Below are 244,230 nucleotides of genomic sequence, written 5' to 3'. Positions count from 1 at the left end.
ACAACCCCTTTCAGTGTATGTAAGCCAGCCAAGGCTACATGATCTCTACATGATTCCTGGAGTAAGCATCATGGCTACTCCTCACCATGATATTCCAGAATTTGCATCTTTTAGCCCAAAAGATTCAATCTGAGCTGGAGCAGTTAAGGCTCACAGCTGCTTTCAGTGCATGTAAGCCAGCCAAACCTACATGATCTCTACATGATTCCTGGAGTAAACATCATGGCTATTCCTCACTGTGATATTCCAGAATTTGCATCTCTTAGCCCAAAAGATTTGGGCTGAGCTGGAGCAGTTAAGGCTCACAATCCCTTTCAGTGCATGTAAGCCAGCCAAGGCAACTTAATGCCTTCTCTAAAAAGCTAACTGATTGTCTAGGATGCCTATATACTGACAAACCAGAGTACTGTGGCTTCCTAAAGACCAAATCACACTCTTAAAGTTGTCAGAAATGTTTGATTAGTTGCAAAGTTTAATTTCTTCATTTCATCTTTCAGCAGAAAGACTTCCCACTGCAGTGCATTACAATGTGGGAAATAAAAACAATTCCTCTATCAGCTCAGCTGCATAAATATGTCAGAGGAGCTCTAAACAGGAAAATTTACTAATCAGCTCAGATTATAAAACCTAAATACTCAACCAAAACACTGAACACTTTGCAGAGTTTTCATTTTACTTCACAAAAGAGATTAACTGGATTCAAGGTGGGCTTGCAGACAGGCTATTGTAAATTGGGCCAGAAATCATCAGCCACCTACAGTCTGAATTTGACCCCATTATATTAAACAAAGAGCCCTGAGAAATAATTGAGCTGGGAGCTGCACAACAGCCTAAACCCCTGCTGGCTGACAGTGTCCAGCAGAGAACAAATGAACCCAGTACTAATGGTAGTCAACAGCTTCTTCAGAGGACTGAAGTTATCAACCTCTAAAGAAAAAAACAATAGCCTGCCTGGTCTTAAAAAACAAACAGGATGTAGAAAAGTGGCCAAATTCTCAGCTACTGTATATTGTTAAAGCTCTTAGGAAATTAATGAAAATATAGATCAAGATCTTGTCAACTTCTTGCCAACCTGAGCACAGGAAAAGTGTAACAAACAAGCTCCAGCATTATTCAACACACAGGACCCTTGCTTACTCATGTAGGCATTATAGATGGCACGATCTCTCAGCAGTCTGGGTGCAAAGACAGAGTTCCCCAGAAGCACTGATGCATGATTATCATGCACACAGGTCGTCTGAACAGGTGTGCTCCTCCCCAGGTGAACATGGTAAGTCTCTAATGTGCCAATCGCTCACCAGAAAACACTGTCACTGGTGGAAACACCATCACGGGTCTGAGAAATAGAGCCCAGACCAGTTGTTTAGGGTTGTTGGTTTTGGTTGTTTTTTTCACTTTAGTATTTTAAACATAGTGGAGCATTAAGTAGCTTCTGCTCTAAAATAAATTGCTCCTATCCACTGCTATATGTTTTGCAGGCATAATAAGGAGCGCTGTGAATCTACAAGCATAAAAGTGTTGATGGCTTTCTGGCAAGCGGTCACTGCTATCAGCTGCAGCTGGTGACATTCGTGCTGCAAGTTAATGGAATAAAAACAAGCTTCCTACCTAAATTAGTTGGGATACAAAGCCAAGCTGCTATGCAGAGAAGAGAAAATTAAACAAACCACAGCTCCCTTGAACTCCCCAGCACACCACGATTTCTCTCTAAACGTGGCACCTTTCAAAAAGAGGTTTCAATTCTTTTGCAGAAGTCAAAAGAGCAGGTAATTAAACCAGGACCTGAAGCTGCTCCCCCATAGAATCAGTCAGGGTTGGAAGGGACCACAAGCATCATCTAGTTCAAATCCCCTGGCATGGGCAGGGACACCCTACCCTAGAGCAGCCTGGCCACAGCCTCATCCAGCCTGGCTTTAAACACCTCCAGGGATGGAGCCTCAACCACCTCCCTGGGCAGCCCATTCCAGGCTCTTCCCACTCTCAGGCTTGATCATGCCAGGCCTGATCCAGCCACTCTTGTGATGTTCAGGCAGCTGCAGCTGGGTCAGGATGGCTACAGACCCTGTGTAGCATTGCTCTCTGCTAAGATATTGGCTTGGAACAGGGCAAACCCATCTCTCTAGTCAGATGTTAGGAAGAAGTTCTTTACAGTGAGGGCAGTAAGACACTGGAACAGGGTGCCCAGGGAGGTTGTGGATGCTCCTTCCCTGGAGGTGCTCAAGACCAGGTTAGATGAGGCCTTGAGTGACCTATTCTAGTGGGAGGTTCCCTGCCTATGGTTGGGGGGATGGAGCTGGATGATCTTTGAAGTCCCTTCCAGCCTAAACCATTCTATGATTCTATGCCATGGAGGGGACAAGGCCTCGAGTGACCTGTTCTAGTGGGAGGTGTCGCTGCCTATGGTGGGGGGTTGGAACTGGATGATCTTTGAAGTCCCTTCCAGCCTAAACCATTCTATGATTCTATGCCATGGAGGGGACAAGGTCTCAAGTGACCTGTTCTAGTGGGAGGTGTCCCTGCCTATGGTGGGGGGTCGGAACTGGATGATCTTTGAAGTCCCTTCCAGCCTAAACCATTCTATGATTCTATGCCATGGAGGGGACAAGGTCCTCATTTCCCACCGTGGACGTTTCAGGCTTCACTCATTGTTTCACAGGGCCTTGAGCTGCAGGGCTTGTACTGTGCAGGGTTGATACTGAGGAGGTGAGTGGCAAGCACAAAAATCTCACTGTCAAGAGAGCTTGTACACGCTGGGAGAGTCGTGTATTTTGTGAGAAACTCCTATTGTATTTAAAGTTTAACAGTGACATTTTTTTTCCTGGACAAATTGATTAGTTAAGGTCTTCTCAGGTTCTTCCAAATGCCCTTCTGAATACAGGAACTTCCAGTGTAGGTCTGAATTACAGCACGGTCTGATGCAGAGACAGTTCATCATCTGTAGCGTGCACACAGAGCATGTCGATAATTCTCATACCACATAGCAGGTCAGTCTGAGCAGGGCTCTCTTGCCATACATTGTGGTTTGTCTTTTTTTCTGCAACTGATTAGGGAACCTCAGAATTAATTAAATCTCTTGATGTACTTAGGCAGCTTGTGGAATAAGTGGTAAGATACTCGAGACACTGAACTTGTTCATTTGATTTCATCTCTGTAACCTGAGCTCCAATTTAATGCTGTATCTTCTACCCTCCTGAAGATTAATTATAGCACCAGTTAGCAAGACATCTCACCTTCTTTCATTGGCAAAGAATGTAAGTCAGCAGAAATGTAACTTAGGTATTAGTCTGGCTTTTTACATGACTGGTGAAAGTTTAGCAGCTCTTAGCTACAGGCTACCAAGGCATACTGGTCAAAGATGCCTCTGCTCTGGACTCTTCATCTGTCTAAGTAAGATGAGATGCACAGATAACTTAATGAGTCTTGATATTCTGGTAGATCTGTCATGATCCAGCACAAGGTGATGAGTTGGCAGCAGGTTCATACTTGTGCCAAAAATACAACTCTGGCAGTGAAAGAATGCCCACCAGCTTGAAAACGGAATGAGGTAGAGACATAGGAAAGCAAAGCAACAGAGACACACTATTCAGCTTAAGAATGCTGTGTTTAAGAATCTTTAGGTTGCTAGAGAGTAACTTCATTGAAAAGTTAGTGTCCAGAAAAATCCTAATTTTAATTTCTCAGACACTCAGCCAAGCATATTTTCTGTCAAAATGAAACCTGTTAATTCCCACCCAACTTCAGAAGTCCATTAAGAGGTGCAAATCTATCCTTAATGTGATGGTTTGGGTGTTATCCACCTGCACACACACTTTGGAAGATAACCCAGGCTAGGCTCAGCAGCTCTGAAAATTGAATGAAGCTTTATATTTACAGCTTAGCACAATAGACAAGCAGATATTTACAACACATACAGAAATATACAAGTTAAAAAGGTAATACACAAGAAGAAAGAAACACAACAGCCCTACCAGAAACCTGAGTCCCCAGGAGGGGCTCTCAACCACCCTTCCACCTTCTCCCCACCCCTCTACCTTACCCCAGACTTTGCTTTATGCTCAAGGTAGTTTGGAGGGTCAACCAGGGGGGTTAAGAAGCAGAAGAATTAGTCAGACAGGTTAGAGAGAGAAGTTCACGCAGCCCCGAGAGACAGAGAGTGACTCTGTTATCTATATTTGTGTTGTTGTTCTTACACATCTCAGCAAGCCTATGAGTGAAATAGACATCACTACTGTTTCCTTTTCACAGCCTATAATCTAATTATTCTCACCAGAACATTCTAGCTGCACTCAAACTACCACACTTAGACACAGCTGAGTTTAAAGACATGCTTAATGTATTTAAATCCAGCAAACTCAAGTCACACACAGAAAAGTTCAGAAAGATGTAACATGCTAGGCAAACCTAAGTGTGCCTCACAACTTTCCCCAGTCGGCCTTTTATTGCTTCCAAAAGTACAGCCAGCTTTGTAGACAGCTATGTCTTGTGATCATAGAATCATAGAATCAACCAGGTTGGAAGAGACCTCCAAGATCATCCAGTCCAACCTAGCACCCAGCCCTAGCCAGTCAACTAGACCATGGCACCAAGTGCCTCAGACAGGCTTTTCTTAAACACCTCCAGGGATGGTGACTCCACCACCTCCCTGGGCAGCCCATTCCAATGCCAATCACTCTCTCTGGGAAGAACTTCCTCTTAACATCCAGCCTAGACCTCCCCCAGCACAACTTGAGACTGTGTCCCCTTGTTCTCTTGCTGGTTGCCTGGCAGAAGAGACCACCCCCCACCTGGCTACAACCTCCCTTCACACAATTAAAGAAAAAATCCCTTCAAAAATGTGCTTTCTTACTTGCCAGAACCTGTCCCAGCCCTGGTTAGCACTTACTTTGCCACTAAAAGACTTAACCCATCCCTACAATCAGGGTAGTTCTTATCATTACTGCTAATGTCACTGCTTCCTGCACTGCCCACTAATCTTCTTGTCCTGCATAAAGGCATCAACATTCCCATCCTTGGTGTCTGACATACAGTTCTTACACTGTCTTTTCACAACACTGACACGAGTGATTCTTTCCTAGTAGCCCTTGTCCCAGCAAGGTCAAAGGTGGCCTTTCAATTTATGCCCTTGGGGTTAAGGGATTTGTCCAGTGGACATTTCTTCTCCCCCGCTGCCCCCAGCATCCACTCTCTGCATTGTTTCTCTCTACAGCTCCTAAAAGACTTCTTAAATAACCATCAAAAGCCCATACCAGTTGCATCCAGAAAATACTCTGAAGACTAGTATTTTGGTTTTTTAAGTTTCTTTTAGGCTCCTTCAGCTGCACACCCTATCAATGCATCCAAGCACAAACACTGCTGTCTGCGCTCGCAGGGCACCAGCTTGCCCGTTACAGACAACATGCAACAAGTCTTGCATTAATTCAGACGTCCATCCCTTATCTTGACATCTGAAAATGGCACCTTCTGGCAGCTTCCCCTTTGCTATTCTCTTTCTTTTAAGGATGATGTATAGTGGCAATTCTGCTTTATCTGCTAAGACCACCAGCAAAGTGGCAATCCTGGTTGTTTGGTTGTGGTGGGTTTTTTTCTTCCCATTGGCAGTATTTCTGATAAGTGATTTGGGCTTTTTTATTGCATGGTAATCTGATGGCTTGAAAAACCCAAAGCATGTCTAAAGAAAAAAAAATAAAAGGGTGTTTGCTTTGTGTGGCTTGTCTGCATTAGTAAATATTTGTGAATTTTATATATTGCTGTACAGCATTGGAATTTGATGTGTTTTTTTTTCATATAGTTAAGATCAGCTTTATCTCAGTGTTGGCTTATGTGAAGGTTTGGGTGTTACCACCTCCCCCACACTTAAAAAAATCACCCAGACTAGACTCAGTCTATCTGGAAATTGAATGAAGCTTTGTATTTACAGCTTAGCACAACAGAGAAGCAGATATTTACAATCTATACAGCTATAGACAGAAATATACAGCTTAAAAACTAATACAGAAACACAACAGCCCTCCCAGAAACCAGAATCCCCAAAAGGGCCTCCCAACCTTCCACCTTCTTCCCATCTCTCTACCTTGCCCCAGCCTTTGCCTTACATTCAAGGTGAGTTTGGAGGGTCAGCCAGAGGGGTTAGGAAGCACAAGGATTAGTCAGGCACCAAGTTAGAGAGAAAAAATGCAGCCCAAATCCCAGAGAGAGACTCTATTATCTATGTTTGTGTTCCTGTTCTTACACATCTCAGCAAACCTATGAGTGCAGCAGACATCATCACTGTTTCCTTTGCACAGCCTGTAATCTAATTCTTCTCACCAAAATATCCCAGCCAGGCTCAAACTAGCACAGTTTACATCTAGCATCTTGACCCTGAGTATCAACATCATTTATATGAGCCAGAAAATGCTGGGTTTGACTTTCAGTTCAGCAAGATCTGTGGCTGAGAAGATTTTTCTTCTTATTTTTATATATAAAGGGATCCCTGAAAGAAGCCCCTATTAAAGTGAACAAGAAATTTTAATTAGACATTTCCTCATCTGAATCACCTGTTCTCAATTCCAATATTAACAGAGTAATCTATTTTTTGTCTTTCTAAAAAAAAACAAAAACATAGAAAAACACAGTGGGGAATCTACCAACAAGTCTTCACATTTTGTTATACCATGATGCATAGGGTTTCCAAAGTTATCTCCAAAAGGCAGGAATCTACTATTTAAAGTAATCAGGAGTAATGATGTTCAAGATGTTCTAGGGACTAGAGAGGAAATTATATATATCTATATTTGTGATGGTTTGGGTGTTGCCCACCCCCCCTACACTTTGGAAAATCACCCAGACTAGGCTCAGTGGCTGGAAATTTGAATGAAGCTTTATACTTACAGCTTAGCACAATACACAAGCAGGTATTTACAACACATACAGAAATATACAAGTTAAAAAGGTAATACAGAAACACAACAGCCCTCCCAGAAACCTGAGTCCCCAGGAGGGGCTCCCAACCATCTTTGCACCTTCCTCCCACCCCTCTACTTTACCCTAGATCTTGCCTTATGTTTAAGGTAGTTTGGAGGGTCAGCCAGGGGGGTTAGGAAGCAGAAGGATTAGTCACACAGACCTTCTCCCCACTCCTCTACTTTACCCTAGATCTTGCCTTATGTTTAAGGTAGTTTGGAGGGTCAGCCAGGGGGGTTAGGAAGCAGAAGAATTGGTCACACAGGCAGCAGGTTAGGTTAGAGAGAGAAGTTCATGCAGCCCCAAGAGACAGAGAGCGACTCTGTTATCTATGTTTGTCTTCTTGTTCTTATACATCTCAGCAAGCCTATGAGTGAAGCAGACATCACCACTGTTTCCTTTTCACAGCCTGTAATCTAATTCTTCTCACCAAAATATCCCAGCTAGGCTCAAACTAGCACAATATTGTATAATATAAATTATATTATACATAAACTAGGAGTTAGTAAGATTCACAGCTTTAAATAAACCAGTAGCTCAGAGCAGATGCTTTGGAGCTTTTGTTTGTCATCCTGAAGAGGAAGAACAGGACAGCAGCAGCTTTCAGAGCTTCCCCTCCCTGGGGTAAGTGGCGGCTGCTAATTAGGCAACATTGCTAGTAAATGGCTGTACTGGAGTAGCTAAGGAAGACTCCTGTCAGTGCTTACCATCTTAATAATGCAGCTTCTTACTCCCTCTCTTCTAACATCTGCCCATTACAGCAAATCTAGGTTTCAGATGGAAAAAAAAAAGGTTCTCAACAACATAAAATCTCATCTAATGATGAAAGTGATAAAGCATTTTACTTTCCCAGGGCAGAGGCCCAAGGTTTCTCCCTCAGTATCCAGCATCCTACTGTATTCCTTCACAGTAAGATGAGACTAACAGGAATATCCCCTTAGAAGATATGGCCCAGTTTAGGAGCTGGAAGACTTTGTCTTCTAGTGACCCACTTGGCTCATGATCGCTTTCTGCTGTGAACAAACTCATGAGGAATATGTAGGAGTTTGTTGTTCTTAATCATGCACCATGTGAGAGTCATTCAACTGCCTTGCTTTCCAGAGACATCCATTTTGTGCTGTTACAGAAAAGGTGAACACATGCAGTAGAAGAGAGGTGGTGTACTGTGCTTTCAGAAGCCCTGCAGACACAGCAATCCTTCTCACAATAAGCAGTCTTGCTGGACACACCTGAAGCGAGGTGTGAGAGTAGAGGGCATAGCAGTAGGTAAGTTAAATATGCCTGTTTGTATCAATGCCTGGTATAGCACAGTGGGAGGCATGCTGCTATGGCCAGTAGCAAAGGGACCTGGCTGCTCTGGAGCAGATCCACATATGCTTTCTTTCAGTACTAAAGTACCTCCTGCTTGACTTGGAATTTGCACTGGGAAATCACAGAATTTCACTAGAAACAACTCACCACACCTTCATTTACTGCACCTTCTTCAGTGGATCCTTTCCCTCTTGCAAATGCAAGCTAACCACAATCACCTTGCTCACCAGTCAAAGGAAAGCAAATGGTCTTCCTTAATGGAAGAGTCCCCAGAAAACCCCCAGGCAACTGACATCCTTCCACCATATCTCTTGCTAGTCTGTCTATCCTGTGGCTGAAGCAAGCAATGCAAAAGCAGGGGTAGGGTATGCTGAAAAAGCCATCATGGCAGTGTCACAAAAAGAATTTGTCAATTGATTGGAGAGAACCTTTCAAATTTAAACACACACACACACATTTTTCTTTTTAAATCCTTAAATATTGGGCCACATCCAGTCGGCAGCTGTCACTAGTGGTGTGCACCAAGTATCAGTGCTGGGCCCAGTCCTGCTCAGTATCTTTATTTATGATCTGGACGAGGGAACTGAGTCCATCATCAGTAAGTTTGCAGATGACACCAAGCTAGGAGCAGGTGTTGATCTGTTGGAGGACAGGAGAGCCCTGCAGAGGGACCTGGACAGGCTGGATGGGTGGGCAGAGGCCAATGAGATGAGATTTAACAAGGCCAAGTGCAGGATTCTGCACTTTGGCCACAACAACCCCAAGCAGAGCTACAGGCTGGGGACAGAGTGGCTGAGAGCAGCCAGGAAGAAAGGGACCTGGGGGTACAGGTAGATAGTAGTTGAACATGAGGCAGCAGTGTGCCCAGGTGGCCAAGAGAGCAAATGGCATCCTGGCCTGTATCAGGAACAGTGTGGCCAGTAGGACAAGGGAGGTTATTCTTCCCCTGTACTCAGCACTGGTCAGGCCACACCTTGAGTACTGTGTCCAGTTCTGGGCTCCTCAGTTCAAGAGAGACATTGAGGTGCTGGAAATGTGTCCAGAGAAGGACAACAAAGCTGGTGAGGGGCCTGGAGCTTAGCCCTGTGAGGAGAGGCTGAGGGAGCTGGGGGTGTTTAGCCTGGAGAAGAGGAGGCTCAGGGGTGACCTCATTGCTGTCTACAACTACCTGAAAGGAGGCTGTAGCCAGGTGGGGGTTGGTCTCCTCTGCCAGGTAACCAGCAACAGAACAAGGGGACACAGTCTCAAGTTGTGCTGGGGGAGGTCTAGGCTGGATGTTAGGAGGAAGTTGTTGGCAGAGAGAGTGATTGGCATTGGAATGGGCTGCCCAGGGAGGTGGTGGAGTCACTGTCCCTGGAGGTGTCCACAAAAAGCCTGCATGAGGCACTTAGTGCCATGGTCTAGTTGACTGGCTAGGGCTGGGTGCTAGGTTGGACTGGCTGATCTTGAAGGTCTCTTCCAAGCTGGTTGATTCTGTGATTCTATGAATTTATATATAATGGCAAAAGCTCATCTCCAGACATGGAAAAGTTTTGATAAAAGATAGGGGGTCTGATAAAAGAAGACTTTTACCTGCCACCATCACATGTTGTTGTGCCACGCAATGTCCTGGCCAGCAGTGGCTTCCTTCAGCTGAGGCAGAGAAGGCAACTTGAATCTTTCCTTTTCCTAAAGAGAACAAACAAAAACCCTAATAGAGTGTCTGTTGCTCATTTAGTGACTGGCTCAAAATCTTCACACAGAAGAAGAAAAATCAGACAGAAACAGACAAACAGCAGCTACAGGGAACAAAGTAGAAATCCATGCTTGGTCACCAGATTAAGTTGTCCAGGGCTCCATCCTTCAGGCACACTACTTCCCAAGAAATTTTCAGAGTTTACCCCTCTAAGACTGTTCTACCAGAAGTCTTTTTGCAATTGCTTTAACTAGGATTTGTGACCCAACAGGTACTATCCACACTCTTGACTTACTTTTTTTTTGACCAGTAGGAGTAACTCTGCCAGGAAAATATTTTTTTTTCCCAAATTCCTAGCTTTACATTCCAGTAAAGAATGGAAAAAAAACCTAAGATGTCTGACTTTTCCTCAGAACTGGAATTCTGGATCCCTGCTGACACTCTAAATGAAACTGAAACTCATCTTTTTTCTGTCTACAAGTGCCTGAAGGGAGGCTGTAGCCAGGTGGGGGTTGGTCTCTTCTGCCAGGCAAGCAGCAACAGAACAAGGGGACACAGTCTCAAGTTGTGGCAGGGGAGGTCTAGGCTGGATGTTAGGAGGAAGTTATTGCCAGAGAGAGTGATTTGCATTAGAATGGGCTGCCCAGGGAGGTGGTGGAGTCACCATCCCTGGAGATGATGAATAAAAGCCTGGCTGAGGCACTTAGTGCCATGGTCTAGTTGACTGGATAGGGCTGGGTGCTAGGTTGGCCTGGAGGATCTTGGAGGTCTCTTCCAACCTGGTTGATTCTATGATTCTATGCTCAGCAAAGTGGCTTCTGATTCTCCTGTTTAAATGTCTCATTTTGAGTCACAAGCTGATGATAATCAGAAGGTAGATGCATTAGGCGTGAGTACACCTGCCTTTTTGTTCACGTTTTGGTATGGATCCAAACTCAGCATCTGGGGCTTACAACTAGTGGATGTCAGCAGGTTTTGGAAAATAAAGTTGTGCCATGATGATGAACATCAAATTAGATTATCCTGGACATTGTAGCAGCAGTTGCTTCAGATCGTTTAGACATGTGAGGTTCTCAAGTATAGACAAAAGCCAATGCTGGAGGAAGCCATTCAGCCCTTTTAGAGCTGAGTAAAGGCCAGAGTGCTTGCTGGAGTCCCAGCCCTGGAGCTGAGGTCATTAGGAAAATCAATTTTACTAACCCTACCAGCCTGCATGTCTGACATAGTGGTGAGGTGGTAGCCAAGCCACTTAGTAAAGCAAAAGCAGAGGCTAATAGAGAGATGCAGTGGGGATGCTGCAAAAGCTGGGAATAGCAGATGATGTGAGCTGGGTGGGAGCCCCATCCCACCCCAGCAGATATGTTAGGCACTGCTCTGAAAGGCTGGAACCATGATACAGGGATACACCCTGGAAATGGCTGGTCTGTTGAGTCCTTCAGGCAATAAGCCCATTTGCCCATGTTTCAGGCTCAAATTCATCTGTATGTGGGACAAAGTGCTTGCCACCTATGGCAGAGGTTTTGCTGTCAAGACTGCAGTAACACTTGTGGGAGACCAGTGGACCAGCAGAGGGGAAGGGCTCAGGACTCCACTTTTACAATGGCAATACTGTATGTATGTGATATGTCTTGGTGATTATGGCTGAGAACCATTTTTATTTTAATAAGGAAATGACTACACAAGTTGGCACAGTGGGAGTTTTGCCTGAAGTAGGAGTGACTAAAGCCAAAGGTCAGGGGAATTAAACTTCTCTGTGTTGTTAACAGGTACAGCTGTGAAAGCTCTCGGGTACCTTTTTTTTCCTGCAAACAAATATTGCCCCCCCCTTACCCCGGCTCCTTCCACTTAGGCAACGCAGCACATGGCTGTTTTTATTGTGGTCCTGTCACTTTGCACAGTCCAGTTTTATTTCAAACAATCAAAATATAGAAATATAATTAGCATCTTTGTTTTAAGGCGCTGAGTTTCTAAATGACCGCATGCGACAACTCTTATGGCAGTGAAATCGTTAAAATCATGTAAATGCTTAAACCACGTAGGCCTGGGAGATTATAGTTTCATTAGAGAAAAGGCTATAAAGTTAGACCTAGGTAATTACCTTTCCCATTAATGCTTGAAAATTCTTTGCTCCACTGAGAAGTGATTGTGGTGCATCACGCCGTCTGTGCTTTTACATTCAAACTGCAGGAGCCTTTATTTCATCAGCACAAACTGCAAGGAAGCAGCGGCAGCCTTCCAGGTGTACTTCGCAAATTGAGGTTTAAATGTGGAACACATCAAATTAAAATTCAATATTAATTATTTTGTCTTGCTAGGAGCCTGAGTAGTTTAAAGCAGCAAGGGTAATTGTCTAACTCATTGTATGTGTCTATAGCGAACTTAATCATTATGTCAGCTTCCTAATAAAAGGTTATTATAGAAACAAAGATCCCAATTTTACATATGGTAGGCAAGGGAGAATTCGAAGAGCTAGTCTCCAAGGTAGACTTGAGGTTCTTGACAAATGATGCCCATGCTGTGATCAGATACTTAACAAGAAATCTCGTTATTAACTAGGCCTGTACAGATAATTAGCACTTGAGCTTCAAATTTTAAATCTGGCTTGAGATGTATAATTTATCAAAAGCTGTAGCTTGCTGTCAAAGACCTATAATAAGGCAGTGTTATTGATGAATTGAGATTAAGAGCAGATTGAAGAGAAAATTAGGCCACTGGTTAGTCTTAAAGGTCTGATTTCAATATTTGCAGTACTAATTTGGTATTATTTTGGTAAATGGATGAGGTCCCCAAGTGCTGCGCAGTATAAAAGAGCAAACTGTACATCATTATTCTAACCCAAAAAAAAAAAAAGGCATTGTTTACCATATGCCAAATTTTGCACACTAGCAGCCTGATTAATAAGGTCCTTTATGGGATAAGTGTACCTGTTTTTACTCCATTAATTTCTCCTAACACAGAGAGAACATTGGGCTTTTATTCAGGGTTAGAAAACGCAGCTTCTTTACGTTCGGAATCGTATTACACTAGACTAACCACGATCGCGCACGCCCACCTCTAATTTAGCCCTTTCATTTGTGTCTCTGAATTGTCTTCCAAGCATTCTTTACACTGGAATGCTGATAAGAACCATTTTGTATATTCGAGGTACATAAAAAGAGCCATATTTTTTAAGAAATCATTACTGGTAGCACTTCATTGCAAGTAGTTACAAGGAAAACAAATTGAAGTGACTGCACGCGATCCATCTACAGTAAACTGCGGCTGCAGAGGTGTTAGATACACATTCATGACCCTTAGTATGCTACACCTTTTTGATACACATAATCAAATGACTTTTAGGGCAGTATTTGATTTCCAGGATTATGCTGGGCAAAACCTAATGTTGGGACAAATTCTGGGCCTGGGGTTTGTTTTTTTCCCCCAGGGTTTAATTCTTTGTCCAAGCACACAGATCGTATAAAAAAGGCACTACATTTTACCGTGTATCCTGTCAAATATGTACCAAATGCACCCAAGTATCATTGCATGTATAGCACATCAATATCCTCCAGCAAAATAATTATGTCAGTCGCTGCCTGTTTCCAGGAAACTTTGCACTGACAATCCCTTGTAACTCGTTACTGGCAGCGGCTCCTTTCCTCTCAGTTTCCAGCTGTCCAGCAGGGTATGCCAAGTCACAGCAGGACCTGAGGAGTGTTTGTATTCAACTGTGGCACTGGGCTTTATGGATATTTGCCTTGTATATTCTGCACTTGCAGACAAGCGGGATTTCCAGGACCCAGCAGGAGCTCCCCAGTGTTTATGCTGAGGTGGTTAGCTAGTTGGCAAATTGCTTTGGGCCAGAAATGTGTGACAGAGGAAAATGTATTGCATTAGCTTTTCTATCAATAACATCTTAACGCTGACTTATAACACAATTGCTTTCATGCTGATCTGGCCTCCTAATTTTAATTTTAGGATTGATTGAATTTTGCAATCGGGCATCTTTGGCAGTACTGGAAAGAAAAGCCTTCTTCCTTCCTTAGAAATAAAACACTGTTACAAATCTAAGCAACCAAATACAAACTTCAGCCACCCTAGGAAGCCATTGACTAATACATATTCACACTGACTCAGAAAAGATCTAATCTTTCTGAAATATACATTGTAATCATATTAAGAAGACTTAAAATTTCCTTCTTTTACATACTAAAGCAGCATTTTGCAGGGCCATTTGAGTCTTGCAGGACTTTCAGATTTGTAAGAGATCCAAAACCACAGGGTACTGCAGTTCTTAGCAGACAGAAAAGCTGAATTATACTTTTATGTGGGTTTCATTCAGTCATTTCGCAAGGATTACTTGCATATCACAGCCTGACTCTGATCTTGTTTATGCTGAACATACGTTTTCTGTATGTTAGGGAGATTAAAGATGGAGAGACTCTCTTGGATAACACATCAACGTAAGCGGTAAGTCTGAGGAGTTGTACTGGCAATAACAAAAATAAGCTACATTTTAACTGTATGTAGAAAAAAAAATAGCAAGTATTTAATCTTCATCTTTAAATTACTTTTTTGAGTGTATTCAAAGCTAAAAAAATATTTGGATTTTTCAGCATTTGGGAGAAAAATGAATATGCATATGCTAAACAGAAGCACGGAGCACACTGCGAGGCTCTATCAATTTACAACACTCAAGGTCCTCAGATAAGGCTGGTTTTGAATAAGCTCAGCTGCCCAATCACCTGACTTTGAAGTCCTCTCACATGAAACATTCCCACAGCTTGTAAGGGGAGCTGTGCACACAAAAGATCAGCAGAACACGTTTCTGTATTTGTTTATATTCCTATAGCAAATGTAAGCTTGTGGCAAATGTAGTTTAACACTTTCCGTGAAGTGAGGTAGGGAATAATAATTACCGGTGATGGCTGTGCAGAAGAAAAGAATGGAAGTACTTATTATATAATACCTGACACATTGCATTGCCTTGTGGAAAACAAATGGGTTTGGTACTCAGGTGGTTTGCACAGTCATTCCTGCATTCTTTTTTCAAAGAGGTTTGGTAGTGATGGTGTAAATGCCATGTGGGCTGTATGAATAGCAGCAGGAAAAGGAGCCAGGATTGAGGATTCCTACTGCTGTCATTGCAAACAGTGACTACTCAGTGCAGCGCATTATAGAAGAGGATTTTGCCAAGATAAATTCCTTCAGTTAGCCCAGATCCATTCTAGTGCTATGGATACTGCTATCATCTGCATACTTTCCATGAGCTGAGTTATAAAATTCCAGGAGGAGGATCTCCTGCACTTAGCAGTAAATGAATGGCAAAATTGTGCCTCTACTCAGCACGTTACTCCACCGGTTGCAAAAACACTAACATGGTAGCTCAGAACCGGGATGCAAGCGGTGGGGCTCGACTGCTGCACTACGGGAACGGGAGGCGTACGGCTGGAAAAAATTAACCCCGAAAAATCCGCACGCAGAATGTGTCCCACGGCATGTCTCACGTCTGCAACTCTCTCCCCGCCGCGACTAGCACTCCAGCTCCTGCCGGCCCGCGGCGCCTTCGCCCGCTCCGACCCTGCCCCGGCCCCCTCGGCTCGACTCTACTCGGCCCGGCCCCCAGCGGCGCCCCCGGCCCGCCATTGCGGCCGGCCGCCGACAGGGGTCTCCAGCGCACCGCGGAACTGCGCCGGCAGCGCGGGGTCGGCGGCGAGCTCGGGGCCTCGCCGAGGGCACGGCGCTGGCAGGGGATGGGGCGGGCGGGGGGCGCGGAGCGGCGGAGTCGCTCGCAGCGGCGGCCGCCGGTTCGCAGCGGGCGTTGTGCGTGCGTTCAGGTCATGCTTTGTGCTGTGCTTACCTCGGGCGCCGCTTTCTCCGCTTTTAAGAGCAGCGCGGTGCCGGGAGTGCGGGTTTTGTCTTTGTGGGGAAAGAGAGACATCAGCCCCTCGGGATGGCTCTGGGCTCAGGCAGGGTGGGGACCTCAACTTCGCTAGAACAAAACACCCCGGGTATAGAACGAGGTACAACAACGCATGGCTTTCACTTGGCCTGTCAAAGCTTTCCCTTCTCCGTTTCGGTTAACCAGCTATTTCCAGCAGACCTAACCCTCAGCCGTGCGCCAGTATTCAGGCAACAGAAGGCAGAAAACCTCCTTTTGGGATAGGTGGTAGCAAGAGTGCTGTTTTCTAGCATATGAACTGGGCGTTTGCAATTAGTTCAAACATACATGGTGGGTGAACTATCTTTTTTCTCCACTTTCTTCTTTTTTGACACCCCCCCCAATTAAACGATTCGAGAAGACAACTGTCCAGAAAGCTTAGGGCATTTTCCAACTGGAATACAGCTCTATAGCCAGTGACAATGTACAGCGGTTGATGAGTTAGTTCTAGAGGCTTCTGAATTTTAATGATGTTGGAGATGATATTGTGTGTCCTTCAGCTTGTTAGAGTGACACCAGCACTCCATAAATCATAATACCTGTGTATTGTAAAATCAATACAAAAGTGCTACCTCAGCGCTAAACCTTAATAAGTTTTTTTTCAGTGCTCTAACAGCTTAAACTTTGCTGTAATGCCATTGGACCTGCAGGTTAGGATCAGAGCATGCTTAATTTGTTTTGTAATAGAGACTTTTCTTTAATGAAGGACCGATTAGTAAAGCTTTGGTTGCCACTCTGGTGATCAGTTGGCAGAACAGCCTCTGCAATTAAACTCGTGTATCTCTGTCCTGAAGCAAAAAAGCAGGCTTAAACAGTCAATAAATGTTAATCCAGTCAGAACCTGTCTGTGCCTTTGAAGGCTGCCCATGAGGGGCTTTTCAAATCACTTTTTTTTTTTCATCTTGTTTTAAATATGAAGGTCCCCATAGAGCTGGTACGTAGTGTACAAGGCCTCCCACTGCTCCGTAATAAGATCTGGCATACTAACAGCATTCTCTACAGATCTGTCATCAGGTTTGTTTGCCCGTCCCCATCCCAGCATACCTATCTGTAGTAGTTACTGATTATGAAAAAAAAAAAAAGAAAGAAATGGCCTTTTTAATGTCTTACATATGAGCCTAAAAAGGCTGCTTTAAAGATCTTTATACAAAGCATATTATTATGGATGTGGACGATTGTTATCATCTGCAAATGCCTCCCCCAAACTTTGTCAGGAGGAAGTTTGCGTTTATAAATAAGCTGTGAAGCATACATGGGAAGGGTGGAACTGCCAGACAACTGTGCTTGGAGGCAGCAAAAGGAAAAGTTGATGCTTACCTAGATTGTTGTTGCTCTCTGGGATATTCTCATGAAACACTGGGAGGTATTTTATCCAGTTCTGGTTTTAATCCATGTACATTTTCTTTCTTGTCCTGTGAACAGTATAAAAATTAGGAGTTGGTATCTAAAAACAGAGCAAGGGTTAGCAGAAAGCTAGCTTAGAGTTTAGAGGTAAATATGAGTGAAAGAAAGAGGCCATTCCCAATCTTTAAATGCTTTCCATTTGGGGAAACAGTCTTTGCTATAAACTTCATTTTCACCTATTGCCCAGACTCTATTTTCTGTCTATCCCTTTATCTGCATACGTAGTTGTACATAAAGCATTAACCTACCTGGGAGAGTGCATTAAACTTAGCCTAATTGTAACTGGCGTCCCCTTTAAGTTGCTTTATGAAATTCAGATTTTACTCTTCATCAGAATACTGAGAGCTTCATACAAAAAGATGAAAAGACTTGCATGAGTCATTGGATTGTAAATGAAAATTTCCTGCTGGAGAGAGAAAGAGAGAGAAAAGAGGGATATGAATCTCTTTTTTCAAAGGGACACATTCATCACTAGCACAGCACTGACTTCCCTGGAGTCATTCTGTTCCCTACCAGCATGACCCAAGAGGGTTTGGAGGACATGAACTGACAAGGAAAACTTGTAATGGCCCTCTGGACAATGCAGTTGGTACAGTACAGTCACAGAACATTTCAGCAAAGGCAGGCAAGAGTGACAACACTGTGGTGGGATGTTCTTTGCCATTTTCTGTTGGCTCATAGACCAGTACAAACCACCAAGCTGGGTTTAGTTTTAAGATGTGCCAAAGAAGTAAGAGCTAAGTGTACAATTTTAGGCATTAACTACATTCATATTACTTACAGACACAAGTATATGCATTTATCTTCCTTATTTACTGGTTTGAAAAGAGTAGATTCTGACGAGGGCTGTTAGGAATTTAAATATCTATACATACATTTAAAAAACTACTGCTCTCCCTTCTAGTGTTTTCAATCCCTGCCCTATTGTGAACCCAGTGTTAGGCAGTGGCAGAAGGTGCAACTGTGTGTTAGGTTGGCTCAGGCTCAGCCTGAGGTATGCATTTAGTGATAATTGGAAGCTGATCTGCCATAAGGCATTTATTTTGTCCTATCATTTGCTCTTTCCCTTTGCATTATACCTGATTCCATCTTTAGTTTCAGTCGTTTCATTCAGACTGATTTATGATACAGGTGCTTATCCTGACTTGCTACTTCTGCCACTTCTGATTTCAGCCTTCTCTATGTATTCCCTGCCGTAGCTGGCATTATGTAGCCAAGATCTAGCTCGTTGTTAGTCTTTCTTCAGCCTCCTGTGACCTCACCAAAGTCACTGGCAGCAGATCTTGGGTTCCCATTCAGTCGGGCTGTGTGCAGCCTTGAAGAAATCATAGAGGAGATTCCTGCAGAAATACAGAAAGCAAATTGTAGTCTTCAGATTTTGATTAATTAAAAACATGAGAAAGAGTTGGAAGGGGGGGGGGGGGGGGGGGGGGGGAGAGGGAGGATGAGTCTCTCGGATAAAACAAAGGAATTCCAAATAGGCAAAGTTTAAATATTGGGAAGTGCTTATTCAGTGCATGAAGCTGTTGAGGCTACACAGTCCTAGGCAGTGACAGCACAATAGCATAGATACTGTTCTGAAACTCCTACTGATGCTCAAAACATACTTGTAAATTCTGTTCCTCTGTTGCAATACACTAATTGTTGCATTTAAAATGCCCTTTTTTTTTTTTTCAGGTGAGATCTGCTGGTAAAGTTTTTATACTTGTTTATTTTTCTAGCATTCTGTCACACAAGAATTGGAGCACGTATTCCAGACTGCATTTGGTTAGCCAGCACATCCTCTCATTTAAGAAAACAGGGCTTGAGCCTGCAGACTGGCAAAAAGGAATAAAAGGAATGAAAGGGAGCAAACATCTCTTCAAGCAAAACTGTACATGAGACATTTACTACCACAGAAAACTGGATAAAACATAAAGAAGCACAGAATTTAAAGGAGAATATCGTCATGCTTATGAGGTCTTCTAATAAGACAGGCATAAGTGAGCATGAGGATGAGTGGAGATTAGCTGTGGCTCAGGGTGCTGACCCATGGCCATCTCCAAAATCCTTCTAGGTGCTCTCTGATGTATCTGCATCATACTTAAATATGAACTAACCTTGTAAGAAAAGCAAGCTGAAATGAGCAGAACCAATGTTGGTTTCTTAATCGGGGTCCGTGAAACTAGCTTCTGACCACATAGTCACTAAGTGTAGGGTCAGAGGAAAGCAGTAGGACTGGGGACCTGTACATACCCTCTCAGTTCAACAAATTCTGATGTTTTTGTTTTCTTTTTAATCAGGAGGACTAGAGTTGTCTACATCAGCTGAGACTTGGAAGTGAGTTCAGAAGGGAGAAGTGAGACCCTAAGCTCCAGGTTTTGTTTGCTTTTCACTAGATGCCAGCACTTGCCGAGTGGCAGCTGCACAATCACAGCCAGAGCATGATAATTTCTGCAAACAGAAAAATCTGAAGATTGAAACAGGTCCTCCAGGATTCAGTGTGTACTTGAAAAAAGCATATATATGTCTCCTAAGCTCCTTTTGTGTGCTTTTCCTCTTGCACACTCTTAGGTTGCCCACGGGTGTAGGTCAAAGTCACATCAGCTCTTCAAAGCAGATGCTATCTCAGCAGCTGGAAGGGGTAAAACAAAATTGCAGTAATCCTTGTGTGTGCCACAGCAATCTGGGCAGCCTCTGCAAATGTGAGACATTCAAAGACTCTCCCAGAAATTTAGGAGTTTCTGCCTGTTATTTCAGTGGACTCCCAGGGTCAACCTTGGGTGGCTGCAGGAGGTGAAACTTTAAGTAGACTACAGCCTTATAAAATATCAGCAGACACATACTTGAAAGCCTAATGATCAGTTTAGTTTGGCTTAATTGGGTTTATGTGTTCAAGGATATCCTGGCAGCTACTCTGGGAGAAAATTAAAGCTGGAACAAAATTCTGCTGATCTGATGGAGAGCTTAGCCTGCCTCAGCGTGAGAGATGGCTCTCTTTGCCGACTCTTTGTACTCAGGGAAATGGGCTGAGCCCAAATATCTCACTTGTTCATCAGTTATCAGCTTTCTTTTGGGGATTGTAACAAAACTCTGCACTTGGAAAGCTGTTGAATTGGTTCAGGGCTCTTACTAGCTTTCTCTCCCTTTCAGATCTCATCCGCCCATTGCTAAAATGAGTCCATGATGAATAGATTTTTGAATTGGCTTATAATTGGTTATTCTACTCTATAATATTAATTTTCATCTTCAACTGTTCATTGATCGAAGAATACTGGATGTGGATTGTTAGTTTTCTTCGTGACACTTATATTGAAGAATGATTTGGAGAATATGTGAGTGCATATTGATGACATTTTCCACCTCCTATGCATTTGCAGAGCATTTCTTTCATTTGCTTCCTTGAAAGAAGCAAAGCTAGCTTCTGTGGCTTGTACTTTGTTTTACCTTTCTCATAATCAAATATTACTAACTGTTAAAAATGTGCTAAAAAAACCACAACCCCCTCAAACGAACAAAACCCACACCAAAACATGCAACAAAATTAAACTGCATTAAAATAAGGAAGACTTCACCTGAAGAAAAATAAATAAGCTTTGTCCATCTTAATAGTCTGATTTACTTTTAAATGCTTCCACTTCTCTCTCCATGTTGCAGTATTTCCGGGTGCGTGGTAGTGTCCTGACTCCTTGGGACCACAGTGAAGTTCGAACAGGAACATCTGCAATAATCAGATCAGTTCAAATTTTGTGGTTATAGATGGGTTAGGTGGGCACTTCTGAAGTAATGCAGTGTGCTCTTCCATAATACAGCAGAAGGACACTGGTGCCTTCTCCATCTAAGCCTTCAGTGTCCCATACAGCTCTGGCCCTTTTTTCCCCCCCCCAAGGGCTCCAGGAACTGTTTGAATGCCTGTGCCCTCATGTGAGCTGCTTTTGTGGGGCCTTTTTCTGTCAAGGTTGCTTGATGGAGTCAGCATCACACCCTGTGAAATAAGTTCATCATGCATGTGCAACAGCCTGCTTTCAAACTTCCCTTGAGATGATTTAATTTAAAACAAATAAGCGTCACGAGTCTGTTTGCTTCTCACCTCAAACCTTTGTATGCTGAACAGTTAACTTGCTGCAAAAGACTGCCAAAGAATGTAACTGTGCTTATTTGTAAGTGGATTTATTTTATCATTGTCTTCCAAGAAGTGGCAAAACTAATTTTAATGAAAATTTGTATTTAGGAAACAATCAACAAACCACACACATAACCACATGCACAGCTTGACTTACTGCTAGGGTGAGCCATGGCATGCCACATTTCAGCCTGGAGCTAATTTTTTACAGCCAAGTTATAAAGCCTTGAAAAGGGGGGTTTATTGTGGAAATGCTGACAGAACCATAGTGGTGCTACTGGCTGCCTCTCTAATTAGTCTAAAGAATGGAAAGTTATATTTTGCAATATGTGGTAAGCACTATTGTCCTGATGTTGCTGGTTTATGCCAGAACTACAGGCTCAATTCTGTTCTAAACATATTCTATTACGAGTTTGAAAAGGCAAGTTTGTCTCTCACTGTCAGGAAATCTTAGCACTCAGGCAACAACCTTCATTTGTACTTTCAATTATATAAATATTAAAAGGTGCAGTTTGGATGTGGTTTTGGTGACAGTAGCAGAACCCTGCTGTGTTCCCTCTGCTTTGAAGATGTGGAGTCCACATGGTGTTTTTTTTTTTTGCATACTTTCCAGAGACTACTTTTAAATTTCTTCAATAAAAGTGACTTTTATTCCTGTTTAAATGTTTTGTGGTAGTGTTTACAGAGAAACATCCTGCCAGCAGACTGAAATAAATAAAAGACAGGACACCAGTAACATAAAACACATCATTCTACTACTGTTCTCCCACCACCTGCACTCCCCTATCTCTGCCAGAGCTCTCCGCTTGCAATTACATCTACCTGGTCTGGCTTCCACTGTTTTCATCTTTGGCAGAGTACAATGAAAAGTGGGAGAAGCCATTTGCCCTGCTGCCCTATCATTTCCTGCTGCAAGGTTGTTCTACTATCCCTGATTAAGCAGCTTTGGTATTTTACCATTTTTTTCAGCAACAATTAGTTCTTTTTAAACTAAGACTCTGTTCCTGTGGATCCTGTCTCGGTGCTTACCAGCTCTTGTTGCAAGCCTGCAAACCCTCCTACGCCAGCAATCAGTTACAAAAGAGCAGTCCTTTCTTCAAAGGTAGGGCAAACTTAAGGGAAATGGATAGCTGCAATTATAAGATTACACAGTCTTGTGACATACCAAGCATATCTTAAAAACATGCATAATTATATGAAAATGAGTCGACCCACTGATTTAAATGAGACAACTATGTGATTAAGTGCTGTGCTGTGCTTTCATTTTGCTAATTTGTTTGTTTGGGGTTTTTTTTTCCCCCTCTCTTAATACCATACCAACAGTGTCTTGAAAAATGGTATTCACTTACAGTTGCTACATAATTGCTGTTGCTGCTATTGTAAGTGTGCTGGGCACAGACCTCTGCATCGGGGAGGATTGTAGTAAGGTTCTAAACACCTCTTATATATTTGTTTTAAATATACTATTATTCCTCCAAGCATCTATAAATCTTTATTAGACTATCAGATTAAAGTCTTAGATTTATACCTGAAATCAGGCTGTTGCAATTCCTCTCTCTTTTGGGATAAAACTGAATCCATTACAGTGCCTCCTGTTTTAGTCAACATCATGTTATTTGGTACTACAAGAATTAATTGAGTGACAATAAGGAATTAATCTGTTCTCTTTCTTCCAGTCACTGCTTTCTAGTCCCATCCATTTGCAAGGAATGCCTTTGGTACTTGGCAATAGCTGTAAAGGCTTCAACACTGAATTTAGTATGTCTGCTGAGATTACACTAAAGGCACCAGTGGATTATTTTCTAAGTGCTAATCCTTAATGTGGAGATTTGTGCTTGTTCAGCAAAGCAAAATTTCAATTTCCTTCCTTCTTTGTATTTTATTTGCTGCCACCCAGGTGGGAGGCAGCCTCTCAGAAATGACCTGATGGGCTGATGCACTGCAGTTTGACTCAACCAGATCTGACCCAACAAGCGGTGCTCAGAATTAGATCTCAGTCTCTGCATGCATTAAGATCTACAACCTACAGTAGCTCTGTTAGTCTGCTGAGCAACCAGACTGGCTCTGATTGAAATTACCATTTTGATGCTCTGACCTTCAAATCTCTTAATAAAGCAGAAAACGACCTGTCTGTTTGTCCTTCTGGCTGTGGGGAGGTAGAGTGGCACCAGCTGAGTGAGCCAATACAAGATTTTACTTTATTGTGGCCCCAAATACAGCATCATGACAAGAAGAAAAAAAAGGGGGGGAGGAGGGAAGGAAAAAGAGAAGAAGGAAGACTAAATTGCAGCGCCTGATCCTTATTTACAACAGGGACTGCTCCCACTGCCATGAATGGTCCTTCTGTGACCTAGAGAGTGTTAATATGGGTCCTGCCACTGCATGGCTAAATGGACAGTACCAAACCCCTTTTGCATCAGCTCTGGCACCTGGGTGCATGTTAAAACCTGCCACAAATCGTGTGCTGCAACTTTGGCTCCATATCCTTTGCACTTAGATAAGCACATATAGATGTCTGACCACTGCTGAATTAGGAGTTCCTCTTTAGAGCTCAGAGGAGAAGGAATGGAAACAGAAAGGATTTCTTCAAAGGAGGAGGTAATTGTAGCAAAAAAGGAATAATAATTCTTGTCTGTGTTTATACATCTGTATATGTAAAGCAGATAGAAAAAGTGATACCAACTCCAGTGCAAGTTGTACCCTATGAAACCTGGAGAAAAAGTCAACATTGCCTTTGAAAATGAAATTCTTAAGTGTTTTGTCACCACTGGAAGAACAGTACAATCAAGTTGAGAAAAGGGGTAAAAATAAAGATGAAATGCAGAGATATCTAGGAAAAGTTTTACGTTGTGTTACCCATGAAACTGATAATTGGATCTTATTTATTAAACATTTCATTATTAAAGCTAAAATATATTGATGTTTTTCATGAGAATCGGCAAGTACTTTTATTGCTTTGTAAAATAGTATTGAATTGTGCTCTATAAATCTAATCTGTATATAGATTTTGAGTATGTTCGCTCACACATGTTTAGAACCATGCATAATTAATTTTGAACAGTACTTTTTAAACCTCACAAATCTCACAAATTGCAGCCAACTTGGTTTTGTTAATATAAAAACTTATAAATTGCAACTTAGTGTATCAAAATAACTTTGATCTGGAAATCTTATAAGAGCAGAACTTCGTGGGAAATTGCTAGTAGTTCTGGTTTCTGTCCTGTGGAAATACACCATAAACAGATTTCCCATGCTGTTTACTTTTCCAGATCAAAAATGGTAATAATAATTAGCATTCTTAGTATAGTCTATTGCCAAAGCAGATGAAAAGCATGATTAAATAAGCACTGAATAACATTTTGATATATCAAGAAACAGCTATTTGCTGCCCAGGGAAGTGGTGGAGGCACCGTCCCTGGAGGTGTGCAAGAAAAGCCTGGCTGAGGCACTTAGTGCCATAGTCTAGTCGACTGGATAGGGCTGGGTGCTAGGTTGGACTGGATGATCTTGGAGGTCTCTTCCAACCTGGTTGATTCTATGATTCTATGAAGAGAAGATCTGGTTCTGTTAGATTAATTTTCAGTAAAAGATTAGTTTTCTGCAGCTGACCAGAGATGAACTCATGATGAAGACCTCGTAGGAGCATGTTCAGGCTAGCACTGTTTGCTGAAGTATCAGTTTTCCCTAATTAAGCAGGAACTTCTGCAGGGAAGAAAAATAACTAATGAACACAAAGTCCCTTTAAGGTGTCCAGGATTTTGTTTAGCCCAGATGCAAAGAACATGACAGATGCAGTTCCCAAAGGTGATTTCCATCTGGAATTTGTGATAGGTTCAGTCACACTACATTGATAATAGACTGTGTGCCAGTGGACGTACTGTACCAGAAGGGACAACAGAAAAGAAGCATGAAGTTGTGCCAGGGGAAGTACAGGCTGGATGTTAAGAGGAAGTTATTGCCAGAGAGAGTGATTTGCCATTGGAATGGGCTGCCCAGGGAGGTGGTGGAGTGGCCATCCCTGGAGGTGTGCAAGAAAAGCCTGGCTGAGGCACTTAGTGCCATGGTCTGGTTGACTGGATAGGGCTGGGTGCTAGGTTGGCCTGGATGATCTTGGAGATCTCTTCCAACCAGGTTGATTCTATGATTCTATGATCTGATTGCTGCCATCACTCTTCTTGGTGCCTACGACTACCTGGGCATGAACATGATAGCTTCCTTCTTGCTTTGCATGAGTTGGAAAGCCATCAGTGTTGTAAGGACAAGCTGGGCATCTCCTCCACTCCTTTACAGGGTCCCAACCAAAGGGCTGTCCATTTCCTGCTGCTCCTGCACCACCAAAGTGCAATATTTCTGTATCTGCTGCCACTGGGGCCTGCATCACAGCTGGGATGTGACCTCACCCAGTCCCTAGCAGCACCTCTATGTAAGACACAAGAGTTTTGGGTGAGAAACTGAAATAGAGGAAAAACAATGTGTGGAGAAGTGCAATAGATTCAAATGAGTGGAGTAAAGCAGCAGAAATGTACTTGAGTGGTGCTGAGGGGATGTGCCAGAATGTCTGTGCCTCCAGCTCAAGCTTTCTGCATCTAGGACCCCATGGCCTACAAGGGACCAAACCACCAAAGTGCTTTGGCCAGCACAGAAATAAGCTGCTTTTTGAAATGCTCTGGTGCTTTGTCCTTGGATATTTATTTTCTGGCTTTGCTGATATCAATCACACATAGCAAGAGACTTTTGTGGATGCAAAACTGAAGCAAAACAGGGCTGTTATATGCCCTTTTTTTTTTCCCCCCCTTTGCAAAGCTATTTTATACCTGAGACTTCTCTCAGGAAGAGAGAGCACCATAAAAATTTTATGTGTACATTAGACTGTTAAAAGTACTGTAGTAACAAGCCCTGTGCTTTAAATAAAATATAAGTACTGAATCCCATATTAGCAGTGGTGTAGTGGAGCCTCAAAGGCTCAGTCTAAAAATTAAGAGCCACTAGCTCTGAACCCAAATACAATCCAGGGAGAGAGGAATATCAGAGAGATTAATAGCAATAGCATTGCATACACAATGAGTGCAGGTGGTCATAGAGGAGAGGTTCACCCAAACACAAGTGGGATTTGGAATCTACACATAACTGTGTGAAGGCCAGCAGAGCAGTGAGGCAAACTGCTGGTGTCCTCACTGCTGTGCAAAGCAGAGGAGATGCAGACTTCCCAGCAGCCTGCCAGGCCTCCCACTACACTTCTATGGCCCTGCTTGGCCCTGCCCATCCACTTACCAGTGACTCTGTGTCTGCTCCCAAAGGACTCTACTCATACGATGGCCTCATGCAGATAACAGGAGCTGCTGCATCCTGACAGTCTACAGCCTCTTTGGTTCTCTGTTCTTACATCACCTTCACAGTGCTTCATGTCAGATCCCTTCAGGGTGGTGCAGCTGGTTGCCTGCAAGGGAAAAGGCAAGAACTGATGCTAGCTGCCACACACATGCCTACTGGCACGGTGATTCCAAAGTGAGGGTGTGGGTTTTACAGGTCTCATTCTGGATTTCAGACTTGTATGTCTGAGATCAAAGCTTGCCACAAGTGAACCTCCAAGAGAACTGTGCACAGAAATACTAAGAGTTGTTCTCTAAGCAAATTCACCAGTAAAGTATATTAGACCTGTAGCTGCACTGCAGCTGGGAATTCAGCCCACTTCTTACAACCAGCAGGTATGTTGTCCAGTGTACTGCTATCTAGAGCCCAACTCACCCAACCTACGCTTCCCCTATTGCTTGTTCTTCTGCAGAAGAAATTCTAAGTGGATCTGGAAGGTCACCATTCTAATTCAGTAGGCTGTTATCTCCATTTTATATTCTCTCTCCACAAGAACAAACCAGAATTTGTTAGGGAGTCAGGATGACATGCTATGCAGCACTGTTTTTTCTGAGCAGTATGATACCTGTCCCAGCCTTTTGCTAATCAACAAAAAATAACAACAGACAAAACATGCTTCAATAACCAGAAAATCCACTGCCCAAAAAAACGAGCAGGAAGAAGAAAATACTGAGTACTATGCTTTCCTTCTGTTCCTTTTGTTAAAATTTTAATGACATGTTCCCAATGTCTAAAACATTTATGAACTACATGGGAAGCTATAATCTGCATGCTTTTCTTTTAGGGCTGTTTAACACATCTTCAAAGAAGTCCCAGGGATGTTAGCCGCTAAGCCATTATGTGTAATGAATCTTGGCATGAAACAGCAGCACAGCAGCAGAGCTACACGTGAAGCAGCCTGTGCCATACATTATCTGAAATACAAACCAAATTCCCCTTGTTTATCATGTGTATAAAGCACCAGTGTTCAAGATTCCCTCCAGAAGTACTGGACTGTGTGTAATATTACTCATAGCGTAACAAGGTCTAGTTCTGTCATTGCGATTGCTCCTTTTTTTCAGGTGATGAAGTGCAGACATGTAGCAACAGGAAGGCTGTCCAGAGAAACAGAAATATCAACAGGTGTAACAAAAAGTGTGGGGCAGCTGTGAGAAGAGATGACTAAGGGAATGGGCTGCCCAAGGAGGTGGTGGAGTCGCTGTCCCTGGAGGTGTCCAAGAAAAGCCTGGCTGAGGCACTTAGTTGATCTATTTTCCCAGGCAACAAGCAACAGAACAAGGGGACAGAGTCTCAAGTTGTACTGGGGGAGGTATGGGCTGGATGCTAGGAGGAAGTTCTTCCCAGAGAGAGTGATTTGCCATTGGAATGGGCTGCCCAGGGAGGTGGTGAAGTGGCCATTCCTGGAGGTGTTCAAGAAAAGCCTGGATGAGGCACTTAGTGCCATGGTCTAGTTGACTGAATAGGGCTGGGTGATAGTTTGGCCTGGATGATCTTGGAGCTCTCTTCCAACCTGGTTGATTCTATGATTTAATTATGTCACTGAGGCTGACTGAGATTTTTTGCTGGAACAGCACAGCATAGCTCACTGTTGAGAATGTGTTGATTAAGAGTGACTCAAGATCAGCATATAGCAGAGGATGTGCAAACCCCACCATTCTGCTTGTAAATGTATTTGATTCACAAGCAGTGCCACTTAGTACCAACATTTATCTACCCATGCTGTTTCCAAGAGGGAATCCATTCCTATGCATCTGGGATGCTGCTAAATCTGGCTATGGAAACAGCCACATTTAGCATAAGCATACTGTCTTCAGCTATGCAGAAATCATCTGATTGAGGATCTAAGGGATGATGAAAAACTCGAGGAGCTAGAATACTGGCCTGGAAGCCATATAAATGTGGAAGCAGTAGCTCCTGCCTGAAATCTTACATGCATGTGGACAGGCAATGTTGACAAGCTGCTCTGCCAGAAGTTTAGCTGCAGTTTGTAAACGTGTTTATGCAATGGAAACCTCACCCTGTATGTGTTGTGTTTGCACATCAAATATTATCGATTTGGTGGGGTCTTCTCTTCCTGACTTTATTTCATCAATCCAGGTTTCTCTGCTTTATTTCTTTTTAAAGTGTTGCTGGGAAACTGTAGTTTAGGTGATTCCTAAAGATACAAGATCATACAGATACAATCAAAATTGTATACTCTTCCCAACATGATCTTAAGGCAGAGCACAATCCTGCTTACAAAGGAGAGCTTCCTTCCCCAGGAATGAGGTGAAACCAATGTTGTTTGAGCAATATATGACCCTGCAATTACAACATTTACTGCTGTGAGGTGGTCAGAGTTCTACACTGTGGATGCACATTGCACTTTCAGTGACTGAAGAGTCGGAGACCAGACGTGAAACCAGCCACCAGGTTATGTAGCTTCTCTGGAAGTAAATTCTACATTCAAAGGAAATAGAATCTCAGAATCAATCAAGTTGGAAGAGACCTCCAAGGTCATCCAGTCCAACCTATCGCCCAGCCCTAGCCAAGAAAATCATAATTAACTGGAAACTCTTGGGAGGTGGCAATTTGGAAACAATTCTCAGAGAAAAAGGTATCAGTACCTAATAAGAAAAAAAGCTTCTAAAAGCTACAGACTATCTATGGAAGGTTTCTCTAATGTATGTCCAACAGAGTCATAGAATCATAGAATCAACCAGGTTGGAAGAGACCTCCAAGATCATCCAGTCCAACCTGGCACCCAGCCCTATCCAGTTGACTAGACCATGGCACTAAGTGCCTCAGCCAGGCTTTTCTTCAACACCTCCAGGGACAGCGACTCCACCACCTCCCTGAGCAGCCCATTCCAATGCCAATCACTCTCTCTGCCAACAACTTCCTCCTAACATCCAGCCTAGACCTCCCCCAGTACAACTTTAGATTCTGTCCCCTTGTTCTGTTGCTGGTTGCCTGGGAGAAGTGATCAACCCCCACCTGCCTACAGCCTCCCTTCAGGTAGCTGTAGACAGCAGTGAGGTCAAACCCGAGCCTCCTCCGGGCTGCACACCCCCTGCTCCCTCAGCCTCTCCTCATAGGGCTTGTCATCAGCCTCTAGATAGGTTTTCTGAATAGGTCCTCTTGGGTGTTAAGCTTAACATAAAAGGCAGAATGGCAGAAATATGCCAGAGTTTGGGAAGTTCTTGGTATTTCTATCAAAACAAGCTCCTGAAGACTGACTGCATTTTTTAAGTCAGACAGTGCGATGTATAACTTTGTACACTGAATGATAGAAATATGATACCACAACTGGAGCTGTACTCCTGGTTTGACCGTGCTGTGGGCTGCCAGCATGTCTGTTAATGGAAGGATGTATTGACAAGAAGTGTTTTAAAAACAGGGCATTTACAATTAGATTAGAATCCATTCCCCTTCATTTTACCTATAGCACAGGAATGCTGACTTTCAAAAGCTCTGCCTTGCTCTGGGCAGATGATGCTAAAAAAAGTGACAAAGTCCATACCGGCAGGTGCCACCTTGTAGAATTAGATATGGGCACTCTGCTCACCCTGTTCCCAAACAGGACATTCAACACTGCACAAAGTGTCAGACAGTTTCCTGTGCAATACCAAGGGTGTTTGGAGCAGTAAAAGAGGCTGTATGATTACCCTAAGTTTTGCTTTTAGATTTCAGTTCCAAGAGAGAAAATGTGGTCCAAAAAGCACAGACTGGGGACAGAATGGCTGGAAAGCAGCCAGGAAGAAATGGGCCTGGGGGTACTGGTGGGTAGTAGCTGAAGATGAGCCAGCAGTGTGCCCAGGTGGCCAAGAGAGCTGATGGCATCCTGGCCTGGATCAGGAACAGTGTGGCCAGCAGGACGAGGGAGGTTATTCTTCCCCTGTACTCAGCACTGGTCAGGCCACACCTTGAGTGCTGTGTCCAGTTCTGGGCCCCTCAATTCAAGAGAAGAGAAGACTGAGAGGGGGTTTAATAAATGTTTAGAAACATCTGAGGGCTGTCAGGAGAGGGGGGGACAGGCTCTGCTCACTTGCTCCCTGTGGTAGGACAAGGAGCAATAGACATAAGCTGCAGCACAAGATGTTGCACCTCAATGCAAGGGGGAACTTCTTTACTGTAAGGGTCACAGAGCACTGGAACAGGTTCCCCAAGAGGTTGTGGAGTCTCCTTCTCTGAAGACTTTCGAGGCCTGTCTGGATGCATTCCTCTGTGACCTGAGCTAGATTGTGTGGTCCTGCTTTGGCAGGGGGGTTGGACTCGATGATCTGTTTGGGTCCATTCCAACCGCATACATCCTGTGATCCTGTCCACATCTCACTGTAAAGCTTCTCTGCCCTCTAGCAGATCACAGTATCACAGTATTATCGGGGTTGGAAGAGACCTCACAGCTCATCAAGTCCAACCCTTTACCACAGAGCTCAAGGCTACACCATGGCACCAAGTGCCATGTCCAATCCTGCCTTGAACAACTCCAGGGACGGCGACTCCACCACCTCCCCGGGCAGCCCATTCCAGTGTCCAATGACTCTCTCAGTGAAGAACTTTCTCCTCACCTCCAGCCTAAATCTCCCCTGGCACAGCTTGAGGCTGTGTCCTCTCGTTCTGGTGCTGGCCACCTGAGAGAAGAGAGCAACCTCCTCCTGGCCACAACCACCCTTCAGGTAGTTGTAGACAGCAATGAGGTCTCCCCTGAGCCTCCTCTTCTCCAGGCTAACCAATCCCAGCTCCCTCAGCCTCTCCTTGTAGGGCTGTGCTCAAGGCCTCTCACCAGCCTCATCGCCCTTCTCTGGACACGCTCAAGCATCTCAATGTCCCTCCTAAACTGGGGGGCCCAGAACTGGACACAGCACTCAAGGTGTGGTCCAACCATTGCAGAGTACAGGGGCAGATCACCAACAACACAGCCACCCAGCTTGGTGTCATCCGCAAACTTACCCAGAGTGCACTCAAGCTCCATGTCCAGGTCATTAATAAAGATACTAAAAGAAGACAGGCCCCAGTACTGAACCCTGGGGAACACCACTAGTGCCTGGGCACCAGGCAGCTCTAATTCCATTCACCACCACTCTTTGGGCCCACTCAGCCAGGTTTTAATCCAATGCAGAGTGCACCTACTGTGATGGTTTGGGAGTTACCTGCCCCCCCACACTTATGAAATCACCCAGACTAGACTCAGCCAGATAGAAGTTAAGGAATGAAGCTATGTTTACAGCTTAGCACAGTTTACAAGCATATATATGCACAAATATATACATTATCTACAAGTTAAAAGTAATGCAGAAAGGCAAAATCCCTCCCAAAACCAATCAGATTGACAGGAGGCTCCTGACCCAAACTGCCTCCTTCCTTCCTCCTCTTTCCCTCCCTTCAGAAATAACCAGACCCCCCAACACAAGAGGAACATGGAGCTGGTGGAGTGAGTCCAGAGGAGGGCCATGAAGATGCTCAGAGGGCTGCAGCACCTCTGCTATGAGGACAGGCTATGAGAGTTGGGGCTCTTCCGTCTGGAGAAGAGAAGGATTCGAGGAGACCTTATGGTGGTCTTCCAGTATCTGAAGGGAGCCTACAGGAAGGCTGGGGAGGGACTATTGACAAGGTCTTGTAATGACAGGATGAGAGATAATGGGTTTAAACTGGAAGAGGGGAGATTTAGAGAGATGTTAGGAGGAAGTTCTTTACAGTGAGGGTGGCAAGTCACTGGAACAGGTTGCCCAGGGAGGTTGTGGATGCTTCCTCCCTGGAGGAGGTGTTTAAGTCCAGGCTGGATGAGGCCTTTAGAAACCTGTCTAGTGGGAGGTGTCCCTGCCTCTGGTGGGGGGTTGGAGCTGGATGATCCTTGAGGTCCCTTCCAACCTAGACCATTCTATGCTTCTATTTCTCATGTGAGAAATCTGGAGAGGTGAGATGTTAAATAAACAGCAAGGAGGTTAGAGGGAAAAGAAGGTTAGGTTGGATTAAAGAGTTAAGGCAGAGGCAATCACAGGGACCAGACCACCAGAGAGAAGGAACAGAAGTGAGAGCTGAGCAGTGTGTGAGAAGTGAGTTGCCTTATCTATGTTTTGACTAGTTGCTTTTCTCAGCAGAAGAATGAGGGATATAGGTTACTATTGTTTTTCTTTCTTCTCGCAGCTAAGAATTTCATTTCTCTCCGGAAAATATTCCAGTTAGCCTCAAACCAGCACACCCAAGCCCTCTGTTCTCTTCAAGTGCACTGAAGTGTAACTGGTTTCATTTCCCAGCAAATACACAGCATGAAAAGGAGTTCAGCAGTTAACACTTTGGCTGCCATATTGAAAGGCACCCTAAGAAAAATAAAAGGATAATGAACAAAAAAGAAAAGAGAACGATAAAAGTAAGGCTTGTACTAGTTTGAAGCTAGCTAGAATGTTTTGGTGAGAAGAACTGGATTACAGGCTGTGAAAGGGAAACAATGGTGATGCCTACTTCACTCATAGGCTTGCTGAGATGTATAAGAACAAGAGCACAAACATAGATAACACAGTTGCTGTCTAGGCTTTGGGCTGAACATCTCTCTCTCTAACCTAACCTATCCGTGTGACTAATTCACCTGCTTCCTAATCCCCTTGGCCAGCCCTCAAACCTACCTTAAACATAAGGCAAGATCTGGGGTAAGGTAGAGGAGTGGAAGGTGGAAGGGCAGTAGAGAGCCCCTTCAGGGGACTCTGCTTTCTGGGAGGGCTGTTGTGTTTCTGTATTACTTTTTAACTTGTCTATAGCTGTATAGATTGTAAGTATCTGCTTGTCTGTTGTGCTAAGCTGTAAATAGAAACCTTCATTCAATTTCCAGAGCCACTGAGTCTAGTCTGGGTGATTCCCAAAGAGGGTGGGGGAGGCAGGTAACACCCAAACCATCACAAGGCTGAAGACACCTTGCTTTGAAAAGCTCAAATGAGACCACCTTGGTTATAAGGCGATCCACAAAAACACCCTAAGGGTGCCCATGACCTGTTTAGAAGACCCAATGTTCGATATGCCACACTATCACCTGTGTTTTGCAATAAATCCAAAGATGGAAAAACAAATGCCACTTATTAGAGCATGGAGGTTTACCGTTCAAGTGATTAACTGAAAATCATTTGTATGATTAAATGCTGGCAAAATAATTTGCTTTCACTGTGAACCTATAGCACAGGTCTCATTACACAGAAGTGCTGCATATTAGTTGAAGCAAATTAACATTCAAAGGCTTTCTGGAGTGGCTGCTAATCACAGGCTGTTAATTACTGTCATTACATTCGACTGCTGAGGAGACTAACCGAGGAATCATTCTCATGATCTTGGTATTTGAAAGTGATCTTCACCAATAAAAACATGTCAGACATACAGAAATTGCAAATTGCTGAATTTGCTGATGCAGTTGAAAATTCCGCTGACTATAAGTACCCATCTGGTGATAGATGCATTCTTGACACAGTTTCAGTGTTTGGACTTAGGAAATAATGAGTATCAATGTCCTAGCTAGGGAATATGCAAAGATGAAGGAGCCCTTTGTATCCTTAATTAAGGAAAGTAGTAGCAGAGCTCGTTCACAGATAAGTGACTGTACATAATAATCATGTATTTATGTGAGGGACTGTTATGCTATATTACTAGAGCAGCAATTAGGTTTTCACAAAGTAGTTTTAATAAAAGGCATACTTAGATAATAAATAAACAGCTAATTTCCATGGCAGATTAATTATACACACCTTAAAATGGCCACCACGCTAAGTGAAACCTACAGAGGCAGATTCTTAAACCTGCAGATGTACAAGTACATGCTTGTAAGTGAAGCTGTTCTGTGCTTGCAAACCAGGGGAACATGAGCATGAATTTCAGGATGGGTGCCTCTGGAAAAAGCAGGCTTATACATGATTTTTGCATGAAAGAAGTATCCAAGCTTACTGTACTTGAGGGGCTTGGTAGGCCAGCCTAGGAACAGTCAACAAAAGGCAAGAGGGCTCTATTCTAACTGTCACAGTATCACACAGTATCACAGTATCACCAAGATTGGAAGAGACCTCACAGATCATCAAGTCCAACCCTTTACCACAGAGCTCAAGGCCAGACCATGGCACCAAGTGCCACGTCCAATCCTGCCTTGAACAGCTCCAGGGACGGCGACTCCACCACCTCCCCGGGCAGCCCATTCCAGTGTCCAATGACTCTCTCAGTGAAGAACTTTCTCCTCACCTCAAGCCTAAATCTCCCCTGGCACAGCCTGAGGCTGTGTCCTCTCGTTCTGGTGCTGGCCACCTGAGAGAAGGGAGCAACCTCCTCCTGGCCACAACCACCCCTCAGGTAGTTGTAGACAGCAATGAGGTCACCCCTGAGCCTCCTCTTCTCCAGGCTAAACAATCCCAGCTCCCTCAGCCTCTCCTCGTAGGGCTGTGCTCAAGGCCTCTCACCAGCCTCATTGCCCTTCTCTGGACATGCTCAAGCATCTCAATGTCCCTCCTAAACTGGGGGGCCCAGAACTGAACACAGTACTCAAGGTGTGGTCTAACCAGTGCAGAGTACAGGGGCAGAATGACCTCCCTGCTCCTGCTGACCACACCATTCCTGATGCAGGCCAGGATGCCATTGGCTCTCTTGGCCACCTGGGCACACTGCTGGCTCATGTTCAGGCAGGTATCAATCAGCACCCCCAGATCCCTCTCTGTCTGGCTGCTCTCCAGCCACTCCGACCCCAGCCTGTATCTCTGCATGGGGTTGTTGTGGCCAAAGTGCAGCACCCTGCACTTGGAGCTATTGAATGCCATCCCCTTGGACTCTGCCCATCTGTCCAGGTGGTCAAGGTCCCCCTGCAGAGCCCTTCTGCCCTCCAACCCAGTCACATCTGCCCCCAGCTTAGTGTCATCTGCAAACTTGCTGATGACTGACTCCATGCCCTCATCCAGATCATCTATGAAAATGTAAAAGAGGATGGGGCCACAATGACACTTGGAGACCATAACCTGAAGATCTGAGACATCTTTCCTATAAGGTCTTCTAACATATTTTCTTAGTTTGGCCTTTAGCTTGTAGTAAAAAGATCAGGAAGGAGCTACCTTATTCCCATCCATATGAACACAAACCCTATGAGGAGAGGCTGAGGGAGCTGGGGTTGTTTAGCTTGGAGAAGAGGAGGCTCAGGGGTGACCTCATTGCTGTCTACAACTACCTGAAGGGAGGCTGTAGCCAGGTGGGGGTTGGTCCCTTCTCCCAGACAATCAGCAACAGAACAAGGGACACAGTCTCAAGTTGTGCTGGGGAAAGTATAGGCTGGATGTTAACAGGAAGCTCTTCACAGAGATTGATTTGCCATTGGAATGGGCTGCCCAGGGAGGTGGTGGAGTCACCATCCCTGAAGGTGTTGAAGCAAAGCCTGGCTGAGGCACTTAGTGTCATGGTCTAGTTGATTGGCTAGAGCTGGGTGCTAGATTGGACTGGATGATCTTGGATGTCTTTTCCAACATAGTTGATTCTATGATGAAACTCCTTCCACTTTACAACTGATTGTGTGAAGTCTCCAGAGATCCAGTGTGGAGCTTCCCTCTCCCCAGGATTTCCTGTGGCAGTGAGGATTTGGACCACACAAGTTCGGTAGGATTTAGTGTTGGTAAGTAGACACAACAGAGATAATTTAAGCTATTACATACGTGGCAGAGGCTTAAAGCATTCCCTTAATGCCACTCCCTGGCACTGAAGGACACACCACATTTAGCTACATCTGTGTATGGACAAGTTCTGTAATGGAGATACCTGAGAATCCAGAGACTATTTAAAGGCCTGTGAGAGGCAGCAAAGACAAGCAAAGCTCTTTGACCGTAGAGTCATATTCACTGCTTGAGGGTGCACATTTCTATCAGGTGATGAAGACCTGCAAAATATTGCCCAAGTTTGGAAGTTTCTCTTGATCATCTCTGAGAGATGTTTGTTTCTCTTTGTTTTTTCAGAAATCATTTGAAAAAAGCTCCTACACAGCTACATCCACTGCTTTCCTGTGCCTGTAGCTGCAGATCTTTTTCCTCTGATATTTATACTTTCTCTGTAGAAAAGAAATGCAAGACTTTTTACTACCATCTAATAGATATTATATGTTCTGTGCTTGTGCTTTTGATTTCTTCAAGAGTAACTATCTTCTTTTTTTTTAATGAGATAGGTACTCAAAAGTTTTCATTAACATTTCCTTGTTCCTATTTTTCCCTTCTTTTTGTTAGGTTACCATAAGTGGCAGAAGTAAGAGTAAGCCCTGTTAATTAATATTGGCTGCAGGCTCAGTAAGCTGAAATAGCTGAGATTTTTTGCTGCCACAAAAGATGTGCCCAGGTGGCCAAGAGAGCTGATGGCATCCTGGCCTGGATCAGGAACAGTGTGGCCAGCAGGACAGGTTATTCTTCCCCTGTACTCCACACTGGTCAGGACACACCTTGAGTAGTGTCCAGTTCTGGGCCTCTCAATTCAAGAGAGATGTTGAGTTGCTGGAAGATGTCCAGAGAAGGGCAACGAAGCTTGTGAGGGGCCTGGAGCACAGCCCTGTGAGGAGAGGCTGAGGGAGCTGGGGGTGTTTAGCCTGGAGAAGAGGAGGCTCAGGGGTGACCTCATTGCTGTCTACAAGTACCTGAAGGGAGGCTGTAGCCAGGTGGGAGTTGGTGGCTTCTCCCAGGCAACCAGCAATAGAACAAGGGGACACAGTCTCAAGTTGTGCTGGGGAAGGTCCAGGCTGGATGTTAGGAGGAAGTTGTTGCCAGAGAGAGTGATTGGCATTGGAATGGGCTGCCCAGGGAGGTGGTGGAGTCACCGTGCCTGGAGGTGTTCAAGCAAAGCCTGGCTGAGGCACTTAGTGCCATAGTTGATTGGCCAGGGCTATGTGATAGGTTGGACTGGATGATCTTGAAGGTCTCTTCCAACCTAGTTGTTTCTATGATTCTGAACAAGACAGTGCAGACAAAATCCAGCCTGGAAAACATGGAAGTGTTGCCCAAAAAAATCTGGGAGAGGACAGAGTGGTTTGAAGACTGCAGAGCAGGAAGTCAGCCTCAACTGCAAGCACACACAGAAAGCTTCAGTCAGATCAGGACAGTCTCTGAGTACACAAATCAATGGCAATTAAAGCAGATTATGAAAAAGCAATAGTAGATAGCTAAGTCTTTAAGTGATTTAAGTGAGATAAAGGTGCAGGGCTAGATTATTCCAGTGTACTGACAAGTTCAAGATTACTCCAAGCCTGGGAAGGTGTAGTCTTTCATTTCCTGAGGACCTTTGAACCTGTTCCTGATGGAAGATCACGTAGTAATGGGAGAGACTCCTCTGTTGCTGCAGATGCACTAATTCAACTGCTTGTGCTCAGGCAAAACATTGCTGCAGTAACTTTCATACATTTTTAGGATGATTTGGGCCAGATTTAATGTATCTTTGATTAGCCTCTTTCTAAAACTGATCTTATGAGAACCTCAAGCCAGAAGCATTGACTGAAAGTATCAACTGGGCTAGAACAGATGTTGACTTCTATCTGTACTTCTCCAACAGCTCAGGGCCTTTAGGAAGAGAGAATAAAACATAAGATAGATAGAGAGTAAGTTTTCCTCAGCTATATTAAGCCAGTTTCCAGTAATCAGCTGTTTATGGACTCACTGCATCAAATGTTTTCTCTGGAGAAGAGGAGGCTCAGGGAAGACCTCATTGCTGTCTACAACTATCTGAAGGGAGGCTGTAGCCAGGTGGGGGTTGGTCTCTTCTGCCAGGCAGCCATCAATGGAACAAGGGGACACAGTCTGAAGTTGTGCTGGGGGAGGTCTAGGCTGGATGTTAGGAGGAAGTTCTTCCCAGAGAGAGTGATTGGCATTGGAATGGGCTGCCCAGGGAGGTGGTGGAGTCACCGTCCCTGGAGGTGTTCAAAGCAAAGCCTGGCTGAGGCACTTAGTGCCATGGTCTAGCTGACTGGACAGGGCTGGGTGCTAGGTTGGACTGGATGATCTTGGAGATCTCTTCCAACCTGGTTGATTCTGATTCTATATGATTCTATGTATTTAGTAATTACCCAATTGCTCAAATATCTATGAATGTGTCTAATCACTTTGAAAACTAATTTATCCTTCTGGCGTCCAGAATATCCTGTGGCAATGACTTCCTCAAGACAACTGCTATTTGTATTTGATAGAGCTTTCTCAGGCCAAAGAGTCTAGCTCATTGACTTGAAGCAGTTGTGCTTGAAATCAAACAATGAGAACAGAGACCAGTAACAGCCCTAGAGAACCCATCATATGATAGCAGTGTGTTTAGTAGAGGTAATTCGTGTAAAGAGCTAAAACTAACCAGAGAGTTTGCACAGGATTTCCAGTGAAAGAATTCTATGTATAGCTTAGGAAGTGAGAGAAATGATTTTTCACGTTTATGAATGAACACAACTGTGTAAAGCCAGGAATAAAAGCAGCTAAAGCTAAAGGTTTCCTGCTGCAGCATGGCAAAATGAAGACAGGCTGAGAGAGCTGGGGTTGTTCAGCCTGGAGGAGAGGAGACTCCAAGGAGAGCTAATAACAACTTTCTAGTACCTGAAGGAGGCCTACAAGAAGGATGGAGAGAGGTTGTTTACAAATGCCTGTAGTGATAGGGCAAAGGGCAATGGTTTCAAACTAGAGAAGAGCAGATTTAATTTGATGTTAGGAACAAGTTCTTTGCTATGAGGGTTGTGGTACACTGGAACAGGTTGCCCAGGGAGGTAGTTGAGACCTCATCCCTGAAGATATTCAAAGTGAGGCTTGACAGGGCTCTGGGCACCTGATCTAGTTGAGGATGTCCCTGGTTACTGCAGAGGGGAATGGACTAGATGATCTTTGGAGGTCCCTTCCAGCCCAGCCCATTTTCTATGATCTTGTGATTCTGTGAAAAACTGTGAAGAAGATAATGGTGAAAATTAATTTCAATTAACCAGTTAGAGATTGTTTTAAGGCAAAAAAAAGGTCTGAGCAGTTCCATAAAGATAGTGAAAGAAAGTTTGAGGATACCAGGGTAGATGACAGTCTGAGGACATTACCACTATGAGATGCTAAAAAGAATCTCACAATAAATCAAATCTTCAACTGGATATTTGAACTCAGCAGCATCTTTCAAAGCCTAAACTCAGGAAATTGAAATAGCAGAAATAACCTACAAGTCAAATAGATTTAGTGAGGGGGGCTGTTATTGGTGCCTACCCCAGTCAATAACTACTGCTTCTTATCAGTGATCAAATTATTTAGCAATGCAAATAGTGACGTTAAGGAGCTAACACACTGTGATGGTTTGGGTGTTCCCTGCCCCCACACACTTTGGAGATCACCCAGACTAGGCTCAGTCAGCTCTGGAAATATGAATGAAGCTTATATTTACAGCTAGCACAATATACAAGGAGATATTTACAGTATAGACAGTTATAGACAGAAATATACAAGGTAAAAGGTAATACAGAAACACAACAGCCCTTCCAGAAACCTGAGTCCCCAGGAGGGGCTCCCAACCACCCTTCCACCTTCTCCCACCCCTCTCAACCTTACCCCAGTCCCAAGGAAGAATGGAGGTTCGGCCAGGGGGATTAGGAAGCAAAGTGGATTAATCAGAGAGATGGCAGAGAGGCTAGAGAGAAGTGCTGCTCAGGAAGTGCCCCAAGAAGTGGTGCCTTATCTATGTTTGGATTCTTTTTCTTATACATCTCAGCAAGCCTATGAGTGAAGTAGACATCACCCTTACTTGTCTTTCACAGCCTGTAATCTAGTTTTCTCACCAAAACATTCTAGCTAGCTTCAAACTAGCACACACACCGCTGGAGGGACAACCACAAACAGCTACTGGCTCACAGAATTGCGAACCTGAGAAAGCACCATGCCACAAAAGGAAAACTGGATCTGATATTCCATGTCTGTGTTTGTGTCTCATTCATTGAATCAATACCATGTGAAAAAAAACCCCAACATTATATCAAAACAGTGTAGGTAATGCATTATGGATGAGAAACTGGAGCTATGTACACCGTAGGGCAGTACAGAACTAGCATCAATTGATGCCAGGAGATCTCAGAAATCAAGTGGGAGTAGACAGGCTCAAGCACACTGCTTTACTAAAGTGTGCCCGATTGCCAGGAGTGAGTATCCTCTACAAACAAGGACTTCCAGAAACTGCCAGTCTACCACACTCAGTATCACAATAGAGAAGGACAATCATGTATGGAAACAAGAAGACAACCTCCATGGCTAAGAAAGGAGCTCATGTTCCTAAATTCTCCAAACTCTAGAGTTAAATGGCAATGACACTGAACTACAGCAGCATCTGGGAACAGTGTGAGAGAAAAAGGCCAAAGCAGGGGACTAGGGCAAATGCAAGTTTAGAGGACGCAGCCACAGTTTGTCAACATCTCTGTCAACTTTTCAAGATGCAATTCTCCATCTTCAAAATGAGAAGCAACCTCAAGACATGGCATTTTCTCTGTGGTGGGCTCACTCTTTCTCTCCAAATACTTCAATGACCCTTAGTCTGTCACTGGAAAGCTACCAATCTGTCAGTCACCACCTCTGATGTCTCACCAGTAATTCTTCCTCTTGCTCTCCAGAAGCAATTGCTGCATTCACACCATTTGCAGAAAATCAATCTGTGCACTCTGTCAGATGCTTTCAGCACCTCCCAGCCCAGCTCCTGCTCCCATGCCACCCTTATGCTCGCTGGTGACAATTTTCAGGAGTCCTCTTCTCCAGTGCTGCTTTGCTCTTAAGACTCAGATGGAGCTTAACAATGCTTTTTAGCTGCTATCCTGCAGTTTTAATAGCACTCTCTCCTATCCAGTACCATACAAATCACAGAAAGGAAAATACACACTCAATTTCAACACCACTGTGAAGAATGACATTTCAAGAAAGGCTGTAGCAGATATCTCACAGTTGTTCAGAAATCTCCTTTACTGTGTGGTGTAATTACAGCATTTTAAAGGAATTATTAAGAGCAATTCCGTAGAGTTCTACTGCCTGCAGAGTGCAGCAAACCCCACACTGTCTGAAAATGAGTTGGGCTAGTCCTTGCTCACTTCCATAATCTGTGGTCATCTCAAGTAGGGAAGGAAAGCTGGCTCACCTCATTCTGCCAGTTGAGTTGTTTTCCCTTCATCTTAACTCATCCTTGTGAGCCGATGTGCTAGACAAAGCAGCAATCCCCACCCACCTGCAAAGCAGCAAGAAAAACTTCATCCAGCAGTGATGTCAGTGTGCAAAGAAGGGCTGCCTAACTGAAGAAGGAATTCAAATCACAGATAGCAGCAAATTTACCCACAGCCACACAGGTGACAGTGGCACAGCAAAGCCTGTGCAACTCCAAGCTTCACCCACCAGTATTCTTTTGACTCACCTGTGCAGGTACATTAAAAAGGTGAGAGCAAGAGGGAAGTTACAAGAGAGTCTTCTGCCTCCTTGTTAATATTGATAGACTAAATGTGTATCACATCCCCTGCAACTCCAGGCTTCACCCACCAGTTTTCTTTTGACTCTCCTGTGCAGGTACATTAAAAAGGTGAGAGCAAGAGGGAAGTTACAAGAGAGTCTTCTACCTCCTCATTAATCTTAATACACTAAATGTGTATCACAGCCCCTGCAACTCCAAACTTCACCCACCAGTTTTCTTTCAACTCACCTGTGCAGGTACATTAAAAAGGTGAGAGCAAGAGGGAAGTTACAAGAGAGTCTTCTACCACCTTGTTAATCTTGATAGACTAAATGTGTATCACTCACTTTAAACAGTAACAATTTGCCAATATATATGCAAAATCTAGAAAACAATCAAACAGTATGTAAACAGCACAAATACTCTTAATTTGAAAGAGGGCATGCCACATGTATCAAGATTAATTCAGTCTTTGGGATTTTTAGTTAACTTTTCCCCTTGCTCTCTTTTTGCCCCAGTAGTTCTGATGAGGATGTGTAGAGTCTGCCATTTCGGTCCCTGTCTTACTACAGTGGGTAGTGTTACAAATGTGTGCCTCTTCCAGAAGCAGAAAGATGTGTGTGTTACCTCCTCTGCTTTGAGCAATAGGCCTGCAGCATTGAGTGGTATTTCTCCCATGCCTGTGTGCTGCTGGAATGTTTATCTTTGCTCGAGTTGCCTGGCTCTTGCAAAGCTACTTGAAATGATTCATGGATCTGACAGATGTCTGGTACAGCTGGATGTGTCCTTGATTATCCCAAAAGTCTGGACAACACTGTCATTCACCATTGCCCAAATTATCTCTGTATTGACTGCAGAAGCCTCTGTGACAGTACTGTAATGGCTAATTACCCAGGATACCTTTGATACTTACTTTATAATGGTTTATAAAAGTCAAATAAAATAGAGGGGGAGAAAAGGAGTTGGAGGAAAAACATACTAGTTGAGGTATATTCTTATATGTTCCAAAACAATATATGCTTTAGCCTACACAAGAATATACTGCATGTCATTAAATCCAGACTGTCCTTTCAAAATGGACAAATTTCCAGCAAAATAGACAAGGAGGAAATGCAAAGAATCCTGACAATGATAAATCATGGACAATAGAAGGAGCTATTAGCTAGGAGAGAATTGTATGTACAAAACACTCTGACGACAAGCAGCCATTTGCCTGCTCTATACGTTGCTGGGAAATTAGCATGTTCTGCTTAGCAGATCACAAAGGGCAGCATGGGCAGTGATGCTAAATATGTATTATGGCTCTCTCATAAAACTGCCTACAAGAAGGTATGAAAGCAGAGATGTCCTTTTCCTCTGCTATCAATTAATGTGCTCTGAAAAACACAGTTTCTGCAAAGTGAAAACATATTAAGGGTCGAAAGAAAACAGGGTAGAAGAGTCTCATTTTAGTGAACATGAGGTCTTAATGACAGCTCCAGTGAAAAAATATTGCAAGTCTTTGGGTTTTAGGGCTCTACCTCTCCTTTTGATTTAACCAAGGGTCCAAACCAGAAAAGCATTCGCAGAATTGATCAGGTTGGAAGAGACCTCCAAGATCATCCGGTCCAACCTATCACACAGCCCTAGCCAATCAACTGTCTACAGCTACCTGAAGGGAGGCTGTAGCCAGGTGGGGGTTGGTCTCTTCTCCCAGACACCCAGCAACAGAACAAGGGGACACAGTCTCAAGTTGTGCCAGGAGAGGTCTAGGCTGGATGTTAGGAGGAAGTTTTTCCCAGAGAGAGTGATTGGCATTGGAATGGGCTGCCCAGGGAAGTGGTGGAGTTGCTGTCCCTGGAGGTGTTCAAGAAAAGCCTGTATGAGCCACTTAGTGCCATGGTCTTGTTGACTGGACAGGGCTGGGGGATTGGTTGGCCTAGATGATCTTGGAGGTCGCTTCCAAACTGGTTGATTTTAATTCTATGATAAATAATCCAAATGCATCTGCATGATACTGCCTTAGTGATACCAGTGCAGGGAACAGAAAAAAATAAAGGTAATTGTGTCCACCTTGCTTATTATTTAATATTATTATTATTACCTCAGTGCAAATAATGTATGCATTATAAGCTGATGAATTATTGACCAACACATTTGGATATCACTTCAGATAAAAATAATTAACTCTCTTTGTAAGTCAGAACTCAACAGTCAAATCCCAGTTAAATACATAAAGTTGCCTTTTCCTTGTTTGTCAAATCCTTCAAAGAGCTTTCATTTTGTGCAGGTATATCTGATATGTGAAATCATCCACTTAAATATATCTATATATTGAAAACTACTAATACAACAATTGTTGTTTGAAGTACAAGATTTATCCATTCATCCTCTTTGGGCAGGAGATCAGACATTCTTTACAGTGCTTACTATGGTGGTATAATTTTTACAATTATGCTTCTGCCACTGCTACTTAAATGCCACATTTTTTTTCTTTCTGTGATGCAAAATTTCATAGAATCATAGAATCAACCAGGTTGGAAGAGACTCCAAGATCATCCAGGCCAACCTAGCACCCAGCTCTATCCAGTCAGCTAGATCCATGGCACTAAGTGCCTCATCCAGGCTTCTCTTGAACACCTCCAGGCATGGTGACTCCACCACCTCCCTGGGCAGCCCATTCCAATGCCAATCACTCTCTCTGGCAACAACTTCCTCCTAACATCCTTACCTTTAGCTAACAGCAGAAGTATGTCTATTTGTCAACCTGCTACAATACCTGTAAAAGTTAGGCAACAAGAATCCAGTGTTTGTACAGGAGGCATTAACCACAGACCATCATGGGGAAATATCCTCTCTCTTTGCATGGTTGTGAGGGCACAAATGGAAAGACAATAAATTAAAGGCAGAGAAAATGGAAACGTTGCTCAAGATTCTGCAGGCTCAGATGCAATCGCTTGCAAGCAAATTGTATTTACACCTCTTACAGTGTGAGCTAAATGCTGGCTGCCACCAAGTCTTGCAAATCTGAGTTTGTTACAAGGCAGAACAAATGTTTGGCAGCAGAGTCCCACTGATTCTGTGCAGGAAGATGTGTATCAGCTAAGGACCTGACCTGAAGGTCTCAAGCTTCGCCAGGGGAGGTTTAGGCTGGGCGGTAGGAAACAGTTCTTCACAGAAAGAGTGATTGGCATTTGAATGGGCTGCCCAGGAAGGTGATGGAGTCACTGTCTCTGGGAGTGTTTAAAGAGAGACTGGATGTGGAACTTAGTGCCATGATTTAGCTGATTAGAAGGTGTTGGGTGATAGGTTGGGCTCCATGATCTCTGAGGTCTTTTCCAACTTGATTAAATCTGTGATTCTGTGAAAACACACACTTGGAACTTATTATAAGCATTAGAAAGGTATGGTTAGAATAGAACAACCTAATCCAAATAACCACTTCTGTTGGTTTTAGTTTAAATTTTGCAGCATGCCAAGACCTGGAAGACAAAGAAGGGGCTAAGTGTATAAATTAAAATGATCAAAGAAAATGACAAAAATTCAAGTACTTTCTTCTGCTAGAAATAGAGTTTTTCTCATGCAGTCCTTCTGAGCTGAGTAGTCAGGAAGAGACTAATTTTTGATACTGGCTCTTTCAGCTAACTAAACGGAGTGATGCTGGGAATACACAAAGCCCCAAGAATGTTTAATACTAATTATATTTGACATCAGGTTTTGCAGGCCCTTAGATTTCAGCTTTGAGCTTCACAATGGCCTTTGAACAATCAGATTGCATGATTACTGATTAGTTAATTTGGGGGCCATACATACCTCATGTGACACTCTGAGATGAGTTCAGCCTTGCAAGCTGATCTTGAACTCAACAAATAGGAGTGAGACGTTGACCAATGCTGTCCTGGTGTGGAGACTGTTTGAAAATGTGAGGGCTTTTTTCTGGAAATACTCTGAAACCAGTCATGTACTTTGTGCAGCTCATCAAGATTGTCTACTGCTGAGGCTGGATGGATCAGCAGGAAGGGATCACACAGAGCATCACTGTGCCCATCCTTGGCCTTTAAGCCCACTCTTGGTCACGCATGTGACAGCTGGGTGCTGGAGCTGAAATATCTCCAGAGTAGGTGCTGCCCTGCATGTTTTGGTAGCTCTTTCTTCTATTCTAAGTTATTATTTAAAGATAGGTTTTATATTAATATTCCATGCTCATTACACTAGCAATAAAGTGCTTGATAGATTCACCAGCCAAGTACACAAGGAGTGCATGCTCCCTGCTTTGACTAAACTTCTCTGCTGAATCTTGGTGCCATGACTTTCAAGAGACCACATACATTAACTTCTTGCACCTGAAACACTTGAGATGAGTTTTGGAGAGACAATTCATACCACTTTCTAAAAAGGCTGAATCCAGGATATCCAAACTCATCTCTCATGCCTTCTTCTTTCTAAGCCCCTTTTGAAAATCCAGACCCCAAGAAAAGAACAAGGAGGTCCTGATTTCAGATGTCGCAGCAGACTGTTACTGTCACACAGTTTCACAGCAACTTTTCAGTAGTTTCAATCTTGAACAGAATTGTTCTCTAAAAAAAAAAACATCACTTTCCCGTCTAGCTGTCAGAGTTATGTTTCTCCTCATCTTATCTCTAATTGCAGGTAATGGAGTGAATTGTTGTTAGTGAAGTCACTGAAGGATGAGAATTACAGTCACAATGCCTTTGGCTCTTAAAAAAGAGTTTATACAAGTCTTCCAGAATGGATTTAAGACAGACCATACTTATATGCTCTGATTCAAATGGGACCTGAATTGGGATTATTCCATTCATGAGTAGGAGAGGATTAAGATGCATAACAGGTTGTATGTGGAACTGAAGTACTTAACATCTCCAGTGACTTTTGTTTTGGGAATGCAGAAAGGAGATAGGAATAATGTTTTCTTAAGGAAGAGAGAGGGCCCAAGCTCTGCAGAGAAAGTGCTGTGCCCTGGTCATATCCCATGGTAATGGCTGCAGGGAAACTGTGTGACATTTCTTCTGTGCTTCCTGTGACAAGAGGCAGAGCATGAACTGCAGAGCTCAAATTCACTCTACACTAACACAAGAATTCAGAAATGTTAATTTCAATCAAAAACCCCTTTAGTATGCAGGAAATGTGCTAGTCACCTAGGACTTTAAAGTTTTACTGTGATTTTAGTTTAATTAATTAAGTACTTGGCAGGAGATGACAAACATCTACGTTTTGCACAAGTATGTAATATTTCCTAGGATTTAAATACAGACAAACATGGTTTTGTTATTCATCATTCTTTAAGATTCTCCCCAGTATATAGGAAGTCCTTTCAGTGAACGTTGTACTGGTTATGTTCACTCAAAGCATTCCCTTTTTTCTCCTGTTTGCTCTTGAAAGCCTGAAGGGGCAGGGGCGGGGGGGGAAGAGAGGAGGAAGGAGAGCAGGGGGAGGGGAAAGACAACAGAAAAAAAACCCCAAAACTGCAGCTTGAAAAATTGTCAGAGATGCCCATATATCTCAGTATTATAGCCACTAATGAGATCACTGCAACTTTCTTAAGAGCTGTCAGACACATTTACAATTCCAATGATTAAAAGTTGCAAATATATTACAAACTTTGACACATGATATTTTCCAATAAGGCAAACAGCCTTTGCAGCTAAGGTAACATCAAATTCAAAGGAGGCTTTGATTACATCTAATCTGGTAAAGAAATGAAATCATAAGCACGCTTATTTCAACCAACAAGGAAAGAAAGCAAAATAATACATCAAATCCCTGAGTAAGCAGTCACAAAAGACCTTTAAATAACTCAACTTTCTACCATATTTTATTATCCTTCCCTAGGTTTATAGCATTATCTGCTACAGAAATGCAGGGAGATTTGTAAAACACTATAGCATTTAAGTCATTACATTTTATAGCTAATTTCTAATGTGGATTTGATTTTTTATGAGCACAGAAAGAATCTAATTTGCATTAGTGACAGTAACTAGAGAAATTTAACACCTGGCACTGGTTGTACCAGAAATTGAATATTAGCTACTTGGGTGCTAAAAAGCACATTCACTCCTTCAAGGGAAATTTTTTCATTTATTTATGCTGTACTCTCATGTTTATCATTACAAAAGTGTTCTTACATCATGATAGAGGAAAACTCTCAGGAATGTAAAAATACCACGCACTCGATAAAGGGAGTTTGCAGCAGCAGCAGCAAAATGAATCATTTATACACTAAAAGAATGCACAAAGCCAGAAATAAATCTCCGGTGAGATATAAAATTAGAACAGCAGCAATGTACAGACAATTCATTTCCACAAGTGCTGTGTATATATTTCTCCATAGATACTGCTGCTTTCCTGGAGCAATGCATTACACCCAAATTACACCTCCATTTAAGGGGGGGGAATGCACCAAACAACAACAAACCAACAAAAAAACCCCAAAACTCCCCAAAAAACCCCAACCTCAGCCCATAGCTGACACAAAAAAAAAAGAACCACATTTCCACACGAACAATCCACCTATTTAGAAAGGGCAGAAAATTAGGAGCTGCAAAATAGGCAAAGTGGCTGTAAAATGATATGGGAAGTGACATTTTACATAGCCGGCTACAATTAACACATTGATGGCATTTTGCTGGGCTCCTTGCAGTGATAATGCTGTTGTCAAATGTGTTTAGTGCACCAAATCTCCTGGAGCCTTCAGCTAGGCAGCAAGCTTTTGACAGATTGAAGGTTCGGAGATAGGCTATCATGACAGATGGAAACTGGCACCGATGTTCAGCTTGCGCCGATCACAGGGGACCTGCCCCCCTTATTCTTCAGGGCTCAGCTCTGCAACCTTCCCCCTTCTGATGAAAGCAGGGGATGGCATTGTTAAATAGTGCATCTGTGTGAGTTAGACTACTCTGATGAAAGCATAAGGCAGACGCTCTGTGAAGCAAAAGACAGCCTCTGCTCTAACTGCATTTTAGATAGACTTGGGGAGGACTCCAGGGAGCTGGGATAAAACTTTGGTAAATTTCAGACAAAAAGAAAAAGCCCACACTAACCACTAAATGGTGCTTCGTATAGATCTGTATTCACGAGCTGGAGGAATCCATACATATCAGCTACCAGGAGCTATTGTGCGAGTCTCTCCATAGGAACCTTTTCATTACTGTTTTGATCGTTTACTGACACTGCTTTCTAAGAAGTTTACGTTGCAGAACCCCATCCAGACAGAAGATCCAAACAGGAGATAGATCCATGTAGAGAGAGGCTGCGAGAGCAGCCCTGCTTTGCTATGAGCATCCAGCTTGCCTGTTCAGAGGCTAATTCAATTATTAGCAGAGCCTGGTCTTGCCTCTTGGATGCGATGTTAAGAGTGGGATGGGAGCTTGTGTTGTTGAGCTTTACGCAGCTGGGCATAAACAGGCAGATAATACAGTTAATTAACCTTTCACCCCCCAAACACCTTTTGAAGAAAGGCATTTGTTATTTTTTTTAATCAGCCTCAGGATATTTCAAAGGCACTTGTTCTGGCTATATTTGCTTCTTTCTATCCTTGACAAATTCCTGTTTGATTTCTTTAAACTGGGCTGCAGAGCTTTCTTTTTGCTGTCTTAATCTTCAATTCCACTCTCGCTGATGTAGTATTTGGAGCAGCATACTGCAGCCCATTTGAGGTATGATAATCAGCTGATTAGCTAGTGAAGTCGTTTTCCCTGAGGCTCTTTTGTGTGCAAAATCCTCACACTCAATTGACATGTGGACATCATAAAGCTGATGAAATGCAATTGTAATGAACAAGAGGGAGAGGCATCTGCAGCAGTCTAAATGAAAGACCCTTCCCTCTCGACATGCTAATTCAGAAAATCTGCTCTTAACTTGTACTCCCTCTGGATCCCAGTGGATGTGAATCTCCATGAATGCATATTCAAAACAGAGTATTAGCCTCAGTAGCAAGTGAAATTTGAGCCTGGATGGACCAATTCTAATTTCAAGACAGATTATGCTGCATCAAACGTAGTAATGATTTGACAGTTCATTTGTGACGAGAGTCCTACAGTCAAGGTTTAATGCACAGATAGGCGCAGGTGTGCAGCCAGTACCAACAAGATCCAAACACTGCCAGTTAGGAAGCCTCATGCACGAGGAAAGGTGAAACATGTTTAAGAAGTTAAGACCATCTTTTTAAAAGCATGTTGTAGAAGCACTTCTTCAGATACCCTTTTCTTATTACACCGTCAAGCCCTGGCTAGAAAGGACCAGAAAAGACATCCAACAAACCACAGTCACTAGAAATGAGCTCTAGGATGAAGCAAGTTATGGAACAAGGTCACAATATGGTTTGGTTTCTTAACCATAGTCTGGATAAAATAACTGCATGTGTCTTCTAGAAATTTAGGCCATCTCTGGTTCTGTCCATGAAGAGGGTCTGTGAGTGCAAAATGCTGTAGCAAAGCAGACACCTACAACGTGGGTGGAATGATACCAGGCCTCTGTGTGGTGGATGCAGATTTTCATTTCCTCTCCAGTAGCTTCCAGCATCCATTTTGGGGTTCCCTGCCTCAAAATTGTCTAATTTTGCCATGGTCTAGCCTTGAGCTCTGTGGTAAAGGGTTGGACTTGATGATCTGTGAGGTCTCTTCCAATCCTAATAATACTGTGATACTATGAAATTATTAATTGCTTTTACAAGGTGGAAACCATATACTTAATGAGGATTTTTTTTTTTCATTCCTTTATGCTTCTTAAGACAGGGAAATTTCCATCTGTATATTCCTGATGCATTCATATACTTACGTATGTATTCTTTAAATAAAACTTAAGAGATTAGAATTTCCTGAAATATGAAATAACCTGAGTTTTAACTATATTTAATTTAAATCTAGAGTAGAAGACATATGTGCACAGACTTTGCTATACAGGCTTTTAAGTACTAATTAGCTGACATGTTCTGGTAGCCAGGAAACCACCTAAGTTCAAAAAGAGTCGTTGCTTGATAGGATCTTCATGTCACCCAGGAAATTTGTGCCTCAAGGCAGGAAACAGCCTCAAAGAAGCTGCCTCTCACCTTTCCTCTGTGTAGGCTGGGCAGGCAGTATGGAGGTACAAGAAGAGCGAGTGCTCCATGTTGCCCTTCAGTAAGGTTTGTTCTAAAACCAATGCATATTAAGGCAGGCTGGTGGTGCCCATCCCATAACGTGTCAGACCAGTTGTTGTGAGAGAGCTGAAAAGCACTCCATTCCCACCAATGCTTTCACTGCCAATGTTTAGTCCATATGACTGTAATTATGTACCTATGTCTACTCCAAGTTAAAATTAAACATCATCTATTTGTATGGACCTTTCCTATCATGATTCAGTGCACAATTCCAGATCTTCAGCTTTTCTACTCAATCATTTCATGAGGATATGGTTTTTGGAATCATAGAATCAACCAGGTTGGAAGAGACCTCCAAGATCATCCAGGCCAATCTAGCACTCAGCCCTAGCCAATCAACTAGACCATGGCACTAAGTGCCTTATCCAGGCTTTTCTTGAACACCTCCAGGGACAACGACTCCACAGCTTTTAATATGCTATGAAACCTCTTTAAATTGCAAGAGTTCCTGCACTTCCAGCATGTAGAACAATTGTTTCAGCAGCGTGAAAGAATCTCAGCAAACACCTTATATAAATATCAGCTGCTGGTTAAATAGGATCACCACTGAATGGGCTGAGCAGTCAGGCATCTTGGTATCTTCTGAATGCTTTCTTTCCTATTAATTCTTTTTCTCTTGGGGGTGGGGGTGTGAGAGTGTGAGGAACAAGTTAACATCTTCACTGTTTTGTTTCCTTGGGTTTTTTAATCCTCATAAGTTGAAAAATTAGGTGGGAGGTACAGAAGGGGAGTATCTTGAGATGGGACAATTTCTGTCTTGGAGGTACTGAGGACAGTACTCCCTCTTGCCAGGAGCTGTGCAGAAAAGGGTGGCTTCTCACAGCTGGCCTCCAGTTATCTTGGTTGAGTGCTCAGGGGCTGACTCCTCTGCAAGCAGCCTACCTGCAGCAGCAGCAAAGGTCTCAGCCAGATTCCTGCTTGCTGCTGAGGAGCAGGGCAAATGAGCCTCAGGGGGGCTCTGCTGGTGTGGCTGCAGTGCTGTCTGAGGACTGGTACTGGCCAGCAAGGAGGGAGAGCTTGGTTTGCAACCAAGAGCAAGCATTTTGGAGAAGAGGCAGCTTCAGTGTGAATTTCAGTTGTTTGGCTGTGGCAGCAGCTGCCCTCTGAGTTGTGCCCTCCTTGCAGCTGCATTCCTGGATAAATAATTTCTGGGAGCTCCAAGGCAGCAACGCCTGGATGAGGCACTTAGTGCCATGGTCTGGTTGATCGCATAGGGCTGGGGGATAGGTTAGACTGGATGGTCTTGGAGGTCTCTTCCAACCTCGTTGATTCTATGAACAGCTGGCTGATACCAAAGCTTCACCACGCTCCTTGCTTAAAGACTGCTTTTCTCAGGAGCCAAATGATTGAGTAGCTGTCTTCTTTGTGTTACAAGCTGGCAAAACTACCAGCAGTGGATCTGAGAGAACAAAATGCCCCTGCTAAAAAGTCTGGATTTGTGGCCATTCCAGTCTTTTACCTGAACGTGCCACAAGAATTAAGCCCTACTGATTGATCTCCAAAGTAAGAGGCCTGAGCCTCTTAGGAGGATGGCTGTGGCAGGGGAATATGCACAGGTACCATTTTGCGATCCAGTAGCTGCCCTGCATCTCTGCAACCCTTACCTGGGGAGGTGGCTACAGACCTTTTCTCATTACAGGGTACACATATAAGATAGAATGTAAAAGTTCATTTAAGATTAGCTTGTCTAGCTGTAGTTTGTTATTGAGCCTCACTAAAATGAGTGTATTACAAAATCTTCACAGTACTAAAGAATCAGGGATGAAGAGTTGTTGCAGGCAGACTATCAGAGGCTATAAACATAATAGACATTGGTCAGACACAGAAACATCATAAATGTGCATCAGGAATGGTGTGGTCAGCAGGAGCAGGGAGGTCATTCTGCCCCTGTACTCTGCACTGGTTAGACCACACCTTGAGTACTGTGTTCAGTTCTGGGCCCCCCAGTTTAGGAGGGACATTGAGATGCTTGAGCGTGTCCAGAGAAGGGCGATGAGGCTGGGGAGAGGCCTTGAGCACAGCCCTACGAGGAGAGGCTGAGGGAGCTGGGATTGGTTAGCCTGGAGAAGAGGAGGCTCAGGGGTGACCTTATTGCTGTCTACAACTACCTGAGGGGTGGTTGTGGCCAGGAGGAGGTTGCTCTCTTCTCTCAGGTGGCCAGCACCAGAACAAGAGGACACAGCCTCAGGCTGCACTAGGGGAGATTTAGGCTGGAGGTGAGGAGAAAGTTCTTCACTGAGAGAGTCATTGGACACTGGAATGGGCTGCCCGGGGAGGTGGTGGAGTCGCCGTCCCTGGGGCTGTTCAAGGCAGGATTGGACGTGGCACTTGGTGCCATGGTCTAGCCTTGAGCTCTGTGGTAAAGGGTTGGACTTGATGATCTATGAGGTCTCTTCCAACCCTGATGATACTGTGATCATATCAGCATTTTTAAGCCTTGCCCCTCACTCACTAACAACTTTCAGCAACAGTCATGGCTTGGCTGTCATCCAGCCACTAGACACAATGTATTTTGAGGGCTGGGAGAGGTAAAAGAAGCCAAAAGCATGCAGAATTGCATTGCGTATCTTATTTGCTTCTACTTACAGAGTGCTGAACTCATTGGCAGGAGTAGTTTCAGATCATGTAACTCTTTGTATCCCAGTTCCTGCTGTATGTGCTCACCGAGGTTTGGAAAGTGGACTGCTTCATTTCTTCCTAATGGTCTAGAAGAGTTACATGGAATAATTATGAAAATTAGTATCATTCTAAACCTCAAAGTTCAATGAGACAATAAATGCCATTTACACTGTAAGTCACGAGTTTGGTTGATATTTTTTACCCTCTTCAAGCCTGCTCAAACAGTATAAAGCAGCATCACATCTAATAAATTGCTGCAGAAAGAGCTGGTCTTTGTTGCCTGTTGCTTCAGATCACACTGATGTTTAACACAGAGGTTTTTTGGTTTTGCAGGGTTTTTTCTACATGGAGTGTTTCAAACCAGTTTGCCAATCCTTAAAAGGTTAATGAGTACTGCCTGCTACAGATGCCAAACTGATTTAATTCAGAAAATGAGAAAACATTCCTAAAATGTAATCAGCTGTCACTTAGGAAATGACATACAAGAAGATAAGGGTGTTTTACATTTTGCTTCCTAAGCAGGGCTTCTGAGAGGTCTAGAGAAAACGTCAGCTGGTTTCTGTGCAAGACATCTCTCTCCCCAAAATTGTTTTTACCTGCAAAAGCAAACAGCAACCATTCAGTGTCTCAGCTTCTGTCCCCTCCAGATAGTCACAGCCTCAATCCTAATTTGCTTAGGACATACTAGTCTCTATTTTAGAGCGCAGCACCTTGCCCATGTCTTATTGTGAAGCATCTTTTGTGCATCCCAGTGCTCCTCCAAGAGTCTCAGAGTGATCTGAGCATGGTGCAGCTGGGACAGGGCAAAGGAGCTCGGCAGTTCCAGAGGGAGGCTCTTTGTGATAGGGGGGAGTCTCTTTGTCATTTCCAGAAGAAGGGGGGAAAAAATAGACTGAGTGCAGGGGTCAGAGCAATAAGGAGAAGAGAGTACTTCTTTGCTTTGTGCAACCTATGCATCCAAGAACTACCCTGCACCAACAGCCTTTTTTATATGGTGGACTCACTGAAAACATCTTTCTTCATTGTGGGTCAAACCTCCTCAAGGGAGAATACAATAGAATTCTGGGAAACTCACCATGTCCACAAACACTGCAGAGCTTCAGAAGCCCTGCACTTCTGCCTCCTTATCAATGCTTAGAATCATAGAACTTGAGGTTAGAAATTGAGGTTGCTGCAAGGCAGTCTTGCAAGACCACGTTTTATGGGTTTGAAAGTCTTGGGAAGAGTTGCAGAGAGAAATGAGGTGGGGGGAAAAAAGGAATTAAGACAACAATTTTAAATAGTATGATTTCAGACCAGAAATGAGGTCTTGCAGATTTTCAGACACTACAAGTTTCTCAGATTCTGAAGTTCTGGTGGTGGATGTGTGCTCTGAAGTGCCTTTGCACAGGTCCATGCTCCTGCACGTTTCTCACTCTGCACAGCACCTCCGCACCACTGAAGTGTTTAGCAGCAATATCTGACACTTAGAAAATGCCTCTCATCTGCAAGCATTAGAGACAGGTCATATTTATTTATTTTATAGGGTAGAATTAAAAACATTTAAAACAAAAATCCATCTGGGGTGACTTGCCAGAGGCTGCTGCAGATCCAGAGGCTGCTGCAGATCCAGAGCGTGGTCCAGGCTTGCTACCTTTCCAGCTCTGTTTTCCTGCAGCTTGTGTGCCCAGTACCTCTCACAACTCACAGAAATAAGCCTTCAGAACATTTCTGAAGCAAGGTGCACACAAACCATTTTTAGGTGCAAGTTAACTGCAGATACTGCTGGGGTCCGGTACCAACGTGCTTACGGCGCTGCTCTTTCCATCACTCTACACAGACCTCTTTTCCACCTTTAATATCTGCACCCCACCCTGCACTGTGCTCTGTAGCAGCTAAATATCCATAAAGAAGAGAAAGATTTAATGTGAAGATTTCACCCATATTATTACCAACATTTCTATCTTCTTTCCTTCCCAGCTGTATTTAGTGAGCCTGACTTTTACTGTCAGCAGGAGCCCTTCTTGCTTGATCTGCAGAAGTAGCACAATGCATTGTTTCTTGCTGGTTAGCATAAACCACCTTCCATACATTCTGACTGTATCAAGAATGCTGTAAAGTTTAAATTGGGCTATGTGTAATTAACCATGTTTTTAAGAGTTTGTAGGCAATTTCAGAGCAGGGCTCTACCATATTAACAGCTTCACAAGGAGGAAGTAGAGTTTAAACAGAGGAAACAAACACAAACATGTTCTTTTATTTTAACTGCAATGAAATTAATTTTAAAGAAGTAGGATTGCAGTAAACTGATTTTTTTTCTCCCACATGGCAACTTCCTATAGGCACTAATTAACTAATCAATTAGTGTAATTATAAAAAACTAAGTAAATTATTCATCTGTATAATTCTTAGGAGAAAATGTCACCTAAAAGCATATTTTACTCTATTACATTTGCAGTTTGTGTAAGTCTAACTGACTTACAGGAGTGATGGCCTCTTTAACAGCCTTTTAGGTAACAGCTTAGAAGGAGGAGCAGCACTGCACTCCTGGAGTTCAGAGGCAGGCACAGAAAAGCTGTTTGGCAGTAGCTGAGAGGTTTTCCTACCAGATCAACACAAAAAATCACTACAAGCAAGAATTTATGCTCATTATATTTTCAGAGAATCATAGAATCATATCATAGAATCATGGAATCAACCAGGTTGGAAGAGACCTCCAAGATCAGCCAGGCCACCCTAGCACCCAGCCCTAGCCAGTCAACCAGACCATGGCACTAAGTGCCTCAGCCAGGCTTTTCTTGAACACCTCCAGGGATGGCAACTCTACCACCATCCCTGGGCAGCCCATTCCAATGGCAAATCACTCTTCTCTGTCAAGAACTTCCTCCTAACATCCAGGCTGTACCTCCCCCAGTACAACTTGAGACTGTGTCCCCTTGTTCTGCTTGCCTGGCAGAAGAGACCAACCCCCACCTGGCTACAGCCTCCCTTCAGGTAGTTGTAGACAGCAATAAGGTCTCCCCTGAGCCTCCTCTTCTCCAGGCTAACCAATCCCAGCTCCCTCAGCCTCTCCTCGTAGGGCTGTGCTCAAGGCCTCTCACCAGCCTCGTCACCCTTCTCTGGACACGCTCAAGCATCTCAATGTCCCTCCTAAACTGGGGGGCCCAGAACTGAACACAGTACTCAAGGTGTGGTCTAACCAGTGCAGAGTCCAGGGGCAGAATGACCTCCCTGCTCCTGCTGGCCACACCATTCTTGATGCAGGCCAGGATGCCACTGGCTCTCTTGGCCACCTGGGCACACTGCTGGCTCATGTTCAGGCAGTTCTATCTCTGCCAGGGAAGCCCAAAACACACCCTATGGGGCTGGGGTACATTTCTCATCTTACCTTCCCATATGTAGGCTCTTCAAATCATAAGCTTAGCCGCAGACTGCAAACTTTCTTGGCCAAGCTGGTGATCCTGGTTTAAATGAGCATTTCTGCTGCAATAGAAAGGAGCAGTTGTTCATAATCATAGAATCAACCAGGTTGGAAGAGACCTCCAAGATCATCCAGTCCAACCTAGCACCCAGCCCTAGCCAATCAACTAGACCATAGTAATATCAAATAGGTTACTCTTTAATAATATGCCAGCTAAGAATAATAATTTTCTAATTCATCAGCTGCTACTTAGTTCAAGATCAGCAGGAACAGTTTCATGTCACATCTCTCTCTGCAGTTGGACAGAAGCTATGATAAAATGCAGATGCCCACAACTGCCACAGCATTCTCAGGTCTGGCAATCAATAGAAAGGATCCCAGCTCACTCACTTTTTATCACCTCTTTAATGTCTTTATTGATACAGTACTTGAAATTTGTCATTAGCTCCTATGTACTCCTAAATCCTCTTTTTGCAGTTTACAGCAGCACACTGAGGTTAGGAAACAAAAGGGATTATGTTTCAAAACAGGCAGCAATGATTAAAAACTACACAGAGCATGGTTTAATATAAATCTGCTAACTGGCTGGGGGCAGTTCTTCAATTCACATGGAAACTGTTGGACTGGATGATCTTGGAGGTCTCTTCCAACCTGGTTGGTTCTATGACTCTCACATTTCTGAAGGAATTTCAGTTCAAATTGTTTTCCAGTCATGTATTTAAACGATAACCAAGAAGCAAAATGTTAACCACATGGTGAAAGACTCACAATTTGGGCATGCACTGGGTTCCAAGAACATCCCATTTTCCCCCCCAAACTGCCATGCCCTCACCACACAATGCCTGTTCACCTCCTCCTGCAGCATTAGGCTTACGTGCCCTCCCAGACTCCATCTGATGCCATGTGTTTTGAGCCAGTGCCACATGACTTGGTTGCCCATCCCTGATCATAGATTGGTGAGGGGCTGGAAGTGATCTCTGGAAGTTGAGTCCAACCCTCATGCCAAAGCAGGATCATAGAATCAACCAATTTGGAAGAGACCTCCAAGATCAGCCAGTCCAACCTAGCACCCAGCCCTATCCAGTCAACCAGACCATGGCACTGAGTGCCTCATCCAGGCTTTTCTTGAACACCTCCAGGGACAGGAACTCCACCACCTCCCTGAGCAGCCCATTCCGATGCCAATCACTCTCTCTGGCAACAACTTCCTCCTACCATCCAGCCTAGACCTGCCCCAGCACACCTTGAGACTGTGTCTCCTTGTTCTGTTGCTGCTTGTGTGGCAGAAGAGACCAACCCCCACCTGGCTACAGCCTCCCTTCAGGTAGTTGTAGACAGCAGTGAGGTCACCCCGAGCCTCCCCTTCTCCAGGCTGCACACCCCCAGCTCCCTCAGCCTCTCTTCACAGGGCTGTGTTCCAGCCCTCTGAACAGCTTTGTCGCCCTTCTCTGGACACTTTCCAGTATCTCAACATCTCTCTTGAATCGAGGAGCCCACAACTGGACACAGAAGCTATCCTAGGATCACCTAGGGTAGACCACACAGGACCACATCCATGTGGGTTTTGAAAGTCTCCAGAGAAGATGACTCTACATCTCTGGTCAGCCTGTTCCAGTGCTCTCTCACCCTCACAGTAAAGAAGTTTTTCCTCATGTAGTTGTACAGCACCTTTCAACTTGTCTCCAGAGCCTTGTATTTGTTGCTTACCAGAAATTCAGAGTGAAATTGTAGGCTGATGAAGTATTTTCAAAATAAATTGCTTAATTCCTCTGTCATGTCTAGAAGTTAACATTTTCCACAGCTAATATGACAAACCAAAATCCATCTCAACTGTTACTGCATGCTTGCCACCAGCTGACAGGACATCAAGGTACATTACCTCAAATCAGTGTCTGAGTGCTGGATTTCTCTCACGTATGACAGTTATATGATATAAATATGAAAATCATACCTCAATTAGATAATTCCTTCCCCTTTTATCTGGCCTGGACAAAGCATTTGAATCATGCTAGAATTCAGAAGTCATTCAAAGCAGTATTTAGCACACCAAAGTCACCTAATAGACTGGCAAACATGTGTTCTTTCCTTCCTTCTTTGACAGATCGGGGAATCAAGACCTTAACTATTTCTCAGTGCTAAGCAGGTATCTTCTGCAGTCCCTGGAGGTGTTCAAGAAAAGCCTGGATGAGGCACTTAGTGCCATGGTCTAGTTGATTGGATAGGGCTGGGGGGGTGGGTTGGGCTGGATGATCTTGGAGGTCTCTTCCAACCTGGTTGATTCTATGTAGAAAGGGGAAGTTAGCCAAAAGGGTCACTTCCAGCGCTGTGACCATATCAGAGCACTTCATCATTTCTTCTTGGCCACTCTAAAGTTTACCTTATCTTGGTCACACTTTTTGGAACTGTGCTGAAAATCAGCTTCCCTTGTTTACATAGGGAGTTGGCTGGTTTTTACCTTCCATCAAAGGTGGAGAGGTGAAAGTACTTCTGGAAGCCCCACCAGCAGTGGGCTACAGCCTTGATTGGAGAGACCCATGCAGGCTGGACCACAGGCACTCCAGTAAAACCCATGTACAACAGCAGTGAACTCTTTAAACACCAATAAATAGACAAATGCCCTTGGCTAAAAAATTACTCTGCTTCTCGTTTTCCAGCACAAATTATGAAATCAAGGGGAAAGATTCCCCCTAAAGTCACCCCAAACAAACATGTAACCTGCTTATAAACCCCAAACTTATTTTGGCCTCCAAAGACAGTCAAACAGTTCTCTTGGTAAATTAGTCACTGACTCAGAAATCACTGTCTAGTTGTTGGAACATCTCTCCAATTTGACACAGCAGAGGATGTTCTTGGCTGTCTTGACTGTTCACCTTATCTGAACCTCAAAATCAAACACCTCTGAACAGCACCTCTCATATAATGGTTGTGCACTCAGCTGAAGCTGGTGTTGCTTGTGATCCACTCCAAAGGCAACAGCAATGGGAGAAGATCTCTACAATTTTGGTTTGTCAAAATGGGTCACTAAGTTGATGCAGTTTTATTCCCTGGCACCAGATTTAATTTCATAGTCCAGAATCATGACATACTCTGCAACGATTGCTTTCACTAGCAACAGTGTCATCTTAAAGCTCTTTGACTAATATGTTTTCCCTATTCTGCAGGAATTAGGTCAAGGAGCAATGGGTGTAAGTTGCAGCACAAGAGGTTCTATCTCAACACAAGGGGGAACTTCTTTACTGTAAGGGTCACAGAGCAGTGGAACAGGCTCCACAGACAGCTTGTGGAATCTCCTTCTCTGGAGACTTTTGAGGCCTCTCTGGATGCGTTCCTCTGTGATCTGTGTTAGATAGTATTGTCCTGCTCTGGCAGGGAGGTTGGACTTGATGGTCTTTTTAGGTCCCTTCCAACCCCTGACATCCTATGATCCTATGACAATACCTAGTATGGATTCCCTGGTGGTGAAATGGTCATGTCCCTTCCCAGGTGAAGCACAATTGAAGTGTTTGGGGAGTTACTGTAGAAAAAAAATCACTGAAACCATCCACCTAGTGCACAGCAGAAGGCAGAGAGGCAAACAACATTAAGTGGTATTAGCAAGGGGATAAAGCAATAAACAAGAGATGATACATGTTCTATATAAGAAGATCTTTAACAACTACAACCCACATGGAGCTTGTCGAGACCTCTTTGCAGGTCTGGGCATGGTGATACAGGAAACAAAATACTGCCTTGCAGAAGATGTACTGTAGGGCAACAAAGATAATATCAGGTCTCTAAAATCTAAGTTGTAAGAAAAGGTTAAGGGGCTTGAGTTATTCTCCCTGGAAAATAACAGCCACAGATGTGGCCTAAAAGAAGTTTTGAAAATTATGGGAATGCTCTGGTAAAATTCTTAGCAATACACTGAGCACAGTGGCGAGACATGCAAAGAGAAGTGTATGCTTGTAGTGGTTTGAGTGTTACCCACTTTGGAAATCACCCAGACTAGGCTCAGCCAGCTCTGGAAATATGAATGAAGCTTATATTTATAGCTTAACACAATATACAAGCAGATATTTACAGTATAGACAGTTATATACAGAAATATACAAGGTAAAAAGTAATACAGAAACACAACAGCCCTCCCAGAAACCTCAGTCCCCAGGAGGGGCTCCCAACTGCTCTTCCACTTTCTCCCACCCCTCTCAACCTCACCCCAGTCCCAAGGAAGAATGGAAGTTCAGCCAGGGGGATTAGGAAGCAAAGTGGATTAATCAGAGAGATGGCAGAGAGGATAGAGAGAAGTGCAGCTCAGGAAGTGCCCCAAGAGAAAGTGCCTTACCTATGTTTGGGTTCTTGTTCTTATACATCTCAGCAAGCCTATGAGTGAAGTAGACATCACCCTTGCTTGTCTTTCACAGCCTGTAATCTAGTTCTTCTCACCAAAACATTCTAGCTAGCTTCAAACTAGTACAAAACTTCATAAAGCTGGAATTAAAGAAGAATTGGGTGGATTGAGCTATTTTATGCACAGATGAAAAAGTAAAGGCAGTGTTCATCCTCACCAAAGTCAACAAAAACCTGTCACTTATAAGTAAAGCTATCCTGGAGTAATTCCCAATGTGAATAAAACCATATTGGACCAGTAAAAGCTTTTTTTTTCCTCATCTATTAATTTCTGAGCAAGGAGCATCAATGGAAGAGAGAAGCACCCAGAAGAAATGGGTAAATTTCAATAGAAACATTGTGTGGCATTTTTTCTTTCAGCCTGAGAGATCACATCCTGCAGGAAGTTTCCGTGTCTGAGTTTTCCTGGGCAGGCAGAGAAAGCTGTGTTTGTCCCAGATGAGAAGCAGATGGTTGTAAACCAGGATTTTACTGCTTTGCATCCTCTCTCTGTACATTTACAGATGGGGAGGAGAAACTGTTGGAAGTTGATGCCTGGACATGAAACCAAGGGATCCAAAATGTTGAGGCTGCTCTAGGTGGAAAGGTGTCTGTTACTGAAAGAAGGCAATTGTGTTTTTCCTGCCTAGGAGCTGGCATGGACAGAGAAGGAGCTTTTGTGATCCCTAACCAATGAAAGGCATGGGCAGCCACCAATCCTTTCCAAAACAGAGAAGAATCACAGAATCTCTTAGTTTGGAAAAGACCTTCAAGATCATCGAGTCCAATCATTAGTTTCACACTGACAAGTCCTTGACTAAATCAAATCCCTCAGGACAACATCTAATCACTGTGAATCGCTATGGTTGGAAAGGACCAGCAGGATCATCCAGTCCAGCCTTCATCCCAGCATCCTTAATCACCAGACCATAGCCTCAAATGCCACATCCACTCTCCTTTTAAACACCTCCAGGGATGGCAACTCCACCACCTCCCTGGGCAGCCTGTTCCAGTGCCTGACCACCTGCTCAGGAAAGAACTTCCTCCCCACATCCAACCTAAACCTCCCCTGATGCACTTGAGGCCATTTCCTCTTGCTCAATCATTAGTAATTCAGGAGAGGAGACCAGCTCCAGCCTCACTACAACCTCCTTTTATGTAGTTGTAGAGGGCAATAAGGTTCCCTCTCAGCCTCCTCTTCTCCAGACTAAACAACCCCAGTTCCCTCAGCTGCTCCTCATATGTCATGTTTTCCAGGTCTCTTACCAGCCCCGTTGCCCTTCTCTGGCACCCACCCCAGTGCCTCAATGTCCCTCCTATACCAAAACTGGACACAAGAAACAATTGCATCCAGCACACTGCAGAGAAGGAAACACTTCCCAGAGCTCTGGCAGAAATGCTGGACAAGCAGCTAAATCCCTTCCCAGAACCTGCTCCAGTGACAATGCAGTGCCTCCTGGCTCCCTCCAGCCTACATCTGGCAATAAATGTCAGCCTGCAGCTGTATTGGGCATAATTAGCCTACCATAATAAATTACCCACATTTTCAGGGAAATATTAGAGACCATCATTATTTGGAATAGAGCTGCATTCAGCTGCACAACCCTAACTAATATGATGGATGGAGTAGTCATACTACTGAATACATTTATCTAGAATGAAGTGATTATTTCCAAGATGAACACAGTCAGAAGTAAGTGCATATGAATCAAATACTACTACACACAGGAGAGTATCAGAGTAGCAGGGGTTATAGGTCAGCTGACCAGCCCATAGCTTTTAGTTAGCAGATTATTTCACACATACCTCAGGATTTTAAAGCTCAGTCTCAAAATCCCTCTGAATTTAAAAACGATTCCATGTTTTCTCTTGGAAAAAGGGGTCTGTGAAAGGGGAGTGTGTGGGAGTGTGGAAGTACATGGTATTTTTTTTCCTCTACTGTATAGATCTTTGCTGTTACTTGATTCTGCTGCCCACCACAGGTGAATGCATATTTCCCAAAACAGCACAGGCCAGCATAATGTCACAATAATGTTGATAGTACCTAATTATTTTATGAAAACATAAAATAAACAATTAAGGACTTCCTGTGAGAACTTCCTCATGTCCAGCTGACTTCAAGAGAACACAGGAGTCATTACAGGAGAAGAGTCATACCAGCTCTACAGCAAATCTATGCATTCTTTTTTTGACACATTTAAATTCCCAACATTTCTTTGGCCTTTTTCAGTCATGGCAGTAAAGCAAAGCAAACTATCCAGGGTCATGGACAAGGTACATGACTCTGTTCTGCAACAGTACCCTGGTACTGGCAGCATCTTGCCTTTTTTTACCCATGTATTTTGATAGTAGGTAGATGAAGGTTGTACATCAGTGCTCCCTGTTCAAAGACTGGGGTCTGCACAGTGCTTTTAACAAAGTTACCTACTCCAAACAGGGTGTGTGAATGCACAGCTTTGTGTAGATTCATCTTTACGAGATGCAGTAGCAAAACGTCTACACATTCTGCTGAATTATGAGCATAGAGTCATAGAATCAACCAGGTTGGAAGAGACCTCCAAGATCATTCAGTCCAACCTAGCACCCAGCCCTAGCCAATCAAATAGACCATGGCACTAAGTGCCTTAGCCAGGCTTTGCTTGAACACCTCCAGGGATGGCAACTCCACTACCTCCCTGGGCAGCCCATTCCAATGCCAATCACTCTCTCTGGCAAGAACTTTCTCCTAACATCCAGCCTAGACCTCCCCCAGCACCACTTGAGACTGTGTCCCCTTCTTCTGTTGCTGGGTGCCTGGGAGAAGAGACCAACCCCCACCTGGCTACAGCCTCCCTTCAGGTAGTTGTAGACAGCAACGAGGTCTGCTCTGAGCCTCCTCTTCTCCAGGCTAAACAACCCCAGCTCCCTCCACCTTTTTATGCATGTGGGACAATGCATGGACTCTTCATGCAAAGAGGTCATACCTTGCACCTCAACAGGAAATGAAGTTCAATGTATTTTCTGTCATATTCCATGTTCCCATCATCACCACCGCTGAAGAGATGGAGTTTTTTATCCCCTCATTCTGTCCCAGGAACAAACAATTTTTTGCACCTAGAAGCAGTCTACTTTTTTACAGATGAGGTGCTGTAGTCAGCTTGTGGAGAAGCTTATTTACCAGCAGTAGTAGCTGTGTGACATCATCAGTTGGAAAAAATAATAAAGGGACCTCTCTTACTGCAGCAAGAGAACACAATCTCAAGTTGTGCCAGGGGAGGTCTAGGCTGGATGTTAGGAGGAAGTTCTTCACAGAGAGAGTGATTGGCATTGGAATGGGCTGCCCAGGGAGGTGGTGGAGTTCCTGCCCCTGGAGGTGTTGAAGAAAAGCCTGGACGAGGCATTTAGGGAGGAACCTTATTGCTTCAAGAGCTGCTATGCTTAAAGGAAACAATTGTATTGCATCTAATTTTCCAGACTTTCCAGAACAGTCTGTTGCTTTTTATTTGGATGGAAAATTTGTACAAAGAGCTGAGTATTCCCTTACGCTGCCCCCTGCACTAAGCTGTCTACCCCAAGCCTGAATAATGCACTGCTTCAGGGTTAGGGCTCAACTCAGAACAGGCACTGCCACAGCATCTTTGCTCTTAATAGAGAGAGGGGAAAAAAATCCCTCTCCTCTGTTTCTTATGCAAGAGCAGTGTCTCTTCAGCACTCCTCTCCTTCACCAGCTTATGACCAAGACCTTGTCAGGCAGAGCGAACTCCAAAGTGAATCAGAAATATTAGGAAAACTCTGACATCTGTTTTACAGATCACCTGCATGTGATTGTGAAAAGATGCCCAGGTGTGCTAGTGTGAAGCTAGCTAGAATGTTTTGGTGAGAAGAATTAGATTACAGGCTGTGAAAGGAAAACAATGGTGATGTCTGCTTCATTCATTGGCTTGCTGAGATGTAAAGAACAAGAACAGAAACATAGATAATACAGTTGCTGTCTGGGCTTTGTGCTGAGCTTCTCTCTCTCTAACCTAAATTCACGTCTGTGTGACTAAATCCACCTGCTTCCTAACCCCCCTGGCCAACCCTCCAATCTTCCTTGGGCATAAGGCAAATTCATGGGTAATGTAGAGAGGAGTGGGAGGAAGGTGGAAGGGTGGTTGAGAGAAAAAGGAATTAGATGGAGAGAGAGGAAAGGTAAGCACACCCAAATAAATAATCTCACTGCATTTGGAAGTTAAGAAAAGTTTAACAGTAAATAAAAGGTATATGAGGTAGGGAAGTTACAAAGGTGTAGGGAGGGGAAAACAAGACACAAAACATGTAAATATACAACCAGATTTGATGGCAATGGGTTTTGTCCACCTCGTGAGTGATGACCACGTAGTGAGACAAAAAGCAGCAAGAAACAGGAATGGTGATTGCTGGTGAGCAGGAAGGCAGGCAAGAGTGAGACAAACAGCAGGTCCCCCTGCTTTTATGGACCTTAGGCAGCATGCGGGAGTGGGCTAAACCACCACACCTGGTAGTGTTCAAACCCACCCCTGGGGAGGGGTCAAGACCAGCTGGGGTCAGGTTCAAGACCATTCCCCCAAGAGGGTTAACCCTGTACAGGTTGTTGGTTGGGTTTGTTTGCTTAGAATTTATATGCTTCTTACACTATTGGGTAGTTCCTCACTATGATGAGTGTCAAAATACTGGAACAGGTTGCCCAGGTAAGTAGGTGAGGCCATGTCCCTGGAGACATTTAAGATCAGACTCAATGTAGTCCTGGGTAGCCTGATCTAGTTGGAGATGTCCCTGCTGACTGCAATGAGGTTGGACAATGTGACCTTTGAGGATGCCTTCCAAATTGAGTCACCGTCCCTGGAGGTGTTCAAGAAAAGCCTGGCTGAGGCACTTAGTGCTGTGGTCTAGTTGACTGGATAGGGATGGGTGCTAGGTTGGACTGGATGATCTTGGAGGCCTCTTCCAACCTGGTTGATTCTGTGATTCTATGATTTTAGTGTGTTTTACCTTAGATTTGCTTGAATTAAGAAAGCTGAAAGACCACATGAAGTCTTCACCCAAAGGCCTGGCAAAATCTGGGCTCTTGCACACCTGGTGTTTTCCATGTCACCGCAGCATCCTTGCCAGTGTCCAGCGAGCCACAGAACAGATCTCCATCTGAACTATGCAGGGCAGGTGGAAAGCTGGCATCACAAAGCAGGAGAGGGAAGAGTTTCTTTCAGAGACTCTGATGAATCTAAACACTCCAGCCAGCAATAAGGTACCAGCATACACCTTCAGACCTGAAAAAGTCAGAGGAAAGTATCCATCATAATTGCATGACCACACACTTGAATCCCCTCTGAAATACTTTAGTGAGATACCTACATTTTGCAGTGAGACTGTAGACATCCAGATTTTTGCACTATTTCTCTTTCAGTTTGCCTAAAAGAGTCTTGACCATTACCACTGAGCAACCACTGCTCAACCATTATCTGACATGACAGCCACCACAAGTGACCACAATTATTTCACACCTTTTCTGAGATCTGTTTTTTATGACCATGCAAATAATACATACAACAATGCAGAAAGATTTCCCATGGCCTTTACTTGAAAAAAGTATTTCCATCAAAGCCCATTTTTTCTAAAAATAAGATATTAGTGCTCTTAGAAAGCTGCATTTCTTTTGGAGTAATGTTGAATGAAAGGCTTAGGTTACAAGGGACCTCAAAGCTCATCCAGTTCCAACCCCCTGCCATAAGCAGGGACACCTCCCACCAGAACAGGTCACTCAAGGCCTCATGCAACCTGGTCTTGAACACCTTCAGGGAGGAAGCACCCACAACCTCCCTGGGCAACCTGTGCTAGTGTCTCACTGCTGTCACTGTAAAGAACTCTTTTTCCTAATGTCTAGTTTGAATCTCCCCTCTGCCAGTTTAAACCCATTACCCCTCGTCCTGTCATAACAAGACCTTGTCAATAGTCCCTCCCCAGCCTTCCTGTAGGCTCCCTTCAGATACTGGAAGGCCACTATGAAGTCTCCTTGAAGCCTTATCTTCTCCAGGCTGAAGAGCCCCAGCTCTTGTAGCCTGTCCTCATAGCAGAGGTGCTGCAGCCCTCTGAGCATCTTCGTGGCCCTCCTCTGGACTCACTCCAACAGTTCCATGTCCTTCTTGTGTTGGGGACTCCAGAGCTGTACACAGTACTCAGTACTCCAGGTGGGGTCTGACAAGAGCAAAGGGGAAGAATCACTTCCCTTGCCCTGCTGGCCACACTTCTCTTGATGCAGCCCAGGATACGGTTGCTGTCTGGGCTGTGCACACACACTGCCAGCTCATGTTGAGCTTTTCATCAACCCAGACTCCCAGGTTCTTTTCCTCAGGGCTGCTCTCCAGTCATTCACCACCCAGGCTGTATCTGTGCTTGGGATCGTGCAGATTATGTTGTCATAATATTTTCTGTTGATGACATCTTCATTTTGAGAAAAAAAAATGCCCTCTCTGTGTCTTGACACACACAAGGAATTATATTGGATAGCCAGTTCATAGCCAAATGTGCCATGCAATCCCAGAGAAAAACATTGGTAGAAAGCAGTAACACAACTACAATAGGAAAGCTGCTACAAGAAGGATCTGCTGAGCAGTAACCCTTTTGTACCAGATCCATGCTTGAAATAAAATCTTCAGGAAATAAATGATTGTTGTTAAAGAAGCATTCATGTGAGTTTGTGTAGCAGTTCTCTTGGTAGTCTTTTAACTACAGGATTCATAGATTCATAGAATCAACCAGGTTGGAAGAGACCTCCAAGATCATCCAGTCCAACCTAGCACCCAGCCCTGTCCAATCAACTAGACCATGGCACTAAGTGCATGGAGTGGAGGCAACAGTGCCTCCACCACCTCCCTGGGCAGCCCATTCCAATGCCAATCACTCTCTCTGTCAAGAACTTCCTCCTAACATCCAGCCTATACTTCCCCCGGCACAACTCAAGACTGTGTCCCCTTGTTCTGTCGTTGGTTGCCTGGTGAGAAGAGACCAACCCCCCACCAACTTTGATCTATTTTATTAAAGAACATAAACTTCAATTCAGCTTGTACTGAAATTACCAAGATTGTAATGAGTTCTATTTAGATCCATGAAGTTATCCATCTTCACTCAAAACTCAGCTCAAACTGAAATGCAGTCTGAGGTTTCAAGCATGGCCAGCTCAACCTTCTGGGTAAATGACATGGAGGCAGGGAATTAATGTGGCCGAGTCAGGAATTATAAACAATAGGATTATTTTCTTTTCCTGGAACCCCCTGCCCCCCAAACTATATACCAAGTTAGTTTAGTTCAATTACAGATTCAGCTCAATCAGGAATTTCTTCCAAAAAGGGTATTATAGATAAATGTAGAGATTTAGGAAGTCAGAAAATGGCTAAACTATAAACACAGCTTTACCCCACTATCAGGCTGAGCAGAAGATTAAGGGAACAGCAGGTCTTACTCACAGAGGTGAGATAGGCATTCAACAGTGATCCCTTGCTGGATTCCTCTGCAGAAGCAGCCGTAAGATGCTGCAGGCAATATCCAATAGTCTATGTCCATGCAGCAGAATCCCAAGGAGAGTGGCAGAGCCACCAAACTCAGAAATGTCTCGAGCACTTCATCCATGAGTGGAGTGATCATGGAACGATGCTGCCTCAATAGTGGCCAAACTACTGGCATCTTCCCAGTTCAGGAGGCAGTCAGGAAGTCAGCTGCTGATATGGTTCAAGAGTTGCCAGTCCAGATGTTGCCAGCAGCTCTCTCAAAGTACCTCAGGGCTTGCCAAGCCTGCAAGTTTGCACAGAAGGATGCAAAAGGAAGGATGTTAGGAGAAAGCTCTTCACAAAGAGAATGATTTGCCATTGGAATGGGCTGCCCAGGGAGGTGGTGGAGTCACCATCCCTGGAGTTGTTCAAGAAGAGAACAGATGGGGCACTTAGTGCCATGGTCTAGTTGATTGACTAGGGCTGGGTGATAGGTTGGCCTGGATGATCTTGGAGATCTCTTCCAACCTGGTTGATTCTATGATTCTATGAAAAGTGGGGAGAAGCATGCAAAAGCAGGGATGGAGTAAAACCAAAAGCTGTACAAAAAGGTAGCAGCTGTCCAAAAGCGAGGACGGTCCAGTCATGGCAGGAACCTCTCCTGCCAAGCACTCTGTCAGGAGCTCTTTCAAGATGGGAACTCTTAAGGCAGGAACTCTCAAGGCAGGAACCTTTTCACCTTCTCCCTTGCTCTATTTATCCCTTCCTAGACAAAATGTCCTTTTACCATTTTACAGTGGGTGCGAAAATCCATCCAACCACCAATCCAACTGCAGTGCAGGCTTCCACGCAGGTCAGCCCTGGTGTGAGAAAGTGCCTTTTGCTGTTCCCCCCTCCCTGAAGCCTGCAGGGTGGGGAGGGGAAAGCAGTTTTCACGCCGCCTTCTCCCATTCAAACCTGGGGGAGGGTGGGGGGAAGAAAAAAGGAATTTGGGGTAGCCCAGAACAGTAAACCACTGCATTTCTCAGACTTTAGCAAAAGCTTGTATGTCTCATTTCTGGGTCTACTATTGTAGAGAATGGAAAATGCATTGCAGTGCACTTAGAGGGATTTTTAATTACATCAGTGGGGGATTTTATATATGTATGTATATAATATTTTTCTATTTAAATTGATCTATTTTAAAAATATATGTGTGCATGTGTACATATATATGTGTGTGTGTGTCTGTGTGTGTATAAAAGACAATGATCACTGGAGGATATTTAGGTAAAAGTGAAGGAGTAAGAGCAATCTCAAAGTCCTTCCTAGCTACTGGTCACTAACCATCTAGGGGTTTCCTGAGCTGGAGGACAAATCCAGTACACTGTTGCTAGCAATTGCTGTGAGCTCTCTCACACAAACTCCCCTAATCCTCCTGATTTTCAGCCTCTATAACATCATGAGATTATTAATTCCATTTTAAAGATCCCACTATGTGTCCAGTTTCTTTTTACTTTTCCCCAAGCATCTTCAGGTGATCACTGGATCAAGATGCAGTTTAAAATATTAGTATTTTGGCTAACACAGCTTTGCATGCATATATAGCAGTATAAGCAGCATAGCTATATGTTCCCAAAGGATACTGTTTTATTACCTTTGTGTCTTCTCTGTGAAAATACATTCATACTAAACCAGACATTTTAAAACAGTTCATGGTTTACTAACTCAAGTTTGTAGTATGTTCAAAATACAAATGCATTTTTGACTGCTCACATAATAGTGATTCTTCTATTGAACTTGCTTACTTCTTACCTGATTCCTTACTTAATCACAGGAACTGTAAGTATTTTTGTTTCCATGACCACTCACACCATAAAATTCTCTCCATATTCTTTCCACTAAGAATGTCTAACAAGGGAAAAAAAAATCAGGATCAGTGAAAACTCATGGTTAGCCATGGCTAGAAACACCAAAACAAAATAATCACTGCATTATTCATCCACTATGTATAATTTGCATATTAATATCATCATTCCTATAGGAAAGGGACAATATACATTTACATCTGATTCTTCAGACTGAAAAATGCAAGTTTTCTTCAGCATTTCAAACCAGTTTGTAAATGACATTAGTACATCATCAAAAATCACTGATCATAGCACTGTGTTTGTTCTCATTTGCTGTGAAGAACTGTAACAGAGAGGTAAAGTGTCGTGGAAGGGAGTTTTGTTTGGGGGAGTTTGGGGGATGATATGCGAGGCTGATGTTTATAAATAGGAATAGGGCTCTGCTCCCTTCCATGACATGAAACAAGACTCAAATATGCATATATTTCTGCCTGAAGAAAGTGCATTACTGGTACGTTTGCCATGTGCTCAGAGATGAGGATATGCCCCTGCAAATACACTCCCACCAAATTCAAGGCAAAGTTCCTTTTAGTTAAAGCTCACAGATATTTAATACAGCAGCGAAGGTTTCTTTCATCTCAGCCTTGGCTTGCTCCCACCGTTCAGACTGGTGCTTCCTATTCTGCTGTAGGGGCTCAGGAGCAGCTCCTGGAGCAGAATCTGCTCTTTACTGAGCACCCAAAGCTTCTAACTCTGACACAACGCTTTGGAAACTACTTGCTAACAAGGGGTTTCTCAAATAAATTCTCAAAAACCCATAGGAAAAATTCGAGGTAGTTGCAAGTCACAACATAGCAGCATCAGTAAAGCATCAAAGCATGAATAGAGCCAAATGCAAACAGCCTCGCCCTAGAAAAGAGGCAAAGTTTGCACTCCTATGACCATGGCACAAACAAAGCATCACTTGACGTTGCTAACCACGGCGCTCAAAGAAAGTGTCTCCTGCTCCTCTTTCACAGCATTTCCCATTCAGCCTTTTTTGTCTGTGGAGATGGTCTAATATGTAGATGTCTTTCCACAGTCTCCTCAGAATAAAAAATGAGCTCTCGAGAAGTGAAAATTCTGTTTATATTTATCATAACTTGCTAAGAGCAGAGCGTGTTTATTTCTATACTCTACCATTATTTCTTCTTAACAACAGGCAGCTCTGAAGTGCGGTTTTAAGTCTGTTTACACCGCACAGATATCAAATTGACTTGCTAATGGTAACTTTTATTCGGTATCCATGGGTTACTGTGTCATGTGATTTGACATCAAGTACAGACAGTGCTGATTAGTAGCATCCAGTTCTGTCCATCTCTGTGCATCACTGAACCATCTGGTCATTTATTCACTAATAAGCCCCTAATGGCCCAAATATTCACCGGCCTGTCATTGTGACATGGCATAAAATGCCTACATCTTTCAACTTGCTTTGACATGTTGCTTGTTTCACATCAAAACCCGTCATTTACAGGAAAAGAGCTCAGAGGGGTAAAAACTTGACCTAATCTGCAGTGTTAACACAAAGACAGAGGCTTTGTTATCTGGTAGCCTGACTGAAAGCATGTAAATGGGCATGAATTCATTTTGTACATTTTTCCATGCTCATTTTACAACATTCTTTAAGTTTGGTATCATTTCTAATATGGGTTTTCATGTGGGTTTTGCTGTGAAATCTCTTTTCTTTATCTGTTAATATTTTTGGGAGCACTTTAAAGGCAGATGGATTCTCAGAAACGTTTGTCAGTTTTTCTACATGGAAAATACATGCCAATATTATAGGCAGCTGCAGAACTTTTCTAAAGCCCTCCATTAAAACATAGTACTATTAATAATTTTACTGTGTGTTTTTCTCTTCTCTTTGCCTAGATATCCATAGGCAGTGCAGTACTTTCAGCCCTAACAGATGCATTGGGTATTTTCAGTGTGGTATGTTAGAACACACAGAATCTTTCCAGATGACAAAAAAAAAAACCCAACCCTCACAGATAATAATCACACTGCAAAGTCAAACACATTATTACTTAAGAGTCATGAATGCTTAGTAACTGAAAAACCTCTCTCTCCAGTCTCATCACACAAAATTACTGGAGAAGAAGGAGGTCACAGTCAGTGGTTTATTTTTTGGTTTTTAATCTTACTGGGCATAGTCTCAGTTAAAATAGTTTTTAAAAAGCAAACACCCATTAAACTAATTGCTGTTGAAATCTTGGCTAATACATCATTAAAATGTGATTAAAGCGTGATGTAATTGATTGTAACTGGAACACTTAGGGTGGTTTTATGGCTCTGCAGTCATTGGTGTGATGGGACACATAATTCACCCAGTGTGTTAACTCCACTTGATGTGTGCCACTATTGGCACACTAGCTTCTTGAAGCAAGCGTGCTCTGTGCAACAAAAACTTCTATTGTGTTGCCTCCTGGCTATTATATTGGTTGTAAGGTGATAAGTTTAAAATGAAAAATAATATGGTAGAGCATTTGGGGTTTTTTTTAAAGCAAAACTGCAGTGTTTAAAAGAGTTGATTATTTTCTTTTTCTATGGGCTGACATTATGTGCATGTTGCCAGTGATAGTCCTTGTTAATGACATGAACATCATCCAGGATAATGCCTCTGGGTGAGCATGCTAGTAAATGATATCAGAAAATTCAGGTTAGGTAATGAATTGGGTTAAATGTTGGTGTCTTTATGGTGAGATTCAATCGGGTTTAAATTCCATTTCAAATTAGTCAGTTCACAATGCTTGCAGTCAAATCCAGACTCAGTCTTAGGATACATACACAACATTTAGATATGCATTCAAATGTTTCTACTTTTTTGATTATTCACTTTATCAATCCTTGCTACACAATGTTATTCTCAAGGGCATCAATAAACACATTCACTCCTGTCTTATAAGCTTGAGAATACCTTTTGCACTTACTTGGAGGCCTCAAACCTAGAGAGGGCTGGGAAAAAATTGTGTTTTGTCAAAAACATTGAGATTTCCAAACTAATCTCTATTCGACATTAAAACAAAACCCAAAGCAAAGCCAAGTGAAGCAAGACATGAACTGATACCTTCCTAACCCTCTAAATGGTCCTCTTATTGATAATGTTGCTAATTCCCCTTGCTCTGAAGAAAAATCCCATTTGACACGTGAAAAATCTTTTTTGACATTTACTCAAAGTGGAAAATTGCTATTAAAAAGGAAACAAAAATGTGTTTCGAAGACCTATCAGTTCCTGATGGAAATGGCAGGTTTTGTCAACAGCAGAAACCCAAAACAATTCAAGACATATTCCCATTTGCACAAGAAATATTTAAAGGTACAAAAATACTAAGTATTTGCTCTCATCACCTTGCAGGGTTTGTTCTTGGGTAGTAACTTTTTAGGCGTACTGAGCATTGTCCAATGAGTGTTTACAGTAATGCTAAATGCAGTTACTGAGTATGAGTGGTAGCTGGAGAGAGTTGCATTGCCTCTTATTTATGTTTTTCAGAGTCTGAAAAACAAACTTATGTTAGCTGGAAAACTTTGCTGCAGCTATTTTGTTCTAGCTATTTCTGTCATATCGACACTTCCGAAAAGCTTTTACATTATTTTGTTTCAGAATTTGGGTTTTAACTTTTTTATTTGAAATTTAGTTGACATTAAAAAAAAAATTACTTGAAATAAGAACAAAATGAAAAAATTACTTAGATTAGTTAGAAAAATTAGTTAGATATATTATTCATAGAATCAACCAGGTTGGAAGAGACCTCCAACATCATCCAGGCCAACCTAGCACCCAGCCCTAGCCAATCAACTAGACCATGGCACTAAGTGCCTCAGCCAGGCTTTTCTTGAACACCTCCAGGGACGGTGACTCCACCACCTCCCTGGGCAGCCCATTCCAATGCCAATCACTCTCTCTGGCAAGAACTTCCTCCTAGCATCCAGCCTAGACCTCCCCCAGTGCCACTTGAGACTGTGTCCCCTTGTTCTGTTGCTGTTTGCCTGGCAGAAGAGACCAACCCCCCCTGGCTACAATCTCCCTTCAGGCAGTTGTAGACAGCAGTGAGGTCAGCCCTGAGCCTCCTCTTCTCCAGGCTAAACACCCCCAGCTCCTTCAGCCTCTCCTCATAGGGTTTGTGTTCCAGACCTCTCACCAGCTTTGTCGCCCCTCTCCAAACACATTCCAGTATCCCAACATATCTCCTGAACTGAGGAGCTGTGAACTGGATACAGGACTCAAGATGTGGCCTGACCAGTGCCGAGTCCAGGGGCAGAATAACCTCCCTTGGCCTACTGGCCACACTGTTCTTGATACTGAATCTTGATATTGAAGACAAAACTTAACATTGATCAAGAGAATAGATTGTAGCCACTTCCTTTACCCTGACATCTCTCAGGGAAATGTTGTTTGTCTGTTGGGCAATCTCAGAAAAATCCTATTTCTGTTCATCATCCAATAAGCCTGGGCTCATCACCAACTCCCATGGAATAGTACTGGTGGAATGAGAAAAGGAGAGAAGTGTTTATTTTAGGGGAAGACTTTGTCAAAAGAATTCCAGTGCTCTCTCTGGAATAACGTATTTTCAGGGCATGTTGTGGTTTTTAAAGATAACAACAGAAATTAAACTCTCAAATGAAATTGGAGAAAAAAATACAGAATTATATTTGGAGAGAGAAATACAGAGACAGACATTATAAAGCAATTACTGCATCCCTGGAAAACCCCCTTGAATTTTCCCCCATCCCAAAAACTAAATCTAATACTCCCCAGTGCTCCAGTCCTCCTCCCCTACCCCCCCAAACACCTCTGCCATCCGAAGAGACCTAAACAAGCCTCTGGAGGCCTACTATTTACATGTTCTTCCTGATAAAGTGGCTCCCGCCACACACACGGAGCAGGAGGAGGAGGAAAGGAGAAGGAACTGACCTTGTTGTGAGTTTTATAAAGAGAATCATAGAATCAACCAGGTTGGAAGAGATCTCCAAGATCATCCAGGCCAACCTATTACCCAGCTCTGTCCAGTCATCTAGATCCATGGCACTAAGTGCCTCATCCAGACTTTTCTTGAACACCTCCAGGGACAGCGACTCCACCACCTCCCTGGGCAGCCCATTCCAATGCAAATCACTCTCTCTGTGAAGAACTTCCTCCTAACATCCAGCCTATACCTCCCCCCAGCACAACTTGAGACTGTGTCCCCTTGTTCTATTGCTGGTTTCCTGGGATAGCAGAATTATGGAATTGAATAACAATCTTCTAGTCCCCAGAAGATTTTTTTAACCCTATAGCCTCAACCTGGGACAACAGACCACACAATATCTTAGATGCATCTTGAACATTGTATTTTACCAACTACAGCTTCTTACAGGATTTACAAAAATCATGAACCATAATGATGCCTGTATCAGGGATGCAGATACCAATGGAATAGTTCTTGAAAGCTGAAGAGATAAGATTCATTTCAACAAAGGTAAATGTATCATGCAGCAACAGTTGTTGGGTAGTAACATCTGTGATCGTCAGCTGGCATACAAAACACTTACAAGAGTTTCATCCCATTTTTAACTGTATGAATGCAAGCTCATGTTTCTGACATACCCAGTCAAGTAGCAGAAGAGCAGCTGGGCTTGTGTTGTTGAGGCATAGGTATTTCCATTAAAGTGCCTTCAGCTAGATCACTTTGAATCAGCACCACCTATTTTCTAAAAATAAAACAAAGTATGAAGTGATTGCTTGGAACCAATAAAGCTCAAAAGTTATCCTTGTTAGCAAAAGGCTTTTTCAGCTGTGTTGCAGAGGGGAAATTAATTAATGTGAGATGATGTTTTTCTAAAATTAATATTGTTTATTAATTTTGCTGTTCAGAACTTTTGCCACCCTCAGCCACTAACTTTAATAATATTCAAGTTCTTACACGGTCCTGAAGCATTCTATGGATAATATCTAGATCTAGTAATAACCAGCAAAATATATATGAACAATAATTGAACTGAAAGAGAAGATTCCCGCGGTCAATATGCCACTTGTGGTCAATATGCCACTTGCCCACTAGATGGGCTCAAGGAGCTCTTTCTGCTATGGCAGAAGGCAATGGAGAATTACAGAGAGGCATTGAAGCATTTACTCACAAATTATTATTATCCACTTCCGAGGCTTCACCACAGTCCAGACAGCGCCCAAATGCTTTCAGGGACTCTGTCTTGTTGGATGTTGAGACTTGAATCTTCCCAGCTTTTGGGGAAAGGATGCAGACAGTCTCTGACCTTGTTCTCCTGGCTTCTTCTGGATGATCTGTTATGTCCAGGACTGCTAAGCAGGACTTTCAGATGTAGAGGCAGATGTTGTTCAGTCTTAGCACAATGTCATGCTGACCACACAGTCTGATCGTGTGGAGGCATCCAGGGTCTGCTCCTGGTAATTCGCGGCAGTGGAGTTTACCAGGCAAACAGTAAGACAATAGGCAATTGCAGTAGGCAATGACAGAGCACAGATAAGCACAGCAGAGAGAGCAGGGAGGCAAAGGCAGGTTGTTTACCTGTGTATCTGCTTTTATCAATGTGGGCCAAGATTAATTGCCCTTTGGACACAGAAATAGCCAATCAGGATGGCAGTTAGCCAAACCATACCATATTAGGCAAAGCCATAAGCTCACTTTTACCTAATTTGGGAAAAGCACAGGCCTTGCACTAGGCAGGCACAAGCTCAGTGTGTGTACCTTGTTTACCACAAGACCCTGGGCAGGTTCTTTTGTGTCCGTTTCCCACGCTTGCCTCTCTGGGAGCAGAATATGCCTAGGCAAGGCAGGACATGTATAAGCCTATTTTGGGCCTACCAGGCCTACCACAACAAGTGGCTAATCTTTTACACTTACCAGACATTAAGTAGTTGCATCCTCAAAGTAGCTGTTCAAGAACCCAGCTAATAAGTATTTAAAAGAAATCTTATTATGACCCTCTTTAGATAGAAGATGCTGATTAAAAATATATTAATACTATATAAATTTAAATATCACACACTATTCAAAATGGGGATAAATGTTATTCATAAGTTTCAAAGAGGTAGGGAGGGAAATAAATCATGTGGGCAGCTGACAAAAGGGATAAAATAATGTTGCACTTCCGAATCGAGTAGCATGGCTGTCCCAGCTCCAGGGCAGCTTTGGCCATCTTCCCCACGCCTCCCTTGCAGCTCATTGAACTCTCTGCTCTTCAGAATAAATATCAGTATCTTAACACTGGTAGCATTACAAAATACAACAATCAAATCTGCCTTAATATATATGTACATATACACATATATATGTGTATACTTTTTTGTTCAGTGCAGTAACAAGAAAATGGGTCCTGACTTCTGCAGAAAGAATCCACCACCAAGCTTATACACTCTGAAATAGCAGCATATTTCCACTATTCACTTAAATGGACATTAATACAGTAACAGTATAATACTGAAAGCCAAAAATATAAGATCTATTCAACCAGTCTCTGATTCTTTTTCTTGAAAATATCCATGTTTCCATATACTGAAGTGTTAGTGAAAGTGGTACTTAGACAACCAACTGAAAAAGCAAGCATTAACACTGCCTCCTTTTAGATTAGATAAGATCATAATAGTATTTTTTAACATTCCACTTAATTACTTCCCAATCCTACAAAAGGCATTTAAGCATTTGCTTAACTTCTCATATATGAATATTTCCATTGATTTAACACACATCCAAGTCTATGAAATAGTAGAGTCTGAGCACAAGGCTGATTATATGCAAAGAACATTTGTAACGCTTAATGACATCAGCTGTCCCGTATTTGGAACTAAATATGCCTACCAACATGCCTAATTGTTGACTTTCTATTGAAGACTTTACTTGGAAATAGGGTAGAATTTGGGTTTAAACCTGCATATTTGTGTATTCAGGCCCAAAGTGATACAGATCATACAGAAATTAAAGCTGTTTATTAATGCAGCAGAAGTGCTGCTGATACATTAACCATACTATAATTGAGAACGTAAAAAATAGCATATGGCACTGCATTGGCAAACTCTCTGGAAGAGCATCCTCTGTGCACCCATATGTGAGGCAAAATTTGTCAGATCGAGATCCATTAGTACTTACAAGCAATTAAAAGAAGCTCTAATTCAATAAAGATCAGGCAGGGTCAAATATATGTTGTAACCTACTGAACAGACTCTAGTGACAATAGTATGGTGATCTGAGATGCAGACATACATTTCTGATGCATCAGATTCCATCTTTTGAAGTACTCATCACAATAACTCACCACTACAACTTTGTTAGTATGACTACTCATACATGCAATTGACTACATATTCACAACAGCAAGCAAAGCACCCATCACTCTGATCTCGAAGTCAGATCTCGAAGTCAGATTTACTACTGCAACATCAAATATTTTAATAGGTGATAGAGGAGCAAAAGAGCAAGCAGTCCCCTTGCACTTCTCTCTACTACACAAGTGAATAAAGCAAGCAGCCTCCTCACATTTCCAGACCCACTAATCACTCACAAATTACCTGATCCCACTTTTACTCCCTGAAGTAATTAACTAACAAAGGTGATTATCCCAAGGTCACCAAGAAATGATTGTTGTTACAAAACAGAAATACTAGAGGCAAGAAATTTGCAAAGGTCTGATTAAGGATTTAGTCACAAGCCACTATTCTGCAATAAGAAAACAGCAGCTTCAAGTGCCGGGTTCCTCAAAGTCCATGTGGGAGACCGTAAAGACACGAGCTTATGCTGGTGTGATACACAGAAGGTCAATCCATTTACTGAAGCTAAGAGTGGTACTTATATAGTGGATTCAGTACAGATGTGTGTACTTTTGATAGGCCCCGTTAACAGCAACATTCAGCTGTTCCCAGGACTGACCAGCCTGCCCCCCTTGAAGGCTCCCTCGCACAGCTCAGCTAAAGATAGCAGCTAACTTTCACAGCTTCTCTGCTAGCCTTCCCAAGGCTGCTTCCCTGCAGCTGTGCTCCTTATCAGAATGACCTTAGCATTACCCAGCCTGTTCTGCTTATTTTCAGATTGCTTAAATTCTGCCCAAACCCTGACATTAAAGAAAGTCTAGCACATGACAGCTGTGTTTCAATGGAACAGAAACTCTGAAGTCTGCAGCAAAGATGCATTAAATGCTGCTTCATCTGGTTATTCTACTGATTAGTCATTTATTATTTTCTACTGGAATCCATTTTCACAGTATCACAGTATCACCAAGGTTGGAAGAGACCTCACAGATCATCAAGTCCAACCCTTTACCACAGAGCTCAAGGCTAGACCATGGCACCAAGTGCCACATCCAACCTTGCCTTGAACTGCCCCAGGGACGGCGACTCCACCACCTCTTTTTTTAGCTTTTTATGGGAAGTAGCAGAACCCCATGAGGGTCCATAGGTGACAGAACATCTGTCACACTGCCTTTCCCCCCCCCCCCCCCAAGATGTTAATATAATTAAATTATCCATAACAGAAAAATAAGTTATTGTTACAGCATATTGCCATTGGAATGGGCTGCCCAAGGAGGTGGTGGAGTTGCTGTCTCTGGAGGTGTTCAAGAAAACACTGTATGAGGCACTTAGTGCCATGGTCTGGTTGACTGGACAGGGCTGGGTGGTAGGTTGGACTGGCTGATCATAGAGGTCTCTTCCAACCTGGTTGATTCTATGATACTCTATGTCATCACAGATACTAACAAAAACTTCAAGTTCATAATACAAAAGGCAAACAAGTTTGAGACAGGCCTATGATAAGGGTCTATCACCAAAGTTTGTCACTAACAAACTTCCCTAGTTCAGCAATAGAAGGCTTTACATACTTTTATTTTAATCCACTATATCTGATGGACATTCTAGACTTCTTTCATTTAGTTCTGTACAAGTATCTACTGACAATTTTATTTGTGAACCAGTTTTCTATGGAGCAAAAAACTCACGGAGATTCTCTTCTTAGTTGCTGTTAAACACTGTGGTCAGTGTTTTCAGAAAAATCCCACTTGTTTTGGGATCCCACTTTCATGCAACCTACCTGGAGACTCCTGAAAGCTCCTCGGATCCTTAATACATACAAATCAGTACAAAGTCAGTGGCATTAAAGGGTGTAGAGTAATTATGAAAAGAGAGTCAAAACAAGGAATGCTTAAAATCATAAATGCTTTTGGGAGAAAAAAAGACCCATGAAGTAGCCACACTGTAAGTCAACTTAAAACTATAGCACAAGCGTTGATCTTGCTCAACAATCAAGTGTAAGAGACAGCAGTCATCAGTTTGCATTTCTCAAGGGGCTCAGCCTTGAAGACCTCACTCAGTCTAATCTGCAAATCTCACTTTTTATTTAGATCCAAGAGTTCAGATTTTTATTCTTTGACAACCACTCTGCCACTGCCTCTTTTTCCCTTCTTCACTGAACAGATGATGCCCTTTGATCTGCAACGATGCTAGTTTTGCTACAGGATTAAAAGAACATCCTGGTTTGTAATGAAAGACACTACTAAAGACAGAACCACTCTGCTCTTCAGCCCTTTGAATGTACCATAGAATCATAGAATCAACTAGGTTGGAAGAGACCTCCAAGATCATCCAGTCCAACCTAGCACCCAGCCCTGTCCAGTCAACTAGACCATGGCACTAAGTGCCTCAGCCAGGCTTTTCCTGAACACCTCCAGGGACGGTGACTCCACCATCTCCCTGGGCAGCCCATTCCAATGCCAATCACTCTCTCTGGCAAGAACTTCCTCCTAACATCCAGCCTATACTTCCCTCAGCACAACTTGAGACTGTGTCCCCTTGTTGTGTTGCTGGTTGTACTTGGAATATATTTCTGTTGAAAAAAATCTGGAGGAATATTTGACTCTACCTGCCTCTGCAAGAAGCACTTGCAGGTGAGAGCAGAAGGGGAAGCAGTGTGGGAGCTATGCTATATAGGCTATTGCTGCTACCTTAGATCTTGGGAAATAAATGGTTGTCACTTCTAAAATGATTTGTATCTTAATTCTGCTTATAATATTATTAAGTATTTTGGATGCAGTTAAACTGAAGGAAGATTTCCCATGTTTTTCTCTAACTTCCCATGTTTTTCTCTAATTTGTGCTCTAGTTGCATCTATGTATTCCTTCCAGTTGCACATTGAATGAGAGTATCAGTATCCCATTGTAGTGAAAAGGTCCACTATGCTTTTCCTTCATATACCAGGATCTGACTTGGATTCCTTTTATTTTGTTTACATGACACATACAAAATTCTCAGAAACAAATATTAGAGCACAAGTCGCCAGACCTCTCCCTTCCCTGTCATGCAGTGCTGTTCTCTTAAAGAAAGATGAGTTTCCTTTTAGCTGGCTTAACTCCAGAAATAATTATCTGAGATTAGTGACCTGCACAAACCTCACTGATTTCAACATCATTCACCAAGCAGCCTCCAGAACAAATGCAAAACTCTGGGCTTTGTCACATCAGCAACAATAGTCAGCATGAAGTACTGCTCTCTTCTCTAAAACCACAGGAAAAACAGACCAAAGCACAAATTGCAAAAGTGCCTCTCTATGTGAATATGATACTCTATTTTAACATCTTCCTAATTTTAGCCCTTGAGTTACACTTTTCCCCCTCATTGACTTATTTCCTCACCATTTGGTAATGCCCAATTGTGACTACATCCTGTCATCACTCTGTATCAGGTCTAGGTTTTGAGTATTTTTGATCATCAGTTGTGTCATGCTTCTCCCAACTGGCAGTATGCAATAGCAGCAGGTAACAGCAGGCACTAATAGAACAGCAGAGCACAACAGAGCACATTGTTTACCTGCATATCTCATTTTATCAATGTGGGCTGAGATTAATTGCCCTTTGGACACACAATAGCCAGCCAGAATGGCAACCAGCAATAGAACAAGGGGACACAGTCTCAAGTTGTGCTGGGGAAGTATAGGCTGGATGTTAGGAGGAAGTTCTTCCCAGAGAGAGTGATTGGCATTGGAATGGGCTGCCCAGGGAGGTGGTGGAGGCACCGTCCCTGGAGGTGTTCAGGAAAAGCCTGAATGAGGTACTTAGTGCCATGGTCTAGATGACTGGATAGGGCTGGGTGCTAGGTTGGCCTGGATGATCTTGGAGATCTCTTCCAACCTGGTTCATTCTATGATTCTACAAATGCAAAGTTTCTCTAAGCTGGAGATATCTCAAAGTTTAATAGCTAAATAAGAGAAAATTGTTTGCTGGTAACATCCAGTTAAGTTTTGACAAATACATTAGTTGCTTAGTATAGCATATTTGGCCCAACAGGATAAGGATGCCAGGAATTAAAAGTCTGGGTTTGGAACTATCATGTAGCTAGAAAGAGAATAATCAGTACTATTCAGTTTTGGCACTTTCATCTTCTTTTAATTTCAACCTACGGTAAGAACAAACAGTGCTGGGCAACATTCCAGAAAATGTTGCTGAAGCAGATAAAGTACTATATAGAGGGCTGCAACTCTTCATATAAAAAGAAACCAAGATGCTGAGATAAACCATTCATACTTATTCATATATTTGTCTGTAGAGGGAGCATAAATTTGATCTTAATTCCAAGACTCCGACTTTTGACTGAGTTTATACTAGCAATACTCTGTTCTATAGTTAAACCTGAGGGGTGGCTGTGGCCAGGAGGAGGTTGCTCTCTTCTCTCAGGTGGCCAGCGCCAGAACGAGAGGACACAGCCTCAAGCTACGCCAGGGGAAATTTAGGCTGGAGGTGAGGAGAAAGTTCTTCACTGAGAGAGTCATTGGACACTGGAATGGGCTGCCCGGGGAGGTGGTGGAGTCGCCGTCCCTGGAGCTGTTCAAGGCAAGACTGGACGTGGCACTTGGTGCCATGGTCTAGCCTTGAGCTCTGTGGTAAAGGGTTGGACTTGATGATCTGTGAGGTCTCTTCCAACCTTGATGATACTGTGATATTTTTTAATCCAATGTATATGTAAGTGGTGCTTACTGATGCAAACTCTAGTGCCTTCTTATTCTGAGAATCACAAAAATCAGCTGAATGAAGGAAAATGAATGTAGAATCTGCCTTCTTTATAAAGTGAACAGCACAATGCAGCTGAGGAAATCCATTAACTACAGCAAGGTTGACAGGGAGTGTGAGGGGTTGGCTGTTTGGATTAGTAATAGTTAAGTTTGTGCATTTTTAAATTGCTATCAACAAAACATAAATGAGTGATCATATACACATCATTTCATTTCACTATGCTGTAATCTAAACTCATTGATTCATATTGTTTTAGCACTATGAATAGGAGTGCTAAGAATTATTTGCTCTTCTCCCCAGACTTGTCAAAAGAATAGCTGTAAGTGTCCAAGCATTAATATCTTACACAAACTTACTGGTTTATAAATTTACAGGATGCTGAACCATTCTGGAACTTCATCTCAGAAAGGCATTCTCCAAGGCTGCCAGACAAGCATGATGATATAAGGATACTACATGTGAGACTTCCAAGTCACTTCAAAGTACTGATAGCATCATCACAGTTCATATACAGATACAGGTAATCTATTTCTTCTTCAAACAGATATTTTCCCTGATACTGATCAGAGCAGGATTTTAACACCTCCCTCAGTTCAATGAAGGTAAGATTCCTGCCATACACTAGTGATTTAAGTTTATAATACAGAGTGTCACAAGAAGAAGAGGTAGAGACAATCTGAACAGACCAAGCGCCATCATTCCTAGTTCCACTTCAAGCCTGAATGTTTACCAGCCAGAACGATCTTAAGCCTATTACTTTTCTCTTAACCATCTCCTTCACAAAATACAGGCAGCAGAGTCATGGGGGCACTATGATCACCCCTAAGCTAAGATCACCCATAGATCCCAGGAAAACATCAATTTCTCTCCTTAACTTGCTAAGCCAGCGAATCCTTCCTGAGATGAAATGGTTGCCTAAGTAATGTTTACATACATCTATTTGTACACCTTTCCTAAACTCCATTAAAGCTCCTGCCTGCAGAGCTTTAGAAAAGATGAGAAAATTACTTAGCCTCTGAGCGGAAGAAAAGCCCTCTGTGTGTTTACCTCACACTTTATTTGTTTTTAGAATATATTCAGGCATTCCTGTGCAATTTGTTGCTGATGCTTAATGAGCCAAAGCCTTTTAGAAATTTGTCTATAGCTGTAAAATTCTCTGTTGGCCTTTTCCTCAAACTAGAGGGTTTAGCCCCAACTTATTAGTAGATGTGAATGAAAAACACCAACTCCAGAGACCTTCCCACATCACCTTGCTCGGCCTGCTGCCCTTTACACTTTGCTTGTAACCAACTGAGAGTCTTAACGCATATACCCACAGGTGTGTAAGGCAGCCCAGCAACTAGTATCTACACGCTAATACCACTGTGAAGGGCAAGCCAGGCAATCAAGCATCTTGATATAGCCTCCATGAAAAAGGTCGGATTAGGCACTCTCTTGAGGTCCTTGCTGCTTTTCTGAAGCTGTGTTCATGCTGTGACACCTGCAAGAAATCCAATAGCTGGGTAAAATGGGCTTGCAAGAAACTTGGAAAGAAAAAAAGAACAGTATTTCTTACTAATACACAGAGAAACACAAACCGATCAAATATGACCACCTCCCTGCCCTTTCTCATTATTTTCATTACTTTAAGCACATCCTAACTAAAACCCGAGTTCCTTACACCCAGAATGACAGCTAAATCCCCAGGAAGTATTTCAGTTTCCTTGCCTTACTGTTCAAGTAGGATCTCTGCCCACCTGATTGCACAGCTACCCATACTGGCACAGCAACCTGCTGTGAGAAGTTCCTCACCAGCACATGACCATGGACTTGCATGGAGTCCTGCACAACACGCCCCTTGGTGTTGCACAGCTGTGGGCACAGTGATGGGTGCATTGTGCCATCCTAAATGTCCTGTTTGAGGACATCATGGACTGCATCATGATCTGTTTAGCAGACAGGCAGCAATTGCCTGTATCGGCAACAGCGCTTCCCAGAGTAGTCCTACATAGAGAGCACTGCAATAATTCAAAGAGGGAGTGAAAAAAAAAACAACAGTAAAGAACCTGGTGAGGTTCAGTCTCCTTCCCAAAAGAGCTCTTTGCCAAGTGTGCAGTCAGCAATCTCTTCCAAGACTGCATAACCCCTGCCAAGATTTAGATACGCTGTGTGTGGCAGCGCTACTCAGCTCTAACAGCCTGCAAACTAGGGAGCCTGGAAGGGACAGGGGCTGCATGTGTGGTCAGCACCATCAGTAGCAAATCCCCTCTGGTGTGGGAAAAGCTGGGTCCTCTTTCTTCTCACAGTCCTTTACACAGTGTATCTGGAGGAGACCAGCTCCCCTGGACACTGCTGATAACCTACTCTCCAGAATTACAGTAGCAGCATTAGAGATAACTAAATCTGTTAAGATAGAGAAAACTTAGATTAATACACCACTGCTGGGAAATAAAAGGTGAGAAGAAATTCAACTGTAACCAATCCTGACTTCCTTCAGAAAAGGCAGCTAAAGAAAAAAAAGATCTGTAAGAGCTCTCTGCAGGCTACTCAGACACCTTATTTAAGTTTTGTAAGGATCTGAAACATTAATGATGGTCACATGTAAATATCAAATGCCTCAGTTGTGTCAGGAACCACTTACCCACTGCAATTTTTTTTCTCCCATGTAAATGATGCCAACAGACACTTTTTGGATTTAAAACAAGATTTCAATACATAACAGAAACTGCAGTTTTTGTAATTCAGTGGTAAAAATGAGAAAGGGTGCATGGCAAAGTTATAGCCAGAGAAAATCTGCACATGTGTGATGGTTTGGGTGTTACCCACCCCCACACACTTAAGAAAATCACCCAGACTAGACTCAGCCAATTGGAAATTGAATAAAGCTTTATACTTACAGCTTAGCACAATATGCAAGCAGATATTTATAATATATACAGAAATATACAACTTAAAAAGCCAATACAGAAACACAACACCCCCCTCCCCAGAAACCTGAGTCCCCAGGAGGGGCTCTCAACCACCCTTTCCACCTTCTCCCCAGCCCTCTACCTTACCCCAGACTTTGCCTTATGTTCAAGGTGAGTTTTGAGGGTCAGCCAGGGGGGTTCAGAAGTAGAAGGATTAGTCACACAGACGGCAGGTTAGGTTAGAGAGAAGAGCAGCCCCAAAGATAGAGAGCAAACAACTCCATTATTTCTGTCTATGTTCTTGTTCTTACACATCTCAGCAAGCCTATGAGTGCAGTAGACATCACCATTGTTTCCTTTTCACAGGCCAGAATCTAATTCTTCTCACCAAAATATCCCAGCTAGGCTCAAACTGGCACAACTTGGTCAAGAATTCACATCCTGTCAGAAACTGTTCCACTAAACATTTAGTGAAATATGTCTTTGGATCTCAATTTTCCCAAACTTTAGCAGAGATTAAATCTCCAACAAATGAAATCTTCAGTGTTGAGCAAATATATGTCAGGCCCTGAACCTCTATAGTCACTGTCATTTAAAATCTCTTTTAAAATCCAGTGCAGTTGTCAGATATGTGCTCATTTTAGTTATGCATAGGTGGGTTTGCAGTGGCACCAAGTGTACAATTAGCCTATTCCCAGGTGAACATTTTCTGTGGCTATGTCACTGGAGAAATCTCTTCCACATCTTTGCCTATTTGAAGGTGGCAAGAAATCAGTTGTTGTAAGCCTACTCATATCAAACTGATTTCTCAGGCTATGCTGCAACAATACTTTCCCATGTGGTAGTGCAGAAAGTTAGCAAGGAAGGTCGCACACTCTGCTGTGGTCCTGGTGAGGGGTGTAGCTACAGTAGCTTGTGCGCTAAGCTACTAATAAATTAAGGTACTCTAGAGGACCTGTGTGTAAGTCAAGTGGAGAAACATGCATCTGGAATGCCATAGCCACAATGCCAGTGCTTACCGGAGGAAAGAAAAAAGGAGGAAAGAAAAAAGGAGGAAAGAAAAAAGGAGGAAAGAAAAAAGGAGGAAAGAAAAAAGGAGGAAAGAAAAAAGGAGGAAAGAAAAAAGGAGGAAAGAAAAAAGGAGGAAAGAAAAAAGGAGGAAAGAAAAAAGGAGGAAAGAAAAAAGGAGGAAAGAAAAAAGGAGGAAAGAAAAAAGGAGGAAAGAAAAAAGGAGGAAAGAAAAAAGGAGGAAAGAAAAAAGGAGGAAAGAAAAAAGGAGGAAAGAAAAAAGGAGGAAAGAAAAAAGGAGGAAAGAAAAAAGGAGGAAAGAAAAAAGGAGGAAAGAAAAAAGGAGGAAAGAAAAAAGGAGGAAAGAAAAAAAGAGGAAAGAAAAAACGAGGAAAGAAAAAAGGAGGAAAGAAAAAAGGAGGAAAGAAAAAAGGAGGAAAGAAAAAAGGAGGAAAGAAAAAAGGAGGAAAGAAAAAAGGAGGAAAGAAAAAAGGAGGAAAGAAAAAAGGAGGAAAGAAAAAAGGAGGAAAGAAAAAAGGAGGAAAGAAAAAAGGAGGAAAGAAAAAAGGAGGAAAGAAAAAAGGAGGAAAGAAAAAAGGAGGAAAGAAAAAGGGAGGAAAGAAAAAGGGAGGAAAGAAAAAGGGAGGAAAGAAAAAGGGAGGAAAGAAAAAGGGAGGAAAGAAAAAAGGAGGAAAGAAAAAAGGAGGAAAGAAAAAAGGAGGAAAGAAAAAAGGAGGAAAGAAAAAAGGAGGAAAGAAAAAAGGAGGAAAGAAAAAAGGAGGAAAGAAAAAAGGAGGAAAGAAAAAAGGAGGAAAGAAAAAAGGAGGAAAGAAAAAAGGAGGAAAGAAAAAAGGAGGAAAGAAAAAAGGAGGAAAGAAAAAAGGAGGAAAGAAAAAAGGAGGAAAGAAAAAAGGAGGAAAGAAAAAACGAGGAAAGAAAAAACGAGGAAAGAAAAAACGAGGAAAGAAAAAACGAGGAAAGAAAAAACGAGGAAAGAAAAAACGAGGAAAGAAAAAACGAGGAAAGAAAAAACGAGGAAAGAAAAAACGAGGAAAGAAAAAACGAGGAAAGAAAAAAGGAGGAAAGAAAAAACGAGGAAAGAAAAAACGAGGAAAGAAAAAACGAGGAAAGAAAAAACGAGGAAAGAAAAAACGAGGAAAGAAAAAACGAGGAAAGAAAAAAGGAGGAAAGAAAAAAGGAGGAAAGAAAAAACGAGGAAAGAAAAAACGAGGAAAGAAAAAACGAGGAAAGAAAAAACGAGGAAAGAAAAAACGAGGAAAGAAAAAACGAGGAAAGAAAAAACGAGGAAAGAAAAAACGAGGAAAGAAAAAACGAGGAAAGAAAAAACGAGGAAAGAAAAAACGGGAGGGGAAAAAACACAACACATCCAGGTGGCTCTCAGTTTCCCCTACCTGTTGTGCTACTGAAAGGCACCAAAACCAACTGCAGGACCCTTGTTTTGTTGCTCAGGTTTGCCATTAACATGATGCTCTACCTTGCCTCAAGGACCCAATCCCCTTCTGAAGGCCAGACCATACTGCTGGGCCCCTGATGGCATGAGTGGACAATTGAAGTTAGAGGACAAGGGTCCAAGCTCCCACCCTGCCCAGGTGCCAAAGGTGTCCTCTCTTGGTGGGTGCTCCCACACCAGCAGCCTGCACTCCTGGAGCTTGTCACCATGGGACAGACTGCAGGGCGCCCCCAAGGCTCTACAACCAGTGAAAACCAGCACCAGGTTCATAATTCTGGCACAACATGTCTTCACTTTGAAGCTTGGTACTGCTTTTTACAGTTCTATTTTTAAAATGTATTAAAGATGTTTTAAAGTGGCAAGGACTTCCAATAAAAGCCACGTTGTCCAGAATCAGGATGTTAGTCCCAATTTAAACTGGTTGTTAAACAATAGTATATTCAAATAAAAGTGGTCTGATGTACAAAATGCCTCAGACTGATTGAAAGTGTATTCCAGTTTTCCTCTTCTCAGATCTTCAGAAGCCATTGTGTCTTTATCTTTTATGTTTTCTCTTTTACGTGTGCAAGGCTTTCTCCACAACTACTGCATGGAAACTACTGAAAAATGCATTCACTATATTTAAAAATCAAATGTTAGCAATGAAAACTAAAGGATAATAAAGGAAAGATGCTAATAAAGATTTGTCTTGGCTCTGCGTGTGATTAAAACAGCTTACAACATTGTCAGGGCTCCGTCTTCTGAAACACACCCAGGAACATCTTTTTTTTACCATCAGACATTTCTACTATCCCAGCATAAACTCATGTTTAAAATGTTGTATCCCATGCATAGGATTTTCCATTTGGCTAAGTGCGAGAGCATAAACAGGAGAACGCCTGAAGGAGAGCATCACTGCAAGGAGGATCCCAGAGGAGCCAAAGCAGTCTAATTCCTTGGGTCTGCCTAGAGTTCAAAGACCTTCATCTGTGACTGACCTCCTGTTTCTGCAGTAGTCCTGAGTGAATCGTTTCCATGTGTCTCATCTGTTTAAGCTGAGATCCTCAGGGCAGGGACTTCCTTTTGCTTTGGATACCTATAGAGAGTAACTGTAACTTAGAATCATAGAATCAGCCTGGGTTGGAAGGGATCACAATCATTTGGAGAGACAGTTTTCATTCTTTCCTGCCAGCTCCAAGTCTCTTCACTCAATGACATTTGTGCAGCAGTTATAGATCTGCCAGAATCATAGAAGCAGTCAGGGTTGGAAGGGACCACAAGGATCAGCCAGTTCCAACCCCCTGCCATGGGCAGGACACCCTACCCTAGAGCAGCCTGGCCACAGCCTCATCCAGCCTGGCCTTAAACACCTCCAGGGATGGGGCCTCAACCACCTCCCTGGGCAACCCCTTCCAGACTCTCACCACTCTCATACTGAGCAACTTCCTCCTCACAGCCAGTCCCAATCTCCCCACCTCCAGCTTTGCTCCTTTTCCCCTAGTCCTGTCTCTAACTGAAAGCCTAAAAAGTCCCTCTCCAGCTGTTTTGTAGGCCCCCTTCAGATACTGGAAGACCACAAGAAGGTTTTCCTGGACTGCAAGTGCACACTGCTGGCTCATGTTGAGCTTCTCAACCACCAGCACCCCCAAGTCTGTCTCCTCAGGGCTGCTCTCCAGCCACTCACTACCCAGCCTGGACTTGTGCTTGGGATTGCCTCGACCCAGATACAGGACCTTGCACTTGGTCATGTTGAACCTCATGAGATTGGCTTGTGCCCATCTCTCCAGCCTGTGCAGTTCCCTCTGGATGGCATCCCTGCCCTCCAATTGTGTCTGCTGCATCACACAGGTTGGTGTCCTCAGCAAACTTGCTGAGGGTGCACTCAGTGCCTCTGTTCATGTCACCAACAAAGGTGTTGAACAAGACTGGTCCCAAGGGTGATCCCCGAGGAACTCTGCTTGTCACTGGCCTCATGGACCCATCGACAGCCACTCTTTGGGTGTGGCAATCAAGCCAGTTCTTTATCCATCTCATGGTCCACCCATCAAACCCATGTTTCACCAGCTTGGAGACCAGAATGTGGTGTGGAACAATATCAAATGCTTTGCTGACGTCCAGGAACTTATAGTGATATAGCTGAGAAACTCGTAGCGATAATATTAGTAACTAACACAAATCAAGCACAATACAGGAGTTAAAAAATCATGTAAAAAAAATTATCTATCAAAATTTAATGTACTTTGGTGGCCCAGGAGGACCTAGCTCCTGCATAAAACTTTTGGGAAGATTTTCATCACTCTAAAGTTTGTATTTCAGTGATCCTAGCAACACACAACTAAAACAAGCTTCCTGCCCTATCAAAACACATTGTGCCACATGTTGCTACCATAAAGTAACATTTCACATCAGTATAAAAAATGTGCAGTGTTTTTAAATACCTTTGGCAACCACTCATGATAAAAACTTAGCAGAAGCGTGAGATGTAAGTAGCCCATTTGATCCTTCTCTCCTGTCAGTATCATTCCTACAAATGGGAAAATATCTTTATTTTCCATTCTACAAACTGGAAAATTGAGACAAAAAATAACCAAATAAAGTAACCAGCCCAAGGTGATGCTGACTTGCACTTGTATTTCCCCTGCAGTGAGCCACACCACTTGTCAGACCAACTGTGCTGTAATAGTGAAGTAGTTAGGCCTTCAAGATTCATGGTTAGCAAGTATTCCTAAAATTCTGATTAAACATTTTGTTTCCTACTGGTTTTAAATTGGATGTGTCATTCTGTAAATGACAGATGGCTACTGTGCACTAAGTGAGCAAATTTTTAGTTTAGAACAGCAAATACACTAATACATTGGCATCAAGTTTCAGGTAATTCTTTGCACTGAACTCTTGCCAAAAATGATAGATTCCTATCCTGCTTCTGGAAATGTAAAATCTGCAAGGGTTTGGTTGCCCTTAGTAAAATCTTGCGTGCTGAACAAAAGCACAGCATTAAATTGTTGTTCAAACAAAATAGTAATTGTTTTTTTCTCAATAGAATCATAAATCATAGAATCAACCAGGCTGGAAGAGATCTCCAAGATCATCCAGTCCAACCTAGCACCCAGCCCTAGCCAATCAACTAGACCATGGCACTAACTGCCTCAGCCAGGCTTTGCTTGAACACCTCCAGGGACGGCAACTCCACCACCTCCCTGGGCAGCCCATTCCAATGCCAATCACTCTCTCTGGAAAGAACTTCCTCCTAACATCCAGCCCAGACCTACCCCAGCACAACTTGAGACTGTGTCCCCTTGTTCTATTGCTGGTTGCCTGGCAGAACAGACCAACCCCCACCTGGCTACAGCCTCGTTTCAGGTACTTGCAGACAGCAATGAGGTCACCCCTGAGCCTCCTCCTCTTCAAGCTAAACAACAGCACCTCAACATCTCTCTTGAATTGAGGAGCCCAGAACTGGACACAGCACTCAAGGTGTGGACTGACCAGTGCTGAGTACAGGGGAAGAATAACCTCCCTTGTCCTGTTGGCCACACTGTTCCTGATCCAGGCCAGGATGCCATTGGCTCTCTTGGCCAGCTGAGCACACTGCTGGCTCATCTTCAGCTACTATCTACGAGTACCCTCAGCTCCCTTTCTTCTTGGCTGCTCCATACATGGATTTAGAACAAAAAAAAAACACAACATAATTTCAGGAAGAAGATAAAGGCAAAGCCTAGCTTAAGCAAACAAAACAAACAATCAAAACACAAAACAATGTGTGTGTATTAGCAGAGTCAAACAAACAAACAATCACAGAGAGAGTAACTTACCATTGGAATGGGCTGCCCAAGGAGGTGGTAGAGTTGCCATCCCTGGAGGTGTTCAAGGAAAGCCTGGATGAGGCACTTAGTGCCATGGTCTAATTGACTGGATAGGGCTGGGTGCTAGGTTGGACTGGATGACCTTGGAGGTCTTTTCCAATCTGGTTGATTCTGTGATTCTAAGTATTCTGTATATTTTGTAAGACAAGTAACTACATTCAATGTATACATATAATTTTCACTTATTTCCTAACTGTGTTTCTAGATCCACATGGAAAACATTCATTCAAACTCAATTCTACTCGTGGGTCTTGCCACCTCAAACAGTTATAATCTATATCAGCTAAATGTTCAAACACTCCAGAATTCATTAAGAAGTGAAAAGAATTCCAGAATTCATTCAGGAGTGGATGGATTTTGGAAATGCCATGACAGCAGAAAGGACTTCAGCAATTAGAGGAATCTAATGGGAAAAAAAAGGACACAACTTCCTGAAAGTATCTGGAGAAAAAAAAAAACATTCTAAAAGCAGGATCACTTTGGTTTTGGGAAAACAATTATGGAGATTTTTAATGATCTTTTCTAAGAATCAGTAAGGGATAGCACAGGATGATTAAACTGCTGAGTGGTGCCACTCTTGCTTGGAAAACCAGCTGAAAACAGGCACTTTCAGTGCTAGATGAGGGATCTAAAGAATAGTACCAGGGAGAATGGGAACTAGGAGGTAACTGCCTACAGCATTAAGCTTATGTGTGGAAAGAAAGAAAAAAATCAATTATTTGATTTGATGCTGTATTCTAACATGAAAACCAAGAAAAAGCAGAAGATAAATTCAAGAGCTTGGCTAATAAATGAACTGGCCTCTTTTTAGTGCTACTCAACAGCAGATACGGATCGTGCCATAATGAAAGATCTCATATTTGTAATCCCTTCTGGAAGCTCACAATACCAGTGCTAGATCTGTCCATGTTTACTCATTAACCCCATTTTGTCCAGCATATTTATAGAGGACTCCATATTTATGTATGACTCCATATTGCAGTATCAGACCCACATTTCTCCCATCACTTAGAATCATAGAATCAAACAGGTTGGAAGAGACCTACTTCTGAATTTAAACTTAACATTTGACTAGAGTGCAGCTATTTCCATTCTTACTTTACATTTTCAATACTAAGAACATTAGCTTATTCATCTTGTTTTAGCCCACAAGTCACAGATTGAGCATAACATTGTTTCTTCACTTGTCTCTTCTGCAGGGGTCTGCAGCAATTGTTCCTACTGCCTTCCCCCCCCCCATGCAGACAGCAGAGCAAAAATAACAAAAGCATGAATAGATTATTACACACTGAAAAAAATATATCTAAGACTGACAAAGAGTGGTCTTAGAGCTGTCATATGTTTGCTTTTGAGAACCTGCTGCTATAAGATGCCTTCTGGAGCTCAATATCCAGATGCAATCTTCCTGACCTGTTTAGGCAATCATAGCACTTCATTGTCCACTGCTATCATTACAATATTGTTATCATCTGAGCTAGAGTCTGACACTTTCTGTAAGACCTTTCAAATAACCCCTTTACTAGGCTTCAGTACCAAACCATTCAGGGCAAATCTCTGCTTTGTGCTTGTCAGCCTTAATAGACTGGATGTCACTTTTGCCTGTAAAAAGTGCCTGCTCTTCAGCTGTCAGTCAGTCCTTGCAGTGTCAGGCGAGAGCATGGCTGGAGCCGCTGGATTAGAGGGTAGTTACCATAGCTGTCAGATTACTGACAACCTGACACCCACATCCCAAACTTCCTTTGACTGTATTTGGTTTCCATCTCGCTCCTTGGACCTTTCTTAAGGTGGATCCATCTGCTGAAGTTAAATAATAGATGCTGTAGCCATCTGGGAGAGTTCTGTTCTTGCCTCCAATTCTTCTTTCAGCCTGATTTGCCATTTACAGACAGATATCAAATGTGTTTTGCAGAACTCCTTGCAAATTTATAAGGGGAGAGCACACTCTTTTTCCCCCTGATCTCTCAACTTACTGCAGTATTTTTTCAATCATACTTCTGTATTTGGAGGTGTTTTAAATGTTGACATCTACCTCTAGTCAAAAGTGGCAGTGGCTTTATACCCATTCCTTCAGAAATTTTAGATGTACTCAGCACCCCTTTCCCAAAGTTTCTTCAGTTCCACTCTCAAAAGCTTATAAATCAAACAATTCTGTCAATAGCTTACAATTAGAATCATACAATCAACCAAGTTGGAAGAGACCTCCAAGATCATCCAGTCCAACCTAGCACCCAGCCCTAGCCAGTCAACTAGACCATGGCACTAAGTGCCTCAGCCAGGCTTTATTTGAACACCTCCAGGGACAGTGAGTCCACCACCTCCCTGGGCAGCCCATTCCAATGCCAATCACTCTCTCTGTGAAGAACTTCCTCCTAACATCCAGCCTATACCTCCCCTGGTACAACTTGAGACTGTGTCCCCTTGTTCTATTGCTGCTTGCCTGGCAGAAGAGACCAACCCCCACCTTATACCAACACTTTATAGAACTTGCCTTGCATTTCACATTCGACAGTTAACATGAACACTTCTCCTGTTTTCAGGATATTAACAAGGATTAAACAGAAAAAAATAACTTCAGCACATTATTTCTGAGCAGAATCATGCACTCTTTGGCTGTTCCTTCACTTGGAGGGCTGTACTTGAAACCAAACTGCAAGGGTTTGTTCTGTGGCTGTTAAACCTCCCAAGAGGCACATCCTGTACCTCTATTTTAACCATGGCTAATTGGGGTAGATCATCTATATTCTGCCAGTCGTTGATCTCAGCTAGCTAGACTGAGCCAGACTGGGTTTCCTCTCTCTGCTTGGATTACAAAGAGAAACACTTACTTTGAATAATGCCTTTGCAAGATTTCAGAGGAGTAAAGGGAAGAATACTAAGAGCCATATGCTGGTGATAGAAGGCAGTGCACATGGAAAGTTAGCAAAAAAATTGTACTCATGTCTCCCTTGTCTGTACTTAAAATTAAATTTCTTTATAGAAGAAAAAAAAATCTAATTTTTCATCCTTATTTTCTTTATTTTAACATAATTGCAACCTGCCATGTAAGCCTTTATACTTTTCTCTTTGTACTTTTTACCTATGGCTATTGTACTTTTCTCTTATGATATGAAATTCTTGTGGAAACACTTCCATGTAGAAGAGAAAATGTAGCAATTGCTCACTCACACTAAATATTGAGGTAACCTATGATTCAGCATGAAAAGGTAGAGTATCTGGATTACAATCAGCACTACTCTTAGTAATAAGTATGGTAGTTGCATTAAAATCCAACACGTGGCAGGTAATTTGCAATGCCTTGGGTATTCAAGGAAATATCTGAGGGTATAGTGCACCCTTCACTTATGGAAACCTGCAGGACTGATTTGTGAAATTTGGAGAGACGGTTTTCATTCTTTCCTGCCAGTTTCAAGTCTCTTCACTCAATGACATTTGTGCAGCAGTTATAGATCTGCCAGAATCATAGAAGCAGTCAGGGTTGGAAGGGACCACAAGGATCATCTAGTTCCAGCCCCCCTACCATGGGCTGGGACACAGTACCCTAGAGCAGGCTGCCCACAGCCTCATCCAGCCTGGCCTTAAACACCTCCAGGGATGGGGCCTCAACCACCTCCCTGGGCAACCCATTCCAGGCTCTCACCACTCTCGTGCTGAAAAACTTCCCCCCCACATCCAGTCTGAATCTCCTCACCTCCAGCTTTGCTCCGTTCCCCCTAGTCCTGTCACTCCCTGATATCTTAAAAAGTGCTTTAGCAGCTTTCTCGTCATCCTCTTCAGATACTGGAAGGTCACAAGAAGGTCACCTCTCAATCTCCTCTTCTCCAGACTGCACAGCCCCAACTCTTTCAGTCTGTCCTCATAGCAGAGCTGCTCCATCCCTCTGGTCATCCTCGTGGCCCTTCTCTGGACACACTCCAGCATCTCCACATCCCTCCTGTAATGGGGGCTCCAGAACTGGATGCAGTTCTCCCGGTGGTGTCTCACCAGAACGCAGTAGAGGGGGAGAATCACCTCCCTCCACCTGCTGACCACACTTCTCCTGATGCAGCCCAGGATCTGGTTGGAGAGATACTATTATCTTCTCCATAAACAAGACTGCCTCAGATTTAGAACTAAAGCTGAGTTGTTTTTTTCTTTTACATTGAAACTACGTTACAATGCATGGATTTTCCTACACTGCCACATTGCATGCTTGTGCCACTATTGCCTTGCAAGACAGGCAGGTGTGATTATGGATACTCCACACCTCATCTAACCTTGCTGTTCAGAAAGCTAGGCACCAGTGATCTTCTGCCTGGAACCAGAAAGTGAGTCATCCAGAGACCTCCAGGAGTGCACCTGTGCAGCAGCCTTGGTGCAAGACAGCAACAGTGGCAGTACTGGAACAGACTGTGGCAGTGGACCCTACTGACAACCACCTTCTGAACTAGTACTGCTCTGTGCACAGGTACAGCAGTAACTACTAGGATACAGACAACTATCAATGTGGAACATGATGACAGTCTATTTGTGAGGAGGAGAACTAACAAAAGCCAATAGTGTCAGAAGTTCAATATCATACTAAGCTATTTCCATTAACAGCCTGATTTCTGGGCTGTTATCACTGATGTTGTAACAAAAATAATTAAACAAGAGAGCATAGGGCTTTTCTGTATCTGCCACACACATTTTTCTGACTCACAGAGCCAGTCAGGGTTGGAAGAGACCACAAGGATCATCTGGTTCCAGGACCCCTGCTATGTGCAGGGACACCCTGTCCAAGATCAGGTTGGCCACAGCCTCATCCAGCCTGGATTCATGAACTGCCCCCTCAAAACAGGTGACAGAATCATGGAATGTTAGGGGCTGGAAGTGACCTCAAAAGAGCTTCCAGTCCAAGCCCCTTACAGAGCAGGATCACACAGGAATGCATCTAGGCTGGTCTTGAGTACCTCCAGAGAAGGAGACTCCACGATCCCCCTGGGCAGCCTGTTCCAGTGTTCCATCACCCTCACAGTGAGATAAATTTTCCTCATGTTTACATGGAACTTCCTATGCCTCAACTTCCATCCATTGCCCCTTGCCTTGCCATTGAGCATCACCAAGAAGAGCCTGGCTCCCTTCTTTTGGCACTCATCCTTTACTTATTCATACCTCTCAGTCTCCTCCTCTCCAAGCTATAAAGCCTCAGCTGCCTCAGTCTCTCCTTGTAAGGAAGATGTTCCACACCCTTAATAGCTTTTGTGGCTCTGCGTTGGACTCTCTCAAGTGGTTTCCTGTCCTTCTTGAACTGAGGGGCCCAGAACTGGGCACAATATTCCAGAGGTAGCCTCACCAAGGCAGAGTAGAGGGGGAGAACTTTTCTCAACCTGCTAACCACAGGCCTTCTACTACACCCCAGAATGGCACTGTTCCTCCTGGTCACAAGAGCACATTGCTGGCTCATGGTCAGCCTTCCACCCACTAGGACCCCCAGGTTCTTTTCCCCTTCACTGCTCTCCAGCAGGTCAGTCCCCAGCCTATACTGATACCTGGGGTTGTTCTTTCCCAGGTGCAAGACTCTACAATTGCCCTTGTTGAATTTCATTACATTTCTCCCTGCCCATCCCTCCAGCCTGTCCAAGTCTCACTGAACGGCAGCACAGCCTTCTGGTGTGGCAGCCACTCCACCCAGCTTGGAGTCATCAGCAAACTTGCTGACAGTGCACTCTGTGCCCTCATCCAGGTCCTTGATGAATATATTGAAGAGAACTGCTCCAAATACTGACCCCTGAGCGACTCCAATAGTTACAGGCCTCCAGCTAGACTCCATCCCATTGACCACAACTCTTTGACTTCTTTCCTTCAATCAGTTCCCACCCACTGCCTGATCATCCAGACCACACTGCCTCATTTTGGTCAGAAGGATGCTGTGGAAGACAGTGTCAAATGCTTTATTGATATCAAAATAAACCACATCCACTGCTCTACCATCATCAATCTACCTGGTTATGTCCTCATAAAAGGCCATCAGGTTGGTCAAACATGACTTCCCCTTGGTAAAACCATGCTGACTGCTCCTAATGACCCCTTGTCCTTGATATGCCTAAAGACAGTACCAAGAATAAGTTGCTCCATTACCTTTCTGGGGGTGGAGGTGAGGCTGACGAGTCTATTGTTAGCTGGGTCCTCCTTCTTACCCTTTTTGAAAATTGAAGTGACATTTGCCCTCCTCCAGTCCTCAGGCACCTCTCCTGTCCACCATGACTTACTGAAGATGTTGGAGAGTGATCTAGCAATGACCTGTGCCAGCTGTCTCAGCACCCATGGGTGCGTGCCACGAGGAACCATGGATTTATGGATATCCAGATTAATCACCTGTTCCTTAACCCACTCCTCATCAATCCAGTCCTCATCAATCAAGGAAAACTCCTCCTTTGTCATGTCTTCCTCTGGGCCCTGAGAAGTCTAGGGCTCCTGAGGAGTCCCCAGCAGTATAGATGGAGATAAAGAAGGCATTTAGTAATTCCTCCTTTGTGTCCTCTGTCACCAAGGCACCCACCTCACTCCGCAGTGGGTCTATGTTGCATCTAGTGTTAGTTTTTCCTGCAATGCATTTGAAGAAGCCCTTTCTGTTGTCCTTGACCTCCCTTGCAAGATTGAATTCCATGAAGGCCTTAGTTTTCCTAGTTGCCTCCCTACATCCTCTGACAACAGTCTTATACTCCTCCCAAGTGTCCAGCCCTTCCTTCCATTTGTGGCCTTCCAGTATCTGAAGCGGTGCTACAAAAAACACTGGGGAGGGACCTTTTAGGCTATCAGGTAGGGACAGGACTAGGGGAAAGGGAGCAAAGATGGAGGTGAGGAGATTCAGAATGGACATGAAGAGGAAGTTGTTCAGCATGAGAGTGGTGAGAGCCTGGAATGGGTTTCCCAGGGAGGTGGTTGAGGCCCCATCCCAGGAGGTGTTGAAGGCCAGGCTGGATGAGGCTGTGGGCAGCCTGCTCTAGAGTAGGGTGTCCCTGCCCATGACAGGGGGCTGGAACTAGATGATCCTTGTGGTCCCTTCCAACCCTGACTGATGATTCTTCCACTGAAGTTTGCTCAGCAATTCCCAACTTAACCATGCAAGTCTCCTGGATCCCTTTTGCAATTTCCTACTTGTTGGAATACTCTGATCTTGAGCTTGGAAGAAGTGGTCCTTGAATATTAACCAACTACCATGGGCCCCTTTGCCTTCTAATACCCTGGCCCATGAGATTTCCCCTAGCAATTGCTTGAAACAGCCAAAGTTGGCCACGCTGAAATCCAAGGTTGTGCTCCTGCTTAGTGTTCTGTTCCTACCACGCACAATCCTGAACTCCACCATCTCATGGTCGCTACAGCCAAGGATGCCCTCAACCTTCACCACTTCAACCAGACCCTTCTTATTAGTATCAGGTCCAGTAGCACTCCTCCTGGTTGGCTCGTCCACCACTTGCATCAAGAAGTTGTTGTCCTTGAAATACTTCAGCTGACAAAGCTTGCTGTTGTTCCCTGTACATTTATAGCTCTTTTCCAGATGCCTTCCTCGGTTCTACAATGAGGACTTTGGCACATTGCAAACTGAGACAATACCTAGGGAAAAATTCAGGGCTTGGCCCTTTCATCTTTACAGTAAAACGTAACAGCACTGATACTTTCCAGTCACATTTCTGGAACAAAGCATGCTCTCTTGAAATCAGTTAGAGGGAAACTTAGCAGCAGCTCCAAATGAGTGACAAGGTTTCAGGAATCATGTGGAGATGCTTTTTCTTTTGCCAGTATCAACTACAATAAGACAACTTTATTTTAAACCTAGAGGCTCTCTCAAAACACTGCACTGTAATATTTTTAAATGAACAGAGGATTATAAAAATACATTATTAATCTAATTCAGCTCAACAACTGTCAAAAATGTCATACCTAAATCCATTTGCAGAAATTAATGCATAATATTACCCAATAGATAGCAAGAAACAATTCACGGTAGTAGGTAAATCCCTGCTTGAGCAGATGGGCTGAAATATTGGGACATCAAGCTGGCTAATTTGGGTACCTCCCAAGTAACCTCCATAACCATGGGTGTACTGTTATTTTTCTCTCACACTGCCAGGTACAGTTATAGAGCAAAATCCAGCAAGTGCTCTTCCATCAACCACGTACAGTACCTGGACTCGTTCAGAGAATTGCCTCAATTCAAGGGAAGGGCTCTGCAAATGACAGCCATACCTTCTCCTCCCAGATGTGGGGAGGTGGAGTTATCAAATCTCTATTGTATGACAAATCTTCAAACTTAATTTGAAACAGGAATTTCCAGGGAGATCTTGGGCACTGTACAGCATGAGGGGCTTTGTGCACTCATAAGCCTGTTGATGAAAAGTGTCATAGTGTCACAAAATGACTGGAGCCATAACTGATGTAAGCCTCTCCCCATTGAGCCCTTCACCAGCAAGGCTGCCTATAGAGATAACCACATAATGCAAAGCAGAAATGGGAATTGACCTCCATAAGTCTCTGTGAAAGTGTCAGTGCCAGGCAGAAAGGGGCAGTCACTCATCCTGTTTCCAGAAGTACTCTCAACCATTACCACTTTCTGACCATACTTTACTGTAGGAACTGGAAAGCTTTGAATCATAGAATCAACCAGATTGGAAGAGACCTCCAAGATCATCCAGTCCAATCTGTCACCCAGCCCTATCCAATCGACTAGACCATGGCACTAAGTGCCTCATAGAACCAACCAGGTTGGAAGAGACCTCCAAGATCATCCAGTCCAATCTGTCACCCAGCCCTATCCAATCACCTAGACCATGGCACTAAGTGCCTCGTAGAACCAACCAGGTTGGAAGAGACCTCCAAGATCATCCAGTCCAATCTGTCACCCAGCCCTATCCAATCAACTAGACCATGGCACTAATTGCCTCATAGAACCAACCAGGTTGGAAGAGACCTCCAAGATCATCCAGTCCAATCTGTCTCGCAGCCCTATCCAGTCAACTAGACCATGGCACTAAGCGATCCCTAACACCACAGTACTTGAGTTTACTGCTGCTGTGTATGTGACTGCAAAATTACTCCTTGACTTTCCAGCAAGTCCAAGGAGAAGCTTAACCTGGAATGATTCTCATAAGTCCTTGGAAGAGTGATCACATAAGCAAAATCAGCCAGGTGTTTGGTGACAGTCAAGTCCATACTTATATTCTAGAGCTTAAAAAAAACCCCAACAACCAAAACCAAACAAATCCAAACAAGTAAAAACCCTCAACAACTGAAAAAATCAAAAGCCAACACTTTTTGTTAACAAGAACCTACTGCACTCAGTAATGCCCCAGTTTATAACTCTGTTGCAATGCCCACTCTGTTTTTCTTTTACAGAACACTACCAGCAAGTATAACACTAAGAGAATGCTTTCTAAATTTTCTCTCTCTCTTTTCTTTTTTTTAATAAAGGTTTGAGAGTTACAGAAGTGCCAAAAAAAAAGAAAAAAAAACACACCTCCCAAAAAAAAGTGCTTTAAACCTCTTAATTTGTTTTGTTTACTTCTGTAGCTTAAAAAAACAGCCAATTGTTTTTAATTGGTTTTAAAAAAAAATTGCTTCAGGCAGAAAGCTAGAAAACCAATCTTCTGTCTGGAATAAATTTTTACAGCTGCCTTTTAAACCTCTGAAAATAGGGTTTATAATGGAAGTGCTGACACAACCTTATCTACAATATATCAGTGTGAACTGTAGCGCTATAATAAGCTGTTATTATGTATGTGTAAAAATAATGAGAGACAGTGTCTGAGGAGAGTTAATGTAAAATGCTAAACAACTGTGGTTGGTTATACAGTATAGGTTAATATTCCTTCATATAGCTACACATTTTTTTCCCCCCCTTTTGTCCTCCAGAACTCCTAATGAAAATTTTGATACCTGACGGTAATGATAAGCAGCCATTCACACGTCCTTTGTGTCAAGGCTAGAGCATTAATGCTTTCCTTCATATAACATTTTGCATAGCCTAAAGCATCTATTAAAATCCTTTGTAAAATTCATGAAACAAAAGTGGTGGGTTGAGTCTAGTGGGAGAGCAAGTAAGGTGCTTATTAGCAAGAAGTCAAAAACACAGGGCCAATTACAGACCTGAACAAGAAGGGCTACAGAACAGCATGGGGAGTAATTCTTTCTTCAGCCCAATGGGCTCAAGTGAGAGGCAACCTAGATAAAAATACAGCAAATATTCTAAGCAGTAATTAAACTAAAATGTTTGGAGTTAGAAACAGCTCTATAACAACTGAAGGATATGCTCAAGTAAAACAATTGTCTGGTCTCACATAGATGCTAAATTGGAAGGATTTAAGACTGCTCCCTAAAGGAACGACTAAGGGGTAGTCAAGAGGAGCTAGGAGCTCAGGAGATATGTAAAAAAATCTGTTTGGTATTTCAAATGCTATAAATTAGATAAAAAAATGAGCTTTTCTACTGAACAAGCAACATAAAACTGAATAAACCACAATAAGATTGCCCTTTTTCTGTTATAAACTTGACATTAAGCCTGTCATGTTCAATGACAGCCTAACAGACCTCATTCTTTACCCTTTGGAATTTGAAAGATTGGCAGATGTCATGATTTCCTTAACATAAAAGACCTTGCAGATAATGTTCACCACACATACTTTTAGTTTCAGAACTTCTCTCTCCTACTTCCAGAATCATCGGGTACAGTTTTCAGATAGACTTTGAGATTTTTTTTCCTCTAGTCAATAACTGTTTCTGACCTCAAGGAAAATCTTCTATTGACAAAGGAAAAAAAAGAAACCAAACCTGACATGGGCAGCAATTTTTATGATTTACTTTACTACTCCATACATGCCATTACATTCATAATAATGAGCTGCTTTGCACAGAACAGCTCGTTATTATGAACAGAGGGGTATAATATTGTTAAGTAAGCCGAGTCAAAGCAAAATGAGTTGAGGCTAGCTTTTAACTGGAAGCAGTTTTCCTTTTAAAACATCCCTCCTCCCCTTTAAAATCTCTGGAAAAAAAAACCCACATATGCTTTTTTTTTTTTTCTTGTTGTTGTTTTAAATTGGAATGTGGTAAGAATCACAACTGGCATTTTCTAACACTTGGTCGGTAAACTTTATGTGTTGTTATTTCAATGTAAGAATTGTTCCAAGATGTTCTATAAGTCAGGGTCATTATTCAACTTCTTAGGGGGTCATACTTTATTCCCGTGAATCCAAGGGAGAATTTAACACCTATTTAAACAAGGAAATCCTGGCCCTGCACTGTTGCAACCAAGCAGTATCAAAATGCAACGGAGCTGCTGTGCCATATGGTGGGAGGGAGGCAGAGGAAGTGTCACAGAGACTTCTGCCAACTGCAGTGTGCAGCCAAAGTCTGCATTTGTCTTCTTAATGAACTGTCTAGGACAGACCAAGAGGAAGGACTGTGATGCCATCACTGGGCCACCTGCTTCATGGTCAGAGAGCACTATACCGTGTAGGAGAGCTGCCATGCAACTGGAAAGCAGCATTAGAAGTTACTCTATTAAATGCCCTGAGCTTCAATGTGGGTCAAGATTTCATAGAATCATAGAATCAACCAGGTTGGAAGAGACCTCCAAGATCATCCAGGCCAACCAGCACCCAGCCCTACACAGTCAACTAGACCATGGCACAAACTGCCTCATCCAGGCTTTTCTTGAACACCTCCAGGGATGGCAATTCCACCATCTCCCTGGGCAGCCCATTCCAATGTCAATCACTTTCTCTGTGGAGAACTTCCTCCTAACATCCAGCCTAGACCTCCCCTGGCACAACTTGAGACTGAGTCCCCTTGTTCTATTGCTGGTTGCCTGGGAGAAGAGACCAACCCCCACCTGGCTACAGCCTCCCTTCAGGTAGTTGTAGACAGCAATGAGGTCTGCCCTGAGTCTCCTCTTCTCCAGGCTAAACACCCCCAGCTCCCTCAGCCTCTCCTCATAGGGTTTGTGTTCCAGGCCTCTCACCTCACTCCAGACTGGGTGATAGACAGGTCCAGATGATCTTGGAGGTCTCTTCCAACCTGATTGAATCTATGGATTCTATGTTTCTTTCTTTATTACACCTAGTCTGATGGATATTGTGACCATGCGTATCTCAAACAGAGCAACTACCTTCAGCATTAGAAATGTTTTTACACAAACATGGGTTACAGCAGTCAAGTTACTTCTGATTCAAAAGCTTGTGAAATATGATGATGTAACATAATCGAAGAACCTCTACCATGCCTTCCTTGGTCAATAAATATATCAAAATAATCTGCTTAGTACTACTTCTAATTCTAAACATTTTACTAGAGAGATCTGGGGCTCTCAAGTTGTCATGAAGTGAAGTTTTTCTGGGGAAAAAAAGATATAGTAAATGGTCATATTACAACAGTTTAGCTACTAGAGAACACTCTAATTAGAAAAAAAAAAGAGAAAGGGTTGTTCAAGAAGCATATAGCATGGATGACATAATTGCATTAGAATAAGCAAATCAATCGAGCCAACCAGCCATTCACTCCAGTTAGCCATTTACATACATTAAAGTCACCACGTTGATAGGAGTAGCATGACTTCAATGCACCAGACATTATATGCAAATAGGAGAAGGGGAAAAAAAAAATCCCTGAAATCATTCCCAATATAACATCCAGAGAGTCTTGTGGCTCTGCTTGCACAACGAGATTTCTTAAAATGAAATTTAAAAGTGTCATGGTTTGGGTGTTCCCCACCCCCCATACCAGCTTCTGGAAAAGACAACCATAAAAAGAAATACATTTATATACACATTGATAACATCTTCCAACAAGCACCAAATACAAATCCATGCATGTATGTTTTCTTAGAGTAAGTGACTTCAGTAGACTCCCTGGCAGAACTAGGGAAATTCACAGCAATTAAAAACACTTCACAATTCTACAGCATGTTCATATATTAGATTATTTTAAGAAGCCCTAAGAGAATCCATTAACATGTTTGTGATGGTTTGGGTGTTACCTGCCTCCCACACACACACGCTTTGGAAAGTCACCCAGGCTAGACTCAGCAGCTCTGGAAATTGAATGAAGCTTTGTATTTACAGCTTAGCACAATATACAACCAGATAATTACAATATATGCAGAAACATACAACTTAAAAAGGTAATACAGAAACACAACACTGCCCTCCCCAAAAACCAGAGTCCCCAGAAGGGGCTCTCAACCACTCTTCCACCTTCTCCCCACCCCTCTACCTTACCCCAGACTTTGCCTTACACTCAAGGTAGTTTGGAGCATCGGCCAGGGGGATTAGGAGGCAGAAGGATTAGTCACTGAGATGGTTTGGGTGTTACCCACCCCCCCCACACACACACTTTGGCAATTACCCAGACTAGACTCAGCTGGCTCTCAAAATTTGGATGGAGCTTATTATGAGAGAGTCATTGGGCACTGGAATGGGCTGCCTGGGGAGGTGGTGGAGTCGTCGTCCCTGGGGCAGTTCAAGGCAAGGTTGGATGTGGCACTTGGTGCCATGGTCTAGCCTTGGGCACTGTGGTAAAGGGTTGGACTTGATGATCTGTGAGGTCTCTTCCAACCTTGGTGATACTGTGATACTGTGATTTACAGCTTAGCACAATATACAAGCAGATATTTAGAGTATATACAGTTACACACAAGGTAAAAGGTAATACAGAAACACAACAGCCCTCCCAGAAACCTGAGTCCCTAGGAGGGGCTCTCAACCACCCTTCCCCATCCCCCTCTTAACCTTACCCCAGTCCCAAGGAACAATGGAGGTTCGGCCAGGGGGTTAGGAAGCAAAATGGATTAGAAAAGAAATGGCAGAGAGGCTGGAGAGAGAGAATGCAGCTCAGAGCTCCCCAGCAGGAGAAGAGAGACTCCCCTATCTATGTTTGGATTTTTATTTTTATACATCTCAGCAAGCCTATGAGCGAGGTAGACATCAGCCTTGTTTTCCTTCCACAGCCTATAACGTAGTTCTTCTCACCTAAACATTCTAGCTAGGCTTAAACCAGCACAGTCACACAGACAGCAGGTTAGGTTACAGAGAAGTTCATGCAGCCCCAGACAAAGAGTGACTCTGTTATCTATATTTGTGTTGTGGTACAGAGTGGCTGGAGAGCAGCCAGGAAGAAAGGGAGCTGGGAGTACTGATAGATAGTAGGCTGAAGATGAGCCAGCAGTGTGGCCAAGTATCCAAGAGAGCCAATGGCATCCTGGCCTGGATCAGGAACAGTGTAGCCAGTAGAATGAGGGAGGTTATTCTTCCCCTGTACTCAGCACTAGTCAGGCCACACCTTGAGTACTGTGTCCAGTTCTGGGCTTCTCAATTCAAGAGAGATGCTGAGATGCTGGAACGTGTCCAGAGAAGGACAATGAAGCTGGTGAGAGGCCTGGAACACAAACTCTGAGGAGAGGCTGAGGGAGCTGGGGGTGTTTAGCCTGGAGAAGAGGAGGCTCAGGGCAGACCTCTTTGCTGCCTACAACTACCTGAAGGGAGGCTGTAGCCAGGTGGGGATTGGTCTCTTCTGCCAGGCAAGCAGCAATAGAACAAGGGGACACAGTCCCAAGTTGTACCAGGGGTAAGGATAGGCTGGATGTTAGGAGGAAATTCTTGCCAGAGAGGGTGATTTGCATTGGAATGGGCTGCCCAGGGAGGTGGTGGAGTCACCGTCCCTGGAGGTGTTGAAGCAAAGCCTGGCTGAGGCACTTAGTGCCATGGTCTAGTTGACTGTGTAGGGCTGGGTGCTAGGTTGGATTGGATGATCTTGGAGGTCTCTTCCAACCTGGTTGATTCTATGATCTCAGCAAGCCTATGAGTGAAGTAGACATCACCATTGTTTCCTTTTCACTGCCTATAATCTCATTCTTCTCACCAAATCATCCCAGCTAGGCTCAAACTACCACAAAAAGACACAAAAAAAAAAAAAATAGAAATCAAAACACCCTAAGACTGCAGAGATAAAAAAATTCCAAAGCTCCATCTCCCTGTAGCTTCGCTAACGTGTTAACCTACTTACAGCAATTAGTGCTTCATTAGTAAGGCTAACTAACTGTTGCTATGCCCTGTAATGATTTGCCAGGTTCTCTATATACAAGAAGATAATCAATGTTTTCCAATTACTGCTATAGTGCACCCACTATTTCAAATAAACTAGATAATAATACAAAGCCATTACTGACTCTGAAGCAGCAGAGGCGTTTAATTGCGAGGCAGTTCTTCTCGGCTCTTAAAATTTTTCACACTAATGAAGTGTCATACAAAAAAGTTGTATTGATTTTTTCCACCACATGGCTTCATCCACAAATATGTAATTATCCCTTTTATATCTAGCAAGGGGATTAAAATAATCTATAATATATAGCCTTTACTTATCCCTGATGTGTCGAGTAGTACTTTTACCCTTTTCAAAATATGCGGCTTCTTGATGAATGAACTTTTGCTAAAATGTTGCTTTATATGCTTCATATCTCGACTTTTTTGGAGCCAACTAGCATGTAAGGATTGGAATTTTAAGTCCTCAGCACTGCTGCCAGCAGAGAAGGCAGCCTGGCCTCACATTGCAGAAAAAAGGACATGCCTCTGCTGCAAAGTCAGGGGCAAAACACCCAATTCTATCACACAGTATCACAGTATCACCAAGGTTGGAAGAGACCTCACAGATCATCAAGTCCAACCCTTTACCACAGAGCTCAAGGCTAGACCATGGCACCAAGTGCCACGTCCAATCCTGCCTTGAACACCCTCTGTGGTAAAGGGTTGGACTTGATCATCTGTGAGGTCTCTTCCAACCCTGATGATACTGTGATACCTCCAGGGACGGCGACTCCACCACCTCCCCGGGCAGCCCATTCCAGTGTCCAATGACTCTCTCAGTGAAGAACTTTCTCCTCACCTCAAGCCTAAATTTCCCCTGGTGTAGCTTGAGGCTGTGTCCTCTTGTTCTGGTGCTGGCCACCTGAGAGAAGAGAGCAACCTCCTCCTGGCTACAACCTCCCCTCAGGTAGTTGTAGACAGCAATGAGGTCTCCCCTGAGCCTCCTCTTCTGCAGGCTAAACAATCCCAGCTCCCTCAGCCTCTCCTCATAGGGCTTGTGCTCCTCTTCCTCACCTCAGTGATCCACATCAATTCTCTTAAGGTTCTAGGGAAAAGATTTAGCCCATAACATGCCTTAGTATGTTCAAATCATTCGTGGAGGACAGCAGTTAGTGCATAATGTTACCACCAGAGACCTACATTTCCATTCTATTACTTGGGCAGATACAAGCTGATCCCTGCATTTTGCTGGAGCCACCAGGATCTTTGCAGGCAAAGCATCCCTTCACAGTATCAACAAGGTTGGAAAAGACCTCACAGAATATCAAGTCCAACCAGGAGGGCCTGGCTGTCAGACAGGAAAGGTGGGAGCACACCTAACACCTAGAGCATTTGGAATTTCATGTTTTCACAGCACCATTTGGGCATTGTGATTTAAAACATTGGTTTAGCAAAAAGCAAAACACGCCAGATGCAGCTATATCTAAGGAACTACTGTTCTGCCAGGTCAGGTTAAGACAGATTAAAACCTATCTTGTTTTCATGGATACGGTACAGATTCCCCTCCGCCACGCACACTTAAATGCTTGGAAACAACTACTGTTCAATTTAAATATTGTTTCTATTAAAGCAAGTCTACAGCTTGAACACAAATGGAAGATAAAAATCTCATGCAGAAAAGAAGGAGGTGAGACTCCACCTGCAGTACTGCATCCAGCTCTGGAGCCCCTATGACAATAGACGTGGAGATGATGGAGTGTGTCCAGAGAATGGCCACAAGGATGCTCAGAGGGATGGATCACCTCTGCTATGAGGACAGACTCAAAGACTTGGGGCTGTTCAGTCTGGAGAAGAAGAGGCTCTGAGGTGACCTTCCAGTATCTGAAGGATACAAAAAAGCTGGGGAAGGAGTTTTTAGGCTATCAGGTAGGGACAGGAGTACGGGGAATGGAGCAAAGCTGGAGGTGGGGAGATTGAGGCTGGATGTGAGAAGGAAGCATGAGAGTACTCGGCATGAGAGTGGTGAGAGCCTGGAATGGGTTTCCCAGGGAGGTGGTTGAGGCCCCATCCCTGGAAGTGTTTAAGGCCAGGCTGGATGAGGCTGTGGACAGCCTACTCTAGGGTAGGGTGTCCCTGCCAATGGCAGGGGGGTTGGAGCTACATGATCCTTGTGGTCCCTTCCAACCCTGACTGATTGTATGAGTCTACGAATTTAAGGGCCAAGTATTAAGCATGGCTTAACTAATCACATAGAAAAGCCTATCTATGAAGTTAATAAAGTCCAATTTAGCTAACAATAAATACATTTAATAGACCCATTTTAAAAGCTCCAAGTAAAGTGGAAAATGGCAAAAATACTCAAAATATTAGACAGTACTTAATATGTAAACAGAAAAATTAAATGCAGACAGTGAAAACTTGAAATACTATAATGCTTATCTCTTTGCCAAATGGATATGTATTAATCCTGGCTGTAACTATATGGGTTGCAATAATTCTTTAGAAGCACAATGGCCTGGAAAGTTCCATTAAAATAATATTTTTAGTCATAATAAAAAAAAAATCACAAAATACAAAAACTAAGTCTGATCCAATTAATGCAGAACAAAGTTGTTCCATGGTCTTCAACACTGCAGACCTTTCCGTGCTGTACTTTGTACTTTCTCAAGTAGGTCAGTTGGATGTTTCTCTTCACTTTTGTAGCTTTCAGAATAATGTAATGTACTTGAACAATCTTCATAAAAACTTTGCAGTAAGATAACTCAAAATTCTATCATAGTCAATTTCTTTGTTCTTCAGCATGCATTAATAAAAGAACAAAAATAATTACACAATTCTATCTTAATTTAAAATGCTTTATGTGTCAATTACGAAGCACTAAATGACTAAAATGATGAGAAAAGGTAGAAAACTGTTTCACAGAATCAGTCAGGGTTGGAAGGGACCACAAGGATCATCTAGTTCCAACCCATCTGCCATGGGCAGGGACACCCTACCCTAGAGCAGGCTGCCCACAGCCTCATCCAGCCTGGCCTTAAACACCTCCAGGGATGAGGCCTCAACTGCTTCCCTGGGCAATCCCTTCCAGGCTCTCACCACTCTCATGCTCAACAAACTTCCTCCTCCCATCCAGTCTGAACCTACCCATCTCCAGCTTTGCTTTCCTCAGAAGAGTTAAAGAAGAACATACATGAAGTGTGTTTCCAGGATAATAAAAGGCCATTACCTCGACCATTGACATGAAGCCATCAGAGTCATAGTTATTGATGAAACTTTCAGCTCCCAATCTGCTGCGCTGAATGAGCATCATACAGCTGTCAGCAAAGGCAGAGCACAGAAATAGCGATGGCTTGTGACATTTTCCTTTCCTAATTCATGAAAACAAAATACCTCTTAGCATGTAGAACATGATAAATAAAAAAATTAGAATAGTCTCCTTAAAGAAGCAGCCCATCAAGGACATATCTTCATTGTTTATCTCTGTTACCACAATAATTTGCCTGTAAAACTGAGGATAAGCGCACAGATTTAATTGGTCGTCCTTCCCTAATGTGCCCTGTGCAAGAAGAAGTGCTGCAACACCACAAATAAACATAAAGTGAGAAAGACCTAAAATTGGTACCTTCAGAGTAATCATACTGTGAGAATGCTTCAAGATCCTTTACAGAGAAATAACTTTAAATTTTATCTTTTTTAACTGATGTTATGAATGTAATGCTAAAGAAATTAGCATCGTTTCAGAGGAATTGGGCATTAGATAAGAATTCATGTGTTATTATCTGAAAGTGAACATTGTTCAATATTTAAAATCCCATTTACCCATAGTAGAAACAAGCAAATGGGGAAATGTCCAGTTGGCAGCCAGTCATGAGTAGTGTTCCCCAGGGATCAGTGCTGGGCCCAGTCCTGTTCAATATCTTTATTGATGATCTACACAAGCGGATTGAGTCCAGCATCAGTAAGTTTGCAGGTGACACCAAGCTAGGAGCAGGTGTTGATCTGTTGGAGGGTAGGAGAGCCCTGCAGAGGGACCGTGACAGGCTGGGTGGGTGGGCAGAGGCCAATGGGATGAGATTTAACAAGGCCAAGTGCAGGGTTCTGCACTTTGGCCACAACAACCCCAAGCAGCACTACAGGCTGGGGACAGAGTGGCTGGAGAGCAGCCAGGAAGAAACGGACCTGGGGGTACTGGTAGATAGTAGCTGAAGATGAGCCAGCAGTGTGCCCAGGTGGCCAAGAGAGCCAATGGCATCCTGGCCTGCATCAGGAACAGTGTGGCCAGTAGGACAAGGGAGGTTATTCTTCCCCTCTACTCATCTCTGGTCAGGCCTTGAGTGCTGTGTCCAGTTCTGGGCTCCTCAATTCAAGAGAGATGTTGAGATACTGGAACGTGTCCAGAGAAGGGCAACAAAGCTCGTGAAGGGCCTGGAAGACAGCCCTGTGAGGAGAGGCTGAGGGATCTGGGGGTGTTTAGCCTGGAGAAGGGGAGGCTCAGGGGTGACCTCATTCCTGTCTACAACTACCTGAAGGGAGGTTGTAGCCAGGTGGGGGTTGATCTCCTCTCCCAGACAACCAGCAGCAGAACGAGAGGACACAGTCTCAAGATGTGCCGGGGGAGGTCTAGGCTGGATGTTAGGAGGAAGTTCTTGCCAGAGAGAGTGATTGGCATTGGAATGGGCTGCCCAGGGAGGTGGTGGAGTCACCGTCCCTGGAGGTGTTCAAGCAAAGCCTGGCTGAGGCACTTAGTGCCATGGTCTAGATGACTGGCTAGGGCTGGGTGGTAGGTTGGACTGGATAATCTTGGAGGTCTCTTCCAATCTGCTTGATTCTATGACAGTGACCTGAGCTAGATTGTGTAGTCCTGCTCTGGCAGAGGAGTTGAACTCTATGATGTCTGGGTCCCTTCCAACCGCTACCACCCTGTGATCCTATGTTACATGGTGTATCTTCCACCTTTTCTTCTCATACTGCTTGGGCAAACTGTATAAATGAATCTGCACAAAGTTTCTTGGGTACCAGTACTTCTAATCACAAATCAACTAAAAATGTTTGGTTATCAACACTGACTACACAGCTTCCTGCCCAAGCTGGCCACTGATGGCATCAGATAAACTGGAGAGTCTGACAGCATTCCTGCCAAAGCCACAGTTCAGAATGCTCAGACTATGCCTCCCACTACATTGCCTGTCCAGAAAGATTCCCTTTAGCAGATTGAGAAAGCATTAAACCCCAGTGCACACACAGTAAATGTCCTTTCCGTGGTTTTCTCCATGTGCTTTTCTTCCATCAGCTGCCACAAAGAAGAAAGAGACTCAGCACTCATGGCAGGATGCAATTTCTCTCACATATGACCCAGCATGGGATATTGGATATTTTAGAGAGCAGTGTATATTTCTGATTAGCTGAGACTTTCCTCCTGTGAAAATCCCAAGGGAAAGCTGCATGCAGCTACTGCTGCTTGGTAAAGCTTTGACAGCACTCTTGGAGGAGGGTGCTGGTTATCATAATATTGTTTATGCTCCAGTTTATTATACCTGATGCAGATTTGAAAATTGCCCACTGGACTATGACAGGCTTGTTTAAAAAATACTTGAGGAAGATCAAGCATTTTAACTGTTTTGTTCTGGCTCCCCCTGACAGGTGTGAGTGGGAAAGGAATACACCCTGGCCTGCATCAGCCCTGGAAAACAGTGGACCTTCACAGGGGAATGCATCAAAAATTCCTTTGCACCTCCTAAAAAGCATAAGCAGGGCTTAAGTGACTACCAGAAAACAGGTGACAGTGATCAACTGTCAGGGCTCAGTTTAAGAGAAAGGGGACTGCACCACTGAGTGAAGCAGAGCACTGAAGGGAGCTTTGGACACAAGAACACCTATGGTACCATTATTGTCCCTGCACATGAAACCTATGGGATCCCCCATAGCATAGAGCTGTCTGCCTCCTCACACTGCCTGTAGGGAGAAGGAAGTGGATATTATCATCTTTTAAATTACTTTGAACAACCTTTTAGGCAAAGTAAGGAAAAATAAACCAAACAACAAAACTTGCATCAAAATGTCTTAAGATGATGGAAAAAATAAATCTGAGACTTTTTTTTTTTTAACAGTGTATGCTTCTTCCTAGCTGTGTTTCAGAAAGCTAAATGAGTAATTTCTTCCCTCATTTTCCCCCCTAAATTTTGCAGTGGGGCAAAAATCCCATATTGTTTGCATAGCTCTTCTCCTGATGACAGACATTCAGCACTAACCTGGTTAATGAAAGATGATATAAAGTTGCTTTCAGACATCACATTGGCCTCTTCTACAAGATTAATGGCTGCAGCAAGATGCAGTGTTATCTGCAGAGGAGAGAGGACACTTTCTATAGCTATGGGCATGTGATGGATCTGGGAAGTTTTGTGGTTCTGTAGGAAAACCACTGTGGAGTAAGGCAGTGTATGCCCACACCCTCTGTGGCATCAGGACCCTGCCCAGGCAGTGACTTAGAGTGAAAACCAAACCTCCATCAACTAAATAGAGGCAGACAATACCATTGGTTCAATGAAGAGCACTTTACATCACTTGAGAATCTGGCCTCTAGCCTTAAGACCATTGACAGAAAGTTTAGCACTATAGCACTGCTCAAGGGGAAGAGTAGCAAAGTCATTAAAAGGATGATTAGCCTTCCAGCAGGTCAAAAATAATGAATCAATCCACCTTTGTAAAGAATTACAATCAGAATGGGAAAGAGCTTTATAAACCAACACACTGTGGATTCCCAGATAAAACCTTTTCTCTCCATCTGCTTATAATCTTCTTTGGATTTGTTCCTTCTCTCTTAATAGAGACTTTAAAAAAAATTAGATCTCCTCTTTATAATGTTTTATCAGTCTCTCATGATGCTGTTAAGTTTTAAGGCAAGGTGCCAAAAAAAAGGAGAGTTCAGAAGATCTACAAAAGCAAGAGGAATCTGTAAAAGCACTATAAATTGAATGTTTAAACCACCTACCAGAGATTTGAATGAAGCCATTAAAAAAAACAAAACAGGATCATTTTTCTAAGGACTTCTAAATATCACCACTACACAGCTGAGCATCAAGCACAACTCAGCCTACTAAAGAATGTTGCACAGAATGAACAAAAAAAAAACTTGGCATATCAGTAATCCTTAGACTTCTAAAAGCAAGCTACTGTACTCTAAGCAACTGCACTAAGTATCCTGTTTTCAAATGAATTCCAAAAGCAAGACTCAGCAAAGTTGAGTTATTATATGCATGTCCATGTATTATATTTTAAGGCTTATCTGTGTATATGACAGAGCAAATGGTCAATCAGCTGGGAGCCCAATCATTAGTTCCTACTTCATAGACAGTTTAAGGTCTCTTTAAGCCTAGATTAAGAATTGCCCCTACTCATGGCAGGGGGGTTGGAACTAGATGATCCTTGTGGTCCCTTCCAACCCTGACTGATTCTATGAAAAATTTCATCCTCTACAAGTTCTGTGTTAGAGATATACATATATAAAATAATCATCAAATCCAATATAACTGTGAGGTCAAATACTTACATTTTCTTTCAGCCTCTTCATTAATAAAACTCTTAATTAGGTCAAATTCTAAGAATCATAGAATCAACCAGGTTGGAAGAGACCTCAAAATCATCCAGTCCAACATATCACCCAGCCCTATCCAGTCATCTAGACCATGGCACTAAGTGCCTCAGCCAGGCTTTTCTTCAACACCTCCAGGGACAGTGACTCCACCACCTCCCTGGGCAGCCCATTCCAATGGCAAATCACTCTCCCTGTGAGAAGCAGCAAACATCTGGCAGTCACAGCAGTTTGTGTAGCATTTGTGCTCATCTCCCCTCTGGATCCATCTCTCTGGAAGCCTTGCCAGAACAGCCACAGTGAAAGATGTTAACACCTAGAAATCACAATGCTATTTCTAATTAACCCTGCAATCCCTACCTGTTGCATCCACATGGGTATGGACAGTTTAGGTAAATAATAATTTACACCAGACTTTGGGTTGGGTTTTTTCCCCCTCTTGGTGACTTCAGTTTTGTTATCACATCATGATTCAAAGCCTGCTGTACCGTAAATTTTCTCCAAATGTGTAGTAATTCCTTGGTGCAGCCTAAAGTTATGATTCATTTATACTGGAGTGACAGCATAATACCTAGGTGTCAAAATCCATTAAAACTGTTCAATGTCTTCTGTTTATTTTTAGAACCAATTGAGACTTAACTGATGGTGAAAAATATACAGTCAAGTGTGTTTACTTCACCTTTACAAAGAATCCGTTATAGTCCCAATTAATTTGTTATTCCTGTCACAGGAGGTTCTGGATACTTCAAAACTGGCATTACCGTTTCTCTCTCTTTTGCTTCTGTTCTTATATACAGTGGTTTCTGTTTATTTTTAACCCTTGAGTAGGTAATGATTGAGGAGTTTTTGGGTAAAATAAGGAATTTCATAACATTCACATTGGTTTCCATTGTAAGTAAAATAAGGGTGTGGAATAGAATCATAGAATCAACCAGGTTGGAAGAGACCTCCGAGATCAGCCAGTCCAACCTAACACCCAGCCCTGTCCAATCAAATAGACCATGGCACTAAGTGCCTCAGCCAGGCTTTTCTTGAACACCTCCAGAGACAGTGACTCCACCACCTCCCTGGGCAGCCCATTCCAATGCCAATCACTCTCTCTGCCAACAACTTCCTCCTAACATCCAGCCTTGACCTCCCCTGCCACAACTTGAGACTGTGTCCGCTTGTTCTACTGTTGGTTGCTTGGGAGAAGAGACCAACCTCCACCTGGCTACAACCTCCCTTCAGGTAGTTGTAGACAGCAATGAGGTCACCCCTGAGCCTCCTCTTCTCCAGGCTAAACACCCCCAGATCCCTCAGCCTTTCCTCACAGAGCTGTCTTCCAGGCTTCTCACCATCTTTGTCACCCTTCTCTGCACAGATTCCAGTATCTCAACATCTCTCTTGAATTGAGGAGCCCAGAACTGGACACAGCACTCAAGTTGTGGCCTGACCAGTGCTGAGTAGAGGGGAAGAACAACCTCCCTTATTCTACTGGCCACACTGTTCCTGATATGGGCCAGAATGCCAACTCTGTCTCTTCTCCTTCCCTCACCAGGAAAGGAGATGTTTAAGCACATGGCAGGTGGTTTACTTGTCCCTTCCAGGCAGAGGAGCCAAAGCAAGCAGCCCCATGGCACTGCCCAGCAGTCCAGCAAGGACAACAACCCAGGGCTTACAGGAACAGGACAGGAAGAGCACAGTACAGTACAGGACCTGTGGCTAAGGGTACCAGTCAGAAAACAAGCCAAAGCCAGGGAATCACCCCCTCACCAGTTAAGAACTGAATGGTACAGTGTTTTGGAGTACATAATGTAGTTCTCAGTTTTACAGCACACAGAATAATCTACTTTAAGGTTTTCACTTCTGGACAAAACAAAATAGAGGAATATATCTGAGTATAGAACTTGATATTACTTAAAGGCATCACTGACAACCAGACCACACTCCTGCCCCAGCAGCATGGATTGGCATTCATTTCTGAGGCAGGTTGGGCCATTTGAAGCAAAATGAGTTCTCTTTCCTGTTTTTAAGCTATTATCAGAATTTTATTACAACCTGGATGATTATACTCTCTAGTCATAACTATGTAAAATTAAGCATAAATAGCTGAAGTGACTCATAGGAATTAGAAATTATATAGGCCTATCAGAATCAGTCTACCCTCTCAACATTATATTATGCCATCTACAGTATATTTTCCAGACTTTTGACTTGTTCAGTTTTAAAAGTCTCAAGAAATGAGGCTTTCATTATTTCTCTTCTACAATTGTTCCCAAAGCTAATAGACCTTCCACTTATGTAATTTTCCTGTAATACACAGTGTAACTGCAGCTAGATCTCCTCCATTCACCTTAAGGGCCTATCTATATCCTGCATCCTTAATTGTTACACCCTTCCATTTCTTTTACAAGTTGCCAGCACATAGAATCATAGAATCAACCAGGTTGGAAGAGACCTCCAAGATCATCCAGTCCAACCTAACACCCAGCCCCATCCAATCAACTAGACCATGGCACTAAGTGCCTCATCCAGGCTTTTCTTGAAGACCCCCAGGGATGGTGCCTCCACCACCTCCCTGGGCAGCCCATTCCAATGGCAAATCACTCTCTCTGTGAAGCACTACCCTCTACCATGTGAGCTGGTTCTTTAGTTCTTTGAATGCAATTTAGAGCTCTTCAATAGCAACATCATGTCTAAAATCAGTAGTCACTGCTGCTGGATACTGGATTCACGTTGTGATGGGAAGGACCCAAGTATAAAGCTGTGTCTCCTGGGCACTCTACAGTATCTCTTGGACCACTCATAGAAATGTATATTGGCCTCATGCCTTAGTTATAACCAAGAAAAAAGCATTTCATTAAGAGAGGAAATGTGTTCTCCTTTGCAAGATCATCTGCACACTTAGCAGGGTGGGGATTTTCTCATGACAGTGAACTAAATTTTATAACACACATTTGCAAACATATTCAGAGTAACTACACCTAGTGAAAGACAGAACTACAGTGGAAAAACCAAGCAATAAATAGTTTTGATTCTCATAAACCAACTCTGCCTTCCCAATCTTTACCCTTCTGTAAATCTATTTGTATGAATGCAGCCATTTCTATACTAAAGTGTGACAGTTTAGTAAGAATCTCAACACTGCTAGGGGGTGGGGGGTGGGGGGAAGGAAACTAAATGTTCTAGGGAAAAAATTACCAAACATCACAAAGAAATCAAAAAAACTACTAGAAAAGTAGGCACATCCTGCAAATGTTATTTTAATAACTCCAAATCTATCTTTAAAAGAGTGCTGGGGCTTACACAGTGACTCAACCAGTTCATGGACTGAAATAGGAAACACAGAAATGCTTGAAGCAAATCATGGAATCACTTCTTACAGATTACTATTTTTCAAGGTACAAACCTTGTGGAGAGGTCTCTCCACCATCAAGGTGAGGGTGTTTTTTTTTTTTTTTTCAGTGCATTTCACTCACAAAGATTTCTCTCTTTTCTAGAGAGGAAAAAATCTCTTTGCAAGATGGACTGAAGTAACCACTCACTAATGTCACCAATTGCAACCAAAACATAGTGTTTGTCACTGGAGCACACAGTCCAAAGGAAATAAATCCCTATATTTTGTATTAATGTCAACTTGTTGGCCTTTAGGCTTCTCTGCATTGTCAATCTGCAAAGTGTTTTTTGTTACCTGCAAGGAAAGGAAGAGCCAATGCAAGCAGAAGGGTAGGAAAAGATACATATTTGCAGGCACTGATACAATTTTGCATCAAACAGGAAGATTTCCTTAACTTTTAATGAGACTTCACATCACTCATTACTTATTTCCCACCCCCACCCCAAAAAAAAAGACTTGTTCCAAACTAACACATTACCTCCTCCATCTTTCAATGCCAATTTGATAGCTTTTAGGCTTATTTGCACTGTCAATCCGCAAAGTGTTTCGTCGGGGTTTTTTTACCTGCAAGGAAAGGAGAGATCAATGCAAGTAGAAGGGTAGGAAAAGATACATATTTGCAGGCACTGCTACAATTTTACATCACAGTATCACAGTATCATCAGGGTTGGAAGAGACCTCACAGATCATCAAGACCAAGCCTTTACCACAGAGCTCAAGGCTAGACCATGGCACCAAGTGCCACGTCCAATCCTGCCTTGAACAGCTCCAGGGACGGCAACTCCACCACCTCCCTGGGCAGCCCATTCCAGTGTCCAATGACTCTCTCAGGGAAGAACTTTCTCCTCACCTCCAGCCTAAATCTCCCCTGGTGCAGCCTGAGGCTGTGTCCTCTCGTTCTGGTGCTGGCCACCTGAGAGAAGAGAGCAACCTCCTCCTGGCCACAACCACCCCTCAGGTAGTTGTAGACAGCAATGAGGTCACCCCTGAGCCTCCTCTTCTCCAGGCTAACCAATCCCAGCTCCCTCAGCCTCTCCTCATAGGGCTGTGCTCAAGGCCTCTCACCAGCCTCGTCGCCCTTCTCTGGACACGCTCAAGCATCTCAATGTCCCTCCTAAACTGGGGGGCCCAGAACTGAACACAGCACTCAAGGTGTGGTCTAACTAGTGCAGAGTACAGGGGCAGAATGACCTCCCTGCTCCTGCTGACCACACCATTCCTGATGCAGGCCAGGATGCCACTGGCTCTCTTGGCCACCTGGGCACACTGCTGGCTCATGTTCAGGCGGGTATCAATCAGGACCCCCAGATCCCTCTCTGTCTGGCTGCTCTCCAGCCACTCTGACCCCAGCCTGTATCTCTGCATGGGGTTGTTATGGCCCAAGTGCTGCACCCTGCACTTGGAGCTATTGAACCCCATCCCATTGGACTCTGCAACAAACTGGAAGATTTCCTCAACTTTGAATAAGATCTCACTTTCCTCATTACTTATTTCCCCTCCTCCCCCAAAAGCCTTGTTTCAAACTAACACATTACCTTCTCCAGCTTTCATTGTCAATGTGATGGCCTTTAGGCTTATTTAGGCTTACTTGCATTGTCAACCTGTAAAGTGTTGTTTGGGTTTTTTTTTACCTGCAAGGAAAGGAGGAGCCAATGCAACTAGAAGGGTAGGAAAAGATACATATTTGCAGGCACTGCTACAATTTTTGCAACAAACAGGAAGATTTCCTTAACTTTTAATGAGACATCACTTCCTTCATTATTTATTTCCCCCCCACCCCACCCCCCCCACCCCAAAAGACTCGTTCCAAACTAGCACATCACCTTCTCCAGCTTTCAATGTCAGTTTGATGGCCTTTAGGCGTATGTGCGTTGTCAATCCGCAGTGTTTCGTCGAGGCTTTTTTACCTGCAAGGACAGGAGAGACCAATGTAAGTAGAAGGGTAGGAAAAGATACATATTTGCAGCCACTGCTACAATTTTTGCAACAAACAGGAAGATTTCCTCAACTTTGAGTAAGATCTCACTTCCCTCATTACTTATTTCTCTCCCCCCCCCCAAAGACTTGTTTCAAACTAACACATTACCTCCTCCAGCTTTCAATGTCAACTTGATGGCCTTTAGGCTTATTTGCATTGTCAATCTGCAAAGTGGTTTTTTTAACCTGCAAGGAAAAAAGAGGCCAATGTAAGTAGAAGGGTAGGAAAAGATACATATTTGCAGCCACTGCTACAATTTTTGCAACAAACAGGAAGATTCCCTCAAGTTTTAATGAGACATCACTTCCCTCATTATTTATTTTTCCCTCCCCTCCCCCTCTAAAAGTCTTGTTCCAAACTAACACATTACCTCTTCCAGCTTTCAATGTCAACAAGCAGAAGGGTAGGAAAAGATGCACATTTAAAGCCACAATTTTGCAACAAACAGGAACATTTCCTTAACTTTTAATGAGACTTCACGTTCCTCATTATTTATTTTCCCCTCTCCCCCCTAAAAAAAGACTTGTTCGAAACGAACACATTACCTTCTCCAGCTTTCAATGTCAATTTGATAGCCTTTAGGTTTATCTGCATTGTCAACCTGCAAAGTGTTTTGTCGGTTTTTTTTACCTATCCTTAGCTTTGAATAAGATCTCACTTCCCTTATTGCTTATTCTCCCCCCCAAAAAAAAAGACTTGTTCCAAACGAACACATTCCCTTCTCCAGCTTTCAATGCCAATTTGATAGCCTTTAGGTTTATCTGCATTGTCAACCTGCAAAGTGTTTTGTCGGGTTTTTTTACCTGTCCTTAACTTTGAATAAGATCTCACTTCCCTCATTGCTTATTCTCCCCCCCAAAAAAAGACTAGTTCCAAACGAACACATTACCTTCTCCAGCTTTCAATGTCAATTTGATAGCCTTTAGGTTTATCTGCATTGTCAATCTGCAAAGTGTTTTGTCGGGTTTTTTTACCTGTCCTTAACTTTGAATAAGATCTCACTTCCCTCATTGCTTATTCTCCCCCCCAAAAAAGACTTGTTCCAACCTAAGACACTGCCTTCTCCAGCTTTCACTATATCAGCTCACAAACAAGCGACAAGGTTTTTTGTGTCTGCAGTTATGGTCCATCATCATTAAATGTCGCTTGTTGGACGGAAGAGGTGCTTCATCACAAACAGCCATTCATCAGCACTTGCCAAGCCTGCTCACATCTGACCTCTGCAGCAATAATGCGGCATCAAGTAGGCCAACTACCCAGCTTAGCAGCAGAGCAGGGAGCAGGAGCTGGCTTCAAGATTAAGTGCACTGTTTCAGGTTTCCATTCCCAGGAGCTAGGCGGGCTGATGTTGTATTGATTGCGAAAGTTTACCAGTAAGTATCACAAACAACAATAGCCAGGTCAACGATCGGTGATGCCTGAATGCGAATCCCCCGGGAGGCTGGTGTGCTCCGAGCCCGGGCACTGCTATCATGATGGCTGAGTGCAGGCTGAATAAGGTTTACCGGCAAGGGAAGAGTGAGACCCCGCAGCATGAAATGACATTTAAGCAAGTTACATGTGGGAGAAGGATGAGAGACAATGATGCAATTATATATTCCCTAGTTTCCAGCTGCAGCAAAACCTTGTCATCCCTCAATGTTTGAGGGAAACAACCTCACGTTCACTGTACTAAACAGCTTCATATACTGAGGAAGAAAAGGATATACAAATGTGGGCATTAATGTGTATAAACTATAGAGAAAACAAAGAAAGGAGTGGGGGATAAATCCAAGCATCTGTCTCTTCTACCAGCCACACAGGTTTGGCATCAGGATCTGCAGAAGAATCTATTTATAAAACCTCTGTGGGTTTGTTCTGAAAACAAAACCCCACAGACTGTTCAAAACCCTGGCTTAAACTTGGGAAAGAAAGTACTTCTTCTGATGCTGCAAAATTCAGTAGTCAGGATTACATGGAAAGCCTATATTTAAACCACACTATGGCTTATTGTGCCTTTAAGTATCTGAAGGGGGGCTACAAAAAAAAAATGGGGAGGGACTTTTTAGGCTATCAGGGAGTGACAGGACTAGGGGGAATGCAGCAAAGATGGAGGTGGGGAGATTGAGACTGGACATGGGGAAGAAGTTGTTCAGCATGAGAGTGGTGAGAGCCTGGAATGGGTTTCCCAGGGAGGTGGTTGAGGACTCATCCCTTGAGGTGTTTAAGGAGGACAGGCTGGCTGAGTCTGTTGCCAGCCTGCTCTAGAGTAGGGTGTCCCTGCCCATGGCAGGGGGGTTGGAAGCAGATGATCTTTCCAGCCCTGACTGATTTATCACACAAAAATTTTAATCCTGACTCATTGGTCATCTTTCAGTGTGGAGTTGTATCCTGTAGCCATACTGAAAATCCTTGTAAGCTTTTTACCATATATTACATCTAATGCTTACTTAAAAGCTTATGCTCAATAGTGGAAATTATACTGAGATGCTATTTGGTACTTGTATTAATAAAGCATTATAGAATAGTTTTTAGTTGTACTTTAAAAAATTCTAAACATGTTAGAGTGAGTTTGTTTTTTAGGCACTCCAATTTAACACAAAATAGTCTTCATAAAATACATCATATGGAACTTAGTATCCTACTTAGAGCTGAGAACTCTGTCTCTTCAAAATGACTGCACTGCTCTTTGTAATTCCCTTCCCAGTCATTTTATCATTTAAACAGTATCAAAACATAGTTATCTGCTCACTAATTATCAAATTGGGGAGGAAGATATGCCAGGTAAAAAACACCTTTGTCACAAAACACTTTACTCTGGTATTAGGAGTTATCAGACCTCACTATCCTCTGTCTGGATTACTGTGCATTACACACACTAATGTACCCTCCTGTAAGTAATGAGGCAACCAACTGTGCCTTCCATGAAAATAAAAGCTGTTGCAAAAGTTCATTTTGCAAATAGAAAAACCTATACAAAGTCTTCTTATGCCTGTTCATATTTTAGTATGCCCACTAAATTTTGATGAGCAAATAAATTGGTCTAGTGTGGGTTACAAATGATTAGCAATTAGTACTACATAGATCTTTCTTCCTGACCTGATGAACGCACGTATATTCACCCCAACACAGCTCTGCATGTGTTATTCTTCCTGCAGCAAGCTCCATGATGAGTTCACAATGATACAGTCCAGAAGGATTCTCCTGTGCCTCCCATGAAAATACCTATTCTCCTCTAAAATACAAATAATCAGCTAACTCCTTTCACCACTGTGTTGCTGTCATAGAAGTGCACAGAAATTGCCAAGCCTGTGTACACTCTAACAGTTCTAAACCAAGCCTTTCATTACCTTGCTTACAGTTTCATTTAAAACATTCAGCCAAAACAAAGTTTAAACCTGAAAAATAAATGGCAGTGAGGTCTGCATGTAATAAATTTTAGCTATAGTCCTTAATTAATGGGGATTCTAAGGCTGTGTGTTACATGCCTAAGCTATGGGATATATCCCTTTTTTTTGCATGAAAATCTAGACCAAGTCCCTGTCCATTGTGTAACTACAGGCAGTTGTAAAGGGTCAAGCTTATTACAGACATAGAAAAAGGAGTATGTAAAAAAATACTTTGATACCATTGAAACAAATGTCACTTATCAGATTACAGTATATTACCCCAATGATGATCCTATTCAATATCTTCATTGATGATCTGGATGAGGGGATTGAGTCCAGCATCAGTAAGTTTGCAGATGACACCAAGCTAGGAGCAGGTGTGGATCTGTTGGAGGGTAGGAGAGTCCTGCAGAGGGACCTAGACAGGCTGGATGGGTGGGCAGAGGCCAAGGGGATGAGATTTAACAAGGCCAAATGCAAGGTTCTACACTTTGGCCACAACAACCCCAAGCAGTGCTACAGGCTGGGGACAGAGTGGCTGGAGAGCAGCCAGGCAGAAAGTGACCTGGGGGTACTGGTAGATAGTAGCTGAAGATGAGCCAGCAGTTTAACTAAGTGGCCAAGAGAGCCAGTGGCATCCCAGGCTGTATCAGGAACAGTGTGGCCAGCAGGACAAGGGAGGTTATTCTGTCCCTGTATTCAACACCGGCCAGGTCACAACTTGAGTCCTGTGTCCAGTTCTGGGCTCCAAAATTCAAGAGAGATGTTGAGATACTGGAACGTGTCCAGAGAAGGGCAACAAAGCTGAAGAGAGGCCTGGAACACAGCCGTGTGAGGAGAGGCTGAGGGAGCTGGGGGTGTTTGTCCTGGAGAAGAGGAGGCTCAGGGGTGACCTCATTGCTGTCTACAACTACCTGAAGGGAGGCTGTAGCCAGGTGGGGGTTGGTCTCTTCTGCCAGGCAAGCAGCAATAGAACAAGGGGACACAGTCTCAAGTTGTGCCAGGGCAAGTCTAGGCTGGATATTAGGAGGAAGTTCTTCACAAAGAGAGTGATTTGCCATTGGAATGGGCTGCTCAGGGAGGTGGTGGGGTCACCATCCCTGGAAGTGTTCAAGCAGAGCCTGGATGAGGCACTTAGTGCCATGGTCTATTTGATTGGCTAGGGCCGGGTGCTAGGTTGGCCTGGATGATCTTGGAGGTCTCTTCCAACCTGGTTGATTGTATGAAATGTATATTTCCTTCTACAATTATTCTGGAGTTCTTAGGTGGATGGAATTCATAGAATCAGTCAGGGTTGGAAGGGACCACAAGCATCATCTAGTTCCAACCCCCCCTGTCATGGGCAGGGACACCCTACCCTAGATCAGAATAAAGAAAATGAATCCTGACATCTTGCTGAAATAGAAAAAAAAAACTTTAGTTAGTTATTTTTTTGAAAGATACAAGGTATGCATTGAATTAAGATACAGGGTAAGAACATCCCTGACACCTAAACATATTCTGATAGGATGTAAGGATGTGGCTACAAGTTCACCAATTAATTACATTATTTGACATTTGGGGCTAGTTGAAGTTTTGGTGATGTGATAAAACACTCTTTTTTTCTGCTCTGTGTAAGCATTTATACTGAAGTATTTATAATGCTTTCAGTTGAAAAGTGATTGTTAGATTAAGTGTAGTAACAAGAGAAAAAGTAGAAATGTGTAAGCATCTGCAAGCCTTTAGGCAACAAAATGCAAGGGCCACAATTTGCAGTCCACCTCATCCCTCTCCTTGCAATTAATAGGAATTGGGAAGTTATTTTCACTCTGTGATTAGCAAACCACTTTCACTGCCATTGGTAGGAGTGCTTAGCAAGTGGTTTATAATCCACAGGTTTCTGTTAGGATAGTACACAACACCTGCAGTTCACCAATAACACGAATCCCGTGGCTCTGAATTAGGACAGAGCAGCCTGAGAAGAGCTTGCAGAAACATTTCTTTCACATTGCCATTTGGGACATTTTTTTTCTTACACAACTAACCCCTCAAACCCATCCTGCAACAGCAGGGCAGGCCTGTGACTGTACAACTCTGTTCTTGCATCATCTAACCCCATGTGTTTGTCTTTTGTTAGACACCCATACAATCACATCCTCACTGCTGACCGAAGGCAGTAGGATGCTGGAGCATCAAAGTGTTCTCTTCTTGTTGTTCTTTCTGGTTATAGGTAACAACCATAGAGCTCCTTCCCCTAAAACAACTGTTTATTGCTATCTGACAAAAGTAATTAAAGCAGATGATAGACAAGAAAGAATTCCTAACTGCTACAGCCAGACAACTAGCCTTGACGTGGTTTGCATATCACAGCACCAAAGCAACGCTTCATGCTACTGGCCTGTAGGCAGAGTATAAAGGCTGCTTGAGGGGACAAACACATTTTTATCTCCTTAATTTTTAACCACTCCTGGATAAAATACAGTTTCTTTGCCATAGTCGGTTTGTCACATTAAGCCTGCATTAATATTTTCTAATCATAATGACCTCATCCTGCCAGAATGTACCAGCCCCTAATCCTTGCTCTAATGTTTTCTCATTAGCTGCTCAGCATTGGCCACACTGGTTGTAGCAGCTAAGCACTGCCTCAGGCACCACTGGAATTAATTACCAGAAGAAACACTGCTGTTTTGAATTGTCATCTTGAATTTATCACTTGCCACTTAATGTAACTCATCTGACCTAATAGCTCCTTCGTGTCACTGGGGGCTTGGGCACCAGGCTGAAGTGGGCAATGGCAGTGGCGCTGCGAGTCCCTGCGTGCCCAGCCAGCCTGGCAGGCAGCTGCTCCCAGCCTGGCTCAAATCCTGCCCTGCAGGCAGAGCAAGCTAACGATGCCCCCAGCAAATTGCAGATTACCCATACTTCATGCTGCATCTGAAGCTGAGGAGGACTCTGAGCTGGAACTGGCTCACCTAATGGTCGCTGCTTGGAGACGCTGATCTTTCATTTCAGCGGACGGGGCGACAGTAACCATTTGTTTCACTCATCCTACATTCTCAAACAGAATGAAACTGACTCTTCACATACGGATGAATAAATGGCTCCAGGGGACCTCACAGAGCAAGGCATGTGCAATTTCATATAAATCGTGAAGAAATTGCTCATTAAATTGTTCTCAAAGCAGAACACGAGTCAGTAATACAATACAGGTATGAGCTACCTTTACATTCCACCCCCACACGTGTTTTCCATATGCCTTAGGATGAAGGATCTTCTCAGTGTTTGCATCTTGAAAGTCCATAATAAATGCCTTTTTTTTCCCCTGAAAGAAAAAGCATTTATCCAGCATAAAATACAAGTTTTTCTATGCTCATATTCTTGTCCTCAAGTCTAAGATCTATCTGTGAAGAACTTGCAATTGACTTATTTCACATTTTCCCAACACAAAAGTAATAGCCAGAAACAATACACTTCTGATGAAAGCTTCGTGTTTGCAAGCTCTGTTTAAGTCTGTAAGAGTTTGCAAGCTCTGTTTAAGTGTTTAAGTCTGTAAGAGTTTGCAAGCTCTGTTTAAGTGTTTACCTCTGTAAGAGAAATAATTTTACTCTCACTGAAAACAGGGATGACTCAATGTAATAAGCCAAAAATACTGTTCAGAACAGATAAATATTAAAGAACTTGCCTGTGAGTAGGCTTTAATCACTAACAATTCTGAACACGTTTCTTAGACAAAAAGATTTCCTCTTGCTACCACACTGTATACTCAGCACAGTAAACTTAGAGAGACATATAATGTGATATAAACATTAATAGTTTCACAATTGTGTTTTAGAAAGACTATTTATAGAGAAAATACAAAATGCCTCCCAAAAGTATACTTAGATGTAAGCCACCATAATCTTCTTGCTCATGCAGCAGGAAATCTAATACACCAGCTCAATAAACCTGTAGGAAACAAAGGGTTTATGTAGCATTAAGAGCCACAATATTAAAATACCACATATTATATTCAACTACTCTTACAACACTCATTTTAAGAGCCAAGAAAATTAAGTGCTAGTTGGAGAGCAATAATATCATAACATACAGAAAGACACTAGAAAAGTACAAAAAAATATGTGGATTCCTCATATTTGTCACAGAAGTCAGATGCAAACACTTGATGGTATGGATGGTTTTGGTTATCAGCAGAAAATAGTGTTCCAGCACAGCAGTATCTCCAGAATGAGCTGCAAAATGTAAATTCTCATCAGCTGACTTAATGTCATTTCTATATGTATACTTTGCCCTTCCTAAGACCAATAAAGTAATCACTGATACGTCAGTCAAACATCTACCTTTGAGTACAGATGCATGAGAAAATACACATATGTGTTTTCAAATTAGAGTGTAGAGATGATTTACCTTCTGGCAGAATAATGTAGACAACTGGTAAAAATTCTCATGATGAAGACATTGCTTGGAGGGGGGGGGGATAAAAAATTTTATTATTTTATTATGTTCAGGGGTTTCTTTTAATCTTTATTGCCTGGATTATTTATAGTATCTCATCTGATAACTACTCCTCAGATTGTTACCAGACATCATGCATGTAAGATTACAAGAAGGATGTGGAGATGCTGGAGCATGTCCAGATAAGGGCCACTGGGATGGTCAGAGGGCTGGAGCACCTCTCCTATGAGGACAGACTGAAAGAGTTGGGGCTCTTCAGTCTGGAGAAGAGGAGGCTCCCAGGTGACCTTCTTGTGGCCTTTCAGTATCTGAAGGGGGGGCTACAAAAAAACTGGGGAGGGACTTTTCAGGCTACCAGGGAGTGATAGGACTAGGAGGAATGGAGCAAAGCTAGAGGTGGGGAGATTCAGACTGGACATGAGGAGGAAGTTGTTCAGACTCTCAAGACTCTCATGCTGGAATGGGTTGCCCAGGGAGGTGTTTGAGGCCCCATGTCTGGAGGTGTTTAAGGCCAAGCTGGATGAGGCTGTGGCCAGGCTGCTCTAGGCTAGGGTGCCCCTGCCCATGGCACAGGGGTTGGAACTAGATGATCCTTGTGGTCCCTTCCAATCCTGACTGATTCTATTCCATGATTCAGTTCCTGGAAGACACAGCTCTAGTACTAAAGATAAAAACAAGACTTCTGAATCTCCTTTTCCCAGAATCCAAAATCTTTGCTCCTCCTCTAGCTAGCAGTGAAAATATACTCTGTTCATGATTTCATTTATTTTTAATACCTCAAAAACTGGCATTGCTTTTGCTCTTTTTTTTTTCCCAAGTTCATGACTGAATACTTCTTAGTGATAGGGCTGAAGGAGGACTCAAGAGGTTGGATGAAGGGAGGAAGAAGAGAACTATTTTTAAGTGCTTAATAGACAGGCAGAGCTTTAGAATCATGAAGTGAAATGGATGATGGATGTTAGGGGGAAGTTCTTCATAGAGAGTGATCTGCCATTGGAATGGGCTGCCCAGGGAGGTGGTGGAGTCACAGTCCCTGGAGGTGTTCAAGAGAAGACTGGATGAGGCACTTGGTGCCATGGTCTAGTTGACTGGGTAGAGCTGGGTGCTAGGTTGGACTGGGTGATCCTGGAGGTCTCTTCCAACCTGGTTGATTCTATGATTCAATGATTCTATGATTAAACAATGTTCATTACTTCCAGTAGAAATTCATCTAGTTTCTCCTGGTGTTCTGCAAATACTGCCTTTTGTTTCCCTATCTCTTCTCCTTACTGAGTGAAACTTCAATCGTGGTGATAGATGCATGTTAACTTTTGCCTTGTGTACTCATTGCATAACTCTGTCACTTCAATCAAAAAAAATTGAATTACACAATAAAGTAAAAAAAAAACCACCAGGTCCAGTCCCTGGAGGTGTTCAAGAGAAGACTGGATGAGGCACATGGTGCCATGGTCTAGTTGACAGGGTAGAGCTGAGTGCTAGGTTGGCCTGGATGATCTTGGAGGTCTCTTCCAACCTGGTTGATTCTATGATATGGGTGAATGGTGAAACGGGTTCATAGATGAAGGGCAAGCACAGGGATCAAGAAGCATAGCAAATACATTTATCATACAATTCACACTCACACATGCTGCTTATATATTTACCTAGTTATTAAAACTTATTTCATCCATTCAAGTAAGTTGAAGGTAAAATTGTTAACAGCTCATAGGAAGACTACCAAGTCCTTTATAGCATGAAATTAACCTTTTTTACTTTAAAAAATAAAGGGGGGGGAGGGGGGGCATATCCAGCAACATTCAGATAAATACACCATTGAAAAACACAGATTGCACTGAGAAAGCTTAAGCATTCCACACTTGCATTTTGATCACACACACCTAAAAATATTACTTTAGATATGCATTAGTGGAACTTAAGGTCTTATTTCATCCCATTCTTAACCCTTTTTAAAAAGGCTGTATTTTAAAGTGGAGGAAACACCAGCTGGCCTGAAAAAAAGGGGAAGGGGAAACTATATCTAAGCCCAAATTGAGTGTATTTGTTATTGGGAGACTGAGTTTATGCAAGCAATTGTCATGCAAGCAGAGTTGTAAGTAATAATGTGGCCTTTAATGACGGAATGATGGACCTGCCAAACACTAGCTCCTGCCATAGACTGCTTGTATTTCCCTGCACAAAGATGCCCATCTGGGAGTTATTAACATATCCTCGTCAATTCAGAACCTACTTTAACATAATCCATATTTGTTGGAGAAAGTCCAGCATCAGACAGAGAAGCCTGGCCACGTGATCCGGTGACACGTTTCAAGCAGCACACACAAAGCATGCTTGGGCAGCTAAGCAATTCCGAGATGCAAATAGAAAAAGCATTCCCCTTCCTAGACAAAAAGGACAAATCCCTTTTGTCATAACATGTTATACACTCTTAATACAGAATGGAAACAACAGCAATAGGAAAGGAACAGGTAGGTTCTTTTTCTTTTCATCCCAAGCATGCTGACACACTCAGCCTTGCACCAAAGCTGCTATGTTTCTGAGATCCAAAGAATGCTCTGCTGCACAAGGGTAGGGAAAGAGAATACTGCTCATACAAGAGAATTTTTATCATAAGTCTATAAATATCATAGACTTGCTTCTATGATATCTATAAATGCAAACTTTTTTTTACTTAAGGGGACCCAAAGCTGGTATTGAGGAAGCGTTTTGTTATAGTCAGAGAATCAACCAGTTTAGAAGAGACCTCCAAGATCATCCAGTCCAACCTAGCACCCAGCCTAACTAGACCATGGCACTAAGTGCCTCAGCCAGGCTTTGCTTGAACACCTCCAGGGACAGCAACTCCACCACCTCCCTGGGCAGCCCATTCCAATGCCAATCACTCTCTCTGCCAACAACTTCCTCCTAACATCCAGCCTAGACCTCCCCCAGCACAACTTGAAACTGTGTCCCCTTGTTCTGTTGCTGCTTGCCTGGCAGAAGAGACCAACCCCCACCTGGCTACAACCTCCCTTCAGGTAGTTGTAGACAGCAATAAGATCACCCCTGAGCCTCCCCTTCTCCAGACTAAACACCCCCAGCTCCCTCAGCAAGAAAACTACATGGTCCTACAGGACAGTTTGCCCTCAGGAGTTTGTGTTTTCATAGAATTAGGGGTTTTATTCTTTATAATTTTAAGTGATTCACCTTTCACAAACCTCTCTGTAGTTTGGAGTTCTAAAGTTTACACTGATACTGCTGGAGCCTTCCTGCATTATCAGTAAAAATCCCTGAAACCTCAATGCAGATGAGACTCGAGTGCCAGCGCTCATGGAGTGCTTGGCACAGCTTTCAGATGTACAGTATTCCAGGATGCTGACTGCTAAAAGATAAGACTCTTTTTAACCCTCAACTCAATAGAATGTGATATTTACTGACTTCACCCTCTGAGTGGATAAAACCCCAGAAAGCTCTTTTCCTCCTTTTTTTTTTTCCATCCAGACTTACTCTATTTTGTGTTTTCTGGTGTTTGAACCAATATTGCATATGACCTTTGGGGAGAAGTCACTTTTCCCATCACCCAGCCACTACGGATGGGATTCAACATAGGTCTGTGAGATACAACAGGACAGTGTAAACAAGAGCTTCTCATAAAACTACACTTTAACGTTCAGATTGCTGTCCAAAGATCATAGCAAATGATAGCTGAAGTGTTACTATATTCCTTTGTGCAGCTCAGTCATGACCCTAATTAATGTGTCTAGTTCAGATATGTACTTCTTTAAGTAATGGGTGGCTTTGTTTGGACAATTAGGCAGAGCTGACAAGGAAATTTTCCATCAAACTGGGTCGTAAAAAGTACATTATTCAGCATTATTATGAATAAACCACTATTTATTACCTGAACTTTACAATACACCATTATCAATCATTACCTGCCATGAAGGTATGCTAACATGAGATCAAAGAGACAAAGCCAAGTTAAACAAACAGAGGTGCAGGGAAGGCTTTTAGATTTGCTTGTTTAAATCAAAACAAGTGTAGCTGAGTCCATTGCTCAGCTAGAATATCCTTTCAGCTGAAGATGCAGCTAATCACTGCAATCTCAGAGCGTTGCTTATTCCTTGGCACAGATAACAGCTGTGCTCGCTCTGAGAGAAAAGTATCTAGATGCACCCACAAAAGCACAGAAAAATACCACAGGGCTTTCTGGCTACAGGCTTAGAGTCACATCATCTCACCTAAGGTATTATTTGCTAGGGGAAAGGGGGAAAAAAGTTTCAGGGGCTAATTTACTTTTAAAAGACAAATTGCCAATTCAACAGATTACTCCAGGCTCACAAGCCAAGTACCTTAATTTACTGGTTTCATAGCAGTGATAGCCAAGTGTGGAAGTCATGGAATGTTCTCAAACACAAACACTGAAACACATTTTGTGAAATAGAGAAGGACCTACTGGAAGGTCTTCCAGAGATTCATAGAACCAACCAAGTTGGAAGAGACCTCCAAGATCATCCAGTCCAACCTAGCACCCTGGCCTCAAGTGCCATACCCACACATTTCTTGAACACCTTCAATATAGGTGGCCAGGCTAAGCACTTCACAAGTCAGCAAGGTCCAAAAGATTTTAAGAGAAGCATTACTGACACTTCTCTGGTGTGCTAGTTTGAGCCTAGCTAGAATGTTTTTGGTGAGAAGAATTAGATTACAGGCTGCGGAAAGGAAACAAGGTGACATCTACTTCACTCATAGGCTTGCTGAAAAGTATAAGAACACAAATATAGGCAACAGAGTCTCTCTATAGAGCTGAACCTCTCACTCTAACCCCCTAATTAGTCTGTGTGACTAATCCATCTGCTTCCTAACCCCTCTGGCCATTCCTCCAAGCTACCTTGAGCATAGAGCAAAGTCTTGGGTAAGGTAGAAGGGCCAGAAGAAGGTGGAAAGGTGGTTGTGAGCCCTCCTGGGGACTCAGGTTTCTGGGAGGGCTGTTGTGTTTCTGCATTACTTTTTAAACTTGTATATTTCTGTATATATTGTAAATGTCTGCTTGTATATTGTGCTAAGATGTAAATACAAAGCTTCATTCTAATTTCCAGAGCTGCTGAGTCTAGTCTGGGTGACTTTCCAAAATGTGGGGTGGCAGGTAACACCCAAACCATCACTTCTGGAGATATCTTAAACAGTTCAAGGCAAGGTTGGACATGGCACTTGGTGCCATGGTCTAGCCTTGAGCTCTGTAGTAAAGGGTTGGACTTGATGATCTGTGAGGTCTCTTCCAACCCTGATGATACTGTGATACTGTGAATATTCTGAGAAACCAATCCCACAAGCTTCAGGACACCTCTTTTACTTGCAGTGGAACTATTCCTCTTTCCAGAAAAGTCAAAGATTCTTTCCCATTCCACCTTTAGAAACTATTTCATTGAAATCAACAAAAAAAGACCCACCAACTCAAAACTAGGGCATTCCCCTTTCATTTTTCCTCACTTCTTTGATTGCTTTACTCAACTTGGCCTATTGCTTTCCACGTAGCTACAGTATTTTACCTTTTGCAACTCATTTTTAATTGCATATCATTGCTACCTTTCATGTAAAGAGACAGGGTTCTGCCATTGCTACTAATTATCCAAATCACTGGTCGCTGTTTGCATGTGTGTGGCCTTGCCTGGAGCTTTTAACCAGAAATCATGTCACTAAATCAAAGTGAGCTGGAGGTATCTCTGCTGTAGCGACAAACTAATAAAGGTTGCATGACATGCCTTTTAAACCCTCTGAGCACTGTAATCCTAGAAAGAGTACTTCCAAATACAATGAAAAATTTGCTGGAGAGGTGGGAGAGAGAGAAGGATGGAAGTTTATCCCCTGTGCTGTGGGTTAAGGCACTGCTGTCCCATTGAACTGCAGCCACAACAGCACTAAGGACCTAAAACCAAAATTAGTCTGGTGGTTTGGGTGTTACCCACCCCTACACACACTCTGGAAATCACCCAGACTAGACTCAGCAGCTGTGGAAATTGAATGAAGATTTATATTTGCAGCTTAGCACAATATACAAGCAGATAGTTACAATATATACCAGCAGATAGTTACAATATACACCAGCAGATATTTACAATATATACAGTTATATATAGAAATATACAAGGTAAAAGGTAATACAGAAACACAACTTCCCTCCCAGAAACCTGAGTCCCCAGGAGGGCTCTCAACCACCCTTCCACCTTCCTCCCACCCCCCTACCTTACCCAAGACTTTGCCTTATGCCCAAGGAAGAATGGAGGGTCGGCCAGGGGGGTTAGGAGGCAGGTGGATTAGTCACACAGACAACAGGTTAGGTGAGAAAGAAAAAAGTTCAACCCACAGCCCAGACAGCGACTGCGTTATCTATGTCTGTGTTCTTGTTCTTATACATTACCCATTCCAGGGGCAAATCACTCTCTCTGGGAAGAGCTTTCTCCTAACATCCAGCCTAGACCTCCCCCAGCACAACTTGAGACTGTGTCCCCTTGTTCTGTTGCTGGTTGCCTGGGAGAAGTCACCAACCTACACCTGCCTACAGCCTCCCTTGAAGTGGTTGTAGATAGCAATGAGGTCTACCCTGCACCTCCTCTTCTCCAGGCTAAACACCCCCAGCTCCCTCAGCCTCTCCTCACAGGGCTGTGCTCCAGGCCTCTCACCAGCTTTGTCACCCTTCTCTGGACACATTCCAGCACCTCAACATCTCTCTTGAATTGAGGAGCCCAGAACTGGACACAGCACACTCGGCAAACCTTTCTCACAGTAGAGTTCAAACAGGTCACTGTCCTACAGAGTATGTAAGCTTTGATGAACCTGCTTTTACTCCCTCACAATAATATGTTACAAGAGGGGGGGAAAAAAATTGCTATATTAAACAATAACTGAAGTGTCAGTTAAATAACAACATGAAATTTGTTTGAATGGTTCTCACTTTCTTATTTTTTTTCTAGTTAATTTTCCATTCTTGGTTAGTAACTTTACATCCTAGCAATAAATCACTAAATACTTATAATACCATTGTTGAGGTGAAAATACTTAGATCTTATGATGCCTCTCCAGAGACAGATATTTAGTAGTCCACAGATAGGAAGGCATCATTAAATTAACCTTTTTTTTCTGTTCCTTCATTTTGAAATTATGATGCCAGGCTGAGAACAAATCATACATCAGACACCAGTCATCGTGTACAGATTTCCCAATTAGCTAAGAAATACAAAAGCATTCCAGCTCCTATTAACACAGGTTACTCAGCTCTGCGTTGTCTTGCTCAGAGAAGAAATCTCTGTACAGTGAAGGCAAGAACAACCAGTTACAGTGCTCTGAACTGCCATCACCAGGAATTCATTCCTGTCACCACAACCTGGAGGTGTTCAAGAAAAGCCTGGCTGAGGCACTTAGTGCCATGGTCTAGTTGACTGGCTAGGGCTAGGTGCTAGGTTGGACTGGATGATCTTGGAGGTCTCTTCCAACCTAATTGATTCTATGATTCTAAAACCTCATGGTTGAGGACACAATCTCCATTTTTCTATTTTGCTGGCATTGCACCAATATCTACGCTGCACAGAAATCATTGCCTTCAACAACACCAGCACAAACCTGACTTCTAGGGATGTTAAAGTGGGTCCATTGATTTGGGAGGGTAGCCAAACTCTATTAACAAATTTGTGAGAACATTGATTCTGAACCAAGGATAACAAATTTTCAGAGCAGTTTGCCTTTGCTTCGTGGTCACAAGTGTCAGCAAAAGCATGCTGTGACCCTCTCAAACAAAAAAGGCACCTTTCAAACATGTCACCAACACTAGCTCCTGGCTTACGCAGGCAGCAAGGACTGTCTGCTGCAGCAGAGCTGGAAGGAGCTGAGCTTATCACAGAAGCTTTCAACTGCTGTGTGCTTTGATAAAGTTAACTTTCAAGTAGACACAGAAAGTTCAGGGAAACTTGATCTTCAGCTACTATGAACATGAATCAGCTTCATGTGACCATGTATTTCTCTTTCAAAAGAAGCAGGGCAGAGCAATTCCCCAATAAATGCACTACCATCAGTCTGCAGCAGGTCTAAAGACGGTGGGAATCCTCTGCCTTTTCTGTCATGGCAGGTCACCCACAAGAACCAAGAAGGCCTAAATCCTAATCTATTTCACAATGAAAATATTGTGTGAAGCATGCAGGATCTGGCCTCAAGGTGGACCAGCAAAAGGGCAAGCAGAAACCAAGTTGCTACCCTATTAATCCTCATTACAGATGTTCCCAAGGAGAAAACCATTCCCTTCAATTTGCATTGCTGTGCTATCCTTTGCCCTTGGGTCAACTTAGTCTTGACTTCCAGCAACTGGTGTGTTTGCTGAGGAATAGAAAGTTATGCCACTGCCCCAGTTCTCTGCTGGAGTAATGAGAAAATCATGTTCTGTGTTATTGCTGGGTTTTTTTCCTTAAATCCTGGCCCTTGCTATTCATTAACATTCAAGTGCTGAAAAGCCAATAAATTATTACCAAAAGGAAGTATAAACAACTTTCTCTGAGGAAGGACTGTATATAGTAGGCTGGAACCTCCTTCAAGTTAATTGCAACACAGTTCACTAATGAAACTTTCCATCTATTAAATCTTAACAGGCATAACTATAAAAATGGCGCCAAGCTCTCTCTCCTGCCTAGGAATGCCCCAGACAGCATCTGCAGAGACTTTCACACTTATTGTCTTTTCAGGGCTTGGTAATTAGCCAAGTGGCAGTGGCAACTTGCAACAAATCTCATAATGGGTACAGGGTTTTCAAATTAATTTGCATACTGCAGGAAAGATTGCAGCAATGGTACCTGCTTACCAAAAAAAGCTGCAGACTGTGATGGTTTGGTTGTTTCCCACCCCCCCACACACACTTTAGAAAATCACCCAAACTAGACTCAGCCAGCTCTGGAAATATGAATGAAGCTTATATTTACAGCTAGCACAATATACAAGGAGATATTTACAGTATATGCAGTTATAGACAGAAATATACAAGGTAAAAAGGTAATACAGAAACACAACAGCCCTCCCAGAAACCTGAGTCCCCAGGAGAGGCTCTCAACCACCCCTTCACCTTCCCCCTACCCCTCTCAACCTTACCCCAGACCCAAGGAAGAATAGAGGTTTGTCCAGGGGGTTAGGAAGCAAAGTGGATTAGCCCAAAATGGAGGGTGAGGTTAGAGAGATGTAGCTCAGCCAGCAGCCCCAGCAAGAGTGGAGCCGAGTGTCTTATCTATGTTTTGACTTACATTTTTATACATCTCAGCAAGCCTATGAGGGAAGTAGACATTACTCTTGTTTTGATTTCACAGCCTGTGATCTAGCCCTTCTCACCAAAACATTCTAGCTAGCTTCAAACTGGCACACAGACCTGCACCAACACAGCCCAAAGTCAAAAAGAATCATCTTTCTTTCACTGAGCTGAAGACAGGCAAGGATATCATCAACTCTTCACTCAAGACCTGGTTTTGCCTTTAAGGCAAGAATTATTCTCACCCCTTCAAACCAGTCGGTACCACCAAAAGGTAACCTCTTCCCCTGGTTGATTCTATGATTCTATTGCAGGAACTACCTCTGCTTGTTTGTGTCTACAGAGACCATCTCAATCCACCACTGCTTTTAACGTTGCACTTTGTTTCCTCCTCTCACCACCATTATTAGCTGCTCACACTGCTAAGTGACATCTGTGTTTCTCATCTGCAAGGTTTATGCAAGATCTTCTGCCAGCTCACACCAGGATATTTTAAAGCTTTGCTTGTCTGCCACTTCATTTTTTCAGCCCCTTATCCTATATCTGCAAAACAGCCAAAAGGCTAACCAAGAACATGTGGCTTCATAGACTCCTGAATATTTTTGTGAGTGTTCTTTTGAAAAAAAGTGTTAAAAGACTAAAAAAAAAATTTCTGTGTCCTGCTTGACTTGAGACTGGAAAATATCCATTCACTCTTTTCCTCTGTTCAATGAGACTACTGAAATACAATGAAATAATTAAGTCATGTGGGATGCTCTTTCAAGGAGAAAGTAGCAACATTGCTGGGTTTAAGTTTTGGCACTGGACATAAAGACTCTAAATAACTATAGTTCTGTATACCAATGAGCCACTTCCACATTGTATGTTTTACATCAGCTACAATGCCCACATTGAGCGGGCATCCACCAAGGTTGGTCTCTTCTCCCAGACAACCAACAAGAGAACAAAGGGACACAGTCTCAAGTTGTGCCAGGGTAAGTATAGGCTGGATGTTAGGAGGAAGTTCTTGACAGAGAGAGTGATTGGCATTGGAATGGGCTGCCCAGGGAGGTGGTGGAGGCACTGTCCCTGGAGGTGTTGAAGAAAAGCCTGGATGAGGCACTTAGTGCCATGGTCTAGTTGACTGGATAGGGCTGGGTGATAGGTTGGCCTGGATGATCTTGGAGATCTGTTCCAACCTGGTCGATTCTATGATTCTATGATTCATTTTCTTAATCTGAAGCCTGGAAGAAAATACAGTTCCAGTATGCACAAGTATGACTCCTTGAAACTGAAGTGTGAATTAGGTGGGTAAAACAAAGTGCAATTTTTGCCACCTTTTTTTTTTCACTCAATAACATTTACTGTTTCTTCTTTGACTCTTTAGACTGAGAGAAATCTAGATGTCCTTAGCAGCTCAGTTTTTGAACACTCTTAGTCAGAATTAAACAAATCTATCTGAAAAATTTAGAATCACAGAATCAGTCAGGATTGGAAGGGACCACAAGGATCATCTAGTTCCAACCCCCCTGCCAGACACCCTACCCTAGAGAAGTCTGCCCACAGCCTCATCCAGCCTGGCCTTAAACACCTCCAGACATGGGGCCTCAAACACCTCCCTGGGCAACCCATTCCACCATGAGAGTGTTGAGAGCCTGAATAACTTCCTCCTCACCTCCAGCTTTGCTCCATTCCCCCTAGTCCTGTGGCTCCCTGATAGCCTAAAAAGTCCCTCCCCAGCTTTTTTGTAAGCCCCCTTCAGATCCTGGAAGGCCACAAGAAGATCACCTGGGAGCCTACTCTTCTCCAGACTGAAGAGCCCCAACTCTTTCAGTCTGTCCTCAGAGGAGAGGTGCTCCAGCCCTCTGATCACTTCTTGGAAACATTACATTTTTCCAGTATATCTTAAAAGATGCATTGTGAAAATCAAAGCACTCCTGGTCTCTCTCTCCCCTCTCCCCCCTTAATTTGAGCTGCCCTAGTTCAAGGAATTAGGTTCTACTGTAATACACCAAAAAAAGAAACATTCCATCATATTGCAGGAGTTGTAGTAATACCAGGTTAGTTGCATGCAATACAGAAAGCACAAACAAGACTTCCAAATAAAACCTGCACTTCTTTTCTTATTATCCATCTGTCATAATTGGCAAATACTGAAGTGTGTGGTGCTATGCAGCAAACTAACAAGACTGACTGAAGGAAAAGAGCCTGCCACACAGATTTCTTTAAATTTAGAAGTATGAAGCATAAGCATTTACTTCAAAGCTTATCCAAATTGGAGAGGTTGTCTTCACTGCCCATATAAGTTCTTTATGTATTTTAGCAAGGCCAAAACTTAGCCAGAGTGATGGCACAGTACCTAAAACGAAGAATTCCTGGCTCCACTCACACACACCCCAAAAAAATTTACATTTTTCAAGTTTATATAAAGGGCACTTTTAGTTCCCCATTTAAAATAGGAAGCTTTAACTGAACTTCAGCTTCTCATTTAGAAGACTTCCTTATACTAATAAAAACCATTAATGCACAGCTATGCCTTTCCTTTGGATGAAATAATCCTAATTTCACAACAGCTAGGTGCCACAAATCTAAAGTGTTCTAGGCAAGGAATCAACTGCAGAAAGGAAGGTTGAAACAGCACAGTGGGTGAAAAGAAAATCTTATGTTGTTTTATTTTAGTAACAGATTCTAACATGAGATGCCTTGAAATGCCTTTTGTCTTTTTACTATGGTAAAAGGAGGGAACTACTCTGTGCAGATCTCATACTCCTGAGAGCATATTGTGGGACAAGCCTTAGCAACCCATCAGCTTCTTAGTTCAGCAGCAAACACCAAGATGAACTATCTACAGTTCATTAATGACTTCTGGATCTAGCAAACAATTTCTCTGGAAAACTACAGTGCTCCACAACAAGAGCTGTTAGCTGAATTACATAGGCAAGCAAAAGTGTTCAAGTGAGTGTCAAGATGTTCCACCTCTAAGATCAGGCCAAGCAAGCTGTGCTTGAGCATCATGTACTAGTATGTAGCACACTGAAGAACACGTAACATTAGAGCATCCCCTGGTCAGGAGAGCTTTAAATTACCAGCTTGGAATCAACATAGAATCAGCCTGGTTGGAAGAAACCTCCAAGATCATCCAGGCCAACCTAGCACCCAGCCCTTGTCTAATCAACTAGACCATGGCACTAAGTGCCTCATCCAGGCTTTTCTTGAACACCTCCAGGGACAGTGACTCCACCACCTCCCTGGGCAGCCCATTTCAATGCCAATCACTCTCTCAGGGAAGAACTTCTTCCTAACATCCAGCCTAGACCTCCCCCAGCACAATTTGAGACTCTGTCCCCTTGTTCTATTGCTGCTTGCCTGCGAGAAGAGATCAACCCCCACCTGGCTACAGCTTCCCTTCAGCTACTTGTAGACAGCAATGAGTTCACCCCTGAGCCTCCTCTTCTCCAGGCTAAACACCCCCAGCTCCCTCAGTCTCTCCTCACAGGGCTGTGTTCCAGGCCTCTCACCAGCTTTGTTGCCCTTCTCTGGATGCATTCCAGTATCTCAACATCTCTCTTGAACTGAGGAGCCCAGAACTGGACACAGCACTCAAGGTGTGGCCTGACCAGTGCTGAGTACAGGAGAAGAATAACCTCCCTTGGGTAAGTACAAACCAAATTGTGCTCTGCCAAGGTCACAACAGAATGTCAAAATCCCTTTACTGGAGGAGTGTGTAGTTGAACAAGTGTAAGGTGGAGCATTTTCCTTTTTGAAGGTCAGCATAATCTTTATATCTTTTCACCTGAAATTAACAGATCAAGGGCAACTTTGCAGAGAAGGAGCCAAGTGGCTCTGAGCAGCACAGCAGTCCCCAAGGCATAGGAAAGCGCTTGGCCCCCACTGAAAGCTGTTCACGAGACAAACTGGGAATGAAAAGTTACTATTAAAAATATAATAGTAATAAGATTTAAAATTGATAGGCTACCCTCCAGTTTTCATCTGCTACCCCATCTTCTTCATGTCTAGTTTTCTGACTACGTTCACTTTCTGAGCTACCTTCATTTTCTGCAGTTGTCACACAACATAAGGTACATCTGTGCTAGTAAGTAATAAATGAAGACAAAAACTTAACTTGAATTATTTTGTACATTCTTTATCTCTCCACAAGATACTGTGAAGGCATTTCAGGTTGTATTTGGAACAGAGATACTATAAAGTGAGAGGATAATTATCTGACATACATCTATTCCTATCATCCCATTAACCAATTTTGAAGTATGGGCTTCAAGTAATGCTTATAAAGCTAATCCATATGTGAGATTAACTTCACCTAGATTTCTACAGCCATTAATTCCCTCCTGCTACATAAATGCAAACACACCACAGCAACTCCACCAGCAGCCTACAAGTATCATACTTTCATCTGACTTCACTTGTCTGGCAGTTTTCTCTATTGAGTATCTTTTGTTTGTACTTCTGTATGGCTTCGTTTTTCTAAGAGCAAATGAAAATGGTTTCTGATGATGATTACAGCAAGCAAAACAAAACTATAAGCAGGGAGTTAAGGAAAACACTGGAAGAGTGTCTTTCACCAAAGTGTAACTTTACCAAGCTATACTTTACAAGCTATTCTGAGACAGTTAAAGTATATTTTTTGTCAACTTTTGCCCTTTTTTTCCATTCCAGACCCATGTCAAGTTAATTATATTCTCTCTTAAGACTGAGATGATGGCCAAGGGATCAAGCCCAGCCAGCATGGGTGTAGGAAGGGCAGGTCCTGCCTGACCAACCTGAACTCCTTTTATGATCAGGTTACCCACCTGGTGAATGTGGGGCAGGCTGTGGATGTAGTCTACCTGGACTTCAGCAAAGCCTTTGACACTGTCTGCCACAAGAAGCTCCTGGCAAAGCTGGCAGCTCATGGCTTGGACAGATTCACTCTGAGCTGGGTCAAGAACTGGCTGGAGGGCCAGGCCCAGAGAGTGGTGGTGAATGGTGCCACGTCCAGTTGGCAGCCAGTCACTAGTGGTGTGCTCCAGGGATCAGTGCTGGGCCCAGTCCTGTTCAATGTCTTTATCGATGTTCTGGACCAGGGGACTGAGTGTAGCATCAGTAAGTTTGCAGGTGACACCAAGCTAGGAGCAGGTGTGGATCTGTTGGAGGGTAGGAGAGCCCTGCAGAAGGACCTGGACAGGCTGAATGGGTGGGCAGAGGCCAATGGGATGAGATTTAACAAGGCCAAGTGCAGGGTTCTGCACTTTGGCCACAACCCCAAGCAGCACTACAGGCTGGGGACTGAGTGGCTGGAGAGCAACCAGGCAGAAAGAGACCTGGGGGTGCTGGTAGACAGTAAGCTGAAGATGAGCCAGAAGTGTGCCCAGGTGGCCAAGAGAGCCAATGGCATCCTGGCCTGGGTCAGGAACAGTGTGGCCAGTAGGACAAGGGAGGTTATCCTTCCCCTGTACTCAGCACTGGTCAGGCCACACCTTGAGTCCTGTGTCCAGTTCTGGGCTCCTCAATTCAAGAGAGATGTTGAGGTGCTGGAATGTGTCCAGAGAAGGACAACAAAGCTGGTGAGAAGCCTGGAACACAGCCCTGTGAGGAGAGACTGAGGGAGCTGGGGGTGTTTAGCCTGGAGAAGAGGAGGCTCAGGGGTGACCTCATTGCTGTCTACAAGTAGCTGAAGGGAGGCTGTAGCCAGGTGGGGCTCTTCTCCCAAGCAAGCAGCAACAGAACAAGGGGACACAATCTCAAGTTGTGCTGGGGAAGACATAGGCTGGATGTTAGGAGGAAGTTCTTCCCAGAGAGAGTGATTGGCATTGGAATGGGCTGCCCAGGGAGGTGGTGGAGTCACCATCCCTGGAGGTGTTGAAGAAAATCCTGGCTGAGGCACTTAGTGCCATGGTCTAGTTGATTGGCTAGGGCTGGGTGCTAGGTTGGCCTGGATGATCTTAGTCCCCAGCCTGTAGCACTGCTTGGGGTTGGAAGAGTCCAACCAGGTTGATTCTATGATTCTCTTTCAATATTCTGAATACTACAGGGAATACTATCACTATGAAAACAATTGTAAATGTGAAAGGGCACCAATAACAGAATGCACCACAAAGCTTATACAGAAAGCCTACAACCATGCATTTGTTACTTAGATGCTTGTGCACCAAGGACCAAACAGAAAAGGAAATCTTTTCAGTTAACCAAAACTTAAGAATAAATACTTCAAACTTCAACTTTTCCTTGTTTTCTCTATTAGAGTCCATACAATTATATATACACTTTTTTGTTGCACTTCATGACAGCCTCCTTGAATCTATGAATAACAGCAGGGTAGGATTTGAAGAAGTATATGCATAAGTTTAAGGAGGAAAAAAAAACCTGGGATAAGACTGTGGTGTCCAACCTTTACTGCATGATGGATGTAGAACAGCTCTGCAGGAATTTATGAATACTGCATGCTAACTTGGTTACTGAAATGTTTATTGTATGACTATACCGAGTTAAATCAACAGGACTATTGGGGAAACAAGGAGAAATCACTCAGAATAAGCCACCCCAACAGAAGTTGTTAGAGCTATTAAGAAAAATGCATTAAATATTCCCTGTGAAGATTTTTGCCTCCTGGACACAGCAAGGGTGTTAAGTCTTTCTGTCACACCAATTCATGGCTGGAAGCAGAATAAGGGACACTTATTTTCTGCACAGGGGAAAAGGAAGCTAGGAGTTGCCCACATCATAGACAGCTGCCTAAGCATTTAGATTTGGCATGCTTCTTCTCAGCCTTGAGATTGGTAAACTTACAGACAAAAAAAAGTACAAGGTTGAAGTTAGAGACTTTTTTTTCCTTTGAATTTTTAATTTCACTATATGCTAGTGTGAAGCTGGCTAGAATGTTTTGGTGAGAAGAATTAGATTATAGGCTGTGAAAAGGAAAACAGAATGATGTCTACCTCACTCATAGGCTTGCTGAGACATATAAGAACAAGAAGCCAAACATAGATAAGGGAGTCTGCTTCTGCTGGGGAACTGGCTGAGCTCCATTTCTCTCTAGCCTCTCTGTCATTTCTCTGACTAATTCACTTTGCTTCCTAACCCCTGGCCAAACCTCACTTCTTCCTTGGGACTGGGGTAAGGTTGAGAGGGGTGGGAGAAGGTGGAAGGGTTGTTGGGAGCCCCTCCTGGGGACTCAGGTTTCTGGGAGGGCTGTTATGTTTCTGTATTACCTTTTACCTTGTATATTTCTGTCTATAACTGTGTATACTGTAAATATCTGCTTGTAGATTGTGCTAAGCTGTAAATATAAGCTTCCTTCAATTTCCAGAGTCATGAGAATCTAGTCTGGGTGATTTCCAAAGTGGGAGGGGATGGGTAATACCCAAACTATCACACACTACTTAAAGAAGAACATCTGGGCATTGCCAGTATATTATTAGAAGCTTATCTGCAACTAGAGAGGTAGAATTATGAATGCAGGTAGTTGTCCTGGCCGAGTCTGCTGTTCTCACACAGGTCATTCTTGCCCACGTTAAGTGAAAACATAACATTCACCAGTAATTCATACCAAGCCAGAACTTAGAACTACAACAGTGTGCTTTAGAAGTCAACAGCTATATTATTTTTGCTTCATTATTTTGTCTCACAAAAAACAAGCAACCACTTGTTTTAACTGAAGGAAAATAAACCAAAAAAAACCCTGTGTGACAATATTACTGCTGAAAGTTTTGAGGATGTTTGCCACAGTACATGACAACATAAATGAGACAACATTTGTATCTGAAATAAATGATGATTATTGTGATGGTTTGGGTGTTACTCACCACACATACATACACACAGTGTGGAAAATCACCCAGACTAGACTCAGCAGCTCTGGAATTTGAATGAAGCTTTATACTTACAGCTTAGCACAATAGACAAGCAGATCACAGGATATTAGAGGCTGGAAGGGACCCAAGGAGATCATCGAGTCCAACCCCCCTGCCAGAGCAGGACAATACAATCTAACACAGATCACAGAGGAACACATCCAGACAGGCCTTGAAAGTCTCCAGAGAAGGAGACTCCACAACCTCTCTGGGGAGCCTGTTCTAGTGCTCTGTGACCCTTACAGTAAAGAAGTTCCTCCTTGTGTTGAGGTGGAACTTCTCATGCTGCAACTTACACTCATTGCTCTTTGTCCTATCACATATATTTACAGTATATACAGAAATATACAAGTTAAAAGGTAATACAGAAACACAACAGCCCTCCCAGAAACCTGAGTCCCCAGGAGGGCTCTCAACCGCCCTTCCACCTTCCTCCCACCCCTCTACCTTACCCAAGACTTTGCTTTATGCCCAAGGAAGAATGGAGGCTTGGCCAGGGGGGTTAGGAGGCAGGTGGATTAGTCACACAGCCGGCAGGTTAGAGAGAGAAGTGCAGTCCCAGAGGGCAACTCTGTTGCCTGTATTTATGTTCTCGTTCTTATACATCTCAGCAAGCCTATGAGTGAAGCAGACATCACCAATGTTTCCTTTCACAGCCTGTAATCTAGTTCTTCTCACCAAAACATTCTAGCTAGCTTCAAACTAGCACAACTATTTAACTAGTATATATGCACACACACGCACTGAGAGCACAGTGTTTAAGAAGATTAACACATTTTGTATTCAGAACCAATTATTTTGAAGCTATATGGAAATCTTTTGTTTCAGAGGACCATAGTTTTACTCAGATCTTTGCCATTTCTAGAAATCTTTACTTAGTGCTGTCATTAGAATTGAACAGCAAACATTAGGAATGATTTGGGCTTGTCACTCTGTACAATCAAGTTTTCATTCAAACAAAAGACCTTTGAGTACACTTAGCACACATTCCTTTGCTGACTATATAGAGAAGCAGTCCAAATAAGAACTAAGGCTGGGTGAGAGGTTGGAATGGATGATCTTGGAGGTCTCTTCCAACCTGGTTGATCCTATGATTCTATGAAAACTGCTGTCAGGGCAGTTACAAAGCTTCTAATGCATCCACCAAAAAACACATGCACTAGATTAAGAATACCACCAGAATACAAAAACACCCCAGTACCCAGATGGGGTCCCAGTAGTGATGGGCAGAACTAGCTGGGGGACACCCACTGGAAAGCTGTGATTGCTGATCCCTAGCCCATCCCATCCCCAGCTGCCAGAGGGTATCAAGGGTAGCTATGTGGTAACATCTGGCTGTAGAACCAGAAAAGGACATTTCTAATGCAACAAGTCCCTAGAATGATAGAACCAACCAAGTTGTAATGGTTAATGGTTTTCTGGGTAACAGATACTCAGCTATTCATGCAAGTCACATCAGAGCTGACCAGTCTCGCTATCACACTCATCATTAAGCACTTATTCCTCACTTCTGCCTCTTCAGGAGTGGAAAAGGCAGCGTGACAGGCAATAATGGTTGCTCATTTCCGCTTAAACAGTTTATAGGCTAAGACACTCAAGGTCCCTCACTATCCATTAGCCTGTATGAGGTGGACTTGCCCTTTTTTTAGCCTCACAATATGTTTCTTTCTTAAACAGGATAGAACACAGACATAAATTTACTTACATTTCATCAAGTGCAAAGTTGAAAAAATGTGTTTATTAGTCAAGTTTCCTTTATTACTGCCTGAGTTGAAATAGGTATCCTTTTGCATGGCAACTTGATCAGTTATCCACAAGAAACCACTCTTGCTATCTTTTTTCAGGGGGTGGTTCCACTGACCTCTGGACAGGGTGGCACCTTGAAACCAGTCTGGGTGCAAAACTATACCAGACACAGTTTATGCACTAAGGCATGTATGACAGGAAGGCTCCAAAACTGGTGTGGGTGACACTGAGACAGACTTTAGACGACCCAGCTCATGGACCCAGCTATGAGCCATAAGCACCACAGAAGGCCTGTAGCTGCCTGAGCCGAGAGGTTTGTCACCCTCCTGCGTGACGCTGCCAAGAGAGGCACTCAACATGGAAAACTTCAGACGGCAGTTTGCAAGGTGTTGTTTGTGGGGCCTGAGAGAGTCTGGTACTTGTTCCCTCACACTCAGACCCGAGCAGCTGAATCTCATGCCTTCCCAGACTTTCTGCAAATGCTGTATATTTAATAGGGCTTGCAAAAAGACTAAGGGTTTGCTTCTCAAATAAAGCAGGGATGAAAGGAACTTTCCTGGGGTTGTGCTGGCTCAATTCCTGTTTGATTGACTGCTCATGCTGTTGCATTGGTCGTTATTAGAGCTGGTAAAAAAAAACCACCACCACAATTTCTATCCCACAGGAATTTCCCATGCTTTGACATTTGTTTTCATTCTGAAACAGCATTAAAATTTTCAAAAGTAGTGAACACTTCCATGGAATGAGTGGTCCTAAAAATAAAGAAGTGTCATTGTGCAGGCATGCATGTATAGGAGCACATTTTCAGTCCAGAGGTTTGACCTCTTTTCTCCCCTGAACGGTCACAGGAGTTTACAAGAGATTTATTCTCATATTCACCATATTGCTATTCTTTCCAATTGATCCTCCTGGGGAGGACCAGAGCCCAAAGCTGAGATGTCACCATGATGCTTACCCTCACCCCTTAGTTTACCTACCTTGCTCAAGTTCTAAGTATGCTGGAAATAAAATAACTATTTTAGGATTTCTCCAGAAAATTCACTGACCATTGAGCTAGCAACACCTAGCTCCTAGAAGAGACACAACCATGCTTACCTTTCATAGCCAACTATCTAGTTCTTTTCACCAAAACATTCTAGCTTGCTTCAAACTAGCACACTTCTTTTCCTTACAATCCTTTTGTGGGATGCACTGAAATGAGGAGAGTAGAAGACTAAGAACTGACAAAGCCAGTTCAGCTACATGGTCTTTTGGGGCCACAGACTCCCCAGGCAATTCAGCAGTCTTTATCTCAGCCAATCTACTCCCACTTTTCGTAGCACAGCTACTGATAAAACCCACCTACTTTTACCCAGCATGGATGAATTTCAAGAGAGGAGCAAATAAGAACCAGCAAATGGCAGAAGTAGGCATATCATAGAATCAACCGGGATGGAAGAGAGCTCCAAGGTCATCCAGTCCAACCTAGCACCCAGCCATTTCCAACCAGCAGAAATGAACCTGACAAAGCTGCCCAACAGACACAAAGGTATTCACTTGTCTGAGCAGCACCTTTTCCAACTAGTTGAAGGATTGGCAGAAGGGCACAGAAGCAGTCATTCCTTAAGCCCTCTCTATCATGACAAGTGAGTTAAACGTGATGATAACTACTTTAGTGACGCTAGAAGATATTCAGATAGAATCTTACAATCAAACAGCTTGGAAGAGACCTCCAACATCATCCAAGCCAACCTAGCACTCAGCCCTATCCAATCAACTGGACCATGGCACTAAGTGCCTCATCCAGCCTTTTCTTGAACACCTCCCAGGACAGTGACTCCACCACCTCCCTGGGCAGCCCATTCCAATGCCAATCACTCTCTCTGCCAACAACTTCCTCCTAACATCCAGCCTGTATCTCCCCCAGAACAACTTGAGGCTGTGTCCCCTTGTTCTATTGCTGGTTGCCTGGCAGAAGAGACCAACCCCCACCTGGCTACAGCCTCCCTTCAGGTAGTTGTAGACAGCAATGAGGTCACCCCTGAGCCTCCTCTTCTCCAGGCTAAACAACCCCAGCTCCCTCAGCCTCTCCACATAGGGCTGTGTTCCAGGCCTCTCATCAGCTTCATCGCCCTTCTCTGGACATGTTCCAGATGACCTGCAAGGCCTGTCCAGCATGGTAATGATGGTCTCATTCTTTGTTTTGTTGTGTTTTGTTTGTTGTTTTGGTTTTTTTTACAAAGCACTGTATAGCCTAAAGCAGACAAATGTAGTTCTGCTTGTCTCCAATCCATAAAGCAAAGGAACCAACTGTCTAGTTTTCACACCTTCCAAGGTTCCAGAAAGAACCTTGTTACCATTTTGGTCTGTCCACCCCTCACTCACAGACCTTCCAATCTCTAGCTGAACCATGCAGAGCTGAGGTCTATATTCCTGCATCACAGCCTACTACATAGAATATAGCTGCATGGGTCTCTCTTGGCTTAAAACAGTCTTTATGGAGTGCTGTGCTTTAGGGAAATAATGCTGGCAAAGAAATGTCAGATTTTGCTCTCGCCATTGAAGAACAAAAACCTAACAAGGGTGGTTGTCAGCTATTATGCTTTTGTACTGAAAAAAAATTGTACAACCCTTTTAAGTTACATATAATGATTTTACAGCCTTTTAACAAGAGGTGCACCACTGGGTTGTACTTTAACAGGGGAAACGGGACTGGTGAGTTATTTATTTATTTTTAAACCAGCTGAATTCCCCAAGTTGCTCCTTGATTGAAACCATGGTCTGCATTACAGACAGAAGAGATTATAATCAGACATGGGTTTGGTAAAACTCTCTTAAGTAATGATGATCCTACAGCATTCAGACAAGTCAGGGGTCAATATGACCTTATTTGCCTGTGCCTTTCATTAGGAGCACTCTTTCTGCAGTACCATACTTCTGGTACCTCTGAATACACAGAGGATTCATGCTTCAGTTCTGCATGTATTAAGAATGCAGCCATAGCAACTACTAGCATTAATGAACTATTTGCTTATGCAGTAATAATTAACTTCCATTACATTACTTTGTGTGATTACTTTCTTAATTGCCTGAATTATGCATCCATTTAATATTTAATAACCATTCTCAGAAATCAGACACTGGTAAAAAAACAAATTGCTCACAGTTTCCTTGCAATAATTAAGCTCACAAGAATAAATGAAACCTTTTAAAAATGAATGCCTTGTGATTATATCCTTGCATATAGAACAAGATCCTAAATTAGCTATTTATTAAGTCTAAATTTAAGACCAAATAATACATTTTTCACTTACGCCTTGGGAAATCAACCTATACAGTACCTGACATCACCAGCATAATTAAGTGCCATCTATTTACTTTGAGAGTCACGAATTCTGCATTAGTATTTAGAACATTCAGAAGTCTGTGTGGGGAAATCTTTTAAAATGCCTCCTTGGAAAAATAGCAGCATCTTTACCTGAGGTAGCTGCTTAGTTGTGCTTGAAGTACTGGAAAGATCTGTGAAGCGTAAATAGGCTTCTGATTGGGAGGGTTGGGAAGGAAATATCTATTTTTTTTGGTGGTGGGGGGGGGTTGGTCATGTTTTAATTTACATACAAACAATGGAAATACAGTTATACAGCCTGAGGTCAGGCTTACCAAACAGGATGGAATTCATTGTGTCTATGAAAATAATGTTTACAATCAGAAACAAGCAGTGTGATCTACTTTTTTTTCCCTTTCTTCTTCTTTTTATGCTGTCATCTGTCTCTCTCTGAGCCCTTGTGCCCTACTAGCACCCAAGCAAAGCCACATGCTGATTTGCAAAGTGATAATACCATTATGGTACTGCATATAAGTTTTGTTTCCCAGAGGTTTGCAATGAAGACGCTGACAAATAGAACAGGCAACTGCCCTACTGTACGCTGGTTTGTTGAACAGAGTCTATAGAGTCTACTGAGCTGGACAAGACAGACAACTGTTGTGAAGCTTTTTGTGTTGTTTTGTGCTTTTGTCCTGAGTTGCATCTGCAAAATGGCCCTGCCATTCCACGTTGATTATGGCAGCCGTGGACAGATGTGATTTGCCATTGCAATGGGCTGCCCAGGCAGGTGGTGGAGTTGCCATCTTTGGAGGTGTTCAAGAAAGGACTGGATGAGGCACTTTGTGCCATGGTCTAGTTGACTGGATAGGGATGGGTGCTAGATTGGACTGGATGATCTTGGAGGTCTCTTCCAACCTGGTTGATTCTGTGATTCTATGTGTTTATCTAAACCATAACACTGCTTGGCTGGAGCTACAGGGACACAAGCACATTGCTTCCTCTCTTTCCTACACAAGCATACAATGAATAAAACACACACAACAACAACAACAAAAATATATTCCATGCACACTGCAACCAAATACACCAAATTCAAGTTAAAAAAATAAAATACCATTTTAAAATCAAAGGGCTTATTTACCAGTAGGCAGATCGAAGAGCAATGGCTGCTCTCCCCCTTGCCCATACAGGTGGATCATTTTCAGCAAGATGAGCAGGGAGCTGCAGGGAGCCAGGAAGGGAGGGAGGGACAGTGCCCGTTTGGGGTGTCAAGGAGCCAGCCATGGCTGCTAGCCTGAGTTCCCAAACTGAGGTAAATTGATGCCAATCTCACTGGCTGTTGTTACAGTGGGCAGCATCATTAGGATTTGCTTTTTAAATGATCTCTCAGCCTGTAAGTCTGAGAGCTGCTAGCAAGGCAAGGTTAGAAAGAAAATGATGGCAGCATGTTGATGCCTCACAGACCTCATGATAGTTTCCGTCTGTCATTATTTACGTCTGACTAGATGCGTCATGTCAGCTACCTAGAAGGCACTTTAATATGAAGCTCTTGTTTTCCTCTGCTTTTTCACATCCAGGCTGGGTACTATTATTTTTTTTGCATCACTACACTTAGGTGAAGCTTGCTTCAATCTCTCCATAACGACACACAAAGAAATAAGAATTGTTTGGCTCATGTTATTATACATGCTTCTATTCTAACAGACCTCTTTGACATCATTCACCAAATGGGTGAATTTAAATCAATAAGCAGACATCTATCAAAAGGTCAACTTAATTTTATTCTTTCAGCTTCCTTATCAATATTTTAAGCAAAACAATTTCTTCCTGTAGCTTTCAGTAAATAGTGCATTAGCTGCATTAGAGGGTTGAAGCAGCAACCGATAGTTTCAGTGGTTGATGGCATTTAGTAGTTCAATTAACATGTTATTAATACTGCTTTATAATGTGATGAGTTCTGTCAGAGTCAATGTAAATAAGGTTACAGCTATCAAGTATGTGTCAGTTCTGCCATTATACTACAGCTTGGCAATTCAGATTCAAAGGATTCACTGGCAGTGGTTTGGGATGAAATGTGTAATTCACTCCTGAGTAACGCAGCCAGCCCCAAATTCGCTTTTCTTACCTGTGTAAAATGGTGGTGGCTCACACAATGGAAAAGGACCCAATCCTTTAAGCCTTCCTGCAGACAAAGCTCTTGTTCAGAGACACACTGCCTCTAAGAAGGCATTACTCTCCTGAATGGGCTTGGTGGGCCAAAAAGTGCTCTTTAAACCCATCCATCTGCCACATCCCAGAGAGTAACTCAGCCACAACGTTTTATATTATTATTATTTGTGCCCCAAAACAGCAGCTCAATCACTTAGTGGATGACTTGGCTGCACAATAATATCAACTTAACAACCTTTTCTAATCCTTTAGCCCACTAATCTCATTGGTTTGTCTTCTCATTTTGTCACATGTGAAATTAAGTAATGAGTTCTTTGCACGCCTTCACTTATCTGGGCTGTGAAAGGTCTAGCACAGCTTTGGGTGAAGTAAAACAATTAATAACCCAAATATTGCCAAAAAATATTTTGTAATACTTGATCAGCTGGATTTTGCTCATTTACAGTTGAATTTTATCAGTTAGAAAATACCTTTAACCAGCTAATGGTGTGTGTATATATATAGAGAGAGAGACACACACCATTATATATTCATATATATATAATTGTATACACTATGAAGCTTTCTTATGGTTGCATATTGTTTTCCTAAAAGTACAGATGGAGGGGTAAAATACTGTTTTGTAGCTGTCTCACACCATAATCTGTAAAATTCAGTATAGCAGCTAAGCTTCTGTAAGCTTTATTTATCCAAATAAGATTTTAAAGGTCACCTAGTTTACTTACTCATCTTATCAGGGTGAAAAGTTACTTTTCCTTTTCTTTTTTTTTAATAGGCAAATTGATGTTACTAGAACAAAAAAACACTTAATCTCTAAAACAACATTTACCTGGAGATGGGCTCCAGGCAAACAGAAGTTAATGCTTTCTTAAAAGTTAGAGGTACAGCTGAGTTACTCATTGAGCTAAATTCAACACATACATTATCTGCATTTGTTCACTTCTGGAAAACCCACACAGGAAAAAATATTATTACTAAGTGGCTGGATCTTTGACATTGTCTGCAAGAAATTTATTTAAAGGAGTTTCAACCTCAGAAAAAAAAATAGAATATTTATAATTATTTATTATTTTAGGTATAATATACGATACATATATACTCTGCATGGCTGTTCACTGTATATGTTCCATATAGTGTTTGTAAATTATAGATTTGTATATACACATTTCTATTCAAATAAATTTGAATATAAATATATATATTTGCATATTGTTATATTAATATAAATTATATATGTTATATATTCTATAAATATAAATTCTATATAATTTTATATATAAATTTTATATATGAATTTTATATTTATATATATATAAATTTGGGTAGAAATAAAATGTTTGACTATAAATAAATTTGTATATAATTTGTAAGTTATTACTATTTGATTTGTCACCCAAATTACAGGAGTGATTTCTGTTGGCTGATACTAGCCCTGCAAAGACCAACTGCTTTCTCTCTGTGGATGGGACACTAATAGTTAATTCTTTGGTAAGTAGGTTGTTTGGCAGTTTCAGTTCTTCCTTTGTTTAAGGTTTTGTTTGTTGGGGGTTTTTGTTTGTTTGTTTTCTGGGATAGCCTACAGGGTTCTGATTGAGCTGTGTAAGAAGTAGCTTAGCATCCCTTTGCTTCTCCTCGGAACTGTAAACACAGGGAAGGTGAGCTTTGGGGTTTTTATGGACAGAGTGAAAGGTTTTCATGGAAATTAAATCTGTCTGCCAACACTGGCACTTAAAGTGTGAAAAGGGATGAAATGAAACAAAACCCTGAAGACGACAAGCTGTGCTTACTAACAGCAAGATTATTGCACAAAAAGCTCTCCCATATGTAGTTTACTATTACTATCTTTACATTTATACTAAAAACCATTTCACTTCTTTACTGCTGAGATCAGAATAAGACTAATACAGTAAGACAGTTTGCTCCTCGTGTTTGTCATATGACACACACAATGTGCACACTCCCAGCGTATTTGGGGCATATCTGTTACAGTTGCTGCAGGACATGAGACAATAGGGACAGCTCTGGACATTCCCTAAAGTAATAGTATAAGGCTGCAGATGATAGCTGTTAAAAAGCTGGGAGGGTTTATTGATTTGGTGTGGTCTTTTCCCCTCTTTTAAGAAATTCTGCCCTTTAAAGGGTGTGAGCTGTGCTGTTTGGTTCTCAGGATTTCAAGACTGCACAAGGCACTGACGGTGATTGATGCCAGGTCCCCAAAAGAGCTATCACCACAAAAAGTGGTTGTGTGTGACACAGAATGGGCGCGTTTGGAAAGCAGAAAACAGAGCGTTTGGAAAGCAGAAAACAGAGCGTTTGGAAAGCAGAAAACAGAGCGTTTGGAAAGCAGAAAACAGAGCGTTTGGAAAGCAGAAAACAGAGCGTTTGGTGCACTGCTCCTGCTCCCTTAACCTGGAATTCATGCTCAGCTGAAATGAGAGTTAGCTAACAGACCCTGTTAGAAAACTGCTAGGTGGTTTTAAAACATGTATTAAAACCTGTATTTGACATTTAAGGTCCAAGAGCCTTCTAAATCCAGAAGTTCCCTTTGTTTAGCTTTGTAGTTTTTGAAATTCAGATGTGGAGGGTCAGATTTTTACCAGCTCTGTATGATAAACACCTCTCTCAAGTTCGTTAGCATCTCCCATACTGGAAATCTATAGATTATAACCACTACCAACACTTAATATTTGTAAATTCAGCTGTAGTTCAAAAAATGCATGAGTAGTTCTCTCTTGAAATGCGACAAAAGAGTTCCCCTGCCAGCCGTGGAAGCCGGCAGTCCCCGGGAGTGAGCAGTGAGCAGTAGGTGGCAGTCAAGGCACTGAACTATTTCCACGGTCCTCCAACGCTGCATCATTGTTAGGAGGACTGTGAGAACAGTGTCTTTTTAAAAGCATCGTTCTCAAAACGATCTTTTCCGAGGCCTCAGGCTGTAGCAGCAGTAATGGATAGTAATGTGTTTCAGATTAAGAGCATGAGAAGCCCGTAAACTCGGTTGCCTAGCTGGTGTTGAGTTCCAAATTTGTCTGGTTCTCAGGTTTTGGAGGGATGTTTCTTAAACTTACAGGAAGGTTCTTATGATATGAAGAGATGCCATAATTGTCCAGAACTGTTCTGCGTGTGGAGATTTATTCCTGCACAGGATAGAGACAGCCTCCTCCCAGCTGGGGCAGCAGATTTGTCCCCACATAGATTAATGGGTTCAAGCCAGAGCACTCGCTTCACAGGCACACACAAAAGAACAAGCACTGAATTCATGTTTCATTTCACTTTCTACAGTGCACACAGTGAGACTAGCAATTTAGCATCATTTCAGTCTTTTTTCCCTTCTATTAAAGTGGCAAATATCATTAAACATAAGTGTCTAGCATCCGTAAAAAGTTACACAGCAGCACAGATATGTCACACTCGCAGCAGGACTATTAATCAGAGAGGCTCTCTCTACACACTCTTGGGCCTCACAATATAGATCCTAATGGGTCAGCATCACTAAGTTCTCAAGTGCCTTCTACATCAACATATAGCAATACTCAAAATGACAGATCAGAGCAAAATTTGGGTCCATACTTCATAAAACATTGGCCACTTCATAAATCTGTTTTCTAAGTAAGATTCTTTTACCTTCCTCATCAACCCATGAATAAGCCAGAACTAAATTAAGAGAAGCACAAGACCATTTCTAATTCCTAGAGCCAGAAAACAGGAGGTCTCTAGTTACTGTTTGAATTGCTGAAGTCACACCACTAACAGCCCTCCTAACCCTACTTCCAGTTCCTTGAGAATTTTGTTTCTACCAGGATTTCTTTCATGTTATTTGTTGCAGGTTTGAGGAACTGTAGGAGAGAACAGTGAGGTAAAGAGAAGAGGCAGTGCATTAGTATTTCACTTTCAGACGGGTCATTCAGGCTCCTTGGGGTATCTTTTGTAAGCTTAAATTTATTCTTACAAGGTTGCAAAGCAGCTTTGGGAAAACTTTTGTTTTTTTCTTCTTCTTTTCCTGAGACAGCAGCTGGAGTTAGGAAGAAGTGTTACTAGTTTTGTAAGCACAGAAGTAACCTAACTCCACACCTGTTAGTATGCACATATCACTCAGCAGAATCACCCAAAGAACACAAGAAAACCTGACTTTTTAAACCACAAGTAAGGCTTTGAGCTGTGACTTCTGCCACATGAACCTTAACACAGCAACACCATGGTCTAGCCTTGAGCTCTGTGGTAAAGGGTTGGACTTGATGATCTATGAGGTCTCTTCCAACCTTGGTGATACTGTGATACTTGAGAACAGTGTCAAGCCTGCATGGCGATACCTAAACAGCCATTCAGAGCTATCTTTCTACAATGATAGATATTAACTTCATATTTCAGGGCTTTAACTGATTAAAAGGCTGAGGACACCCTCTATATGTTAGAAATATTTCAGCAAGAGGTCAAGTAAATATATCCCTTGCTCAACAGAGAGTGATTTGCCATTGAAATGGACTGCCCAGGAAGGTGGGAGTCACCATCCCTAGAGAAGTTCAAGGAAAGCCTGGATGAGGCACTTAGTCTGAAAACTAGAAATGAAGAAGATAGGGTACCAGCTGAAAATGGGAAGGTAGCCTATCAAATTTTAAACTTACTACTTGTGCTAGTTTGAAGCTAGCCAGAATGTTTAGGTGAGAAGAGCCAGATTACAGACTGTGAAAGGGAAACAATGGTGATGTCTACTTCACTCATAGGCTTGCTGAGATGTCTAAGAACAAGAGTATAAACATAGATAAGGTATTCACACTTGGGGCACTGCCTGAGCTCTGGGCATTTCTCTCTCTAACTTCACCTTTCATTTCTCTGATTAATCCACCTGCTTCCTAAGCCCCCTGTCTGACCCTCCATTCTTTCTTAGGGCACAAGGCAACATTTGGGGTAAGGTAGAGGGTGAGAGAAGGTGGAAGGGCAATTGGGAGCCCCTCCTGGGGACTCAGGTTTCTGGGAGGGGAGTTGTGTTTCTGTATTACACTTTACCTTGTATCTTTCTGTATATAACTATATAGACTGTAAATACCTGCTTGTATATTGTGCTAAGCTGTAAATAATGAGCTCCATCCAAATTGTGAGAGCCAGCTCAGTCTAGTCTGGGTGATTTCCAAAGTGTGTGTGGAAGGGTGGGTAACATCCAAACCATCACATTACTATTCTTATTTTTCATTCCCAGTTTGTCTCATGAAAATCTCTCAGCAAGAGCCAAGCGCTTTCCTATGCCTTGGGGACTGCTGTGCTGCTCAGAGCAACTTGGCTCCTTCTCTGCAAAGTTGCCCTTGATCTGTTAATTTTGGTTGATTTCAGGTGGAGAGATAGATTATGCTGACCTTCAAAAAGGAAAATGCTCCACCTTACACTTGTTCAACTACATACTCCTCCAGTAAAGGGATTTTGACATTTTGTTGTGACCTTGGCAGAGCACAATTTGGTTTGTACTTACCCGAGGGAGGTTGTTCTTCCCCTGTACTCAGCTCTGGTCAGGACACACCTTGAGTGCTGTGTCCAGTTCTGGGCTCCTCAGTTCAAGAGAGATGTTGAGGTGCTGGAAGGTGTCCAGAGAAGGGCAACAAAGCTGGTGAGGGGCCTGGAACATAAACCCTATGAGGAGAGGCTGAGGGAGCTGGGGGTGTGCAGCCTGAAGAGGAGGCTCAGGGTTGACCTCATCGCTGTCTACAACTACCTGAAGGGAGGCTGTAGCCAGGTGGGGTCTGGTCTCTTCTCCCAGGCAAGCAGCAACAGAACAAGGGGACACAGTCTCAAGCTGAGCCAGAGGAGGTCTAGGCTGGATGTTAGGAGGAAGTTGTTGTCAGAGAGAGTGATTGGCATTGGAATGGTCTGCCCAGGGAGGTGGTGGAGTCACCACCCCTGGAGATGTTCAAGCAAAGCCTGGATGAGGCACTTAGTGCCATGGTCTAGTTGATTGGCTAGGGCTGGGTGCTAGGTTGGCCTGGATGATCTTGGAGGTCTCTTCCCACTGGTTCATTCTATGATCCCCAGGTTCTGCCTTATGCTATCACCATATTCCACAGTAGAAACCATGTAACTAATCCATGAATTTTTATTCTCCTTGTTGAGCAAGGAATATATTTACTCGACCTCCTGATTAAATATTTCTGGAATCTGGAGAGTGTCTTCAGGTAGCAAACTATTACCTTCTTAACTCTGGGAAATCTGAAGGAAAAACTTCTGTTACTGTAGAGTAATAGTCCTTATTACAGCAATAGAGACATATTAGTGGCATTTCTTCTTTCATTTACATAGTTTTCTTTCTGCTTTATTTAAAGATGTGACATTTCCAAACCCCTGAATGATAATTCTGAAAGCTGAATAGGATTAACTTTGTAAGAAAACAGTGTAAGTCACAAACTCAAATCACCATCCTTAACACAGTGCCATGAACTGCTCAGGAAGAACTGATACATCCAAGCTCTTTCTATTAATGCTGGTTGCAGCCTTCTAGTACTCCTGAAAGACAGTCAGGGACCATTAGATGGGAACAACAACTATCTTTGAATTGAACTAAAATCAATATCCAGAATGATACTCAGTCTTCTGCTGACAATTCTTATCTGATGGCAAGTCTACCAACATTTCCAATTAAGTTGATCCAAATTCTGACTCAGTGAACCCCTGGATCTTATTCTAATAGAAAGTGGGAAGATAGCAAAGGAAAGTGAAACTCCTGATAATTTATCTTCATTGTCTTCAGTAGCAAAAAAGGCATCTAACAATTGTTCAGTATCTCAGTAATAACTCCTTTGTGAGGTCAGCTTACACTTGAAAGCCTGAAAAACCCATAATTCTAGGACCATATATAGAAGGATCATGGGGCAGGTGTATCCAGAACCACACAGGAATGCTAACTTGGACTCCAGAGCATCAGCATGACCAAATAAGGATGCAGCACTCTGAGGTCTTGAAATTAGATACAGGCTTAACCTGATTAAACAATTCTGTGTAAATCTCTTCACCCTTAGTTGCCTGCCATCCAAATCTCCATCTGAAAATCCTCCATTAGCTACTTAGAATGGTTCAACACTTATCAGATGTCTCTGCTGAGAAGTACTAAAGTGGGCAGATCCCTGTTACAGTTGCCAATCTTTTCCCCTACAAATACTCAGTTTATCACACTTTTCTCTACTGCTCCTACTATTTTTTATTCTTGTTTCTGGGAGGAGAAGAAATGAAACCATGATGGGATGCATTCAGACTTTGCTTTGCAAAGCACACTAAGTATTTAAGATGGATATGTGTAAAAATAAAAGAATTGCATTTCTTTGGCTACACAACAAAAATCAAACTAATGACATCACCAAAACCCAACAGAAATGCTAGGTGAAAGAGTTCAAGAGATGGTACTATCCTTACAGTAGCAACCACTGTGGATTAATTAAAACATCTTTGAAAACAGGCAACTAGATGTGTGCAGACTTGTAGAAATGCCACAGACTATGTAGCAGAATAGATTGCTCCAGCAGCTCAACATCCTTCTTGTAGTAGGGGGCCCAAAACTGAACACAGTATTTGATGTGTGACCTCACCAGTGCTGAGGGGCACAATCACTTCCCTACTCTTTCTTTCCACAAGGCAGGATGCTGGTGGCCTTCTTCACCACCTGAGAACGTTGCTAGCTCGGGTTCAGACAGCTGCCAACCAGCACGCCCAACTCCTTTCCTGCCAGGCAACTTTCCAGCCACTCAACCCCAAGCCTGTAGTTTTTGTGACCCAGGTGCAGGATCTGGAACTTGGCCTGTTAAACCTGGCCTCATACCATCAATCTATCCTGTTCAAATCCCTTTGCAGAGCCTTCCTACCCTTAAGCAGATCAACACTCAAACACAATTTGGTGTCATCCACAAACTTACTGAGGGAGCACTCAATCCCCTCATCCCTAAAGACATTCAAGAGAACTGGCCTAAATTCTGAGCCCTGGGAAATACCCCTAGATACAGGCCACAAACTGGATTTAAATCTATTCACCACCACCACTCTCTGGGACAAGCCATCCCCCCATTTTTTTTAACCAGAAAAAAAATGTCTATCCATCCAAGCCATGAGCAGACAATTTTGCCAGGAGAGTGCCGTGGTAGACAATGTCAAATGCTTTACTTAAGCCCAAGTCAATCATATCTACACCCTTTCATTCATCCATTGAGTTATCATCCTCTCAGTCTTAGAAGGTGAGAAAAAGTAAAATAAATTCATTTACCTTTTCAGTTAACTTTTTTTTACATTAAATTCATTTAAATTCATTAAAATAAATACTAATGAAATAAAAGACACTTTGGTTGGATTTACAAGTCACCATTCGTAGTGCAACACAGGTTGTCTGCATATTTGTCACAGCTTTGGTTCTTTGTGATACACACCTGTAGGTTGCAAGCCAAACTCTCACTGAGGCAGTTGTCTGCACCAACAGTTCAGACCAAGAGGGATATTATAGGGGTGGTCAGCATTGCCCAGAGAGAGCATAACCTGCTACACAGGGCAGATCAGCTTTTATGTTACCAGCTAGTTTGCAAAGAATATATGCCACAGGTATATCACACTTAGAGAAAAACATGAATTAAGTTTAGGCATGACATTCTCAATTCAGCAGAGATGTTGAGATGCTGGAATGTGTCCAGAGAAGGGTGACAAAGCTGGTGAGAGGCCTAGGACACAGCCCTGTGAGGAGAGGGTGAGGGAGCTGGGGGTGTGCAGCCTGGAGGAGGCTCAGGGCTGACCTCATTGCTGTCTACAGCTACCTGAAGGGAGGCTGTAGCCAGGTGGGACTGTAGCCAGACAAGCAGCAACAGAACAAGGGGACTCAGCCTCAAGTTGTGCTGGGGTGGGGAGGTATAGGCTGGATGTTAGAAGAAGTTCTTCACAAAGAGAGTGATTTGATTTGCCTTTGGAATGGGCTGCCCATGGAGGTGGTGGAGTCATTGTCCCTGAAGGTGTTCAAGAAAAGCCTGGATAAGGCAATTAGTGCCATGGTCTAGCTGACTGGGTGCTAGGCTGGCCTGGCTGATCTTGGAGGTGTCTTCCAACCTGGTTGATTCTATGATCCTGCTACAAGTCCAGTGTCTTTCTGTCACTGAAATAGGAGATTGTTTACCATCCCATGTAGGAATGTCTGTTCATTCTTGCAATGGCTTTTGCTACACACCTGTCCTCTCCAGGCTACGGTAAGAGGTTTTTAATCAAGCAAAAATGCAATTCAAGATGTGGGGGGGAAAATCCTTCACTTGGAGAGCAAAACAGAGGAAGAGATCCTCAAGCTTTCAGGGAAAAAAAAAGCCCTTTTCTCTCTTTCCATCAGTCAGACTCAGGAATTTTAAACCAACTTAGGTTCTTAAAACTGCTTTAATAGTTTATGTTTTGTTTCAAATGCCAACTTATGTTCTTTTAGGACAGATGGGACATACTACAGCAGTTCATTTTTAAAGGCTTTTAGTAATTAACTGGGCTGTACTTGCCTCAGGCTCAGCCCTTTCTCCCCCCATGGACACCTAACATCCACTCTGCACACATGAAATCAGCAGCATGGTCTTGTCTTCGGTAATCAATCACTTAAAGAGTTACACTGAACTCAGTGTTTACCTATTTTATTCAGCAGAAGACTGATTTGAAGAATTCTATAGTGTTCCCAAAACTAACAGAAGAATTCAAGAAAACTCTGTACTCGTTTCGGTTAACTTCACAGGCTCAATACAATTAGCTCCTGTGCACATTTCCTTTGCTCCCTCTATGTACTCTTAGAAGTGGCACTGTCATAATCACTACACCTGCTACAACACTACTTTGCTGTCCTCACTCACAACAGATTTCCCAACCTTGCCCAGATTCATAACAGAAGCCCAAGCAGCACTGCCCAAGTTAAACACCATGCTCCTTAGAAGACAGGTAAGCAAAGGAGTACTCGATCTGCTACTCTTACATAGTATTCCATTTATTGGAATTGATTGAAACATACTTCCTTTTTCTAATTGAGTAACTATGCAGTAAAATTAATGGTTTTGTGCAGTAACACATGCTGCAGTAAACACAAAGAAAGAACTGGGAGGCTTGGTTGATACAGCTGAAGGCTATGCAGCCATTAAATGAGACCTGGACAGACTGGAGAGCTGGGCACAGAGGAACCAAGTGAGGTTCGACAAGGGCAAGTGCAGAGTCCTGCAGCTGGGGAGGAATAATAAACTCCACCAGTACAGGCTGGGAGGTGATCTGCTGGAGAGCAGCCCTGTGGAGAGGGACTTGGGAGTCCTGGTGGATAACAAGTTAACCATGGCACAGCAATGTGCCCTTGTGGCCAAGAAGACCAATGGGAACTTGGGATATATTAAGAGGAGTGTGTCCAGCAGATCAAGGGAGGTTCTCCTTCCATTCTACTCTGCCCTGGTGAGACCTCATCTTGAATATTGCATTCAGTTTTGGGCTCCCCAGTTTAAGAGGGACAGGGATCTGCTGGAGAGAGCCCAGCAGAGGGGTATGATGATGGTTAGAGGACTAGAGGATATGGCTTATGAGGAGAGGCTGAGGGACCTGGGGTTGTTTAGTCTGGAGAAGAGAAGACTGGGAGGGGATTTGATAAATGTTTGTAAGTATCTGAGAGCTGGTCAGGAGCAGAGGGACAGGCTCTGCTCACTGCTCCTGTGATAGGACAAGGAGCAATGGGTGTAAATTGCAGCACAGGAGGTTCCACCTCAACACAAGGGGGAACTTCTTTACTGTAAGGGTCACAGAGCACTGGCACAGGCTCCCCAGAGAGGTTGTGGAGTCTCCTTCTCTGGAGACTTTCAAAGCCTGTCAGATGCATTCCTCTGTGATCTGTGCTAGATTGTGTGGTCCTGCCCTGGCAGGGTGGGTTGGACTCATCATCTCCTTGGGTCCCTTCCAACCCCTAACATCCTGTGACTTTAGGAAAAGTTTAAATGCAAGAAGAAAGATTATTTTTTTCCAAACTTCATAACTATGTATTGGAAGAGACCTGTGAATATTTACATGCATAACTTCAAAGGTTATTTGAAAGCCTTGAATAATTCTCAAATTCAGAAGGCATACATTTCCTGCTACTAACATGTGCCCAGATTCCAGCATCAATCACATCTGAATTTGCACCATAAGCACTTTTTGACATGTTAGCACAATCAAAGCACAGAAGAGCAGAACAATTGCCTTGCTGTGTTATCAAAGTCCAACTCCTTTTTCTCTAATAATCATTGCATTCACTACTGGACAAAGATTGAAGTCCTGCATGTATGCATGCTGTAGATCTCTCACAGGGATCAAATCATCTGTAGACTCCAACCTCCTCAAATCTACTGATCATCCTCAGAAACCAAAACTGGATACAGAGGAAAGTACAGGACAAACACATACAGCATTTCTAACATAAACCTCCTCCAGTCTCCACCACTTTTTCAGGGGATATCTCAAGCTTGATGTGGCTCCTGCATCTAGCAACTGCTGACCAGGCACTTCATTCAACTATTTGCCCAGTCTCCTCAACACCCTCTGCACACCTTTGGTAAAGTGCATTTTTCACTCTGGAAGATAGAAGCATAGAACCAGTCAGAGTTGGAAGGGACCACAAGGATCATCTAGTTCCAAATCCCCTGCCATGGGCAGGGACACACTACCCCAGAGCAGGCTGCCCACAGCCTCATCCAGCCTGGCCTCCTTAAACACCTCCAGCCATGGGGCCTCAACCACCTCCCTGGGAAACCTATTCCAGGCTCTCACCACTCTCATGCTGAACAACTTCCTCCTCATGTCCAGTCTCAATCTCCCCACCTCCATCTTTGTTCCATTCTCCCTAGTCCTGTCACTCCCTGATAGCCTAAAAAGTCCTTCCCCAGCTGTTTTGTAGGCCCCCTTCTGATACTGGAGCCTTCTTTTTCTGCAGACTGAACGGCCCCAACAGGTCCTCACAGGAGAGGAGCTCCAGCCCTCATGGCCCTTCTCTGGATATGCTCCAGCATCTCCACATCCCCCTTGTAATGGGGGCTCCAGAACTGGATGCAATACTGCAGGTGGGGTCCCACCAGAGCAGAATAGAGGGGGAGAATCACCTCCCTCCACCTGCTGGCCACACTTCTGATGCAGCCTAGGGTCTGGTTGGCCCTCCAGGCTGCAAGCTCACACTGCTGGCTCCTGCCATAGGGAGATAGTTCTTCCTATTCCAAACCAGGTTTTTGACAAGCTTTGTTCAATGGACTTTAACTCTTATTCTGAAAGGGGCAGCAAAAGTTCCATCCCTCTCCATCCTTTCAGTTTTGTCAACTCTATCATTGCCACCCTCAGCTCTTTTCCAGACGAGAGTCCCAGACTACTCCGTCCTTTGTATGCACCTTCCTTTCTCTCTTCTGAATCTTCCCCATCCTAATGCATCCTCATTGAAATGAGCAAGTCAGGCCAATGTACAGTAGCCAAGGTACAGGTGAACCACAGATTTATATGGCAGTATAATGATGTTATCTGTTTTGTTCTCTGGTCCTTTCCTCATAATTTCTAGAACTTGATTTGCTTTTTAGCCTGCTGCTGAGCACAGGCTGGTGTTTTCATGGAACTATCCATCATAACCCAAGGTCTCACTCCTGAGTGGCAACAGACAGCTCAGAGCCAATCATTTTATATGTGAAGCTAGGATTTTTTTTTCCCCCCACATGCATCACTTCACATTTATCTACACTGAATTTCATCTACTATTTTATTGCCCAGTCACACAGTCTCTTCAGGTCCTTGTGTAATTCTTCACAGTCTACCTTCACCCTCACTACCTTGAATAATTGTATATCAACAGCAAAGTTAGTCACCTCACTGCTGTCCCCCTTCTCAAGCCCATATATATACATGCATGTTCACAGTATCACAGTCACAGTATCACCAAGGTTGGAAGAGACCTCACAGATCATCTAGTCCAACCCTTTACCACAGTGCCCAAGGCTAGACCATGGCACCAAGTGCCACATCCAACCTTGCCTTGAACTGCCCCAGGGACGACGACTCCACCACCTCCCCAGGCAGCCCATTCCAGTGCCTAATGACTCTCTCAGTGAAGAACTTTCTCCTCACCTCGAGCCGAAATTTCCCCTGGCGCAGCCTGAGGCTGTGTCCTCTTGTTCTGGAGCTGGCCACCTGAGAGAAGAGAGCAACCTCCTCCTGGCCACAACCACCCTTCAGGTAGTTGTAGACAGCAATAAGGTCACCCCTGAGCCTCCTCTTCTCCAGGCTAAACAACCCCAGCTCCCTAAGCCTCTCCTCGTAGGGCTTGTGCTCGAGGCCTCTCACCAGCCTCGTCGCCCTTCTCTGGACATGCTCAAGCATCTCAGTGTCCTTCCTAAACTGGGGGGCCCAGAACTGAACGCAGTACTCGAGGTGTGGTCTGACCAGTGCAGAGTACAGGGGCAGAATGACCTCCCTGCTCCTGCTGACCACACCACTCCTGATACAGGCCAGGATGCCACTGGCTCTCTTGGCCACCTGGGCACACTGCTGGCTCATGTTCAGGCAGGTATCAATCAGTACCCCCAGATCCCTCTCTGTCTGGCTGCTCTCCAGCCACTCCGACCCCAGCCTGTATCTCTGCATGGGGTTGTTGTGGCCAAAGTGCAGCACCCTGCACTTGGAGCTATTGAACCCCATCCCCTTGGACTCTGCCCATCTGTCCAGGTGGTCAAGGTCCCACTGCAGAGCCCTTCTGCCCTCCAACTCAGTCACATCTGCCCCCAGCTTAGTGTCATCTGCAAACTTGCTGATGACTGACTCGATGCCCTCATCCAGATCATCTATGAAGATGTTAAAGAGGATGGGGCCCAGCACAGATCCCTGAGGGACACCACTAGTGACTGGCCGCCAGCTGGATGTGGCACCATTCACCACCACTCTCTGGGTCCGGCCCTCCAGCCAGTTCCTAACCCAGCACAGAGTGTTACCATCCAAGCCGCGGGCTGACAGCTTAGCCAGCAGTTTGCTGTGGGGGACAGTGTCAAAGGCCTTGCTGAAGTCCAGATAGACCACATCCACAGGCCTCCCCACATCCACCAAGCGGGTCACCTGATCATAGAAGGAGATCAGGTTAGAAAGGCAGGATCTGCCCTTCCTAAACCCATGCTGGCTGGACCTGAGATCTTTGCCATCCCTCAGGTGCGCAGTTATTGGCCCCAAGAGAACCTGCTCCATCAGTTTCCCTGGCACTGAGGTCAGGCTGACGGGTCTGTAGTTCCCAGGTTCCTCCATCCGACCCTTTTTGTGGATGGGGACCATGTTGGCCATTTCATAAACAGCACAGACCCCATGGGACATCAGTGGTGAACTCCCTCTGCTGCAGTAACCAAGCACTTAGCTCATCTGGCTCCTATATTTTCAGCAATAATCTGTGGAAGGACCTCTCCTCCTTATCCTAAGACATCTTAATTTCCTTAATGGCTTAGGCAAGAGAGATTGTTAAGAAGTTTGGAATTTCAGGTAGAAGATATCAACTGAATCAACCTTAGGCTTATTGACTCCTTCAAACAGAGAACTCCAAAACCTTTTCTTCCTTGAATACCAAGCTATAGAAAAGTAAAAGTACTTTAAAACAGTTCTTTGTTTTCCAGAGCAGCTTTATTCTGAGACGTTAGAGACCACGCTAACCAGATGAAAGAGAAGAGGCAGAAAACCCAGTTTCTTCTTAAGCCCTGGGAATGAAACTTAGAGTCTGATCAGGTAGCCTGACTGCTGCAATTATCAATTTCCTAAACTACAACAAACAGTACAGTGAATGATGGAGCTAATCCAGTCTGGTTTCCAAACAATTTACTTCTGACCAACTTTGCTGCTTGATAGGGTTCAGAGTTCCATTGACCTCATCTCTCTTATATCCAGTGACCCACTGCAAAACCAACAGAAGTGAACCTGATAAAGCTGCCCAACAGACACAAAAGCTATTTGCTTGTCTGAGCAGCACCATTTCCAACTAGCTGAAGGAGTGGCAGAATGGCACAGAAGCAGCCATTCCATAAACCTTCTCTATCATGGTAAGTGAGTTAAACATGATGATAAGTAAACACCTTAGTGACACTAGAAGTTATTCACATAGAATCATAGAATCAACCAGGCTGGAAGAGACCTCCAAGATCAGCCAGTCCAACCTAGCACCCAGCCCTAGCCAGTCAGCTAGACCATGGCACTAAGTGCCTCAGCCAGGCTTTGCTTGAACACCTCCAGGGACAGCAACTCCACCACCTCCCTGGGCAGCCCATTCCAATGTCAATCACTTTCTCTGGCAAGAACTTCCTCCTAACATCCAGCCTAGACTTCCCCTGGCACAACTTGAGACTGTGTCCCCTTGTTCTGTTGCTGGTTGCCTGGCAGAAGAGACCAAACCCCACCTGGCTACAACCTCCCTTCAGGTAGTTGTAGACAGCAATGAGGTCTGCCCTGAGCCTCCTCTTCTCCAGGCTAAACAACCCCAGCTCCCTCAGCAGACAGAAATTAGATATTTCTAATACAGACTGGATTCACCCAGATTTCTAATACAGACTGGATTCACCCAGAAACAGTCTATGAAGTTCCAATTATTTTTACTCACATATCCCAGTTAGGCTATAAGCCAACAGCAACATAGTTTATATTGGATAAACATTAAGGGCTATTACAACTTGGGGTTTGGAGCTCAAACAGATTGGCAATGCTTCTCCCCCATGCAGTCTCACTTAGGTTAAACCATACTTTGTCATGCCAGACTAAATGAAGCAGTGTCCTGCTGTTAAAGGCAGCCCTCTGCAGTTGTATGTGGTTACACCAGTTTGTTAAAGGCACCTGTTTGCAATTGTACATGGCTACACCAGCTTTTCCACATCTTTCTTTCAGAAGTCTTTCTTAAAGAACCTTCTGCTTGCTTGCAAGGTAAGCTTGTAATTTTGACCCAGCCACAGCATGGAAAAATATCGGAGTCCAGAGGCTGGGGAGAGGTGAGATTGGGGTACTGATGACTCGGCTCAGCAGCTTCTATGCATCAGTACAGCTTTATTAGGGTAGCAAAGCCTCTTATATAGTGCTCAGAGGAGGTGTATACCATTGGTTTGGGGCTGGCACAAGTGGACAGTACAGATTGGCCCAGAGCCACGTGCAAGGTACAGAAAGGTTGCCCTGTGCCAAAACCAACCTGTGGTTCCCACCCCAGGGGGCTGGCAGGCTCAGCCCCCTGGAGCTGTGTCAGCCCCAGAGGCTGGCAGGTCCAGCCCTCTGCAGGTGTGCATGGGTTGCTCACTTGTCCACAGCCTAGCTTCCTGAGCCAGCAAAGCTTCAAGGACATTCTCCCATCACAAGTGCTCATAGAATCAACCAGGTTGAAAGAGACCTCCAACATCATCCAGTCCAACCTAGCACCCAGCCCTATCCAATCAACTAGACCATGGCACTAAGTGCCTCAGCCAGGCTTTTCTTGAAGACCCCCAGGGACGGTGCCTCCACCACCTCCCTGGGCAGCCCATTCCAATGGGAAATCACTCTCTCTGGGAAGAACTTCTTCCTAATATCCAGCCTATACCTACCCTGGCACAACTTGAGACTGTGTCATGTCCCACTGCGGGAGAATTCTCCCACAGAAAACCACCACCATAAGTTCACTTTCAAAGATAATATTGGCAGGGAGGAGCAATACAGGAACAGAGTGTGGGCAGGGAGATACATAGGGCTGACTCCTAATTGTCTGTTCCATACCTGTTGCTTTTGGCTTACTTGTGGTTTGGGGCTTTTCCTTTTGCTTGGTTTGGTTGTTTGGGGTTGAGTGTGTTTTTCATGAAGGATTTTTGTGGGTCTTTTTGGTTGGGTTTTTTTTTGAGCAGTCTTACAGTTGTCTAACTTGACCCCTTCTCTACAATAGTGCAGTTAATCATGAGACACCATGCATTGCCTCTGCACTCACATCCCTTCATCTTGGCTGCAGGAATACATCTAAGCAGATGCATAAGCGCATCTAACCTGGCTGTTAGGATCCACTGCTACACCGCCACTTTCTGCTGAGCAACTCTGGGGAGCTCCACAAGCAACGCAAAAAGAGGGTAGGATAGAAAAACTGTCACATGTTTCTTAGCAATGTGGTCTTGGGAGAGAGGTGAAGCAGCAGTTTTATAAAGTGAAAACAACTTTTTTTAATGTATTTTATGTTTGAAACCTTCGAACTTCAGAATTGAAGAGAATGAAGAACGATTTGCCCAACTTTGACATTAAAGCATAGGATAACTTCAAGAGGTAAAATAAATTAAGGGCATTTATGCTCTGACAACTCTACGTGGTAGTCACAGAAGGACATCCTGACCATTTTCTATGTGCAAGTGGTATAGAGCTTGCTGCTGCATGAAGAGCACCGTGGATTATCAGAAGAAAATACCCCACTACAAACCGTACAACATAGGTTAAAAAAATGCCAGAGCCAGCTGCTTAAACTTGTTCTTCTAATATCCTCTACACACTTCCAAAATCAACCCAGTTTCACTTCTGAGAATCTGGACAGTGCTACTGAAAAGCCTGATTACAGATCTAAAAGCCTATTTTTAAGCACTCAGATTTAAAACTTGCAGCCTTATTTACTACAGATGGAAAGTAAAGGAAGTGAAATACCTTGAAGACAATACTGGGGAAGGTATTAAGCTGCTTGCTTGTAAATCTCACAGTATGATACTGTTCATGCAGTGAGGGAATACAGTTCTTACCTTCAAACAAGCACTTAAAACTACACCACTTGAAGGAAACTGGAAAGATGAACTTACTGACTTGGTAATTGCTGGGACATTTTTTTCCAAGAGCAGACTGAATCACAGGTAATAACTAAGTCCATTCTCCCACATGTATGAGCACCAGCAGCAGACAAAGATAACTCCAAATCATATGAGGACAGATTTCTTGATCAGTAAGGGGGTGAGGTTTATGTATTTTCAAGGCATAAACCCCTTTGCAAATCAACGTCTATGGGGGAAAAAAAACCCCAAACATGTTCTTAAAATGATGAGGTTTTCTTTGGTTGGTTTTACACGGCAGGAGAATGAGCTGAGAACAGGTTTTTTGTCCTCATCCTTCCCTTTTGGAGTTGGACATCTTCAGCATTTCCAGGATTAGGAAACACAGACACAAACCTAAAAGCAACCTGGACCAGTATATATTTAATATCTTTGCTGGTGACATGGACAGAGGCACTGAGTGCATCTTCAGCAAGTCTGTTGACAACACCAAGCTGTGTGGTGCAGCAGACATGCTGGAGGGCAGGGATGCCATACAGAGGGACCTGCACAAGTTGGAGAGGTGGGCACAAGCAAACCTCATGAGGTTCAACAAGACCAAATGCAAGGTCTTGCATTTAGGTTGAGGCAATGCCAAGCACAAATCCAGGCTGGGCAGTAAGTGGCTGGAGAGCAGCCCTGAGGAGAGGGACTTGGGGGTGCTGGTGGACGAGAAGCTCAACATGAACCAGAGGTGTGCACTTGCAACCTGGAGAGCCAGCCAGATCCTGGGCTGCATCAGAAGTGTGGCCAGCAGGTTGAGGGAGGTGATTCTCCCCCTCTACTCTGCTCTGGTGAGACCCCACCTGGAGTACTGCATCCAGTTCTGGAGCCTCTATTACAAGAGGGATGTGGAGATGCTGCACCATGTCCAGAGAAGGGCCACAAGGATGCTCAGAGGGCTGCAGCACCTCCCCTATGAGGACAGACTGACTGAGCTATTGGGGCTGTTCAGTCTGGAGAAGAGGAGGCTCCCAGGTGCCCTTCTTGTGACCTTTCAGTATCTGAAGGGGGCCTACAAAAAAGCTGGGGAAGGACTTTTTAGGCTATAAGGGAGTGACAGGACTAGGGGGAATGGAGCAAAGATGGAGGTGGGGAGATTGAGGCTGGACATGAGGAGGAAGTTGCTGAGCATGAGATTGGTGAGAGCCTGGAACGGGTTGCCCAGGGAGGTGGTTGAGGCCCCATGGCTGGAGGTGTTTAAGGAGGCCAGGCTGGATGAGTCTGTGGGCAGCCTGCTCTAGGGTAGTGTGTCCCTGCCCATGGCAGGGGAGTTGGAACTAGCTGATCCTTGTGGTCCCTTCCAACCCTGACTGGTTCTATGATTCTATATTTCCATTCCCTGACCAGCTGTGTAACTTTTCCCCAGGACACACACCATCACAGATCACTGATGCATCTTTAGGTTAGCTGACAGAGAAAGCAGAAATTTATAGTGAGAAGGAGCTGCAGCCTTTCACCCATGCAAACATCAGTGGAAACAAACTTGAGTCTTTTCGTAGCAGCATGAACAGAAGAATTAACAAATAAATCCTTATATAAACAAATACATTTCAGTTAATCACCTATAAGATACGCAAGAGCAGCTCACTAAATTGAAATCAGTACTTGTGTGTTTTGTAAGCCAACTACAGATTAAGACATTTTTGTAAGTAACAGAGCAAAGAGCAAACACAGCATTGGATTATTTTCTCCCTGGCCATGTGTGAGAGTCTAAATCCTCTCTTGTTCATCAACAAAGAGAAAGATTGCATCTTTCTCCCTAATCAACAAAGATAAAGATTGCCTTTGTTAACTTCCACGACTCAGACTAGGTGCTGGGCTGAAGACTCAGGGATGAAAATCAGCAGACAACGCCTTGGAAACTCCTGGACCTCAGCCCGGCTGGAATGCCCAGGATGCCTACATCTTACCTCGGCTAGCCCAAGAGAAAAGGCTTCTGTGTATTCAGGGTATGGACAGGCGCAGCCAGGGAGAGGGCAGAGGCTCTCCCCACGGTGTCACCGGACCCCTGTGAATGCATGAGAATACACAGGAAAATTTCCTGGGGAGCTGCAGCTGGACACCGAGGCCACCAAGGTGTGCACTGCCACCAGAAGAACCCCTGACCAACTCCAAAGAAGGTCATCCCTCTGCCACGCACCCATCTCTCTCTCTCCCCCCATCTGCAACTGAGGGTAGCATGATGCCAGAGCATGATGCCAGCTCTTTTCCTTCCCTGCTTCTTCTCCATCGTTCTCTTTACCTCTCTCCCTCTATTTTGCCCAACCTTATCCTTCAATGAATAGTTTTGTGGTGATCTATGGTCTCGTTTGCACCTTAATTTCACAACACAGAAATCCTTAAGAAGAGATCTTGCTCCTCTGGACAGAGATGTTGTTAATCTCTGCTCTCTGGACCTTGGCACCACGTCATCACCAGTTACATCTGCTTCTTTGCTACCTTCCTCCTTTGAACACTGATCCCTGCCTGTCCTGTCAAAACAGCCTTTGACAGCAAAACCCAGTAGAGTTACATTTACACACAGCCCCATACGAGTCACCACAGACAGGAACAGTGCTGACACCACAGCTGTTTCTTGGTTATCAGAGCTACAAGAATACTCTGTTTGAGAAGACCACGCTTGCACCTTTCAAAGAGTTTGAAACCTCCATAACTGAGCAGTGAATTTCAGTGTTACAGGCACATTACCTGTGCCTGATGCAAGAATAAAACCAGTGATTTGCATCCCAAAGTCTGTCTTGGCTCTTTCCCCCACCAAGACCATAAGAGTTTTTGCAAACAGGTGACTTTCATTAGATCTCTGAAGTCAAACAAGAGCTTTTGGAGTACAAAATACAATTTTCCTAAATCTTCAGCTATGGAACTCACTGATGCAAGACTCAAATAAAAAACTCATCTTAAGTCTCTGGAAGTAAGAGAGTAAGTTTTGACTAATTTTCACGCAGTAAGATTTCCACTCCTCTTACCACAGAATCACAGAGTTGTGAGGATTGGAAGGGACCTCAAGGATTCTCTAGTTCCACCCCTCCTGCCATGGAGGGACACTTTCCACTAGATCAGGATGATCAGAGCCACATTCAGCCTGACCTTAAAAACTTAGAATCATAGAATCAACCAGGTTGCAAGAGACCTCCAAGATCATCCAGTCCAACCTATCACCCAGCCCTAGCCAGTCAACTAGACCATGGCACTAAGTGCCTCATCCAGTCTTTTCTTGAACACCCCCAGGGATGTGGCTTCCACCACCTCTTTGGGCAACCTGTTTCAGTGTCTCACCACCCTCATTGTGAGCAACTTCTTCCTACCATCTAATTTATATCTACCTTCCTCTATCCTGGATCTATTCCCCATAGTCCTATCACTACCCAACACCCTAAAAAGTCCCTCACCAGCTTTCTTGTAGGCCCCCTTCAGATACTGGAAGGCCACTACAAGGTCTCTTCAGAGCCTACTCTTCTGAGAAGAGCTGGACAATCCAAACTTTCTCAGCCTGTCCTCATAGAATAGGTGCTCCAGAACTCTGATCATTCTTGTGGACCTTCCTGGACATGTTCCAGCATGTATTTCTTGTAGTAGGGGCTCCAGAACACAGTGCTCCCGATGGGGTCTCATGAGAGCAGTGTAGAGGGGGAGAATCACCTCTCTCAACCTGCTAGCCACATTTTTCATGATGCAGCCCAGGACATGGATGGCTTTCTGGTGCTGCAAGTGCACACTGGCAGCTCATACTGAGCTTCTCATCCACCAATACCCCCCAAGCCCTTTTCTTTGGGCATGCTCTCAAGCCAGTCACTTTCTAGCCTACAACAGTGTTTGGGATTGCCAAAACCCAGATACAGGACCCTGCACTTGACTTTGTTGAACCTCATGAGGTTGGCATGGGCCCCCCTCTCCAGCCTGTCAAGCTCCCTCTGGGTGGCATTCCTTCCCACCAGTGTGTCAGCTGCACCACACAGCTTCTTGTCATCAGCAAACTTGCTGAGGGTGTACTCAATGTCACTGTCTATGTCCCTGACAGAGATGTTTACCTCACACAAGTCTGTGCAAACCCAAAGAAAATAAGCTGTTTCCTCTACAGTCTTGAAAGAAGAGGAGAGAAAGGACAGAGGGGGAGAAAAAAAAAAAATCAAATAGACTTGGTTTAATGATAGAAGGCTAAGAAATCATATGTCAATTTAGGTCAACAGTTTAGTAACACAGCTGGTAACAGCAATATTATAACAGAGATTAAGCTGATTCCCACCAAGTCAGAATCCTGGTGTCTCACAAGACAAGCTTGTCATGGTCATTTTTTTAGCCATCAAAAAATAGATGTGTATAAGTGGACATGACTTAAAATCATAGAATAGACTCATATGATTCCACGACTTCTAATAGCTTATGCTATCCAATAGCTAGGATCCAGCAAATTAAAAGTAACCTGAAGGTTTTTTCCTTTGTTTTACTGTTTATTGTGACAGTCTGACATAAATTGTGTGGTTCATGTAGGTGACTGTCTCACCTGTCTGACAACGAATTATTTCCTTCTCACAGATGAGCTGGTGACCAGCAAGACAGGAGCTGAAACCAGCCCATGAACCAGAAGTTTCTCTATCTACATCATAGTGCTCTAATTTTCCAAAGTTGCTGCACATCATGAACAGTGCACAGTTTCCACAATGAGTACCAAAGAGCAAGAATTATCATTTCTAAAAGCAAGAGAGGAAATTTCATAAAGCATCTTCACTCAGATTTAGTCATAGGATTACACAACAGCTACAAGTGTAGTTACTCAATGTGAACTCATCCTTTATAAACAAAATTGCAGGCAAATCATAGAATCAGCCAGGTTGGAAGAGACTTCCAGGATCATCCAGTCCAACCTAGCACTCAGTCCTAGCCAATCAACTAGACCATGGCACTAAATGCCTCATCCTGGCTTTTCTTCAATGCCTCCAGGGACAGTGACTCCACCACCTCCCTGGGCAGCCCAGGATCAAATTAAGCAGACTAAAATTAATCACAAGGAAACCACTGAAGAACAATTTGTGACTTTAGGCCAGCAACTAAGTTGTTGCATTTTGTGTTTGGTTTTGTCTCCAAGCTCTGTTCACAAGCTTCTCACTTGCAGCTTCACCTATTCCACTTTTATTCAGTTTGGCAAAACAGAATCTTTAGATACTGATTCTGCAGTTTAGCTCACTTCTGCTGCACTTTTTCCATCTTCCATCTCAGGAAGCTATCCAAATTCCTTTTTCCTCACTTGCATCCAATAATTCCCCTAAAGTTTCTAAAAGAGTGTGCTAGTTTGACCCTAGCTGGGATATTTTGGTGAGAAGAATTAGATTATAGGCTGTGAAAAGGAAACAGTGGTGATGTCTACTTCACTCATAGGCTTGCTGAGATGTATAAAAACAAGAACACAAACATAGATAAGGGATTCTCTCTCTCTCTGGGCTTTTGGCTGAACTTCTCTCACTAACCTGACCTGCCACATATGCAACTAATCTCTCTGCTTCCTAACCCCTCTGGCCAACCCTTCAAACTCACCTTGAGCATAAGGCAAAGTCTGGAGTAAGGTAGAAGGGTGGGAGGAAGGTGGAAGGGCAGTTGGGAGCCCCTCCTGGGAACTCTGGTTTCTGGGAGGGCTGTTGTGTTTCTGTATTACCTTTTTAACTTGCATATTTCTGTCTCTATTGTTAATACCTGCTTGTATATTGTGCTAAGCTATAGCTATAAAGCTTCATTCTAATTTCCAGAGCTGCTGAGCCTAGTCTGGGTGATTTTTCCAAAGTAGGGGGGGGGGGGGAGGAACACCTAAACCATCACAAAGAAGCCCTTGATGACAGTAACACTGGTTTGACGTCCTCATCTGCTCACAACCCCAGGCACTTGGAAAAAAAAGTCTTTCCTACATCTTTCACAGGATACAACGCTCAATGGTGAGCCCTTAGCCCTGAAGAAGTTCCCTGTGAGGAGTTCTCCCTTGCATTAACCCACCTGATGCTCAAAATATGGCTTATGCTAGCAACTATGTCACTCCATCACTGTGGTGGAGGGGCAGCAGCCCCAAAACTGAGGCTTTACCATGCCTCTGCATGCCCAGACACGTTCTTCTGCCAGGACCCACGAGGCAGCAAACAGGTCATGTAACACACACACGCCCAGCCCATGTGCCCCTGAGGTCCGGGCAGGTAATCTCCGATTGGGAGGTCCAGGCATGTCTCTACTGCCTATTGGGGCAAGGTTTGGCTTACGGCCAACCTGATTGGTCATTTTAGATGTCCAACGAGCCACGAATCTCGGCCCAGAGTCCATAAAGAGAGGTGCACAGCAGCACCACGTGGTCAGACGGTCCAGAGGTTCAAACCATTCAGAAGCTTAGAGCACATAGACTCAGCTCTGATCCACAGCAGCATCCTGCTGCCCTGACCTGCTTGCACGGCCTAGACACAGGATCAGGCCTCACTCACTTGCAAGCACTACAGAGGCTCAGACCTCATGCATTAATCTCAAGGCGCAGTCAAGCTACCTGCGAATCCTTTGAGAAGCAGAGAACATTCATGCCTGCACCATACATATATGGGGAGCCCAGAACCCCCTGCCTAAGCCTAGAGCTATCTTGATTTGTCTACGGAGCTCGTCTCCCTGCAGCATGGCATAGACCCTGCTAGCCCGGCATAGATACTGCTTGCCAGCTATCCTGTAAGTCTGGAAAGACCCAGAGCCAGCAGACCCTCAGACTGTCTGCAAACACAGCCTGCTAGCTGTGAGACCGTGTCAGAAGCTACACGGACAAATCCTTCTTCTGCACCTGGAATTCCTGCCAGCTGACCATCCCTGGTGTCCCAGGTTGGGGGAGGTGCCCCCCGGGGAGAAGTCAACTCAGCACAACACAAAACCCTTCCTTTCTTGAAAGTCAGGGAAAGATGAAATTGTATTTTCTTATAGTATAACAATGTAAAGAGAGATAATAACTAGAGAAGGAAGGAAGGGAAAACAATACAATAACCTTAAGGGAAATGGGGGAGGGGTCAAGCGGCGGGGAAGCAGCAGAAGCAGCAGTAGCCAAAACAGCAGCCGGGGAGGATAGGCGAAGCTGCAGCAGCAGAAGCCAGCTGGAGAAGGGGGAGAACAAATTGTGCTTCTAGACATTAAGTTCTTGATGCTCCAATGAAATTATATTAATTTATCTATTGTTGCCACTTATGTGGCCTATCCCTGGAATGTTCATCTCTCCCCTACGTCTGAGCTAGAGGATCAGCTCAAACGGCCACACCTGGACACACAGCTTCCAGAAGCAGCAGCTCCGAGGCAGAGACCACACCAGGAGAGAAGGTTAGAGAAAGCCTATTTAACCCAGAGACTGGGAAACCTTATCATTCCCTGCAAGTCGGGACAGACTCCAGCTGCAAAGACCCCAAGTACTGGGCACATGCTGAGACAGATTCCCAGGAGGGTGGTTAATGATTGATACCTAAGTAAGCTTTAATACCTTTGTAATATAAGTTATCTCTCTCTGAAGAGTACACACAATTTCAGCCCTTGCTGGGCAGACACTCGAGTTGTTAAGAGACATTAAGCCTAAGAAAATATTTCTCTCTGTCTATAATGGCTCATAATTTGCTATTTCCATTTAATAATCAATCCCTGTAAATATATCCCAAGCTATTCTCATAAACTTGCAATACGAACCAGATTTCATAGTGGTTGGGGGTGGTACACATTTGTAAATATTATTTTTAATAAATAATTTTATTAAAAAATCAAAACCACCTCAAATTAATTTCTCACCTCCCCCTAACACAGGAGGAACAGAGAAAACCCCTCCACGACAATCACCCATACGAAATTGACAATGATGTTACTCTATTCTAAATGAGATGTCACATGACATTTTTTTCACAACCAGAGCTCCTTTTTTAAAACAAACAAATAAGTTCTTCTAATTTCAACACTTGGAAGTGACACTCTAAATTATTACCTTTAAACAAAGCTTATGAGAAAAGAGAAACAGGCTGGAAAGAGGCGAACAACAAAATGCTGAATAAAGATCTCCAACCCTCACTAGCACCACAGGCAACCATCCTGACCAAGCCATACTCCTCCTCCAGCTGTGAGGACATACTAATGCAGTAATAGAATGCCCTCCTTTTTTATATTTCCCCAATTAGTTCTGCTTCCAGGCTAAGAAGATGCATTTCTGTTCCCACTTACGCTCCACAGACCTCCAATCCTCTGTGCAGCTCTAAGGCAGAAAGGTGTAAAGGTCTACCAGTCTTCTCCCTGCTCCAGCCTTACATCATATCTGTGAAGTCCAATTTAAAGGCAAATTTAGTAGCAGAGTAATTGTTACAGATGGACAAAGTAAATAAAAGCCCATATAGAATCTCAGAATCTGTCAGGGTTGGAAGGGACCACAAGGATCATCTAGTTACAACCCCTCTGCCACGGGCAGGGACACACTACTCTAGAGCATGCTGCCCACAGCCTCATCCAGCCTGGCCTCCTTAAACACCTCCAGGGATGTGGCCTCAAACATCTCCCTGGGCAACCCATTCCAGGCTCTCACCACTCTCATCCTGAACAACTTCCTCCTCATGTCCAGTCTCAATCTCCCCACCTCCAGCTTCACTCCATTCCCCCTAGTCCTGTTGATACCTCAAAGCCTAAAAAGTCCCTCCCCAGCTCTTTTATAGCCCCCTTCAGATACTGAAAGGCCACACAAAGGTCACCTCAAAGCCTCCTTACCTCCAGACTGAACAGCCCTAACTCTTTCAGTCTGTCCTCATAGAGAAGTTCTCAAAGCTCACTCTTTGAGCTACATAGAGACATCAGATAAGATACTTAGAGTCTGCTGCTGGAGACTTGTTTGCAGAATTTTCCTAATCACTTGAAGGAGGCAAGGAAAAAGAAAAATAAGAAATCAAAAGCAGAGTGTGCATGAGACCTTCCATGTTTCACTTTGTACCATTTCCTTTCCAAGCTGCCACTGTTGTACAGCTCTGGCTGAGATCTGATTACCTTCTTTTTTGTCATGTTTCACGTTTAGGATCATAATACTAAAATTTCAGTTATTAGAGGATCATTTAGAAGGAGTTGCTGGCATTTCTTATCCAGATGCTTTTCTTTGAAGTTTACAAAAGGCATCAAGTTACTTTAGGGGAGAACATGGGGGGAATTACAGAAAAAAAAAATCCCATGACCACCAAAGGATTAGAATCATAAATCATAGAATCATCCAGGCTCTTCTTGAACACCTCCAGGGACGGTGACTCCACCACCTCCCTGGGCAGCCCATTCCAATGCCAATCACTCTCTCTGCCAACAACTTCCTCCTAACATCCAGCCTAGACCTCCCCCAGCACAACTTGAGACTGTGTCCCCTTGTTCTGTTGCTGGTTGCCTGGGAGAAGAGATCAACCCCCACCTGCCTACAACCTCTCTTCAGGTAGTTGTTGACAGCAATGAGGTCTGCTCTGAGCCTCCTCTTCTCCAGGCTAAACACCCCCAGCTCCCTCAGCCTCTCCTCATAGGGTTTGTGTTCCAGAGGAATAGGTAAGCAGGTATTCATGCAGTGTTAGCCACCACCAAGCAACCTCCTTTCCACTGCAGCAGAAGTGGCAGAGGAAGGAAATAAAGGCAAATATTTAAGAGATACCTCATACTGGGTTTTTACCTCTTGTGCTAGAAGCTAACTCACCTGTGACCCACACACATCCAAACTAAACTCACCTGTGACCCACACACATCTAAACTAAACTCACCTGTGACCCACACACGTCCAAACTTATTGGGGTTTGTGCTTCAACAGCTGCATTTTTGAAGAGGCAATTTTAAATTCCTTAAAACAGGCACCAGAAAAAAAGAAGCATCTGTTCTAAACATACAGAGGGGCAGTCCAGTGTGCAATGGCACAACTTCATTTTGTCTCTTTCCTACCTAGGTAGCTCCTGGACTTTACTCAGCACTGCAGCACAAAGGCTCTAAATTTAACCAGTGAACAAGCTCCAGTGATGTTAGTATTGCATCTTTTGATTTTTTTTAGAGTCTTGTTTGATTGTGGCAGAATTTTCCCTTCAAGGAGCTGGTTTTCCTCTCTCTTGATTTTGCTGGGTGATATTGTCTATGTGCATTTATGCCATTCTACCTCTGCATTTTTTAATAAGGTGAACACCTTTGGGAATGAATCATAGAATCAGTCAGGGTTGAAAGGGACCACAAGGATCATCTAGTTCCAACCCCTCTCCTGCCATGGATAAGGACACCCTGCCCTAGATCACGGGTATGAAACTGAAGAGACAGACTTAAACACATCTAAGATGGCTACAGAAGCCTTTTGGTGCCAAAGTCTTGAACTGGATCAGCTATCCTGCCAGTTGCTATTATACAGTTTCTTGTTCTCTGAATTTTGGTGGGGTTTTTTTTTGCAGATGAAGTACATGAGAGTTGCTCTGGTCAGGGTGACACCTAGTTATTCACTCAAGGACTTATTTACTCCTGTGGCTCTAAACCAAAGCAGTTGTGTGAAAGAGTGAATAGAGTGTACCCATAAATAGCTGCTTTGGGCAAATTCATAAATAAATCTGGTCTGAGGTACTTCTGTGCATACACACTCTCTGCCTTCTGGGAGGTGGGAGGAAAAAGGGCTAGAAAAGAGAGGTCAGTATAGAGTATCTAGAGAAACACAGCAGAGCAGCAATGCAGTTGCAGGATGCAGAAGCAAAGAGGGGAAGGGCAAGAAAAGCTACAATGCATGGAATATATGTATGATGGTTTGGGAGTTACCTGCCCCCTCACACACTGAAGAAAAATCACCCAGACTAGACTCAACAGATGGAAATTAAGGAATGAAGATATATTTACAACTTAGCACAACATACAAGCAGATATACACAAATATATGCAGTTATGTACAAATTAATAGTAACACAGAAACGCAATACCCCTCCCAGAAACAATCAGAGCCTCCAGGAGGGCTTCCAACCCAACCCCACCTTCCGCAGAGTCATACAATCAGGTTGGAAGAGACCTCCAAGATCATCCAGGCCAACCTAGCACCCAGCCCTATCCAGTCATCTAGACCATGGCACTAAGTGCCTCATCCAGGCTTTGCTTGAACACCTCCAGGGACAGTGCCTCCACCACCTCCCTGGGCAGCCCATTCCAATGCCAATCACTCTCTCTGGCAACAACTTCCTCCTAACATCCAGCCTACACCTCCCCTGGAACAACTTGAGACTGTGTCCCCTTGTTCTGTTGCTGGTTGCCTGGGAGAAGAGATCAACCCCCACCTGGCTACAACCTCCCTTCAGGTAGTTGTAGACAGCAATGAGGTCTGCCCTGAGCCTCCTCTTCTCCAGGCTAAACACCCCCAGCTCTCTCAGCCTCTCCTCACAGGGCTGTGTTCCAGGCCTCTCTCAACAGCTTTGTCAGCCTTCTCTGGGCACATTCCATTATCTCAACATCTCTCTTGATCTGGGGAGCCCAGAATGGGAACCTATCTCTTTCCCTCCCTTCAGAAATAACCAGATCAACCCATGTATATCTCACACGATAAATCTGGAGATCTGAGGTGAGATGTCAAAAAAAGACAACAAGGAGGTTAGAGGAAAAAGGGGTTAGGTGGATTAGAGAGTTAAAGGCAGAGTCAGCCGCAGACCAGGCTGCCATAAAGAAGGCACAGCCCGAAGTGAAGAGCTGAGCAGTGTGTGTGAAGTGCCTCTCTCATCTATATTTTGACTAGTTGCATTTCTCAGCAGAAGAATGGTAATGTAGGGCACGTGTTGTTGTTTATCTTCTTTCTTTTCACAGCTAAGATTTGATTTCTCTCAGTAAAAATTAGCCTCAAACCAGCACAACAGGGGATAAAGTGTTTACTACAAACCTAGTTGCAAGCGAAATAGTGCTGAGAAACTTCCAGAGAGAAATCCATGGAGATGAGTAAAAGCAATAGTTTCTCCTCCCCCAGAAAAATATTAGTTTAAAACTAGCTTTAGACTCTCAATATTAAAAGATGCCTGTAACAGAGAGCAGATAGCAATTCTAATTTTCTATATTTTGTCACTTGGACTTCTAAAGATAAGTTGAGAAGATTTGTAGCCTTCCTGTCTTAGAGTGTATCTATCTATGACAGGGAAGTTTTCAGTCAAAAAGCATTTATAAGTGAGAGAGTCAAGTTAAGACAGTAGAACTGTTTTTTAATGTGCTAGTTCAAAGCTAGCTAGAATATTTTGGTGAGAAGAATTAGATTATAGACAGTGAAAAGGCAACAGTGGTGATGTCTGCTTCACTTACAGGCTTGCTGAGATGTATAAGAACAAGAACACAAACACAGATAAGAGAGTCTCTCTCTGGGCTTTGAGCTGCACTTTTCTCTCTATCTTGCTGCCTGACTAATCCTTCTGCTTCCTAACCCCCCTGGCTGACCCTCCAAACTCACCTTGAATGTAAGGAAAAGACTGGAGTAAGGAAGAGGGGTGGGAAGAAGGTGGAAGGGTGGTTGAGAGCCCCTCCTGGGGACTCTGGTTTCTGGGAGGGCTGTTGTGTTTCTGTATCACTTTTTAACCTGCATATAACTGTATATGTTGTAAATATCTGTTTGTATATTGTGCTAAGCTGTAAATATAAAGCTTCATTCCCTAATTTCCAGCTCAGCTGAGCCTAGTCTGGATGATTTTCTTAAGCTGGGGGGAGGGGGAGGCAGGTAACACCCAAACCATCACATTGTATTTCTGCAACAAAATGTGTTGCCCTAGTGCAGGCTAAGACTGACAATCTCTGAAAGAGGTGTAAGTAAAAATGACAAGTTACTTCATTTCAGAAGGTAAACACCTGCAAACATGGTCAGTGTTTGTTCAGATCTTGCAGCCTCCTCTCCCTCAGTTTCTCCACAATCTGCACAGCAGCAACTGCAACTTGCATTTTGTAAGAGGTTGGAACTGCTGTGTAAGACTTGGAGATGCATGGCAGCTTAGTAAGTATTTCATTATTGTGTTGCTAATGTTGAAATAGTAACTGGAGTGTATTAAGTAGCCAGTTGCTGCCTGTAGGCTGATACACTCGAGTGGCTTAAAAATTCCAGCCTAATTAACACTTTCACAATCTCCCTGCATGTCCCTCTCCAGTCAAATCCAACTCCACAGTGGTGATAACTTCCATCAGCAATGCAGGTGTGTTATCAACCTCTTAGCACAGAGCTGCAGCACACACAGCTGTGATTAACTGTGCTTTGAACGCTTCAGTCAGAAACATGGAATGGGCTGGGTTGGAAGGGACCTCCGAAGGTCATCTAGTCCAACCCCCACTGCAGTCAGCAAGGGCATGCTCAACTAAACTAGGTCACTCAACTAGACCAGGAAAAGGGGATATCTTGCCCTTCACACCAACCCTCTGCTCTATGATGCTCAACTCTGCCTGTGCTGGCTGCTGGCACAATCCAACAGGCAGTGTCCCCGTTTGTGCTGTCCCATATGAACTGACTCTCATTTACCTATACATCTTCGGAAGAGTTTTGCTTAAGTCAGAAACAACTCTGCATCAACACACAGGAAAACAGACTGGATCAAAATGCTGAACCTGTCTGTGACTAGGACTTTCACATCATCCCTACTTTTGTTAAGCCTTGGGTTTATCCCAGTGGATGAGTCCAGAACAGACCGGTTTTTGTGATGAATTTCTGCAGGACTTGTTAAAAGTTCCAACATTTTATAAGGCTGTGACTTATTTTAAAACAAAACACCTAAGGCTGAGTGTTAGTAGTGTGTCAGAAGGTAGAATTCATCTCTTAGGTTTTCTTCAGACTGCTCTGCAACACAGGCTGTTACCCTTCACATATGCAAAAAGAGGAAGATAATGGTGGCAATAAAAAGGAGCAGTAGCTAACAGTCAGCTCAAGAGATGTGCTCTGCAGAAAGGCTTAAAAGATTTCTCCACTTCAATATACTGCACAGACTACTCACTAACTACAGATTGCATTCTTATGGATGAAAGACAAGTACTGAACAGTTCCAAATTTTAGCTGCAACATTTTCTGAGCTCCTTAATTTTGTCTTTTTGCTCTTCAAAGGCTATATCCTGCTTACCTTCTGTCCTGGTAGGGCATAAATCCTGCCAGCCCGGTTTAACCCTGGCTCTTCTCCTCCTGCTGTTGTGCCAGGGTGGGGGAGTGAGTTAGATGAGCAAACAACAAGGTTTTGGCCCCAGCAAAGCCTCGAGGGCTAGGGGGCTTAGCACCACCTGTTAGGTGCTTAGCACCACCTGTTAGGTGTCTTGTGCTGCCCTCAACATGCCTGCGTGGTCAAAAGAGGCAGAAAGCTTTGAATTCTCTGGCCAGAACAATGGTGCTAGTGCCTGTTGGCCAGTTTGATTTTCAAACTGAAGTAATTAAGGGCGATGATTTAGAAAACTGCCTTTCTGTAGTCAACCTTTCTGCACCAGCCTTTGTCTGCACGGAGCCTTCCTGCCTCTCCTCCTTTGCAGCTCGTTAAAGGTGGCCACGTGTATGCAGCTCACACCTGGCAGCTAAGCAGCTGTGAGCTGCTCTTCCCTCTGCCTGAAACATTTCACACGCTACCCTGGGATCATTGTCACAAGTTTGAAAGCGTCTTTGATACAGGAGACTTACTCAAGGACCAAAGTGTTGTGAGTACATGTGCTGGAGTGAATGTAAAGACTCCATAAGCACAGTTAGAATTTTTCCTGTTTTCACGTTACTGTTTTCCAAGTTCTGATTGTTTAAACTCTTTAATTCTGTGCAATTGCTTCCTGAAAATCCAAAGAATCTCAGGGAATTTCTCTGGTTTTTTGAATATTAATAACAAAAAATTACTATCCATACAGAAAGTAATAATCATCATTCATAACTATTATTCATTTCCAATACACCTTCATCCAAGCACATTTTCCACTTGATTCTGAAAATACATCTTCAAGACATCAACCCCAATGGTTATTTATTCTAGTTTTCAGGTGTAGACTCTATAGCCATTCTATCAGAAGGCTCCCAAAAGTAAACAGTCCCAGCTCAGGAGTTGCCAGTGCCACCTGTTCAATAGACATCCACTACCACTACTTGCAACCTCACAAGCACTCACCATGCATTAGTGGGATGCCAGGGGCTGGCTACAGGAATTCATGCTGCTGAAAGAGCACAAGATGAACTGCTTAAGTCTCACACACCAGTCCTCTATTGGACTTGGTTAGACTTATCAGGGGGTTGCAATTGAAGTTTGTTCCTCTTGTATGGCAATGGTAAATCAGCCTGGAGCACAGGCTTCAGGAATGAAGCTTTACATTTACAGCTTAGCATAATATACAAGCAAGTATCTACAATATCTACAGCTATAGACAGAAATATTCAAGGTAAAAAGTAATACAGAAACACAACAGCCCTCCCAGAAACCAGGAGGGGCTCCCAACCACCCTTCCACCTCCTTTCCACCCCTCTACCTTATCCCAGACTTTGCCTTACATTCAAGGTGAGTTTGGAGAACTGGCCAGGGGGGTTAGAAAGCAGGAGGATTAATTAGACAGCAGGTCAGGGAAAAAAAGTGCAGGCAGCCAGAGCCAGAGAGCAACTGTGTTATCTGTGTTTATGTTCTTGTTTTTACACATCTCAGCAACCTTTTAAGTGAAGTAGGTATCACCACTGTTTGCTTTTCACAGCCTGTAATCTAATTCTTCTCACCAAAATATTCCAGCTAGCTTCAAACTAGCACAAAGACCTTCCTGATGGGCTCTTTGGAGCATAACAAGGGGACACAGTCTCAAGTTGTGCCAGGGTAGGTATAGGCTGGATGTTAGGAAGAAGTTCTTCACAGAGAGAGTGATTTCCCATTGGAATGGGCTGCCCAGGGAGGTGGTGGAGGCACCGTCCCTGGGGGTCTTCAATAAAAGACTGGATGAGGCACTTAGTGCCATGGTCTAGTTGACTGGATAGGGCTGGGTGCTAGGTTGGACTGGATGATCTTGGAGGTCTCTTCCAACCTGGTTGATTCTATGATTCTATTAAGAGCTAAGGCTGGTGAGAGATTTTGGCTGAATACTTAACAAAAAGTGTTTCCTTGTAGACTTCCTATGATTAAGGTCATTCATTTCTTACATTTAATCCCATTTCCCCCAAAAGTAGTGACAATTAGTGTATGGCATAACCTAAAGTGTTGAAGTGTTTACAACTTGTGTACTGCTCTCACTAAACAGAAGTTTCTCACAATATGCAGATCTTTGAAGTAATCCAGGCAGGTCACCTCTTTTTGCTACACCTAGCAGAAGGCTCAACACTGCCATCCTCTAAATCATATCCACAAAGCACCTCAAGTGAAAGAATTTTCAGATCCCTTTCTAAGGATCCCTCCTCTGGCTTTAACTGGAGGAGAAGGGGGGAAAAAAGAGCTTACAAAACTCTGATTTATTGTCACCATTGTTTCCAGGAGCTTTATTGCCTAACAATAGATCAAATTGGCTTGCTCCAGGCATTAACAACAGTACATTAGTAGGCCAATTATAACACTAAAAGTTTAATTTGTAAACTAGTACAAATCATTATTGTTTCACAAAATGAGGTTTCCATCCTATTACTAACATAAATTAGCAATGCCTTTTTTGGTCTAATTGTGTTTTAAGATGCTTAAATCAATTTTATTGATAAGCAGTATCATCTATAACATATAACAGACGACCTGAAAGTTTACAGAGAGCTAAAAACACAGCTATAAGAACAGGTTTTTTACTGTTTGCCTACACCTTGATTACTTTCAAGAACCAGATGAATGATGCAAAGGACAATCCTGAGAGGGGAACTGTTGCCTGGTAATAGTATTTATCATTTATTTTAATTCTCTACAAAAAAATCTTTCTCCTGCCAGAAGAAGAGGACACAAACGTTTGGTGGTTTATTCACACAGTGTCCCAGGGAAGTAGTAGAATTAGAATCAACCAGGTTGGAAGAGACCTCCAAGATCATCCAGTCCAACCTATCACCCAGCCCTACCCAGTCAACTAGACCATGGCACCAAGTGATTCTTTACTGAACCACCCAAATCAAGTGTAGGTGTTTCTGCTTTCCTACATTCAAACCAAATAACTGCAGTAATCTTGAAACAGCACAATTATGATTCCCCCCTCGCCCTCCCTACTGTATTTAACAGTTATACCATAGAATCATAGAAGCAACTAGGGTGGAAGAGACCTCCAAGATCAGCCAGTCCAACCTAGCACCCAGCCCCATCCAGTCATCTAGACCATGGCACTAAGTGCCTCAGCCAGGCTTTGCTTGAACATCTTCAGGGACAGTGACTCCACCACCTCCCTGGGCAGCCCATTCCAATGCCAATCACTCTCTCTGGCAACAACTTCCTCCTAACATCCAGCCTATACTTCCCCCAGCACAACTGGAGACTGTGTCCCCTTGTTCTGTTGCTGGTTGTCTGGGAGAAGAGACCAACCCCCACCTGGCTACAGTGTCCCTTCAGGTAGTTGTAGACAGCAATGAGTTCAGCCCTGAGCCTCCTCTTCTCCAGGTTAAACACCCCCAGCTCCCTCAGCCTCTCCTCATAGGATTTGTGTTCCAGGCCCCTCACCAGCCTTGTCACCCTACTCTGGACACGTTCCAGCACCTCAACATCTCTCTTGAATTGAAGAGCCCAGTACTGGACACAGCACTCAAGATGTGGCCTGACCAATGTTGAGTACAGGGGAAGAATAACCTCCCTTGTCCTACTGGCCACACTGTTCCTGATACAGGCCAGGATGCCATTGGCTCTCTTGGCCACCTGGGCACACTGCTGGCTTATCTTCAGCCTACTATCCACCAGTACCCCCAGGTCTCTTTCTTCCTGGCTGCTCTCCAGCCACTCTGTCCTTAGCCTGTAGCGCTGCTTGGGGTTGTTGTGGCCAAAGTGCAGAATCCTTCACTTAGCTTTGTTATAGTTAGAGACCATAGCACTTGTTCCTGGCAAGCCAGTGTAAATGTCTGCTTTTATTATGATGGGAATTTGACTCCTAGGCTAAATGAGGCTCTACTCTGTTACAGGCCATGAAATTATATCAAGTTTAGTCTCTGGCTAGACTTTTAAAGCATGCAATCAGGCTGCCTTCTTGTTTTGCATTTGCAGAGCAGTGAGAGGAGATCCTGAGAAGCTACAAGAAGCACTTGAGAAAAAAAATAATGTCTCTGTCACATTCCTGGAAGAAAGCTGCCAGCCCCATTAGCAGAGAAAGATGGAGGTCAGGCAATATGCAAGATGCTTAGTGCTTCCATTTTCCATATTATAAAGAGAGCCATTATAGATGACATGTAGGCTTACAAGCAAATCAAGAACAAGTGGCATAACTGCTGTCTTAGAGACACTTGAAATGTCTCTGTTGATACAAAACTTCATTCTTTCCTGTGGCTACTAACTCTTTTAGCTTGCAACCTTCCAAAATCGGAAGAAAGGCAATGATGCAATCAGAAGAAAGGCCAAGTGACAGCAGCAGGGACGTGTTAACTGTCATCAAATCTTCCTCAAGGAAATCTGCATCATGGCAAGGAGTTACAGCATTTGAAAGTTTTGCCTGATTTCAAATATTTATAATGTCATAGTGAAGAACTGTTGTATCTGCATCCCAGAAGAGAGATGTGGAAGTAGCAGAAAGATGGTGAAATAAATTATACAGGCTAGAAACAGAGAGAGGGAGAAGACAGAGCTGAAAGAATTCCAAACTATCAAAAATAAAAGACTGAGTACTTCAACAGAAAGCAAACTACCTATAAGGCAGCTGTTTAAAGTACTTCATTTTGTCAAGAGTGGGGTAGGTCATAATCCCTCAGGCAATACAAAAGTCTTCAGCTAGCAGAAGACATTTGTGGTGTTGGTCCATCACACGTAGGAAGCATGCATGCAGAATGGAGGTGGCAAGGGAGGAGTCACAGAATTTCACAGAACTTCTTAGTTTGGAAAAGACCTTCAAGATCATTGAGTCCAAACATTAGTTTCACACTGACAAATCCTTGACTAAACCAAATCCCTCAGCACAACATCTCATCACTGTGAATCGCTATGGTTGGAAAGGACCACCAGGATCATCCAGTCCAACCTTCATCCCAGCATCCTTAATCACTAGACCATAGCCTCAAGCACCACATCCACTCTCCTTTTAAACGCCTCCAGGGATGGTGACTCCACCACCTCCCTGGGCAGCCTGTTCCAGTGCCTGACCACCTGCTCAGTAAAGAACTTCCTCCAAACATCCAACCTAAACCTCCCTTCACGCAACTTAAGGCCATTTCCTCTTGTGCAATCATTATTAATTCAGGAGAAGAGACCAGCTCCAGCCTCACTGCAACCTCCTTTTAAGTAGTTGTAGAGGGCAATAATGTCCTCTCTCAGCCTCCTCCAGACTAAACAACCCCAGTTCCCTCAGCCATTCGTCGTAAGTTATGTTTTCCAGACCTCTCACCAGCCTCGTTGCCCTTCTCTGGCATGAAACACTGATACAGAGACTCAGTTCAGCTGCTAAAGCTTCAGCTTAAGCCAGTACTACTCGCAGGCCATTTAACTTTACCCATCATTGCAAAGACTTTTCAGTATCTTGAAAAGATTGATGCTATATGTAGACACTTGATAAGTCAAATATTTCTGTAAGTTATTGTAAAAATCTGGCTCATCTCCTACACAGGCAGTGGAAGCCACCAGTATCCAGAAAGTGACAGCAGCACACTACAACCTGGACATGGATGGACACGGAGACTTGAGCATTAATTCAGCAATTAATAGTGAAATACAGTGAAATTAAGAGAGGAATTGGCTTGATTGCATCCTCCTGTCATCTGAACTTTATAATTTACATTCCTTTTTGAAGTCTTGAAGACAGTTGTCACAAAAAGCTGTAATTCATGCCACCTCCTGCCAGCACTATAAAGTCTGATGCTTTTAGTGTGTATCATGTGTCTGTCCCACCCTTCTTCTGCTTAAAGAATGCCAGAAAATTTAGGATATAATCAAGAATTAAAGAAAGAAATGTGTTAAGACTGAAGTCAAGAGCTCAGATTCATAGAATCAATCAGGTTGGAAGAGATCTTCAAGATCAGCCAGTCCAACCTAGCACCCAGCCCCATCCAGTCATCTAGACCATGGCACTAAGTGCCTCAGCCAGGCTCTTCTTGAACACCTCCAGGCACAGTGACTCCACCACCTCCCTGGGCAGCCCATTGCAATACCAATCACTTTCTCTGCCAACAACTTCCTCCTAACAGCCAGCCTGTATCTCCCCCAGCACAACTTGAGACTGTGTCCCCTTGTTCTGTTGCTGGTTGCCTGGCAGAAGAGACCAACCCCCACCTGGCTACAGCCTCCTTTCAGGTAGTTGTAGACAGCAATGAGATCAGCCCTGAGCCTTCTCCTCTCCAGGCTAAACATCCCCAGCTCCCTCAGCCTCTCCTCATAGGGTTTGTGCTCCAGGCCTTTCATCAGCTTTGTTGCCCTACTCTGGACACGTTCCAGCATCTCAACATCTCTCTTGAATTGAGGAGCCCAGAAATGGACACAGGACTCAAGGTGTGGCCTGACCAGTGCTGAGTACAGGGGAAGAATAACCTCCCTCGTCCTTGTCGCCCTTCTCTTTAAATCAAGCAGTTTATTAGTCTAAACAGCACAGACCCATCCCAGGCAGAAAACACCCTCAGGATCACCAAGTCCAACCAATATCCCTACTCTACAAGGTTCACCCTAAGTCATACCTCTGAGCACCACATCTAGACGACTTTTAAGCACACTTAAGGTCAGTGACCAAAGCACCTCCCTAGGCATCCCTTTTTGATGCCTGAGCAGCTACCTACAAGAAACATTTTTTCCCCTCTTATTTTTATCCCCAAAATAGGGAGTGTGCATAGGAACTTTCTTACAAAAAAAAAACACCAAACAAAAATACCTTTGCACTGTTTTGCTTAATAAGCAGCCTTATTGTTTTAAGCAGTAATCAATGAATCATTGAAAATAAGCCCTGACTATAATTAATAACTAGAAACAAGAGACTATAGGCAAAAAGACTTGGTGGATCTTAGGAAAAGCAAATGAGAAAATAATGAATAGATTTTTGTTCTCTTTATCATTCCTGGAGCTCACAGATCACTAACAGAACTTGATGAACTACTGAAAGTAAAAAGACAGAGAAGAAGAGCTGTTTAAGCACAGTGGCTTTTGAACTCTTGCATGTAGGAATGGAGCTACAACTGATCAGACAAGGACTGAACAGCAATGCTTTGGAACAGCCAAGAATGAAAACAAACACTTTCATCTTTCATACAGCAACATTAAAATACACAAACTCTTGTAACTATATAAAGATGTGCAAATCTGGAAGCCAAACTTCCTATGAATGCATAAGTTTTCTAATCACTTCTCTTAAGCAGGTAATTCACAGCTCTATAAGGGAAGAGAAAGGAAAGAGGAAATAAACACTTGAACTAGTTCTTCAGATACTATCAAATGCCCCACCTGTGCTGCTGTCTGCAAGATAGTTGAGCCAAGAGCTTCCTGGCACAAAATGCAGGGAGGGAAACAGTTTCTTCCATTCTGCTCCCACTCAGGTGGTCCTTCTCCTTCCTCAGCATCACCTCCTAACTGCTCAGGTCCCTCACCACCTTTGCAGGCATCAGCACCCACTAGCTCACATGGTAGTTCAGTGCTGCTAGAGCTCACAGGATCACAGATCGCAGGATAGTAGGGGTTGGAAAGGGACCCAAGGAGATCATTGTGTCCAACCCCCCTGCCAGAGCAGGACAATACTATCTAGCATAGATCACAGAGGAACACATCCAAGACAGGCCTTGAAAGGCTCCAGAGAAGGAGACTCCACAACCTCTCTGGGGAGCCTGTTCCAGTGCTCTGTGACCCTTACAGTAAAGATGTTCCCCTTGTGTTGAGGCAGAACCTCTTTTGCTGTAATTTACACCCATTGCTCCTTGTCCTATCACAGGGAGCAAGTGAACAGAACCTGTCCCCTCCCTCCTGGCCAGCCCTCAGATACTTAGAAACATTTATCAAATCCCCTCTCAGTCTTCTCTTTCCCAGACTAAACAGCCCCAGGTCCCTCAGCCTCTCCTCAGAAGCCATGCCCTCCAGTCCCCTAATCATCCTCCTAGCCCTCCACTAGACCCTCTCCAGCAGATCCCTGTCCCTCTTCAACTGAGGAGCCCCAAAGTGAACACAATATTCAAGATGGAGTCTCACCAGGACATAGTAGAGGGAGAGGAGAACCTGCTGCAGCCAAGCAAGCAACACCTGTAACAGCATAAATTTCTGAGACTAGACAGGGAATGAGACTGGGATATCCTGGTCAGCAGCTGTGAGGCACAGCTGCTTGTTCTTGTGCAAGTACCAAAGTCACCACTCGGTGCGCCAGCTGAGCTTCTCCCATGGATTCATAAACCAATAAACCTTCACCAAACACCAAGGATTTCAGAAGCCTGGTCTACATCAAAGTGGCACGACATAGAAAATGCAATGTCTTTGCAAAAGCTTCTGTTATTTCCCAGTGCTTTTTTAGCCCAAAAGAATTTGAGGGAGTTTGTTCTGCAAAAGAGATTACAAAGAGAAACAGACTTCTTTAATTCCATCTATAGCACCAGAAGTTCTCACATAAATAAATTGTATTTAGAAGTGATCACTAGTCAATATTGCTAAGCCAACAATAATTTGTATTCTGGAGTCCACAAATAGGATTTGACACAGGTAAAGACCAAGGGCAAAACTGAGAAACTTGTTCTGATGCCTACAAGTACCTGAAGGGAGGCTGTAGCCAGGTGGGGCTTGGTCTCTTCTGCCAGGCAAACAGCAATAGAACAAGGGGACACAGTCTCAAGTTGTGCCAGGGGAGGTCTAGGCTGGATGTTAGGAGGAAGTTCTTGACAGAGAGAGTAATTTCCATTGGAATGGGCTGCCCAGGGAGGTGGTGGAGTCGCTGTCCTGGGAGGTGTTCAAGAAAACCCTGGCTGAGGCACTTAATGCCATAGTCTAGTTGATTGGCTAGGGCTGGGTGCTAGGTTGGCCTGGATGATCTTGGAGGTCTCTTCCAACCTGGTTGATTCTATGATTCTTCAAATTTGCTCAGGGCCACCTCCACCATGTTTAGTTAAATCACAGACAGTCTTGGTCTTTGAGATTAAATTGAGTACTACTATTTCTTTTTTCTTTCATATAACATTCTCACTGGCTTTGAATAGACACTTTATACAGGAAACGACTGACAAATATTTATGCTTTCCATTTTATGTATGAGAACATATACATCATGACATAATATATTCATTCCTAACCTGTGTATGCATTTAAGTAAACATAAGGGCTAGGAATGTGTTATTCCTTGCTAATTTTGCCTTAAGAGCTATACATTTAACTCCAAACCCTGCTTCCCTTATTTTCCTTGGAACATATTTCATATCTTAAATTATGAATGTGCAACAGAGGATGTCATTTTTATGTCAAAAAAGCAATCAGCTGAAGACTAGCTTTCAGAAGGCATTCAGAAGCATACTGAAAACCAAATTTTTTTAACCTTTACAAATGCTACAGTATATTAGGAATATAAGAATTGTTTCTATTACTGCCTGGACTGCTGAATTTTTATTCATACTTAAGATTATTGCCTTTACAAAGTACTAAATTCAGCAAGCAGTAGTCATAAATTATGATGGTGATTTCTATGTAAAGAGAGATGCTGCTGAGCTCAGGAAGTGAAGAATAAAATGCTTGAAGGGAAATAAAATTCCTTTCAAGCTCCACAGAGTCAATACAGAGTACAAGTCCAACAGTCAGGTACAGTTTGTATCCCAGACTAACACCAGAAGTATCCTGGTTTCTGCTCACTCCATCTATGGTCAGCAGCTGGATGTGATGCTTCTCCCTCCATTCAAGCTATGACACCACACTTAGTCCTGTATCAGGGTGAGAATGTAGAAGACCCAGTGTAGAACCTAACTGGAACCCAGAAAACTGCTCTCTCATGAACACTCCACTGTGTCCAGTTCTGGGGCACTCAGTTCAAGAGAGATGATGAGGTGCTGGAGCATGTGCAGAGAAGGGCAACAGGGCAGGTGAAGGGCCTGGAACACAAGCTCTATGAGGAGAGGCTGAGGGAGCTGGGATTGTTTAACCTGGAGAAGAGGAGGCTCAGAGCAGACCTCATTGCTGTCTACCTGAAGGGAGGTTGTAGCCAGGTGGGGGTTGGTCTCTTCTCCTATGCAACCAGCAACAGAACAAGGGGTCACAGTCTCAAGTTGTGCCAGGGGAAGTCTAGGCTGGATGTTAGGAGGAAGCTGTTGCCAGAGAGAGTGATTTGCATTGGAATGAGCTGCCCAGGGAGGTGGTGGAGTCACCATCCCTGAAGATGTTCAAGCAAAGCCTGGCTGAGGCACTTAGTGCCATGGTCTAGTTGACTGGAGAGGGCTGGGTGCTAGGTTGGACTGGATGATCTTGGAGGTCTCTTCCAACCTGGTTTATTCTATGTATGCTTAGAAAATGTCCAGCTGCTGCCACTGCCTAGCTGTTGCCTTGTGTAAAATCCAAGGCAGGTAACTGTACAGCTGGGAGTTGTTAGACTAAGGGGATTCCAAAGTACTGGCAATCATAGGTTTCATTGCAAAGGCCCATCTGCAGACACAAGCACTGTCCAAACTCTGTCCCTCTGCTGCAGACAAGCTTCTTCCATATACTCATCTTTGTTTAATAAAGCAAAATCTTACTCCATTTACACAGCTTCTAATTGCTCCCACACGAAACTGAGCATTTCTCTTCCCCTGTTTTAAACCTCACCTGATGTGCCTATTTCGCTCTCTGATTCAAAGTATAATGCTGGTGGTGAAAGACTGAAGTAATCAAGATATTCTTGAAAACACAAATTCATGGGGAAATCTGCATTTGAATATTCATATTACAATGGTAACCAGAAAGTATGCTTATTAGGAACTTTGCAGCACATACTTGCTATGGTTTAATCATCTAATAACTTTTGCTGCTTCTCTATGGTTCACTGGCTATATTTACTGCAGAAACCTATGATGAAGGCAGTATCTCTGAGAAGAGATGTATAAACAGTATATTTGGTATAATTCAGCTGCTCCCTGCTTATTTGATTTGAAAAGCATTCACTAGAAAAATACACTAGGTGCAAAGAAACAGGACTTGAGTTACTGAGGACGTGGGTGGGGAGAGCCACTATCTGGTTCATGGAATTCAGCCTCTGAGAAGTCCATGGCCACAAGGCCACTTGTGGAAGCAATGATACAGCCAGGAACCAAGCCTTATATGCTTGGGCACGGCACCTCCAAGCCCTGTGTAGAGTTCACTGCTACTGTAAGGCACTTGCAAGACAGCACAGAGACAAGGAGGAGTTGTGTTGTTGAAGTCAAACATGGGTTCGAGGTAGAAAAAGAGTTGCTACAAAAGCAATCCTGACCTCAGTGGGGAAGGGATACACAGCAGAGGGCAACACCAGGAGCTAAACAATTATTACACTTTATGAGACAATTAACTAACTGCAGACAAAGCCACCAACAGCACTCAGGCACATGAATTCCTGCTACAGATTCACAGACTTGGGCTCTGTACCATGCAGTAGACCTTTGGGGCACATGGCATTCACAATATCATTCTCTCCAAGTAATAGTATGGGTAAATAAAAACTGTTTGGAAAGGATGGGCTTGCATTGGCTGTGACAGTGAATTAGCCATCAGGGACCAATTCCTGTCTTTCAGTAAGTATTTTCAGAGGGATGAAGGAAATTCTACATTTAAGAGTAGAAAGTCTCTCCACAACAATTTTCCAGCCCCAGATTGTAGTAGCTGAAACTCATAGCAGCTGCAATATCTAGGCACAAGAAGAAAAGTTTTATTCTCTAAATGCTTGAATATGTCTTGGTTTTCATTTTCTTTCTATAGCCATAAAATTGAACAAAACACAAACTACAAAACATCTAGAAGAGACACAAATTCATCTCTAGCTGTGAAGACCATCCCCTCATCCCCAGGGTCTTAAGCAGACATTACAGTAGGGCAGCTTATCCAAGCAACTGGAAGAATCTCAACTGTGCCCTTCTAAAGCAGGGCTTTAAACATTCAATGGCAAAGGAATAGTTTTGTGACAAATTTGACATTATTGTTGCTGTTACACTGAAATGATAAAGTCTGAAATTCAGAGAACAGTGAAAATAATCTGAAAATGCACCTGAAAGACTTCCAAGCAACTGGAAGAATCTCAACTGTGCCCTTCTAAAGCAGGGCTTTAAACATCGAATGGCAAAGGAAAAGTTTTGTGATAAATTTGACATTATTGTTGCTGTTACTCTGAATTTCAGACTTGATCATTTCAGTAAACAGTGAAAATAATCTGAAAAAGCACCTGAAAGACTCAAAAAAGCACCTGAAAGACTTCCAAGCAACTGCAAGAATCTCAACTGTGCCCTCCTGAAGCACAGCTTTAAACATTGAATGGCAAAGGAAACCTTTTGTGATAAAGATTGACATTATTGTTGCTGTAATTCTAAATTTCAGACTGTATCATTTCAGTGAATGGTGAAAATAATCTGAAAAAGCACCTGAAAGACTCAAAAGAGCACCTGAAAGACTTCCAAGCAACTGGAAGAATCTCAACTGTGCCCTTCTAAAGCAGGGCTTTAAACATCGAATGGCAAAGGAGTAGTTTTGTGATAAATTTGACATTATTGTTACTGTTACTCTGAATTTCAAACTGTATCATTTCAGTAAACAGTGAAAATAATCTGAAAATGCACCTGAAAGACTCAAAAAAGCACCTGAAAGACTTCCAAGCAACTGGAAGAATCTCAACTGTGCCCTCCTAAAGCACAGCTTTAAACATCGAATGGCAAAGGAAATGTTTTGTGATAACAATTGACATTATTGTTGCTGTAATTCTAAATTTCAGACTGTATCATTTCAGTGAACAGTGAAAATAATCTGAAAAAGCACCTGAAAGACTTCCAAGCAACTGGAAGAATCTCAACTGTGCCCTTCTAAAGCACAGCTTTAAACATCGAATGGCAAAGGAAACATTTTGTGATAATGATTGACATTATTGTTGCTGTTACTCTGAACTTCAGATTTTATCATTTCAGTGAACAGTGAAAATAATCTGGAAAAGCACCTGAAAGACTTCCAAGCAACTGGAACAATCTCAACTGTGCCCTCCTAAAGCAGGGATTTAAACATTCAATGGCAAAGGAAAAGTTTTGTGACGAATTTAACACTCTTCTAAACCTCAGACTTTATCATGTCAGTGAACAGGGAAAGCAATCCAAAAAAAAGGACCTGAAAGACTCAAAAGGCCAAGTTAAATGGAAAGAAATTAATTTTAATCACTTCCCTGGGAGTGTTTGGTTTTTAAATTTCAGTTTAGAATCATAGGATCAACCAAGTTGGAAGAGATCTTCCAAGATCATCCAGTCCAACCTGGCCAATCAACTAGACCATGGCACTAAGTGCCTCAGCCAGGCTTTCTTGAACACCTCCAGGGATGGTGACTCCACCACCTCCCTGGGCAGCCCATTCCAATGCCAATCACTCTCTCTGGCAACAACTTCCTCCTAACATCCAGTCTAGACTTCCCCTGGCACAACTTGAGACTGTGACCCCTTGTTCTGTTGCTGGTTGCCTGGCAGAAAAAGACCAACCCCCACCTGGCTACAGCTTCCCTTAGATATATTACAGTAGGAGCTCTGCCATTTCAAAGCTATTAATGAGATCAATTTGGGGGTTCTGCAAAGTTCTTTTTTTTAAATGGCAAAGGGGGGAGAAGGGGGCCAAAACCTAGGCTAATGAAAGCATTCAACTAATTTATTATGATCTGACAAAATTACACTGAATGAGGCACACATGTATTAGCAAGGCCAAGGCTCCTGCTCAGCAGCAGAAAGTGGCTTCTGGCCATGTAAATGGTACTTGAGCCATAAAGCCAGCAGATTATCTTTAAACAGTAATGACTAACAACTGAATTCAACTTTAATCAAAGCTGTAAGTTGGCAAAACATCTGAAGTAGCCATGTTAAAAGTAATCTAAACCATTAAAAATAAGACTAATTACTATGGCATCACAGAGAAATTCTGTTCACCAAGCCCTGATATTCTAATCTTCTTAAATATACAGAACTCAAAGATAATGCTGAAGTCAGGATCTGCCTCACAAAGCCAAGCCAGAGTCACAGAGCCATTTAGATTGGAAAAGACCTTCAAAGATCATCAAATCCAACCATTTACCCTACTCCACCAAGTCCACCACTAAGCCATATTCTCAAGCAGCACATCAAGACAGCTCTTAAGCACCTCTAGAGACGGTGACTCCAAATACAGCATCTTTGGGTCAGCTTTCAATAATCAGAGACTCTCAGCACACCCAGATTAACACTTTCAAAGCCATTTTCCACCTAAGTTCCATATCTGTGTGTTGCAGATCACCTGCCACATGGATTTGTGCTGGTTCAGAGTTGGGTACAGCCACACTGTGCTGACCAAACAGTATACATCATGCTGAGTTCCTGCTGCCCGCTGTCTTTTGTTGCCTGCTGGGCAGTAGATGACACCTGATCCAGGTAAGGTATGGTGGGACCAGTTTACTTCCTCAACAAACTCCAGGACAAAAGCAGAGCACTTTTGCTTAAGTAGACTATGTTACATGTTGCATGAAAACAAACAGCAGCAGGAGAAATTCTGATTAATCTTAATATGTAGGACTCCAGAAAAAGGGCAGGGTGCCAAAAGCATGAATTATGCATACTGTATTGTCAAACTCCTATCCTACTTCAGAGCTGGAGCAGGTTTTGCATGGAAAAAGAAATCAGGATTGAACATATATTGAACAATTTTCTCCATAACTGGTTCTTACACACCTTAAATGTAAAATTTTATCCAGCTTATATCACAGGAAGACATCCTTATTAATGTAACACATTTATGTGGATCCCTTTGAAAGGATTTGATGCAAACAAGTCTGAAATAATTGAAGAGAAGACATTTCCTGACTGTTCTCAAAAAAGCTGAGTGAAGAAGAGGATATCAGGAAAGAATTACTTTATTATATTGATTTTCTTGGGGGGGGGGGGGGGGGGGGAAACCTGTCAAAGTAAGGTAGGTCAAATAAACCAATTCCCTCTTGTAAAAAAAAAATCAATAACAGCATGCAGAACATGAGTGAATTTACATGTCAAAAAGTGTTTATAACCCTACTGGAAAACAAGATCTGCACATTATTACCCTAATGAGGCAGGTAATAGAAGAGACTAGCTTGGTTCATTACTGCACACTGCTGCTTTTAAAAAGTTTAAAGTGTGATCTGTACACATTTTTCCTAATTTAATCCAGCCATTAATCTGAAATGCAGCTGATCATACATTGCACTGCAACTCACTGACTTACCCTGAGTCACAACACGATTGGCCTGCAGCTGCTCAAAATGCATCCACCTAAAACTTTGAAGTGACTCTACACAACACTCCAAAGAGAACTGTCCATTTAAAGCTTTACTCAAGTCATGTATTTTTCATCTCCAAGATACTCCTACTTCTCTATGACAAAAAAAGTTTCAGCCATGACCTAAAGCTAAACATCTCCGTTCCGCATCCTCAGTATTTCACTGGATGTTCACCCACAGAGTAGAAATCAATGTGTCTCCTAGTCAATGTGTTTCAGTATCTGGTAAAACCTAAAACTCAAAAGGACTGCCTCCTTTGCTTGATCAATACCCTCCAAGGGGATATCTGCAGTCCCAGATAGTTGAAATTGCAAGTGTTTTGAAGCATTAACCTCAGCTCAGTGTTAACAACTACTATCATTAACATCAATCACATGGAAATTAGCTACAGAGCTGACTCCCCGTTTCCAGCAGGATTCAAGCTGAGGGCATGTGCTAGTTTGAAGCTAGCTAGAATGTTTTGGTGAGAAGGATTAGATCACAGGCTCTGAAAGGGAAACAATGGTGATGTCTACTTCACTCACAGGCTTGCTGAGATGTATAAGAACAAGAATCCAAACATAGTTAAGGCACTTCTTGAGGCACAGCCTGAGCTGCACTTCTCTCTAGCCTCTCTGCCATCTCTCTGATTAATCCACTTTGCTTCCTGACCCCCCTGGTTGAACTTCCATTCTTCCTTGGCACTGGGGTAAGGTTGAGTGGGTTAGGAGAAGGTGGAAGGGCAGTTGGGAGCCCCTCCTGGGGACTCAGGTTTCTGGGAGGAGAGTTGTGTTTCTGTATTACCTTTTACCTTGTATATTTCTGTCTATAACTGTATATACTGTAAATATCTGCTTGTGTATTGAGCTAAGCTGTAAATAGAAAGCTTCATTCATATTTACAGAGCCAGCTGGGTCTAGTCTGGGTGAGTTCCAAAGTGTGGGGAACACCCAAACCATTACAGAGCATAACAAATTGTATTACATCCTGACTGTACAACCTGGTATCCAGCTGCAGGACTCAAGAGGCAAGTATCAAGCTTAAGCCCCTTCTCTGCAAAGCTCTAGCCACCCCACTACACCTCCCACCAGCCTACAAAAGGTGCATGTCACTCCCTACATTTCTTCTGTAGCTTCCTTACTTCATTCTTAAAGGCAGTAAAATATTTTAGGTGCAAAAAAATAAGTGTATACATAAACATCTAAAGGGTTTCAGGCAACATCACCCTAAATATGCCAGAAAACAGTAGGTAATCAGAAAATTAGGACCAACAGGTTATTTCTTGTGTTTTGTAACTGATATCTAAACTTCCCCTTACTTTTCCAGGGGTAGAATTAATCACAGAATCAGTCAGGGTTGGAAGGGACCACAAGAATCATCTAGTTCCAACCCCCCTGCCATGGGCAGGGACACCCTACCCTAGAGCAGGCTGCCCACAGCCTCATCCAGCCTGGAATTAAACACCTCCAGAGGTGGGGCCTCAACCACCTCCCTGGGCAACCCATTCCAGGGTCTAATTAATGGGAGAGAAGAGCAGAGTTTGAAGTATCTCTTGTTGATAACCCTCTTCAAGAACAGAAAAGCAAGACCTCTCCTATTTAAAAGCTGTACATCACTCAGGTTCATTGAGGACTTGATGCTGTTTCTGGCTCTCTCTCCCCTGGTAGAGAGTCCAGTACACAAACCCATTTCTTCCCATTATTTAAGCCTTTTCTGAGATTGATCAGAGCATATATAAGAGATCTAAATAATGACACTACAGAGCTTCTAATGTTAAAATACCATCCCATCCTCTACTGAATTCATATTGGAAATCAACATAAGGTACTTTCTACTAAAAGCCATATACTTCTCTCACTTTGCTAAAGAGTATAATTTACCTTCCTACTGTGAAGTGAAATGAGTATTGCCAGGACAGCCAAACCCTTGAAAAAGCTATCAACAGATGTCCTTAGGGCAACAATTAAATCCTTCCCCTGCCCCCCGCCCTGCAAAAGAAAAGCATTCCAAAACAGTACAAAACGTTTTCTCATTCCGAATGCAAAACTGTGTATTTCCTTGGTTTATAAAGATTTGTCTTGAAAGATCTTTTCCATAAGCAAATAATTTTACATTCCTGAAAGTCTTAGCAATGTTATAACATGAAAACAAAGGCTTCACTCAGCATTGAGGTGCTGGAATGTGTCCAGAGAAGGGAAACAAGACTGGTGAAAGGCCTGGAGCACAAACCCTATGGGGAGAGGCTGAGGGAGCTGGGGGTGTTTAGCCTGGAGAAGAAGAGGCTCAGGGGTGACCTCATTGCTGTCCACAGCTACCTGAAGGGACATTGTAGCCAGGTGGGGTTTGGTCTCTTCTGCCAGGCAAGCAGCAACAGAACAAGGGGACACAGTCTCAAGTTGTGCCGGGGGAAGTCTAGGCTGGATGTTAGGAGGAAGTTCTTGCCAGAGAGAGTGATTGGCATTGGAATGGGCTGCCCAGGGAGGTGGTGGAGTCACCGTCCCTGGAGGTGTTCAAGAAAAGCCTGGCTGAGGCACTTAGTGCCATGGTCTAGTTGACTGGACAGGGCTGGGTGCTAGGTTGGACTGGATGATCCTGGAGGTCTCTTCCAACCTGGTTGATTCAATGATTCTATGATTAAACAATGTTCATTACTTCCAGTAGAAATTCATCTAGTTTCTCCTGGTGTTCTGCAAATACTGCCTTTTTTTCCCCTATCTCTGCTCCTTACTGAGTGAAACCTCAATCATGGTGATAGATGCATGTTCATTTTTGCCTTGTGTACTCATTGCATAACTCTGTCACTTCAATTTAAAAAAAAAAGAATTACACAATAAAACAAAAAAAACCCCACCAAAAAACTCCAAGAAGAGCCTATTCCCATGTGGTGGTAGGCTTGGTGGGGCAAATGTGAGCTTATCCATGTTAGATATGTTCTCCTGCTCCCCCTACTTCTGTGCTAGGGGGAGTCAACCATGGGAGAGGAGGGCAAAAGCCCTGACTTTGCCTAATACCATGCGGCCTGGCAAAGGGCCATTCTGATTGACTAATCTGTGTCCAGTGCCCCATTAGTGTCAGGCTGGATATTGATAAAAAAGATAAGCAGGTAGCACAGGGGCTTCTGCCACCTCATTTTGTATCCTGAATTCACCTGGAGAGCTTAGCAGGAACAGGCTCTAGTTGCCTGCACGCATCAGCCTGCACAGCCAGCCAGGCATTGTGCTGAGTCTGCACATCACAAGACATCCTGCCTCCAAGATCATCCAGTCCAACCTAGCACCCAGCCCTAGCCACTCAACTAGACCATGGCACTAAATGCCTCAGCCAGGCTTTTCTTGAGCACCTCCAGGGACGGTGACTCCACCACCTCCCTGGGCAGCCCATTCCAATGCCAATCACTTTCTCTGCCAACAACTTCCTCCTAACATCCAGCCTGTACTTCCTCCACCACAACTTGAGACTGTGTCCCCTTCTTCTATTGCTGGTTGCCTGGGAGAAGGCAGATGGCAGCACACAGAATAGTTTGCATGTACTGAAAAGTTTGCACCCATTTAACGTTATTTGGCACATTTCTGTCCTGCCCTTGCTACAATTCTCCATACATCTCACAAAGAATTTCAGGCAACTGGATCCAAATGAGAATACCTCAGTCATACAGTACTGTTGTGGAGGCCACCTTTGAGAACAAGGTAGGATACTGCAAATCTCCAAGCTGGGCAGGTGTGATAACGAATTCAAGAGCTGAGAAGGTGCCACTGCGAATTCAGTTGTTTTCAAAGCTTAATACATGCATGTTGCAATTTTATGATGCTTCATGCAATCACAGGGTTGTTACTGTCAAAAGCAATCTGTTTACTTTGCATATTTTTTTTGTGAGCTGCCTAGATTCTATCTTCTGCAATTGGAATGGAGATTTACCAATTTATTTTCTTTTTCAAGATGAGTAGCCTTGCAAAGGATCTGAAAAGGTCCCAGCTTGCAGAACTTGGGAAAACTCTGGGGCATAATGATATTCATGAGGATTCAGATTTCACATTCACACGACCTTGGCAGCTGAAATGAGGCTAGGGGATCTCAAAGACCAAGCTCCAAAGATCAGAAAACCCCAGGAACAGAGGGGAACCACATACTCTGTGTTTGCCAGTCCAATTACTCCAACACTGAATAGAGAGGCTCTTAGCAATGAGAAGGAACAGAAAACAGCCTGCCAGCAACAATAACAATGTTAATAAGTCTAGAAGAAGAGGAGAGGTAATCATTTCTGCCAGTCCCTTGTCCAAGCAGCCTGCAAAGAGAGCAGGCATCTGAAGAGAGGGCAGCACACCAGCCCTGCAATCAATCACTAGCTAACACATCCTTCTGCTGTCCATACATGCACCCACCCCTAGAGCACAAGGTTCCTGATAGGAGAGGGAGAGGCAGGAAGCAGAGAGCTTCCACCTCTCCTCATAGCTTGGATGAGCTATCATGATCCCCCAACAGAGAACAATTTTGATCCTTACCTGTGAGAGTCTCACTCAGGCTCAGCTGTTGAGGTAGAGGATGTTCATTGCTGGAATTATACTAGTAATGTCTCACAATTTCTGCATCCTCCCCATTGAGATCACTCTCAGCCTAGTCAGACACCTCCCTGCCTGCCTCCCTGATCCTCTGATTTTATAGACTGGGTCACACCTGGTTTTAAAACAGGTGAAAACCCCAGCTGAGTAGTAAGGCTGCTAACAAAGCCTACCTCCACCTCTGCTAAATTGTTTATACCTGGCCTGCTTGCAGCACAGCCTGTCTTTGCAGGCATTTACTAGTTTTACCTTTTCTAATGTAGAAACTCATGTCTGACTTACCATACTCTTAGGAAATCTTCTTCCACAGAGTCTCTCTCAATGAAGGAATAGATAAAAAAACTGTGATGGTGAAAGCTGTGTGTTAGAAATTGTTTGTTTTTCTGGAGCAACTCTGTCCCTAAACACAGTTAATTTTATGTAAAGCCTTGTAACAAAAAAAGACCACTGCTCTTACATACAACATCAAAAGTCAAGCTCCTTTTAAGTGACATCCTACATTGACAATTGAATCTTGAGAATATATTTCATATACCTTATGTATCAAATATTCACACACACACATATATACATATATAAATATATAGACCACACCTACAGGATGGCCAAGGGATCAGGCCCAGCCAGCATGGGTGTAGGAAGGGCAGGTCTTGCCTGACCAACCTGATCTCCTTTTATGATCAGGTTACCCACCTGGTTAATGTGGGGCAGGCTGTGGATGTAGTCTACCTGGACTTCAGCAAAGCCTTTGACACTGTCTGCCACAAGAAGCTCCTGGCACAGCTGGCAGCTCATGGCTTGGACAGATTCACTCTGAGCTGGGTCAAGAACTGGCTGGATGGCAGAGCCCAGAGAGTGGTGGTGAATGGTGCCACATCCAGCTGGCAGCTGTCACTAGTGGTGTGCCCCAGGGATCAGTGCTGGGCCCAGTCCTGTTCATTATATTTATTGATCATCTGGACCAAGGGATTGAGTCCAGCATCAGTAAGTTTGCAGATGACACCAAGCTAGGAGCAGGTGATGATCTGTTGGAAGGTAGGAGAGCCCTGCAGAGGGAACTTGACAGGCTGGATGGGTGGGCAGAGGCCAATGGGAAGAGATTTAACAAAGCCAAGTGCAGGGTTCTGCACTTTGGCCACAACAACCCCAAGCAGCACTACAGGCTGGGGACAGAGTGGCTGGAGAGCAGCCAGGCATTGAGGGGCCTGGGGGCACTGGTAGATAGTAGCTGAAGATGAGGCAGCAGTGTGCCCAGGTGGCCAAGAGAGCCAATGGCATCCTGGGCTGCATCAGGAACAGTGTGGCCAGTAGGACAAGGGAGGTTATTCTGCCCCTGGACTCAGCACTGGTTGACACTGGACACACCTTGAGTCCTGTGTCCAGTTTTGGGCTCCTCAATTCAAGAGAGATGTTGAGATACTGGAACATGTCCAGAGGAGGGTGACAAAGCTGGTGAGGGGCCTGGAACACAAACAATGTGAGGAGAGGCTGAGGGAGCTGGGGGTGTTTAGCCTGGAGAAGAGGAGGCTCAGGGGTGACCTCATTGCTGTCTACAACTACCTGAAGGGAGGATGTAGCCAGGTGGGGGTTGGGCTCTTCTGCCAGCAGCAGAACAAGGGGACACAGTCTCAAATTCTGCCAGGGAAGGTCTAGGCTGGATGTTAGGAGGAAGTTCCTCACAGAGTGATTGGCATTGGAATGGGCTGCCCAGGGAGGTGGTGAAGTCACTGTCCCTGGAGGTGTTCAAGAAAAGCCTGGCTGAGGCACTTAGTGCCATGGTCTAGTTGATTGGCTAGGGCTGGGTGCTAGGTTGGCCTGGATGATTTTGGAGGTCTCTTCCAACCTGGTTGATTCTATGTGACAGTTTGGGTGCTACCAACCCCCCCACCCTTAAGGAAAATCACCCAGAGTGGTTGATTCTATGATTCTGTGATATCCAGGTTTTTCTACTGACATGTTAATTTTGGTAAGAACAACAGTCTTAGAGAAAACAATTTCAACATTCAAAACATGTGAATTCTGTTTGAAAGCAATAAATTAACTTTGGGAGCTTTTTTCCTGAATTTAAACTTTAGAGTTTAACCTACTTCTAACAGTTCTTGATCTGTGTTCTTTCCTGGAAGGGGAGAAAATTATATATATATATATATATATATATATATATATATAAATATATATAAAATAGAATCATAGAATCAGTCAGGGTTGGAAGGGACCACAAGGATCATCTAGTTCCAAGTCCCCTGCCATGGGCAGGGACACCCTACCCTAGAGCAGCCTGGCTGCAGCCTCATCCAGCCTGGCCTTAAACACCTCCAGGGATGGGACCTCAATCACCTCCCTGGGCAACCCATTCTAGGCTCTCACCACTCTCATGCTCAACAACTTCCTCCTCATGTCCAGGCTGAACCTACCCATTTCCAGCTTTGCTCCATTCCCCCTAGTCCTGTCCCTACCTGATAGCCTAAAAAGTCCCTCCCCAGCTTTTTCGTAGGCCCCCTTCGGATACTGGAAGGCCACAAGAAGGTCACCTCAGAGCCCCCTCTCTTCCAGACTGAACAGCCCCAACTCTTTCAGTTTGTCCTCAGAGGAGATCTGCTGCAGCCCTCGTGGCCCTTCTCTGGACACACTCCAGCATCTCCACATCCCTCTTGTAATAGAGGCTCCAGAACTGGATGCAGTACTCCAGGTGGGGTCTCACCAGAGCAGAGTAGAGGGGGAGAATCACCTCCCTCAACCTGCTGGCCACACTTCTCCTGATGCAGCCCAGGCTCTGGTTGCCTTTCTGGGCTGCAAGTGCACACTGCTGGCTCATGTTGAGCCTCTCGTCCACCAGCACCTCCAAGACCCTCACCTCAGGGCTGCTCTCCAGCCACTCACTGCCCAGCCTGTATTTGTGCTTGGGATTGCCTCAATCAGATGCAGAACCTTGCACTTGGTCTTGTTGAACTTCATGAGGTTTGCTTGTGCCCACCTCTCCAGGCTGTCCAGGTCCTCCCTCTGTATGGCATCCTTTCCCTCCAGCCTGTCTGCTGCACCACACAGCTTGGTGTTGTCAGCAAACTTGCTGAGGGTGCACTCAATGCCTCTGTCCATGTCCACATACACACACACACACACATATATATATGTATATATATATATCAAAATACTTGTAGTGGCAAGGTTAGCATCACTTTTATTTTTTAATCCATTAATTATGTACTCCTGACAGCACAGTTAGTGCAACGTCTATAAAATCTCTGCTTTTAATAGCAGTTGAGACTACCCACCACATTTTAGGAGGCATCCAGTAGTGTGCAGGATTGGGCCCATAAGTCTTAGGTCTGTGAAAAAAAGCAGTGCATTCCTGAAATGCTAGATTCTGCTTGCACTCTTGCTGGCTTTCTCTCCTCTAAGGCTGTCTGGGTTTTTAATCTAAGTCTCTGAAGTATATTTGATTTCTCTTCCATTGTTTCCTTCTAATCTATTTTTTAGATTAGAGAAGTATTTTTAGACTGGGGAGAAGTATGACAGGATTGAGAAATTTCATAAACTCCTAAGTTAGTATTTTCTATTTGAAGATGTTAAGCTAAGTGCATTCCTCTTTTTCAAAAGATAGTCTAATGGGGGTCTTCAAGAAAAGACTGGATGAGGCACTTAGTGCCATGGTCTAGTTGATTGGATAGGGCAGGGTGATAGGTTGGACTGGATGATCTTGGAGGTCTCTTCCAACCTGGTTGATTCTATGATTCTATGATTCTAAGACAGAACAACCACAGTACTACCTCTCTTCTAATGAAATTAAAATTAATCCAGAAAGTCAGTTTGGGACTTACTTTCTTATCTTTTTCACTTCAGATACATTTAAGTTTAAGCTACCAAACAAATAAACCCAGGCTTGGTCCCTAGGAAGCTTAAGAATTGTTCACCCCTGTTTGCTTAATTTTATTTTTTTTTTAATGTGGTTAGCATTTAAATAAACCTTGACAAACATTTTTTGCTCCACTGACAATTTTCTGACTTCCTAGTTGAAGATCTGAGCCCTAACTTGGTTCATGGATGAGTAATCACAGCAGGTCCACAGCAGAACCTATCCTAGAACTACAAATACATCATCTGCAGCATTGTAAATCAAAGCCTCAAAGAGCATCGTTTAGCCTGAAGCTAAAATTGCTTGTTTATCAGATGGTGCCTAGCTTAGCATGGAGCAGTTCCTTGTAAATCTCAGGGACCTTTTACAGCATATACTTAAGCAAGCATATTGGCTCCTGGGAGACTTTCCGAGAGCTTTAATGACTGCAGACTGCTAAAAGATCCAGGCCTTGCTTTAGTTAAGTGGTTACTGGTATAGCTTGGCTCCGTTTTGTAAACTCCCAAAGATAAGGGGTCTGCTTTACCTGGGGAAAGAGCAAGCATTAGTTTCTTAGGAAATCTTTACATCCTAAGTGTTAATGTTCTTGTGGCTTTTGGTATTTTGACCTTTGTCTGCTGACTTTTGATTTACGGTGGGAGCAGAATCTTTTCCCCTTAAGCCCTTCCTATGTTTTATAGCTACTTTGAAAAGCACAGTGAAATACTCACAGCACAGCTTTTAAAAGTAGGTGTAGGGCTGCACTGTTCATAAGTACATTGTTCAGCTCAGGACACTGTAACAACAAGGAGGTAAGAAGAACCACCCATTTGATTTCCTATTATTAGTCAATGTTTAATTTCCTAATAAAATGACCACAACTCCATTGGCTGTTGCTCAGTGCAACCCCTTTTTGCCCCACCTGGCATCTAGCCCCAGTGTGAAAGGCTCATGGAGTCCAGCTAGATCACAGTATCACAGTATTATCAGGGTTGGAAGAGACCTCACAGATCATCAAGTCCAACCCTTTACCACAGAGCTCAAGGCTAGACCATGGCACCAAGTGCCACGTCCAGTCCTGCCTTGAACAGCTCCAGGGACGGTGACTCCACCACCTCCCCGGGCAGCCCATTCCAGTGTCCAATGACTCTCTCAGGGAAGAACTTTCTCCTCACCTCCAGCCTAAATCTCCCCTGGCGATGATGGGGATGATGGTGGTAGCAACACAAAAGCACCCAGGCAGCTCCCCTTGGTTTTCTGCTTGGAGAGGCACTCCTGAATGGGCTGGATTTACCGCTAGGACACCAGTGGCCAGGGACCTACGCGCTGATAGATACTTACATACACTTGATGTAATTTGCTAATTGTAGAGCTTGTTATCTGGGTCTCTCACTTTTTGATTTGAATTAATTAGAGTTCACCTCGCTATAGCCACCTGCTGTGCTGTCACACGCAGCATACATTGGTACAACAAAAACAAGGACTTTCTTTAATAGGCTTATTGAAGCAAAATGTGCTCCCACTTAGACCGTGTGAAATGGCATCACTACAATGTCATACGCTAAAAAGGGGAACATCATTTATTTCAGCTAGCACAGTAATGATGCAAATGAGAGGGGAAAATGGTCCATTGCATTTGTAGGCAGAAGACCTAATACATTTAAAGCATTATTTGACTTTACCAATTATTCAATGTCTTTAAGTCTTTCTCATCTGGCTTTTTTTTTTCCCCCTTGCTCCAGGTTGAGAGCAAGAAGGTCTGATTTTTATTGCTGTTAGTAGCATTGTTTGCATGTTTTTAAACCAAGAACTGGTCTTTTCAATGCAAACCTCCCTCAGCAACACCAGTGCAATGATTTTCCCACATTCCTGTGGGTAAGCACATAGCACTTATCACAGAACTGAAAAGATATTCCCTTGCTGCATGCTTTTTCAGACAAAACAAGTCATTAGAGCACACAGCTAAGGAAAAGTTAAATAACTATAAGGATGCACACAAGCAGCTGTCTTTCAAAGCTGCTACTTTCAAACTGCATTGAAAAAGTTTCCTTTTCATTAGGTATTTAATGTTGGCAGTGGCAGACTTATTTGTACATGCAATTGTATTAGTTTGCCTGTTTTCTTATGTATACAAAAGACACCTGGGAATCTGCAGTACACATGGAGTTACTTTTTTCAGCACAGGATCAGCAATGGGTGACATACATACTCCATTACTGCATAAGTATACTTGATCTGGATTTAAGCTACCTGTTTCTATCTAGATTGGCTTGCCTGGACCTCATCCTGCCTGCTGTGTCCATCAGTCTTTCCTCTAAAACTCTGTTATTGCTCTTCACTCAGTACTGTTCACTACTCTGCATGTGATCATAGAGTCATAGAATCAACCAGGTTGGAAGACACCTCCAAGATCATCCAGTCAACTAGACCATGGCACTAAGTGCCTCAGCCAGGCTTTGCTTGAACACCTCCAGGGATGGCGACTCCACCACCTCCCTGGGAAGCCCATTCCAATGCCAATCACTCTCTCTAGGAAGAACTTCCTCCTAACATTCAGTCTAGACCTCCCCTGGCACAACTTGAGACGGTGTCCCCTTGTTCTGTTGCTGGTTGCCTGGCAGAAGAGACTGATCCCCACCTGGCTACAACCTCGCTTTAGGTACTTGTAGACAGCAATGAGGTCACCCCTGAGCCTCCTCTTCTCCAGGCTAAACACCCCCAGCTCCCTCAGCCTCTCCTCACAGGGCTGCGTTCCATTAGGGTTCTACTCATAACAATATTTGGCATGATTTGGCACTTTGTCACTTGAATCTTTGACTCCATTTTACTTCTGTGATGAGTGTCAATGTTCTTGTATGTCAAGTGTAGACATTTAAACAGAGCAACAGATCTGGTTACCCAGAATCAGAAAGGTTGTATCTATAACATAGTTAAACACACAGCTTCTGCTTGCAACAGCAAGGGCTGCTCCCAGGAACATGGCATTGTGCCACAGAAAATGCAAATTCCATCCAGACCCTTGGTGTCTTTACTGACCTACCTATTTCCAGTGTCGTTTCTTGAGTTGCAGTTATGCCTTTGGACATAGAAAATTAGTGGCAACATCCATTAAAAAAAAAAAGAAGATTTGCTCATTCCAAAAGCAGGGTTATTTCCTCAGTTTTGCCATACAGAACCCATTTCATTCTTCCTAGCTATAACACATGCAAGAGATAACAACTGCCAACACAGACACGCCAAAAATCCCCCTGTGCACACTTGCTAGAGCTAACAGGAAGGCAAATAGTTATATTCTGTGGTAAAGGGTACACTGTGCTTTAAACCTGAAACCAAAGCACTGCAGGAAGAGAAATCTTCATTCAGTAAACATTGCCAAGTTGTTGATGCAAGTTGTTGCACATAGAGCTTAAGGAAGTCCACTGATGTTACAATCAGATTTAGTTACTGCCCTCTCTTTTTGCCTTTGAACAGTGGTGGTTGAGGCCCCATCCCTGGAGGTGTTTAAAGCCAGGCTGGATGAGGCTCTGGCCAGCCTGATCTAGGGTAGGTTGTCCCTGCCCATGGCAGGGGGGGTTGGAAGTAGATGATCCTTGTGGTCTCTTCCAACCCTGACTGATTCTATGATTCTAACATTTTTGCCCCCATGTCAGACTCACAGATTTAGCAGTGCCTGTCAATTGGATTCTCATTAGATTTCAGGAGTCTGGATGCAGAGTCTGGATCTAAATCTTTATTCCATGCAATACAACAGAGAAACTGTGCAAACTCATTTTCAAAAGTGAATTTTACAACCCATATATTCATCAGAGCAAGAATCATAACTACCCAACAAAGGTTTATTCTCCTAATGCCTGTGAACAGAAGAGGATAATCCTGGACCCATTGAAGTTGAGTGCAAAAACTCCACTGAGTCAATATGCTTCGAGAGCTGCTCATTTCTGTGTGGCTGTATTCTTAAGAGCATCCATTACTTCAAAACATCTTGAAAATCAATATTTTTGTAACTGTACAGAATTTATTGTGTTGATGTTATTAAAAACTAGACAAAAGTTGGAACTTAAAGGCAAACTATTTTAAAACAGAAAAATGCCATTTCTTTTTAAGAGTGAGGAGAATGAATCAAACTCCTACATGGCATAATAGATTCTCCAGATTGGGAAACTTCCTAGGTGAAGTCTGAAAACAGCCCTAGAAGGTTCTCAGCTCAAACAAATATTCATCTCAGTGCTATTATAGTAGGTTAAGTTTATCAATACACTGATACTAAAGTGTAGATGCTAAAGCTAAGTACTTCAGCAATCTCTTCCTGTACTGACACTGAGGAATCACAGGAACAGATTCAAATTCTTTTGTCTTTTTTTTTTTTTAATCATAGAATCAATCAGGTTGGAAGATACTTCCAAAATCATCCACTCCAACCTAGCACCCAGCCCTGTCCAATCAACTAGACCATGGCACTAAGTGCCTCATCCAGGCTTTTCTTGAACACCTCCAGGGACAGTGACTCCACCACCTCCCTGGGCAGCCCATTCCAATGGCAAATCACTCTCTCTGACAACAACTTCCTCCTAACATTCAGCCTATACCTGATACCTCCCCCAGCACATGAAACTGTGTCCCCTTGTTCTGTTGCTGGTTGCCTGGCAGAAGAGCCCAAGTCCCACCTGGCTACAGCCTCCCTTCAGGTAGTTGTAGACAGCAATGAGGTCACCCCTGAGCCTCCTCTTCTCCAGGCTGCACACCCCCAGCTCCCTCAGCCTCTCCTCACAGGACTGTGCTCCAGGCCCCTCACCAGCTTTGTCACCCTTCAATGGACACTTTCCAGTATCTCAACATCTCTCTTGAATTAAGGACCCAAAATTGGACACAGGACTCAAGGTGTGTCCTGACCAGTGCTGAGTCCAGGGGCAGAATAGCCTCCCTTGTCCTACTGGCCACACTGTTCCTGATCCAGGCCAGGATGCCATTGGCTCTCCTGGCCACCTGGGCACACCTTGGTGCACTGCTGGCTCAAATTCAGAGAAACTGAGGAAGTTACAATGTTCCAGTTCTACTTAGCTACAGAAATACCCGTAAACTAGACAGGAAAAAAAAATATTGAATTCATAAATTCTTATTAGAGAAGACTATTTTTTTTTTATCCTCCTGGTGGTTAGATGGTAACTGTGGGGCTCAAAAACATTTTCAAGTACAAATTCCCCTTTTTTGTTGGTTTGGGTTTTTTTTCTTGTTGGTGATGTTGTTTTCCTGAGTAAATTGTTGTCCTTGACCCCACTGGTGAAAAAATTTTACTCCAATTTTTCCAGAGAATAATGTTTCTAATATCTTTTAGTGAAGTATTTCACAGATGTGAACTGTGTCACAAGTAGTAAGTTTACTACTCCTAAGTTTATGTGTGATTGTGCCAGGGCAGGTTCAGGCTGGGTGTTAGGAAGAAGTTTATCCCAGCAAGAGTGATTGGCATTGGAATGGGCTGCCCAGGGAGGTGGTGGAGTCACCGTCTCTGGAGATGTTTAAAAGGAGGCTGGAGGAGGCACTTAGTGCCATGGGTTAGTTAATTAGAAGGTGTTAGGTGATAGGTTGGACTTGATGATCTTGAAGGTCTTTTCCAACCTGTTTAATTCTGTGATTCTGTGTGATTCTGTGATTGTTTTTGGAGGAAGCATGACTAACTTCATCCCCAAAGCCCAAGCAGGGAACAGAGGGCAAGAGAGTAAGGCTGCTTTGCTATCAAGGCAAGATAGGGAGTACAGGGGTTATATCTGCCCTCCTAGAAGCCTCAAGAAGAACACATTTATTTTGACTATGAGGTCTTTCAGTGGCAGATGTGCAGTGCCCACATTTGTCTATGGAGCATGTCATAATTGTGGATGTCAAAATAATGTCACAGGGAAGTAAGTGTTTTGCTGGCTTTCTTGTTTTGTTTTTTCATTTGGAGTTTTTGGGGTGCTGTTGTTTGGTTTGGGGTTTTTTGTTTGGTTTTGGTTGCTTGGGGTTTGTTGGGGTTTTTTTCCTGTTTGATTTGCCTTAGGGCATAACAAATTTTCTCTAAACTATGAAACCTGTAAAACTCTTTGCTTTGACAACTCCAAGGTCCTTCATTGCTTTAGCAAAGCCCCATCACCCAGTGCAGAGCCTAGTGAGGTAAAATGAGGGGGCTGTGTCCAGTATACAGATAGTCAGCCTTCCATAGGGTCCCTGCCCCCAGAACTTCAGTGTAACTGCTGCTGTTGCTACTTAGGTGTGCTAGTTTGAAGCAGGGTAGAATGTTTTGGTGAGCAGAACTAGATCATAGGCTGTGAAAGGAAAACAATGGTGATGTCTGCTTCCCTCAGAGTCTTGCTGAAGAAGAAAGAAAAACATTAGATAACACCCTTGCCATTTTCTCTCTCTCTGACTGGGCTTCTGACTGAGCTGCTTCTCCCTAACCTCACCTTCCACTCACCTTTGCTTCTTAACCTCTTGGCTGAACCTCTATTCTTCCTTGGGACTAGGGTAAGGTTGAGAGGGGTAGAGGGAAGGTGCAGGGGTGGTTGAGAGCCCCTCCTGGGGACTCAGGTTTCTGGGAGGGCTGTTGTGCTTCTGTATTACTTTTAACTTGTATATTTCTGTCTATAACTGTATATACTGTAAATATCTGCTTGTATATTGTGCTAGCTGTAAATAAATAGCTTCATTTATATTCCCAGAGCCAGCTGAGACTAGTCTGGGTGATTTCTAAAGTGGGGGGGGGGGAACACCCAAACCATCACAATAGGAAAATAGAAAAGCTAAACATTCCTCCCCTTTCATTTTCCAGATTCAGAAAAACAAAAATAACTCATTTCAGGGAAAACAGAGATTTTTATGAGTGAATCCCACGGGGTATGGTGGGTGCACATTGCTCAACATTTCCATAAATATGAAGGGTAGAAAAAGTCAGATCCTACCTTAGACTGAGGTAAGATCACTGCACCTACAGAGAAGAAGGTGGAAACAGTACTAACTAATCCACATAACTGCCTCTGAATTTTTCCTTAGTAGTAAAAGAACCTTGAGCTTGTAAAGCATGAGAAGCACAGCTGGGAATCTGTCATTTCCCTTCCACACACTAGCACAGATATCTTGAAGCAAATTTTTCTTCCTCCATCTTTCCAGTCAGGTCAGTCCTACTAGTGGCACCAGTGCACCAGCAGGAAGGTAGGTGGCTTGCCTTTGCTGTTGGTTATTTATTTACCTCCCTTTTTACATTGATCTGTAAATACATCCGGGAGCACTTGCACCATCTGCTGCACATTTGTCAGTCACTGAAGGAAGAGTGGACATCTGGGGATGTCACTGGGTTTTGTTGATTTTCCCCCACTAGGGCTACTGTTTCCTTTTTTTAAGCATGATGTGAGCAAAGAGCCTGACTGACTGCAGTGGAAAGGCAGACTGGCAGATGTGACACTACCTCCAAATCCTCCCGGTCTGAGTTTTCCCCCAAGCTTCCATCCACTTTATAGAGCTCTGAGTATGAAAACAGCATGAAACATAAAAAGATCAACTATAGTGCTCCTTTGCAGTCTGAATGGCAATATTAAGTGGCAATATGACAAAAAACCTGAAGCACCTCTTGCATACAGGGCATGGCAAAACTCCAGGTTTGGAGGAAATCATGTAATGTGCTTCCCTAAATTCTGCTTTGGCAGCTATTACACACCCACAAATGCGGATGGGGAACACCCAGGCTGCCTGCCTGGGCCCCAGAATAAGAGCCAGAATATTGATTAACACTCATCAGAAAATCCCCTTTTTGCTACAAGTGATTTGGCCTTATCTCCCCTTTTGCCTGTCTGTTTACTGTCTGCATGCTCACAACTACACAGCTTCTCATAACTATGGTCTCTGGAATCACCAGCACCATGTCATAGAATCAGAGAATCAATCAGGTTGGAAGAGATCTCCAAGATCATCCAGTCCAACCTAGCACCCAGCCCTAGCCAATCAACTAGACCATAGCACTAAGTGCCTCAGCCAGTCCTTTCTTCAACACCTCCAGGGACGGTGACTCCACCACCTCCCTGGGCAGCCCATTCCAATGGGAAATCACTCTCTCTAGCAACAACTTCCTCCTAACATCCAGCCTAGACCTACCCTGGATCAGCTTGAGATTGTGTCCCCTTGTTCTGTTACTGCTTGCCTGCCAGAAGAGACCAACCCCCACCTGGCTACAGCCTCCCTTCAGGTAGTTGTAGACAGCAATGAGGTCACCCCTGAGCCTCCTCCTCTCCTGGCTCCCTCAGCCTCTCCCCTCACAGGGCTGTGTTCCAGGCCAAACTCTATGATTCTATGTTAGCAAATATTCATGTTCAAACCCTGACTTTTGGGACTACTAAAAATAATGACAGATTGATTTAGACATAAAAATTTCTCGTATATTTGGTTTACATTTCCAAGATAAGAGGCTTAGTCTGATACCATGAGAAGTAAAACAATCACTGCCAAATCTCAGCATTTTCTGCTTCAAAGCATCTTTATGTGTCCTGATCAACAGAAACGGCAAGCGCTGCCACGAGAACTTCCCCGTGCTGGGAAAGGTTAAGTGCAGATGTGAAGTGAAGCTTCTCAAGCTGCTCTGATGCATGGGGGCCTCTGGCCAAAGAGGCAGCTCTGTGGTGCTCGGCCTCTCTGCTTCTAAGAGCATTTGGCCTTCACCCACCAAAACCACAGTTTGATGGGGCTAGAACAAACTGACTGCAGCTTCTAAATGTTGCTGTGGACGTGCATGATCATAAAAAGTTAAGTCCATGGGAGCTAAAAAGTTACTTGGATGTAAGTAGCATGCATGTACACCAATTTTTTCAAGTGGTTTGCCAGATGGTACCCTGCTTAGAGATACTGCCTTTATGGGTTTTAAAAGCTTTTATTCCCTACAACTCATCATTCCCAAGATACATAGGGGGGAAAAAACCCCAAACTGTTTCTTTACTATGATGCTTGTTGAGCATTTTTCTGAACAGCAACTAAAATGTAACATCCCAGTGATAGCACTGAAGCTCAGTGTGGGTTGTAGCAGGCAGTGCTCAAGGTCATACCCAGCAGACAGTGGAATGGTTTCCCCTAGCATGCCCTGTACCAAAACACAGGAGGTTTTGTTTGCTTTACTTTCAGCTCTATGATAGTACACCAGAAGAATTTCAGAGCTGACTCACGGCTGAGCTTTGCTAGCTGTAGCAAGTTCATAGATTATTGCAGGCATCACTCTTGATCCAGTTGCTATCCAGATGCTCTATAAGAAGGTTAGGATAACCAGGAAGAGTTTAAGGAGTCACTATGAGAACTATTGGGATCTTCCTTGGGGAGAGAGGGAGGGAAGGAAGACCTGTTTCCCACCTTTGATGGGCTGCTACTACAGCCTACAGCTCCTACTGCTGCCAGGAAAACAAACCAAAGTGATTGCACATTAAATCAACACTGCAAATACCACCTCAGTCAGTATTCTTTCAGAATTGTCTCTTTCTTCTAGGGTAAACTGTCAATACTAGAAAACACACAATTGCAACCAGTTCCCAACAAATTCAAGAACAACTTCTATTTCTCATGTTTTTGTAACAGGATTGCAGATATTCCCTTTCCTTGAGATTCTAGTTTATTGTTTTCTTTTCTTGCTGATAGAGATAAGAGCTACATCTCAGCCTGATGTCATAAACAAAATGAAAATAAATACTGCTTATCACTTGCTCTCAGCCTATTTTCTTTCTCATTCTGTTGCTCCTCAGCATAATACAGCATTACAGCCGTGCCTGCCTTCATGGGAGTCATGGATCAAATTTCTATTCCAAAATGGCTGTGAATTTTGTCTTCATCCTATATATGCACAGCAGTTAGGAGGAAGTCATTTGTACAATCATCCACAAGTGTTCCTCTGTAGTGAATTAGTACCAAAAGATATTAGTTATTATCAGTTCTCTAGCTGGATTATATTTAGTAAGAGCTATGTTGGGGATGATAGCTAATAATCATGTTTTCATAGAGGTCAAGGTTAGAGAGGGGGTAGTAGTGCAAAATCAGTGCTCAACACTACAGACACTTTAAAACCTAAGCTGGATGGGATGCAGCTAATAATCATGTTTTCATAGAGGTCAAGGTTAGAGAGAGGGGTGGTAGTGCAAAATCAGTGCTCAACAGTATCACAGTATCACAGTATTATTAGGATTGGAAGAGACCTCACAGATCATCAAGTCCAACCCTTTACCACAGAGCTCAAGGCTAGACCATGGCACCAAGTGCCACATCCAATCTTGCCTTGAACAGCTCCAGGGACGGCGACTCCACCACCTCCCCGGGCAGCCCATTCCAGTGTCCAATGACTCTCTCAGTGAAGAACTTTCTCCTCACCTCCAGCCTAAATCTCCCCTGGCACAGCCTGAGGCTGTGTCCTCTTGTTCTGGTGCTGGCCACCTGAGAGAAGAGAGCAACCTCCTCCTGGCCACAACCACCCCTCAGGTAGTTGTAGACAGCAATAAGGTCACCCCTGAGCCTCCTCCTCTCCAGGCTAACCAATCCCAGCTCCCTCAGCCTCTCCTCGTAGGGCTGTGCTCAAGGCCTCTCACCAGCCTCGTCGCCCTTCTCTGGACACGCTCAAGCATTTCGATGTCCCTCCTAAACTGGGGGGCCCAGAACTGAACACAGTACTCAAGGTGTGGTCTAACCAGTGCAGAGTACAGGGGCAGAATGACCTCCCTGCTCCTGCTGACCACACCATTCCTGATGCAGGCCAGGATGCCACTGGCTCTCTTGGCCACCTGGGCACACTGCTGGCTCATGTTCAGGCGGGTATCAATCAGCACCCCCAGATCCCTCTCTGTTTGGCTGCTCTACACTACAGACACTTTAAAAACTATGCTGAGTAGGATGTCCTGATACTTTAATTCAGGTCTTAACATTTCTGATTTCCTATTTGAATTGCAAAATAAGAATACAATAATGGTGCTCCATCCATAACAGTTCCACAAACAGCAGAGACTGGAAATTCATTTGTTTGCTCATGGCAGAATGAGCAGACCATTCCTTTGCTTGACCTCTGTATACCTGGAGAATATGTAAACATACTGAAACTTTGTTGTGCTCTACAGTGGGGGAATGAAGTGCATCGATTGCTTGTGATTATTAACTAGAGTGGGATAAGCCTTCTCCTTATTATGCAGATTAGTGAAGCTCTCAGTTCCAACATATTGTACAGATGCAGGAGAGCAGCTGCTCTTACAGATGGTAAGTACACAGCTCCATTAGTATGTATCTATTGTCTGCTCTTGGCTTGCTCAAAGGATGGAGAGGAAGGGTAAAGAGAAATTGTTACACAGTGAAATGTAAAGAAAACACACTCTTAAAAATCCATACTCAAGAGACTACTTAGCAGTGTAGACAGGAACAAAACTAAAAAGCTACCCTAAGTAAGTACTTTTCTATGTCACTGTTAAGCTTCTATAGTTTTAAAATATACTAAACATTGACACCAAGGAATAGAATGTGAATTTCACAACTAAGATACACTAAATAAAAATAAATCCTGGGAGGTTCCTCCAAAATTTGGTCGTGCATTTGGCCCATCCAAAGCTCTCTTTAGCGGAACCTCCCCGCTCAAAGAACACCTCACTACCCTAAAGAACAAATCCTTGCTTATTTTGCATAACATGAAAGACAGAAAAGCAGAACTGTACTTCATTTATTAAAGTTTTCACTCGCAGAATATAGCATTTCATGCAATTTTTTGCATTAATGAGAGCTGAAGCAGCTAAATTTAAGCTAATATACACAGCATTGATTGTGCATCTATGTCAATTATTCTTTGCAAAAATGCTAAGCAGAACATTAGTTAACTGTGTGGCATTTGTTAACGTGGGGAACAATTCCTGAGGAAAGATACAGCTGCAAGTTGACTGCTGAAAATAGAGCCTAGTAAAGAACAGTAATTTATAACTCAGTGTGTGGTCAGATGAGCAAATCATGGTTGTACCAGCAGGTTTAAAGATACATTTAATATACAGTTTATATTTCTTTTAATTTAGTACAGATATAGCATACAAAGGATGCTATATCTGTACAGATAAAGCATACTAAGTTATGGTCTCATTCCAATCAGAAATTCTAGGAAGCCAGAGATGCCTAATCAAGTGCAGGGGGATACATATATAAATGTATAAGCAGACCACTGCTTCTGTATAATATTTGGGAGGTACTTGTCCTTAGTGACAAGCCTTTTTCTCAAAGCAATCTCAAAGGATGACTTGTCTCTGAGCAAAGTCACTTTTGTATCTGTTCTCATGACACTCAGGGCCTGGAGATCAGCTGCACAGTGGTTGAGCTATGAGGTGCCCTTGTTGCCCCTCAACAGCAAATCTGGGGTCCTCTGTATTCTAGGAGAAATTACTTGGTTTATTTTGAACACAGATTTTATAAGTAAAATACTAAAGGGTAAAACCAAAGCAAAGTGCCACTAGCTCTGTTGTTTTATTGTTGGATTTTTTCCCTGAGAGGATGGAATTGCTGTTAGCCCATTTTATTTCATTTTGGGTTGCAGATTTGCAGTTTTCACCTAGCTGCTGGGTGAATGTGATGTATTTGCTTGTATCTATCACCTAAACTTCACCAAGAGAAAGTTCTGGCCAAGAGCAAAATATTTTTTCTCCCAGAAAATCATAAAGTAATATAATTTCATTTTCTTAATGGTTTGGGGGCTTTGTGTGAATATAAGTAGCATCAGGCAATCCAAATATGCATCCTCTCTTCTAAGCTTGATCCCATCAAACTGCATATTTAGGGAGAGATTGTTCTGCTTCACTTGAAGTCTTACTTCCTCATTAGCTATACATTTATTTAAGAAGTTTGAGGGCTTGGTTTAGAAGATTAATTTTTTTTTTGCAAGTTGAGTAACAGATATTTCCTTCTGACAGCTATTATTTTGATTTCTACCTGGGAGAAGAGTAGCTATACCAGGATACCATGGTGGTTTTCCTGCTCTATCTGCTCAGAAACAGTCCAAAGATAAAAGCTGAAAGTATGTGAAGGTGCTCATGCTGTGCACTCTGAGCCTAAAATAAATTTAAAGTCATTTTGAGCCTCTGGGCAAGGCAGATCTGCAGAGCACGGATGTTCAGGTCTCTTCAAACAACAAGCAGTGTGAGCATCACCATGTCAGACAGCATCTCAGGCAGCCCCTATGGGAAACTCCAGTGTCTGGAGATCTATAGATTAGTGGTACATTCAAATTAATCTTGTATCTGGTCTCACAGATTAAATGGATACACTTGAAGGATTTCATTTTGAATAAGTCTTACAGGATTTGGGCTTAGATAAGGGCAGAATTTTTACTTACCACTCAAATACATCCAGTGCATCTGAGTTCACAGCTTGGTCTGAGGGTGACTGTGCATTCCCATCAGTCTCCTTCTCCCTAAAGGCTGTGGTTTCTATGCAAATCCAGTCAAACATAGATCCTCAAGTAACAGGAATAGTAACTATTTTTCCTACACTTTTGTTTTCCTTATTAATGATTAAGATATATAAAGACAATATAATCATCATACAAAGGTAACAAATGGGGGAGGGGAAAAAATGTGGTTGGCTACTCTGCTAAAGATATATTTTATAGGTAATTTGTTTTCTTCCTTCCACCTGATTCACTTATTTCTAATTATTGCTGGAATCTTTTTTCCACATTAATAGCACCTGAAAGTCTGTGCTTTCCACACAGTAAGTAACCATCAGTTGCAGTACAAAGTCCTGAGTTCATTGCTTAACGCGAAGAGAACATTTTGCTTCTGATACAGATGAAACTACTGAGTAGAGAAGTAACAAAATGTAGAGATAAGCTAAAACACATGGAAGAGAGCAATGCACTTACAAACTGTAAATTTGAGGGGTTTCCAACACTATTGGACAAGGAGATGATTTTGTTGAAATCCATTATGCATTAAGGGATATTTGAATTGAATTTCAAGATACAGTTTCCAGATTACTTCAGTATGAGAAAGGTGAGAAAGGCAAAGAGGTATCTTTGTTCTGAATTTGGAGGACTTCAACTCATCTCTAACACTTACAACTAGAACTGGGCCCTAATTTTCTCTTCTGATACCATAGCTGGGCTCAGGTTTTAGTTTCATACTGTATTCCTAATACACTGGAGTCTATACCAACACATTGCCACTTTCATTTGCAAGTTTCTAATGGTTACATTCAGGACAGTAAAGTTTAAGAATGAGACAATCATTGTGGGTTTTATAAAAGCTAAAACAAAGAACTTTCACAGAATCACAGAATCATAGAATCAACCAGGTTGGAAGAGACCTCCAAGATCATCCAGGCCAACCTATCCCCCAGCCCTAGCCAGTCAACTAGACCATGGCACTAAGTGCCTCAGCCAGTCTGTTCTCGAACACCTCCAGGGACGGTGCCTCCACCACCTCCCTGGGCAGCCCATTCCAATGCCAATCACTGTCTCTGGCAAGAACTTCCTCCTAACATCCAGCCTAGACTTCCCCCGGCACAACTTGAGACTGCAGAGAAAGATGGAGGAAGAAGGGGGTTTGGGTCAGGAGCCCTCCTGGGGACTTTGTTTCTGGAAGGAGTATTGTGTTTCTGTGTTACTTTTAATGTGCCTATAACTGTACCTATTTGTGTATATCTGCTTGTATATTGTGCTAAGCTGTAAATACAGCTTCACTCCTTAATTTCCAGCTCAGATGAGTCTAATCTGGATGACTTTGTAAGAGTGGGGGAGGTAATACCCAAACCCTCACAGTGACTCATAGAAATTGTTATTTTTCTAGAGACTTGCAGTGACTAGAAAGAATAACAGGTATAGTTGTGCACCCTAATAGATACCTGCTTGTATATTGTGCTAAGCTATAAATATAGCTTAATTCTTTAATTTTCCAACCATCTGAGTCTAGTCTGGGTGATTTTCTTAAGTGTCAGGAGGCAGCTAATTCCCAAACCATCACAGTTCTAGACTACTCATTACCTAAAAGTAATTTCTTGGGGCTGTGTTTGATCATAGAATCATAGAATCAGCCAGGTTGGAAGAGACCTCCAAGATCATCCAGGCCAACCTATCACCCAGCCCTATCCAGTCAACTAGACCATGGCACCGAGTGCCTCATCCAGTCTTTTCTGTCCTTCAGAGATTCTTAGAAGGTCCAATTTGATCTGGAAAAGCAAGGACACCTGGGAGCACAGGTATGATCTTCCCACAAAAGGCTCTGGGCTTCAGCTTTTAGCAGACCTGAAGACCTCAAGAGACTTCTCTGTGCTAGTATAACTGGCTTCCATTGATGGAAACAATTTGCATCATTCAAGGGAAGTGGCAAGCAAAAAAGCAGACCTAGTAGCTGTGCCAAGTTCATCTCCCAATATTAAAACCTTCTGAAGCTCCTCAAACAATAGTCCTAACATACCAAGGCTTGCTGCATTGTGTGTGATTTTCAGTGCAATCTTTCCATGCTGTATGAACCTTGTATTTCCACAATTCTTTCCCTGATGAGGCCAGTGAAATAATTTATGCAAAATAAATGAGAAAACAGAAAGGTCAATCAGGGTACATCAACTACAGGAGGTGGTTGCTGGGTTTGTTTTGTTTTCTTCCTCCAGAATACTGCTTAAATCTCTAGATAGCAAGAATGCTAAAAGAGATGGATAATAGACAACAACTGAGCTGAAATAAGATGCCCTTAAGATTTCAGAACTCCTGTATTTTAAACAAATTCCTTTCAAGACAGATCTTGTTGAAATAAAAGCTTAGAGTTTAAAAATAAAAAGGCTTTTACTGTATCATCAGGTGTCTTCAAATATTATTCCATGTAAAGAAATAAGGGGGGGATTTAAAACTCAGCTGTAGAAAACACATTTTGTTGTTTTTTAAAAGAAGATGAAGAAATTCTGACTAAGATGGAAGAATCTATTCCAAAAAAACAGCCAAAACAGTACATTTTGTATTTAAACAGTAATATCTATAATAGTGACAGTCACAGCTGAAAGAAATCACAAATTATATGAAGCCTGTAAATTATCTGTAGTAAATATCTTTGATTATCCACCTTTACTTTATGGAACTTAACAGAGAGGCTTCTGCTTGGAAAATAAGCTCCTCTAAAGCCTGAAAATTGTCATTTTCAGGGTACCTTCATGATGGTTCTATCTTGTATCAACTGGGATTTCAAAATTTAAGTAGCAACATGTATGACTCTCTAATATGTTAAGCATCTCATTTTGGCTACAAAGCCACAAGCACAAAGCACCTCTCTCTTTGCACAAGTGAATCCTGACTGAATAGATGAATGGTAAAATATCCTCCTTAAGAGGTAAAAGGTGGCCATTGGTGCCTGGAACGTTTCAATGTCATCTCCTCTTACTCCTCAATGTAGGATACAAAATGAAACTGATTCTAAGTGGGGAGAGGATTCTTGATTTGCTGTAAATGTAAAATAAAATGTCTAAGTTACAGTAGAAAAACAATATGGTTACAGGTGATGTGTGTGTCCATTAAGCATTGTTTAAATACATATTATTGCTTCTAATACAATTGGAAGCTTTTCATGTCTTTAGGAGGATGGTTTTATGGGGTTGGAGCCTGGGAAAGTGAACAAAGCCTGCCTCGGTCACTGTCACTCCTTGCTTCTGCTGCAGGCAGTGAAATGGAAGCATCTTTTCCCACTTTGTTTAGCTCCTAAACTCTTTGGGACAGGTGTTTTCACATAGTATTATGTCACCATCTCCTCTGTGGCCTCTATATATTGTTCTATTGCAAAGAGACACCATTGAAAAGCAGTCATAACAGGTGGAGGCAATTTGTGCTTGTGCTCACGGTTCCTTTTTAGCCCAAGGGAGCTCTCGTAGACCTGAGGCTGCTAGCAGGCAGAAGTCAAGGCACCTTTGCATGGCACTGCCCACCAAATTGCAAGAACTGTGACACCCTAGAAAGGAGGCTACTAAACACAGGACACTCAGAAAGCAAAAATGAAGAAAATAAGTATTTGTGCTCCTGCCACCTGCATTTGTGGAAAGCCAAGAGCGGCTTCTACTAGGCATATTCAGCTTGTCTGGGAAGGGACAGACAAAGAGATGATAAGGAGGAAGGTGGCACCAAACACCACCCCCACTTCCCAACTTTCTCTTCCCTCTCAGACCTGTGTTTCTGCTATTTTCCCCAGGTATCATCTGCCCTCATCCAAGGCACAAGGCATACACACAGGCCAGTGCATAGATGTTAGTCCAACCCTGCAAGCAGTGACCTGTCTTTCCCCAAATCTTGCAGGCTACCTGCACTTTCCTGCCAGTAAATGGAGGGGTTCAGCTTCCAGCAAATTTCCTTTGACAAGTAAAGCATTTCTAAGCATGAAACACTTTGTACCCTCTTCTGTCAGTCAGCACTGCAGGTTCTCAGCAGTCAGACATTTGAATCCTACAAAAGAAGATGTGCCAGGAGCATATTCTCTTTCCCAAATACTGTTTTTAAGACATCTGAAACAGCATACCTCTCATCTTGTCACCAGAACTGAGCTCTCAGCTGCTGAGAGCCTGCCTTTTCCCCTAACTTTAGAATATAGGTCATGTAATAACTTTGAAATACCAAAAGAAAGCTCTGCACAAACATTTCCTTCTCCAAGCAACTGTAGCATATGTCGGCTCATATCAGGCAGTAAGGGTTCCAAGAGCCAGATCATGTCCAAATTAGACAGTCCATCAACCTGATCTTGGTGCTGCATATGTTACAGTTTGAGAAAATCAGAGATTGGTGGCACCTGTTGATTTTACAGCTGGGAAAAGATGGAAGGTAGAGAGACAGACAGATAGATAGACAGACAGACAGATAATGATGAGACCCTTAACAGGAAGTTGTTTTCCCATCTCCATCAGGATAAGCCTCTACAGACACTTGCTGCAGTTCCCTGAGCCAGCAGACACAGATGTTTCTTCTGGGCTTGATAATCAGGTCTCGGCTCTGAATCAATGTGTCATCTTCAGTCATGACAGAATTGCTATCAATGTCATATCAATATTAAAGGAGACTGCAGTTTCCCCAGAGCAAAGCTTTCTCAGGGTTTGACTCTCATTAATTCCTTACACACATGCAGATCCTGGTGCAGGGAGAGAGGGAGGTGCACAGACAGAACAATATCATATAGCATACACTATCACCTTTCCTACTAACATTATTTCTGACCATTTCAGTGAAAGAGAGGCAATCATTTATACCAATAGTATAATAAAACCATTTTCAAGATCTTGAACAAGCCTTCTCTAATCTCTACCATCAGAAGAGTTCAGCTCACACAGAGTTTTAAGCTTGCAAGAATTAAGTATCCCCTAAAATCTAGGAGCATAACCCTTATTATTTACAGTTTCTTTAAAATACTTCTTGTAAGTGAAATGCTTCCACTTTGCTTTTGTGTGCTTTCTCTTTTCATGTTTGCAATGAAGGTGACTTATTCAACATCCTCAAACAAGTAGACTCATTAGAGTCAGAGGAGCTCCTTTACTTCTTTATCTAGTAGGTTTGATCCTCATATTGTAGCACATGGTATCTCATCGTGTATTATCAGCAAGTCAGCAATAACAGACACACAAATATCTCAGTGGTCACTGATGCTTGCTTGTTTGTTCTCCTAAAAGAAACAAGGAGGGGGGAAAGTTATTTGCAGTGTGTGCAATACTTAAGTAGCGTAATTGCTCAGCATGTGTTCCTCTAAGTACAATATTAGTGACATTGGTGTATGAGTTACCAACTTTAAGATCTTGAAAGCCACATCCAAATCTGCTTTCACTGGTTAGCTCTTGATATGAAGGACTGGTACAAAGCCCAGCCATGAGATCAGTAGCCTCTAGGGTATCATTACTGTCTTGAAATTACCAAAAAGAACTGATGATTTTGTGAGTATCATGCAAAAAGGAAGAATCCTGTTTGAACTACTCACATAACAGATGTTTGCTAGGATCCACCATGCAGCCTGCATACACAGTTATGCTAATTTGGCACTGCTTCCTTTCAAGTTATCTCTTAGTCATTAGAGCACGCCGCTAGTAGGTCCTTCTGTCTAACTAATAATTGCCTATTATTGATATTAATTAACATTTTTTGCACCTTCCCTCAGTTTTGACCTAGTATCTGCTGGTAGTCTAATCACAGTGGCCTATTAAAAGTCAAAATAGGGAGGCCTATAGCAGTCACGAGCCATTTATCAAAAAGCAAACAAGGCCAATTAAACAGGCAGGCAGACAGTTGTCTTGATTTGCCACTGACTGTTTCTTGATCACCATTATAAATTGCTAATCGGGCAGAAAGTGCTAAGCAGTGCATCTGCAGGGGGTGGTTATTGCTCATTCCCTGCCTGGTGACAGGTGAGGGAGGCTAGTGATGGTCTTATTGATGTGAACTGCCCATCAGTTGGTAGTTATTGTTAAAGTTCATGATGCTACAGCTGATCCTTTAGTGCTGGGAGTCAATCAAATTAATTAGTGCTAGAAATTCTTCGGTATTATTCCAACACTGAAATACAGAAGTAACGTGCTGTAATTCAGTTCTGGAGGCACTGGGGGGGAAAAAAATTGCCATGTATTATAGAGCAGAAGGATAAATAAAACAAAACAAAACAAAGCAAGCAAAGAAAAAAAAAATCAGATATTGCTTCTTCCATTATTTTATAATAAGGGCTGCAGCTAAAGGTTTTTATAGCCACAGATCAAGAGATCATAATAGAAGCATATTGACAGATTTTTTTTTCTTCAATACTCCAAGGAACCGGCTGTAGCAGGAAAATATATCAAAACCTTATCATCAGAGCTGAGATCTTCTGTGAAAAATCAATAAAGAGTTATACATGGTTTGAGTTTAAACAGTTCTCTGTCGTCATTTAAACATAGTGCATCTGTGCAGCTTTTTACCTCTGGAGACTGGTGTAGCCTAGCAACTGCAAGGCTTAAACCGATTAACTACAAATGAAGTACTGTACGCCTATCAAAGCAATTGCTCATGGTTGCCTTTGTTGCAGGGGCTGAGCTAATTGAACATGATACAGTATGAAGATAATTAACACCCATGAGTTTGTTAATTGCCTGTTAGCATTACAACGCAGTCTCCGCATTTCGCTTTAACTTGCTCTTCCGCAGCATCTTCCTCCCTTAAAAGGGTGCAGGACTCATTTAGTTGGCAATGATATCTTAGAGTTTATTAACCCTTTTGCAAAAGGGGGGGGGGGGGGGGAAATATAGCCCACATGTGGTAATGAAGCAAATGTATGCTCTTGTCAGACACAAACTCCCACTTAAGTCCAAGCAATTTACAGGGAGAGGAAATTTGGTTCACAGAGACTGTACAAAATATGTTTATTTTCAGGGCTAATTTATTTCAAGCCATTTAGCCATTATAAATGCTTTAACATTTCTTTTGTGGGCTGTTTTTATGACTCAGCTGCTCTGCCTTTAAAACTGAACGATAAATGTCTTTTAGAGTTGGAATATTAATTGAAGGCAGCATCTGGTCAGCAGCTGACCTCCAATACTTGTCTTTGTTGGCTACCCAGTTAAAAGTAACAGCTTATTTGCTTTATTTACCAGCTTCTCTTTCCGTTCTGGGGGTGGAGGGCTAAGTTCAATTCTATTTGTGCCAAAAGGTATTGCCAACTAATACAGAATAAAATCTACTTTCCACAATCAATCTGAAATAGATTTGATCAGAGCCAATTCCTTTCAAACTGGGTCTTGTGCTTGGGAAATGTATCTCCTTTATTATGCTATCTCCTGAATTTGTGAAGAATGTATGTGAAAGCTCACAAAGACAATGTAATGGCATGCCATAAAATTATATAGGATATTTCCTTAAAGGAGGGCAAGGCTTTAAAGGGAAGCAAAGTAAACAAAAATAGCAGCATTGGGTTGCCATAGGCAAGTGTCTGATGCTTGGGTTCTACTTTTCCACCGCTGAATGTAAATGTGCCACAGTAGTTCAGAGTAGATTTTCTTAAATGATCTTGGGTTTCTGAGCCGTTACTGTCATAGTTAATACTTGCAGAGAGGCTGCTCCCTTGAGGAACACTACTAGTGCCCAATTACAAGTTCCATCATCAATCATAAGTATTATTTATTCAGCAAAATGAATTGCTAATTAATAACTGATGAGCATTATGGCCTTGAAGTCTGTAACACTATTAATTACCTTGGCAATTGGGATTCTGCTGGTGTAGACTACCAGGCACATTTTCTCAACAATTAGTACAGCAAGATTACAAGTGCATACCTGCTATGATAACAAGGGGGTGATGATCTCTAAGGCTTCTACAGAGACGTGTAGTGTCTGCAAAGAATAAACAAGATTACAGCCCTACTGCTCTGGGCTATATCTTTAATATTGTTCAGTGACCAAGAGAAAACCATAGAATTGAATCATAGAACCAGTCAGGGTTGGAAGGGACCACAAGGATCATCCAGTTCCAACGCCCCTGCCATGAGCAGACACATCCTACCCTAGAGCAGGAATTATATTGTACAGTGTGTCAACTGGCAGATTTTGGCACCACATCTTAAGATGAGTGCTCCTGCACAGAAGCAGTGCCACAGAACCAGTCAGGGTTGGAAGGGATCACAAGGATCACATAGTTCCAACTCCCCTGCCATGGGCAGGGACACCCTACCCTAGAGCAGGCTTCCCACAGTCTACCTCAGCCAGCCTGGCCTTAAACACCTCCAGGGATGGGGCCTCAACCACCTCCCTGGGAAACTCATTCCAGGCTCTCACCACTCTCATGCTCAACAACTTCCTCCTCACAGCCAGTCCCAATCTCCCCACCTCCAGCTTTGCTCCATTCCCCCTTGTCTCCTGTCACTCCCTGATAGCCTAAAAAGTCCTTCCCCAGCTTTTTCATAGGCCCCCTTCAGATATTGGAAGGCCACAAGAAGGTCACCTCAGAGCCTCCTTCTCTCCAGACTGAACAGCCCCAACTTTCAGTCTGTCCTCATAGGAGAGCACCATAGCACCATGCTCAGGGTAACACTGCTGCCTTGTGCTAGGTAGCCCACAGCTACTTGGCTGGTGCGATGCACTGTGATCAGCACACTGACCTATGACTTTGGACCTCTAGCAATTGCAGCACACATGGTCTCATAGTGGTTACACATTAGCATGACAGTAAAATTGAATATTTAATGAGAGAAGAACACCACAATTCACACCATAAATAAAAAGAGCAGCTTTTTTGGTGACTGATACTCACAATGCTGGTGTTAACATTGTTCTAGAAATCAATGATTTGCTCCTAGTCTTCCTCCCAGCCACCTTCTGCTTTCTCTTCTGCTCCTGTGCCTCCTTGCATTTTCAGTGTAAATTCCTTGCAGCAAAGGCTGGGTTTACATTTGTCTGTAAAGTATGCAGAATATCTACAGAGCTCTGCAAACAAATTGTGTGTCACCCAATAAACTGCAAGACTGAAGTCAGCTCCTGCCACAATGCCAAAATTTGTTTTCTGATTGTCAATAAAAAAAAAAGTTAAGCTATTGCAAGAGCTCAGCTAAGCTCCTAGACCATGTGATAGCTGCACAGTGATAAAGATCAAAATTATTATTGTGGAACACAGAAGACTCTAATGTGCTGTGTGCACTATAAAACCATGATTTCCAGCTGTAGTACAAAAGCAAAGCCCTATATGAAAGCCATCATATTTGCATCTGTTTTCTTTTGAAGTGCTGAAACAGGACAGAGGATGCTGGAAGCATGTGCTAACTCTATCTTCTCTGTACTGCTGTGATAGCAGGCTAGTTGCCAGTTCTTATTGTCATTTTAATTCCTCCTCACCCCAAGGATAAATTTTGGCTATGTCTAATAACAAAGGCAACATCAGTTTTTTTACCATGCAGCAAGGAGGTGTCCTCTCTTCCACCAAGAGTAGAATATTTGCTGCAGTTATCCAGCATGAAGCTGGAAATGTACACTCATAATGGCTGGGGTAATTGTGCTAGTTTGAAGATAACTAGAACGTTTTGGTGAGAAGGATTAGATCACAGGCTGTGAAAGGGAAACAATTACGAAGAAAAGATCCAGGGTAGGGTGTCCTTGCCCACAGAATGGGGGTTGGAACTAGATGATTCTTGTGATCCCTTCCAACCCTGACTGATTCTATGAACATCCAATCCAACCTACCACCCAGCCCTATCCAGTCAACTAGACCATGGCACTAAGTGCCCCATCCAGTCTTTTGTTGAATACCTGCAGGGACAGCTGCTCTACCACAGCTCTGGGCAGCCCATTCCAAGGGCAAATCACTCTCTCTGGGAACAACTTCCTCCTAATATCCAGCCTATACTTCCCCCAGCACAACTTGAGACTATGTCCCCTTGTTCTGTTGCTGTTTACCCTTCAGGTAGTTGTAGACAGCAATACAGGATGGGCAGTGACTGTCTGGAGAGCAGCCCTGAGGTGAGGGACTTGGAGGTGTTGCTGGATGAGAAGCTCAACATGAGCCAGCAGTGTGCACTTGCAGCCCAGAAAGCCAATCAGATCCTGGGCTGCATCAGGAGAAGTGTGGCCAGCAGGTCGAGGGAGGTGATTCTCCCCCTCTACTCTGCTCTGGTGAGACACCACCTGGAGTACTGCATCCAGTTCTGGAGCCCCTATTACAAGAGGGATGTGGAGATGCTGGAGTGTGTCCAGAGAAGGGCCACGAGGATGATCAGAGGGCTGGAGCAGCTCTCCTATTAGGACAGACTGAAAGAGTTGGGGCTGTTCAGTCTGGAGAAGAGGAGGCTCCCAGGTGACCTTCTTGTAGCCTTCCAGTGTCTGAAAAAGGCCTACAAAAAAGCTGGAGAGGGACTTTTTAGGCTCTCAGGGAGTGACAGGACATGGGGGAATGGAGTAAGGCTGGAGGTGGGGAGATTCAGAATGGAGGTGAGAATGGAGTTGTTGAGCATGGGAGTGGTGAGAGCCTGGAATGGGTTGCCTGGGGAAGCGGTTGAGGTCCCATCCCTGGAGGTGTTTAAGGCCAGGCTGGATGAGGCTGTGGCCAGGCTGCTCTAGGGTAGGGTGTCCCTGCCCAAAGCAGGGGGATTGGAACTATGTGATCCTTGTGATCCTTTCCAACTCTGACCGATTCTACTAATCATTTAAGATGTGAGCTATATTATCTTTAAAGCTTAATCCTGAAAGCATCCACATCTGGAGACAAAGCCTGTTTTAAAGTTTGTGTTTTGTTTTGAGAAACTTCTCTAGACAGTACAGACCCTGGGAAGTGTGTAAAGGTCACACTCAGAATTGCAGAATCAAGGATCTCATTTTGTGAATAATACCTGTTACAATATAAGAGCTGAGAGAGCTTTTATTTTGCTCCTTTCAATTCCTAGCCAGGACAGCTTATACACTAATTATTAGGTGCCCAGATTAATACCTCTTCCATATTTGATAAAACATAAGAGCAGATTTTCTACTCCCTGATAGAAGTCAAATAAAAAAATAAAAATAAAAATTTAAAAAAAAAAAAGAGGGGGAGGGGAGGTGGGAAGGAAAAAAAAAGCAAAATTGCTTCCCAGTAAAATCACTCATTTGTTCAATTTCATCAAGCTGAAATTTGGTCCTCCAGAGACGTGCTTGTCTCTGGAGAGTTCTGTTAAGAAGTTACCAAGGAAGTTAATGGAAGATTGGAGCTAATGGCACACTCCAGGGAAAAGAAACTGGGAAATAATGTTCTAAAAAGCAGCATGAGCTGTTTGAGAGCTGTGCTGCAGAAGCTTTCCGTTCCTTTGTATGGCTAGCAAACCCAGTTCACTGTGAATTTTCATTCCTTTCTTCCACCAACTTTCTTCTTGCCAAACTCCTTTTTGTTTTAAGCTATATGCACAACGTGTTTGTTTGGATTCAGTGGTGTGTCTCCTTAGTGTTAACAGTAAAGATCACAGATCACAGGATGTTAGGGGCTGGAAAGGACCCAAGGAGATCATAGAGTCCAACCCCCCTACCAGAGCAGGACAATACTATCTAACACAGATCACAGAGGAACACATCCAGACAGGCTTTGAAAGTCTCCAGAGAAGGAGACTACACAACCTCTCTGAGGAGCCTGTTCCAGTGCTCTGTGACCCTTTCAGTAAAGAAGTTCTCCCTTGTCTTGAGGTGGAACCTCTTTTACTGCAACTTACACCCATTGCTCCTTGTCCTATCCCAGGGAGCAAGTGAGCAGAGCCTGTCCCCCCACTCCTGGACAGCCTTCAGATACTTATAAACATTTATCAAATCCCCTCTCAGTCTTCTCTTTCCCAGACTAAAAAATCCCAGGTCCCTCAGCCTCTCCTCATAAGCCATGCCCTCCAGTCCCCTAATCATCCTCATAGCCCTTCACTGACTCTCTCCAGCAGGGACCTGGCTTTAAAATAATTTGCAGGAGGGTAGTTTGCAGGGACTAGCCCACTCAGTACTGGAATTCTTGCTAAAAAAAGAACACAAAGTGAAATAAACTTTACAAAGGTGAATTTCCCATTTCCACTTACAGGTTTTAAAACTTTGACTTTTCCATAGGATCATTTTGATTAATTTAGCACACGAAGCTTTTAGTTTGGGTGTTACCTGCTCCCCACACTTAAAAAAATCACCCAGACTAGACTCAGCAAAGATAGAAATTAAAGAATGAAGCTTTATATTTACAGCTTAGCACAATATACAAGCAGGTATTTACAGTCTATACAGCTATAGACAGAAATATTCAAGGTGAAAAGTAATACAGAAACCAGAGCGCCCAGGAGGGGCTCCCAACCACCCTTCCACCCCTCTGTCTTATCCCAGACTTTGCCTTACATTCAAGGTGAGCTGGGAGGATCAGCCAGGGGAGTTAGAAAACAGAAGGATTAGACAGCAGGTTAGGGGAGAAAAAGTGCAGGCAGGCAGAGCCAGAGAGCAACTGGTTTTGTTTTTACACATCTCATCAAGCCTATGAGTGAAGTAGACATTACCACTGTTTCCTTTTCACAGCCTGTAATCTAATTCTTCTCACCAAAATATTCCACCCCTCTATCTTATCCCAGGCTTTGCCTTACATTCAAGGTGAGTTTGAAGAGTCAGCCAGGGGGGGTTAGGAAGCAGATGGATTAGTCACACAGATGGTAGGTTAGGGAGAGAGAAGTGCAGCCCAAAGCCAGAGAGCAAACTGTGCTATCTATGTTTGTGTTCTTGTTTTTATACATATCAGCAAGCCTATGAGTGAAGTAGACATCACCATTGTCTTCTTTTTTGCTAGCCTATAATCTAATTCTTCTCACCAAAATATCCCAGCTAGGCTCAAACTAGCACAGGGAAGAGATTCCATCTTCCACTGCGACCAGCAGCAAGCCTAGATCAGAATACACCTTTCTGAAAAGAGAACACAAAGAAAACAATCTTCAGTTTGTTGAGTCCTGTACTGAAGTGCTGAAGAGAACAAATAGGAGAACATAAAGGAAGATGGAGTTCTGAACATCCAAAAACTGTGTAAAGCTTGTTTTATAACTAAAACTCACTGTAGAACAGCAGAGTGTAAAGGAGACAGCAATGGAGAAAGTGACAAAAGAACCCAGAACTATAACAACTAATTGTACAAAACAGTTGCTATAATAAAAGCACTTTGCCAGGAAGAGGCAGGGTAGAACAGGGTGGGGGAAATATTTCATAGAGGAATACACAGTCCTGAAGGGAACAGAAATGAGATTTTACAAGGCTGTTTGAGCTTATGTCAAACACATGAACAAAGGAGCATAAACTAAAGCTAAGGGAAGGGTCAGACCCTTAAGGAATTTAGGCAGAATTTCTTTAGAGAGAAAGTAGTGAATATATAGAATAAAAGCCAAAGGGCAGCAGTAGAGGAAAAAAATGCCTCAAAACTATTCCAAATGGTTGTGTAGCAGAAGCAGAACTCTAAAAAAAAGTACAAAGCATTATGAAGCAAAACAGCTTAAAAAAGAAAGAGAGGTAAATGGGCTGGGCTTGTTTCCTTCAAGACTCCTTTTCTAGTTTTCTTCCTCACAAATGCAGACTGAATGCCACAGAAGTTCCACATGACAAAGAAATACACCATCTCATCACCAGCAGGACTCCTGGCCACCCAGACCCTGGGTGGCTTTTTGCTCTGACTCAAGTACTTGCTTACCCTGCCTTTATTGACAGCTGAAGTCCTCAGACCCCCATTAAGCTGCCAGATAGCTCCAAAGGCACCCAAAAGCTGTAGATGCCTTCCAGTTTTCAACACCAATTTTTGAGATGTCCCAAAAAAAAAGTTGTTTCCAGGAAGGGTCTGACAACCTTGACAAGCTGGGAAGCCTACAGCCTGTCTCTCTGTATTGCATCTTGGGATCCACAAACAAGTTTTCACTGTTTACACCCTGAGCTCATTGCAGAACCAGAAAAGATAAATCACACATGAAATGCAAATGGAAGAGGCAGTAGCATTACTTCTCAAGGAAGACACCAGAGCAGGGAATGAAAATTGGGTTTGCTTCTTCCAGTGGGTGCCTGGCTCATGAACTATTTAAGTTTGTTCTTGTCAATCCCCAGCCAAAGATATTTAAGTTCCTCACTGAAAAAATCTGGAGTTTCTGCCAGGAAGTGCAAAGTTCCCACATTCAAGCCTGCACTTTGGTTAGAAGCTCACCTGAGAAACAAGATGTCACCCTGAACCCCACTTCTTCTTTAGGAATGCAAGCTCCCACCTCCTGGATGATTATTAGTATCATAGAATCAACCAGGTTGGAAGAGATCTCCAAGATCAGCCAGTCCAACCTATCCCCCAGCCCTATTCAGTCATCTAGACCATGGCACTAAGTGCCTCAGCCAGGCTTTTCTTGAACACCTCCAGGGATGGCAACTCCACCACCTCCCTGGGCAGCCCATTCCAATGCCAATCACTCTCTCTGGCAAGAACTTCCTCCTAACATCCAGCCTAGACCGCCCCTGGCACAACTTGAGACTGTGTCCCCTTGACCCCCTCTTCTATATAAGAACAATGAGCTGTCACAAAAGGCAACACCATCTTGCTCAGGCACACCTGAGGTGGAAGGTTTTCCTCCTCAAGAGCAATGTTTCCTGGAAAGCTTTTCTGTGTCTGCAGCAAGAGATGCACATCCCCAGAACAGTGCACCTGTGGGCTGGAGAGGCTGGGAAACAAGTCAGGCACAGGCTGCCCGATCAGCTGAGCTGCACAAATAGCTTGATGGATGCCACTGCCTTGGTGCAGCACAATACAGCTCAGTATGCCACATATCCTACACAGTTTTGGGTGTGGTGGTGGTGGTGGTGATGTACTAACATTTAGAAACACAACACACTGCTGTTGTGGTCCTCACTCTTGATAAGGTCAAGCCCTTCAGACCAAAATCTCTGTTAGACATTTACATGTCTTGCTCCCACCAATTTCAGCAAGTCTGAGTGATCACTTTGATGTTCTAAGTTTAAGCAAATTGTGCCTGCAAACAATGCATGTAAAACAGCAAAACCACTGATAATGGTGTACACTTTTGCTCCTGCTTCTGGAACTTCCTCAGCTGCATGCCTGAAAATATTCTGCCCAGGCTAAACAATCTACAGGCAGCTTTTTGTGCTGCTCCCCACGGGCAGTCACTCAGCAGCTTAACATATTTCAGTAATGATTTTTTCCTAAGACTCAGCTTAAATTTTCTCTAGCTTAATTTCACCCCATCCCTCTTAGTTATACCTTCCTGTACTGTCCTAACTATTCTTCCTCTCTCCTTTTTTTTTTTCCTTCCCTCTTTTTTTTTTTTTTTTTTGGAGTTCAGGTTCCTTTCAAACTTCTCTTTCTCATCAATCACCTTCTAGCAAGGTCAGAGATGTGGCACTTAGCTTTTTTTTTTAATCTTTTCTCATCATCTGGGTCCTTCTGCTCCGAGTGCTTTGCTGTTCCTTCCACCTTCTCAACAGTTTCTCAGTATTTTTGTAATGGTGCTTTTATCAGGATTTCATGCAAAATTGTAAGCATAGCCTAATGCCTACCAATCTATTAGGGCCACTGGGATGATCAGAGGGCTGAAGCACCTCTCCTGTGAGGACAGACTGAAAGAGTTGGGGCTGTTCAGTCTGGAGAAGAGAAGACTCCCAGGTGACCTTACTGTGGCCTTCCAGTATCTGAAGGGGGCCTACAAAAAAAGCTGGGGAGGGACTTTTTAGGCTATCAGGTAGGGACAGGACCAGGGGAGGTGGAGCAAAGCTGAAGATCGGCAAGTTCAGAATGAACATGAGGAGGAAGTTGTTCAGAATGAATATGAGGAGGAAGTTGTTCATCATGAGAGTGATGAGAGGCTGGAATGGGTTGCCCAGGGAGGTGGTTGAGGCCCCATCCCTGGAGGTGTTTAAGGAGGCCAGGCTGGATGAGGCTGTGGGCAGCCTGCTCTAGGGTGGGGTGTCCCTGCCCAAAGCAGGGGGGTTGGAACTAGATGATCCTTGTGGTCCCTTCCAACCCTGACTCTATGATTCTATTGTGACTCTAAAGTAGCATCCCCATACATAAAAGCCCAAACTATAGGAATTGCTTTTATTTCTGTCCTCACATTCCCAATTCACTGAAGACACAAAAGACCAGCAATAAATACTGTGGAAATACTGTAGAACCTCGTTTTCAGGAGGCTCCTGCTTCAACCACTACACCAGCTTTGAAGGAAGCCAACACCAAGCTACATTCAAATCTAGTCTTCATCTGCAAGCCTTCTGAGAGTGTGGTTTTCAAAAGAAAGCAATAAATGCTTCAGAAAACCTAATAAATCAGTTTTGAGCTTCTTCAGAAAATTGTCTGGAGCATCACTCCAGCCAAATTCCACTGGAGAGTCCTGAGCAATCGAGGGCAGCCCTAAAGATCCTTCAGCCACAGCACACAAAGCAGTGATGTTTTCACGTAGGCAACTGTGTACAAAACCAAAGGAAGGTCCACTTGAAAAACTTCAAGGGTTGCTGTGGATTTTGGTTTTCACCCAGGAGGCTAGAGCTGGAGTACATAAAGGGCAAACCTGTCATCTGTTAAACAAAGGCTTAGGGCAAGTCATGCATCTGAATCACAGCAATGTCAAAAGTCCCTTACTCCACAGAGCTCTGCCAGACTGCTATCAACTCACCCACAATCCCAGCACACTCCAAGCACAGGAAGACTGCTAATGCTATTCCTTATCACAGAAACAAAGGACTGTATTTCCACTAATAAGACTTTAATAAAATACAACTACCTGAAGGGAGGCTGTAGCCAGGTGGGGGTTGGTCTCTTCTCCCAGGCAACTAGCAATAGAACAAGGGGACACAGTCTCAAGTTGTGTCAGGGGAGGTCTAGGTTGGATGTCAGGAGGAAGTTGTTGCCAGAGAGCGTGATTGCCATTGGAATGGGCTGCCCAGGGAGGTGGTGGAGTCACCATCCCTAGAGATGTTCAAGAAAAGCCTGGCTGAGGCACTTAGTGCCATGCTCTGGTTGACTGAATAGGGCTGGGTGATCGGTTGGGACTGGATGATCCCGGAGATCTCTTCCAGCATGGTTGATTCTATGACTATGACTACCCAGTTTGATACACTGGGATGCCATGAATTGTATTCTCAGTAAGTTCTGACAAAACTTTCTTTATGTTGATAACTTCTTTCAGGAATTAATTCTCTGGTATTTTTTTCCCCACACACAGTTTAAAACACTATGCTTACCATCTAGCCACATAATATGCAGTGTAACTCCTGAGGGGTAGTGCTCATAAAATTCATAGTGAAAAGATATATTTTAGTGCTGACCACACTTCAGGCAGTAAGTGAAGTGCTAACCTTCTTCTCACTGAGTATTCATGGGAGTTTTAAGACAGTAACTTCATAGAGAGAAAGATTTAAGCTCTTTACCTTTGAATAAGCCCAGACCTGAGTAGTTGCACCTGAAATGAGTCAGCAGGTTTTCCTGAATTCTCCCTACAAAGGAAAAGAGGCAAGTGAGAACCCAGCCATGATTCTTTCAGGCAACTTTCAAAGCTGCACATAATCATCTGCTTATGCATATTTTTTGTTTTTTTCTCAAAGACTCAGAGCTTGATCATCTTAACTAAAATTTCTGTAGCTGCATTTGCTATTCACTTCACTGATGGCCATGCTGTTAAAATGGGATATACAGACTTGCCTTAGAACCACAGAATCAACCTGGTAACACCCAAATCATCACATAGAATCAATCAGGTTGGAAGAGACCTCCAAGATCAAACAACCCAATCTATTACCCAGCCCTGTCCAGTCAACTAGGCCATGGCACTAAGAGCCTCATCCAGGCTTTTATTCAACACCTCCAGGGATGTTGAATCCACCACCTCCCTGGGCAGCCCATTCCAATGCCAATCACTCTCTCTGGCAACAACTTCCTCCTAACATCCAGCCTATACCTCCCCCAGCACAACTTGAGACTGTGTCCCCTTGTTCTGTTGCTGGTTGCCTGGCAGAAGAGACCAACCCCTACCTGGGGGGGTACTCCTTCAGGTAGCTGTAGACAGCAATGAGGTCACCTCTGAGCCTCCTCTTCTCCAGGCTAAACAATCCCAGCTGCCTCAGCCTCTCCTCATAGGGTTTGTGTTCTGGGCCTTCTCTGGACACGCTCCAGTGTCTCAACATCTCTCTTGAATTGAGGAGCCCAGAACTGGACACAGGACTCAAGGTGTGGCCTGACCAGTGTCAAGTACAGGGGAAGAATAACCTCCCTTGTCCTACTGGCCACACTGTTCCTGATCCAGGCTAGGAGGCCACTGGCCCTCCTGCCCACCTGGGCACACTGTTGGCTCATCTACAGCTACTATCTATCAGTTCCCCAGGTCCCTTTCTTCCTGGCTGCTCTCCAGCCACTCTGCCCTCATCCTGTACCACTGCTTGGAGTTGTTGTGGCCAAAGTGTAGAACCCTGCACTTGGCCTTGTTCAATCTCATCCCATTGGCCTCTGCCCACCCATCCAGCCTGTCCAGGTCCCTCTGCAGGGCTCTCCTACCCTCCAACAGATCCACACCTGCTGCTAGCTTAGTGTCATCTGCAAACTTACTGGTGATGGACTCAATGCCCTCGTTCAGATCATCAATAAAGATACTGAACAGGATCAGGCCCAGGACTGATCCTTGGGGAAAACCACTAGTGACTGGCTACCAAGTAACCTGCAGTTAAGTATGGTCAAGACTAGTTTAGGGGTGCTACCAGCACTTCAGATCTCAACTAGCCAGGAACAACACAATCTTCACAGTATCACAGTATCACCAAGGTTGGAAGAGACCTCACAGATCATCAAGTCCAACCCTTTACCACAGAGCTCAAGGCTAGACCATGGCACCAAGTGCCACATCCAACCTTGCCTTGAACTGCCCCAGGGACGGCGACTCCACCACCTCCCCAGGCAGCCCATTCCAGTGTCCAATGACTCTCTCAGTGAAGAACTTTCTCCTCACCTCCAGCCTAAATTTCCCCTGGTGCAGCCTGAGGCTGTGTCCTCTCGTTCTGGTGCTGGCCACCTGAGAGAAGAGAGCAACCTCCTCCTGGCCACAACCACCCCTCAGGTAGTTGTAGACAGCAATAAGGTCACCCCTGAGCCTCCTCTTCTCCAGGCTAAACAACCCCAGCTCCCTCAGCCTCTCCTCATAGGGCTGTGCTCAAGGCCTCTCCCCAGCCTCGTCGCCCTTCTCTGGACACGCTCAAGCATCTCAATGTCCCTCCTAAACTGGGGGGCCCAGAACTGAACACAGTACTCGAGGTGTGGTCTGACCAGTGCAGAGTACAGGGGCAGAATGACCTCCCTGCTCCTGCTGACCACACCATTCCTGATGCAGGCCAGGATGCCATTGGCTCTCTTGGCCACCTGGGCACACTGCTGGCTCATGTTCAGGTGGGTATCAATCAGCACCCCCAGATCCCTCTCTGTCTGGCTGCTCTCCAGCCACTCCGACCCCAGCCTGTATCTTCTTTTGGTATTTGTTGGGGTCAAACCTGGATATTGTATGTACAGTTGGTTTGGGTTGAAATATGGAGAAATAAAACTATTTACTTCACAGGTCCAGTCTCTAGAAGATAAGTACCATGCCAGCTCAAAACAATGGTCTGTATAATGCAGCAGTGCAGGGGTCCTGCTTCAGGTTTCTAAGGGAAATGCAAGAAGTCCATGAGAGGCAAAGAGAATAAATGAACACAGGAGAATTTTTTCCCTGCAATATCTTCATTATTTGTTTTCTTTGACCATGAAGCCTTAAAGCTTAATCCCCCCCCTAAAGCTGTGCACTTTTTTACCAAAGGTAACTCAGGAAAAAAAGCTCTGTAAATGTCTAATTCTTTTTCAAGATTCACTAGCTGCTTGGCTTGGATTGAACCTTATTGCAATAAGCCTTTTTAAGATGAGCTGAAACATCTCCTTTTTGAGGCTGAAATGTGCATTTTATCCATTTAATCAATTGTCCTTTATTCAGGTGTCCTGAGAAGTGGCAAAGTGGTTCTGGATTTACCTTCCCAACAGCCTCAGTTACTCACCTGTACCTCTGTCATGTCCCTTCTTGTTTATCTTCATCTAAATTAAATAGCACCAAACTCTTCACTCTGTCTTCATTCAGGAGTCTTTTCACATCTCCACAAATTTTCATCATCTCAGTAACAGCTCTCTCATTCCTGCTATTTCCTTTTAGAATCAGAGTAATAAGAACTGAACAGAAAGAAAGGGGGTTTTATAATAATAGCCTTCTAATATCCTTGTTCTTATTTCCCTCTCCCAGCTGATACCTTTATTATTTTGTTTAACCCCTACAAGGCATGGAGGGAAGCCTTTTGCTGGGCTGTCCAGGCTGATGCCCATATTACAAGTGGTTACAATGGATTGGGAATCAGTAATGTGATCCAGATCTTCCCTCGTAATCTCTGCTGATGCTGAATGCCCCAGAGCCTCTGTTTATTCATTCTGTCAGACCAAAGAAACTGATTGCATTTACAACTCTCCTAAGGCCAAGCCCCAAGGATTTTAATCCTTATATTAAATCAAACTTGTCCTGAAGGCAGTGGGAGTTTGCCAGAGCGCAAAGAGTACGTCAAACACACTCCTTCAAACTCAGAGCAGCTCCAACCTAGTTTGCAAGGAGAACTGTGAGGCCAGAAGGTCAGAGGAACAGAAGCCTGAACTGCAGAACAGTTAATTGTCAAACCATCAGCACGCTGCTTCCATCCCTTGCAAATCACCCCCACAAAAGACCGTCACTTCTATCCCAATAGCTTTGAGAAGCTGGGGTGCAGAGAGTATTAGAGACAGCCAAAGATCCCCTTAAGACAATCCCTTGGCTGAGCTGGTGAGCAGCATGGCTCCAGCCCCAACTGTTCACTCAGTAATGCAGCTTGGGGCTGCTCTGCCTTAGCCTCATTCCTTGCCTTAGTGCCCTTCCAGGTGCTGTGTTCTGCTCCCCGTTACCCTAAAATCATAGAATCATAGAATCAACCAGGTTGGAAGAGACCTGGAAGATCATCCAGTCCAACCTATCAGTCACAGGTTTGCCATTGCTCACAAGCAATTTATTACACTCAAGAATCTGGGCTGCATTTCTGCTAACCACACTAGGTTATAGGCCTGATAAGCTAAAGTGCTGCATGGTCTATAGGTAGAGAGCAGGTCATGGTGCCAGGATTGGCCCCAAAAACAGTCTCAGTAGTCCATCTTTGGTCATAAGAGCACTGAGGATTCAGGGCAGCAGAAGTCAGTACCAATGGGCACAGGAGTGTCCCACTGAGGCACTAGAGATTGATACAATTGGAATTGCCTTCCCAGGTAGTGGCAAAACCTATGATGCAACCCCTCAGTGAATCATTGCACTTGTCCACCAAACTTGTCTAGCCCAGAGACCTGCACTGGCCCTGCCTTGAGCTTGTAAAGAAGCAGCTTTTTAATTACTTCCTAATTTTATATACTTCTGGGTGCACATGGACTCATCTATCAGCTTCTTCTTGCAACCTAAGAGAAGGGGTGGGATTTTATTGACTGTTACAAAAATACATTTGCTGTGTTCATATAGCAGATACTTGCATGCATTGTTAAGCACTGAGCCACTTTGTCACTACTTGTTATTAAAATAAAATTTAATAATCTGTATCCATCAACTGTAGCCACCACTGACCAACAGGGACCATCTCTCAGTCATCATGCATTTCTAGCATAATGAATATACTTGTCCCAAATACACAATGGGCATTTCAATTTCTAATACCACTGTTTCTGGGCCATTTGCATTTGTTATTTGTATTCATGAGCACTTCCAGAAGTAGGCTAGGAAAAAATATTTAGTTTTTTTTCAGGAATTTGAGTGAGTTGTCAGACAGTGGGTAGCAGAATGTCTTCGTGAGACAGCTTTTCACATGACAGAGTTGCAAAACTTGTAATAACAGGGAGGGGGAAAAAAACACCACCACAGACACAACCCACTCTGGAGCCAAAGACC

General features: G+C 43.4%; 3 long non-coding RNA genes across 3 annotated transcripts; all 3 read right to left on the bottom strand.

Moving 5' to 3' along the window:
• Positions 1-84,191: 84,191 nt before the first annotated feature.
• Positions 84,192-90,404, bottom strand: LOC135185460 (uncharacterized). Its single transcript, XR_010306497.1, has 2 exons — positions 90,312-90,404; positions 84,192-85,447 (listed from the first exon to the last, which is right to left on the bottom strand). It is a non-coding gene; the product is annotated as an uncharacterized LOC135185460 (long non-coding RNA).
• Positions 90,405-100,919: 10,515 nt separating this feature from the next.
• On the bottom strand, positions 100,920-121,295 carry LOC135188128 (uncharacterized). Its single transcript, XR_010307573.1, has 3 exons — positions 121,259-121,295; positions 103,278-103,352; positions 100,920-101,518 (listed from the first exon to the last, which is right to left on the bottom strand). It is a non-coding gene; the product is annotated as an uncharacterized LOC135188128 (long non-coding RNA).
• A 6,854-nt stretch (positions 121,296-128,149) lies between these two features.
• LOC135188126 (uncharacterized) lies at positions 128,150-205,018 on the bottom strand. Its single transcript, XR_010307567.1, has 2 exons — positions 204,930-205,018; positions 128,150-128,442 (listed from the first exon to the last, which is right to left on the bottom strand). It is a non-coding gene; the product is annotated as an uncharacterized LOC135188126 (long non-coding RNA).
• Between the last annotated feature and the right edge of the window lie 39,212 nt (positions 205,019-244,230).

This window comes from Pogoniulus pusillus, chromosome 2 (genome assembly GCF_015220805.1).
Source record: "Pogoniulus pusillus isolate bPogPus1 chromosome 2, bPogPus1.pri, whole genome shotgun sequence".
In the NCBI taxonomy this organism is placed as follows: Eukaryota; Metazoa; Chordata; class Aves; order Piciformes; family Lybiidae; genus Pogoniulus; species Pogoniulus pusillus.
The sequence above is the reverse complement of the archived record's forward strand: the minus strand, read 5'-3'. Positions and strand labels throughout refer to the sequence as shown.